We start from the raw sequence: 288,358 nt of genomic DNA on the forward strand, positions 1-288,358 counted from the left end.
AGTAGGGCTGTGCTTCCACCCCTGGGGCAGTCAATTCCAGGTGTACTGGATGCCTCTCCAGGTGAAAGCAAACTGTGGCCTGCACTCTGCTGCCAAAGGAATAGAGGAAAAGGCATGAGCAATGTCAGTTGTGGCATACCACTGGGCTGCCTTTGACTCCAGTTCATACTGCAGTTCTAGCATGTCTGGCACAGCAGCACTCAAAGGTGGTGTGACTTCATTCAGGCCACGATAGCCTACTGTTAATCTCCAGTCTCCATCAGACTTTCGCAATGGCCATCTAGGGCTGTTAAAGGGTGAGGGAGTCTTGCTGATCACTCCTTGGTCTCTAGACAACAAATCAGGTTCTGGATGGGAATCAGGGAGTCTCAGTTAGTGTGATACTGTTGTCAATGCACTGTGGCAGTAGCAATTGGCACCTGCTGTTCTTTAACCTTCAGCAGTCCCACCAGAGAACGGTCATCTGAAAGGCCAGGTAAGTGTCCTGGTTCTGGCAGGGATAGGGTTAATTTTCCCTGGTATTCCATGCCATATGAGCCATGCCCATCCTGAGCTGCCGGGGGAAGGCGACAGGAAGTCGCTGCTTGGAGGGGGCTGGGGCATCCCGGGGTCTGGTTGGTGACCAGCGGTTCTGTAATCGTGTTTGTATATTCCTCTGTCTGTGTTGTTGTTGTTGTTGTTGTTTGCTTGTTCCCTTTGCTGTTCTGTTAAACTGCCTTTGTCTCAACCCAAGAGTCTTGCCTTTTTCTTCCGATTCTTCCTGTATTGGGAAGGCCCGAGCGAGCGGCACGTGGTTCTTTGTTGCCGTCTGAAGCTAAACCACGACAGTCCTTTTTGGCGCCCAACGTGGGGCTCGAAGGGTTGAGATAATGACAGAATCCAACTAGAGCTTGTAAAAACAAATTTGTTGTATGTATTTATTGTATTAGGTAAATAGTCGCTGGTCACCATGTTGCTTGGTTTGTTCTCATGGCTGTGTTATGTGAATTCCTATATGGCTTATGTACTCCCCGCGATGATGTTTGTTACTTCTGGGAGAGGGGTGAGGATTATCATTTTGTTGTCCTGTGCAATATCGGCTTATGAGATGATAACATCACTTGTTAGACAGTTACTTTGGGGCGTTTATGTGGTGTTGCTGTCCTGTCTGTACCTTGGGCACCGTCTCTCAGAATTTATTAATAATTACACCCAGCCTGTGGGGGAAACAAGGGGGGACACTTTCCCCAGGTCTTTTGCCTCCCTTTTCTCCTTCGGGTCAGGTATGACAGCTTTTGAGAATTTTGAATATCCTCGGGATGCTCAAACCAGACTGGTCCTATTGTTATGTCTCCTGAATGTGCTCCAGGTCCTGTTTAAGGTTAAACAGCTATTTAAGACTACCACCCAGAGATCTGCTCCGAGGCTGGATAGTCAGGGGTGGCACGGCATGTGGGAGAACATGGGCAGGTACCTAGAGAACTTCTCGCCTCCAATGGTCTGGGACTTCACCCCTGATAAAGTGGTAGAATATTTGAAGGGAAAATGCTGTGGCTATTCTAGAGAGGCACAACTCACCATGCTGTGCTGGGCCCTGGCCAGTATCTATCAGGCACTGCTCAGTGTTACACAGCACCCTCAGGGGAAAGAGATGGAAACCAGACCGACAGACACTGCAGCTACTCCAACCCCTGTGGCAGCCACTGCCGCTGAACCGGGAAACCAACCCGTGCCAGTATCAGTTGCCCCCATACAGAAGAAGAAATACACAAAGAAATCTGTTCGCTTAGTAAGGGATGATGATGAACCAGGGCCATCACGAGAACAGGAGGAAGAGGCAGAACCAGAGATAATTACCCGATCCCTATCCTTGAGTGAGCTGCAGGATATGCGAAAAGATTTCAGCCGACTTTCAGGCGAGCGCATTGTCACCTGGCTGCTCCGATGCTGGGATAACGGGGCCAGTAGCCTGGAATTAGAGGGTAGGGAGGCCAGGCAGCTGGGATCCCTGTCTAGGGAAGGCAGCATTGACAAGGCAATTGGGAAGAAGACCCAAGCCCTCAGCCTCTGGAGGCGACTCCTGTCAGGCGTGAGGGAGAGGTACCCCTTCAGTGAGGATGTTGTATGTCAGCCAAGCAACTGGACTACCATGGAAAGAGGCATCCAGTACCTGAGAGAATTAGCCGTGTGGGAGATGATTTATTATGACTTGGACAATGCAGACTTACCCACAGACCCTGATGAGGTCCAATGCACAAGGCCCACGTGGCGGAAGTTTGTACGGAGCGCACCATCGTCATATGCCAACTCACTGGCAGTAATGGAATGGAAAGGTGAAGAGGGACCAACGGTGGCTGGCCGGCTCTGGCGATATGAAGAAAGTCTCTCTTCCCCCCTTGTCTCAGCTGTGGAGAAACTGTCCCGGAAGGTCCAGCAACTTGAAGAGAATATGTCCTACTCCCCACCTGTACGGGCCAGCATCTCAGCTATTCGAAGCAGGCATTTCCCCACTCGAGAGAGAGAGAACAGAGGGTACACACCACGAGGCACCCTTGTGGTTCTACCTGCGTGACCACGGGGAGGACATGAGGAAGTGGGATGGACAACCTACTTCGACCCTGCGGACACGGGTACAGGAGTTGCAAGGAAGAACAACCACAAAAGGGGATCCCTCCAGGAAAAGTACCGCCCCAGTTTCCAGCGGGCAGTTGCCCAGACAGAGCAGAAGGCCTGATCTCGCTTCTGATCCTCCTGAAGGAACTTCTAAGTCATTTATGCAAGAAGTGAGTAATGGATACTATGACCAGGATTAGAGGGGCCCTGCCTCCGGCCATGTAGGGGAAAGGGACAACCGGGTTTATTGGATAGTGTGGATTCGATGGCCTGGCACATCAGACCCACAGGAGTATAAGGCTCTGGTGGACACGGGTGCACAGTGCACTCTAATACCATCAAGCTATAGAGGGGCAGAACCCATTTGTATTTCTGGGGCCACAGGAGGGGTCCCAAGATTTGACTGTACTGGAGGCAGAAGTGAGCCTAACTGGGAATGAGTGGCAAAAGCATCCCATTGTGACTGGCCCAGAGGCTCCATGCATCCTTGGTATAGATTACCTCAGGAGAGGGTATTTTAAGGACCCAAAAGGGTACTGGTGGGCCTTTGGCATAGCTGCCTTGGAGACGGAGGAAGTTAAACAGTTGTCTACCTTGCCTGGTCTCTCGGAGGACCCTTCTGTTGTGGGGCTGTTGAGGGTCGAAGAACAGCAGGTGCCGATTGCTACCACAACTGTGCATCGGCGGCAATATCGCACTAACCGAGACTCTCTGATTCCCATCCATAAGCTGATTCGTCAACTAGAGGTTCAAGGAGTGATCAGCAAGACTCGCTCACCCTTTAACAGTCCCATATGGCCGGTGCGAAAATCTAATGGAGAGTGGAGGCTAACTGTAGACTATCGTGGCCTGAATGAAGTCACGCCACCGCTGAGCGCTGCTGTGCCGGACATGCTAGAACTGCAGTATGAACTGGAGTCCAAGGCAGCCAAGTGGTATGCCATGATTGATATAGCGAATGCATTCTTCTCAAACCCTTTGGCAGCGGAGTGCAGGCCACAGTTTGCTTTCACTTGGAGGGGCGTCCAGTACACCTGGAATCGACCGCCCCAGGGGTGGAAACACAGCCCCACCATTTGCCATGGACTGGTCCAGACTGCACTGGAACAGGGTGAAGCTCCAGAACATCTGCAACACATTGATGACATCATCGTATGGGGCAACACAGCAGAAGAAGTTTTTGAGAAAGGGAATACAATAGTCCGAATCCTTCTGAAAGCTGGTTTTGCCATAAAACAAAGTAAGGTCAAGGGACCTGCGCAGGAGATCCAGTTTTTAGGAATAAAATGGCAAGATGGACGCTGTCAGATCCCAATGGATGTGATCAACAAAATAGCAGCTATGTCTCCACCAACTAGTAAAAAGGAAACACAAGCTTTCTTAGGCATTGTGGGTTTTTGGAGAATGCATATCCCAGATTACAGTCTAATTGCAAGCCCTCTATAACAAGTAACCCGGAAGAAGAAGGACTTTAAATGGGGTTCTGAGCAACGACAAGCTTTTGAACAAATCAAACAGGAAATAGTCCATGCAGTGGCCCTGGGGCCAGTCCGGGCAGGACAAGATGTTAAAAATGTGCTCTACACCGCAGCCGGGGAGAACGGCCCTACCTGGAGCCTCTGGCAGAAAGCACCAGGGGAGACTCGAGGTCGACCCTTGGCGTTTTGGAGTCGTGGATACAGAGGATCCGAAGCCCGCTACACTCCAACAGAAAAAGAGATATTGGCAGCATATGAAGGGGTTCGAGCTGCTTTGGAAGTGGTTGGTACAGAAGCACAGCTCCTCTTAGCACCTCGACTGCCGGTGCTGGGTTGGATGTTCAAAGAAAGGGTCCCCACCACACATCAGGCAACTGATGCTACATGGAGTAAGTGGATTGCACTGATCACACAGCGAACGCAAATGGGAAACCCCAGTCGCCCAGGAATTCTGGAAGTGATCATGGACTGGCCAGAAGGCAAGGATTTTGGAATGTCACCAGAGGAGGAGATGATGCGTGCAGAAGAGGCCCCACCATATAATAAACTGCCAGAAAATGAGAAGAAATATGCCCTGTTCACTGATGGGTCCTGCCGGATTGTGGGAAAGCATCGAAAGTGGAAGGCTGCTGTGTGGAGTCCTACACGACGGGTTGCAGAAGCCAGTGAAGGACAAGATGAATCGAGCCAGTTTGCAGAGGTGAAAGCCATTCAGCTGGCTTTGGACATTGCCGAGCGAGAAAAATGGCCAGTACTTTATCTCTACACTGATTCATGGATGGTGGCAAATGCTCTGTGGGGGTGGCTACAGCAGTGGAAGCAGGGCAACTGGCAGCGCAGAGGCAAACCCATCTGGGCTGATGAACTATGGCAAGATATTGCTGCCCGGATAGAGAATCTGGTTGTGAAGGTATGTCACGTAGATGCCCACGTGCCCAGGAATCGGGCCACGGAGGAACATCAGAACAACCAGCAGGTGGATCGGGCTGCTAGGATTGAAGTGGCTCAGGTGGATCTGGACTGGCAACATAAGGGTGAACTATTCATAGCTTGATGGGCCCATGACATCTCAGGCCATCAAGGAAGAGATGCGACATATAGATGGGCTCGTGACCGAGGGGTGGACTTGACCATGGACACTATTGCACAGGGCATCCATGAATGTGAGACATGCGCTGCAATCAAGCAAGCCAAGCGTTTGAAGCCTCTTTGGTATGGAGGACGATGGCTGAAATATAAATATGGGGAGGCCTGGCAGATTGATTATATCACACTGCCACAGACTCGTCAAGGCAAGCGCTATGTGCTCACAATGGTGGAAGCAACCACTGGATGGCTGGAAACATACCCTGTGCCCCATGCCACTGCCCGGAACACTATCCTGGGCCTTGAAAAGCAAGTCCTGTGGCGACATGGTACCCCAGAGAGAATTGAGTCGGACAATGGGACTCATTTCCAAAACAGCCTCATAGACACCTGGGCCAAATGACTTTAAAACATTGGGATACACATTTAGCAAAAGCTACCTGGCTAGTTAACACCAGGGGATCTACCAATCAAGCTGGCCCTGCCCAATCAGAACTTCCACGTACTGTAGAAGGGGATAAAGTCCCCGTAGTGCACATGAAGAATATGCTAGGGAAGACAGTCTGGGTTAGTCCTGCCTCAGGCAAAGGCAAACCCACCCGTGGGATTGCTTTTGCCCAAGGACCTGGGTGCACTTGGTGGGCGATGCGGAAGGATGGGGAAGTCCGATGTGCACCTCATGGGGATCTGATTTTGGGTGAGAATAGCCAATGAATCAAATTGTGTGCTGTTAATTGCTAAGTAACACTGTCACTGTGTGTCCTCATTACTATAATTGCTATCAGTTGTACTACGAGTAAGGCACAGCAGTGATGGGATCAGAACTGACCTCAGCAGCTGGCACCCAGCAACTTCCTCAAGATCTACATCTTCAGCTGATGAACTGTGTGCATGAGCCACACCAGGTGCACCAGTCACAAGCTCCGAAAAATACAGCATGCAACAGGCCAGCACCACACAGCATCTCACCTGCCCTGAGAGACTGTTCTAACAGATGGAGCCCAAAGCCATGGATTAAAAGAACTCAACGGACACTTTGGAGGGATGGCCCATAAACTAAGGGCATTATATCTGCATGAATATATATGTATATATATATGACAGGGGAAAGTGGTGGCAATTCATTGGGACCTGTAAGATCTGGGCATGGCATAGATGGTATGGAATAAGGGGTGGATAATGTCCTGGTTCCGGCGGGGATAGGGTTAATTTTCCCTGGTATTCCATGCCATGTGAGCCATGCCCACCCTGAGCTGCCAGGGGAGGGGGTCAGGAAGTCGCAGCTTGGAGGGGGCTGGGGCGTCCTGGGTTCCAGTCGGTGAGCAGTGGTGAGTGGTGGTTCCGTAATCGTGTTTGTATATGCCTCTGTCTGTGGTGGTGTTGTTGTTTTCTTGTTCCCTTTGCTGTTCTGTTAAACTGCCTTTGTCTCAACCCAAGAGTCTTGCCTTTTTTCTTCCGTTTCTTCCTGTATTGGGAAGGCCCGAGCGAGTGGCATGTGGTTCTTTGTTGCCGTCTGAGGCCAAACCACGACAGTAAGGTAGACAGCTGTGTAATGTCCTCAGTCTCTACAGCTGCTATACCAAAAGCCCACCTATACCCTTTCTTGAGGTAGTCTATTCCAAGGATTCATGAGTGCCTGGGCCAGTCACAATAGGGTGCTTCTCCCATTTATTCCCAGTTAGGCTCACAGCGGCCTCCAAAACAGTCAATTCTTGAGACCCACCTGTCACACTCTAAGTAGTAACAGATTCTGTTACTACGATATAATTGCTATCGGTTGTAGTACAGTATCACCCAAACTAATGACAGATGGTCTTTGATGAAAAACCGAGTAAGGTGCAGTGGTGATGGGATCAGAACTGACCTCAGCAGCTGGCACCCAGCAAATTCATCGAGATCGACATCTTCAACCCATGGACAGTGGGCATGAGACACGCCGCATACATCAGCCGCAAGCTTCGCAAATACAGCATGCACCAGTCCAGAACCACACACCATCTCGCCTGCCCTGAGAGACTGTTCTAACAGATGGAGCCCAAAGCCATGGATTAAATGAACTCAGCAGACATTTTAGAGGGATGGCCCATAGACAAAGGGCATCATATCTGCATGAATATATATGTAAATATATAAGTATATTATATAAGACAGGGGAAAGTGGTGGCAATTCATTGGAACCTGTAAAGTCACTTTGTATTTGGTGAGGAGGGCCATATTGATGGATAAGTTGTTCTAGTGCTTCAGTTGTGTTATGCTGATTGGCATGTTTGGTGGGTTTATCAAAAAACAGTCCTGACACTGTATCTACAGCATTGAATATGTATCGCCACTCCCTTACAGGGGTAGGGGGCCTATATAATCGACCTGACAGGTATTCAAGGCCCATTGACCATGTTTAATCTTTCTCCATGTCCTATGTAATGCCCTGAAATGTAGCTGTGTACAAGTAGTACAATTATGCACACGTTTGATTGTGAGCAATGCCCACAAGCTATATGTGCATTTATGGCTTGGGCATGTACTTCAGCAGAGGTCATATTATCTACTTCCCTGTTATTTTGTGACTCAAGTGAGTCACAAAATGATGTCTTGATGAGCCAAGACGCCTTTAAAAGTATTAAAGGATAGTTTTGTACATATTGCCAAATTTGTTGCCATATATCTGCACCCCATATAGGGTATTTTTGCACATGCCAGTCCTCTTGGGCCCAGCGTGGTAACCACATTGTGAGACTTGTATACGACCCAACTGTCAGTATATAAGTTACATGCATTTCCTTCTAGAATAGTAAGAGATGCTGCAATCAATTCAGCCCACTGACTAGATGCCTGTAGTCCTGTTTGCCATAGTATGACTCCTGGTAACAGAGCATATGCAACTGCTCTCCATTGTCTTTGTCCAGTTGCTGTGTATGTTGCACTTCCATCTGTAAATCAGGCATCTTTTTTATGCTCTACTATTAACTCATCATAAGGGGGAGCCTCCTTCACAGGAGATATAACGACATCTCCTAGGGGAAAAGTTTCCCCTAGTGTGGGCATATGACTAAATGTTCCTAGGAGAGTGGTGTGTGGAGTGGTTACATGTGGTTTTCCTAGGAGAAATCGCTCTTGTAAATAGTGTTTCCATTTCCAATGTGTGGATGCCTGAGCTACCCCTGCGTGGGCCCTAACAGAATCATCAGTAACCCATCCCTGAATAGGTATGGGTGTGTGTACGGTCACACTGTCTTGGCCTGTGATTCTTTCTGTTTCTTGTAGTGCCCAGACTATGGCTAAAATTTGTTTTTCCATTGGGGTGTAATGTATGGCAGAGCCTTGTAATGACTTGGACCAAAATCCTACAGGTTCTTTCTGATTTTTCAGCCCAGTTGTCTGCCACAATCCCCACGAAACTATATAATCTAAAATTGTTGCTTCCAATTCAAAAGGATATCCTTGTCTACGAGTGTATAGTTGTGCATGCTCAATCAAAGCATTTTTGCACGCATCAAAGGCTTCTTGTTGTTGTTTGATCCACTGCCAAACAGTCGTCTCCCTAGTTAATTTTTGCAGGGGGCACAGCAAAACCACCAGGTGTGGGATGAAAGTTCTCCAGCACCCTAAGAGTCCCAAAAAGGTCTGTAACTGTTTTACTGTGGTTGGTACAGGAAATCGCTGGACTGTTTGCTGTACGTTATTTGGTATTTCTCTAATCTGCCCATCCCAGACTGCGACGAGCGAGGGAAACAAGCAGTCGACTCAATATGAGTGATAAAGCAAGCTTCAGCTTTATTGCAGCTTCATCAGACTTTTATACTCTTACACTTAGATATGCCTATTTGTCTTATAGCTGTGCACTAAAGATTACATTATTCATACTCCTCCTACATGCGGTTTCTTGGGTCCGGGTTTGTTCCTGTTCTCTCACAGTCTACTTTCTCAAAGTTGTTTATCTGACTTAAGCAAGGTCAGCACGGCCTTCAGCATCTTCCTTATCAGCGTAACTCGGAGTTTTCCATGCAGGCAGGCATAGCTTACTTCTGACAATCCTGCATGGCGCCGTGCCCGTTCTCATATAGCCATTCCTCAACAATTCCCCCTTTTTCTTTTTGTACTGATTGTACAATCAACACGGTATTGTTAACATGTAGTAGGTTGCGTAAAATACAATGATATGCAATTTTCACTACAATAATTATCGCTATCAAAATGCCAAGCCAGCGCAATACTTCTTTAATTAAAGCGAGCAACCAAGGCGACAAGGTCCCAAAAATTGACTGAAGCCAGGCATCAAAGGGATTAGTTTCTACAGTAATTTTCTTCGTATGATCTCGCAACCACTGCAGCTGCTTTTGAATAGAGTTGCTATGGTCGGAAAGGTTAAAACAACACATACCTTCAAAATCTTCACATCCATGACCCTGAGCTAACAGCAAAAAGTCAATAGCCGCTCGATTTTGCAACATAGCATGCCGAATGCTATCAGCATCAGTAAGCAAGCTAGATATGATTTCAGTTGTGAGGTTTATCTGTTTACTTGCCCAACACCCTATCTTATTCAGCATATTTAATGCCGTTGCTGTTCCTAGCGAAGGAAGAATACTTAGCCCTATTCTTTGTCCGAGATTCGGGAATGTTATATGGTCGTCACAGGATGGAGTGAAGGTATGAACTGTTCTCTTGGCTCTGTGGTTACTGCGTGCTCTGCTCACTGTGTCTTTGGCCGTATGCAGGCCTCTGCTCGTAGATCTGCCACATCTCCCCCTTTTTTGTTTAACACCAGACCATTTATTAACAAGGTCGCCATGACTTGTGCTTCTACTCGTTGTGACGCTCTTAGCGGGTTATATACTAAACACAATTAAAAACAGATTCAAAAAGAACCCTGCTAAGGCAATAAATGCCCAGATTCCTAAATTTAGCCCAGAAAGCCAATTTCTTTGGATTTACCCACGAGAAATCCTTTTGTAATATTTCAAATACATTGTGGTTCATTAAGTCTTGAATCTTTAGTATTTGAGCTTTTAGCTGATCGTGTAAAGGACGAATATTTTTTTTTTTGCAACGACATGTCAAATTGTGATAACCAAGGGTCAAGGTCATCCTTTTTGATGGGGACATGTATGTGGCTTGGATCCATTCCAGAAAGCTGGTGACAGCACAAACGACCCTGGAAAAACAATCGTGGTAACATTTCAATCATCGTAGTTACTGGTTTTGAAAAGGTATGTGGCAAAAAATACCCACTCTAATGCAGTCAGGCTCTTTGCGAGTGCATCATCCCACTGTCCTGTCAGGGCATAAAGTTGAAATTCTTGTAGGAAGGTGTTCAATGCGTCTTGCAGCAGTAGTAGACTATATCTTATCTTGCAACATGCTGTAATGCCTTCAGAGCTGTTGGGGTTAATGAACTTATGGGGAGGGCGGGGGCAGACACAGTGCTTCAGGGCATCCCCTGTACCTTCAAAGTGTGCTCATGTCTCTCTCCCCCTCTCTGACCTGAGACAGCCTCCCTATATCCTGCACTGGATTGAGTGGAGAAGTACAGGCTAGAGTCGCTGCATGCATGGCCAGTGCACGCAGCGAGTCCCACCAGACTCTCCTGCACTGGATCGAGTAGAAAAGTACAGGCCAGAGTCGCTGCACACGTGGCCAGCGTATGCAGCGAGTCTCACCAAACTCATGATCCAGCTTTGCTAACAGCGGCTGTCTGATACGTGACTACATTGTTGTAATCCCTTCTTGCTATCTTCTTCTGTGAAGGTCAGGTTCTCATGGATACACACATAGTTTTTAGAGCAACATATGCTACAACTCGTACAAGGGTACGATGCAAAGCGGCATTTACAGCTGATCGTATAATGCTTATTAAACACGGCAAACAGCATACTCAACATAACAGACAAATTCCTTCCACACAGGCGATGAGTATAATTTGCTTCAACCAACCCCACCCCCAAGTCCATCCAGCAAAGAGATTTCACCCAGTGGTCTCCACAAGTTGCTGGTTTGGTCGGTGCAGTTCCTGCAGCTGGGCATGGATGGATTTGGAGTGGTCACTTAGATTCATACAACACAGTCCTTTAAAATCTTGACAACCATGTCTGTGAGCTGAAAGCAAAAAATCAGTAGCAGCTCTGTTTTGCAACATCGCATATCGAATACTATCTACATCTAGCAATACCTCAGAAATAGCGGTACTAGTAGCATTGTTAAACTTATCCTTGGCAGCAAGAGAGTCCTTGTTATCACGAATCCTTGGCAGCAAAAGAGTCCTTGTTAGCAAGAGCGCATGCAGACTCCCTGTTCTTGCTGGTACTGTGCTTTGATCTTCTTCCACAACAGGCCAAGATTCTCAAGCAGCTGGATAAGGTGTCTGTGAGTCCATTACAGGCTTATGTCATCCAAATGTTTTTCTTGCCAGCACCCGAGACTGAATAACAATTGGTGTGATATATGTGCTTTCCAGCACCCAGGTGCGAGTCCCTTGAGTGTATTTACAATCCTCCTCGCCGATCTTCCGTTGCTTTCCCATATTCCACCCCCTTGCTCAAGAGACCGCTTCTGCTGGGGTTCATTTTAGTCTCGCAGGGTATAACACAGAGCAATCTACTAAGGCATGCAATAACATAGACACATATAGGAAAAAACCAAAAACATCTCTCTATGGTACTGCTTTGAATCAGGTGTCCTATTTCTCTTTTTCTGATGCTTTCTCGTAATGCGTATGGCACACTTTTGTGCTAACGTGGCACATTTCCCATCTAATTGTTCCTGTTTGGTTTCTTTTTTTTTTCTTTTTCTTACTTTTTTTTTTCACTTTTTTTTTTCCTCTTTTTTTTCTCTTTTTTTTTCTTTTTTTCTCTTTTTCATTTTTTCTTTTTTTTCCATCACTTACGACTGACATAAAAGTCTGCCTTTGCAACAAGAGCTCAGTTTCTCATTTTTCCTTAAGTTTCTCATTTTCCTACAGAGCATCCTATAGACTTTGTCTCAACTCCTTTTCCCAATCAACCATGACCTTATAGAAAAACAACAAACAACAAATAACCAGCGATACGCCCTGCACGGACGAGCCGTTCCCGAGAGTGTAAACGTGTCGGCTCGTGAAAACTCCCCCAATATTTCAGGACTTCCGTCGGTTCTACAGCCCATCCTGGTCTATCTACCTGGGGCGTGCTCGCCTTACATCTAAACATTGTGTATATACAAACTTCTTCACTTGACGGAGTGTCAGCCCTAGTTGCATACGAGAACAGTACCACACCGGGCAGAACACCTGCTCAAGGGGAGTCACCTAACGACACTGCACACAACAAAAAGCAAACAGTAGCACACATGCTGATCAGCAGGTATAAGCTGGCGCCCACACACACTTACACAGCAGACATACAAAAACAGCACTTCTATCTCAGGGAGACGACTGGGGAGGGGAGGGGGCGTGGGGGTGAGGCGGGCAATGGCAGGAGCAAACAGCTCCGGCTCTGTCCTCCTCTGCTGACATTCTGCCTCCTCCATCGGCCTCAGGTGGAGCAGAGGGGCTCAGCAGGGGATCGTCCCAGACCTTCGGACCTGGCCTGTTCGATCCCCCTCCCGTGGGTTGTAATGCTGCAAAAGCCCCGGCTGCCGTGGCTCGCTCCGCCTTCATATCTTGTAAGGTCGATAACACCAACCACCATGTCGTCGCTAACGGTGATGCCTCTTTGTCTCCTTTACTTATCACTTCCCACAGTTTTTTTCCCAACAGCCTCCCATATTTCTGGTCTAAAAGCTGTCTGGGGCTCTGGTGCGAATCCGTTCTCTCTGCACCAGGTTAACAACCTTCGGAGCATACGCTCATCGTATTTCACCCCTCTCTTAGAGAGGATATGCAGGAGAAGTCTTAATATAGCCCCTTCTTCTTTTGTTACTTGTTGCCCCATCTCCTGCCCAATTTAATCAGTTTGAGTAACAGTTTTGCTGGTGTTTCAATCCCTCTCTTAGACCATAGCTGCGCCTAAAGGGCTTACTCCCCGCTTTTCTAAAAAGCGTTTTAAAATTTCGAAAGCTACCTCTCTATCCATCGCGCGTTGTGTAGACCTTCTTAATTATCCGGTCACTTGCAGCCTTTCCCTTTGGTAGCCTTCACTCGGACGGCGAACCCCTTCTTTATTATCCTGGGTCCAAGCACGGATCAGACACGTCTTGTCACTGATCTTCTGCTCCCTGGTCGCTGCTACCAGTGCTTCTCCGAGCTCGCTGTCCGGTGGAGAACAAGGAGTGGGGTCCCTGTTCGGGCGCCACTTGCGACGAGCGAGGGAAACAAGCAGTCGACTCAATATGAGTGATAAAGCAAGCTTCAGCTTTATTGCAGCTTCATCAGACTTTTATACTCTTACACTTAGATATGCCTATTTGTCTTATAGCTGTGCACTAAAGATTACATTATTCATACTCCTCCTACATGCGGTTTCTTGGGTCCAGGTTTGTTCCTGTTCTCTCACAGTCTACTTTCTCAAAGTTGTTTATCTGACTTAAGCAAGGTCAGCACGGCCTTCAGCATCTTCCTTATCAGCATAACTCGGAGTTTTCCATGCAGGCAGGCATAGCTTACTTCTGACAATCCTGCATGGCGCCGTGCCCGTTCTCATATAGCCATTCCTCAACACCAGACTATTCCCAAAAATTGTACAGTGGTAATAGGGCCCTGTATCTTCTTTGGATTAATTGCCCGGCCTCGGTCCTGTAAATGTGCTTTTAATGATTCTGCAGCTGGTGCAATTTCTTCTTGTGATTGTGCCATAATTAATAAATCATCAATATAATGGTAAACAGTGATGGTACCCGACCACAATGCCACATCAGCTGCTATCATTTGGTGGCAAATTGAGGGAGTGTGTTTGTACCCCTGAGGCAGTACTTGAAAAGTATATTGCTTTTGTGACCAGATAAAGGCAAACTGGTCTTGGCTTTCTGGGGCAATATGTATCGAGAAGAAAGCGTTAGCAAGATCTATAATCACCTTCCAGGGCTGTAAATTTTTGCTGATTTTTTCTATAAGGGTAACCATGTCTGGTACCGTAACTGCAAGTGGGGGGTGACTTTGTTCAGTTCTCTATAATCTACAGTCATTCTCCAAGTGCCATCTGGTTTTCGAACAGGCCAAATAGGATTATTAAAAGCAGTCATAGTTTCCCTGACAATTTCTTCTTGCTGAAGTGCCTGGATGGTTTGAGTGATTTCCTCCTCTCCCCCTGGAATACAATATTGTTTTACAGTTACCACCTTGTCAGGCATGGGCAGCACAACAGGATCCTACTTCAGAAATCCATGCAAGACAGTTATGGATTGAATAGCAAATTCTGCTTGGGGAGTTCCAAAGCAGAAACGGCCATTTAAAGTTTCAATTGTTCTTCCTGCCAGCACATCAATCCCCAAGATATATTCTTTAATTGGGGCAATTAACACAGTTGCGGCAAATGGCGTAGCAAATGGTGGAAGCAAGGAGGGGTTGACTGGGTGGAACACAGAGGAACTGTCCGAGTGGCCAGGAACCAGATTAGGCAAGCTAAAGCCCAGATAGAATTAAATCTGGCTAGGGGCATCAAGGATAACAAGAAAACTTCTTATAGAAGTACGTCAGGAGTAAAGGCAAGACTAGGGAAGATGTGGGCCCTGTCCGGAAGGAGACAGGAGACCTGGTCACCCAGGATATGGAGAAGGCTGAGGTGCTGAATGACTTTTTTGCCTCGGTCTTCATCGGCAAGGGCTCCAACCACACCACCCAAGTTGCAGGATGCAAAGGCAGGGTCTATGAGAATGATGAACCGCCCACTGTAGGAGAAGATCAGGTTCGAGACCACCTGAGGAACCTGAAGGTGCATAAGTCCATGGGACCTGATGAAATCCATCCACGGGTCCTGAGGGAGCTGGCAGATGAAGTCGCCAAGCTACTTTCCATTATATTTGAAAAATTGTGTCAGTCTGTTGAAGTTCCTGCTGACTGGAAAAGGGGAAACAGAACCCCCATTTTCAAAAAGGGAAAAAAGGAAGACCCGGGGAGCTACAGGATGGTCACACTCACCTCTGTGCCGGGCAAGATCATGGAGCGGATCCTCCTGGAATCTCTGCTAAGGCACATGGAAAATAAGGAGGTGACTGGTGACAGCCAACATGGCTTCACCAAGGGCAAATCGTGCCTGACAAATTTGGTGGCCTTCTATGATGTTGCCACAGCACTGGTAGATAAGGGGAGAGCAACTGACATCATCTACCTGGACTTATGCAAAGTGTTTGACACTGTCCTGCGTGACATCCTGGTCTCTAAACTGGAAAAGCATGGATGTGATGGATGGACCACTCGGTGGATAAGGAACTGGCTAGATGGCCACACTCAAAGGGTTGCGGTCAATGGCTCAATATCCACATGGAAACCGGTAATGAGTGGCATTCCTCAGGGGTCAGTACTGGGACCAGTGCTGTTTAACATCTTTGTCGGAGACATGGACAGTGGGACTGAGTGCACCCTCAGCGAGCTTGCTGATGACACCAAGCTGTGTGGCACGGTTGACATGCTGGAGCGAAGGGATGCCATCCAGAGGGACCTGGACAGGCTGGAGAGGTGGGCCTGTGCGAACCTCATGAAGTTCAACCGGGCCAAGTGCAAGGTCCTGCACCTGGGTCATGGCAATCCCAGGCACAAATACAGGTTGGGCAGAGAATGGCTTGAGAGCAGCCCTGAGGAGAAGGACTTGGGGGTGCTGGTGGACAAGAAGCTCAACATGAACAGGCAATGCGCACTTGCAGCCCAGAAAGCCAACCGCATTCCTGGGCTGCATCAAAAGAAGCATGGCCGGCAGGTCGAGGGAGGTGATTCTCCTCCTCTACTCTGCTCTCATGAGACCCCACCTGGAGTACTGCGTGCAGCTCTGGAGTCCTCAGCACAAGAAGGACATGGACCTGTTGGAATGGGTCCAGTGGAGGGCCACGAAGATGATCAGAGGGCTGGAGCACCTATGCTATGAGGACAGGCTGAGAGAGTTGGGGTTGTTCAGCCTGGAGAAGAGGAGGCTCTGAGGAGACCTTATAGCAGCCTTCCGGTACCTGAAGGGGACCTACAGGAAGGATGGGGAGGGACTCTTTATCAGGGAGTGTAATGATAGGACACGGTGTAATGGCCTCAAACTGAAAGAGGGTAGATTTAGATTGGATATCAGGAAGAAATTCTTTACTGTAAGGGTGGTGAGGCACTGGAACAGGTTGCCCAGGGAAGTTGTCAATGCCCCATCCCTGGAAGTGTTCAAGGCCAGGCTGGATGAGGCTTTGAGCAGCCTGGTCTAGTGGGAGGTGTCCCTGCCCATGGCAGGGGGGTTGGAACTAGATGATCTTTAAGGTCCCTTCCAACCCAAACCATTCTGTGATTCTGTGATTCTGTGATTGCTGATTGTTAAGGTAACCTGGGCCTGGAGAGCAGACGTTGGATTTCCCCCCAGTCCACAGACCTGTGATGTGGTTTCATAAGTATTAATATTGCTATGTAATACAGTAACCTCAGCTCCAGTATTCACCAGAGCTAAGACATGTAAACTTCCCCCAGACCGCCATTGTATAGTTAAAGGAACATAAGGGCATCGATCCCCTTTATGGTAAGAGGCTACCATGGCAGCAATTTGAGGGGACCTGCCGAACCGTCATTTCTGCTGTTTTGGCATTTGCCAGTTATTGTCATGTATTAAGGTGGCAGGCGGGGCAGAGGGTGGGCACGGGGTTCGTGGTGGGGCTGAGCGTGGTCAGTTTTTTCATGCAAATGCTAAATTTTGCAACTGGCGAAACATTTCTGACGTTGTAATCCCATCTGTTTCTGACTGTGGGATACCGGCTTGTATGAGATCAGTCCACATTTGTTTCCTTGTTACCTGTGCTGTGACTGCATTTGGTTTTGCCAACTTTCTTTTATTTACCACTCAAACAGATGGCCCTGACTTTACAGCCCCAATTTCCCTTAAGGTATTTGCTAAGGCGCCTATAGTACCCATGTCATTTGTCACTGCTGGTATAATCAAAGGTTTTAGTGAAGCAGGTGCTCTTTTAAAAAACTGCATTTTCATAACTGTGGGAAAGCAACGGAAGATCGGCGAGGAGGATTGTAAATACGCTCAAGGGACTCGCACCTGTGGTACTGGAAAACACATATATCACACTAATTGTTATTCAGTCTCCAGTGCTTGCAAGAAAAACACTTGCACTTAGATAACATAAGTCTGTGATGGACTCAGGGACACCTTATCTAGCCGCTTGAGAATCCTGGCCTGTTGTTGAAGAAGATCAAAGCACAGTGGGAAAACTATGCCTGTTTGAACCCTTTAAATACCAGCGAGAACAGGGAGTCCGCGCCCGCTCTTGCTGACAAGGACTCTCTCACTGCCAAGGACTCCTGCTAACAAGAACTCTCTCTCATGCTGCGGTGCCCGTGTTCCCTGCTTGCGTGTGTCTGCCCGGCTGTTGCTTTGGAGATTCCCCGGTCTGTGAGGTATCGAGATTAAACTTGTTCTTTGCCTTTCATCCATGGATTTGTGGTTGTTCCTGCGTCCTGCCTGCATCGGCTCACACAATAACTCTCATTACCGGTACACTATCTGGATTGGATCCCATAGCCAATGCATGAGCCATCCCAATCTGCCGCACCACATTAATACCTTCTTCCATTGTACACCAACTTTCAAGAGATGTCGCTAATTCAGAAGGTTCCGCATATGCTGTTAAAACTACTGCACACAACCACTGATATAGTGTAGGTGAAATAATGTCTTGCCCATCAGGACCTCTGACATTTTGCAATTGAATGTATCCTCATTGTATCTGATCATCATTAACTATAGGGCTTAATAAATATTTTTCACTAGCTAATAAAGGAATAGATGCAGCTGCACTATCCCAAGCTCGCAAAATCCATGCCAGTAGGCTTTCACCACTCTTTTGCTGATAAATCTCTAGAAGTTCCCTTAACTCTTTCGGAGTATAAGTACGCGTAATCTGTACTGCCCCATCTGCTTGTTGCTGCTGCCCTGTCATTTGTATGAGGGGTCGTGCTTCCACCACCTCAGTGTCTTTTATGTCCGGATCAAATTCAAACTCAGTCTCAGAGTCAGAGGAATCACTGCAAATATTTCCATCCCATTCCTCAGGGTCCCATGACCGTTTTGTGGTGAGAGCACAAACTTGGGAAATTGTAACCTTATTTTTCCCATATTTATTCCTTCGCTTATTCCCTATACGCGCTACCAACCGCTCCACATTATCCTGCAACCCATAGCACCGCTCTGCTTGAAGAGAAATTACTTCTTGCGCAATCACTTTTGCATCTTGTAAAAACCCATTTTCCTTTTCCAAGTCTTTCACTTTACTACGTAATGCAACTACTTCACAGTAAAGAGCTCTAAGTCCGGTAGCTAACAGCCATCCCAATTTCCCTGCTACTTTACATGAAGAATGCGATGCCATTTTCCACGGCAACCGACGCATAGCCATTTCAATTGTCTGGGAGGTAATCACTGCCCCGTCATCTAATTCAGGCCATGCCTGCAGCAGAGCCAATTGAGCCAGAAAAGCAGCAACAGGAGTCCAGTGTTCAGTACCGGGCCATCCCAGAATATAGGAAGTCATCTCAGTTTCCCCCCCAGCCCCCCATTTTTTCCTCATCCATGGCATGGTTGTTCCTGGAGCTGCCGACTACGCCAAATGCACGAGACGATGAAGGCAGGATCAACCACAAATCCGTGGATGAAAGGCAAAGAACAAGTTTAATCTCAATACCTCACAGACTGGGGAATCTCTGAAGCAACAGCCAGGCAGAGGCACGCAAGCAGGGGACACAGGCACCGTGGAGCAAGAGAGAGTCCTCTTGCAACAATTAGTGTGATATATGTGTTTCCCAGCACCCCAGGTGTGAGTCACTTGAGCATGTTTACAATCCTCCTCGCCAAACTTCCGTTACTTTCCCACACCCACTTCTAAGGGAAGTCTGCTGCCTCCCTGGGGCCCGGGTTAAAGACATAAAAAGAAAACTTCCCTCCCTGGTAAGCCCTTCAGATTACTACCCACTACTAATTTTTCAGACAGGCAGCTTTGAACTGATAACAAGAAACCTAAGGGTGATCAAGAGAGACTTCTGGGCCTTGGGATGACAGGTTAAGGGGTCAGGAGTGCAAGTAGTGTTCTCTGTCATTCCAGTCACAGGGAAGGATGAGGGAAGCAACAAGAAGAGCCAGCAAATCAATACCTGGCTCCAAGCCTGATGTCAGCAGCAAGACTTGGGTTTTTTTGATAACGGGATGGTTTACATGACACCAGGCCTACTGGAGACAGATGGGGTACACCTGTCTCAAAGGGGGGAAAAAAATATCTTTGCACAGGACTTGGCAGGGCTCATTGAACAGGCTTTAAACTAGATTTGAAGGGGAAGGGGATGAAACCAGAAGCAGAAATGCGATGGTTGTTGATGGGTTAGAAACTATGGCTGCGCCTGGGAATGGTCAGGTAGGAGTTAAGGCTTCTCCCAGCAAAAAGGTGGCAGGACCAGTAGCCCGGATGAAGTGCTTCTACACTAATACACACAACATGGGCAACAAACAGGAGGAGCTGGGAGCCGTTGTGCAGCAGGAAAGCTATGATGTAGTCACCATCACGGAAATGTGGTGGGATGACTCGCACGACTGGAGTGCTGCATTAGATGGCTACAAACTCTTCAGAAAGGACAGGCAAGGAAGGAGAGGAGGTGGAGTGGCTTTGTATGTTAGGGAGTGTTATGAATGTCAAGAGCTTAATGATGGTGACAATAGGGTTGAGTGTTTATGGGTAAGAATCAGGGGGAGGGCCAACAAGGCTGCTATCATGGTGGGAGCCTGTTATAGACCACCCAACCAGGATGTAGAGGCAGATGAAATATTCTACAGGCAGCTGGGAGAAATCTCAAGATCACTGTCCCTTGACCTGGTGGGAGACTTCAACCTACCAGATATCAGCTGGGAACACAACAGAGCTGAGAGGGAACAGTCTAGGAGGTTCCTGGAGTGTGTTGGGGAAAACTTCCTGACACAGCTGCTGAGGGAGCCATCTAGGGAAGGAGCCCTGCTGGACCTGCTGTTTGTAAACAGAGAAGGACTTGTGGGGGATGTGACAGTTGGAGGCCATCTTGGGCATAGTGATCATGAAATGATAGGTTTTTTTCAATTCTCAGAGAAGCAAGGAAGGGGGTCAGCAGAACTGCCACCATGGACTTCCGGAGGGCAGACTTTGGTCTTTTCAGGAGCCTGCTTGACAGAGTCCCTTGGGAGGCAGTCCTGAAGGGCAAAGGAGTCCAGGAAGGATGGATGTTTTTCAAGAAGGAAGTCTTAAAGGTGCAGGAGCAGGCTGTCCCCATGTGCCAATAAACGAGCTGTAGGGGGAAGAAGACTGGCCTGGTTGAACAGAGAGATATGGTTGCAACAAAGGGAAAAAAAGAGAGTATATGGCCTTTGGAAGAAGGGGCAGGCCATTCAGGAAGGCTACAAAGATGTTGTGAGGCTATGTAGGGAGAAAATTAGAAAGGCCAAAGCCCAACTAGAACTTAACCTGGCTTTGGATGTTAAGAACAATAAGAAAAGTTTCTATAAATATATTAGTAACAAAAGGAGGACTCGGGAGAATCTCCATCCTTTATTGGATGAAGGCGGTAACACAGTGACAAAGGATGAGGAGAAGGCTGAAGTACTTAATGCCTTCTTTGCCTCAGTCTTTAGTAGTAGAGTCGGTTGTTCCCTGAGTACCCAGACCCCTGAGCTAGTAGAGAGGGGCAGGGAGCAGAATGAAGCCCCTGTAATACCAAGGGAGATGGTGAGGGACCTGCTCCAACACCTGGACGTACACAAGTCTATGGGGCCAGATGGGATCCACCCGAGGGTACTGAAGGAGCTGGCGGAAGTGCTCACCGAGCCACTCTCCATCATTTACCAGCAGTCCTGGCTAACCGGGGAGGTCCCAGTTGACTGGAGGCTAGCAAATGTGATGCCCGTCCACAAGAAGGGCTGGAAGGAGGATCCAGGGAACTACAGGCCTGTCACTCTGACCTTGGTGCCTGGGAAGGTCATGGAACAGATCATCCTGAGTGCCATTATGTGGCACATGAAGGACAACCAGGTGATTGGGCCCAGTCAGCATGGGTTCACAAAAGGCAGGTCCTGCTTGACTAACCTGATCTCCTTCTGTGACAAAGTGACCCGTTTAGTGTTCGAGGGAAAGGCTGTGGATGTTTACCTGGACTTTAGTAAGGCCTTTGATACAGTTTCCCACAGCCTCCTCCTGGAGAAACTGGCTGCCCATGGCTTGGATGGTAATACTCTTTGCTGGGTTAAAAATTGGCTGGAGGGCGGGGCCCAGAGAGTGGTGGTTAATGGAGTTAAATATAGTTGGCGGCCAGTCACAAGGGGTGTGACTGTGTACCAGGGCTTGGTATTGGGGATGGTTCTCTCTAATATGTTTATCGATGATCTGGACGAGGATAACAGCAAGTTTGCAGATGACACCAAGTTGGGCGGGAATGTTGATCTGCTTGAGGGTAGAAAGGCCCTGCAGAGGGATCTGGACAGGCTGGATCGATGGGACGAGGCCAGCTGTATGAGGTTCAACAAGGCCAAGTGCCAGGTCCTGCCCTTGGGTCACAACAACCCCATGCAGTGCTACAAGCTTGGGGAAGAGTGGCTGGAGAGCTGCCTGGCAGAAAAGGACCTGTGGGTGTTTGTCGACTGCTGGCTGAATATGAGCCCAGGTGGCCAAGAAGGCCAACAGCATCCTGGCCTGTATCAGGAACAGTGTGGTGAACAGGACTAGGGAAGTGATCGTCCCCTTGTACTTGGTACTGGTGAGGCCCCACCTCGAGTACTGCGTTCAGTTTTGGGCCCCTCACTACAAAAGACATTGAGGTGCTGGAGCAGGTCCAGAGAAGGGCAACAAAGCTGGTGAGGGATCTGGAGAATGAGTCTTATGAGGAGTGGCTGAGGGAGCCGGCAGGTGATGTTACAGTGGGGGTCTCCTACAGGCCACCTAATCAGGAAGACAGAGCGGATGAGGCCCTCCATAGACAGATAGGAGCAGCCTCACATTCACAAGCCTTGGTCCTCATGGGGGACTTCAACCACCCCGATATCTGTTCGAGGGACAACACAGCAGGGCACAAGCAATCCAGGAAGTTCCTGGAATGCACTGATGATAACTTACTTCTCCAAGTGATAGAGAAGTGTCCTGGTTTGAGGTAAAGCAGAGCCAACTTCCCGTTCATTGAGAGAGGTTCTTGCTTACAGTTGTTGCTGTGGCAACCAGGGTCAGCTGACTTGGTTGTTTACCCCGTGGAAGGGTTACACCTGTGGACAGGTCACATGACCCAAACTGACCAATAGGGTATTTCATCCCATCTGCCATGCTCAGTATAAAAGCTGAGGGATCAAAGAGTTCTGGTTGGCTCCTTTTTAGTATGTTCTTTTTCTTTGGATCTTCTCCAGTGGGCTATTCTTCAATGGCTCTCTTTCTTCGGTTACTGACTTCTGAGGAGGATTCCATCAGCTCATCTGCCTTTTGATCCTGTTCAGTGTGTTCCAGTTCCCATTTGTTGCTGAGTCCAGTCTGGAGCTTTCCTAGTGCCTGCCAGTGACATCTCCCTGGGAGCTTGATCTGGGTTTGTATATATTTATTTATATTATATCTATTTCATTATCTTTTTTATTTTATTATTAATATTTCATTAAAGTAGTTTAGTTTTTTCTAAACTCATAACTCTATCTCTCTTCTTCCTCTCCTTAGAGTGAGAGGTGAGGGAGAGCATTTGTTGTCTTGTCATTAGCCAACCCGGCCCAAACCATGACAGATTTATTGGTGCTCAATGTGGGGCATGAGCTTCCAGTTTTCTCAGGGAATGTTGTTCCTAAGTGAAATGTTATATTGTGCCTTTAGAGAGCATTGTTTGAAGTTAATAGATACAATGCTGCTGAACTTCCTGAATATATTGTATGGTTTACTTGCTCTTTGTACTTGTATGTGGTGGTTTAAACTTGCTATTTTTGTCATTCAAATGTATAATATGGTTACTTGGATAATGGCTATACCTACATATTTTGGGCATCACATGATGGATTGTATTACTAATTACACTTGGTTTCACCTGGGAAAGGTTTATCTTGCCCTTTAATGCTTATGTCAAAGAGCTAGGGGATGGAAACCTTTTGGGCTGCTTAGAAAATGAATGTTACTTTTAAAAGATCATGATTTCATTGCTGGTCCTCCTGAATGTGTTGTGGGAGTGTTTTTGTGTTAAAAATCGCTGCAGGAGTGTTTATTGTATGACACATGCTGCTACTACTCAAATCCCATGGGCCAATTTGCAGCTGGCAAAGATACAAACCACTCCCCAAGCTACCCCCCCATGGGTACCAGCCATGCCTCTGACCCTGCCTGTACCAGGAGAAGCTGTGGCACTGGCTCCAGTGACATTGGCCATGCCAGCCACCCCCCCACCAGTGCAGGCCATGTTCCAGCCCATCCTGGCACCAGCCACTCAGCAGTGTGCAGCAAAAGTTACTCTGCTGCCTGCATCAGAATCACAGAATCTTCATGGTTGGAAAGGACCCTTAAGATCATTGAGTCCAACCAAACAACCTACAATCTCTGCCACTAGAGCATGCCCTGAAGTGCCACATCTACACAGTTCTTAAATACCTCTAGGGATGGTGACTCAACCACCTCCCTGGGCAGGCTGTTCCAGTGCCTGACCACTCTTTCAGTACAGTAATTCTTCCTAATATCTAATCTAAACCTCCCCTGCTGCAACTTCAGACCATTCCCTCTGGTCCTGTCATTATTCACCTGGGAGAAGAGGCCAACACCCACCTCTCTCCAACCTCCTTTCAGGTAGCTGTAGGGGGCAATGAGGTCTCCCCTCAGCCTCCTCTTCTCCAAGCTAAACATGCCCAGCTCCTTCGGCCTCTCCTCATATGACTTGGTCTCCAGACCCCTCACCAGCCTGGTAGCTCTCCTCTGGACACGCTCCAGCACTTCAATGTCCCTCCTGTACAGAGGGGCCCAGAACTGAACACAGTACTCGAGGTGAAGCCTCACCAGTGCCGAGTACAGAGGCACCATCACTTCCCTGCTCCTGCTGGCCACGCTATTCCTGATACAAGCCAGTCACTACTCCAGCCGCTTCAACAACGTGTACTGCTGGTACACAGGCTCCATCAGAACCGGTACAAGTTGCCCCAGTGACCAGGAAGCAGAAAAGGAAATATGCTTGTTCCCCTGCCCCTTGCGACAAAGACCGGCTTAAGTCAGTCAGCATGGGAGAGAGTTCTTCTGATGAAGATGAAGAAAAGGGTCCTGCTAAAGCAGATAAAGGAAAGGGTCCTTCTCGGGTACTGTCAATGCAGAAGGAGGGCTCAGATGTAGAGATAATCTTTAAATCCTTCTCTATGAAGGATTTGCAAAATATGAGGAAGGACTTCAGTCATCAAGAAGGGGAGACACTTATCTCCTGGTAGCTCTGATGCTGGGATAATGGAGCTGATTCCATAGACTTAGATGGTAGAGAAGCTAGGCAGTTGGGAAACCTGGCCAGAGATGGAGGGATTGATAAATTGATTGGCAGAAAATCAAACACTCTCAGTCTCTGGAGGCAACTGGTATCAGCTGTAAAGGGCAGATATCCCTTCAAGGATGATATTGAATGCTGTCCAAGCAACTGGACTAGCATGGAAAAAGGTACCAAGTACCTGAGGGAACCGGCTGTGCAAGAGGTGGTTTATGGTGACTGGCAAGTGAATGTAAACCCTGATGAAATGCCATGCAAATGATCTTTGCTGAGGAAGTTTGTTCAGAGTGCACCATTGATTTATTCCTGCACATTGTCAACAATGGTCTGGGGAGGATCCAATGCTGATGCACCAACTGTAAATGAAGTGGCTAACAGGGTATGCCAGTACGAAGGCAGTCTCTCTTGTCCCCCACTGTGGCATCTGTGGAAAAAATGACTGAAAAAATAGAGGAAATGTCCAAGACAGTAGCTGAGCAAAACAAGGAAATAGCTAAGAAAAATGATGAATTGTTTGAAAAACTGTCTGGGATGGAGGAAGAATCCCACCCTTCCCTTCAACAGGCCCACGTCTCAGTCATTAAGAAAAAAACACCCTCCTACAAAACCTGTTCAAGAGAAACATGCCCATTCCGTGATTTCCAGTGGCTTTGACTCTGTAATTATGGAGAGGATATGAGTAAATGGGATTAAAAAAACCTACCCCGGTCCTACAAGCATGAGTGCTTGAGTTGCAAGGTAAAGCAGATGGTAGAAAGAATTATTCCAGGAGGGTGGCTGCTCCAGTCCATGGTAAGCAGCTCTCCGGTCTGCATAGGAACTCATCTGCTAACTGTAGATGCTGTCCTCAACATTAGAGGTGCCCTGCCTCCAGCCAGGAGGAGGAGAGGGACAACAGAGTTTATTGGACTGTGTGGATTCGATGGCCTGGCACATTAGAGCCACAGAAGTATAGAGCCCTTGTGGACACTGGTGCACAGTGTACCCTATTGCCATCGAATCATAAAGGGACAGAATCTGTCACTATTTCTGGAGTGACAGGCGGGTCTCAAGAACTGACTGTATTGGAGACCGAAGTGAGCCTGAATGGGAATAAATGGGAGAAGCACCCCATTGTGACTGGCCCAGATAGTCTGTGCATCCTTGGCATGGACTACCTCAAGAGAGGGTATTTCAAAGACCCAAAAGGGTATCAGTGGGCTTTTGGTATGGCAGCTGTAGAGACTGAGGACACTACACAGCTGTCTACCTTACCTGGCCTTTCAGATGACCCTTCTGTGGTGGGACTGCTGAAGGTTAAGGAACAGCAGGTGCCAATTGCCACTGCCATGGTGCATTGACAACATTATTGCACTAACTGAGACTCTCTGATTCCCATCCAGAACCTGATTCATCGTCTAGAGACCCAGGAGTGATCAGCAAGACTCCCTCACCCTTTAACAGCCCTAGATGGCCAGTGAGAAAGTCTGATGGAGACTGGAGATTAACAGTAGACTATGGTGGCCTGAATGAAGTCACACCACCACTGAGTGCTGCTGTGCCAGACATGCTAGAACTTCACTATGAACTGGAGTCCAAGGCAGCCCAGTGGTATGCTACAATTGACATTGCTAATGCCTTTTTCTCTATTCCTTTAGCAGCAGAGTGCAGGCCACAGCTTGCTTTCACCTGGAGAGGCATCCAGTACACCTGGAATTGACTGCCCCAGGGGTGGAAACACAGCCCAAGCTGCTCCCAAGTGACAATTCCTGACCTCCTCTCCTGGTCAGCTCCCCCAGCTATATACTGAGCATGGCTGTCACGTGATATCAAATAACCCTTGGCTAGTTTGGGTCAGCTGACCTGGCTGTGTCCTGTCCCAGCTCCTTGTGAAAATTAACCCTATCCCCACTGGAACCAGGACACAGAGGTACTCAGTAATTGCAAGCTTTTCTGGGCCCAAATTTGAGACGCTGGCATCTAATTTACAGAAGTGTTTTGCAAATCTGCAATGAACAAAAAAAGATTGTACACCAAAGGTCAGGACCTATAATCCTCACAATAGAATTCAAAATTAATGGATGTCTTTAATATTTATATGCCTTAGCTCCTCATCTACAAAACAAAAATATCACTCTGCCTGGGATATTGCAAGAATAATTTAAAGAATTCACACTATGTGGTTTACAATATAGAAAAACATAGAATTATCTAGGTTGGAAGGGACCTTTAAGATCATGGAGTTCAATCATCAACCTAACACTGCCAAAATCACTAAGCCATGTCCCTAAGCACCATGTCTACCCATCTTTTTAAATACCTCCAGGGATGGTGATTCAACCACTTCCCTGGGCAGCCTGTTCTAATGTTTAATAACCCTTTTGGTGTAGAAATTTTTCCCAATATCCAGTCTAAACCTCCCCTGGCACAACTTGAGGCTGTTTCCTCTTGTCCTATTGCCTGTTACTTGGGAGAAGAGACAGACACCCACCTCTCTACAGCCTCCTTTCAGGTAGTTGTAGAAAGCAATAAGTCCTCCCCTCAGCCTCCTTTTCTCCAGGCTAAACAATCCTAGCTTCCTCAGCCACTCCTCATAAGACTTGTTCTCCAGACCCCTCACCAGCTTTGTTGCCCTTCTCTGGACCCACTCCAGCACCTCAATGTCTTTTTTCTGGTGAGGGGCCCAAAACTGGACACAGTACTCGAGGTGGAGCCTCACCAGTGCTGAATACAGGGGGACGATCACCTCCCTAGTCCTACTCACCACACTATTCCTGATACAGGCCAGGATGCTTCTTGTCCATCTGGGCACACTGCTGGCTCATATTCAGCTGGCAGTTGACCAACACCCCCAGGTCCTTTTCTGCCAGGCAGCTCTCCAGTGACTCTTCCCCAAGCTTGTAGCACTGCATGGGGTTGTTGTGACCTGAGTGCAGGACTTGGCACTTGGCCTTGTTGAAACTCATACAGTTGGCCTCATCCCATTGATCCAGCCTGTCCAGATCCCTCTGCAGGGCCTTTCTACCCTCAAGCAGGTCGACACTCCTGCCCAACTTGGTGTCATCTGCGAACTTACTGAGGGTGCGCTCAATCCCCTCGTCCAGGTCGTTGATGAAGATATTAGAGAACTGGCCCCAATACTGAGCCCTGGGGAACACCACTCATGACCAGCTGCCAACTGGATTTAACTCCATTCACCACCACTCTCTGGGCCTGGCCCTCTAGCCAGTTTTTAACCCAGTGAAAATATACCCACCCAAGCCCTGAGCCGCCAATTTCTCCAGGAGAATGCTATGAGAAACAGTGTCAAAGGCTTTAACTTAAGTCCAGGTAAACAACATCCACAGCCTTTCCCTCATCCACCAAGCAGGTCACCTTGTCATAGAAGGAGATCAGGTTAGTCAAGCAGGACCTGCCTTTTGTAAACCTGTGCTGACTTGCCCGATTGCCTGGTTGTCCTGTATGTGCCATGTGATGGCGCTCAAGATGACCTACTCCATGACCTTCCCAGGCACCGAGGTCAGAGTGACAGGCCTGTAGTTCCCTGGATCCTGCTTCCAGCCCTTCTTGTGGATGGGCATCACATTTGCTAGATGCCAGTCAACTGGGACCTCCCTGGTTAGCCAGGACTGCTGGTAAGTGATGGAAAGTGGCTCGGTGAGCACTTCCGCCAGCTCCTTCAGTACCCTCGGGTGGATCCCATCTGGCCCCATAGACTTGTGTATGTCTAAGTGCTGTAGCAGGTCCCTCACCTTTTTCCCTTGAATTATGGGGGGCTTCATTCTTCTCCCTTCCCCTATCTACTAGCTCAGGGGGCTGGATACTCAGGGAACTGGTCCTACTACTAAAAAAAAAAAAGCCTATAAGGAAGTTAGTAATTCTGCATTCAAAACTGGATTAGACTAATGTATAACAAATAAGACTTGGGGCCACCCGTTGAACAATGAGGACAACAATAAATATTGAATAATTGCCCACTCAGTGAACACTGTCTGAACTGTGCACTGAATAAAGCAGAAATCCTGTTATGGAAAAATAGCAATTAGTCATGTAATTTAAGACTGAATCACAGTACAAATGAAAAAGGAAACTAATTAAGCCTCTACAAGCAACTTTAATTCTGTTGTGCCTAAGAATGCTTAGTGTGCAACCTTGGTGTTTTAATTGAAGTAGGGTTTGATATATTAAAGCTGTAAACTAATTGAAGTAGGGGCTTGATATATTAGAACTGTAAATTAGAGTAGGAGCTTAATTTAGGAGACTGGGTGCCTTAAGGCTGTACAAAGAGCAGATGCAACAGTTGTACTAAATGTCAGAATTTATCTCCTATTTTTTTAAGAAAGAATGCGTTAGGACAATATAACCTTGTAGTAGAAGCTTATCCCTCAAAACAAGGGGCCCAGGATTACTGAGGGATGCAGAGACTAGTCAAAGCTAACACTTTTGATGCGCCAGCAAGAATAAAGGAGTAGAGGCCTGCAGTTCACCCAGAAGTCACAACGATGAAGAGGAGTGGAGGAAGTAAACGACCACCAGATGTCTCATGAAGACCACCGAAAGACTCTAGTGCGCATGCGGGAGTGGGCAGTAACCTGTAATAATGAGTTAATGAATAGGTAATAATTTCTTGGAAAACTAGTGAATATGCATACATAGTTGTCCTGGTTCCGGCGGGGATAGGGTTAATTTTCCCTGGTATTCCCTGCCATGTGAACCATGGCCATGCTGAGCTGCCGGGGGAGGGGGCAGGAAGTTGCCACTTGGAGCGGGCTCGGGCGTCCCGGTCTGGTCAGTGAGCGGCGGTTCCGTAATCGTGTTTGTATATTCCTCTGTCCGTGTTGTTGTTTTCTTGTTCCCTTTGCTGTTCTGTTAAACTGCCTTTGTCTCAACCCAAGAGTTTTGCCTTTTTCCTTCTGATTCTTCCTGTATTGGGAAGGCCCGAGCGAGCGGCACGTGGTCCTTTGTTGCCGTCTGAGGCTAAACTACGACAAGCAGTATGTATATAAACTGTACAACTAAATCAGTCGGTGCGCACATTAGGTGGACCAATCCCCTGTACGCCCGGCGCTGCAATAAAGAATACCTGCTTAATAGTTACCAAGGCTATTGAATCTTAACTTCGGCATTTCACGGCATCAGTTCTGGCGACCCAGATGGGACCCTCTCTGCTCGGCTGCAGGACCCGCTGAGAATGGGACTCCCTAGGGTACCCCCGGGAATTTCCCGGAGGGACTCCTCGCTTCAATCGGATCGCTGCAGGAGCGGACAAGGACTATCTACTAAGGTATTTTTTAAATTTTTGGTATATAGGTAAAACGCGTTCTGGGTTAAGGGACCGGTCAATAGGGGGTTCCCATAAGTCGATCTGTTACGCACATATTAGCATCCTAACGTGAAAGTGTAAATTGAGAGGATAGCAGAGAGATAATACTGTCAGTTTGTTCTCGTCTTGCTGTAAAGTAGTTGTGAATAGTGCCTGAAATGCATTTGAATGTGCCCTCCCTGTTTTTGCGTCAGAGTGTATATGGTGTAGTCGAAAACTGCGGGTAACTTTTGGTTGAGACTTTAGTTGTCCTAAGCGTAACGTGCGGATAGACTGGGATAGGAGAGAAAGGGCTGCTTATATATTTATGTACTTTGTGGATTAAAGAATCAAATCAGGAATCAGTAAAACGGAAGGACAACAAAGTGGTGGTATTTTAAAGAAAAGCCCCCTAGGGTGTATTTTAGCACACTGGAAAGAGATAGGGGGAGTGCCCGGTGGGAATGTAGACAGGAAGACATTAATTAAGTATTGTAATCAATGGTAGCCCCTGTACAAACTAGAGGATAATGAGAAATGGCCCTTTAACGGATCCTTGAATTATAATACTATCTTGCAGTTGATGTTGGTTTTATGGAGAGAGGAAAAGTGGGATGAAGTTATGTATGCAGATGTTTTTTACCTTGCGAAATCACCCAGAATGGCAAAAAGTTTGTGGTATTAATATACTGCTGCACGACCCTCTAGTTTTAGCCCTTGAAAAAGAACAAAGAAAGGAGAGGAGGGAACAGGAAAAAATGAAGAGATGTTGCTCAGCATGTAGTATTGGACAAAGATGCCTGAAAGTAACAGGCCCCAGAAAGAAAAAGGAGGAGGTAGATGATCTACTCGAGGATATGGGATTCCCTCCTCCACCTGAGGGTTTGTTCCCCTGACACCCAACATCACCATCTGAAGCAGATAATAGTAGTAGGGAGGGGGAAGAAGTTTTTACTCCAATTACGGCACGGACCAGGAGTAAAACCAAGACAGATCCACAAATCATAGCCCCGCTGCGGGAGGTAATGGAGGCAGGAGGACCAGCTAGAGTAAAAATTCCCTTCTCCACCACTGATACGGATGCTTGGAAAGAAATAGCTAAAGGGTATCAGGATGACTCCTCTGAAGTGGCAAAACGGTTTGAGTTGATAGTCAAAAATCAAGATCCTGATTGGTCAGATGTAGATTTAATCTTGGGAGAGATGACTGAAACAGAAAAACAATTAGTGTTAAAAACAGCTCGAACCCATGTGCAAGCTCAAATTACTGGGGGAACTTTACAGGGACATGTAGACGATCACGTTCCCCTGACTGATCCACATTGGGATCCCAATGATGCACGTGATTATAGAATGTTAAGAAAGTATCGAGAGTGGATTAAATTAGGAATAGAAAATGCCATTCCTAAAGCTGTTAATTGGTCAGCTCTATATGCAATCAAACAAGGGACAATAGAAACCTCTACAGAGTTTCTGGATAAGCTAAGAGAAGCCATGGGAAAGTATATGACTTTAGACTCCTCCTCGGATGTAGGGCGACAGCAATTAGTATCTTTATTTTTAGGACAATTGTCTACTGACATTAGAAAAAAAGCTCCAAAAATTAAAGGAATCTGAAATAAGGGACTTAAAGAAATTACTTGAAGGGGTGCGGAGAGTTTTTCACAACCGAGAAGATGCTGACACAAAGAAACTGACAAAAGTAATAGCAGCCTTAGAGCAGAAAGGGATGGTAAATAGAGGAGGATTTAGAGGAAGGGGAAGGGAAAGGCCCTTTGGAAACAGAGGAGGAGGGTTAGGAAGAAATCAATGTGCAATTTGACGAGAAATAGGGCATTGGAAAAATGAATGCCCAAACCGCAGAGAAACCCCGCAGGCTTTGATAGCTGAAGCAGAGGCCGACTGATGGGGACCCGGGGCATGTACCCTAGCGGATCCACTGGTTAAAATAAAGCTAGGGAAAGCAGAGAAAGAAGTAGAATTTCTTGTGGATACAGGTGCTTCTTTCTCTGTTTTGAATCAAGAATTGATCCCTATAAGCAAAGATTTTGTGAATGTAATAGGAGCCACTGGCCAACGGAAAAAGGCATTCTTTTTGAAACCGCTCAAATTTAAATCAGGGAAACAAATTGGAATACACCGATTTCTATATTTACCAAAATCACCCAAACCATTATTAGGTCGGGATTTATTAGAGCAATTGGAAGCAGAAATACTCTTTAAACAAGGAACTATGGAATTAAAGGTAAAAGAAGATCAGCTTATTGAAATTTTAAGCCTAGCCCTAATGCACCCTGAAAAGCTTACTGAATTGCCGCCAGAACTTGAAGAAATCATTAACCAAGTATACTCAGGGGTTTGGGCTACAGGAACTCCAGGAAGGGTGAAAAATGCCACTCCCATAGTAATAGAGCTTAAGGAGGAAGCAAGCCCAATATGCCAAAAACGATACCCCCTGAGATTAGAAGATCGTAAAGGAATAGAAGGTCCAATTAATAATTTTTTACAACATGGGCTACTGGTGGAATGTGAATCAGAATATAACGCTCCCATTCTACCAGTAAAGAAACCGGATGGGACTTATCGAGTCGTGCAAGATCTGAGGGCAGTAAATAAAATGATTAAAGATTTTGCACCCTGTAGTCGCCAATCCCTACACCTTACTTACCAAGTTGAAAAACAGTCAGGTATGGTTTACCGTACTAGACCTGAAGGATGCGTTCTTTTGTCTGCCTTTGGCCAAAGAAAGTCAAAAGTTATTTGCATTTGAGTGGGAAAGCCCCACCACTGGCAGAAAAACCCAGCTTACCTGGACAGTGTTACCCCAAGGTTTCAAGAACAGTCCGTCAATTTTTGGAAATCAATTAGCATGAGAACTTGAGGCCTGGAGGCCTCCCTCCAAAAATGGAACCCTTTTACAATATGTGGATGACTTATTAATAGCAACCGAGACAAAACCTGAATGTACCCAACGGACTGTGAGTTTGTTAAATTTTCTTGGACTAAATGGATATCGAGTCTCTCAACAGAAAGCTCAGATGGTATAACAGCAAGTGACCTACCTGGGATATGAGCTGTCTGGAGGACAACGAGAGTTGGGAACCAAACAGAAGGAAGCCATCTGCAGAACTCCCCTCCCTCAGATGGTAAAAGAACTCAGGACCTTTTTAGGAATGACAGGTTGGTGTCGATTATGGATTTACAATTATGGAATCATAGTAAAACCATCATATGAGCTCCTGAAGAATAATCCCACTCAATTGACCTGGTCCAAGGAAGCTCAAAAGGCATTTGAAACACTTAAAAAGGAACTAATGAAAGCCCCAGCCTTGGGCCTACCTGATGTCACTAAACCCTTCTGGTTGTTTTCCCATGAAAGACAAGGCATAGCTCTAGGAGTCCTAGCTCAGCGGCTAGGACCCTACAAAAGAGCAGTAGCCTGTTTCTCCAAGCAGCTTGACGAAGTGAGCAAAGGATGTATTGTATTGTATTTCTCGCGACTGCTTGCCATGATGATTTTTTCATTAATTAGCATTGACAACTCTGATCCCCCTCATCCCATTGTAGGCCATTTAACACAAATATACATATATTATAAAAACAGAAAATAAACTCAAGAGTACTATGATACTTAGTAACAATGTATTTAACATAACTTTTACATAAACCTTAATGACATCCTTTTAAACTGATCAGACTTAGAACAGGAATTACTTTGCTTCATTTTACTCATATAGAGAACATCTCAGAGTGATTTTACAATTAGCAACTGTAAAATCTAGCAATTTTTTATTAAGTTTACATCATCAAAGCATTGTGCACTTTTACTTGCATGACTAATATCAAAACGGCAGTTAACATTATGCTTGCCAGAATTTAATACAATAGACTAGAACACACCAAAATGTTTATTATTTGTCATTTACTCCAAAAATTCTTTCCAAGATTAGAACCTGCAGCTGTGCTGTCAAGAGCTCTTGTCTTGTAACTTTCTCTTTTAGATGCATAATTTTTTTCAATTAATTGGTTAACTTGTTGATCTTTTTAAAGTTCATTTTCATGAACCATGGAAGAAAACTGCAAAAACACTAAAGTTTTTATTTGGCTTTTCCTATAAACAATCACAGCAGAAAATATAAAACAAAGTAACAGTTTCTAATGCATACTTCTGATTTTCAGTGGTGCTTTACATCTCTCTCTCCCCTCAACTGACACAAATATAAAACTCCTCCTTCTCAGATCTCCTATACTCAGATGAGTATAGAGGACTATATTTAGAGAACTTGCTATGTTTATAGAAAACAACTTATTCTAGCATTTGACAATAAAAATTCCAAAATAGTAGACAAGTCAAACTATTCTTTGTACTACCTTATCTTGATAAGGAGTTTAAAACTCTAAAAAAACGCCTTAAGCGTTTTGCCAGACTTCCATATAGTTTAATCTACATGGAAATAAACAATGACATTATAAAAGTCAAATCCACTTGTAATGTTGAGTATTTCATTGACCACTTAATTTCGAAGGATATTGCAGAATTAAAAGCTGTTTGGAAGAGGTTGATGAAAAACAAATGGGCATTAAAAAAGCCCTCTTGCTCCCAAGCATGTAATTGCTCCTTCAAGAAAATAAATGAATAAAAGGAGATGGAATGAAAACATACAAATATGACGATGTCGAGAACATACTGTGCCTTCCCGTCCTGACTCATAACAAAGAAAAGAGTGCATACAATGAAATAGAACAGAGGAAAATTCAAAACCAGGAAATAAAATATTTTTCTTGCAACATCCGCTTAGCTTACAAGAGAAATAACATTTGTAGAAAGAGGTAATGTCTTTTATTGAACCATCCGATAAAAAAATCGGCAAAAGTAGGCAAATTTTTAGTTCAAAGCCTCTGACTACCAAATTGTCACTGATGCCAAGAATTCAGGCATAGTCAAATAAGAATTAGGTATTTATATAAGAAACAAAAATATCCACTTTTAGAATAATGATTGTCTTGGGTTGAGCAACATAGGACTAATTTATCTTATAATGCTTGGGAAAACTGTAATTTTTGAAGACTCTAGTGTCTGAATTTGTGAAAATATTTACTTTATAGCCAGCTAGGCTATGTGGGATTCAAGGTCTCAGTGTTTTCAAGCCTTGCCAGGTGCAGGGAGGAGGAGGAGAGAGGCCTGGGCATTTGACCCAGGCTGGCCAACAGGATTATTTCATACCATGAACGTCACATTCAATATCAATTAGAAAGTTTGCTGTGTAGTGCTCTCTCTCCCTTGATGGTGGCAGTCCGGAGAACTTCTTGCCCTGGTGCCTGACCCCTGAGCCTTTCCCTTCCTCCCGAAGCCGTAGCGCTTGCAGTGTCTGACACTTGCTGTCCACTGCTGGGAGTGCACAGCTTCCTACTGATAGAATGGGCTGAGTATAATTCTTGTATATCTTATATTAGTATTGGGATTAATACTGATTCTTTATTATTGTTGTTAATTATTTAGTCTTATGCTATTAAATCTATTTATATTTCAGTCCTCATGTTTCCTTGTTTTCCTTGATTCCCCTTTCCAGGTGGGGAGGGGTCATCAGGTGTTAGAATAATTGTCTAAACAACAATAAATTGTTATGAGTTTTCTCAAACCATAACAAATTTGGCATCCAACATGGTTATTGTAAGATATCGTGCTGGGCACAAAATTTGTTAAAATTCTTTCCCCAACGTGGTTATCTTAACAAATTTTGTGCCCAATGTGATACCTTAACAAATTTGGCACTCAATGTGATATTTTAATGAATTTGGTGCACAACGTGGTATTTTAACAAAGTTTGGCACCTGGTGTAGTATTTTAATGAACTTGGCACTTAACATGATAGTTTGCACTTAATTCAAATAGTGCTGGGAGAACCGTAGGCCTTAATTTGAGAGTTCTGAAGGGTTGGAGTTTCAAACAGATTTGATCGGATCTGTAGAACAGTCATTATGGATCTGTTGCAGTGGTTTCAAAGGGCTGTAGATGGAGTCCTCTGGTATCTCTGTAGGCTTATGTGGGCAGCTACGGGAGCGGTGCTAGAGTTTCTCATTGATTTAGGGCAGCTTATCATTTCTAAATGTGGAGTTAAAAACATTGCCTTGTTATTTTGTGTGGTGGTATTTTGCTATGTTATTGGGTCTTTTGTAATCGTTCCATTTGTTGTCACTTATGTAATGGCATCTCGAGAATCACCACGGTTGGATTCACCTCGGGATGGCAGGAGCCCTCTCTTGGGTATTGTGCATAATTACACCTTTGGTTATATTACGGGCCATTTAGCAAGGGGGGGATATCTCCTGAGGATTTGTATATTCCTGTGACGTCAATAGTAATGGTTTTTGAGAGTTTGGAATACCCTTGGAATGTTTTGATCATCATGCTTCTGTTGTTAATTTTTGCAGGTTTGATTTTTTTTCATTGGCTGGATCTGCAGTAGAGGGAAACATCCGGTAGAGATGCCGCCGGCCCCCTCGACAGACATTGCTTCTGTGCAGACCCCGTGGGCCCCTGTGGTAGACATCGCACCCGTGCAGACCTGGCAGGTCCCCATGACAAACACCGTATCTGTGCAGACTCTGCCGACCCCCAAAACTGACATTGTGCCCATGCAGACCCCGCTGGTCCCTGCGACAACTACTGTATCTGTGTAGCTCCTGCCGACCCCCGTGATAGACATCGTGCCTGTGTACACTTCACCAGCCCTCCTGACAGACCCTGATCTTATCCAGACCCTGCTGGCTCTTATGACAAGACCTGCAGCTGCAACGAGTACTAAATCTACTCTGACCTTGGTGATGGATGATGCAGCTGACCTACAGACTAGTATCAGTATACAGAGCTAGTATCAGTCAACCCTGTACATAAGAGGAAACGTGCAGTAGCATCAGACAGCGACTGTCAACCAGGAACATCAGGCAATGCAGTAACAGAGGAAACTACTCGATCATTATCCCTAAGGGAGCTGTGAGACATACGTAAGGATTACAGCCGTCAGGAAGGCGAGCAAGTGGTTACTTGGCTGCTCCAATGCTGGGATACTGGAGCCGATAAATTGGACGTAGATGGTAGAGAAGCCAAGTAGCTGGGAACATTGGCTAGAGAACTGAGTATTGACAGGGCTCTTGGAAGACCACCACAATCCCTCACCCTCTGGAGGCGATTCCTGTTAAGCGTGAGGAGCAGGTATCCCTATAGGGGCGATACCATGTATTGCCTATCCAAGTGGAAAACTATTGAGAGAGGTGTTAAGAATCTGAGGGAAATAGCTGTGTGGGAGGTGATTTTCAGTGATTTCGACAACCTGCAGACATCATTAGATCCATATGCATGGACTCATTTGGTGCATATGCTAATGTATTGGCATTATTTTGCTGGAGAGACGATGAGGCACCGACAGTGGGCGATATGGATGCTCGAATGCAGCATTATGCTCATAATCATCTTTCTGCCCCACAGGCCAGTGTCTCAGTGCTGAAGAAATCATTTGGCAAGGCCAGTGTCTCAGTTGGGGACAAATGCTTCCCTACTAAACCTGTTTGAGAGAAACAAAGCACACCATGACACATCCTGTGGTCTACCCTGCGTAATCAGGGAGAAAACATGAGGAATTGGGATGGAAAACCTACTTCAGCTTTACAGACACATGTATGTCAGTTGTGGAGTAAAACACCCCCAAGGGAGGATTCTTCCAGGAGAAGTGCTGCTCCAGTTTCCAGTAAACAGTCCCCCAGAAGGCACAGGTGGTCTTTGGAGCCTGATTTACGACATGCAACTGTCATGGATGGAAGTGGCAGGCCCTCTAGTTGAAAGTAGGGGGCCTTGCCTCCAGCCAGGAGGAGGAGAGGGATAATTGAGTTTATTGGACTGTGTGGATTCAATGGCCTGGCACATCAGAACCACAAAAGTATAGGGCCTTGGTTGGACACTGGTGCACAGCGCACCCTAATGCTGTCAAATAATAGAGGGGAAGAATCCATCACTGTTGCTGGAGTGACAGGGGGATCTCAAGAGCTGACTGTATTGGAGACCGAAGTGAGCCTAACTGGGAATAAATGGGAAAAGTTGCCCATTGTGACTGGCCCAGATGCTCCATGCATCCTTGGCATAGATTACCTCAGGAAAGGGTATTTTAAGGACCCAAGAGGTTACCGGTGGGCGTTTGGTGTAGCGGCGGTGGAGACGGAGACAGTCGTGCAACTGTACTTTGCCTGGCCTGTCAGAGGACCCTTCTGTTGTGGGTCTTTTGAGGGTCGAGGAACAAAATGTGCCTGTTGCTACTACAACTGTGCATAGGTAACAATATTGCACTAATCGTGGCCTGAATGAAGTCACATCACCTTTGAGTGCTGCTGTGCCAGACATGCTAGAACTGCAGTATGAACTGGAGTCAAAGGCAGCCCAGTGGTATGCTACAACTGACATTGCTCATGCCTTTTCCTCTATTCCTTTGGCAGCAGAGTGCAGGCCACAGCTTGCTTTCACCTGGAGAGGCATCCAGTACACCTGGAATTGACTGCCCCAGGGGTGGAAACACAGCCCTACTATTTGCCATGGACTGATCCAGACTGCACTGGAGAAGGGTGGAGCTCCAGAACATCTGCAATATATTGATGCCATCATTGTGTGGGGTAATACAGAAGAAGTTTTTGAGAAGGGGGAGAAGGTAATTCAAATCCTTCTGGAAGCTGGTTTTGCCATCAAATGAGGTAAGGTCAAGGGACCTGCGCAGGAAATTCAGTTTTTGGGCATTAAGTGGCAAGATGGGTATGGCCAGATCACAATGGATGTGATTAACAGAATAACAGCTATGTCCCCACCTACTGACAAAAAGGAAACACAAGCCTTCTTAGGTGTTGTGGGTTTCTGGAGACTGCATATTCCAGGTGATAGTCAGATTGTGAGCCCTCTCTATGAAGTAACTAGAAAGAAGAATGATTTCAAATGGGGCCCTGAGCAGCAATCAGCCTGTGAGCAAATTAAATGGGAGATTGTTCATGCAGTAGCCCTTGGGCCAGTCTGGACAGGACAAGATGTAAAAAATGTGCTGTACACTGCAGCAGGGGAGAATGGCCCTACCTGGAGTCTCTGGCAAAGAGCACCTGGAGAGACTCGAGGTTAACCCCTGGGGTTTTGGAGTTGAGCATATAGAGGATCAGAGGCTTGCTATACTACCACTGAGAAAGAGCTATTAGCAGCACATGAAGGAGTTCGAGCTGATTCGGAGGTAATTGGTACTGAAGCACAGCTCCTCCTGGCACCCTGGTTGCCAGTGTTGAACTGGATGTTTAAAGGGAAGACTCCTTCCACACATCACGCAACTGATGCGATGTGGAATAAGTGGGTAGCACTAATTACTCGGCGAGCTCAAATAGGGAACCCCAGTTGTCCAGGAGGTGATCATGGATTGGTCACAAGGCGCTGATTGTGGAGGGTCCCTGGAGGAGAGGGTGGTGCGTGCTGAGGAGGCCCCGCCATATAATCAGTTATTGGAAAATGAGAGGTGATATGTGCTGTTCACTGATGGATCTTGTCGTATTATAGGAAACCAGTGGAGGTGGAAAGCTGCTGTGTGGAGTCCTACTCAATGACTGAGGGAGTGGGTAAGTCAAGTCAGTTTGGAGAAGTGAAAGCCATCCACTTGGCTTTAGATATTGCTGAGAGAGAAAAGTGGCCAGTGCTTTATCTTTATGCCAACTCATGGATGGTGGCACATGCCTTGTGGGGTTGGTTAAAGCAATGGAAGAAGAGCAACTGGCAGTGCAGAGGTAAACCCATCTGGGCTGCTGACTTCTGGCAAGATATTGCTGACCGATTAGAAAAGCTGTCTGTGAAGGTATGTCATGTACATGCCCATATACCTAAGAGTTGGGCCACTGAGGAACGACAAAACAATCAGCAAGTGGATCAGGCAGCTAAGATTAAAGTGTCCCAAGTAGACTTGGACTGGCAACAGAGTGAATTGTTTTTAGCTTGGTGGGCATATGACACTTCAGGTCATCAAGGAAGAGATGCAACATATAGATGGGCTCATGACCGAGGGGTGGATTTGACTATGGACACCATTTCACCATGAATGTGAAACATGCTGAAATTAAGCAAGCCAAAAGATCGAAACCTTTGTGGTATGGAGAACAGTGGCTGAAATATAAGTATGGGGAGGCCTGGCAAATTGACTATATCTCCCTTCCACGAACCCACCAGGGCAAACGCTATGTGCTTACAATGGTGGAAGCAACCACCGGATGGCTGGAAACATAGGCTGTGTCTCATGCCACTGCCCGTAACACTATTTTAGGCCTTGAAAGACAAGTCTTGTGGCAACATGGTACTCCAGAGAGAACTGAGTCAGACAATGGGACTTATTTCCAAAATAATCTCATAGATGCCTGGGCTAAAGAGCATGGTATGTGGGATTCAAGGTCTCAATGTTTTCAAGCCTTGCCAGGTGCAGGGAGGAGGAGAGAGGCCTGGGCATTTGACCCAGGCTGGCCAACAGGATTATTTCATACCATGAACATCACATTCAATATACATTAGAAAGTTTGCTGTGTAGTGCTCTCTCTCCCTTGATGGCTGTGGTCCAGAGAACTTCTTGCCCTGGTGCCGGACCCCTGAGGCTTTCCCTTTCATCCAAAGCCACAGTGCTTGCAGTGTCTGACACTTACTGTCCACTGCTGGGAGTGCTCAGCTTCCTACTGATATAAGTGGCTGAGTATAATTCTTGTATATCTTATATTAGTGTCGGGATCAATACTGGTTCTTTATTATTATTGTTAATTATTTAGTCTTATCCTATTAAATCTATTTATATTTCAATCCTCATGTTTCCTTGTTTTCCTCGATTCCCCTTTCCAGGTGGGGAGGGGTCATCAGGTGATAGAATAATTGTCTGAATGACAATAAATTGTTGTGGGTTTTCTCAAACCATAACAATGAAAAAAGATTAATGTAAAAACCATAACATGTCATGTCTCATTGCTTAGAAGAAATATCTAATTGTAAGAAATTAGGGTAGGTTTTCTTTCAGTATCAGACATGCTTTTAAGATCTTTTTCTAATACAATTGTGGGTAGTGTTTGTAGGTGTAACTTTGAAAGGACAAAAAAAAAAAAGGAAAGTTTAAGAAAAAGAATCAAAGTTGCTTTTCAGATTTCTCAAGCTATACCTGGTGTATTTCAGTGCTTTGTAGATTTGTGGGGTCCTCTGTGGATCTTTGGTACAAAGTTGCACACCTCTCCTGACTGCCATTTGAGAAGACAGACAAGATCGTAAGCACAAAGGAATTCTACTGAAAGTATTAGAAAAATGTGATTGCATCAACTTCATCAGTTATGGGAAGGTGACCAATAGAGGTAGCTGCTTGGCTGATTAAAGATGGGGTGGGCAAAAGGAATGCAAAGGGGGGAAAACTGAAACCTTCACAGTTACCTCTGAGCAATGCAGTGCTATTTATGCACTGCATGGAGAGAAAGGCCTGCACCAGTCACCTGATGCTTCAAGGAACTGCTAGCCCAAGAAAAATGATGTTTGTGGTGTTATCTTTCTAGCATTCTGTAGAGCTGTTCACTTCTTGGTGTGAGGAGCAGGAAAGACCTTGACTGCTCAGCAACAACCCAAACCACTGGCATGCTACCAGCAGTGCTCCTGTCCCACACCCACCGCACCAGCTCAGCTCCATCACAGCCCAAAACCCTGACAGTCCTAATGCCATGATGTTACTAATTGAAGCATTAATCTAGCATCTCTTCTGCCTGATGCCCTGCTCAAAGCGAAGGCTGGATTTCCAATGCGTGAATTTGAGCCTGAAAGCAGTCTGAAATGCCTGTATTTCGGGTCGGGGGGAAAAAACCGAAGGAGGACCCAACACATCCTGTTTCTGTGTGCATCTTCATTTAATAACACGATAACGACCCACGGGCTGCTGCGGCGCTTTTTGCTCTCTGCCCGTTAAACGTAGGCACGGGGAGCCTCGCCCTGCTCCCAGCCTCCCCCATGGCAAGATGGCGGTGTCGGCACCGAGGCAGCCTTGCGGTGGGGCCACCTGCTCCGGGCCCCGCTGCTGCTCCTGCTCCCTCTCCGGCGGTGAGCCCACCAGCAGCAGCCGCCACGGTGGGCCGGGAGCACTGGGGGTCTGCTGGCGGTGCAGTGTGAGTGCGGCCTCTTCCAGGAGGTGTTTCCAGCGCGGAGGAGCGGCTGCTGGAGTCGGGACACCCGCCCCTCCCTGCCTACTGCGGCTTCGACCCCACCGCCGACTCGCTGCACGTTGGGCACCTGCTGCCGGTCATGGGGCTCCTCCGCTTCCAGCGGGCCGGCCACAATGGTATCGCCGTGGTGGGGGGCGCCACGGCGCGGCTGGGGGTCCCCAGCGGCCGGGAGCGGGCGCGAGAGGCGCTGTCGGCCGAGGGGGTGCGGGCGCAGGCGCGGGGCCTGCGGGCCGGGCTGGAGCGGCTCTTCGGCAACCACTGGGAGCTGTTCTGGGGGGCGGGCGGCTGGGGCAGGCGGAGCTGCTGGATAACACCTGGTGGCTGGGCCGGCAGCCGCTGCTCGACGTCTTCGGCGGGGCGGGCGGCCGGCTCCACATGGGGACGCTGCTGAGCCGGCAGAGCTGCCAGACGCGGCTGCGCAGCCCCGAGGGCATGAGCCTGGCTGAGTTACTCTACCCGGCGCTGCAGGCCTACGACTTCCTCCACGGCTGCCAAGTCCAGCTGGGGGAGCTGACCAGATGGGCAACGTCATGTCCGGCTACGAGCTCGTCACCAAGTACAGGGGGAAACCCGGGACTGGCGGGGAGGGCGGGTAGCATGGGGTCCAGCAGTGATGCTCGGGGTCAGGGTGTTTGGTGTCCTAGCTCTACACAACTTCTTGTTGGCAGCCCCTAAAGCAGCAGAAGTTGCTCCTTGGAGAATCAGTGTTACACAAAAATGGCCTCAAGTTGCACCAGGGGAGGTTTAGATTGGATATTAGGAAAAAATTTTACACCCAAAGGGTTATCACACATTGGAACTGTCTGCCCAGGGAAGTGGTGGAGTCACCATCCCTGGAAGTATTTAAAAGACGGGTAGATGTGGTGCTTAGGGACATGGTTTAGTTTTGTTAGTGTTAGGTTAATGGTTGGACTCAATGATCTGAAAGGTCCCTTCCGACCTAGACGATTCTATGATTCTATTCTTCAGGCAAAAAGGGTGCACCTAAGGACCTATTCGGTTGCGCTCCTCCCTGTCCCTATGGATGAATCCAACAGTACCCTGTGGTACCCAAACCTATAGTCCCTCCTTTTCCTCCCCACACATGCATTTCTTCTTAAAAGCTGCTCTCCACTTACACACATGAGGGATAAAATTTGTGGAAGGGAGAATGGGAGCCTTATGATACTGGGCAACAGATAAAGCACCAGGAAAAAAGTAATCAAACCAACCCTGGTAGTTTCCATGATGATTTTATTGACTTTCTCTTTATCCAAACCTTGGATTCTAGCTTTGTTATCATTGACACCTATTCTAAGTAGAACTCCATCATTACAAGAGCTGTTATCAACTTTTTTCATGCCATCCATAGTACTTCTTAAAAACAAGTACCTCCTTAAGACTTAATACCTGAAAAAAAAACACAAAAGAATTCAAATCATATTTCTTTCTAAGTTCCAGATGAACAATACAAAAATAATTTATGGAATTTGTTTGCTGTATTTATTTAATAAGTATTTTATACTTATTCAGAAAATAACATACTTATCACAAATGTGAAGATTTGCATTCCTGTAAAGTGGCTGACCTTCCACACTCACAAAATAAAGCCACCTGTAACTCTATCAGTGTTTGGAGACAGTAAGATTTTACTTTATTAATTTAACATGCTCTTTTAAAAGCTCCCTTACAGAAATAATTGAACACCACCAGCTTCAGGTAAAGACCAGTACCTTACACGTGCACATGAGATTTATGCCTGTATGTTATCCTGTCAAATGAAACAATACTGCCTAAACCACAAAATACTGCTCACTAGACATTATGATTTTTAAATTGCAGAAGACTGTTGTTAATTTAGTCCTCATTCCTGCTTGAGATAAGCCATAGAATCTTTCACAGTAATTTCTAGCTCAAATTCAAAACTTCTGTTTGAGTTAAAGCTCATCTTTTAGAAACAGATGGCTTCAATTAAAAGCCTTGAATAAAACCCTATTGTTTAATACAGGGTAAAATTCATGCATTCTTCCCCCCCCATTAATTTGTAGAGCCATGGCATCCAACTAATAGAACTTACTAAGCTTTTACTACTCAATTACTGCAATCAATAATTTCTGATATGTGAACTTCTGACATCTTCCCTTGTTGCTTATTAAAGTAAATAGCTGAACCCTTCAATGGGCTCTAATTATATGGTAAACTGTCTAGATAGTAAATTGATCTTAAACTAAACAAAGCAAATTTTACCCTCTGTAGCACGATCCTGTGGTCTTATTTTTGCCAGACTAAACCAAGCAGAATCCAAGCATAAATTACTTTATATGTATTGATTATTGGAAAAGCACACAGAAGTACTTTCTTCCTACCCCAAGCTGTTGACTCATAAACAACTTCAGCTTTGCTCTGATGCAGGAAGCATATTCACTCCTAAATTTTCCCTTTGAGCTGCTCCTTGTGACAGGAGCGCTTCCTGTTTGGAGGAGCCACACTCTCTCAGGCACGTACAGCAGCTCTATTACACACAACCACAAACTACACATATCTAAGAGAGCATTGAAATTTTTCTTTAAATGCCACTTTTCCACTCCAGGACTTAAGTGGGAATCATTAGCAACCAAACTGAAGGTCATTATGTATTTTTGCATTTAGAGCTGAATTTTTGCTATTAAAGAACCATATGAGTGACACTTTAAAATTAATGGTGTCAATGTCCTTATTTTCCTCCTGAAACATATCTGACTTCAGATGCCAAGTAAAGAAAGCCATCCTTAAAAAAAAAAATTCTGAAAAAACCCCAATTTTAATAATCTGAATTAATAGAATATGATCATTTATGATGTTTTCTTGTTGCAGTTTGAACCAGATCAGCCGATGACAACAGATGCTCTTCCCATCCTCTTGCTCCAAGGAGAGGATGAAGAGAGATAAAAAGATTTATGAGTTTAGAAGAAACTAAACTACTTTATTAATAATAAAATAAAAAAATGAAATAGATACAATATATACAAAACCATATCCAGTTCCCAGGAAGATGTCACTGACAGGCATTTGGGGAAGTCCTGGACTCAACAACAGGTGGGAACTGGATTCCAGATCCAGAGTCAGGAATACACAGATCAGGATCAGTATCAACCAAACAGACAACATCCTCCTCAGATATCATCCATTGAAGAACCAGAGCTGACCCTTTGATCCCTCAGCTTTTATACTGAGCATGATGCAGATGGAATGGAATACCCTATTGGTCAGTTTTGGGACACCTGTCCTGTCTGCTCCTCCCCACAGGTGGGACCCCTCCACAGGGCAAACAACAAAGTCAGCTGACCCCGATTACCACAGCAACAAATATAAGCAAGAGCCTCTCTACACACCACTCCCTAGCATTAACTATAAACATAAGTTCTAACGCTCTGAGAAGGAACAGTTTTCCACACAACATGCTGTCAATTTCAGAGAGTTAGAAGAGGCTTAGCTAAGAAGCCAAACCACTAAACAGAAAGTTGGCTCTGTTCCACCCCAAACTAGGACACTTTTGAAGATGAAAGATCAGGTAAGTAATGCTGTATTTATTTCCAGCTTGTTATGTTTCAGAGAATAGAACTCTCTTTTCTATTGACCCTTTAGTAACCCTTGAGCTACTATAATGGTAACTGGGAATGGGAGTGGCTTCATAGCTCTTGTGTGTATTTATCAAATAAAAGACCATGATGATAAACACTTCAATAAGTTTTCCACTTGCAGTAGGATAGTCTCTTACAGTTAGCATACACATTTACTAGAATAGCTTTGCTAGACTTCAGCGAAAGGAAAAAGCACTGCATCCCACATCATTCAGTTTTGTCTCAAGCTCATAATCACCCTCACAGCAATTAGCTCCATGATAATTCTATTATTACTGACAATCTCTGGTAAGTAACTGGCACGATTCCCAATAAATACTTTCCTCAAGGTAAATGCTCTTCTACTATTCCCCCTGGTTCTTTTATCACTCCTTCCCTTCAAGAAGCTGGAATGAACACAAGATTGCTTCCCTTTCCTATTCCAGTTTTTGCAACACTTTTAGCTGTTCTATGTTCCTGAAAAAGTGTCTTTATCCCTAGCATATACAAATCTTTCCCCTCCTCATTCAGGTGACTCTTAAAGGCTCAATTTTATGGCAAGGGCTTTAAACATTAATTTATGTCAGTCAAAAGCCTTCTCTATCACACTGTTATATATCCAGTGAGTAAAATTACCATGATGATACCAATGATGAAAAAAACAAGTCTTTAGACAGTCCCATAAATGCTGGTCCCCTAATGTGTTTTATCTTTTCAGCTTCTTGTGTGTAACAAAATACATTGCTAGTACCAGATGATAAAGTATATAAATATAAAATAATACCTTAGTTGGAATTAAGAAGAAAATATTTACTTGAGGATACTACATTAGTTCTCCACTAAAGCTTAAAGGTGTACAGAAGGGAAAAGACAAATAACAACTGATACAATTTTCAGCCACTTAAGATGAACAGAATCAGATGATTATCTTGTTTTCAGAGTAACCAGTCTGAAAAAATACATGTAAAATATTTAGCATATTTAAATGAATCACAGAAGCTACAATAAGACAACAGATATAGCATTGTCAGATAAAACCAGTGGATCATCTGCCATAGACAAAATGAAAATGGAAATTAATGGAAACAGGAGAAGCACAGTTTGAAACACTGTGCAAAACGTGAACAAAATATCAGTGTAGAAACTGGTAAGGATAAGTAATAATGGTTTTAATGGAACATTGACCTAGAGGACCTAAATGGTTTCACCATTTAGCTTGTGGTGAAACAATCTTATACAAATTTTGGCTAAACCAACTTGAAAAAAAGTGGGTAAAAGTTTAGAGTCTAATGAAACACTAACTCATAATGGTCACAGGCAGTGTGATGTATTTTTGGCATGCTGTCACCTCAAGAAGCTGCTGCAAGATTGAGCTGCTTCCTCTAAACGGGTGTTGTGGTTTTGGCCAAATTGGCCAATGATCAGTGACAGATGCTCTCCCCCCACCTCTCACACAAGGAGAGGAGGAGGAGAGATAGAGATTTACGAGTTTAGAAGGAACTAAACTACTTTAATGAAATATTAATAATAAGATAAAAGAGAAAATAATGAAATAGATACAGTATGTACAAAACCGTATTAAGCTCCCAGGATGATGTCACCAGCGGGCACTGGGGAAGTCCCAGGCTGGACTCAGCAATGGGTGGGAACTGGATTCCACAGATGGAGCCAGGAACACACGGATCGGGATCAAAGGCAGATGAACAGACAGGGTCCTCCTCAGATGTCGGCCAGTGAAGAAAAGAGACTGACCCTTTGATCCCTCAGCTTTTATACTGAGCATGGGGCAGATGGGATGGAATACCCTGTTGGTCAGTTTTGGGTCACCTGTCCTGTCCGCTCCTCCCTGCAGGTGGGACCCCTCTACACTTTTCCATTTCTGACCCTCCAATGGGGCAAATAATGAAATTAGCTGACCTTGGTTGTTATAGCAATAAGTATAAGCAAGAGCTTCTCTGCATACCATTCCCTGGCAACAACTGTAAACACTGGTCTTATCACTCAGAATGAACCATTTCAGACACAATATGCTGTTAATTTCAGAGAGTTAGAAGAGGCCTAGCTAAGAAGTAAAATTACTGAACAGAAAGTTGGTTCTGTTTTACCTCAAACCAGGACAACAGGACATGTTAAGTCTCTCTGAGTCATACTGATTAAGTAGGGTGTGAAATTAGAGAATTCTGTGAAGGCAGTCTACAATTAAATACTAATCTATTATTCCTGTGATTTGGGAATGGTGGAAGGGAGCAGAACAATCATCTGTAAGTGGAGGAGGTAACTTTCCAATTGCTACTGAAAGGACTTCTAAAGGTAAAAAGGAAGACTTTGGCAGTGGATGCCAACAGTTAAACAACAGCAAAACAAAAAAGTGAAGAGGAACCACAGAATAGCATTACTGTGTAGGAAGCTTTGTTAGTAACTTGAGATTCCACTTGTAAAAGTGAAAAAAGACTGCTAACAAAACCCCAATCAAGCTCTTCTAAGAGCAGGCACAGAAACTCAACTGAACCAATCAGGACAGAAAATATCAAGAGACTAAAACGGGGGGGGGGGGGGGGAATCAGAGCAACAATCTAATTTCAAGTGCCTCTACCGTATTCAAATTTAGCATCTTTTTGGACAGTTGACTGAACTAGCCTGAAGGAAATGGCTAGTATTTGATCCAGTGCCACTCCCCCAGCTTGTCTTGAGTAAAAAAACCTGCAATTCCAGCAACAGAAACCCTGTGTGTTGTGTGAAAACTTAAATGCCTTCATGTTATTATTTTCATGTAATAAAATAATACATGATAAAAAGAAAGATAAAAATATTTCTAAGAATATTCAGTTCATCTGCCTTTTGATTCTGATCAGTGTGTTCCAGTTCCTATTTGTCACTGAGTCCACTCTGGAACTTCCCCAATGCCTGCCAGTGATATCTCCCTGGGAGCTTTGTATGGTTATCTGTATATTTGTATATATTTTGTATATATTTCATTATTTCCTTTTTATTTTATTATTTATTTCATTAAAGTAGTTTAGTTTTTTCTAAACCCATAAATCTCTCTCTCTCTTTGTTATGGTTCAAGGAAACCCATAACAATTTACTGTCATTTAAACAATTATTCTATCACTGGATGACCCCTCCCCACCTGGGAAGGGGAATTGAGGAAAAAAACAAGGAAACCCAAGGGTTGAAACATAAACAGTTTTAATAGAGTAAGATGAAATAATTAACATTAATGCTACTAAAGAATCAGTATTGATCCTGACACCAATATAAAATATACAAGGATTATACTCAGACAATTATATCAGTAGGAAGCTGTGCACTCCCAGTAGTGGACAGAAAATGCTGGACACTGAGCGCTACGGCTTCAGCAGGAATGCAAGACCTCAGGGGTCTGGTAATGGGGCAAGAAGTTCTCAGGATCACAGCCATTGTGGAAGAGAAAAAACTCCACAGCAAACTTTCTAATTTATATTGAATGTGACGTTCACAGTATGAAATAATCCTGTTGGCCAGCTTGAGTCACGTGCCTGGGTCTCGCTCCTCCTCATCCCTGCACCTGGCTAGGCTTGAAAACACTGAAACCTTGAAAACCCCATACCGTAAAGTAAATATTTTAATGAATTCAGACACTAGAGTCTTCTAAAAATGCAGTTTTCCCTAGTATGAGCAGAGACCTTACTGAAAAGTAAAATTACTGAAAGAGAAATTAATCCTGTGTTGCTCAAACCAGGACAAAGTTATGCAACTGCTTACTTCCCCCATACCTCAAAAGCTGAACATGGGAATCAAGACATAATTACAGACATAAGTGACCATCTTTTACATCTCAATAGCCCTAAGTCAGTCTCCATAGCATGTAAAAAAAACCAAAAAACTGATGCTGCAAATAGCAACACAATTATTAAAGACTCCTTTCTATATTTAAATACACGGAAAAACTTCTTTACAGTGAGGGTGACAGAGCACTGGAACAGGCTGCCCAGGGAGGTTGTGGAGTCCCCTTCTCTGGAGATTTTCAAGACCCGCCTGGATGCAGCCCTGAGGGATGTGCTTTAGGCAATCCTGCTCTAGCAGGGGAGTTGGACTAGATGATCTCTAGAGGTCCCTTCCAACTCTGAAGATTCCGTGATTCCGTGATATGATTTTTGTTATTATTTTAGGATGGTTACAATAAAGATCAAAATTACATAGTTTCTGCAATTTCTGTGAAACTCATAAAAGCCTTCAATACCATTTCCTCAAAATCTGACACCTCATTTATTATAGTATGAGCCTAAAATAAACTTTCTATTTTTCCTCAATTAAAAGGTTTTAGACATTCCTTTAATTTAAACTATTTTATTCTTATTTTAGCAAGAACAAAACAAAATTATAACAGCTACCTTCACATACAAATGTTGAGAATGAGTGAAGGGATAACTTCATGAATCCTGTCATTATGTAGGCTGCATCAGAAGAAAAGAAATATTACCCTTAATTTCAATGACAAAGTCAAGATGTTAATAGGAGTTGTGTAAAAGCACTGAAAGCACAATAAACAACAAAGATGAAGGACTGACTTCATCCAGTTTAGACCACAAAGGATCACTTGTCAGGCTTTTGGCTAAAATGAAGTGTGGCGTAGTACAGATCACTCTATTTTCAAAATATAAATGTCTCTGAAGGTAGTACTATACTAAAAACAACAAAGATAAGAAAAAGACAGAAAAAAACCCTTGCTTTCAAATATCAGTATATATACCCGAGATCTCTGGTCTTTTATTTTTCTTATGAAAACTTTACAAGTGACCCATTATCAAATACTACTAAAGTTCAGAGCACTCCGTGCAAAGATTTCTTCCATAAAACAATTATTAAAATAATCGCATCCGTGTAGAAAGATGGTTGTGAAGAATATGAAACTCCTAGAACACTTCATAAGTGTTCATAAGATCCTAAGTCAAATATCCAGCTTTAACACATCTTCAGTAAAAGTATAATTCAGCATTTTAAGACTCTGAAAGAAGTAATTTCAGTTCCTTCAGTCACTTGTCATAAAACTTTGCTGGCCTACCACCTCACCATAATACATGCTTAAACCAACCAAAAATCTAATAAGCCAAGACAAGCAACATGAATGAAAATAACCAAGCTGGATAAGTGTGTCTCACTAGTGAGAATGCTACCAAAAAAAGGTCACTGATAACTATCCTTTGCAGTCACTTTCTTTTGTACTAAGATGGAATTAAGCTTAGTGTTGTAAGCAGCTTCCTCTACCAAAAAAAACATAAACTAACAAGCAGTTACTGTTCTAGATCTCAGACAGGACAACTTGTATTCATCTATTTGCAAAAACTTTCAGTTTATATAAATGTAAAATATAAAATATACTCCAAAGAAGCAATGTAGAAAGTTTCATATATATCTCTCTAAGTAATCCTTTTTTTTTAAGAAAAAAAAAAAAGAATTGAAGAGCAAACGCAGAACAAACAAGCCAAGCAGACTGATTCAAGAGTAACTCTCAATCCCAACCTTTCAAATGTCCCCCTTGCACTGGAAATTATTACAGCTGGAAACCATATCACAGGCCACCTCAAAACAAAGCCTCTGGGTACTACTAAGTAATAAATAAAACAGACTGTACCAGACCTTCCCAATAAGACAACTACTCATCTAAATCAAAATTTTTATTAGATGCCACTTCTTTTACTTCAACTGCTAATTAAGACTGAACCGATAGCCACGCAGCTACATTTCTTATTCCACTCACTGCACAGAAGTATCTTCTTCTAAGATATGCATGCAACTGTTTGAGTCACCATCATTAAAAGAACTAAAATTCAGCTAACGTACCTTGGTAGAGAAATTAAAGTATCCATAGACCCAGGCCATTTGAACAATGGGTTTCCCACAAATGCATTGCTTTATTTCTTGAATTTCTGAAAGAACAACAAACATGCAATTCAAGAAACTAGGAAAATTCAACCCCACTAGAATATTTTTAACATCTCTGATATTTAAAAGGTTACACTAGAAAGTCCAGTGGTGCATAATGGTGTTTGTATATTCCTCTATCCGTGTTACTGTTGTTGTTTTTTCTCGTTCCCTTTGCTGTTCTGTTAAATTGCCTTTGTCTCAACCCAAGAGTGTTGCCTTTTTCTTCTGATTCTTCCTGTATTGGGAAGCCCCGGTGCCACCCATCTGAGGCCAAACCAGGACAGTCCTTTTTAGTGCCCAATGTGGGGCTCGAAGGGTTGAGATAATGACAGAATCCAACTAGAGCTTGTATAAATGAATTTGTTGTATGCATTTATTGTATTAGGCAAATAGTCGCTGGTCACCATGTTGCTTGGTTTGTTCTCATGGCTGTGTTATGTGAATTCCTATATGGCTTATGTACTCCCCGCGATGATGTTTGTTACTTCTGGGAGAGGGATGAGGATTATCATTCTGCTGTCCTGTGCAATATCAGCTTATGAGATGATAACATCACTTGTTAGACAGTTACTTTGGGGCGTTTATGTGGTGTTGCTGTCCTGTCCGTACCTTGGGCACCATCTCTCAGAATTTAGTAATAAGTACACCCAGCCTGTGGGGGAAACAAGGGGGGACACTTTCCCCAGGTCTTTGGCCTCCCTTTTCTCCTTCGGGTCAGGTATGACAGCTTTTGAGAATTTTGAATATCCTTGGGATGCTCAAACCAGCATGTTCCTAGTGTTATGTCTCCTGAATGTGTTCCAGGTCCTGTTTAGGGTTAAACAACTATTTAAGACTACCACCCGGAGATCTGCCCCGAGGCTGGATAGTCAGGGGTGGCACGGCATGTGGGAGAACATGGGCAGGTACCTAGAGAACTTCTCACCTCCAATGGTCTGGGACTTCACCCCTGAACAATTACAGGACCCTGACAGAGTGGTAGAATATCTGAAGGGAAAAATGCTGTGGCTATTCCAGAGAGGCACAACTCACCATGCTGTGCTGGGCCCTGGCCAGTATCTACCAGGCACTGCTCAGTGTTACACAGCACCCTCAGGGGGAAGAGATGGAAACCAGACTGGCAGCCACTGCAGCTACTCCAACCCCGGTGGCAGCCACTGCCACTGAACCAGGGAACCAACCCGTGCCAGTATCAGTTGCCCCCATACAGAAGAAGAAATACACAAAGAAATCTGTTCGCTTAGTAAGGGATGATGATGAACCAGGGCCATCACGAGAGCAGGAGGAAGAGGCAGAACCAGAGATAATTACTCGATCCCTATCCTTGAGTGAGCTGCAGGATATGCGAAAAGATTTCAGCCGACTTTCAGGCGAGCACATTGTCACCTGGCTGCTCCGGTGCTGGGATAACGGGGACAGTAGCCTGGAATTAGAGGGTAGGGAAGCCAGGCAGCTGGGATCCCTGTCCAGGGAAAGGGGCATTGACAAGGCAATTGGGAAGAAGACCCAAGCCCTCAGTCTCTGGAAACGACTCCTGTCAGGCGTGAGGAAAAGGTACCCCTTCAGTGAGGATGTTGTATGTCAACCAAGCAAGTGGACTACCATGGAAAGAGGCATCCAGTACCTGAGAGAATTAGCCGTGTGGGAGATGATTTATTATGACCTGGACAATGCAGACTTACCCACAGACCCTGATGAGGTGCAATGCACAAGGCCCATGTGGCGGAAGTTTGTACGGAGCGCACCATCGTCATATGCCACCTCACTGGCAGTAATGGAATGGAAAGGTGAAGAGGGACCAACGGTGGCTGGCCGGCTCTGGCGATATGAAGAAAGTCTCTCTTCCCCCCTTGTCTCAGCTGTGGAGAAACTGTCCCGGAAGGTCCAGCAACTTGAAGAGAATATGTCCTACTCCCCACCTGTACGGGCCAGCATCTCAGCTATTAGGAGCAGGCATTTCCCCACTCAAGAGAGAGAGTACAGAGGGTACACACCACGAGGCACCCTGTGGTTCTACCTGCGTGACCACGGGGAGGACGTGAGGGAGTGGGGTGGACAACCTACTTCGATCCTGCAGACACGGGTACAGGAGTTGCAAGGAAGGACAACCACAAAAGGGGATCCCTCCAGGAAAAGTGCCGCCCCAGGTTCCAGGGGGCAGTTCCCCAGACAGAGCAGAAGGCCTGATCTTTCTTCTGATCCTCCTGAAGGAACTTCCAAGTCATTTCTGCAAGAAGTGAGTAATGGATACTATGACCAGGATTAGAGGGGCCCCGCCTCCGGCCAGGTGGAGGAAAGGGACAACCGGGTTTATTGGACGGTGTGGATTCGATGGCCTGGCACATCAGACCCACAGGAGTATAAGGCTCTAGTGGACACGGGTGCACTCTAATACCATCAAGCTATAGAGGGGCAGAACCCATTTGTATTTCTGGGGTGACAGGGGGATCCCAAGAGTTGACTGTACTGGAGGCAGAAGTGAGCCTAACTGGGAATGAGTGGCAAAAACATCCCATTGTGACTGGCCCAGAGGCTCCATGCATCCTTGGCATAGATTACCTCAGGAGAGGGCATTTTAAGGACCCAAAAGGGTACTGGTGGGCCTTTGGCATAGCTGCCTTGGAGATGGAGGAAGTTAAACAGTTGTCTACCTTGCCTGGTCTCTTGGAGGACCCTTCTGTCGTGGGGTTGTTGAGGGTCGAAGAACAACAGGTGCCGATTGCTACCACAGCGGTGCATCGACGGCAATATCGCACTAACCGAGACTCTCTGATTCCCATCCATAAGTTGATCCTTCAACTAGAGGTTCAAGGAGTGATCAGCAAGACTCACTCACCCTTTAACAGTCCCATATGGCCATTGCAAAAAATCTAATGGAGAGTGGAGGCTAACTGTAGGCTATTGTGGCCTGAATGAAGTCACGCCACCGTTGAGCGCTGCCATGCCGGACATGCTAGAACTGCAGTATGAACTGGAGTCCAAGGCAGCCCAGTGGTATGCCACAATTGATATAGCGAATGCATTCTTCTCAATCCCTTTGGCAGCAGAGTGCAGGCCACAGTTTGCTTTCACCTGGAGGGGCGTCCAATACACCTGGAATCGACTGCCCCAGGGGTGGAAACACAGCCCCACCATTTGCCATGGACTGATCCAGACTGCACTGGAACAGGGGGAAGCTCCAGAACATCTGCAATATATTGTTTCCCCATACGATGATGTCATCACAGCAGAAGTTGTTTTTGAGAAGGAGAGTAAAATAGTCCGAATCCTTCTGAACGCTGGTTTTGCTATAAAACAAAGCAAGGTCAAGGGACCTGCGCAGGAGATCCAGTTTTTAGGAATAAAATGGCAAGATGGACGCTGTCAGATCCCAATGGATGTGATCAACAAAATAGCAGCTATGTCTCCACCAACTAGCAAAAAGGAAACACAAGCCTTCTTAGGCATTGTGGGGTTTTGGAGGATGCATATCCCAGATTACAGTCTAATTGTAAGCCCTCTGTATCAAGTGACCCGGAAGAAGAAGGACTTTAAATGGGGTCCTGAGCAACGACAAGCTTTTGAACAAATCAAACAGGAAATAGTCCATGCAGTGGCCCTGGGGACAGTCCGGGCAGGACAAGATGTTAAAAATGTGCTCTACACTGCAGCTGGGGAGAACGGCCCAACCTGGAGCCTCTGGCAGAAAGCACCAGGGGAGACCCGAGGTTGACCCTTGGGGTTTTGGAGTCGGGGATACAGAGGATCCGAAGCCCGCTACACTCCAACAGAAAAAGAGATATTGGCAGCATATGAAGGGGTTCGAGCTGCTTTGGAAGTGGTTGGTACAGAAGCACAGCTCCTCTTAGCACCTCGACTGCCGGTGCTGGGTTGGATGTTCAAAGAAAGGGTCCCCACCACACATCATGCAACCGATGCTACATGGAGTAAGTGGATTGCACTGATCACACAGCGAACTCGAATGGGAAACCCCAGTCGCCCAGGAATTCTGGAAGTGATCATGGACTGGCCAGAAGGCAAGGATTTTGGAATGTCACCAGAGGAGGAGGTGATGTGTGCAGAAGAGGCCCCACCATATAATAAACTGCCAGAAAATGAGAAGAAATATGCCCTGTTCACTGATGGGTCCTGCCGGATTGTGGGAAAGCATCGAAAGTGGAAGGCTGCTGTGTGGAGTCCTACACGACAAGTTGCAGAAGCCAGTGAAGGACAAGGTGAATCGAGCCAGTTTGCAGAGGTGAAAGCCATCCAGCTGGCTTTGGACATTGCTGAGCGAGAAAAATGGCCAGTACTTTATCTCTACACTGACTCATGGATGGTGGCAAATGCTCTGTGGGGGTGGCTACAGCAGTGGAAGCAGGGCAACTGGCAGCGCAGAGGCAAACCCATCTGGGCTGCTGAACTATGGCAAGATATTGCTGCCCGGATAGAGAATCTGGTTGTGAAAGTACCTCATGTAGATGCCCATGTACCGAAGAATTGGGCCACTGAGGAACATCAGAAGAACCAGCAGGTGGATCGGGCCGCTAGGATTGAAGTGGCTCAGGTGGATCTGGACTGGCAACATAAGGGTGAACTATTCATAGCTTGATGGGCCCATGACACCTCAGGCCATCAAGGAAGAGATGCGACATATAGATGGGCTTGTGACCGAGGGGTGGACTTGACCATGGACACTATTGCACAGGGCATCCATGAATGTGAGACATGCGCTGCAATCAAGCAAGCCAAGCGGTTAAAGCCTCTTTGGTATGGAGGACGATGGCTGAAATATAAATATGGGGGGGGGTCTGGAGATTGATTACATCACACTGCCACAAGCCCATCAAGGCAAGTGCTATGTGCTCACAATGGTGGAAGCAACCAGTGGATGGCTGGAAACATACCCTGTGCCCCATGCCACTGCCCGGAACACTATCCTGGGCCTTGAAAAGCAAGTCCTGTGGCGACATGGTACCCCAGAGAGAAGTCTCCGTCAGTGAGCGGCAGTTCCGTAATCGTGTCTGTATATTCCTCTGTCTACGTTGTTGTTGTTGATTTTTCTCATTCCCTTTCCTGTTCTGTTAAACTGCCTTTGACTCAACCCAAGAGTTTTGCCTTTTTCTTCTGATTCTTCCCATACTGGGAAGGCCCAAGCGAGTGGCACGTGGTTCTTTGTTGCCGTCTGAGGCCAAACCATGACACATTACATAACATATTTTCCAACAAGTGCACCTGTCTCTTCTGAATATTCATTTGGCAAGAGAACTTTCTGGCTGACAGGATCAAATTTAATAAACTCCTTAACTCTAATTTCCTTGTAAAAGTACGTTCCCCAATAGTGGTTTAAGTATCAGCTGCTCTAAAGTCTCTCCTTCTCAGTAGGATAAGCCACCAACAAAGACATGCGCAAGCAAGCACATCAGACTGTGCTTCTGAACTATCTGCTCAATTCTTCTCAGCCTAAGAGGAGGTGATATTTACTAGATCCCTGGTTTCTGAATAGCTCTGGGAGAAGGACTTCTGTCAGTTTTAATCCTGTAGTAATTTACAGGAACAGAGCTGATAGGAGGAACTGTACAACAGTGTTACTAGCATGTAAATATACACAGTGTTAGCCACCTAGGTTCCCTACTAGCGCATTCAAAACTTCTACTGTTTCACTATATAATAAAACCTAGTTCCCTAGAATACAGACCCTCCTAAGGAAGATTTAAGTGTTTTTATAAATGTACTGAGCCAAGGTACATGATAAATTAATACTGAACAGAAAACTGGGCCAGAATTCACAGAAGTGAAAATTCCAAGTGCCCAAGCTGACACAACCGAATGGGACTATTTTTCAAGTAGCAGCTGACCCAGCATTTTACAAAAACTTAGACCCCAACCAAGTACCTAGAATTAGAATCATAGAAGCATAGAATCTTCATGGTTGGAAAGGACCTTTGAGATCATTGAGTCCAACCATACACACACACACACACACACACACACACACACACAACCAAACCAAACCAAACCCCTACAATCTCTGCCACTAGAGCATGCCCTGAAGTGCCACATCTACACAGTTCTTAAATACCTCTAGGGATGGTGACTCAACCACCTCCCTGGGCAGGCTGTTCCAGTGCCTGACCACTCTTTCAGTACAGTAATTCTTCCTAATATCTAATCTAAACCTCCCCTGCTGCAACTTCAGACCATTCCCTCTGGTCCTGTCGTTATTCACCTGGGAGAAGAGGCCAACACCCACCTCTCTCCAACCTCCTTTCAGGTAGCTGTAGGGGGCAATGAGGTCTCCCCTCAGCCTCCTCTTCTCCAGGCTAAACATGCCCAGCTCCCTCAGCCTCTCCTCATATGACTTGGTCTCCAGACCCCTCACCAGCCTGGCAGCTCTCCTCTGGACACGCTCCAGCACTTCAATGTCCCTCCTGTACAGAGGGGCCCAGAACTGAACACAGTACTCGAGGTGAGGCCTCACCAGTGCCGAGTACAGAGGCACCATCACTTCCCTGCTCCTGCTGGCCACACTATTCCTGATACAAGCCAGAATGCTGTTGGCCCTCTTGGCCACCTGGGCACACTGCTGGCTCATGTTAAGCTGGCTGTCCACCAGCACCCCCAGGTCCTTTTCTGCCAGGCAGCTTTCCAGACACTCTTCCCCAAGCCTGTAGCGTTGCTTGGGGTTGTTGTGACCAAAATGCAGGACCCGGCACTTGGCCTTATTAAACCTCATACAGTTGGCCTTGGCCCATGGATCCAGCCTGTCCAGGTCCCTCTGTAGAGCCTTCCTACCCTCAAGCAGATCAACACTCCCACCTAGCTTGGTGTCATCTGCAAACTTACTGAGGGTGCACTCAATCCCCTCATCCAGATCACCAGCTTCTCCAGGAGGATGCTGTGGGGGACGGTGTCAAAGGCCTTACCAAAGTCCAGATAGACAACGTCCACAGCCTTCCCCGCATCCAGAAGGCGGGTCACACGGTCACAGAAAGAGATCAGGTTGGTTAAGCAGGACCTCCCTTTCCTAAACCCATGCTGGCTGGCCCTGATCCCTTGGCTGCCCTGCACTTGCCATGAGAGCTCACTCAAGATGATCCTCTCCATGATCTTTCCTGGTACCGAGGTCAGGCTGACAGGCCTGTAGTTCCCCGCATCCTCCTTCCGACCCTTCTTTTAGATGGGCATCACATTAGCCACCCTCCAGTCATCTGGTACCTCCCCTGTTGACCAGGATTGTTGATCAGTGATGGAGAGAGGCTTGGTGAGCTCTCCCGCCAGCTCCCTGAGTACTCTTGGGTGAATCCCATCCGGCCCCATAGACTTATGTGCGTCTAGGTGCAGAAGCAGATCACTGACTACTTCCTCCTGGATTATGGGTGGGTTGTTCTGCTCTCCATCCTTATCTTCCAGCTCAGGAGGCTGAACCCCCTGGGGATAGCTGGTCTGACTATTGAAGACGGAGGCAAAGAAGGCATTAAGTATCTCAGCCTTCGCCTCGTCCTTGGTTGCAACTTTCCCCCCCGGCATCCAGTAAGGGATGGAGATTCTCCCTGGCTCTCTTTTTGTTGATGTATTTATAAAAACTTTTTTTGTTGTCCTTAATGTTAGTGGCCAAGTTGAGCTCCAGCTGGGATTTTGCCTTCCTAATTTTCTCTCTGTATAACCTAATGAGATCTCTGTACTCCTCCTGAGTTGCCTGTCCCTTCTTACAAAGGTGGTAAACCCTCTTTTTATTCCTAAATCCCATCAGAAGTTCCTTATTCATCCAGGCTGGCCATTTTCCCTGCCCTTTAGACTTGCAACACTTGGGCACAGCCTGTTCCTGGGCCTTTAAGATTTCCTTCTTGAAGAGTGTCCAGCCTTCCTGGACCCCTTTGCCCTTCAGGACTATCTCCCAAGGGACTCTCTCAACCAGTGTCCTGAACAGGCCAAAGTCCACCCTCCGGAAGTCCAAGGTGGAGGTTTTGCTAACCCCCCTCCTTACATCACTACCAATTGAAAACTTGACCATTTCATGATCACTAAACCCAAGATGACCTTTGACCACCACATCTCCCACTAGTCCTTCTCTGTTTGTGAGCAGTAGGTCTAGCGAGGCACCTCCCCTGGTAGGCTCGCCTACCAGTTGTGTCAGGAAGTTCTCTTCCATGCACTCGAGGAACCTCCTAGCCTGCCTGCTCTCTGCTGTGTTGTATTTCCAGCAGATAGCTGGCAGGTTGAAGTCCCCAACCAGAACAAGGGCTGGCGATTGCGAGACTTCAGCCAGCCGCTTACAGAATACTTCATCTGTCTCCTCATCCTGGTTGGGTGGTCTATAGCATACTCCCAGCACAAGATCATCTCCCTTATTTGCCTTCCCCTTCATCCTTACCCATAAACACTCGACTTTATCATCACTGGAATCTAGCTCTATCCAATCAAAACATTCCCTAATGTACACAGCCACACCCCCACCTCTCCTTCCTTGCCTGTCCCTTCTGAAGGGCTTATAGCCATTCATCGCAGCATTCCAGTCACGACAGTCATCCCACCACGTTTCCATGATGGCAACTACATCATAGCTGTTCTGCTACACAATGGCTTCCAGCTCATCCCGTTTGTTGCCCATACTACATGCATTCATGTAGATGCACTTGAGCTGGGCTACCGATTTCACCCCCATCCTTGGCCCTTTATCCCTAGGCTCATTACTAGTGGGCCTGGTTTTATCCCCTTCCCCCTTCATTTCTAGTTTAAAGCCCTGTCCATGAGCCTTGCTAACTCTTGGCCTAGTACCCTTTTCCGCTTTTGGGATAGGGTTTCCCCATTCTTAGCAAGCAGGCCCGGTGTCCTGCAGATCAAACTATGATCACAGAACCCAAAGCCCTGCTCGTAGCACCAGTTTTGGAGCCAGGTATTGATCTGTCTGATTTTCTTGTTCACCCATTCGTCAGTCCCCAAAGCTGGAAGGGCAGAGGAGAACACAATTTGTGCTCCCGAACCCTTGACAAGCCATCCCAAGGCCCTGAAATCTTTCTTCATTGCCCTCAGACTTCTACTCTCCAGCTCCTCACTGTCTGCCTGTAAGATCAAAAGAGGGTAATAATCTGAGGGCCATATTAGGCCAGGAAGCTTCCTGGTTACATCCTTAACACGGGCCCCAGGGAGGCAGCAGACCTCCCTGTGGGAAGGGTCCAGCCCGCATATGGGACCCTCAGTTCCCCTCAGAATGGAACCCCCTATGACTATTGCCCTCCTCCTGCTCTTCACAGAGGCAGTCTTAATATGTGGAGCTGGCTGCTTTGACAACTCCCTGGATGGGGCTTTATCAGCATCCTTAGTTCCCTCCTCATCTATCTCCAGAGGCCCATATCTGTTCTGTATGGGCACCTGGGGGGGGATGGGGGGTCTGGAGGGGGCTCTCCTGCTGCCCCGAGCAGGTACCTGCTTCCATTCCCCCCATCCTCTCCTAGTTCCCCTCCTTCTGCCTGGTGACAAGAGGGCAGGGGATCCTCTGCCTCTCATGGAGCCTCCTCCTGCTGCTTTTTCCCTAAGGATGGCAGGGTGTGGCTCCACCAATCAATCTCCCTTTCACACTCCCAAATGCTCCTCAGTCTTTCCACTTCCTCCTTAAGCTCAGCCACCAGGCCGAGCAGATCATTTACCTGGTTGCAGCGCACACAGGTACTGTTTTTGCTATCCTCCTGCCAGAGTGACAGACATTCCATGCAGCCCGTCTCTGTCAGGTCCGTTTGGGTTGCTTTATTCCTTCTGGCTTTGGCTATTTGGCTACAGACCGAGTGGAGACCATGTTTTCTTTGCAGTCGATCTAGCCTGCCTTCTCTCCTCTTGTTCCTCCCCTCGCAGTCACCCGTCTCGCGCCGCACTCTGCAGTGGCTGCCCGCCGCCAACGTACACCCTCCTCTGGTGCTCCCGGGTGGTTCCTCGGGTGACACCCAGGGAACGCCCACTCACTGCTTGTTTGCTCAGTGCGCAGCGACCGGGCTGCTGTTTTCCTGAAAGGCTTCTTTTATGAGGGGGGAGTGGTCCCACCCCCTCCTCGTTCAGACCTGCCGCCGGAGGTGCTGGCTCCGCCCCACTCCTCCTCAGCTGTCACCACCCCCCGGAAGTGCCGGGTACCGGCTCGGGCTGGCCGCTTTTCCTGGCTTGAAAAAGCCTCAAAAAGGAGCCCCTTTGCCGGCCTTTTTTGACGCGATTCCCTTCCCCAGTACAGACTTACCTGCACTGGAGCTGGTCTCCTCGGCGAGTGGAGAGCCTTCAAAAAGCAAAGCCCTAGAATTATGTCTTTTCTGAAATAATTGGCTTTAAGATATAAACAAATTAGACAATTTAAGCCTTTTAAAAAGTAAATAATTCACACTGTAAAGTTAACAGATAATAGAGACTGCTTCTGACAATGCCCAAAATGAAACATTAAAATATATATTTTAAGCCACTCATCAAACCATTTAAATAATTCTTTGCTTATGTGAAGAGCAAAGTAATTGAAATAAGTGGAGTACCCGTCCCCTATTAATCTTCTGCAGGCAAGATGTGGTACAATTCTGTTGTAAATCCAGCTTTCAGCTCCTCTGTAGCTCTGTCTAGAAAAACTCATGACTTTAAAACATCAAAGTTTATTCCATGGGGAAAGAACCATGGTATCTTCTCCTGTCTCTATTCAGCATTTTACAAGACCTTTTAAACTGAAAGATGTATCTCAAGTTTCTCACCAAGATTTCCTAGTACTTCTATATTACTGAAAACAAATGTTTTGCCATTTTGATCCAGAAAGAAAATAACGAAGGGACTGAACTATTATGAACAACATTAATCAGTAAAAGCTACACCAGAAGTGGTATAGTTATCTGCAACCTTGTTTTTACAGAGATGTGTTTATTGACAATATATTCATAAATACTGGTAATCTTCTGTTTATTTTTATTTAGAAGAAAACCCCTAATACAGCGATTCACAGAGACCACAATTGTTTTAGAAAAAAAGTTGCCTAGTTGCTCTGAGATATAAACAATTCAAACAATATGCTGTTGTATAAACAAAGCTCCTTCAAGAATCCTCTTAAAAAATAGTTTTAAATTTAAGAACAAACATAACCATTAGCATGAACATACTAGAAAATGTTTATACACGAGTGATGAATGTGTTTAATAACCTACAATGAACACACTAAAACTGAAGGTACAATAATAGTGAAAATGAAAGAGAGATTAAAAGGGAAAAAATAATTATGAAGTCCCTCACTTTATGATGCTTATGATTAACATCTTTAGAAGTAAAACTCAAAAAAAACATTTTTGTATTAGAATTAGTATATCAGCAATACAGAACAACAATATCTGTTCTAAGAAAGGTGATAGTTTTTCCAGTTGTAACAATTATTTGTAAACTCCTCACAATCTCCAAGATACTAGAAGGGGTACAGATTGAGTACTGGGGTTTGTGATGAAAGAACAAACACAGCAATGAAACACAAAATAAAGGTGCAGTGGAAAAAGCATAGGAGGTAGAGAGGAGTGAGTGGTCTACATCGGCATATCAGTTTGATCACCTCTGTTTCTAACAGTTTTGTTTTGCATCCCAGATTGGTCTTGGAGCAGGCGAAACAGATTCCTTTCAAACTTAACTATACTGGAAGATTGTGCTTCCAGAGCACACCTGACACATTCCAACTGCTAACAGAGGTTCCCTCCATGGGACCAGACTAGCAGTAGTCTGAAGAAACACCTCTTAAAGCATATATAAGATAAACTTAAAACTCAGCACAAAATCTTTCCTTTACAAATCTATTTCCATTACGCCACATTCTTGCTAACATAAGACATTAATGTAGATCTCATTAAGGGTAACAGACAGCAAGTTATACATGAAAAAGACAGTCAAAACATTAGAAAGAAGATCTCATTTATCTTAGGTATTCACAATCTTGATACACTCATTGGAAGAATATAAGCTGGTGCCATTATGTAAAAAATAAAACAATATTAGGAGGATGAGGCAGATGTAAAAAACAGATGAAGCATTATATGAAAAGTTGAAGAGGTAAACCTTTTAGCATCCAGTATTTATTCATTTAATGTTCTGGTTACAAAATATTAGCTAGAATTAATCATTAAACAAATATTCTCTCTAACAAGGATGAATCTGATAAACAACCTGAAAGAATATTATCCTTGGCATTTTTATTTTTTAAACACCTGTTTGAGTCAATCTATATTCTAAAGAAAAAAAAAGCTACTTCTGAAAATAAGTGGACAGTCCTAGATCAAAAGTATGAGAGTGCATGGCTATATAAGTACACATCATAGAATTGCCTAGGTTGGAAGGGACCTTTCAGATCATCTAGTGCAACCATCAACCTAACTCTGACAAAAACCATCACTAAACTATATCTCTAAGCACTATGTCTACCAGTCTTTTAAATATCTCCAGGGATGGTGCCTCAACCACATCACTGCCATTGCCAAAAGGTTTTGCTCAGACATGTCTCTCTACCTCCTGTTCTTATTCAGGATAGAGAAAGAAGTTCATTCAGAGTTTAAAGGGGAAAACATGATTGCCTTTACAGGTGATACCACTTAACTTCATCAACATACTGCAGAGAAGAACTATGAATTGTTCTTATACATATCAATATACAAAAAACTCAGCCTCTCTGCTTAACAGATGCAGTATATTGCAACAGACACTAAGAAAAAAAAATCTGTTTCTTTCCAAACAGATGGTGAATCAAAGAACATAGTTTCTCAACAACTTTTTATATGTTAGAAAATTGTCAAAACCAGCATCCACAGTAGACTTCCATAAAAATGTTTCTGTGCATTCCAGTGATTATGCAAATATTGTCTGTGACTCTCCTTTATTTCTATTTGTTTAGGACAAGGATGCTGCTTTACCACTCACTCTCAGTGCTGCATTAATTCTAAATATCTTTATACCAGAGACCTTGAGCTGGTACTAATATTATTTAACTTTTACCTGCCACATAAATGGAGAATACATATAAATAGTTATATCAGTGCTAAGAGCTCTTTAAAAAAATAATAATCCCTCAATGGAAACTTTCAAGCAGCATAACATGGAAAAATTACACAGTGATTTGTCACAAGGAGGAAATTAGAGAAAAAAATAGTTTTACAACATTGCTCTTATGATATAACCAGATGTGTGTGTTCCAAAACTGAAGTTTCCTCAACTAACACTATTCAACACACTTGTTTATTTTTTTCAAGAAATCATGAGAAAGGAAACGGACCAGTCCTTCCCAACCCACTACATCTGTTCATAAATTGTGAAGTGATATGTTCAATTGCCTTCTCTTCTTTTTTTTCCCTTTCCGCTAATATTTCTCCACCCATAAATATCGGCAAGGATACATATCTCAGACGGAGTTCTGAAGAAAAAAGTATTTATCGTTTCGCTCTCTAAACTGTGAAAATATTAGACAAATATAAGGATACTGCTACCTCACGGCTGGAGGCAGACTACTGACCTCCGCTTTCTGCTCTGCTCGTAACATGCCTCTGGGGTGAGCCAGAGAAGCAGAACGAAAGGGGGCGGTGCAGAGGCGTCCCAGCAGCCAGGAAGGAGCGGGCTGTTGAGCCCACCCGCAGCCGCGCCTAACCTGGAGGGCGAAGGTCTCAATGGCCCCTTCACCCCGGGACTCCAGGGAGCAGCGCAGGTGCCCGCCAGCACCGCGCAGACAGCAGACCCGTTACCTCACGCCTCACCCAGGAGCCGGTAGCACTTCCTAACCCTTCCTGTGGTCTCCGTAACCACCATTTTTGTTAAGAGAAAGGTTTGCCGCTCAACACCCAAGTCCTACCGGCTTGGGGTAGGGAAGGCGATACCACTTCTCTCACGCTAGAAAGTGAGTAGGGCCGGAGAAACGCTTCACCTTACTAAAAAAAGAGTCCTCCCTTATACCCCCTTCCCAAAAAGAAAAAAAGCGAGCACCACCCTAAGGAGCACTGCTGCCCTCCCCCAGCAGCAGAAGGAATGGAGTTCCCTACCTCATCAGGTTATGGAGGCGAAACCCACCACTAGCGCCACAGAAATGACGAAACCAAGATGGCGGCTATCTGCCGCCGGGAGGGAGGTAGTCACTACAGTGGACTATGTCTCCGAGAGCTAACTGTGGCTAGGCTTACTATTGCACGGAAGACTACAACTCCCGGCAGGCGCCGCGCGGCCCGACTAGCGGAGCTAGGAGGAAAGGCGAGGCGCAGAGCTGATAAATAGTGGCACAGAGCACCCGCCTTGCGTAAGATGGTGGCGGTGGCTGTGCTTTAAGTGGAGTATGCGGCAGGCGGACGCGTACTCGTCCTCCTTTCCATCTCTATGTCGTGGCCCTTGCCATAGCTAGGGGCTGTAGAGGTACGGTGAAGGTGAAACCTGAACTTGCGTGCCTCGGTACCAGCCGGTAGCTGGCAGGGGCTGGCGCTATCCGCGGGCGCGGAGCACTGCTGCTTAGGTAGAGCCCGCTGCTCCCGTCCCCTCAACAGGAGGAGGCTGAGGCTGCTGTGGGCGGGGGTCGCTCGGCTTATCCCTGCTCGGCTATGTCGGACAATCAGAGTTGGAATTCCTCTGGCTCTGAAGAGGACCCTGAGACCGAGCTCGGGCTGCCTGTTGAGCTCTGTGGGGTGCTCAGCAAGGTAAGCTGTCTTTCTTCCTCCTCACAGCCTGTGCCTGGCTCTCGCTTTCCCTCTCCGCGTTGCGCTACGGTCCCCTTCCTCCCCACCCCCCCGGACGATCAGGATGAGGCTCCCGCCTTCCCCAGCACTGGTGGAGGGGCCTCGTGGGGGCGCGGGAGGCGCCGGCACGGCCGAGACAGCCGCTATCTCGTGGTGGGGAGCCTACTCCGGCGGCGCGAGGAAGCACTTTCTCGGGAAAGAAGAGCCGCGGGTGCGGCTTCAGCCCTGGTTGGGTGGCTAGGGGAGTCATTGGTGACCGGCCCGAGAGTTCCTGCGCCCCCGTACCGAGCCCGCTGGCTGCCTGTCTGGCGTGAGTTTCTGGAGAGCAATGCCCGCGAGGGGGCGGCCGGGTTGTTATAAACACGTCGAGTCAATCAAAAGTTTAATCAATTTTTATTGAATAAGAAAGCAAAAGCAGCGCTGGGCGGCCGGGGAGTCGCAGCTCCGCCAGGCTCGCAAATTGCAAAGCACACGGGTCCTCCTTTTATCTTCGCAGGGGTGGATGTCGCGGCTGCTGAGCACATCTAGCTTTTCCGCGTACGTGTCTCTTTCTAAAGCACAAAGTTAGTTAATATTTACATGAAGATATAGGTTGAACACACTCCTTCTTGCAAAACAATTTCTTAGGCTCACGCGTGGTCGCACAAGGGCCCCTATCTCTATGGCAACATTGTTCTCTAAACCCTTAGTTTACCCCATATAAGGCCTAAGGTTATCGCGAGCTACAGTTGTTGCCGCATCAATGGTCGAGAAATTTTCTTCTCGGCGTCTTGTGGTCTGGCCAGGTCTTGCCAAACAGGATGTTCTAATTCACAAGGTAGTTCTATCATGTCACGGCCCTGCTCGGTTTCTATCTTTCAGCAAATTACCCTTAGATATCTATTACAACTCCCCCCTTTTTCTGTTCATCAGTAATTTGCTGATTAAACCTAGCTAGTGCTTCACAGGCCTTCCCTAGCTCTAACTGATCTCCGGAAACATTCTCCATTTCTAATCCTGACTGCCTTATAACCATTAACTGTACTTTTTCCATCCTGCTTTTAACAAAGCTCACAAACTTATTAAGAACGCATGGAGCTATAGTTCGGTGCCCCAGGACTCGTGACAGTTTGAATCACGCGATTATCCTCCCACCTACTTAATGTCCATTTAAATGGTTGGTGAGAGTATCTGTGTACACTTACAAAATTTAGTAAAATTAAAATTAGAATGTGGCGAGAAGGGTGGAAACCCGGCTGGTTGATAAGTTTAGTTTGAACACTCACTCCAGTTACCCAGTCCTTTTCAGTGCTATCACTCCTCCCGGGGCATTTCGTGCGATTCCCTTGGTTAACACTGAGGCAGTCCTCCCAGTGTCTTTATACAGTCCCACTCTTTGGGTTCTGTTCTCCACAGCTTTGTACTCCTCTGCCTCGCTCGTCAACTCGGTTGCTTCAAGCCACGAGGGGTATCATCTTCTCGGCAGCAGGGGTAGTCTTCAGGAGAATAAATGCAATTTTTAGTCGCTTGCTTCTGTGCATTTCAGGTGAATCACACTGAACCCCTTTAGGTGTCTTGTGACAACACACTTTAATAATGTCAATTACAAATGGAGCAGGCTCGCTAGGGTGATAGCAATAGTACTCGGGTTTAATACCCCGTGCAAATATCTCCCGCCATTCACTAGATTGCTCCTGGATTTCACCATTAAATATTTTTATGTCTAGAGCCAATTTGGTGAGCTCACGCTCTTTGTCTCCACAAGGTTGGCAAACCCCTCGAGGGGGTATCCCGTAACGGCAATGGGTCCCCCTCCGTTCTCGACACCCTTTACAAATAAAACAAATAAAAAGGATAACAATTACAGCTCAGAATGTCACACTTGATTCTTATGCCCCCTGTATCACCGTAACCGTACTCTGCCGATATGCTGTAGTCGCTCACTTGTACTACAGTTATATGTGTCCATTTATAACGTCCTGAAGGCAATCTTCAGATCTCTAGGTGGGCTTGTCACTTCTCAAGAATAGTCTTTTAATGGTCCTTTTACGCGGCTCGCATGAGTCCAGCCTCTCTCTGCTGTCTGGATGGCTGTTTCTGTGGTGAGTAAAACAACAAAAGGTCCTTCCCAACGGGGTGTCAGAGAAGCTTCTTTCTAAGTTTTGACTAATACCTGGTCCCCAGGTTGGATTCGATGGAGAGAGATACTTAACGGAGGTCTCTGTGTTGCTAGTTCTTTCCTCCGTAACTTCCAAACAAATTGGGAGACTCTGTAAAGTCCTGCGGCAGGACCGTCCATCGTAGTTGCTGTTTCCTATGCGTTACAGGGTCTTTCCATTCAAAGGCAAAGTAATCTCTACATTCTTCTGCTAAAGGACAGGCCTAGAAGGCATCTTTCAAATCAATAACACTGTACCATTTATATTCAGGGCTTAGTTGGTTTAGGATTGTATGTGGGTTTGCCACCACGGAAAAGCGAGTAACCGTCCGAGCATTTACCACTCGTAGGTCTTGTACCAGACGGAAAGACCCATCTGATTTCTTAACTGGTAATATAGGGGTGTTGTGTGGTGACATACAAGGCTCTAAGAGACCTTTGGCTGTGAGCCGGTTAATAACTGGCCGCAGGTCCTCCCGGCCTTCTTTCGAAATCGGGTATTGCTTTACCCGAATTGGTTGATCAGGTTCCTTGATTGAAATAGTGATTGGCTTAATATTTAATTTCCCTACTGATTCAGGGTTATACCAAACTTCCGGATTCATTTTTGTCTCGTCTTCTGTGGTTAGGATGCATAGTTTAACAGTTAATTTACCAACTCTTGCTTCCAAACTGATTCCCAATTCGGTCATCAAATCACTACCTAGGAGGTTATATTCCGCTTCTGGGACTAGTAAAAACGTTCCTATCCCATTTCTATTAGGGGCTTCTATCACTACTTCTTTTATTACTGGGACCTTAAACGGTTCCCCTTTCGCCCCGATGACTTGGAGTTTCTCTTTCGACTCACTATACCCTAATGGCAATCTCTGCACCGTTGATCTTTCGGCACCCAAGTCCACTAGAAACTCGAATACCTCATGCTAGGGACCTAGTTTAAGTTTTATCAAGGGCCCTGCAATTTTAGGGGTCCCCAGCAAATAAAGCCCCTGACCCCCTAGTCTTCTTTAAAAATCTCCTCGTCTTGCATCCTTTTTCGGCAGTTACGCTTTAAGTGTCCCTGCTTACGGCAGTAATAACACTCTACGGCCTGGGTGTTATGCTCTTTCCTCCTAGGGTCGGTTGGGCCCCTTCTGGGGTTTTCTCGTCTGATTTGATTTTGCCCTTCTCTGACAGTTGCCAGCAGAATTCTAGCCTGTTTCTTTTGGCTCTCTTAATAATTCATCTGGCCCCCTTTATTGCCAGTCTTCTATTCTTTCTAGCTTTCTCCTGATATCGTTCCATGACTTAGCAACAAATTGTGTTTTTAGTAATGCCTGGCCCACCTGGCTTTCGGGGTCTAGTCCAGAGTACACGTATTCCCTGGATTGTCATTTCCCAGAGGTTCACCGTGTTATTTCTATGCGCCGGGTCCTGATTGTCCCAAATGGGCCGCTGTAAGGGCCATTTTACATCTCCGGCGGGACCATGCTGATGCCTCTGATCCCAATGCTTCATGCCTGCCGTTCTGATCATTCCTCGTTCTTCGTTTGTGAACAAGATCTTTAAAATAGACTCCATCTCGTCCCAAGTATAAATGTTAGGCCCGAGGAATTGATCAAAACATTCTGCTACCCCTAATGGGTCCTCTAACAAGTGTCCCATTTCTTTCTTAAATTCCCTCACATCCCCGGAGCTGAGGGGTACAGATACAAATCCAACTCCGGGTTGTGGTCCCCCCATAGCAGTCTCCCTTAAGGGATACAATAAATTTCCCTCCCTCCTTTCTCTAGTTTGACTTCTAGTTATTCTTCGATTAGAAGGAGGAGCCTCTTCCCCAGGTTCTGTGGGGGCTGTTGGAGGGAGATCTTGCTCAGGACCTTGAGGAGGGGGGACATAGGGTGGGGGAGACGCTGGAGGTTTGTCTACATCCCACTTTTTCTTCCTATCATTTTTTTTCTTTTAATGGAAACAAATTAGCGGCCTGAGCCGTGTTCAGGATCCATAAAAAGGCGTATTCACTCTCCTCCTTATCAAATGGTCGTTTGCTATTAACATATACGTTTTAATTGTTGACATATCCAATCCTCTAAGGATCTATGAATTGGCCAATATAAATCTTTTCTTATCTGTTTTCTTCCCCATATCTCCATGCAATAATAGACCAATTTCTCCTTGGACTTCCCTTTTCGAGAAGGGGAACTATCCCAATATCTAATCATTAGGCCTAACGGGCTATCTTGGGGTATATCGGGGAGCCCACCCCCACCCCGTATCTCCTGCATGGAACCAGAAGTCCTACTTTTCTTCTGTCCCATCTTCCAAAAGTGCCTTCTTTCACTCAAAATTCACTCACTTCCCTCCGTTCGTGGCCCACGCCCTCGCGGACAATGGGAACCGCACTATTAGGAGGTCCACATTCACTTCGTCCGGTGGGCTACTAAGCCCAGTGGACGTCTCAGTCACTCGCACCCAGGTACCCAATCCCCGACCGAATGGAACCGCAATATACTTACTCACACCCGAGTCTTCGTCCGGCTCTTCGTGCACAAAAATTACGGGGTTACTGCAGTCCTTTTTTATTCTTTTTGCTTTCTTATCCAGGTTCGGAAAATCCAGGATATCTAGCCTGGGGTTTTCCCCGGGACCATCCGAAGATGGGGCGCCTTCCCAGAGTCCACTCCAAACCAGGTGTCTGGATCCGAGTCACGGCACCAAATTTGTTATAAACACGTCGAGTCAATCAAAAGTTTAATCAATTTTTATTGAATAAGAAAGCAAAAGCAGCGCTGGGCGGCCGGGGAGTCGCAGCTCCGCCAGGCTCGCAAATTGCAAAGCACACGGGTCCTCCTTTTATCTTCGCAGGGGCGGATGTCGCGGCTGCTGAGCACATCTAGCTTTTCCGCATACATGTCTCTTTCTAAAGCACAAAGTTAGTTAATATTTACATGAAGATATAGGTTGAACACACTCCTTCTTGCAAAACAATTTCTTAGGCTCACGCGTGGTCGCACAAGGGCCCCTATCTCTATGGCAACATTGTTCTCTAAACCCTTAGTTTACCCCATATAAGGCCTAAGGTTATCGCGAGCTACAGTTGTTGCCGCATCAATGGTCGAGAAATTTTCTTCTCGGCGTCTTGTGGTCTGGCCAGGTCTTGCCAAACAGGATGTTCTAATTCACAAGGTAGTTCTATCATGTCACGGCCCTGCTCGGTTTCTATCTTTCAGCAAATTACCCTTAGATATCTATTACAGGGTGCGCGCGGGGAGGATGTCTCCCCCCTGCTCCTCAGGCTCCTGGCCGAAGCTGGCGGCGGGCCCGGGTGCGGGAGGGGGCTGTGGCATCCCTCTCCCTTGCCTAGGAGCTCCTGAAGGCAGGTGCAGCCCGTAGTCACTTCCCAGGAGCAGGACCCAGCACAGGAGCGGCACAACCTTTAGTCCAAGTATCAAAACAGGGCAATAAAATACCCCTGCAGCAAGAGATATGGGAGGAGTGGAAGGAAAATGGCACTAAAGCTTGTTTTCCCCTTTTAAAAATAAACATCACTTTTTTCTCTTTTTATCACTGAAAATAAGATGACTTGCAAGTATGTGTTGGATGATACTGGGAAACTTCAGGAGTGCTTTAAAGTTGAATATTGAATTACTAAGTTTGAAACCAGATTTTTTTTAACAAAGTACATTCAGAATAATGTTGAAGTATCATTAGAATTAAAGCCCTACGTTTTGAATTTCTTTTCTTTCCTACGCAATAAGGCCAGGCACAGGCCAGTGTAGAAGGCACAAGTCATGGAATACTGTGATCATAAACAGGTCTTGGATGTTGAGAAAACAGCCATAATAGGGCCAGTACTCTGCTTTTTGTGAGGGACTCTGAACTCCTTCCAGTCTTGAAAATGTTTCAAAGCCCAGAGATGAGAGGAATGGTTAGGAGAAAAGAAGGGCCTTGGCGCTTGTCTGTAAGATCATATCATCTATTAAGTCCCAATGCTGTTTTTACTGGTGTAGCAGGTGAAGCCGTGTCTGCTTCTGACATTCTGTAGCTTAGGTATGTGCAAGCTTTTCTGGATGATGGTGCTGAGTGTAGCTGATGCTGTCTTTCCTGTGAGAACATGGGACGTAATCCAATGTCCTGGTTTGAGGTAAAACAGAACCAACTTTATGTTCAGTAATTTTACTTCTTAGCTAGACCTCTTCTAACTCTCTGAAATTAACAGCATATTGTGCTGAAAACAGTTCGTTCTCAGAGTGATAAGACCAATGTTTATAGTTCATGCCAAGGAATGGTATGCAGAGAAGCTCTTGCTTATACTTATTGCTATAACAACCAAGGTTGTTATAAACCATTATTTGCCCCATTGGAGGGTCAGAAACGGAAAAGCGTAGAGGGGTCCCACCTGCGGAGAGGACAGGACAGGTGACCCAAAACTGACCAACAGGGGTATTCCATCCCATCTGCCCCATGCTCAGTATAAAAGCTGAGGGATCAAAGGGTCAGCTTTCTTTTCTTCAATGGCTGGTGTCCAAGGAGGACTCTCTTCATCTGCCTTTGATCCCAATCTGTGGATTCCTGACTCCATCTGTGGAATCGAGTTCCCACCTGTTGCTGCGTCCAGCCTGGGGCTTCCCCAGTGCCTGACAGTGACATCATCCTGGGAGCTTGATACAGTTTTGTATATGTTATATATATATTTCATTATTTCCTTATTATTATTTTATTATTAATATTTCATTAAAGTAGTTTAGTTCCTTCTAAACTCATAAATCTCTTTCTCTCCCTCCTCTTCTTGAAGTGAGAGGTGATGGAGACCATCTGTTGTTCATCTCAGTGGCCAACCTGGCCCTAAACCACAACATCCAAATGGTCAAGTATGGTGAAAGCTGTTGCAGTGAATATGCCTGAGGGTTAAGTTTACCTTTTGCTAGTTGATGCTTCAGCAACACTTGAGACAAACTAATTAAAATTAAATGGTAGCATACCAAACTTTCTACTAAAACTTTGGACTCTGCCTTTTGCATCTGGGAGGAGTTGGGAATATGAGACAGGAAAAGGAGGAAGGCAGGAAATAATATACCTCCATGACAGCTTGTGCTACCAGTTCATGTACTGAGCACAGCTGAGGCTTTCTTTAAGAAATACTAAACTTAGCAATTCGATGTATTAAGATATCATAAAGGACTCTATCTTTGGAGAGTAAATCTAGGTCTTACTTATGCTTAAAAATTGTTAAAAATTTCTCACCTATAAAACTTGTTTTCCATAGACCTCCTTTTGTTACTAATAGAGTTAACATGCTGTTATGGGACATGTATTAACTAATATGTGTAGTATAATGTTGAAACGAGCCTGTTAGTTCTCTTTCTTCCCCCATTTATATTTTATAAAAATGGTGCATAATGGTTGGAATTAAATGCTAAAAAGAGACATTTTAAACTTATCTCTTGGAGCTTTTTGTCAAAGAACAATTGTCGTGATCAGAGAAGTGCTTGCATGATAAAACTTTCAGTGCTTTTGTTTCCACTTTTATCTAATTTATAATTTTTGCACTGTGATTGAAGACCAAGAGCCAGTGTGTAGCCAGAATTATAGAACAGTTCTGATCAGTGTCATGTGATTCTACAAAGTGCAGTTCAGTATTGTCGAGAGGATGTTGCAAATAATAAGATTAATAATCAGAACTTTTAGTCACTTCTAACTGGATCTTTGCAGGATGAATCCAGGACTTGTTCATTCCATGTGTGGATGTGGAGTCCCTAGGAAAATCTGAATAACAAAAGGGTGATTGGATATCTGCTGATAAGCAAGTATCATCTTAATGAGAAAGTGGTTAGACATTTAAACCTAAAGCAATATCTGTGGGTAATAGTAAATTGATAAGAACTGATTGGTCTAGGCCCTATAGTAGTTATATTCTGTACTGGTGGGATAACGGCATATTTCTATTTAGGTGAAGAGATCTAGATCATAGAATTGCCTAGGTTGGAAGGGACCTTTCAGATCATCTAGTCCAACCATCAACCTAACTCTGACAAAAGCCATCACTAAAACATATTTCTAAGCACTATGTTTACCCATCTTTTTAAATACCTCCAGGGATGGTGACTCAACCACTTCCCTGGGCAACCTGTTCCAATGCTTAATAACCCTTTTGGTGTAAAAATTTTTCCTAATATCCAGTCTAAACCTCCCCTGGCACAACTTGAGGCCATTTCCTCTTGTCCTAATGCCTGTTACTTGGGAGAAGAGACAGACACCCACCTCTCTACAGCCTCCTTTCAGGTAGTTGTAGAGAGCAATAAGGCCTCCCCTCAGCCTCCTTTTCTCCAGGCTGAACAACATCAGTTCCCTCAGCCGCTCCTCATAAGACTTGTTCTCCAGACCCCTCACCAGCTTTGTTGCCTTTCTCTGGACCCACTCCAGCACCTCAATGTCTTTTTTCTGGTGAGGAGCCCAAAACTGGACGCAGTACTCGAGGTGGAGCCTCATCAGTGCTGAATACAGGGGGACAATCACCTCCCTAGTCCTACTCACCACACTATTCCTGATACAGGCCAGGATGCTTCTTGTCCACCTGGGCACACTGCTGGCTCATATTCAGCTGGCAGTTGACCAACACCCCCAGGTCCAGTGACTCTTCCCCAAGCTTGTAGCACTGCATGGGGTTGTTGTGACCTGAGTGCAGGACTTGGCACTTGGCCTTGCTGAACCTCGTACAGTTGGCCTCGTCCCATTGATCCGGCCTGTCCAGATCCCTCTGCAGGGCCTTTCTACCCTCAAGCAGATCAACACTCCCACCTACCTTGGTGTCGTCTGCAAACTTACTGAGGGTGCACTCAATCCCCTCGTCCAGGTCATTGATAAAGATATTAAAGAGAACTGGCCCCGATACTTAACTCTGGGGGATGCCACTCATGACCAGCCGCCAACTGGATTTAACTCCATTCACCACCACTCTCTGGGCCTGGCCCTCCAGCCATTTTTTAACCCAGCAAAGAGTCCAAGCCATGGGCAGCCAGTTTCTCCAGGAGAATGCTGTGGGAAACTGTATCAAAGGCCTTACTAAAGTCCAGGTAAACAACATCCACAGCCTTTCCCTCATCCACTAAGTGGGTCACTTTGTCACAGGAGGAGATCGGGTTTGTCAAGCAGGACCTGCCTTTCATGAACCCATGCTGACTGGGCCCGATCACCTGGTTGTCCTTCATGTGCCACATAATGGCACTCAGGATGATCTGTTCCATGACCTTCCCAGGCACCGAGGTCAGAGTGACAGGCCTGTAGTTCCCTGGATCCTCCTTCCAGCCCTTCTTGTGGATGGGCATCATATTTGCTAGCCTCCAGTCAACTGGGACCTTCTTGGTTAGCCAGGACTGCTGGTAAATGGTGGAAAGTAGCTTGGTGCAATACTAGATACTTCAGTAAAATCATTTTTGTAGAAATTAACTTTATATAAAATAAATTATTTCACCTTTGCTTAAACTTGGTTTTTGGTCTAACTCCATATTTTAAATCAAATGACTAAACTCACCTTAGTGATTAATGTTTTATCCCCCCCCCCAGTTTGTCATCAGTATATTACCTTTATTTTAACTGGCCTTGGCAATGCGTTTGCAGTTAAGACATCTGTTATCTTATTGTTCATTTGAAACAACTAATTTTTAGTACCTTCAGGAGTTTGTAAAATGATTTTAGGGAGCTCTGGGCAGAAGAGGAATAAAAGTTCTCAACTGGGAAGAACTTTTATAGAAGTTGCTTTTTTTTTTTTTTTTCCTTCTCCTGATGCTTGAAAGCCTGAGAAATATCAGTCAAACTGTTTTTATTGTTATTTTTCTATTAGCTGATCTTTGAATATTTTTTATTATAGTGGACCAACTACATTCATGGGTGGCAGGATCGATGGGTAGTTCTGAAAAGCAACACACTCAGTTATTACAAGTCTGAAGATGAAACGGAGTATGGCTGCAGAGGCTCTATCTGTCTGAGCAAGGCTGTGATTACAGTAAGTGCTATTTCAGTATTACCATCTTTTCGTGTTTTGGGGTGTTACATATTTGTAGGCTAATGTCTGGTGAAAGCAAATATGGTTATGATAAATAAATTCTGTTACGTCATTTAATATTAAAGTTAGTGATATTGGTGCAACGCTGTGGAGTAGGGCAAGGAGTTACTAATAAGAAAACAAGCTGTTCTCATTTGAGACTGCAGTGAGCAGCTTTTCATCTCTGTTATCTTAGAGGTTTCTGTGGGTAGGGATACAGTTTGCTTCTGGAGGAGGCAGAGTTTTCCCGGGGGTCAGCCTAAGACCTTGGACCAACTTCCCAAAGGAGGCAGCATCCATGATAGTCCTTATGCTTTGCACTAGAAAGAGAGGGTAGTATTTCTTTGACTGTACTTTCTGAACATGACTCAGTAGAACATTTTCTTTTGGAAATGTTGTACAATGTGTTTCCTCCTCTAAAGTGTGGTGCTGTTTTTGCCTAATGCTAAAATATCCAGTATTATTATGCTGGTAAGAATAAAGAGCCTACATATAAGTGAAATCTCGTAAAGATGAATTTGCCTTAGAAAATAAAGAAAAAAATACCTTTTTTTAGCTTTCAGTACTATGATATGTATTAATCATGAATAATGCTTGCCAAAAAGCATGCTGTAGCTTTTCTGTGTTACTGTTAAATAGTCAGTCCAGTTATTTGACTTAAGGGGGGAGGAAAGCTGGACTTCTGTGTAGCACGTAACTTTCTAGAGCAGTAGTGTTAAATCTTACTATTTATGTTCTTATTCCACCAAATGTTTTGCTTTCAAACTGAATTGAGGATGACCAATAAGAAGTTTCCTTTTCTTACTAATATTCAGCTTACAAATAGATTTATTTTTTTAAACGCATTTTGGCTTGAAAAAAAAGACTGGATTGATTACATCAACTGCATGTATTTTGGAAAAAAAATTGTGAAGAAAAAGCAGATTTTTACCTTTAGATGTCTGTGTCACGTCCCACTCCCAGTAAAGAGGGAGGGTAAGTGACTTCAGATTCGTAAATTCTCAACGGTGCGGACTAAGGTGAGATAAATCTCAAGGTCCATATAGAAACATTTATTAGCTTCCCAAAATGGTTAGTATAGGTCTTAACAAGGTGAGGCATGCATTGTGTTACTTAACAACAGGTATAGGACAACTTATGGAAGCGGTACTTAAGGTCGTACTTAAGGTTGTTACTTCACAACTCTAACTGTTACTTAACAATTCTAAGAGAAAAGAGAAAGTGAGGGACAGAGAAAGGAAAAGATGGAGAAAAAGACAGAGAGAAAGAGATCACTGGTCCTGGTTCCAGCGTCTTTTTCAGGGAATCTTCCCAGGCATAATCATCTTCTTTCTTGGGAAGAATCTTCCCAGGCACTATCTTCTTCTATTGTTTCTTCTTTGTTCCCCTTTTATGTTTACTGAATTAGCATGGTCCACCCCCCTTGCCGAGGACAGCCTTGTCTCAGGTTTCTCCCTTCTCCCAGGTGACGTGTAGCATGATTTGGGTGGAGAGACGAGTGCCAGTCATACATGTTTAGCATGATCTCTATAATCTTCATTAGCATATGCAGGGGTGTGCACTTTCATATGCATTTCACGGATAATGAAGCAAAGGTGACTCATCGGACACAATGGCCTTGAGAACCAAGAACTAGCAAGCTCACCACATGAGTGGCAGAACTATCCTGTCTTCACAAGACAGCTCTCCCACACCTTCAGGTGCCAGAAGTGTTAGCCTTATCAGTTCTTTGAAGGCCAGGCCTGCATTATTTATTTCCTTGCGAGTGTTTGAGGCATTCCATTGAAGGCTTGGAGGGCCTTCTGCCCCTCGGCAGGGAATTTACAGTCTGTCTCTGACAGGTATTGCAGTCATCTGAAAGTTAAACCAGATTACCTCATTTCTTTTAAAGCTCTTCTTAAAACTGCTTAAACTTTTAAAACTTGCTCAAGATTTGACTTATTCAGGAACGTATCTAGAAGCGCTCATTTAAGTGTACTTCTGGCAGTCTGTAGAGGTACTAGCCTCTGATCAGGACTTCCAAAAAGGTGCCTCATTCACTAGTAAGAGGCTTAACATGCCAACCAGGCAGAGACAGGAAGGTGGTGGCAAGGAGGTAGGCCAAGGGATGTCTGGAATTGTGCTGTAGAGCACATCTCGGCAGCTTGAATTCCAGTCGTGGTGGCAAAGAAATTATAGCGATGCTGATATTGCTTCTGGAATGTTTTGGTATATTGCACTTTGTGAAGGGAAGTTGTTGAGCTGCTTATCTTCTGGTTAGGAAGTGTGTAACACTGAAACTTCTTGCAGATAGCTTTTTTCCTCTCTTCTATCTGGCACTTGTTACATCTAGTAACTTGGAGTTGAATTGTTGCTTTTTTTTTTTCTCAAATCTTGATCTTCTTGAGTACATTGAGAAAGAATAAAAAATGTGCATAGTTCTAAAAATCTGATATTTTAGTTGTTCCATTTTCATTCAGGATCATGCATTGTGAGTGGTATTTGACAGTTTAATTGCTTGATTGTAGTTTGAAATGGCATCTCTGAAACCTGGTAAACTACTGTTAATTATTTCTAGCTGCAGTTAGTGATTGCTGTGTAAGTATTAGAGGTTCAGGAATATTATTAGATCGTTTCATGTGTCTCTAGAATATAGAAATTTACTTCTGAAATTGCCATGTAGTTATTTTATCTCTTATTTTTCAGGAGTTATTCTTTTAGGTCAGAGTTTTAGAATGAATGCTTCTGATTTGATAGTTTGGTAGCAAATTGAATAGCTTTTTTTAAAAAAAACCTATGTTTTCAATAGAAGAAAATGAATTATGCTCAAAGATAATTGTTTAAAATATTCTTCCTGAGGTACATAGTTAATTTTTAATTTCATGTCCTTCTAATGTCTTACTAACTATAAGCTTACTAGCATATATTTAAAGGTGTAGGAGAACACCAATAGTTGATAAAATAAATGTTGAGATGATAATGGAAAGCTACTTTTGCTTTTAATGGAACTTATTCGTTGCTGTATGTCTTGTGATTACTTTGGTAGAGAAGGGAAATTGGGTTTCTTACCAACTTAAAGTTCAGTAGCACTGCTCTTATGTAGTTGGGATCTTCATCTTGAATATTTTTCAACAGTTTTTCACTATACTGTAAGTTTAGTTTTCCTTGATTTTGCTAATCCAGAGTCAGGCATAGTAACTACCTATTTCCTAACCTGGTGTATTGCAGAAAGTTTTCCTTAAGTACAAAGCAGGACATAAGTGGTATGAGATGGTGTTGATGGCTGTAATGTTTCCTTGTAGGAAAGTGGGGATTGGATTCTCATTAAGCTTTCTTTTATGTGCTCAGATTAGGTATGCATGTTTGTCTTCGATGGGGGATGTAACGATTTTCTGTGTGTAATTAATGCTACTAGTAGTATAGAATGTCCATGTTTCATTGATGTGTAGGCATGAATTTGGAAAGCTGCTCTCACTGAGTAGTCTTACTGTACTTCAAGCAATGAAGATAAGCCTAATGATATGTCATAGTATGAATTAAGAGACATGACTGCTGCATTTCGAAAGCCATAGTCTTTTCTGATCTTGTTTTATCATTCCTATCATATTGGGCAGAGATTGATAGATAATTCTACAGGGATATTTTTTTATAAAATAGCACTTGTCTCTCCCCTCTTCAATTAATGAGAGGAAGGAAGGCTTGTTAAATTAGCTCATTAAAGTAGCTTCTTTAGGTATTTTAAGTGTAGAATTGTAATGTAATATCTCACAAAACAGGTAGGTTCCTGTGACAGTAGTCTTTAATTGAATGTAAAACATGGGATCTGGTTGGGCTACTTGCTATATTAACCACTGGGACTGAGAAAAGCTGATTTCTCTGGAATAGAGGGTTAAAGGATGAATATTTATTGTATACTCACTGGACTACATCAAGTAATGAACTGTCAAGAACTAGCCATGTGAATTAAGTTATGAAGGAGGACAATGAAAGTCAATACGTGATACTGAGTTGCTTTTAGCCAGATAATGAAAAACACCTCAAAGGTATTTAACCAGTTTATAACAGTGGAGGCTTGAACTCAAGTTAGAAGTTCTGCTATGTGGTCAAGGGATAAGAAGAAATTATGGGTATTATAAAAAGTTGATATATGCACAGATTTAAGCTTTGTTCCATTACTCTAGCTTGGACATCCTAAATTACTGCTGCAGTTGATTGTCGGAGGCAGATAGCGTTTATTAAAGATATCCTTCATTACCTAAAACTCTAGTTTAATTCCTAAAGTCAAGCTTTCAATGGGGTCTTCTATGTACGTGGCTAGGAGTGGATGTTGATGGCAGTCCTGTAGTGGTAGATCTGTGGGATTCAGCTTTGGAGTTAAAAGGTCTAGGGTCTGTCATTAAAAGAACACACAGAAACACTTTGTAGCATTCGAAGCCCAACTTCCAGGGAAACTTGCCTTTCAGCTTGTACTATCTTTGCCTTGATTACTGTCTATTCTGATAGTGCCATTGCTGCTTTTGTACAGAGGGACTTGTATTATCTCATGCAGTGACAGTGTGATATATCAAGAAGTAAAATGGTATGCATAGAATAACTCTTATCTGCTGTGGGCTGCCCCCTACCCCTCCAGCTCCAGGCAGTCTCACAGAAAGGCCAGCACAAATTTAATCCTGGTGGTAATTTAGATTAATAGACTCTTTGCTGGGTTAAAAACCGGCTGGAAGGCTGTGCCCAGAGAGTTGTGATTAACGGGGTGAAATCCTCTTGGTGGCCGGTCACCAGTGGTGTCCCTCAGGGCTCAGTTCTGGGGCCAGTTTTGTTTAATATCTTTATTGATGATCTGGATGAGGGGATTGAGTGCACCCTCAGTAAGTTTGCAGATGACACCAAGGTAGGTGGGAGTGTTGATCTGCTTGAGGGTAGGAAGGCCCTACAGAGGGACCTGGACAGGCTGGATCGATGGGCCAAGGCCAACTGTATGAGGTTTAATAAGGCCAAGTGCTGGGTCCTGCATTTTGGTCACAACAACCCCAAGCAATGCTACAGGCTTGGGGAAGAGTGGCTGGAAAGCTGCCCGGCAGAAAAGGACCTGTGGGTGTTTGTCGACTGCTGGCTGAATATGAGCCAGCAGCGTGCCCAGGTGGCCAAGAGGGCCAACAGCATTCTGGCTTGTATCAGGAATAGCGTGGCCAGCAGGAGCAGGGAAGTGATGGTGCCTCTGTACTCGGCACTGGTGAGGCCTCACCTCGAGTACTGTGTTCAGTTCTGGGCCCCTCTGTACAGGAGGGACATTGAGGTGCTGGAGCGTGTCCAGAGGAGAGCTGCCAGGCTGGTGAGGGGTCTGGAGACCAAGTCATATGAGGAGAGGCTGAGGGAGCTGGGCATGTTTAGCCTGGAGAAGAGGAGGCTGAGGGGAGACCTCATTGCCCCCTACAGCTACCTGAAAGGAGGTTGGAGAGAGGTGGGTGTTGGCCTCTTCTCCCAGGTGAATAATGACAGGACCAGAGGGAATGGTCTGAAGTTGCAGCAGGGGAGGTTTAGATTAGATATTAGGAAGAATTACTTTACTGAAAGAGTGGTCAGGCACTGGAACGGCCTGCCCAGGGAGGTGGTTGAGTCACCATCCCTAGAGGTATTTAAGAACTGTGTAGATGTGGCACTTCAGGGCATGCTCTAGTGGCAGAGATTGTAGGTTGTTTGGTTGGACTCTATGATCTCAAAGGTCCTTTCCAACCATGAAGATTCTATGATTTTTTCAAACCTGTTTACAAATTATTGACAATGAAGTGTTTATCTCATGAGTTCTAGGTTTTTTCCAGAAAGGACTTGGCTGGTCAGGACAGCTCTTCTGCATGGATCTTGAAAAACGCTTAGAGAAATGTCATGCTTGATAACTTTTAAGAATGCTTTAACTCAGCCATGTGTACACCTTGTATTATTTTGTCACTACAGGTGACTTACCTATACAGGAAGAGTTCAAAAAGCTTATGTTCCAACTTAAATTTGAGCTTTTATTCAGATAGGATTCATACCTGCCGTATTGTTTTAATCCAGTGGTTGGTCTTCATTTTACTTTCTGTATTACTGATGTAGAAAAACTTTTTGATTTGTAATTTGGTAGCTTAAACAAGATGCAATAACTATGATACAATGATTTTTCTTTGGTTTTGGTTGTACCGAGATGATGCATGCTCATGTAAAAATCTTAATGGAAATATGCTATCATTTATTAGTCTTTTTTTTTTTTTAGAACATTTTGCTGTTATTGTGTTGTAAAGAGATGTTTATACAGTTCTGTGTAAATGCCTGGACTAGGACTGAGTAATGAATGCAGTTTGCATAATGTAGATATTTTTAGTAAACTAGTTTGTTTCCAGAAACAGTAATTGGAAAGAACTGTTGCTTAATGAAAGTAGTAATGATGTTTTATATTAATATACAAGTTGCAAGCCATTCCCTTTCAGAATGGACTTCCGAAAGGGTGGTTTTCTTGAGTTCATACAGGGTGGGTTTCTTCTGTTCTACACACAGTAGTTCTTCACAGATGACTTCTTTAGTATTGTTTCTGTTTCTCGGAGTTCATCTTTTTGCCGCCTCCTCTAGACATAAACTTCAGTTGCTGCTTTTTCTGTGTTCCTCATGAATTCTAATAAATGTGGTTTGGATCAAATCACCTGGCAGGCTTCAGCCACTTCTTAGTCTGTTTGGCACATCTTTCCACTCAGTTGAAGTCTACCATTCCCCAGTTAAGAGGACCAGTTGAACAGTTTGCTCCCCTATGTCTCCAGACACTTAACCCAGATTGCATTGTGACTAGTATCTAATATATTCTTAAAACTTTAGTTGCAGGAGAAAAGTTGTTTCACAACTAAATATGTGTGCATATATAGTATCTGTATATATGTACACAAATAGAATTTTTATATATATCTCAAGGAATTAGAAATAGTTGTGATGAGAGAGTTTAGACTGACATCAGGTCAATTTTAAACTTTCATTCTAAAGCTTTTAGGCTGACATTTGTTAGCAACATACCTTATGCTTATAATTAGCTCTTACATGTTGTTAATTATCACTATACGTTATTTTTTACAACTAACTCCCTTTTTTTACAACTAACCATTATCATTATGTATTCAAGGCAGTCAGTCTTTAACACTTATATCCTAAATTAGCTGCAAGTATGCAGTACCATGGAGCCAATGCCATATAGCTAGCTTGATATTTTTGTTCTTGATGGTCCTAGTTGCTGAGGTCAAGGTCACCTGGCTGGAGAGCTTCTTAATGGGGAGGATGGGACACAGACAACAGGATAGGGACAGAATTGAAGTAGGCATCTTCTGCTAACCCTTCTGCAATTTGGGATCTTTTATAACCATCTCTTGTAAATGATTGAGTTTCTAGGTGATTTTTAATCCTTAGCTCCTGATCTTGGACTACATGCTGTGTGATGCGGGGGGGGAGGGAGGAAGTGTTACTTTCCCAGGCTGCAGCAGGTGCATTGCCCTGTTGCTCAGCTGTTTTGTGTGTTTTGTTTTTTTTTGTTGGGTTTTTTGTTTGGTTTTGGGGGTTTTTTGTTTGGTTGGGGTTTTTTTGCCCTGCCCCCTTGTGTAGCTGCTGCTGCTTAGAGCAAAAGCAGTCTTCCCAGCTCTGGAGGCTGCACTTTTTCACTGACCAGTAATTGACTATTAATGAGTTGTTTATGGTTCTGGGGCCTCTGCTTTTAGCCTGTGTCCATGTTTTCAGGGCCTTTGTTATCTCATGCTTAAATTGTATGTCATAACAAGAGATACCTGGTACCAAGCTCTAGTTCCCCGAGCCAATTTTCATAACAAGTTCATAATGAGCCTTACAGATCAGGACTGGGGCCTTGCATAGTTAGCATAAGGCTTGTGGCATGTTGTTAGTAATGGTAGTATTGCATTTATAGAAATGCTTATACAGTTGTACTATATTAAATTGCTTATGTTTGGATTCAAAGCAAGCTAATCTTAGTCTTAGTGTGCTGCTTTTGTGGGTATGTCAGGTCTCTGCTCTAGCTGCAGCTCCCCTGCTTTCATAGGATGGAAACTACATTCCCATCACTGTAAGTGTGAGTCCAGGGTGCTGTACTCTCTCTGACAGCTCAACAGTACTGCTGTAAAGCATGGCTTTGCTCTTCGGGTAAGAGTATCCTGTCTGGGTGTTGCCTAATGGTTTTCTTGTGAAATCCACATTGGACTGTTGGTGTATGCACAGCTTCTGGATCTTTCATGGCATACTGTAGTACACAGTATGAGATATAACAAAAAGACAGCTAAACAATACACAAATAGTGATTTTAGGGGTGCAGCAGTGTATGTGATTCCTGTTCCTGTATTTGACTGTCCTATTAAAACTAAAAAAAGTGATATGTGGGGTTTCTGCATTCTCTAAAGTTGACATGAAGTTGCCTTGCTTCTTGCCTGATTAATAACTCAAACTCATTAGGAATCCCATCATATACAGGAAGAAGTTAAACTCAGCGATTTCATATCAATTCTAAGCTGATGTTTTTCCAGGTGGTATAATTCTGATTTATTTTTTTTTTCCATGGCTAATGTATGATGTTGGCGGATATTACAAATATTTTGCTCCTAATGGATAGCTGAGAAGCATCATTTGCATTTTTCCTGCAGGGGACTCAGTTCTCTGGTTTAATTCCCACCAAGGTGACAACATGCAGGCTTCCATTTCCAGTATCCATGTGCATGAGCTGACACAGAACCACGGATGAAAGGCAAAGAACAAATTTAATCTCGATACCTCATGGATTGGGGAATCTCTGAAGCAACACCCAGGCAGAGGCACACAAGCAGAGGACGCAGGCACCATGGAGCAAGAGAGTCCTTGTTAGTGAGAGAGTGAGAGTTCAAACTTGTTGGTTTTGCCCGTATTTCAATGGTTCAAGCAGGTGTAGTTTTTCCCTGTGCTTTGATCTTCTTCAACAGCAGGGCAGGAATCTCAGGCATGTTTGATAAGGTGCCCCTGAGTCCATCACAGGCCTACGTTATCTAAGTGTGGGTGTTCTACTTGTCGAGCACATAAGACTAAGCAACGATTAGTGTGATATGTGTGTTTTCCAGCACCCCATGTGTGAGTCACTTGAGCATGTTTACAGTCTTCCTCAACGATGTTCCGTTACTTGCCCACACTATATCTTATATCCTGGAGTTATTAACTGATAGTTAGCACTAAACACAAGTTATTACTTTAATAAAGTTTAGGGTTCTTCAGACTGTGTTCAAACAGGACAGGCCCATTGGTTAATATCCTCATTTCTCACAGCGTATATCTAAATCTGTTAACACCTCTTCACTAATCCATGGAGTATCCACAGTCAATGGTAGATCACTTCAGGCAGTGGCTGTGTGCACATGCTGTTTTACAACAGTCTTGCCCTTATTTCTTCTAATAACACAGTGCCATTTCATGTCTTTGATCAAAGTTTAGCTGATATTTCAAGTGCATGTTTGTTATATTCTAGATTTTGCTATTGCAAGTCATTGGTTTTTCAGTGGACAGTTGGGAATAGCATGTGTCAGAGGTGTGTTCGCATATAAACCAATACAGCATGACTTGATACTACATAGTAATTCCACATTATTAACAGGAAATAACTGGATAAAATGTTCATTAACAAATTTGGTACTGTAGGACTATAGGATAATTGATTCCACACAAAAATTACTAAAAATTATTTTGATATGATCACTTCTGCATCTGAACATCTTTGACAGGTGTGCAGATTCACCGAATTTATTCTTGAGAACCTTGGGTTTCAAGTTTAAAATGTGGTTTAACTGCAGAAGTAACACATGTAATATATGCTTGTTCCAGACTTCAAAAGGAGATTCTCAGATGAGAGGGCTTCTTTGCAATGGATTAAACCAAGTGCCGTGGTTTAGCCTCAGACGGCAACAAAGAACCACGTGTCGCTCGCTCGTGCCTTCCAAACACAGGAAGAATCGTAAGAAAAGGCAAGACTCTTGGGTTGAGACAAAGGCAGTTTAATAGAACAGCAAAGGGAACAGGCAAACAACAACAACACGGATAGGGGAATATACAAACGCGATTACGGAACCGCCGCTCCCCCGCCGCTCGCCGCTTGCCGGCCAGACCCGGGCCGCCCCAGCCCGCTTTTAAGCAGCAACTTCCTGCCCCCTCCCCCGGCAGCTCAGGGTGGGCATGGCTCACATGGCATGGAATACCAGGAAAAGTTAACCCTATCCCCACCGGAACCAGGACATTATCCACCCCTTATTCCATACCATCTATGCCATGCCCAGCAGGTTCCAATGAATTGCCACCACTTTCCCCTGTTATATATATATATACACACACATATAATACCCTTAGTTTATGGGTCATCCCTCCAAAGTGTCCGTTGAGTTCTTTTAATCCACGGCTTTGGGCTCCATCTGTTAGAACGGTCTCTCAGGGCAGGTGAGATGCTGGGTGGTGCTGGTCTGTTGCATGCTGTATTTTTCGGAGCTTGTGACTGGTGCACCTGGTGTGGCTCATGCACGCAGTCTGTAGGCTGAAGATGTAGATCTTGAGGAAACTGCTGGGCGCCGGCTGCTGAGATCAGTTCTTATCCCATCATCCCTGTGCCTTACTTGTAGTACAACTGATAGCAATGAGGACATACAGTGACAGTGTTACTTAGCAATTAACAGCACACAATCTGATTCATTGGCTATTCTCGCCCAAAATCAGATCTCCATGAGGTACACATCGGACTTCCCCATCCTTCCGCATCACCCACCAAGTGCACCCAGGTCCTTGGGCAAAAGCAATCCCACGGATGGGTTTGCCTTTGCCTGAGGCAGGACTAACCCAGACTGTCTTCCCTAGCATATTCTTCATGTGCACTACGGGGACTTTATCCCCTTCTACAGTACGTGGAAGTTTTGATTGGGCAGGGCCAGCCCGATTGTTAGATCCCCTGGTGTTAACTAGCCAGGTAGCTTTTGCTAAATGCGTATCCCAGTGTTTGAAAGTCCCACCACCCATTGCTCTCAGTGTAGTTTTTAACAGTCCATTGTATCGTTCTATCTTCCCAGAGGCTGGGGCGTGATAGGGGATGTGATACACCCACTCGATACCATGCTCTTTGGCCCAGGTGTCTATGAGGCTGTTTCGGAAATGAGTCCCATTGTCCGACTCAATTCTCTCTGGGGTACCATGTCGCCACAGGACTTGCTTTTCAAGGCCCAGGATAGTGTTCCGGGCAGTGGCATGGGGCACAGGGTATGTTTCCAGCCATCCAGTGGTTGCTTCCACCATTGTGAGCACATAGCGCTTGCCTTGACGAGTCTGTGGCAGCGTGATATAATCAATCTGCCAGGCCTCCCCATATTTATATTTCAGCCATCGCCCTCCATACCAAAGAGGCTTCAAACGCTTGGCTTGTTTGATCGCAGCGCATGTCTCACATTCATGGATGACCTGTGCAATAGTGTCCATGGTCAAGTCCACCCCTCGGTCACGAGCCCATCTATATGTCGCATCTCTCCCTTGATGGCCTGAGGAGTCATGGGCCCACCGAGCTATGAATAGTTCACCCTTATGTTGCCAGTCCAGATCCACCTGAGCCACTTCAATCCTAGCGGCCCGATCCACCTGCTGGTTCTTCTGATGTTCCTCCGTGGCCCGATTCTTTGGTACGTGGGCATCTACATGGCGTACTTTCACAACCAGATTCTCTATCCGGGCAGCAATATCTTGCCATAGGTCAGCAGCCCAGATGGGTTTGCCTCTGCGCTGCCAGTTGCCCTGCTTCCACTGCTGTAACCATCCCCACAGAGCATTTGCCACCATCCATGAGTCAGTGTAGAGATAAAGTACTGGCCATTTTTCTCGCTCAGCAATGTCCAAAGCCAGCTGAATAGCCTTCACCTCTGCAAACTGGCTCGATTCACCCTGTCCCTCACTGGCTTCTGCAACCCGTCGTGTAGGACTCCACACAGCAGCCTTCCACTTTCGATGCTTTCCCACAATACGGCAGGACCCATCAGTGAACAGGGCATATTTCTTCTCATTTTCTGGCAGTTTATTATATGGTGGGGCCTCTTCTGCACGCGTCACCTCCTCCTCTGGTGACATTCCAAAATCCTTGCCTTCTGGCCAGTCCATGATCACTTCCAGAATTCCCGGGCGACTGGGGTTTCCCATTCGAGTTCGCTGCGTGATCAGTGCAATCCACTTACTCCATGTAGCATCGGTTGCATGATGTGTGGTGGGGACCCTTTCTTTGAACATCCAACCCAGCACCGGCAGTCGAGGTGCTAAGAGGAGCTGTGCTTCTGTACCAACCACTTCCGAAGCAGCTCGAACCCCTTCATATGCTGCCAATATCTCTTTTTCTGTTGGAGTGTAGCGGGCTTCGGATCCTCTGTATCCCCGACTCCAAAACCCTAGGGGTCGACCTCGAGTCTCCCCTGGTGCTTTCTGCCAGAGGCTCCAGGTAGGGCCGTTCTCCCCGGCTGCAGTGTAGAGCACATTTTTAACATCTTGTCCTGCCCGGACTGGCCCCAGGGCCACTGCATGGACTATTTCCTGTTTGATTTGTTCAAAAGCTTGTCGTTGCTCAGGACCCCATTTAAAATCATTCTTCTTCCGGGTTACTTGATACAGAGGGCTTACAATTTGACTGTAATCTGGGATATGCATTCTCCAAAAACCCACAATACCTAAGAAAGCCTGTGTTTCCTTTTTACTAGTTGGTGGAGACATAGCTGCTATTTTGTTGATCACATCCATTGGAATCTGACGGCGTCCATCTTGCCATTTTATTCCTAAAAACTGGATCTCCTGCGCAGGTCCCTTGACCTTACTTCGCTTTATAGCAAAACCAGCGTTCAGAAGGATTTGGACTATTTTACTCCCTTTCTCAAAAACTTCTTCTGCTGTGTTTCCCCATACAATGATGTCATCAATGTACTGCAGATGTTCTGGAGCTTCACCCTGTTCCAGTGCAGTCTGGATCAGTCCATGGCAAATGGTGGGGCTGTGTTTCCACCCCTGGGGCAGTCGATTCCAGGTGTATTGGATGCCCCTCCAAGTGAAAGCAAACTGTGGCCTGCACTCTGCTGCCAAAGGGATTGAGAAGAATGCATTCGCTATATCAATCGTGGCATACCACTTGGCTGCCTTGGACTCCAGTTCGTACTGGAGTTCTAGCATGTCCGGCACAGCAGCACTCAGCGGTGGCATGACTTCATTCAGACCACGATAGTCTACAGTTAGCCTCCACTCTCCATTAGATTTTCGCACCGGCCATATGGGACTGTTAAAGGGTGAGCGAGTCTTGCTGATCACTCCTTGAACCTCTAGTTGACGAATCAGCTCATGGATGGGAATCAGAGAGTCTCGGTTAGTGCGATACTGCCGCCGATGCACCGTTGTGGTAGCAATCGGCACCTGTTGTTCTTTGACCCTCAACAACCCCACAACAGAAGAATCCTCCGAGAGACCAGGCAAGGCAGACAACTGTTTAACTTCCTCTGTCTCCAAAGCAGCTATGCCAAAGGCCCAGCGGTACCCTTTTGGGTCCTTAAAATACCCTCTCCTGAGGTAATCTATGCCAAGGATGCATGGAGCCTCTGGGCCAGTCACAATGGGATGCTTTTGCCACTCATTCCCAGTTAGGCTCACTTCCGCCTCCAGTACAGTCAACTCTTGGGATCCCCCTGTCACCCCAGAAATACAAATGGGTTCTGCCCCTCTATAGCTTGATGGTATTAAAGTACACTGCGCACCCATGTCCACTAGAGCCTTATACTCCTGTGGGTCTGATGTGCCAGGCCATCGAATCCACACCGTCCAATAAACCCGGTTATCCCTTTCCTCCACCTGGCCGGAGGCAGGGCCCCCCTAATACTGGTCATAGTATCCATTACTCACTTCTTGCATAAATGACTTGGAAGTTCCTTCAAGAGGATCAGAAGCAAGATCAAGCCTTCTGCTTTGTCTGGGGAACGGCCCACTGGAAACTGGGGCGGCACTTTTCCTGGAGGGATCCCCTTTTGTGGTTGTCCTTCCTTGCAACTCCTGTACCCGTGTCCGCAGGATCGAAGTAGGTTGTCCGTCCCACTTCCTCATGTCCTCTCCGTGGTCCCGCAGGTAGAACCACAGGGTGCCTCGTGGTGTGTACCCTCTGTACTCTCTCTCTCGAGTGGGGAAATGCCTGCTTCTAATAGCTGAGATGCTGGCCCGTGCAGGTGGGGAGTAGGACATATTCTCTTCAAGTTGCTGGACCTTCCGCGACAGTTTCTCCACAGCTGAGACAAGGGGGGAAGAGAGACTTTCTTCATATCGCCGGAGCCGGCCAGCTACCTCATCCACCGTTGGTCCCTCTTCACCTTTCCATTCCATTACTGCCAGGGAGTTGGCATATGACGATGGTGCGCTCCGTACAAACTTCCGCCACATGGGCCTTGTGCATTGCACCTCATCAGGGTCTGTGGGTAAGTCTGCATTGTCCAAGTCATAATAAATCATCTCCCGCACGGCTAATTCTCTCAGGTACTGGATACCTCTTTCCATGGTAGTCCACTTGCTTGGCTGACATACAACATCCTCGCTGAAGGGGTACCTCTCCCTCACGCCTAACAGGAGTCGTTTCCAGAGGCTGAGGGCTTGGGTCTTTTTCCCGATCGCCTTGTCAATGCCGCCTTCCCTAGACAGGGATCCCAGCTGCCTGGCCTCCCTACCCTCTAATTCCAGGCTACTGGCCCCATTATCCCAGCACCGGAGCAGCCAGGTGACAATGTGCTCGCCTGAAAGTCGGCTAAAATCTTTTCGCATATCCCGCAGCTCACTCAAGGATAGGGATCGAGTAATTATCTCTGGTTCTGCCTCTTCCTCCTGCTCTCGTGATGGCCCTGGTTCATCATCATCTCTTACTAAGCGAACTGATTTCTTTGTGTACTTCTTCTTCTGTATGGGGGCAACTGATACTGGCATGGGTTGGTTCCCTGGTTCAGTGGCAGTGGCTACCACGGGGGTTGCAGTAGCCGCAGTGTCTGTCGCAAGGATTGCAGTAGCCGCAGTGTCCGTCGCAAGGATTGCAGCAGCCGCAGGGGCCGCCGCAGGGGCTGCAGCAGGGGCTGCAGCAGCCGCAGGGGCCGCCGCAGGGGCTGCCGCAGGGGCTGCAGCAGCCGCAGGGGCCGCCGCAGGTCTGGTTTCCATCTCTTCCCCTTGAGGGTGCTGCATAATTCTGAGCAGTGCCTGGTAGATACTGGCCAGGGCCCAGCACAGCGCGGTGAGTTGTGCCTCTCTAGAATAGCCACAGCATTTTCCCTTCAAATATTCTACCACTTTATCAGGGTCCTGTAATTGTTCAGGGGTGAAGTCCCAGACCATTGGAGGTGAGTAGTTCTCTAGGTACCTGCCCATGCTCTCCCACATGCCATGCCACCCCTGACTATCCAGCCTCGGAGCAGATCTCCGGGTGGTAGTCTTAAATAGTCGCTTAACCCTAAACAAGACCTGGAACGTATTCAGGAGACATAGCACTACGAACACGCTAGTTTGAGTATCCCAAGGATATTCAAAATTCTCAAAAGCTGTCATACCTGACCCGAAGGAGAAAAGGGAGGCAAAAGGGCTGGGGAAATTATTAACAAATTCTGAGAGACGGTGTCCAATGTACGGACAGGACAGCAAAACCACATAAACACCCCAAAATAGCCGTCTGAACAGTGATGTTATCATATCATAAACAGATATCGCACAGGACAGCAGAATGATAATCCTCATCCCTGTTCCAGACATGGTAAACAGCATCGCAGGGAGTACATAAGCCATATAGGAATTTATGTAACACAGCCATGAGAACAAACCAAGCAACATGATGACCAGTGACTACTTACCTAATAAAATAAATGCATACAAAAAAAAAAAACCAAAACCGTTTTTTCCACGTTCTAGTTGGATTCTGTCGTTATCTCAACCCTTCGAGCCCCACGTTGGGCGCCAAAAAGGACTGTCGTGGTTTAGCCTCAGACGGCAACAAAGAACCACGTGTCGCTCGCTCGTGCCTTCCAAACACAGGAAGAATCGTAAGAAAAGGCAAGACTCTTGGGTTGAGACAAAGGCAGTTTAACAGAACAGCAAAGGGAACAGGCAAACAACAACAACAACACGGATAGGGGAATATACAAACGCGATTACGGAACCGCCGCTCGCTCGCCGGCCGGACCCGGGCCGCCCCAGCCCGCTTTTAAGCAGCAACTTCCTGCCCCCTCCCCCGGCAGCTCAGGGTGGGCGTGGCTCACATGGCATGGAATACCAGGAAAAGTTAACCCTATCCCCACCGGAACCAGGACACCAAGCTAATTTTAAAGTTGCATAGTGTGCAATTCTGCTTAGTGTGCTTCTGCTTTCATGGGTGCAGTGGGCCTCTACTTCAGCCAAGGTTTGAAAAGACAAGATAATTATTGTTTAAAAGAAAAAACAATATTCATTACACTTGGAAAGGCAAATATCCTAACACAAGATCTGAAGTGAAATATTTGGGTAATAGCAAAGAATGTAAAAACACTTAATAAGCTTTTATATTTTTAAAGCCTATTTTCTTGATAAGATTTTTCTATACATGTAAATGTGCCATTATGAGAGTTTTTCTTTTTAATGTAGTAATGAACGAATCATAGAATGATTAGATGTCCCATGTTTTGCCACCTAAAAGGATCATCACTGTTTTGGTAGACATAAAGTGGTCTCGTTTACTTGTTTGCAATGTTTTCCTATATTCTGTAAAAAATACAGCCAGCCGATGTAACTAAAAAGTAGATTCTTATTGCTTAAGAATAACAGCAAGGAAAGACAAAACATCCTAGTCTAATGTTTCTACTAGGTTTTGTCTGGATTTTGGAATTCAGAAAGGGAAACCAGAATTTTGTATTGTGAATTTTGGCTGACCCTAATTCCCCAGGTTTGTGGATCTACTTGGATTTTGTTTCAGGAAAAATAAAAAAAGTATTGCAAATTCAGTGAATTAGAACTTGCCACACCTCTTGGGTTTTCAGTACATTTTGAATAAAATGTATGATAAACAATGAAATACAATGCTTTTTCTAAGTTGTTCTACCCTGACAGTTAGGTCTAGGACAGTTAATGATATTAAAAAAACAAAACAAAAAAACAAAACAAACAAAAAAAACAACTAGCCAAACAAACCAAAAAACCCCCTTGCAAAATTAATGACTTTATTTAGTAACTTTAATGTTTATACTTCCAAAGCCAAGTGTCTTCAAAAATAACTTGTAGAGAAAAAAGGATCTTTATGCACTTTTATAATTGCATTGGGTATATGTGGCAAGGGTGGGGGCTGCAGGGCAGCCTCTGTGAGGAGAGACTGGGGCTGCCGTGCACTGGACACAGCCAGTTTCAGCTGGCTCTAGTGGACCCACTGCAGGGTACAGCTGAGCCCCCCAGTCACTGTGGTGGTGCCTCGGGGTAAACAGTTAAGAAAGGGCATAAACGCTGTGCAGCAGTGTGAGAGAAAGAGGAGTGAGGGGGGAAAAAAGTGTGAGAAAGCCCTGCGGTGAGAGCAGGAGGTGGTGTTCCATGTGCCGAGCAAAGATCCCCTGGAGGAGACTGCTGCACAGCAGGCATTTCCCTGCAGCCCGTGGAGAGGACCACGCAGGACTGGATATACACACTGCACCCTGGGGAGGAACCCACACCACAGCAGCTAGATTTGCACTGCAGAAGGCTGTATCCTGTGGAGAGCCGATGCTAGAGTAGGTTTATTCTGAAGGGCTGTAGCCATGGAGAGGAACCATCCTGGAGCAGGGGAAAATTGTGAGGAAGGAGTGGCAGAGTTGAAATATTATGAACTGACTGCAACCCCCCCTTCCCCTGCTCCTTTGTTTTTAGTTTTGTCTTTGTTTCTCATCACCCAACTCTTATTTTTAATTGGCAATAGATTAAATGAATTAGTCTGGTTTGCCCATTATGGCAATTGGTAAGCGGTTTCCCTGTCTCTATCTTGACCCACAGTTTTTCATCTTATTTTCTTCCCCTGTATAGTTGAGGAGGGGAAGCGAGAGAGCAGCTGGGTGGGGGTCTGTCAGCCAGCTAGGGTATACCCACCGCAATAATCTAGAGTCATCATAGATATAGCTTGTGATTAATGTACTTGTTTAAAAGAATAAGAAGGGACAAGGAGAGGACAAGTTCCTAAGCAGAGGCAGGATTTTGCTGCGTGTACTTCAACTTTGGGGAAGGAAGAAATCTCAAAAGGAAAATACAGTGATGATGCTTGCTCAGAGGAAATAATGTCAAGGGAGGATACAACAAGGAGTAGACCATTTGGATGAGCAGTGTTCAGGCTGTATGCTGAAAATGAGCAGTGACTCCAGAAAGAAATACACTAACTTGACTTAATACTTCTCCTTAGTATTTAATAGGGCATGAGAGACCATGTTTTTAGATCTCTCTTGTCTGGTAAAATTCTTACCAAGCATAGTATTAATTGGCAAAACACAGATAGCTTTTTTTCCCTTAAGAGAATTTTGTAAAACCTAAGTAAACCAAAATGCATTGCTTTACAAAATGCCTTTTCTAAAGCAAAGATTTTTCACAATTTTGAAATAGTTTTATTAGAGGAAATAAACTAGGTAGTACTTAATATTTGCTTTCATTGTAAAATTACTCTTTTACGAATATAGTTCTCTTATGAGACCTTATGGCTATGATAACTCAGTCCACAGAAAAGTAATCTGGTGTTCTAGCAGGATGAATGTGAAAATTAGTGTTAAAAGTTTCATGGAATATGGCTTATATCTAAGGTTTCCATCCCCTAGCTCTGATAGTGTCAATTTGGCATAAGCATTAAAGGGTGAAGTAAACTTTCCCCAGGTAAAATCAAAAGTGTAATTAGTAATAGAATCCATTACATGATACCCAAGATATGCAGGTAGAACCGTTATCCAAGCAATCATATTATAGATCTGAATCCCAAACCACAGCAGAATAGCACATTTAAACCACCACATACAAACAGAAAGAGCAAATAAACCATGCAACACATACATCAGGTTAAGCAGCGTTGCATCAATTAACTTTAAACAAAGGTCTCTAAAGGCATGATATAACATTTCACTTAAGAAGGACATGGGGTGAGCTGTCTGTTTTAATCTCTGAGCAAGCTGGAATTCAAACTATTCAGGCAATCTATCCAAGCCCTGGTCAAGCCCCACGTTGGGTGCCAATAAATCTGTCATGGTTTGGGCCGGATTGGCCACTGAAACAAATGATAGATGCTCTCCCCCACCTCTCGCTCCAAGGAGAGGAGGGAGAGAGAGAAAGAGACTTATGAGTTTAGAAGAAACTAAATTACTTTAATGAAAATATTAATAATAAAAAGAAAATAATGAAATATATACAAACCCACTATCAAGCTCCTAGGATGATGATCATGTCACTGGCAGGCACTGGGGAAGTCCCAGACTGGACTCAGTGACGGATGGGAACTGGATTCTGGAACTGGAGTCAGGGATGCACAGATCAGGATCAAAGGCAGATGAACAGACAGGGTCCTCCTTGGACACTGGCCATTGAAGAAAGAGGCTGACCCTTTGATCCCTCAGCTTTTATACTGAGCGTGGGGCAGATGGGATGGAATACTCTGTTGGTCAGTTTTGGGTCACCTGTCCTGTCCGCTCCTCCCCGCAGGTGGGACCCCTCTATGCTCTTCCACTTCCAACCCTCCAATGGGGTAAATAACAAAGTTAGCTGACCTTGGTTGTTATAGCAATAAGTATAAGCAAGAGCCTTTCTGCATACTATTCCTTGGCATAAACTATAAATAATCAAGTCTTATCACTCTGGGAGCAGACTACTGTCTTAAAAATATACCCTTAATTTCAGAGAGTTCAGTTAGTTAGAAGAGGCTTAGCTAAAAAGTAAAATTACTGAAGAGAACATTGGTTCCGTTTTACCTTAAACCAGGACTCTGAAATTTAGAAATTCAATAATATAGTGAGATATCAATAATTATATTCAGCAGCTGAACAGTTTTGCACATTTAGCTGTCGGCAAAATCAATGTGCAGCTATACTAAATTTTCCTTAATCTTATATTAAAAAATTACTTCCTGGCATCACAAAAAAACCACACCAAAACCAATAAAAACGGGTATATCAAAGCTTTGTACTGCTGAATTAGGTGAGCACAATGTTTGTCCTCACTCAGTTTGTATATGTTATTACAGTGTATTGTAAGCTGCAGTTATCTCCATAGCAGTATATGGTATTGTTTTGTTAATAACTGAACTGGTGGAGCTAGGATAAATAACAGTCTCTGTCACATTTATGCTAATGCTGTTCCTGTCTGAGAGAGAACTAAAGAATGATGATTCTTGTTTTCTGTAGGCCCGTATTGTTTGTCTTGTCCTAGTGCCCTGCTTAGTATTTTCTTGATACAAAAAAAACTTCAAATTTTTAAAATAACTTCACTGTAGAGAAGTTTTACTTCTGCAATGGGAATAGCAGCACAAGTACACTTAATAGTTGCAATGTACAGACTTGAGTCAGATCTGCTATGAACTGCCCTACCTTTCCTCTGCAGAGAAAAGAAGAAATGCCATTTAGAGTAGTGAGACTGGTTTAGCAAGCAGAAGTTTCTTCAAGTATTCCCCCCCCCCCCATGGAGCACTCTTGAAGGTTGAAGCATATAAAACCACTTAAACCTCCCTGTGTGATTTGCCTTAAGCACTCGAACTAGTATTTTTTTTTCAAGCGGATACTGCTCTAAAGCTTGTTTCATTAATACCTTAGGCTTGAGAGCTGTATAGCAGGAAGGATTTTGTGGCAATGCAGTTAGCTATGACTCATGAGACCTGAGCTGGCTACGGACTTCCTCAGTAACTGTAGCCAAGTAAATGTTTGTGTAAATTGCTTGTTTAGAATTTAAGAGCTAGTATTGGTTTTATACAGAAAAATCTGGGATGCTTGAATACTTGCAATTGCCTTTATTTCAGCAGGATTCTCTGTAGGTGCCTTGGAAGAAAGCTTTGGGAGGCATACAGAAAGGATGTTTGGTGATGCCGGAGGCCTGTTTCTTGCAGCGTATTCTTGTATGGAATTATGATTTAGCTGCTGTTCTTTGAAATGCTGGCTCTAGAAGAAGCCCTTGGTGTACATACAGGCTGCCTCTGCCACAGACTTAATCTTCCAAACTCACCTTTGAAAACTTTATAAAGGTTTTCAGGTGCTCCCATTCACAGTGTCCTGTCAATCTGGGTTTTGTTCACCAGTGCCCTCTCAATTTGTGTATGCTGCTTGAGGCTGCTGAGGGATAGGGGTGTTAGGAAAAAGCAGCTGAAATTCTCCAACTTGCTTTAGGCCCTGAGGGTAGATAGTGACTCCTACTTGCTTTCCGCTTCCCTGTGTGACTGAAACATTCTTCTCTTTCTTGCCTTGTCTTGCTTGTGAAAGGGCAGTAGGACGTATCCTGGCCTTGACACGGGTCCTTAGCTTGTTACACTTGAAAATTGCTGTTTTTCCTGCAATGTCTTGTCTGGTGGCTGGCTAAGAACTATACCATTTTATAATTCCTTCTGAGCGTATGGAGGAAAGCGAACACTAGGCTAGAAACAGTGAACTTCAGATAAAGAGAGATCTAAATGAAATTAGGTGAGATCTACAGGAAGAAAATAAAGGGAAAAGAAATGGAAAAACTTGAAACGTGTAAGGAGAGGCTCAAACTAGTCTGAGGAGGATGTTAGAAGAATAAAAGACAGACCTGAGAAGTGGTGAATAATGCTTTGTGGTCTCTGCTAGATGCAGCTATAGAAAACAATAAAAGCATTTATAGCAAGAGGGAAACCAAGGAAGTTTGTCCAGAGCTCGGTGGAGAGGAGAATGTAACAGATACAATACCAAAAAATTACGTATTTGTCTGTCAAGTTATCAATGAAAATGATGATATGAACTCATTCTTGGTTGAGAAAAGGGTTAATCGGCAACAACTTGACTTGTTCTGGGTTAAGAAAAGAACAGGTCATGTGATTCAGACGTTTTATTTGCTCTTGGTAAAATGCATATTAGAGAACTTGACTTTCATGTTCAGTGAATTCAGGGTTCTTCTGGTGAAGCCTGTCTTTAAAAGACACAGAGGAAAAGGAGGGAAATAATGGGTCTGACTTCAGTTGCCAGAAAAATATGGAAAATAGGCAATTAGTAAGTACTATAAAATGGTAAACAGGTAACATGCATGTATCAAGAGCAAATCATGTATCTCCTACCTTCCTTTTCAAGCAGTGTTTAGCATTGCTAGTGGAGTTTTCTTATCTTTAACCAACTTGTCTAACAGGACCACCTGTTCAGCTGGCTTTTTTGTAATATGAAATTCATAGAATCATAGGTTCGGGTTGGAAGGGACCTTAAAGATCATCTAGTTCCAACACCCCAGCCATGGGCAGGGACACCTCCCACTGGACCAGGTTACTCAAAGCCCCATCCAGCCTGGCCTTGAACACTTCCAGGGATGGGGCATCCACAACTTCCCTGGGCAACCTGTTCCAGTGCCTCACCACCCTCATAGTGAAAAATTTCTTCCTGATATCTAATCTAAATCTACCCTCTTGCAGTTTAAAAACGTTACCCCTTGTCTTATCACTACATGCCCTTGTAAAAAGTCCCTCCCCAGCTTTCTTGTAGGCCCTTTTTAGGTACTGGAAGGCCGCTATGAGGTCTCCCCAGAGCCTTTTCTTCTCCAGGCTGAACAACCCAACTCTCTCAGCCTGTCTTCATAGCAGAGGTGCTCCAGCCCTCTGATCATCTTCGTGACCCTCCACTGGACCCATTCCAACAGGTCCATGTCCTTCTTGTGCTGAGGACTCCAGAGCTGGACGCAGTACTCCAGGTGGGGTCTCACCAGAGCAGAGTAGAGGGGCAGAATCACCTCCCTTGACCTGCTGGCCATGCTTCTTTTGATGCAGCCCAGGATGCGGTTGGCTTTCTGGGCTGCAAACACACATTGCTGGCTCATGTTAAGCTTCTCATCCACCAGCACCCCCAAGTCCTTCTCCTCAGGGCTGCTCTCAAGCCATTCTCCACCCAACCTGTATTTGTGCCTGGGATTGCCATGATCCAGGTGCAGGACCTTGCACTTGGCCTGGTTGAACTTCATGAGGTTGGCATGGGCCCACCTCTCCAGCCTGTCCACGTCCCTCTGGATGGCATCCCTTCCCTCCAGCATGTTGACCACTCCACACAGCCTGGTGTCATTGGCAAACTTGCTGAGGGTGCACTCAATCCCGCTGTTCATGTTGCTGACAAAGATGTTAAGCAGCACCAGTCCCAGTACTGACCCCTGAGGAATGCCACTTGTCGCTGGTTTCCACTCGGGCATTGAGCCATTGACTGCAACCCTTTGAGTGCAACCGTCCAGCCAGTTCCTTATCCACTGAGTGATCCATCGGTCAAATCCATGCTTTTCCAAATTAGAGACCAGGATGTCGTGTGGGACAGTGTCAAATGCTTTGCACAAGTCCCAGTGATTGGACTTTTTGCAGAGTGAGCTGAGGATAACCCTAGACCTGATTTTTATGTGACCTAGCCTCTTAACTGTAGGTAATGAAGAAGTATGCATGCAGTGAATGGCACAGAAAGGCATTTAAAAGTTTTAGCTACACCTCAAGGAAAACATTTCCCTTCCTTGTCATAGCAACAGAGCATAGTTTTTCAAATATATTAAAAGTTGCTGTACAAAGAAAGGGAATACATAAACCTGCCTTTGAAAAGGGCAGAGAAGCAATGGTCTCAAATCACAATAAAAGATGTTTAGGTTAGAGATGGAGGGGAAAAAAACCTGACAGCAAGGATGGTTGTGCACTGGAATAAGTTGTAGTATGGAAGGGTGGAATCAGTAGTATTGCAGGCTTCTAAGATTAGTTTTGACAAGTCTTTCTAACTGTGTAGCATGTAATTTTTTTTAACTTATCCCAATGGGCCTTGGAGAGAGAGATCGAGCAGAGGAATACTGTCATGGCAGGAAAAACTTTGATAGCCAATTCTTGTACACTTGATTTTTGGGAGAATCTTCCATTGTTGTAGGTGCATATCCCCCACCACATGGCTAAAGGAGGTCCTGGCAGAGGGATGGCTGGGAACAGGCTTATAAGCCTTGACATATTGATGTGGCAGGCTTGCTACCCTAAAGCAGGTAAACACCTTTCTCATATATAATAATAATAATGTAGCAGAAGCAGTTTGAAAAAGAGGGGCCTGGACTTTTGTTAAACTCAGCTCATTTTTTATTTGCTAGTTAGCTTCTGTTGTACTTTTCTTCCTTCTTAGTATATTTAAACAAGAAAGATTGCGTATTATGTGTAAGTAGCTTCTGATTTCCAGATCCTTAGAAAATAATTCTCAGCGACACTGAACTGTTGTGCATGACACACTGAATGAGACTTGCTTTTAGCTTTTCTTTTGTGGAGTGTTTCACAAGTGATCTGCAGTGCTTTAGTTGTCTGCAAGATGAAGGTTGTAAAGGATATTAACATGTGTAGTCTTGTCTTTGGTATCAGGAATCAATATTTATGGTCTTTTAGATTGCATAATTTGCCTTAACCTTTGACCCTGTTATCTTCCTGTGGTTACTTGTGTGTGTAACTTTTCTTTGTATTCAAATTCAAAATGTATTCAAAAATGTATTCAGCTGTATTCAGCAAAAATGTATTCGGTGTTATGTGTTGTTAACAATAGTTTTCAGTGAAGAGGAAAAAGAAAAAGTTGTGCTCTGGGTTGGATGTTTGCTAGGGAGTAACTTTGAACTGACACTGTCAGGGCACAGGGCAGATTAGATCATTGTTTTATTCCCTTGTACTTTCCTTACCAGCTTCACTGTAATGCTAGTAAAAGCTTTTTAGTATTTGAGGCATATGAACCAAAAGTTAGATGCATTCAAGTGGTGATATGGGAAGGGATTGCATGTTGCTCCCAATTATCTGACAGTCCTGTCTTAGTGAAGATAGTTGAGGCAGAGGGTGCTCACAGCTTCCTTTAGTTGCCTGCCTGCCTTGTCATTTTGCTATAGTCTGCTTTTATGGTTCTATTCTGGTGCTTTTTGCTATGATGTAGGTATTCCTTCCATCTAAAATCAATATTGATAGCAATAGCTTTAATATCTCTTTCCTGCTTTGAAATTTTTTTAAAAAGGTGTATTTTCCTGGCTGTGTCCACTAGTTATTTTGCTAAAGGATTCCTTTGGAAGTATGAAGGTTTGGTCAATGTTTGTGTGGAACTTTTTTGTGACAATCTTGTTTAATGAGGATGTACTAAACAGAATTTTCTGTTTCAGAAGACTGGCATTTTTCGTTATGGAAGTGTACGTTAGTTCATTATTTAAGATAGCTACATAAAACGGAGTTTAGAATCTAGGATGAATTCAAGTCAATATCAATCAGTATTTCTAATTACAGTATTTTAGAGTGTGGGATGTTGTTGATCATGTTGATAATTTTAGCTATTCTTACACTCTTTTCTTTCACAGCCCCATGAATTTGACGAATGCAGATTTGATATTAGTGTAAACGATAGTGTTTGGTACCTCCGAGCTCAGGACCCAGACCACAGACAACAATGGGTAGATGCAATAGAACAACACAAGGTATGGGTTTTTTCTGATTTCCTTTCTCACTCCCTCATTAGATCTGGTGGTGCTTGTGGGGAGTTGTAAGCTTCACTGTATAGTCATTAAAGTACTCAAGGTATTTATGACAGATAAAAACTTAATCACTTAGCTGCTTTTACTGTATCTGATTACTGGCTTTTGTCTCCTTGTCTTTTAAGGCCCAACTGTCCATCAGCATTTTGATTCAGCTTTCCCTATCTATGCCTTATCTCTTCCAATGAACTCTGTTACTTTCATTTTACCTAAAGGGCTTGAAGGTCAGGTATTTTTAAAGTATGTAGAACACAAAACATCTGGTATATTTTCAGATACAAGATAGGCACTGCTCCAAGGTGTTGAGTTTAACTTCAATACCTAGCACAATGCAACTTCTGCATCTGGTTTATACAGGTAGGATCACAGAATATCTCAAGTTGGAAGGTACTTATAAGGATCATAGAGTCCAACTCCCTGCTCCTTGCAGGACTACCTAATGCTAAACCATATGACTAAAGAGTGTCGTCCAGATGCTCCTTGAACTCTTGACAGGCTTGGTGCCATGACCACTTCCCTGGGGAGCATGTTCCAGTGACTGACCACCCTCTCGGTGAAGAACCTTTTCCTAATGTCCCATCTGAACTTCCCCTGATGCAGTTTCATTCCATTTCCTTGTGTCCTGTCACTGGTCACCAGAGAGAGGAGCTCAGCACCCCCCTCCGCTGCCCCCCTTGAGGAAGTTGTAGACTGCGATGAGGTCACCCCTCAGCCTTCTCTTCTTCAAACTGAACAAGCCAAGTAACCTCATCTGCTCCTCATAAGTCTTGCCCTCAAGACCTTTCACCATCTTGGTCGCCCTCCTCTGGACACACTCTAATAGTTTGATGTCCTTCTTATATTGAGGCACCCAAAACTGCACACAGTACTCGAGGTGGGGACACCTCCCTTGACTGGCTAGCCATGCTGTATTTGATGCACCCTAGGATGTGGTTGGCCCTTTTGGCTGCTAGGGCACGCTTACTCATATTCAACTTGCCATCAACCCAAACCCCCAGATCTCTTTCTGCGGGACTGCTCTCCAGACTCTCGTCCCCCAGTTCCTATGTATAACCAGGATTACCCCATCCCAGGTGTAGAATCTGGCTCTTATTAAATTTCATATGGTTGGTGATTGCCCAGCTCTCTAGTCTATCCAAAATCCCTCTGTAAGGCCTCTCTACCCTCAAGGGAGTCCACAGCTCCTCCTAGTTTAGTATCATTGGCAAACTTACTTAATGTACATTCCGCTCCTGCATCCAGATCACTTATAAAAACATTAATGAGCACTGTCCCTAAAACTGAGCCCTGGGGAACCCCACTGGTGACTGGCTGCCAGCCTGATGTAACCCCATTTACCTATAACTCTTTGAACCCCACCTGTTAGCCTTTGTTCACCCATCGTATTATGGACTTGTCTAGCTGTATGCTGGACATTTTGTCCAGAAGGATACTGTGAGAGACAGTATCAAAAGCTTTGCTAAGATCCAAAAAAACCCCACATCTACTGGCTTCCCTTGGTCAACTAGATGGGTGACCTTGTCATAAAAGGAAATTTAGTTAAGCAGGACTTTTCCCTTGTGAACCCATGCTGGCTATGACCAATGACTGCATTGTCTCTCAAGTGTTTTTCAATAACTCCCAGAATAACCTTCTCCATAATTTTACCAGGCACTGAAGTGAGACTGACAGGCCTGTAATTACCAGGGTCTTACCCTTCTTGAAAATTGGGACAACACTTGCCAACTTCCAGTCAACTGGGACCTCTCCAGACTCCCAGCACATCCATCTGGAGCAACAAGTCTCAAACAAATTAAGGGTCAGCTGGGAGTTTATCATCCCCCCAGTCATGGTCTTCCAACACGGGCCTCCAGGGGTCCCAGGGCCCATCATCAGTGTTAAAGACAGAGGCGAAGAAGGCATTAAATGTCTCTGCTTTGTCTACGTCCCTATTTGTGAGGTGACTGACCTCATCAAGTAACGGACCAATGTTATCTCTGATTCTCCTTTTGCTATTAACATATTTTTAAAAGCCCTTTTTTTTCCCTCTTTCACAGTGCTGGCCAGCTTGAACTCTAATCGAGCTTTGGCCATGCAAATTTTCTCCCATATTTTTACCTTGAGCTTCTTGAAGTATTGCTTATATAAGTATTATATGTAATTAGGAATTTTCACCTTTTATTGGACAATCCTTACAATAAGCAGTAAGTGCTCTTAAATTTAAAGTGCTGTCTTTTGATAATGGTCCTCTAAAAAAAAAAATCATCTCAATTAGAATATTAGTCCATTTATAGCTTGGAATTTTGCATTAACTTTGATACAGCAGTAACATTAAACCATACAAAATTAAGTTTCAAAACCAGGATTTTTTTCTGTATTCTAATGAAAAAAAAGCAAAGTTAATCATGGAGTGTTTTTGAGACAAAAATACTGCAATTTGTTACTCTTGTAGTACCTCAGAAACGTCTCAAGAGGATACACCGAACAAGTTGCAGGATTACACATCTATAGGGCTGACATTTCAAAAACTGTTTTACACACATGGGAATCTTCAGGCACGGGGTGATGGGGATATGGAACTTGATAACCCTGGGCTGAATTTCAGACTAGGTTTGGTGAATGATTTAGCTAGTGAACTGCAGAACTTAACTGGAAGTCTGGCTAAGCACAAATGCAGGCTGGGTCATTGCGTGCTACCATGAAGGAATCTGAATACCAGAAGCCTTGGAAAAGTGCTGTATGTGCATAAATAGGTGTTGATGTAATTAAACATAAACCAGAAATGTCTAAATCCAGTTTTCAGTCTGATTATCACTAATGTTTCTTAGAGAAAGTGTCTCCAAATGTCTTGTTTCAATAAGATATTTTCCAAATTGGGAGGTTAGTGCTGTTTTCCTATAATTTATATACATCTTTGTAGGAAAAAATGTACTGCTTCTTGATAACATTGATAGGATCTGAAAAATATATTTTCTTGGAGGCTGGAAGTTCATCCCATTTTTCATTGTATTTGTATGAAGAACACTTCAATGATCCTTAGTTTTAAGTAAGTTTTCACATAATTTTTCTTCAGCTGTTATGGAAGCTTTATATCTAAACACTTGATTGAGAGTAGAAGTTGGACTTCTATGAGGCAAAATACCCTGTTTCACTGAAGTTCAAATTTTTATCTGCTTACTCTGAAATTTTATGAAGGAACTTTACTGGTCAGATTACCATAACTCAAGCAAAAGTTCCTTGGCAAGCTATTTTGTCAGATAAAAATTGATTTTGTTTCAGAACTAGGTGCTTGAACTGATACATAATAATTTGAATAAAATTCAAATATACTCCTGTATTAAGCAGTAATTTTGATCAACCTGAGTCTATTGCTATATAAAGTACTGGGTTTATTTTGTTTTTTTAAGATCTTTGCTTACCGAGTGGGTAGATAGTTCTGGTAGGCTGCTTAAGCTGTTTCCTAATAAAAGTATGTTTGAGATTTACTGTAGCATGTCACAAGGTGGTTTATCTTTAGAGTATGAAAGGCAGACTAAAACTTTAACTGTTTCATTGTGCTCTGAACAGAGAAAACACTGGTTTAAAATGAACTTTATATTAAATTTGAGTATGAGCAGACTTAGAAAAACTTACTGCTTAGCAACACCAATGAATAGCTGGTAGCTGAGAAATGTAAAACATCTAATGTTCAAGCATAAAAACTGTTAGAATTTGCTGCTCTCTGTTGTTATCATTGCATTAGCCTTTTTTTGTATTGAGGTTCCTGAATGCTGACTAGATTAAATGTGTCTTAATTACAGTTTCTAAAATGCTTATTAATCTCCCTGAACTAAAGGTGGGTGTGGTGAGTTGACCTTGACAGGATGCCAGGTGCCTACCAAGCTGCTCTATCACTCCCCCTCCTCAACTGGACAGGGGAGAGGAAAATATGATGAAAGGCTCGTGGGTTGAGATAAGGACAGGGAGATCACTCATCAGTTACCATCTCGGGCAAAACAGACTCGACTCAGGGAAAATAATTTATTGCCAGTCAAAAGTCAGAGTAGGATAATGAGAAATAAAAACTAATCTTAAAACACCATTCCCCACACCCCTCCCTTCTTCCCAGGCTCAACTTCACTCCTGTTTTTCTCTACCTCCTTTTCCCCCTGAATGGCGCAGGGGGACGGGGAATGGGGGTTGCGATCAGTTCATCACATGTTATCTCTGCCGCTCCTTCCTCCTCACTCTCTTCCTCTGCTCCAGTGTGGAGTCCAACCACAGTCCTCTATGAACTGCTCCAGCATGAATCCTTTCCACAGAGTGCAGTCCTTCAGGAACAGACTGCTCCAGCATGGGTCCCCCATGGGGTCACAAATCCTGCCAGCAAACCTGCTCCGGTGTGGGATCCTCTCCATGGGGCCACAGGTCCTGCCAGGAGCCTGCTTCAGCATGGGCTTTCCATGGGATCACAGCTTCCTTTGGGTGCATCCGCCTGCTCTGGTGTGGGGTCCTCCATGGGCTGCAGGTGGATATCTGCTCCACCTTTTAACTTTCATGGGCTGCAGTGGAATAACCTGCCTCACCGTGGTCTTCACCATGGGCTGCAGGGGAATCTGCTCTGATGTCTGGAGCACCTTTTCCCCTTCCTTCTTCACTGACCTTGGTGTCTGCAGAGTTTTTTCCCTCACATATTCTCACTCATCTCTCCTGGCTGCTGTTGCGCAGGTTTTCCCCCCTTCTTAAATATGTTATCACAGAGGCACTGTCACTGATTGGCTCAGCCTTGGCCAGTGGCAGGTCTGTCTTGGAGCTGGCTGGCACTGGCTCTATCAGACACGGGGATGGGGGAAGCTTCTGGTATCTTCTCACAGAAGCCACACCTGTAGCCCCCCTGCTACCAAAACCTTGCCACACAAACCCAATACAGAGGGAAAAGTCTAAGACGGTGATAAGACCATCGGTGAGGCAAATGAGGAAATAGTTTGTGTGTAACCAGGAGTCCTTTCTTCTACTCAAATGTTTCATTAAATATACTGAGCAGATATTTATCTGTAAAATATCTGGTTGTAAGGGTGTATTTGATTAGGAAGGCTTCTCTGTTCTCCTACCCTAACAGATAGTCTGGTCTAGGATGGCTGATGACCTTTATCTTGGATCTAATGGTAGTGCGTATATCTGAGGAACTCAAGACCAGACTTGGTTTCCTTATTTCTCAGGTGTAAAAATATTGATGGTCCATGAGCACCAAGGTATCGATGCTTTTGACAAGTTGCTCTCTTAAATAATAAATTCAGGGACTGCCTCCTGGTCTCTACTGTGGTTTGAAAATGGAGTATGGAATTTCTAACCTAAGATTAGGGAAACCAACTTAAATGTTGTTAGTTCTGTGCAGTGAGAAACTGTGAGGAAAATGTCTGGGTTTACATGTAGAGGACATGGACTCCTGCAGCATGTAACTTCTAACAAATAAAATGAATGTGTTCTATGTAGTATGAATAAACAAGTACAATTTACATTTTCATTGAAGTGGAAAGTGTTTCTTTACATGTATTGAACTTACCCAAAGTTTTCATTCTTTACCGTCCACTCTGGTAGAGCTGATACATTAACTTACAAACTTGCATTACTATCCAAAGGTATAGATGAGGGGGTGAATTGCTGTTCATTGTGAGAGCTATCTGGATAAATAAACTTATTTTGAGCAAATTAACTTAAATGTTTTGGGTTTTTTTTTAACTCTTGAAATCCAGATAATGATTTTTTTGTAACGTTGCTCTAACGCCACAGTTGAAAACTTGCTGAGAATGTTTAGAAATGAATGTTTCATGAGAAACTCTGCATCAACTTATGTTTGTCCTATTTTGTTCCATCTTAGTTTAAATTTTTCCACACAGATTCTGCATGTGTTTGTTATTGACTTTGTGACTGTCCTGGTTTGATGTAAAACAGAACCAATGTTCTGTTCAGTAATTTTACTTTGCAGCTAAGCCTCTTCTAACTAACTGAACTCTCTGAAATTAACAGCATATTGTGCAGAAACTGTTCACTCTGAGAGTGATAAGACCAATGTTTATAGTTCATGCCAAGGAATGGTACGCAGAGAGGCTTTTGCTTATACTTATTGCTATAACAACCAAGGTCAGCTAATTTCATTATTTGCCCTGCTGGAGAGTCAGAAACAGAAAAGCATAGAGGGGTCCCACCTGCAGGGAGGAGAGGACAGGACAGGTGACCCAAAACTGACCAACAGGGGTATTCCATCCCATCTGCCTCATGCTCAGTATAAAAGCTGAGGGATCAAAGGGTCAGCCCTCTTTCTACAATGGCCAGTGTCAGAGAAGGTCTCTGTTAGTCTGCCTTTGATCACGATCTGTGTGTTCCTGACTTCAGATCTGGAATCGAGTTCCCACCTGTTGCTGAGTCTAGTCTGGGACTTCCACAGTGCCTGTGGGTGACGTCATCCTGGGAGCTTGATACAGTTTTGTATATATTGTATCTATTTCATTATTTTCTTTTTATTTTATTATTAATATTTCATTTAGTTTAGTTATTTCTAAACTCATAATCTCTTTCTCTCTCTCCCTCCTCTCCTTGGAGAGAGGAGTGGGGGAGAGTGTCTGTTGTCCGTTTCAGTGGCCAGTCCGGCCCAAACCACAACAGTGACTCTTCAGCAAAATAAATTGACAGTGGTTTAAGTCTTGGATTTTCAAAATCTTGTGTTTATCAAACTGAAATACTGTTTTAAGTCCTGTTAAACTTTTTACAATTCCTGTCTTTGGTGTGTAAAACTGGAAAAGGTCATTCTCCAGAGGGATTATCTATATATCAAATAATATTGGCATGTGAGGAGTGGATAGGTTCCATTTTTCATTTTGAAGTGATGATACACAAGGTGTTTATATGTAGAGCCAGAGGCATGAATTTCAAAGTCTTACTGTGAAAAGCATTCTTGTGTGGCTACTTTGAAAGTTCAATGACTACATTGTTTTTACTGTTGATTAGACAGTGGGAGAGGAGTCAGCTACTTAGAATAAGGGTTATACAGAAAAATCGGGAAGAGTAAAACTTATAAAATAGTGTCTCTTTTCTAGCAACTTTTTTTCCCCAAATAGCTTGGGGGGAAGTGGGCGTGGTAGCCTCATCAGGTCAAAGATAGTTTAGCTTGTAAGCAATTCTAATTTTGTGAGATTCTTAATATAGTGTAACTTGGGGTTTTTAGAAAATTATCAATTGTCAAAACAAACTCGGTAGGACACTTTATGTCGTGGGTTTGGCCAGATTGGCCAAGCACAATGACAGATGGCCCTTCCCCCCCCTCTCTCCTCAGGGAGGAGAGGAAGAGATAAGGAGATTTATGAGTTTAGAAAAAGAACTAAACTACTTTAATGAAAATAATAATAAATAAGAAAATAGTAAACAATAATAGAATAATAAAAATTAAAGAAAAAAAGAGTATACAATATATACAAAACCGTATCCAGCTCCCAGGATGACGATCGCATCACCAGCAGGCACAGGGAAAGTCCCAGACTGGAGTCAGCGATGGACAGGAGCTGAATTCCTGAACTAGAGTCAGGAATGCTCAGATCGGGATCAAAGGCAGACGGACAGACAGGGTCCTCCTCAGACGTTGGACATTGAAGAAAAAACGAGCCAGAGCTGCCTTGCCCCTTTGATCCCTCAGCTTTTATACTGAGCGTGATGCAGATGGGATGGAATACCCTGTTGGTCAGTTTTGGGTCACCTGTCCCATCTGCTCCTCTCTGCAGGTGGGACCCCTCTACGCTCCTCCGCTTCCAACCCTCTAACAGGGCAAAACAGCGAAGTGATCTGACCTTGGCTGTTATAGCAATAAGTCTAAGCAAGAGCCTCTGTGCATACCATTCCTTGGTATAATCAGGTCTTGTCACTCTGAGAGTGAACAGTGTCTGAACAATATGCTGTTAATTTCAGACTTTGGTCAGTTAGAAGAGGCCCAGCTAAAAAGTAAAATTACAAGTCAGAAAATTGGTTCTGTTTTACCTCAAACCAGGACACTTTACATCCCATTTTTTTGTATTGCTTTAAGTATGGATCTAGTTAAGATGGTGAAGAACCAAAAAGTTGGATTTGGCAGGCTACTAATGTCAAATTTAGGCATAAGTATTAAAACAGTTGATTTACTTTCTTTGTTAAACACTGATACATTTCCAAACAAGTAAACTAGAATTGGGACATTAGTTTTGAAAAGATTCTTTTCTGAATGTGGATCCTAGCCCATAGATTCATTTAGAATACTGTAGAGCAAACTTTAAACAGCCCAATTTCAACTGCAATTAATAAGGGTGCTTTAGAATATTTTTGTGAAAAAAAATTATCAACTTGAAATTTTCATTGCTTGTTAACCATGTAAAATGTGTGTGAGGTTCCCCCTAACTTAAAAAAAATAAATTGACTGTTACCTTATGCACAAAATATTAAGAGAGTCATTAATTTCACTTCTAAGGTCATCTGCATGTTGTGTTTTCTCTTGTCAAAGTACTGTTCTGAAGGAGGTATTGAATGTGCTGTTAGGCACTGAAAAAAATATTACTGCTAACAGTAACTGCGGAGTGATTAACTTCACCTGTAAGAGAGAAGTAGTGAAATGTTTATTAACATAAAACAGTGATTTAACAAAGTTAGTAGTGAATGCGACAGTGTTTTATGAGATTCGATGCCAGGGTACACTTGATTATTTACTGCATAGAGGCCAGGGTCAGACAAGCTGTCAGGGAGACCCTCCCGTTGAGTCACGAGGTTCAGAAAGGACCCCCTTGCTTTCTAAACTCCTTCTCGGAGAGGAGTCTAGGTGTGGCTGGATCCAATCCTAGTCCCAGGCTTGGTCACCGGTTTATGTCTAAAGGATTATATATGCACAATCAATCCTTTATATCACTCAGCTAAGATTTCAGAGTTTAGCATGCTCTCAGTCACTTACCGAGGATCTGTTGCGGCAAGGAATCTCTCAACCTCGAGGAGAAGAACCTTAAGCGAGCGTCCCCACTCAAGGGGAGATCCTGTTGTGCAGCCCGCTGCCGTGCAGGAGAGCTCAAAGGGGCTCTTGGGCTGCCCACTATTTATGGAGTAAGATAATTGACCTATAGTCATATTCGCATGGGAGCAAGATACCTAGGTCCCCACTCCAGACGGTGTTTTGGTTATGTTGCCAGCCTTCCCCCAAAGTCTAGGTGCAACTCATAACAACTCCCACTGATGGTTATGGCTTGAGCAGGAGCTGGGGGAGGGGAAAAAGGGGAGAGCACACCACCACAGATGTTGAAGCAGAAAAGGTAGTAGGTATGTATCTGAAAAGAGGACAAGGGGTAGATGTGGGCTTTTGCTAGTCAAACATGAGAGCAACACCATACAAAAGCATAACTCCCAGTGGCTAAAAAGAGAGCACCATAGTGTTATGCACTAGAGAAGCATCTTAAATATATGTTTAAAAAAACACAACACAAACAAACAAACTCCAAAACCCCCCAAACACCACAGAGTACTCTTAAAGGAGCCCCCTCAAACCATTTTAATTCTTCCAATTCTAAAAGGTTGAGCTAATGTCAGATTGCTTAAATCAATTGGTAATACAAATCAGCTTCAGGGTAAACAGTATGAAGGACATGAGGTAAAATGCTACCTGTGGAGTAGTATGATGTAGTAGTGTGACAAGAAGTTATCTTCCACTACTTTCCTGCTGACTGGAAGTTAGCCAATGTTATTTCAATTTACAAGGAGGGTGTGAGGGAAGACCCAGAAAACTACAGATCTGTTAGTCTAACCTCAGTTCCTGGAAAAATTATGGAGAAGATCATACTGGGTGCTGTTGAAAGGCATTTAAAGGATAATTCAATCATCAGGCACAGTCAACATGGGTTCACAAAGGGAAAGTCCTGTTTAACTAATTTGATGCCCTTCTATGATAAGGTCACCTGCCTAGTTGATGAATGGAAGGTAGTGGATGTGTTTTCTGATTTTTCTCCCCCATCCCACCAGGGGGGAGTGAGCGAGCGGCTGTCTGGTGCTTGGTTGCTGGCTGGGGTTAAACCACGACATGAGCAGGTGTGCTGGGTGAAGAACTGGCTGAACAGCAGGGCTCAAAGGGTTGTAGTGAATGGGGTTACATCTGGCTGGTGACCGGTCACCAGCGGTGTTCCTCATGGCTCAATTCTAGGGCCAGTTCTGTTCAATATATTTATCTGGATGCGGGAGTTGAATGCTCCATTAGCAAGTTTGCTGAGGATACTAAACTGGGAAGTGCTATTGACTCTCAATGAGTGAGAGGCCTTGCAGAGGGATCTAGATAGATTGGAGCATTGTGCAATTGTCAATAGCATGAAATTTAACAAGAACAAATGCCGAATTCTGCACCTGGGATGGAGTAACACCAGGCACAAGTATAAATTGGGAGAGGAGTAGCTGAAGAGCAGCCCTGCAGAAAGGGATCTGGGGGTGCTGGTTAGCAGCAGGCTCAATATGAGTCAGCAGTGGGCCCTGGCAGCCTAGAGTGAAAACCGCATTCTGGGGTGCATTAAACACAGTATAGCATAGGTCCCTTCCAACTGAACTATTCTATTCTATACTACTTCCTCTCCTGGAATTCAGGTATTTCAGTAATGTGTGATTATTTTTTATATTTTTTTTAATGATTTGCTTCCTCAGCAGTGGTTGCTGAGGTCTGAAGAGGGGAAAAAATGTGGTCCCCTAATCTGTTTTTTTTTTGTTGTTTTTGGCATTTCATCCTAACACCAGTTCCTCTGTTCCTACTCCCCCCCCCCCATAACAGTTCACAAATAAGACTGGTCTGAGCAGAAGCAACAGTGCAGACAGAGGAAAGCAAAGGAGTTATGGGAGTATGTAAATATTGTTTAACCTTGTTTTTATTTCTCAAGTTCTTAGTGAGGATTGTAGGAGAGTGATGATGAGGCCTCCTTTTTCTCTGACATTGGTGGCCTAAGTGTTGGAACAAGTTTCTTGAGTAGTTTTGGTGTTAGCAACTGTTTCCTATCAGATTGATTTGGGTTGCCATGTTCTGTTGTCTGATGCTCTGCAGCACATCAACGAAGTCCACTTTTTTTTTAATGCTGACAGTTTGGATTGTATTGAATACCTTATTAGTTTCTGTGATGACTTTAACAGCTAGTACTAATATAGCTTATATTCATACAGGATGCAAGATACTGGAGTGAACTGTCTTGTATGCAAGTACAATATGTTGGTATTTTAAAGAGGCTTTAAAATAACTGTACTTGTAAAAGACCTTGTGAAAGAGAAGATAAATGTTGGTATAGAAGGAAAAGCCAGCTAAATTATGTAGATCATGGTGTCTTTCAGTGTTGTTAGAATGCAGTTTGCTTTGCATGTTAAAATATCCAGGTTTACAGACTAATTCTTGGTGTGGTTACTTGTGTTTTTCAGCTTATGTAATAGGTGTTTTGCTGTTTGAGCGTTTGTGATGATAAAAGGGGAAAAGTCTGAATTACAAATAAAAGAATAACAATCTGGTGATAAGAGTAAAATATTCCTAAAGTACTTGTATATTAGCGATCTGTATGTAATCTCTTGCTGGTCACTTGAAGCATATGTAGTTTGTTAAATCTAGCTAAGCTTGGTGGGTGTTTTCATAAACAGTAAAAACATGAGGGTTAATATACTGCTCCAGAAGCTAGTGCCTCACTCTCACAGTTGTGTTGTGAGGCACTGACTTGCAGCAGCAGTGCAACTTGCCTGACAGGAGACTGGAGAACAGCATTCAGATATCTTTGTTAAGCTGTAAAAAGTTTGGTTACCTGTTTAACAGACTTGTAGGCAAGTCACTGATGAGTGGTAGGGATATATGCTTAAAGGTGTTGCAAAAACAACGTGTACTAGTTTGAAACTAGAAAACTGAATTGTTGCTCAAGCTTATGCAGGAACTTAGATCTGCTCTTGTTGCTGTTCTGTCACTGTTGCGTATTGACTTAAGTTCTTGTGCAGTAATAAGCTTATTTATTGGATTTTTGGCTTGAATATCAGACTAAAGTAGGAAATACACAGGAGAAGGATGTAGCTGTCTCAAATCTAAGCACCTTGTCTAGTTTCTAAAGTTCATTGGTCCTTTGTGAATACTGGCTTTTCCTTTTTGCTCTGACTAGTATGAAGGGCCCTCCTGAAGGGTTGTAAAGCTCATCCTAGTTCTTCACATAATATCCTGTGAGCTCAAGTCATCCTTATTAGATGCCATGTTTTATTATAAGTTAGACTGGTAAGTGTTGTAACAGTGAGGGGTTGTGGAATCATTTTAGCCTGTTTCTGCTGTTATTTCTTCTTCTGTCCTCATCTAATCTGAGTTTTCCTTTATAGAGTACTCTTATTCACGGTCAGTCTGGAGAGATTATTCCCTTCATCTTTGCACCACTTAAGATTTCTTGACTTTTCTGTTAGACTGAACAGCTCCTCATTCCTTAAATGTTGTTCATGTGGATGTATTTTACAACTCTGATACCTTGTATGGCTCTCCTCCAAACTCAGTCTTCATCTTTCTTTGAGGTACAGCACCAAAGTTGAACTCTGTATTCCTACAGAGGATCTTACAGATGTTGAATAGAATGCAGGATTATTTTGTGGATCTTGTAGACTACTGTTATGCTTTGAGGAACCCACAACAATTTATTGTTGTTTAGACAATTATTCTATCACCCGATGACCCCTCCCCACCCGGGAAGGGGAATGAGGGAAAAAACAAGGAAACACAAGGGTTGAAATATAAACAGATTTAATAGAATAAGACTGAATAATTAACATTAATAATACTAAAGAACCAGTACTGATCCTGACACCAATATAAAATATACAAGGATCATACTCAGCCAATTCTATCAGTAGGAAGCTGTGCACTCTCAGCAGTGGACAACAAATGTCGGACACTGCGAGCGCTGTGGCTTTGGGAGGAAGGGAAGGCCTCAGGGGTCCAGCACCGGGACAAGAAGTTCTCTGGACCGCCGCCATCAAGGGAGAGAGAAACTACGCAGCAAACTTTCTAATTGATATTGAATGTGATGTTCATGGTATGAAACAATCCTGTTGGCCAGCCTGGGTCAAGTGCCCAGGCTTCACTCCTCCTCCCTGCACCTGGCAAGGCTTGTAAACACCGAGACCTTGAATCCCACATAGCCTAGCTGGCTATAAAGTAAATATTTTCACAAATTCAGACACTAGAGTCTTCTAAAAGTGCAGTTTTCCCCAGCATTAGATGAGAAATTAGTCCTCTGTCATTCAAACCAGGACAACTACCCTATGTTGCAACACCATGATGGTTTTTTTTATTCAGCTTGAGAACCACGAAATCTGATTCACAGAATCACAGAATGATAAGGATTGGAAGGGACCTCTGGAGATCATCTAGTCCAACCCCAATGTCTAGAACTATCTGCAAATTGTTACCTGTCCTGTACTTGTGCAGTATAATATTTCCTATAACCGAGTAAACCTTGAACTTAATTTTTCTCCAGTGTACAGAAGTGTTAAGTTTTTTCTGCTCTTCCATTATCTTCAGTCTTTCCAGCTCTGCTGTCTTGGATTTTGGTTTCTTTCCAGAAATAATTCTTTGTGCTGCTTGGGTTGGGTTCAGTTCCTTTAGATTGTGCTTGTTGATCTAGTACTTTCTAAAGAATGGTCAGAATGGAGACTGGCTGGCTGAGGAAAGGCCTAGATCATTTAGCGGTAACTTGGTTGATAGCTGAGTTTGCTTGTTATTCTGTTGGGAGCTGCTTATCTGAGTCTGAAGTGGTATACATACGTGGATTTAAGATAATCTTAAATCTTTGTATCCATGAAAGCTGTGATCATTGTCTGCCATATGTTCCTAATTAAAAAGTTTTCTTCTCCATCTAGTCAGAGCATTAACAGGTAGTCTTCATAATATCAGTAGAGGTCTTGAACTCTCCTTTCAAACCCCAAACAGTAGTGAACTTAAGATACTTTGCTCCTGTCTTTCCCTTGAATTAGCTAAATATATGAATTGACTGAAGATTCAAATGTATTTAGAGGGTTCAAGTAACTTTTTGGTCACTGTATAGCAAGATTGGTGACCCAGGGTGTTCTGGAATGCCTAAAAATTACAGGCCAAAATGCAAATAAGCAGAGCATTGCCTTGTGCGTGCAATACCATGGGAGCAGAGGGGGAACACAAAACAAAACAAAACACACTTTGAAAAGTGCTAACTAAATATCAGATAGCATGAAAGGCTTGTGACACTACTGCTGTTAAGAGTGTATCAATCAATATTTTTGTAATGCTGTTTAATGAAAGGCGATGTACATGGCTGAAGTAAACTTGGTGACAAGTCTAATGCTGAGTCTTGAGGAGACCAGAACTAAGCTACCAGACTCAACATGCAGCTGGCCATGCAGTAAATAACCAGTCTCATTTCTATAAATAAGTGGGATTCTAGTTGTAAACTCAACGGTGTTATTAATTCACTTTGTGAAAACAATTGTGGTAGATAGTTTTGATAGTGTATACTTTCATTTCATAGAAATAAAGGGAATGTCAGTGCTTGTAACGTGCTTGTAACTGGCAGAATGATACATGGTAGCTCTAGGAGTCAAGCTCTCTGCAGCAGAGTGGCAGCATGTTTTTGCACGGTCTCCCTGAAAACAATATCGTTCATCGAGACACCTGTGTCAAGCTTGACTTTAATGGTAAGTGCCTCTTCAAATCAGGGTAAGCACTGTTCTTTGGATCAAGAACAGAAAGTACAGAGCTGCAGTAGTGAGTGGTTAAACAGTTAAAAGTTGGCACTTGCTGAATCAGAAGTATTACTCATCAGCTCAAACAGTACTGTGCGTTAGCAGTTTAATAGAAAAATCTTGGATACTCTGCCTTATCTACCAAATGCAGTCCCTTTTTTTTTCTATAAAGGCTTTGTAAAGGGTGGATTTTCTTCAGTGAGCTTTCATTAGAGTGAAACTCATTGAGTTGATATTAACAGACCCTAGCCATAGGGAGTAGGTGCTGCATGGGTGGGGTTCACCAGTAGCAATAATATATATTCAGTAACATTCAACAGAGGTAATGTTCAAAGTCCTTTGTGGCTTTTTGGTTCTTTTATCACACACCCCCATGCCCCTCCCAAAAAAGAGAATAGCTGCAGGAGCTAACATGACTCTAAAAACCTGAGGGAGACTGAAAAGGGGAATTCTTTTAAAAACAGAACAATAAGACTTGGGACGTCTGCTTGTTTAATTCAGTGTCCACTTGCCTTTATTGGAAGCTTTGAAGGTAATTCTCCTAATATAATTTCTGTTGTAGAAGAATAAGAAGATTTTTTTTTTCTTTCTGAAAACAAATAAAGCTTGAAAATATGCATTTGCTGTCTCTTTATTGTCATCTAGGTGAATGGACTTCAGAGGAATCAAAATTCTGGTGTCTTGAACATATCTGTTTTAAATGGGAGGGGAGGAAGAAAGGTTTAATATTTAACTCCTAATATTTAAATGTCAGATATATTGATTGGTGTGAACATGGGCATTAGAATATGTTGGGGTTTGGGGGGAGGGGAATGGAGAGAGGGGTGTCCATATTTCTTCCCCCTGGTAATCATAGAATCATAGAATGGTTTAGATTGGAAGGGACCTTAAAAGATCATCTAGTTCCAACCCCCCTGCCACGGGCAGGGACACCTCCCACTAGACCTGGTTGCTCAAAGCCCCGTCCAACCTGGCCTTGAACACTTCCAGGGATGGGGCATCCACAGCTTCCCTGGGCAACCTGTTCCAGTGCCTCACCACCCTCACAGTGAAGAATTTCTTCCTAATATCTAATCTAAATCTCCCCTCTTTCAGTTTGAAGCCATTGCCCCTCATCCTATCACTACATGCCCTTGTAAAAAGTCCCTCTCCAGCTTTCTTGTAGGCACTTGTGGGGATTTAAGCTGTCCGAACAGCAAGAGACCTGTTGAGAAAAGCTAAAGCTCAGTTAGAATTAAATCTAGCCAAGGAGATCAAGGGAAACAGCAAAAATTTCTATAGGTACATTAATGGTAAGAGGAAGACTAGGGAGGGTGTGGACCCCCTCAGAAAGGAAATGGGGGAGCTGGTGACAAGTGATATGGAGAAGGCCAAGGTTCTCAACGACTTCTTTTCCTCAGTCTTCACTGGCAAGGGCTCCAGCCACACTCCCAGAGTCACAGAAGACAATGGCAGGGGTTGGAAAGAACTGCCCATTGTAAGTGAAGATCAGGTTCGTGACCATCTGATGAACCTGAAAGTGAACAAGTCCATGGGACCCGATGGGATACACCCACGGGTACTGAGGGAACTGGCAGATGAGGTTGCTGAACCACTCTCTATTATATTCCAAAAGTCATGGCAGTCTGGTGAGGTCCCCACTGACTGGAAAAGGGGAAACATAATCCCCATTTTCAAAAAGGGAAAGAAGGAGGAACCAGGGAACTATAGGCCAGTCAGTCTCACCTCCGTGCCTGGTAAGATTATGGAGCAGATCCTCCTGGAGGTGCTGCTGAGGCAGAAGAATAACGAAGAGGTGATTTGGTACAATCAGCACGGCTTCACCAAGGGCAAATCATGCCTGACAAACCTGGTGGCCTTCTATGAGAAGGTCACAACATCAATAGACAAGGGGAGAGCAACTGACGTCATTTACCTGGACCTGAGCAAAGCCTTTGACACTGTCCCGCATGACATCCTGGTCTCCAAGCTGATAAAATATGGGTTTGATGGATGGACAATTCAGTGGATAAAGAACTGGCTTGACGGCTGCACCCAAAGAGTGGCTGTCAATGGGTCCATGCCCAAGTGGAGGCCAGTGACAAGTGGAGTCCCTCAAGGATCAGTACTGGGACCGGTCTTGTTTAACATCTTTGTCAGCGACATGGACAGTGGCATAGAGTGCACCCTCAGCAAGTTTGCTGATGACACCAAGCTGTGTGGGGCATCTGACACGCTGGAGGGAAGAGATGCCATCCAGAGGGACCTTGACAGGCTGGAGAGGTGGGCCCATGCCAACCTCATGAAGTTCAACAAGGCCAAGTGCAAGGTCCTCCATCTGGGACGGGGCAATCCCAAGCACCGATATAGGCTGGGCAGCGACTGACTTGAGAGCAGCCCTGAAGAAAAGGACTTGGGGGCGCTGGTGGATGAGAGGCTCAACATGAGCCGTCAGTGTGCACTAGCAGCCCAGAAAGCCAATCGTATCCTGGGCTGCATCGGGAGAAGCGTGGCCAGCAGGTCCAGAGAGGTGATTCTCCCCCTCTACTCTGCTCTGGTGAGACCCCACCTGGAGTACTGTGTCCAGTTCTGGAGCCCCTACTACAAGAAAGATATGGATATGCTGGAACGTGTCCAGAGAAGGGCCACAAGGATGATCAGAGGGCTGGAGCACCTCTCCTATGAGGACAGGCTGAGAGAGTTGGGATTGTTCAGTCTGGGGAAAAGAAGGCTCTGAGGAGACCTTATAGTGGCCTACCAGTATCTTAAGGGGGCCTACAGGAAAGCTGGTGAGGGACTTTTTAGGATGTCGGATAATGGTAGGACTAGAAGGAATGAATTAAAACTAGAGATGGGATGATTCAGATTGGACGTTAGGAAGAAGTTCTTCACCATGAGGGTGGTGAGACGCTGGAACAGGTTGCCCAGAGAGGTGGTGGAAGCCCCATCCCTGGAAGTTTTTAAGGCCAGGCTGGATGGGGCTCTGAGCAACCTGATCTAGTGGGAGATGTCCCTGCCCATGGCAGGGGGGTTGGAACTAGATGATCTTTAAGGTCCCTTCCAACCCAAACCATTCTATGATTCTATGATTTGTGTATTACCTTAAAATTGCTGGTTTGAGTAAGCAAGTATAGCTGGGGCTGCTCAGCTGATATGTACTACTTGCCCTGATGTACGTTACGATGCTGATAATGAAACTTGTAGATGTTGTAGAGAAGCTGTGTTTTCAGGGGAAGATTAGATGGATTGCTCAAGTTATTAGTCCTTTAATGGAAATAACAAAAGTTTCTTTAAAATTGAATCAAATATGCTCTTTCAAGGAGGAAAACTAAGGTTAGGTATGTCTTACACGTTCCATTATTTTAGCACTAATATCATCAGGAACTCTTAATACATATGACATTGCTTGTCATTTAACATTACTAAATTTGCTAAGTGCACTTATTGCTGGACATTGTATATTTCCTGAGACTTTAGGAGAAAGCCAGTGAATCATAGATAGTGCACTTGATCGGCAGTTTCAGTTGACTACATAAGTGTATGCTGCAGCAAACCTTAATGCTGTCACTTTCAAACTGTTGAAACTTCCCTTTCAGGAAAGAAAAAAATAGTTCTTTGTCTCTCTTGGCACCCCTTTGCCACTCCTGAGCCCGTGTTCCAACCGCAGCAGTAAGTTGCAGCTTTATTAATAAGTAGTTACAGCTGAGACTTTTTAAAACCAGACTAAAGCTTTCAGTCAATTTGAGCCCAACACACTTGATTAATTATAAACAATGCAGATTGTTTCACTTTGACCAACCCAGTCTTTCTTTGCATGTGTGTTCCAGTTATGTTTCATAGCAATCGCTTCATCTTTGAAAGTAGATATTATAATTCTCCTTATGGAGTGGAGGCCTGGATATCTAATTGGATATGCTTTTGAGCAGGAGGGTGGTACTAGAGATCCCTTGCAACCTAAGTCATTCTGATTCTATGATAAAACCACATTACTTATAGCAGTTAAATTCTTCTTTGCTCATGTCATAATATTTTCTACTTCACAGCAAAAGGACTCCTCATTCCTGTCTTGAAATGAACCTTTTTTAACAAACGCTGCCTCAAATTTGCTAGTTTTCAGACTTTGTAAATAAAAGATCTGGTTTAACTATCTCCTTGAGGTTTTGCTTTATTCTTGCACTGTTTGAAGGTGCAGCTTCTACTTATTTCCATTCTTGTTTATACCTGCCCCCAAATATGCTAAACAGGGTGTGGCAGGTAATAAAATAACAGTTTCATGTGTTGTTTAGTGATATTAGTAGGTTTGAGGAAATCTGTTAGGTAAACCTACTATTTTGAAATGTAAAAAGAAAGTGCAAAGATAAGCAACAACAGCTAATTAGATTACACTTCCCATAATCTAATCAAACAACACATAGGACTTAATGTTTGTACAGGTGTATCTAATTGATCTTCAGACACTTACTGGGCTAGCTTGTGTTTAATTCTTGAAAAGAGGCCATCATGGCTGCTAGACTAATTTCTTTAATAGATCAAGTGTGTTAAGCCAGCAATACCAGTCATAGATAGCCTCTTTTTGGAGTATCCACGTGAGTAGACAGGTGATGCACATGGAGTAAACCCGTGCTCCATTATGTGTTTGGGCTTGGTCACATCAAAAGGAAGTTTGCAATATGTGACCTGAGACTGCAATTAGAAGCAAAACTTGTGTTTCACCTGTCTGGAAAGGTTTTCTGGCAGCCTCATTGATTTATAGTGTCTCACTATAAAATGCTTCAAGAAAGGTCTTATCTTTTTAGATCCCTATGATACACAGGCAATCTGCAAAGTTTTCCTTTACTATCCTAGACTGTGGGGCAGGTTTGAGTTTTGAGTGCTTTTGGATGAAAATACCATAGCTTCACTTTTTCTGCCATTTTTATGGCTGTTCCTTTATCATGCCTGAACTGGACTATATGCAGGTCTGTCCGAATGTGAAGATCTGGCGGCAGCATATGCATTTTGTCACTGTTGTGCAGAACAGACAGGGAACACCTTGCTTGTCTACCATCAATTTGGAGTCTCCCTCCCCTTGCTTTAGCAATGGAGGGAAGTCAGCTTTTAATGTGATGCAATTCAAAGCAGATAACAGCATGAATATGGCCATTCTCCTTAAGTCTTATGCCACACCCCCCCATACACACACTCCGGAACGGCATCAGTGTTTTGAGCAGTTCTGAGCTCTTAACAAAAAAGTTGGTTTTTCATGATGAATTCTGCAGGGATATACCACTGTAAGGGAACTAGCAATGGGATTGGACTTTAGCAGTATCTAGAGAATGTATGGGTCTACAAAATACTTTATTCTGAGGACATACACATAGTACGTTTCTGCAGTTGCTTGGACTTTTAATAGTACAGTGTGCAATTAAGGTGCAAGTTCTTGCAGAAAGTGTTCCTATGGTTTGTACAAAACACAGTGGTGCTGTAATGAAACAAGACAGTTTAGTTACTAGAAGACCGAGTTAGAATAGGCTACTGAACTGTTTGTTTTATCAGTAGTTGTCACGTCCCACTCTCAGGAAAGAGGGGGGGTAAGTGACTCAGATTCAGTAATCCCCAGTGGCGCGGACTAAGGTGAGATAAATCTCAAGGTCCATATAGAAACGTTTATTAGTTTCCCAAAATGGTTAGTATAGGTCTTAACAAGTCCACGATAATTGGTTAGACATATAACAAATTATGGCAAGTGGTGAGGTATGCATTGTGTTACTTAACAACAGGTATATGACTTATGGCAGACGGTACTTAAGGTTGCTGCTTAACAACTCTAATCGTTACTTAACAACTCTAAGAGAAAAGAGAAACTGAGGGATAGAGAAAGGAAAAGAGAGAGAGAAAGAGATCACTGGTCTTGGTTCCAGCATCTTTTTCAGGGAATCTTCCCAGGCATAATTTTCTTCCTTGGGAAAAATCTTCCCAGGCACCATCTTCTTTGTTCCCTCCCTCTAGGGGCACTTATTTTCCCCTTTTATGTTTGCTGAATTAGCATGGTCCACCCCCCTTGTCAAGGACAGCCTCGTCTCAGGTTTCTCCCTTCTCCCAGGTGACGTGTAGCATGATTTGGGTGGAGAGACGGGTGCCATAGTCATACATGTTTAGCATGATCTCTATAATCTTCATTAGCATATGCAGGGGTGTGCGCTTTCATATGCATTTCGCAGATAATGAGGCAAAGGTCACTCATCGGACACAATGGCCTTGAGAACAGAGGACTCGCAAGCTGACCTGGTCTGAGGTAAAACAGAACCAACTTTCTGTTCAGTAATTTTACTTCTTAGCTAGGCCTCTTCTAACTCTCTGAAATTAACAGCATATTGTGCAGAAAACAGTTTGTTCTCAGAGTGATAAGACCTATATTTATAGTTCATGCCAAGGAATGGTACACAGAGAGGCTCTTGCTTATACTTATTGCTATAACAACCAAGGTCAGCTAATTTCATTATTTGCCCCATTGGAGGGTCAGAAAGGGAAAAGCATAGAGGGGTCCCACCTGCAGGGAGGAGCGGACAGGACAGGTGACCCAAAACTGACCAACAGGGGTATTCCATCCCATCTGCCCCATGCTCAGTATAAAAGCTGAGGGATCAAAGGGTCAGTTTCTTTTCTTCAATGGCCGATGTCTGAGGAGGACCCTATCTGTTCACCTGCCTTAGATCCTGATCCGTGTGTTCCTGACTCCAGCTCTGGAATCCAGTTCCCACCCATCGCTGAGTCCAGTCTGGGACTTCCCCAGTGCCTGCCGGTGATGTCATCCTGGCAGCTTGATATAGTTTTGTATATACTGTTGCGTGAAAAGGGGCAAAGCGGTTTTAGCAGAAGATGAACCCCCTTGCGTTCTAACACTCCTCACCGAGGTGGGAGGCTAGGTGCGGCTAGGTTTAAATTCTGAGTGATGCCCAATTCAGCACTATCAGTCCAATCGCGTTTAATATGTATTAAACTATTACGATTTGGATACACTAATAGTGGACTGCACCTTCAGTCTAGTCGTGCTCATGAACTAGCACGGCCACTCTCGAGTCTTTGGTCGCGTTCAGTGAGAAACCAAAACGACTAGCTACTTAAAAAAGTGCAGTTTATTTAAACAACAGATATACAGGTTCTTAGGATTGCCGGTGATAAATACACTGTCTGCAAAGCACGTGCAAATGAAAGTATTGTTACATATACAAAACGCGCGACAAAGTTATAAACGATACAGCCTGGCTTTAAATGTAGAAAAGAGAGTCTCTAGAGAAATTTCTAAGTTTCCCGAGGAAGCACTCGGTATAATCTAAGTCTTACCCAAAGGCGTCCCTATGAGGGGGAAGAGAGGCTCAGCCCGTCGACTGATCCCAGAAGTCAGTGATGTAATTCTTTATGATGGTGTCTTCCCTGGGTATCCCCCCTCTCTTGGGCTATTTTTATACTATTTGTTATCTTCAAGGTGGAGTTTGAGTGACTTTAGTCATACATACTTTTACCATGATCGGTGTAAATTTCTCTCGCTTCACAATTAAAGGTATAGTTTACGAGAAATTCAGGGCGCAGACTCAAGGAGGAGTGGTCGCACCTTGGAGGTGGGTAGCCTTCGGGATGGAGGTGTGTTTTGGTATTATAATGACATTATAATGAGCAAAGTTCGCACAAAGGACAGCATTTCATCAAAATTTGACAAAATGTTGGCTCTGAGCATCGAGCGGGCAGCTAATTGGCAGCTTATCTGTTTCATGGTATCATCCCATTCCCGTATCCGCTATACATCATAAGGTAAAGCCACGGAATAATTGCATCCCGTCCCGTACCTCATGTAGCTTATCAGGGAACCACAGGTGTTGTGTCCTTCATGCCAGCTGCGGCTATTTTCTACCTCAGAAGCCTCTTGATTTTATACTTTTCCTTAATGTGTGAACAATGCTGTACTTTTGTATTCTTTAGCCAATTTAGTATTTATTCCACATAATCCACCCCGTGACTACAGTCACTCAAGCTCCACGATACTCAATACTGATAGGAAAGATCACATGTGTTCTTGTGGTGAGGGATATCAAGTGCAAATACATCTCGTGGAGTGATCAAATGAGTTAAACTTTTCATCATAATCCAAAGTCTAACATACAAAACAATTGTCAAAGCGAAGCACAAAACAATGAGTATTAGTAAAACAACAACAGGATGGAGCATCTTGTTATAAAGTCCTGTAACTGTCGGTGACCATCCAAAAAGAGTATCTCCCCATCCATGTCCTCCGTCTCTCTTGACTCTTTCCAGCACTTGGTGTATTTCTTCAACATCATGATGGACGGTAATCAAAGTTCTCTGTCCATTTTCTTGGGCCTCTTTCAACAGTCGCTTCAATTCATCGTGTTGTAGCAACTTCTTCACCAGTGAGAGATTCATTCCGATGGGGGTAGGCAACAAATCTCGAATCAATGTATAATTAGATTGTAGCAATTGAAAAGATGTAACAGGAGCTGAATAATTGAAGTCACATCCGATAATGTTAGTAAAGTTACAAACACAAAGATTTGAGTGATTACTTATATCAACTACTATGTCATCTATGAATACAAGACTACAGGGAGACCTCATGCAAACGCACCCTTTCCCAATATATACAAGCACAGTCTCTGGGGTTTCATCGGGACGTATCTCAAAGTGACAAACATTCTGGTTGGTGTCAAGACAAATGTCTTGTGCTTTGAGGGTATTACTCTCACAAATGAATCCTTGTTGGTCTCGTGAAACACATGCGTCAACATCAACAGTTTGCCACTTATTCGCATTTTGTTGTGCCCACACTCTGTGCTCTATTGGATAGAGTATAGCTCCTTGGTGATTCAACCCCAGCACAATGATTGGGTATATGGTGTATACCAAAGCATTGCGTATTGTTAAGACAAAAGCTGTGGCCTTGCTCTCAATGGGATCATAGGTGAAATTAACCAGATACCACCAGGACTGAAATTTTTTCTCAAATTCAATTGCGTTATCCCATATTACTTTTCGAATTTCGGTGGGCAAGGTGCCTTCTTCACCTTCCCTTATGATTGCGGCTGTCATAGATTGCATCCACAGTTGGGCTTGGATACAACTAAGAGCCAAGGAAACATTGTTTTGGGTTGTACCAAGTGCATCTGTGATCAGCTGATGGTCTTTTTCACCCGTTTCTTCCCACTGAGGCAATATATTCGATAAAAGCCATTGGTGGTTTCCCAATGCTAATAGAGAGGACTGTAGGGGACGTCTTAATTTGTCCAGATCAGTAGTGGTTGTGACTAGTTTGTTGGCAAGTATCTCAGCATCTATACTATTCAAGACTCCCAGGCCTGTTCCTAAGATACCAGTCACATCCCTCTTCAGTCGTTGTGAAGTGGCAAGAGTTCGTCTGCGTAACCATGCTGACCATCCTGCATAAGATGTACTCAGGAATGGTAAACAAGTGGGTTTGATCGCAGAGATTTTAATCTGCATTGACAATTCTACTCGTTTGAGGGAATATGTGGGATTAAACAGTATCTGTTGTTGACCTGTGTGTTTAATAACATAAGGGCCAATGTTGAAAATGTAAGGAGTTAGACTAATGGAGGGCTTAGAAGGTACGCCTTTGAGAGTTTGTGGGGGTGTAGGTTCTGGATTTATTTCGGCAAGTTCAGGTGTATTTGAGTCAATCATAAATTCAAATAACAATTCTGTGCCCTCGTAGCCCCAAATACAATACACTATTGTAGGTTTGATAAAAGTGAAATTGTGCCAGCAATCTGAATTTGGCTCCATAATTTTGTAACAGTCAGTGTTGTATTTGTCTGGTTTGGTAGAGTCTACATAGATGGTTTTAATTACAGTTGGCCTGTGGTGAGTAGACCCATTGATAAATCGGCAACCAACGTGTATTCTCTTTCCAAGGGTGGCCTCGATTTTAGCCATTTGAAGTGAATCATTCCATCTCCATTTATCTCTGGAATATACTTCACTTCCTTGTATAACCAGAGTGGAGAGATTTAAACCCCTTTTGTTTCCTGGTGTTCCGGTGCTTGCAGTGTACCGTGACAATGCATTATCCCAAAGCTCAGGTGCTACGTCTATCTTGAATTCAAATAGCAGCGCTATTTCATCCTGTTGCCAACGACAAGTTACAAGAGTGGGTTCCACAAGAGTAAAATTATACCAGCAATCCCACTTGTCGGTGACACAGTGCTTTGTTGTCATTGAGCGTGGGTTCTGAGGGCGAAATATCTCTATTCTCATGGCCTTCTCATGGTTTGAGCCGTTGATCATTCTACACCCTACTCGGGCTTCCACCCCTGCCTTACCTTTCAGGACTGGGTACCAACTATTCCAGGTCCACTCATGTAACACCTCATTTTCCTGTAGAACTACAGTGGCCAAACTCAATTCTCCCTTTCTAGGACCTGCCATCGCATTGTGTTTAACAAAGGCTTGAGACCATGGCCACTCTGGGTCTCTCTGACTACAAACAACAGGGAATAAAAAGGTAAAACTGAATAGCATCAATTCCATCTGCCAATTCGTCATTTTAGAATTTGGGCCTCCAGGTAGCCATACATAATAAAAACAGTATTATTGCCAGGATCAATGTCAGGATTCCCTGGAGACACTCAAAGGTAGCGTAGGCCAATCCGTCTGTACAGCTCATCCAAGGTTCCTGTAAGACACAAAGGAAAAGAAAATCTGCTCGGTCTTATTCGACCGACGGGGTTAAAAAGAAGGCGAGATCCACCGGGTGCTGATCCGGTGTATCTTCCCTGAACAGTCTTTGGCTTCCCATGCATAGGGATTTTTGGGAGTAGCTAGCACCATTGGTACCGTCCCAATTTGAGGCATTTTCACTAGCACAGGTTGCCCAGGGTGAAATCTTCCGGGGTATTTTCCCGGTTCATTGGGAGCCTTTGGAGAGATAATATTGGCAGATACGCAGAAAGCTTTCATTTTAGGACAGCCATCTCCACTCCATCTGTTATTTAATTGATAGATGGCATCGTCCAATCGCAAATGCCAACCAGGTTCATGAGTTTTTGCAAAACGCTTAACCAATCCATTGGTGCGTTCAACAATGCCACTAGCCTGGGGATAATAGGGAGTATGAAATACCCGTCGAATCCCTTCTTCTTTGGCCCAATCTTGTACCACCGAAGCGGTAAAGTGTGAACCGTTATCACTTTGGATTTCCTCGGGAAGGGGAAGTGTGCTGAACCACCCTTTTGGGCCTTTCACTGTGTTGTCCCCGGTAGCTGATTTGAAGCTGGTGGCCATAGTGAGGCTGGAGATAATCTCCACTCCTACCAGGACATATCTTTTCCCACCTGATAATCTCAAGGGCCCAATATAGTCAATCTGCCATGAATGCCACAACGTTTTCTTGTCCCGAATGTGTAAGGGAGGTGCCTTACTCGGATGATCTTTACTGAGTCGTAGGCGACATTGTGAACGGGCAGTTACTACTTGTTCGCACAGCTTAACAAATACAGGCCACCCCCAGGCTAGACCTTCCTGATACAGGTCAGCACGGCCTGTGTGGCCACGCTTAACATGTAACCATTCGAGTAAGCGTTCCCATTCCCGACCATCATCTACAACGTCAATTTGCTGCAGCCGCGTGAGGCTATCTACCTGTTGGTTGAATTGAGCAGTGATCGAGTTCGAACGATCATGGCCTTTTACCCAACCAATGTGCAATGTTCTCTGTCCTCCTATTTCTAACAGTTGCTTCCAACTGTCCGTCTCCCAAATCGGGACTCTATTCACCTGCCAATCGTTGGCTGCCCAGTGACCTATCCATTCAGTGGCTCCTTTAAAAACAGCATATGAGTCAGTGTAAATGGAGGTGGCCCCATGTTGTGCAGCTAGTAGGACAGCTCTGAGTTCCCCTACTTGTGCACTACCCTCCCCTGTTTCAATCGCTCTTTCTCCCGTTGCTACTTCCAGTGCTACGGCCTTATATTTCCACTTATTGTTTTCACGGTGAGATGACGCATCAGTAAACCACACTCCTGTAATATCACTGCCTTCCTTCAAAGGAGGAGCTTCTTGGATCAGAGATGGTCTATTTGGTGGGGATTGGAACAATAGGGCACCATCTATATCCTTTTGCAGCTTGGATACTTTAACACTGCCTTCAGAGACTGGCATGATTTCATTAATGCCTTCTAAATAAGCATACCACTTTCGAACTGTGGGTTTCTGGGCAATGCCAGCTGGTGGCGTTGTCCCTTTACGGACCACATCTAGGAGGCGAAAAGGTCCCCGAATGATCACACTCTGTTCTCTTCTTATCTGCTCTGTTCGTTGCAACGCTCGCACTAGGGACAGTAAACCCTTCTCCAGGTCTGAATATCTGCTCTCAGTATCATTGAAGGAGTGAGAGCTAAATTCTAATGGTCTCTCTGGTCCTGCTGGTCCTTTCTGCCATAAATTACAATGGGAACCATGTTCACTGAACCCCCATTCTACGTGGACAGGGTCAGTTGGATGTATAGGACCAAGCTGTTGGAATAACCTTAGCTCCTTTATTAGTAATTCCAGAGCATTAGTATGTTGTTCAGTCCACTCCCAGGATCTACCCTTTTTGAGCAAACTATAAAGGGGGCGAGCAATGATGGAAAAGCCAGGGATGTGTTTACGCCAATAACTTAAAGTTCCCAGAACTTGCTGTAACTCCTTCACGCTGGAAGGATTCTGTCCATGCTCTATTTTTTCCAGGGTATCCTGAGGGACAGAAGCAGCTCCCTTAATCCACCAGACCCCCAGGAATTTAACTTCCTGTGCAGGTCCCTGACACTTTGAGTCTGGAATTTCCAATCCTAAATCAAGTAATGTTTTTCGGATGTTTTCCATCATGTCTTTTACACTTTCTTGGTTCTCTCCCCCTATTAGGATGTCATCAATATATTGGTATACCGTACATCCCTGTGAAACAGGAATCTCTGATAGCACTTTAGCTAAAGCATTGTGAGCAATAGTGGGGGAATGTTTGTATCCTTGTGGAAGTCGGTTAAAGGTATATTGGACTCCTTTCCACGTGAATGCAAACCGCGCTTTGTCCTGCTCAAGGAGGGGGATCATAAAAAACATGTCTTTAACATCTAAGGCAGCCATCCAAGGATGGGCAGCTCCTTGTATCATTGTCACAATTTCCGTGATATTTGGAACTGCGGCAGTGAGGGGTGCAGTGTTGGCATTTAACTTTCGGTAATCTACTGTGAAACGCCATTGCCCGTTTGGTTTCTTTACCGGCCACACTGGTGAATTATAAGGTGAGTGAGTCCTCTTGATGATGTCTCTTTTTTCTAAATCTGATACCACCCCGTCTGCTCCTGCAAGCGCAGCTGCAGGCAGTGGATACTGCCGGACATTAGTGATTTTAGAGGGAGGTAAAGGCATGGAAGTTTCCAAGAGACTCAATTTCACTGTGTCTATTACTTTTTCGCATCCTGCAAAACTCCACACAGTTCCATCTGGGAATTTCCACATTCGCCCACGCAGCACGTCAAATCCTAGGAGGTTAGTACGCGAGGCACCCACTAACACTTCCGCCCTGGTCATCCGCTGCTCTCCCGGCAACCAGAGGTTAATTTTTGCAACGGGGCATGTTTTTACCACACCATCAATTCCTGCGAAGTTGACTCTGCGTCTGGTGGGATTTATACCTAGAAGTTGTGCCGTTTCATTAGTGATTGCAGACATTTGGGCTCCGGTATCAATAATAAAGTTTACTGACATCCTCCGGGGTCCGACAGGAATGGCGATAATAGGTTCAGAATCTTTATGAGAGAGCCATTGAATTGCTAGTACCCGCCGGACAGGGTGGCTCACTGCCCTCCCCGGGGATAGGAGTTTTTTGACTGGGACTCTGACAAATCAATCAAATTACGCTCCGGTGCAGAAGGCACAATTTTCTCACAGCTTGGGGATTCTCTGGTTAGATTTTTCTCCCCAGCCGAATTATTCTTTCTAGTTAGAGATTGGACCAGTGTACGGAGATCTCCCGTAGGGACACCGTGCAAGAATTGTCGGGGCACCCCTAATTGTAGGGCTTTACGCCACAACTCATTCCAGTCCTTATCAGGCTTAAACCTTTCCACCGGTTTGGGGTTTTGAGTGTGAGTTCGGACTTGGCGAACCTTTCGGGGGTGTTCGGAGGATTTCTCGCTAGTTAGGCTGGCCCAGCCCATTCGGCGCCCATATTGGTCTATTTCCTGTACATATTCATTCCAGGTGGGCATGTAGTGACGCCGGCCCCGCCCATGAGCATCCCGAGCATCCCGTATACGATCTTGAGTACGAACAACAAATGGTTTCAGGCAATCGGGAAGACCACGGATGAGAGGGGCTAATCGATCGGGGTCGATAGCAGCTGACATTGGGGATTTCCGAAATTCCTCTCTGTCATACATGGCTTGCAGACAAGCTGCTTTCCGTATCGCCGCAAACAGTTCAGAGTAGCCTGTAGCTCTAATCTCTAATGGCTCTCCCCTCTCTCGCGGATCCATACCACCTGCCCAAAAGGCTGCTCGAGCGGTTAGGGAATAATTATGATCCCCGTCCATTGTAGTTAAAAACACTCCTGGTCCCCAAGAGTCTCCTGCTTCTTCCTCACTCAACATAATTCTATCTCCTCCTTCAGAAGAAACTCGCCACACATACTCAACAGCTGATTCTTCTGGCCGCCTCGAATATTTTTCCCTTATTTTTGCTAACTCTGTTGGCGTCCATGGAATAGTACGCACAGTGTTGCGGACTTCCTCATCATCCTCATCAACTGTGGTTTCAGTTTTAATCAGAGGTCGTAAAGGAAAGACTCAAGATTTCACAGTAAAAGTCCTTCCCTCCTCATCTTCTTCCTCATCTTCACTATTAGACCAAAAATCTCCGGTCTGGGTTCCAGAATTTGGATAACACATTAATTTACGAATCTGTTGGACCTGGGTCGAGGGCTGCATTTTATCTAAGAGCCCAGTCACCCTTTCCAATAACATTTTAAGTTGGTGATTTTCACTCCCAAGTTGAGCATTCCGGTTTCCTAAACATTCATTCTCACTCACAAGCTTATCAACTTGAGTTCTTAATTTTTCTCCTGTCTCCTTTTGCAAGGCTAATGATGACTTCAACACCTCATTCTCCGATTTCAGGGTTGCATATTCTACAGCTGAAATCAGATTAGGAGCAGGGGTTTCCCTAGCTTCTTGTTGTGCACAAGATAAACAGGCGCCTAACACAGCACAAATCACACCCTTGCCTTTCCCCGCTCTGAGCTTCTGTGAAACCCGACACTCTTCAATACGTTCCACCACTTTCTCTTCATCCTTCCAAAATTTATGGGCCCACTCCTTCCCAGCCTGGGAAGGGGCACAATCATATTTTTGCAGCAGTTTATCCATGGCAATCCTGCCGACTACGCCAAAATTCTGTTGCGTGAAAAGGGGCAAAGCGGTTTTAGCAGAAGATGAACCCCCTTGCGTTCTAACACTCCTCACCGAGGTGGGAGGCTAGGTGCGGCTAGGTTTAAATTCTGAGTGATGCCCAATTCAGCACTATCAGTCCAATCGCGTTTAATATGTATTAAACTATTACGATTTGGATACACTAATAGTGGACTGCACCTTCAGTCTAGTCGTGCTCATGAACTAGCACGGCCACTCTCGAGTCTTTGGTCGCGTTCAGTGAGAAACCAAAACGACTAGCTACTTAAAAAAGTGCAGTTTATTTAAACAACAGATATATAGGTTCTTAGGATTGCCGGTGATAAATACACTGTCTGCAAAGCACGTGCAAATGAAAGTATTGTTACATATACAAAACGTGCGACAAAGTTATAAACGATACAGCCTGGCTTTAAATGTAGAAAAGAGAGTCTCTAGAGAAATTTCTAAGTTTCCCGAGGAAGCACTCGGTATAATCTAAGTCTGACCCAAAGGCGTCCCTGTGCGGGGGAAGAGAGGCTCAGCCCGTCGACTGATCCCAGAAGTCAGTGATGTAATTCTTTGCGATGGTGTCTTCCCTGGGTATCCCCCCTCTCTTGGGCTATTTTTATACTATTTGTTATCTTCAAGGTGGAGTTTGAGTGACTTTAGTCATACATACTTTTATCATGATCGGTGTAAATTTTTCTCGCTTCACAATTAAAGGTATAGTTTATGAGAAATTCAGGGCGCAGACTCAAGAAGGAGTGGTCGCACCTTGGAGGCGGGTAGCCTTCGGGATGGAGGTGTGTTTTGGTATTATAATGACATTATAATGAGCAAAGTTCGCACAAAGGACAGCATTTCATCAAAATTTGACAAAATGTTGGCTCTGAGCATCTAGCGGGCAGCTAATTGGCAGCTTATCTGTTTCATGGTATCATCCCATTCCTGTATCCACTATACATCATAAGGTAAAGCCACGGAATAATTGCATCCCGTCCCGTACCTCATGTAGCTTATCAGGGAACCACAGGTGTTGTGTCCTTCATGCCAGCTGCGGCTATTTTCTACCTCAGAAGCCTCTTGATTTTATACTTTTCCTTAATGTGTGAACAATGCTGTACTTTTGTATTTTTTAGCCAATTTAGTATTTATTCCACATATACTATTTCTCTTTTATTATTTCCTTTTTATTTTATTATTAATATTTCATTGAAGTAGTTTAGTTTCTTCTAAACTCGTAAATCTCTTTATCTCTCCTCCTCCTCTCCTTGTGCAAGACGTGGGAGGAGAGCATCTGTCGCCAGCCATTGGCCAATTCAGCCAAAACCACAACACAAGCTCACCACACGAGTGGAATCACAGAATCATAGAATCTTCATGGTTGGAAAGGACCTTTGAGATCATTGAGTCCAAACATACACACACACAAAAAAAAAAAAAACCAAACCAAATCACAACAACCTACAATCTCTGCCCTTCAGAGCATGCCCTGAAGTGCCACATCTACACAGTTCTTAAATACCTCTAGGGATGGTGACTCAACCACCTCCCTGGGCAGGCCGTTCCAGTGCCTGACCACTCTTTCAGTAAAGTAATTCTTCCTAATATCTAATCTAAACCTCCCCTGCTGCAACTTCAGACCATTCCCTCTGGTCCTGTCATTATTCACCTGGGAGAAGAGGCCAACACCCACCTCTCTCCAACCTCCTTTCAGGTAGTTGTAGAGGGCAATGAGGTCTCCCCTCAGCCTCCTCTTCTCCAGGCTAAACATGCCCAGCTCCCTCAGCCTCTCCTCATATGACTTGGTCTCCAGACCCCTCACCAGCCTGGTAGCTCTCCTCTGGACACGCTCCAGCACTTCAATGTCCCTCCTGTACAGAGGGGCCCAGAACTGAACACAGTACTCGAGGTGAGGCCTCACCAGTGCCGAGTACAGAGGCACCATCACTTCCCTGCTCCTGCTGGCCACGCTATTCCTGATACAAGCCAGAATGCTGTTGGCCTTCTTGGCCACCTGGGCACGCTGCTGGCTCATGTTAAGCTGGCCGTCCACCAGCACCCCCAGGTCCTTTTCTGCCGGGCAGCTCTCCAGCCACTCTGCCCCAAGCCTGTAGCGTTGCTTGGGGTTGTTGTGACCCAAGTGCAGGACCCGGCACTTGGCCTTATTAAACCTCATACAGTTGGCCTTGGCCCATCGATCCAGCCTGTCCAGGTCCCTCTGTAGAGCCTTCCTACCCTCAAGCAGATCAACACTCCCACCTAGCTTGGTGTCGTCTGCAGACTTACTGAGGGTGCACTCAACCCCCTCATCCAGATCATTGATAAAGATATTAAACAAAACTGGCCCCAAAGCTGAGCCCTGAGGGACACCGCTGGTGACCGGCCGCCAAGAGGATTTCACCCCATTAATCCCAACTCTCTGGGCACAGCCATCCAGCCAGTTTTTAACCCAGCGAAGAGGACACTTGTCTATGCCATGATTCGCCAGCTTCTCCAGGAGAATGCTGTGGGGGACGGTGTCAAAGGCCTTACCAAAGTCCAGATAGACAACGTCCACAGCCTTCCCTGCATCCAGAAGGCGGGTCACATGGTCATAGAAAGAGATCAGGTTGGTTAAGCAGGACCTCCCTTGATAATACTTATTGCAAGAAGTATCTTGTCTTCACAAAACAGTTCTTCCACACTTTTCCAGCACCTGTAAACCTTATCAGTTCTTTGAATGTCAGGCCTGCATTATTTATTTCCTTGCGAGTGTTTGAGGCATTCTGTTAAAGACTTGGAGGGCCTTCTCCCCCTCGTCGGGGAATTTACAGGCCCGTCTCTTACAGCAGTACGCTATTCACTATTCTCTAGCTCATGCTTATTGCATGGTATTGCTTCACTGGCATCCTTTGTCTTATTCAAACTTTTTACCTCTCTGGAAAGCAATAAGAGCAAAAAAGGTGATCCACAGCTTAATGTGCAACCTAATGATGACCAACAGTATTTACAGTCCTGTATAAAATGGGTGAAAATGCTTATCATCAAAGTCTAGAACATATTAGAACCTAAATGCTTTGGTTTGATTGCTTCTGGTGTGCAAAAAAGCAGTCTTGTGAGCTGTTTTTTTTCTACCAGTTCCTAGGCTTTCCTTTAAGAGCAGGATAGGTCAGATTATTGTAGAGACCTGTGCTGTGCTTGAAGTTGTTTTTGCTGTTGTCTTGCACAGGCTTACACCAAATAAAAGCAGTCTTTCTTTTCACATGAATGAGTAATGATAGTGTGGGGGGTGTTTTTGTATTGTCAGATTAAGTCGAATTTAACATTTTTACTAATAAGTTTACTGATACTGTGTATAATGTCAGATAACAAAGATTAGATTTCTGAAAGTTGCATTGCATAAAACAGTCCTACAAGCACCTAAGTAAGCCTGCCTAAACTTGAGTGTTATGAATGGAGTAAATAACTTATTTCAAATTAAATGTCTTGTTTCTTCTGATGCTTCTCAAAGTGCATATGCATACAGGGAAAACTAGTTTGGTGAGAACCTACTTAATGCATACTCTGTACATGAAGAAATCCTGTGCCTGTTCATCTGGCTGGTATATAAAACTTCTTTTCACAATGAGCTCTATGTTTTACAGCTGCAGACTAATGGCAGAGCAGTTGAATATGAAGAAAAGTCTGCTACTTGGACATGGTACTTGCGACAGAGGTGTCCAGTCTTCTGTGTTGCATATTAAGCGTTCTTTTTTAAAGCTAAATTATGTTGAGCCTAACTACTTAATGTTAGATGAAATTTTAAGAAATCTGTGCCTAAACATTTGTTGAAGTGCTAATGACTTTGGATGATCTTAACTGGAAATTAGCATGTTGTTAGTTGGTTCGCTGTTTTGAACTGAGAGGTGTGACTTCAGAATAATTTCATTAATCTCTATTAAAACTTGTAATTTGCTGTCATTCTTTCAGCAATAGATGTTATTGTTACTTTGTGCATACTGTGCAGAAAACTTTATCCTCACTTAGCAATGTGTCTCAAATGTAATTATAAAGGCTATGTAATTATAAAGGTTAAAGGTAAAACCGTTCTATTTTTAATTGTCTGCCAAGAAAAGGAGGTTTATATGCCCAGGGACTGAAGTAGAAACAGGATAAGGGTTACTGTTGGGCTTTGACCAATAGTAACCTTTAGACATGTTTGTTTCCTTTTTGCTATTTCCCTCTAGTGGTCACACAAGTTATTGACTTGGGGAGGTTAAATACACGAACTAGTATCTTTTCAAATATTTGTACGTAAATAAACTAACACAGAAGTAATATGGGGTGTATGGAAACGTAATTTTTCCAGTCCTGACCTGTTAGAACACAGTGTGTCATGATATCTCGTGATGGGAGGGCATACTCTCATGCTTCAGATTGGTGGTTCAACAAGTTTTTGGAGATGATCTGAATTTTTATCCTTTTGGATATCCAAACGTGCCCTTTTCTTGAAACTCAATTGCACAGAGCTCTTAGCATAATGTTAATTTGCTTCTAAAGTGCTTTGAGCCTTTTGAGGTGAGAGCTGCACTATATGCATATCTTTTTCCTTTCTGTATCTGGAACTAAGTGTTAAGATAATTTATCACTTCAGCATTTTGTTTTTATCATGTTAGACTTGTTTTTGACCCACAGACTAATATGAGAATTATAGAATCAGGTAGGGCTAGTCTTTGTAAACCAATTAATGTTTTCATTTAACTTTATTTAAATGTTGGTACATCTATTGTGTATCAGGTGTTTGACCAGACTGGGCTTTGTTTCTAAACAAACATAATTTTGACACAAATAGGACTGCTTTTATGAAACTTCAACCCTGACCAACTTCAGGAATCTGGAGTTATATCAGGAACGTGACAAAAAGATGCATGTCCTGGTGAGTCCCTTATTTCGTATAACCTTTTTTGTTCAACTCTGTAATTGGTGCAGTGAGCCTTCCTTGATATTTGGGGAGTTTTGAGGGAAGTGGGTGTTGAGACCTGATAAAAACAAGGGCTACAGCAAGAAGGAAGTAGGAAGAATAGGGAATAAGTTTTGAAAGCCAAGAAAAATGTGTTAGATTTGATGATGTGCGAGATGTAAAACAAGCACTGTTGAAAGCAAAACTTCTTTCTCTCCCCCCCGCCCTTGTTTTTCCCCAAATTACTGTTGTAAAATTGCAGTTTAAACTGAATGATGTGTTCTGGTAATTTTCCTTTGGGTATAAGATCAATTTTTCTTAAATCCTGTCAGATATAATATGGACTTTTCAATCTTTGACAATTCTGACTTTATGCTCCAGTGCTTGCTATCTATTGCATACTCAGAGATACTATTCTGATGGCTAGGTGAACATCTGAGGATTGAGTGGAGAGAAAAAAAATCTGTTCCTGTATGTGGCAGTGACAAGATAATGGTTAACTGCAGTAGGTGAACTTTAGCACATTGGTAACTGAGGCCAGAACATCAGTGCTTTTTCTGATAGTGTCTAACAGCAGAATGGAGATTTCTGGTTCATGTGTAGCTCTTGCAGATCTTACTTGTCCCCCTCCTGTGACAGTCCAGATTCACAGGAGGGACAAATGTAGCCCTCTCCCAGTCTTGCTATAGCCTAGTGGCCCAGTGGTACAAGCTGCTTTAGATTTATTATTAAGTCAGTATATAGAGGGAAGCAGCTGTTGTCAGATTGGATTTTGGCACCTTTGCTCAGGAAAGAGTTTTATTCTATAAATCATGCTTTTCCACAGTGGTTCCCAAGCCTGAGAAGCAGGACTTTCTCTGTGGGTTCTTGAGTGTCCTCCTGCTCAGTGTCCTGGCTGTTCTTCATTCTCCTTATGGAGTTGTCATGGTTTGGGCCGGACTGGACAATGAGAACGACGGATGCTTTCCTTCACCTCTCCCTCCAAGGAGAGGAGAGAGAGAGAGAGCGAAAGAGATTTATGAGTTTAGAAGGAACTAAACTACTTTAATTAAATATTAATAAAATAATAAAAAGGAAATAAGGAAATATATACAATATATACAAAACTGTATTAAGCTCCCAGGATGATGATCACATCACCGGCAGGCACTGGAGAAGTCCCAGCGATGGGTGGGAACTGGATTCCAGAGCTGGAGTCAGGGATGCATGGATCGGGATCAGAGGCAGACGAACAGACAGGGTCCTCCTTGGATGCTGACCACTGAAGAAAGAGGGATGACCCTTTTGACCCTTTGATCCCTCAGCTTTTATACTGAGCATGGGGCAGATGGGATGGAATACTCTGTTGGTCAGTTTTGGGTCACCTGTCCTGTCCACTCCTCCCCGCAGGTGGGACCCCTCTACGCTTTTCCATTTCTGACCCTCCAACGGGGCCAAATAACAAAGTGAGCTGACCTTGGTTGTTATAGCAACAAGTCTAAGCAAGAGCCTCTCTGCGTACCATTCCTTGGTATAATCAGGTCTTATCACTCTGAGAACGAGCGGTTTCTGCACAATATGCTGTTAATTTCAGAGAGTTAGAAGAGGCCTAGCTAAGAAGTAAAATTACTGAAAGGAAAATTGATTCTGTTTTACTTCAAATCAGGACAGGAGTGTTTGACCCTTTTTATTCAGCTTGTGTGGAATCTTAGCATTTAAAGATGCTGAATAATATTTGGTGAATAGTTTTCCTGTGCACATTAACAGTTAAGAGAATTCATGGAAAAAACAGTATGCATCCATGTGTAATTAAACATGGATGTGAACTATGTGGATAAAGATTATCAAAAGCCTTTGGTTGCCTCTTTGTCAACCTGCGTTCTCTTCTCTCTGCAATATTTTGTCCTATTGGTACCTGCTTCTTGGCCCTTTCCCTTTCTTCACAATCCTTGTTATCAATACAGGCTGGGGGATGATGTGATACAGAGCAGCCCTGCGGAAAAGGACTTGGGGGTACTGGTGGATGAAAAGCTGGACATGAGCCAACAATGTGCGCTCGCAGCCCAGAAGGCCAATCGCATACTGGGCTGCATCAAAAGAACCGTGGCCAGCAGATCGAGAGAGGTGATTCTGCCCCTCTACTCTGCTCTCGTGAGACCCCACCTGGAGTACTGTGTCCAGCTCTGGGGCCTCCAACATAAGAAGGACATGGACCTGTTGGAGCAGGTCCAGAGGAGGGCCACAAAGATGATCAGAGGGCTGGAGCACCTCTCCTATGAAGACAGGCTGAGAGAGTTGGGGTTGTTCAGCCTGGAGAAGAGAAGGCTCCAGGGAGACCTTATAGCGGCCTTCCAGTACCTGAAGGGGGCCTACAGGAAAGCTGGGGAGGGGCTGTTTGAAAGGGCATGTAGCGATAGGACGAGGGGCAGTGGTTTTAAACTAGAGCAGGGTAGGTTTAGATGAGACATTAGGAAAAAGTTTTTTACAATGAGGGTGGTGAAACACTGGAACCCTTTCTTGGCTCATCCTAGCAGTACCCCTTCTTTCTTCAAGTATATGTTGAAACTTTTGCAGCAAGTCTAAAAATTGTCCTTGGAACATAGGTGTTCAATAGAGCTTTTCTGCTTAATCTCCACCAAGTCTTTCATAGTACCTTCCAGCTCTTTCATTTTGTTTCTACTTTCTTCTACATTATTGTTTTTTATAAGATATTGTGGTTTGATCTCATAGATGTTTTATTAGGATTTTTCACAAATACTGCAGAGAACATGATTAGAGCCACTGTATCCTAATGTCGCTTTCATCACCTCCTAGGGTGAGCTGTATGTCTTGGAGGAGCTGCCTGCTGCTTGTGTTATGTAAAATAATAAATAATTTATAATGCTAACTGAAAATATCTGCTTTGGTGGACAAACATACATGGAAGTGCTTGACAGGCACTAAATTGAGATATAATCAAAAAATTCCTTTAAGGTGTGGAAGAATAATTTGCTTTATTTGATTTTTTTTTTTATTATTTTTTTTTTTACGTGGGGGAGGTTTTCTGTGAATCTTTGCTCTACTCCAGAGTATTATTTACCCACTTTAGGAAATTCTTAACCAGTGGATCAGTGTGAGCCATAATGGAGGTCTGCAATATGATTCTGCGAATACTTAACCGTTTTACTGAAAGCAGTTTTTCTGATGTGCTGCCTTGTTGCTGATACCAGCACCTGCTCCAGTAAAGAATCACATGAAGCTTTGGATCATGTGGCGCTCTACTCTTGTCTATCACAATGAAAAAGCATTTTGAAAGGATTAATGGATTTCATGCACTGCCTTAGAAAGCTGAAGGTGTTGCAATGTACTAATGAATGCCAGTTTTGAGTGTAGTTTTGAAGCTATGATGTATGCATGAAATTTCAAAGAACTGCATCTATATACTGAGCATGGTAATTTAGCATTAATGAATTGATACAACCTCTGCAAGTTATTTTGTTTTCAAGCAGAGACTTTTAGCTTCTATTATGTGGACTCTACCTGCTTTTCCAATTTTTATCTTGGGAAATGAAAAATTGCGTAAACAGAAGAAGCTTGTGTCAACATTCCTCTTCTCAATGTAATTGAGTATTTCTGCAGTGAATAATTAATGATAATTTGCTTTGCATGACAAATATGGCAGTGGCCTGCTCTCTGTGGTAGTAGAATGGTGGGGCTTTGCACGATGCATGCTTTCGTTGTTTGTGTTAAGCTGCTTGCATGTGCCTGCTGAGAGCTGGATGACTTGTCTCTGCATCAGTTATAAAGCAGTACTTGTTTTCTGGTTCTTCTGACAAATAAGTATTCTTGATGTATTTTTCATTTTTTTCCCTTTGGCTACTAAACCATAATTGTCTGAGACAGTTTTGTGAATATGATCTGTAAATGCACATGCTTCAGATTCATGTTGTGTGCTGTTTGGTCTGCTGTTTAATCTGCTGTATTTTCTCCTTGGTTGCAAATAGCTAAAACTGCTTAAGTGCTTTTTATGTAGCACCTTTTTATTGGTAGGATTTGCAAGCTGATAGCTGCCTTGTATACAATTCATAAGCATGGATAAACTGTTTAGTGGAACTATTAATCGCAAACATAAATGACAGTCAAATAAACATACTGCTGAAAAGGTACCTTTTGCATATATATGTCTTGCTCACTTAAAGGAGAAAATTGGAAAACATTTGCTGTTCTTAGTTAAAACGATCTGACCTCAATGCAATGGATATTTTGGCTACATTTTAAAATTGATCTGTTCATTAAGTCATATCCCATTGAAATGAAATTTTACCTTCTTTCTAGTGTGTACAACTTAAAATAGAATGAGTTCCCACTGTCAAACTGACTATAGTAAAAGCACATTCAAAGTCATCTTAATATTTGTAGCGTATGATTAAGTAAACATTGAAGTTACCAGGAAAACAGTGCAGTTTGGTTTAGATTTGCGTTTAGAGGAAATCTAAACAGAAATGTTTTATGATGCTTTGAGGTGTTGTATGACTCTTATAAAATGCTCTCTTGAGGTTTATGCTTATTAAACACTTCTGAAATTAAATTATAGTATTGTATGCCTAAAACTCTTAATTGTTCTTTTAAAAATCTTTTTATTTCCCTTCCCTGCTTTGTTTTCACTTGTCAAGCCTTTGGAGGACTTAGTCCATATAAAGACCCAAAAGCCCTTACTTGAGTGTCTGCAAAAAACCTAATTAAAGCTTCATTATTTTATTTGTTATATTTAAAATTAAAATCCAGTGAATTAAGGTATAATCTTTGTGCTGTAACACAAGTGCATTGCAGTTCAAAACGTGGTCCAGTATACCGAATATGTTACCAAAGCCGGGTATACTGCTTAACACTTGAACTGATATTCTAGAAAACCCCCTGTATCCAATGTGAATGTTTTTAATAAAAAGCCTATTCCAATAAATATTTTAAAGCTATGCTTTAAAACAAATAGTAGGACTAATTCTTAAAAAATTGAGTTTTTAGTACTTCTGATGCTACACTTATGTAGCTATTTTTCTAGGATTTTTGCTCTGTATAAAATAGCTTTAAATGCATGATTTATAGCAGAAATTTCTAAACGTGTCTTGCCTTCTATCATTTCACTCTAAGCTATCATTAAAAAACCCTTCTATTTCTGCTATTTCAGATAAGTTACAATATTTCTATCTTCTTGCTACATTAAGCAATGAACTTAAGATGTACCTTATTAAATCTTTTGAACTTACAAGTGCCCCCTTTTTTTAAAAAAAAAAAATTTAAGTTGATGATCACTTAGCCATCTTCCACCAAGACTTAGAGTACCTTTTTCTAACTTCACTTGCATTTTTTGGTCATATTCATTTTTCTACTTTGCTTCTACTTTTGATACTCATCCCGTTTCTTCTGTTTCCTCAATGCTTTGTTGTTTTCTACCTCGTTCTTTAAATGGGCCAGATAGAAACTGACTCTTGGCTCCTTCTTACTTGTTTTTGCTGGGTAATCTCATTCAGTCATGTTCATTCAGGAATTACGTTAACAACTCTGGAACTCACATTTTTCTTTTCATTCATACCTTCGTTTCTCTGCCACTGCTCCTTTGTAACCCAAACATACATACTTTGTCCTGCATACCTGGAGTCTTGTCCAAATTCTCCTGTTTCAACCAACTTCAACTTTTTGTCCTTTCTCCTTGCTTTTAATACTCTTTAAGTTCATTTGCATCTTAATTTATCAGCACTTTCCTGCCTTCCCAAAGCCTATGTCATTTTCAATTTTCCACAAAAGTACAACAGCTAAAATTCATCGTTGCTTCTTGCTTGTTCCATATTATTTGTTCTGTCTCCCCTTCTCCCTGCCCCATCTGAACTTCTCTGACACTACATAATTTCTTATTCCTGTCAAACATCCTTCACAATATTCTTTGTCTACTCAATCAAATTAATCTATTAACGGTATTTCAGATATTACTCTGAACCATCTGTTTCTTTTGTCACAAAAATTTCGCAACTGGCCCATGCCGACAGAGAGGAGAGGCTAGGACGCAAAGTATAGAATTACAAGAGTAATTCTTTATTCATGCTCATGAGGTGTCCCATTCAAATTGGGACACAGCAAATGTGATTTTACACATGGTTCTTGTACCTTTCAAGTGTTCAGGTACAATGTGATTTGACCAATCACTACTTAACACACACGTACTACTATTTTGCAAAGCAACTATTATTCTATGGCATCATCATCTGTCTGCTTTTTTTTCTTGATCTAGATGTTCCTGGTCTTGCTACAGTTACTTGTCTATGATGCCAGATAATGGGAGGGTTTCACAGAGGTGTTAGAGGGGCTAGGATGCTGGTGTTATCTCATTAGTCCAGGGGTATCCTTTATTCTTCAACGTGAGGGCTGTCCTTCTCCTTGCAATGAGCTGGGGTCCTTTAGTCATGCTTACTTAACCATGACTATACAGTATACGATGTAAACTATATATCCTAAGAAAGTTCATACAGTTTCATACTATAAAGACTAATTGGTACAATAGTTAGGGAATGAGATTTTCCAACACTGTCTTATGTTCTCTTTCAGGGTTATTCTTCTTTGCCATGCATGGACCATTTTACATTAACCTTTAGGGAAATATTTTTCTTCCAGTTCCTCAGTATCTGCTTCTGTTTCACTTGTGAGGACATTTGTCAGACTTAATATTTTTAGATCTTTTTCATGCTATTTTAATCAAGAGATGTTTTTCATTTTTTGCATTATTTAATTAGTTACTATTATTGTCTTCTCATTCTTGCTTTCAGTATCTTTCTTTGTTTTATGTAGACTTTTATTCTTTGTCAAAAATAATTTCAGTCTAGTATAAAGAATATTGCTAAAGAAATCTGGAACAAGCAAAAAAATTATAGCAGTAATTATCTGATTTTTCTATGATCTCTACTTATTTTGTTGCTTTTAAAACTAAGATGGCACTATTTGAATGATTGGAAGGATTAACTGAGGCTGTTGATTGTCTTCAAACTGAACCATGTTATTCCCTTGATTAATTGTAGAGTACTGTAGGTTTTTTGAATGCTATGTGAAAATTGCTTAGTAGGGATTACATATACCAAAATAATGGAAACATTACCCCTTTTTTGAACCCTTAAATATATGTTGTCTTGCTCCTTTGGGGGCACATAATAAGTTGCAAATATTTTTTCCCACATCATTATGATAACAAAAAATATATTCATAGTAACTTTACAGATGCTACATCAACATCTTAAACTTGCAGACACAATCTGAATTATTAAGCCCCTGCTGCTTCCTGACAAGAAACAAATGGGCTGGTTTTAGAGGAGATGACATTAAACTTGCTTTCGTGATTTCTTTTTTATTAAAAGCCTCAGCACTCTAGTTCTGTGTGTGGTTTGGTTTTTAGACTGAATCTGGCTATGGATCAGAGTCAAGTTTACGACGCCATGGCTCCATGGTGTCTCTTGTTTCCGGAGCAAGTGGATACTCTGCAACATCTACCTCTTCATTCAAGGTTAGTGAATAACATTTTCTTAGTATTGCTGTGTAAATAACACGCACAACTGGAAAGGAAATAAGCTATGTGAAGACTTATTCATGCAATTATAGGGAAAAAAACCCCAAATCTTTGGTTTATTATAAGTGTTAATAAATTCTGCATGTGATGATGAACAGATCGTACAGGAAGCTTTTTCATGCCTCTGTGCAGTTGTCCCTCTTAAACTATGGTGTCATTTTCGAATGTCAAGAAAATCAAATCTGTGGGAGGATTTATTAACCTTTATATATATATATATATATGTATACTTCTGAGACTATCAGGGCTTCTAAATGAAAGGAAATGCTGATTCTGTGACTTAAATTTGATTAATACTGATTGACAAATGATGGCTTTCCTTGTTTCATGTGTATAAATATTTAACGTTTGAACTTGGGTGGGCTGTACTTCTGGAAGAGCAGAAGAGGAGCAGCACAAGAAAGGGGGGAGTAAAGATTAGAACAAAGATCTTAAACTAGAACTGACTATTTTCAGGCAAATAGGCATAAACCTGATAGCATGCAAGACTGTGTTTTTAATAAGCTTTTATTGAATGCTCTAAAGTAGCAGATGCAGTCAAGAGGAAAAATTGAGACCAGTGGACAAAAGGAGTAAGAAACACTTGTATACGGTTTCTTATGTTGTTCTAATATTAACAGTATTTCATAGCCACTGATATCTGAAATGTCTTTAGTGTACTTGAAGAATTTGTTCTTCGTAATTGCAGAAATTCTTTTTTTTTTGGCATTGAACTATCACTGAGTATGTAGAAGCATTTGAGCCTTTTTTCTCTTGTATTTTCAGAAGGGCCATAGCTTACGTGAGAAGCTTGCAGAAATGGAAACCTTTAGAGACATCTTGTGCAGACAAGTTGATACTTTACAGAAATACTTTGATGCCTGTGCAGATGCAGTTTCCAAAGATGAACTCCAGAGGGATAAAGGTAAAATTTTAATTGAAAACTCTTATCTCCATAGAATTTAACTTTCTACAGAGTAATAGCCCTTGAAATAGTTACTATAGCACTTGATACCACATAAATAAAACATGTCTCTTAATTTTACTCTTTAGTAATGGGATCAATTGTAGATATTTCTGCATAAATTGTTAACTATTTTCACTTCAGAAGTTCAAGTCCCATAAAAATCTGCTTAAACATTAACCTGTAGCTATCAACTGTATAAAAGAAATTCTTTTAAGCATTTGATGTTATAGAACAATAATTGTTTACTCCCATAAGATGAATTCAAGTTAGTTTACTGCTGTGTCTCTTATCTTTATTTTGAAAAACAATAGGATATTAGTTTTGATAGGAATAATACATTCTTTAAAAAAGGCAAAGGTTCTGCCATAATGAATGCTCCTGAGATGTATTGGCTGCAGCTAGAGCACTGAGTGCACACTTGAGGTCCTAGTAAACTTGGGTGTGGATGTCTACATATCTCTGAATTGTTCTTCCCAGAGCACAGCTTGTTGTCATATTCATGCACTCTCCTGAGGCATTTATATTCATCCCCGTGTTTGTTCTGGCAGCCTGAAACTTTTGGTAGTGAGAAAACAGTAGGTAAGTACCATTGTGCTTCTTTGAGAACTTTCTAGTGTAGGTAGTTGCTCAATTGTGACTCCCTGCTTATCCAGTTGTAACACCAAGATAATATTCTTCTTACCATCGAATCAAGTGCTAAATTTCAACACTGAGCAAATGTTAGTCTCCTGATAGTTTCTGACAGTAATGTTGACAGTGGTCTCGGGTCAAAAAGAAAAAAAGGAGGGGTTTCATGACTTTTTATAGTAAAAAAACTTACATGCTGCTTAGCCATGAAGATACTCTTAATTCTTTCTTGCACACTAAACAATTGGGAAAGCTTTCTCACTCCCATAACACGCACTCTCTCTCTCTCACATTTAGTGGTAGAAGATGATGAAGATGATTTCCCTACAATGCATTCTGATGGGGATATTTTACATAACAGTAACAGCAGTAAGGAAAAATGTAAGCGTTTCAACTTTTTCACTGATACAAGATGGGTATTTATGCTCTTTTCTAAGCAGAAAATGACAAGAATAGTTATTTGAATGTATGTGACAGGAAGTTCTTATTTGTGTTAAGATAATAATGAAAAGCAGCTAAGGAATGATAATCTGAGTTAGTTATTCTTAATTCACACAAATATTAATGCAAGTCTGTCAAACTGGAATTTCCTCTGTGCCTGGGAAGATCATGGAACAGGTCCTCCTAGAAGCTATGCTAAGGCACAGGGAGGTGATTCGAGACAGCCAGCATGGCTTCACCAAGGGCAAGTCCTGGCAGCCGGTCACCAGTGGTGTCCCTCAGGGCTCAGTTTTGGGGCCAGTTTTGTTTAATATCTTTATCAATGATCTGGATGAGGGGATTGAGTGCACCCTCAGTAAGTTTGCAGATGACACCAAGCTAGGTGGGAGTGTTGATCTGCTTGAGGGTAGGAAGGCTCTACAGAGGGACCTGGACAGGCTGGATCGATGGGCCAAGGCCAACTGTATGAGGTTTAATAAGGCCAAGTGCCGGGTCCTGCATTTTGGTCACAACAACCCCAAGCAACGCTACAGGCTTGGGGCAGAGTGGCTGGAAAGCTGCCTGGGAGAAAAGGACCTGGGGGTGCTGGTGGACGGCCAGCTTAACATGAGCCAGCAGCGTGCCCAGGTGGCCAAGAGGGCCAACAGCGTTCTGGCTTGTATCAGGAATAGCGTGGCCAGCAGGAGTAGGGAAGTGATCGTGCCTCTGTACTCGGCACTGGTGAGGCCTCACCTCGAGTACTGTGTTCAGTTCTGGGCCCCCCCGAGGAGAGGCTGAGGGAGCTGGGCATGTTTAGCCTGGAGAAGAGGAGGCTGAGGGGAGACCTCATTGCCCTCTACAACTACCTGAAAGGAGGTTGGAGAGAGGTGGGTGTTGGCCTCTTCTCCCAGGTGAATAATGACAGGACCAGAGGGAATGGTCTGAAGTTGCAGCAGGGGAGGTTTAGATTAGATATTAGGAAGAATTACTCTAGTGGCAGAGACTGTAGGTTGTTTGTTTGTTTGGGGGGGGGGGTTTTGGTTTGTTTTTTTTTTTTGGTGTGTGTATGGTTGGACTCGATGATCTCAAAGGTCCTTTCCAACCATGAAGATTCTATGATTCCTGCCTGACCAACCTGGTGGCTTTCTACAATGGTGTGACTCCATCAGTGGACAAGGGGAGAGCTACGGATGTCATCTATCAGGACTTCTGCAAGGCCTTTGACACGGTCCCCCACAACATCCTTCTCTCTAAGTTGGAGAGATACGGATTTGATGGGTGGACTGTTCGGTGGATAAGGAACTGGCTGGATGGTTGCATCCAGAGGGTAGTGGTCAATGGCTCGATGTCCAGACGGAGAGGGGTGACAAGTGGTGTCCCTCAGGGATCTATACTGGGACCGGTGCTGTTCAACATCTTCATCAATGATTTAGACAGTGGGATCAAGTGCACCCTCAACAAATTTGCCGATGACACCAAGCTGAGTGGTGCGGATGACAGACCAGAGGGACGGGATGTCATCCAGAGGGACCTGGACGAGCTAGACAGGTGGGCCCGAGCAAACCTCATGAAGTTCAACAAGGCCAAGTGCAAGGTCCTACGCTTGGGTCAGGACAATCCTCATTATCAATACAGGCTGGGGGATGATGTGATAGAGAGCAGCCCTGCGGAAAAGGACTTGAGGGTGCTGGTGGATGAAAAGCTGGACATGAGCCAACAATGTGCGCTCGCAGCCCAGAAGGCCAATCGCATACTGGGCTGCATCAAAAGAACCGTGGCCAGCAGATCCAGAGAGGTGATTCTCCCCCTCTACTCAGCTCTCGTGAGACCCCACCTGGAGTACTGTGTCCAGCTCTGGAACCCTCAGCACAAGAAGGACATGGACCTGTTGGAGCAGGTCCAGAGGAGGGACACAAAGATGATCAGAGGGCTGGAGCACCTCTCCTATGAGGACAGGCTGAGAGAGTTGGGGTTGTTCAGCCTGGAGAAGAGAAGGCTCCGGGGAGACCTTATAGCGGCCTTCCAGTACCTGAAGGGGGCCTACAGGAAAGCTGGGGAGGGGCTGTTTGCAAGGGCATGTAGCGATAGGACGAGGGGCAGTGGTTTTAAACTAGAGCAGGGTAGGTTTAGATGAGACATTAGGAAGAAGTTTTTTACAATGAGGGTGGTGAGGCACTGGAACAGGTTGCCCAGAGAGGTGGTGGAGGCCCCATCCCTGGAGACATTCAAGGCCAGGCTTGAGGAGGCCCTGAGCAATCTGATCTAGTTAAAGATGTCCCTGCTTCCTGCAGGGGGGTTGGACTAGATGATCTTTAAAGGTCCCTTCCAACCCAACACATTCTATGATTCTATTCTGTGTCCAAAGCTATTTCCACTACAAAATTCTGTTGAAACAGCTGCATCATTCGGATATTGGAAACTGAGATTTGTAACAGGCAATTGTAGTTTTTCTTGGAAGTGTTATCTGCTTTAGCAGTGTGGCAGAGCACAATGCTTTTCCAGTTAGGTGTGCCCCATTATTGTTTTTCTAAGTTCTATGGCTATGTAATGGTTTAGTCAACATTGTTACTAATTCTCACTCATCATAATTTTAGCACTTCTTTTAACTGTATTTACCAATGTTATGATGAACAGAATTCTGATTTTTATTCTTATCTTAAATGATCTGGTTATCGTCGTTGACAGTTCAGTATTTGTTAGACTTTGGTTCACACAACTTTGAAACGGTACAGTTTCAAATCTGATGGAATCTCCAAAAGATGTACTTACTTACCAAACACATTTTTAAAAATATAGGCACTTTCTTCAAGAACCTGGAAAATGTATGGGCAAAATAAGCCTTTTCTGTCTTGTGTTTTTCTTTTTAACTTGCTCTAGTTCCCCGTGTGTTGCATGTTTCCTTGCTGTATTTAAGTGCTGTATATTAAGTGCTCTTTCTAGATTATTGACAAAACTGTTACGAGGAAAGGAAATGGAAGGAGCTTTCAGTATACTTCCAGAGATTTAATCATATGAATAGATTTTTTTCAATGATATAAAGTGCTTGCTCTGATGAGGATTAATTGTAGTGCTGATTTCAGAGGTTAAGTATTGTACAACTGAAGTTTTGAATAAATCTTTCTTGCCTCTTATCAGCAAAGACAAGCAAGCTTGCAACACTCACCTGTAAGCAAGTCCACAGTTCTACTAACCCTATTTTATATATAAAAGTCTTCATTTTTGAGGACTGTTAAGTCAGAACAAACTTCAGAAAACTGAAAAAACCTTCTTTAAAAAATGTGAAGTGAGAATTTAATTTCACTGCATGATTCGTTTTGAAAAAGATGTCTTTGTCAAACCTAGCATTTATAGAATGATGTAGGAGTTTCAGCTTAATTTACCTTTAAAACATTTCTTCATATCTATGTTCTTCTGGTGTATCCACTATATATACACATTAGTTATGCAGAATGTCAATGATTGATTGCCCAGCCCATCCCGAGCAGTGATCACAGATTCCTGCCCTCCGTCCAACCCCCATTTTTATACTGAGCATGACATCTATGGTATGGAATATCCCCTGGTCAGCTCGTTCTTTCTGTGCTCCCTCTCACCTTCTATGGGAAGCTGAAAAAGTCCTTGATTAATATAAATGTTACCTAGCAACAACTAAAACAATATGTGTTATCAACATTCCTCAACATTCTCATGCCAAATCCAAAACACAGCAGCTACTAGAAAGAAAATTAACTCTATCCTATCTGAAACCAGGACAGATGTTCAGGCTCTCCAAATAGAAAAAAAATATCCTGAAAAATACTTCTAATGTGCTGAAGTTCAGCTGTTGCTGAGACAGGGCTTGAGGCTGTCTTCTGACATGTTCTAGGAAGACAAATGTCTCCTTTTATTAGGAGTGAATCAAAATACTCCCATCTACAGTAAGGAATATCTTGAGTGATCTTCTCTTTAAAGAAATAGGCCTTGCGCCTTTCTGAAACTAGTTTGGTTTTGTCCAGAATTATAATGGCTGAAAGGAACTATGGACACTGACTTTGAAATTACAAGCTCTGTATGTATCACTGCTACTTTGAGACTAGTCATTAAAGAATGACTTAGAATATATGATGACTGAAACTCTATGGAAGTATTAATGAGTTGTAGCTGAGGCCTAAAGATATCCAGGAACAAAAGCCGGTTTTTTTCCAGGAAATGAGGCTAGGTTGCTGCATCTCCCTTACAATCTACCATAGATTTCTGAAATTATTTTATATTGTTGCAGCCAGCGGTAATTTCTTCAGTGTGTCTAGCATGTTGCATACTTAGGAGAAAAATCACATCTATAAGCAGCATAGCTGTGCTGGTAAGCCTGCACATGAACATGGTCTACACAAGCAGGACATATTATTAGTATAAACTGCTTTTTTTTCCATTAGTGAAGTGTGTTATTGGTGAAGCTCTTGTCTAATTTTCATTATTCAGTGAATCCACTGCATCACCTCCTTGCCATATTATACCAATTTCAGTCTTAGCCTCTTCTGTGTTCCCTCTGCAGCTGTTAGGGGGAGGGAGAGCTCATTATTGCTTCTGAAACAGATCGATCTTTCTTTCGCTCCTATCATCTTTACCTTTTAGGGAGTATTCTTGATTAACATGAAACAAAAATAAACTGTGTTCTATAATAGTATGTATGTTTATTGAGGTATTTGAAGTAGTGTGTGGTGTGTAAATGTATGTTTGAAAAAGTTTGATTCCTTCTGAAAGGAGGGTTTATAACACCTCCGGAGACTTAAACCATTGCTTAAGACCATGTGATGCTTGCTTTCTCTTCCTTAAGTGTAGATATTGTGCTCTACCATTAGAGAACAGCAATTGCATTTCTCTTCCCTCCAAGAACTGAGCTGCTTGAAAGCTCTGCTTTACCCTTGCAGACAGATATTGGATAAACTTACACAAATATTTATTTGTACTCTTTAAACCATAACAGTGGCACACTGACACACTGAGAAAAGAAAGCAATATCCAACTGGGTGATAAGTCATTAACTTGCCCCATGGCATAGCAGGAGTTACTATAACTTGCTGAGCTCAGTCAGCTTCAACATGGGTGTTACTTCTGCTTTCTAATATTTACTGACATTAATGTGTAGTGTTTGATTTGTTATTCTGTCAACCTACATATGAATTTGACATAGAATAGGTACTTTTTTGTCACACATTTTAAGTGACTTGTTTAAATAGCCTTAGCAACAGATGGCCTAGTTGACAGCATGAAGTAGTTGTTGGAACTGCAAAACCCCACAGTACTTGGATAATTCAACACATTTGATACTTTTATATTATACCCTTTTTTATGTTGAAGTTTTTAAATCTATAGTTACCTGCTTAAAGCAACCTTGAAATTTTACCTTTTGGGTTTGATTGAATTTTGAAATTGTTCCTTTCTTAGTGCTGTATCAGATATGTTTTAAGGCTGTTCTCTGTTAATTAGGCCCCACTTCAAGCTGTCAAACTGCTATTGTTACAAAGTATTCCCACTCCCTCCACCTACATGATTTGCAGAGTGCAGAGTAATACAGCATTACAAGCAGACTTGAAATACAGTATAGAAAGATGAAGCTGAAGGGATGCGTTCCTCCTTACCCTGTGGATAGCTGAAAATTATTAGCGCTTTTGATTTTTATTTTTAAATTAACTTTCTATCCAGTCTAATTTCTTCAAACAGTTGTAATATAAAGCATACATGTAAAATGCTTGTTTGAGTTAAAGGCAGCTATCGGTAAATGATGTTTGTTTTTAGTGTTTCCACATGTGACACCCAAAGGAATTAATGGCATAGACTTTAAAGGAGAAGCTATAACTTTCAAGGCAACTACTGCTGGAATCCTTGCTACACTCTCTCATTGTATTGAACTCATGGTAAAACGTGAAGAAAGCTGGCAAAAAAGACTAGATAAGGTAAGATCATTTCCTTTTTACTTTTATTGAAAAAGTTGTTTCTTTAGCTTGAAATTGAAATTTCAAATTAGCTGTTTTTAACTTTTTTTATTCCAGGTATTGCTTTTAGGTTTATGTACAGCATTTATTAATTTTAGGTACTTTCATTATTTATTACTCCTATAAAATGTTAAAACCTCATCCTGACTGTTGGTGATCCAGTAACAGTATTCATCATATTCTTTCTTTTCCCAGCCCTTGTTCAGATAGTATTCCTATATTTTTATATCTATAAAGAACCTGATAGTATTCTACAGTAATAAGTGTATTGCTTGCAGCCCTCTAAAAGAGACCTAATTATCCATGCTTGCAAAATGATGTGCAAATCTCTGAAATGTTTTAATTGTGATAAGAGATGGTGACAGTACTGAGAAGAACCAGTTCTAACCTTAAAGGTCTAAGATATGATTATTTTACTTACCTTTATGAGATTGAAGAGATTAACAAGTCATGTTTTATACCAATTGGCTAATTTTTTTAGGGGTATGTGTGGTATTATAATATCTGTTATTCTTATGGCAGTGATAGTTCATGGTAAGCCTACTCAACCACTGTAGCAACTCAAAAGGAGCAGTGTCTTCTCTCTTCAGATGAGATGTGCTAGAAGCATGGCTAGGTTGTACTTCAGGCTTTGATTTCTAGAATCCTGCCATCACTGGCTGGTGTCCTGTACAGTCCTTTATCCGTTGTCTTGTTTTTAATTTAACATGTTTCCATATGGTGTATATTACACTTAAAAAATCTTACTCCATATGTGTTAGTGGTACACAATTCAAAGAATGAAGTCATTCAGACAAAATACATCCACGTTTGAATCCTGTCTCCTGGCTCTTTTTTGTCTGTATGTCAAAGGCCTGGTCCTATCTAACTGTATTGTGACTTCTGTCAGCACTTAATTTATTATTGCTTCATCTGGGTAGTTGGAGAAATTATAGCGGACCTAAGACTTGAAGCTTGTTAATAGGATCCATAGGACCTCAAGAGGTCTCTAGTCCAACCTCCTGCTTAAAGGAAGTATAGTTTGAGATCAGATTGGGTTGCTCAGGGCTTTATCAAGTCTAGTTTCAAGTCTCCAAGGCTGGAGACCACACAGCTGTTCTGGGCTGCCTGTTCTGCTGCTCAACTGCTGTTATAGTAAACAAGTCTTTCATTATATCCAGTTGGAGTAGCTCTTATTCCAGTATCTGCCTATTGTTTTACATCTTCCTACTATAGACTGCTGTGAAGAGCCTGGCTCAGTTTCTTGATGACCTCCTCGGAGGTATTGGAAGGCTACTGTTAAGTCCCCCCACAAAAGCCTTCTCTTCTCTGGGCTGAGCAAGCACAGTTCACTCTTGCTGATCAGACTTTGCTTAGAACACAGATGAAGTGAATTTTTCTTGTCAGTAGATTAGTATATGTTATTACAGAATAATATGTTAATATAGAATTTGAATTGGTTTAGATTAGTTATTTGTCACGTTTTTCTTCTTCTGTGGACTAACTTTAAAGCACTTGTTTTTAGCTGGAAGCAATTAACAAATTCAAACCTAAATTTCACTTTGAGACTTGTGTGACTGATACCTCATACAGCAACATAACACCTCATACAGCATGAGTAAATAGATTTTAAAGGGGGTCACAAGCTTATTTGGACTTGGTTTCCCAGAAATTAAAATGGCAAAAGCTTCTAAAAACTTGGAGATTTTAAGTTTCTCTGCTTTAGTAGACCTGCAACTTTGTCACGCTTGTCCGTGAAATTTTCTGGGGTTTACAGCACACTCATGGTGAAGTACTGCAATTCTAATATAAAATAACCTTTTTTTTATTTGGATTCCTCTAATTGCTAGCCTTTTAGAAGAGGAGATTTTGATTGAATTAAATAATATAGAATCGTGGTGGGTTAACCTTGACTAACAGCTAAATGCCCACCCAGCTGTTCACTTACCACTCCATCCAGCAGGACTGGGGGGAAAAATAGGATGAGAAAGCTCATGGGCCAAGAGAAAGATGGAGATTGCTTACCAGTTCTTGTCATGGCAGAACAGTCTCAACTTGGGGAAAATCAATTTGTCGCTGATTAAAATAGGTACAGTTAGTGGGAAACAAAAAGACAAACACTAAAACAGCTTTCTTTCCCCATTTCCCAGTCTCAACTTCACTCTTTCACTGCAGGCCTGCTAGCCCCAAGCAGTGCAGAGTGGGGGTGGGGGGTAGGGAATGGGGGTTTGAGGTTGGTCCAAAACACTTAGTCTTTGCCACTCCTTCCCCCTCACACTTTTTCCCTGCTCCACTGCAGGTCCTTTCCAGGGCTGCAGTCTTCTGGGAAAAATCTGCTCCAGTGGGGGTCCTCCATGGAACGTAGTTCCTTCAAGAAATGTCCCTCTGCTCCAGCATGGGGTCCCTCCATGGGCTGCAGCGTGGATATGTTTGCTGCCCTGGAGCTGCTTCTCCTCTGGGCTAGGCATTCCCTCTGTTTCTCACTTTTTGTTCACCTTCCTCTCTCCCTGGGGTGTTTATTGCTCTTAAATACATTTTCACAGAGGTGCCATGCATGTGGCAGATGGATTCAGCTCTGTCCTGTGGTGGGTCTGTTTTAGAGTTGGCTGGAACCAGCTGTGTCTGACACGGGGCAGCCCCTGGCCTCTTCCCACAGAGGGCACTCCTGCAGCCCCCCACAACCAACACCTTGACACCTACACTCTGCACAAGAATTTAAAGACAGCAGTTGACTGTACTCAGACCTTTGCTAAAGCTATTTATTCCACTTCAGTCGTAGCACTTCTTTTGTTTTGTTTTTTTACCTTCTTGTTTTAGTGGCTAAACATGGCTCTCAAAGTCTCTTCTATAACTATGGGCCTGAGCAAAAAAAACATTGCTCTGTCATCTGATAAATAGATGTAGGAGGAGAATGATGTTGATCTCTGTACTCTTGGTTTTCTTGGATAGATGCTTACGTTGCTCTGAAAAAGAAGTAAATATTGGGAGATGATAAAGTTCAGAATATCTCCTCTGAGAGATTAGAGGGGGAAAATATATGAAATTGGGCAGCCGTTTGTGTTTGTTCTAGCTGGGAGGGTTTTAAAGCTCTTGTAAGTCTGTCCAGTGCCTGTAAAAGACCATCTAGAAGAAATGAAAGGTGCGGCGTCAAGTTTGTCCTTTGTATATCAGCAAATTCACTCCTCAGGCTTTGTTCTGTGCAGGTTTGTCACAGGAAGAACAGGATCTCTGTCAGTGGCTAAAAGCAATTAGTGTTTTACAAATAGTGTAAATACCGTTGTAATCCAACTTACTCTCCTTCCCTCTCCAGCCTCCTCACTCCACTAACTTCAGAACCACGTTTTACTTGACAGCAAAACACAAATGTGATTAGTGAGAGTCCTGCTACTTCACAAAACTATACAGTCTCCATCTTGTAGAGGGCCAGTTTAGCCTAAAGATGCAAGAGAGGTTTATGTCTTCCGAACTTGAATAAAATATATTTCAAAATTATATCTGTCCTTAAATATTTTTAATATTAAAAAGGTCAAGTTCATCAGAACTTGTTGAAGCTCGGTACAATTTGACTTGAGATGAGTACAGTGTTGTGAAGCGAGTATCTTTCTCTAGAAACCCTGCTTTTTAAATAAATCAAAGACTTTTAAGTTACATTCTGAAAGTTGGAAACTTTATTTTTAAACCTTTGAAAGCAAGAAATCATTAAAAACGCATCTTTTAATTTTAAAGACTTAAAATAGTGTGCATAGTGATTGTAATTTTAGAATTCTATATTTAGTTTTCTTTCTGTTACCAAAGCAGTCAGATGGCCAGAATAAAATTAATACAGAAGCACGTAATGGTAATTGTAGTTACGGCTTTGCTTTTGACCTTTTATTCTTATCTGTTAAGATCTTGAGCTTGACTTTTTATTTTTCCAGTGCAGTATATTTTTCAGTATGAGCCTCTCAAATGTATTTTTAAAATAGACTTTTTTAAAGAAAATGGATAAACAGGGAAATGATTTACTCTCTAGTATTTTTTCCATTGTTTTATTTGCAAAAAAATCCTTGTGATGATGCTTTTCTTGTCTTGACTACAGCAACATTTTTCTATTCTTGTTTCCTTTAGTCTTAATAATTGGCATTAATGTGCAAACTTATCTTCTGAATGTTAAATTTTACTTTAAGATTAACATGTTTGGGTAGTTTATTCTGTTCACCTTTCACAATTGTAACTTAAATGTCTCATTAAATTTTACAGAGTTTTAATACACCAGTAATTTTTCTGCTGTGCAATCAAACAACTTCCTAATTTCTGCCTTATTTAATGTTTTTGCCAAGAGAAGCTGGTAGATTTAAAGAGTTGTCTTTTGACAGGTGTGAATTATCACTAATTTGCAGATTGAAGTACACAAAGCGTGGGTACTTGGGGGGGAATTGGTTTTTGGGGAGTTTTTTTGTGTTTTGTTTTTCATTCCAAGTGTTCTGGTGAAACTTCTATGCTTTCTCACAATGACTTACACTCAAGTCATGCTTTCTGCATCTCCAGGACTTTCCAGTTACTTTCAAAATAGGTAAACTTGCAATGTTTTGTGAAACGTAAGTGTTAGCAGTTATTGCCTGTTTGTGATAGTTTCAGGAAGGGAAAAGCCTACATTCACAGATAAAGGCAATACTGTCTTGATTTAAGTGTTGCTTTTTTCCTAAGAATTTTCCTGTGGAAAACTATACTTCTTTGTTTTGTATCAAAGCTGTTTCTTTATTTTTCAAACTTTTCTTTAGAAACTGGAAAGTATGTGTTCCAGAATGAACATTACCACCAAATTCCCAGTTGGTAAACTCAGCCTTTCAGTGTTGTTAAGGGTTTTCCACTGAATCATTAAAGTTCAAATTGGGTTGCTGAATAATTATACTCATATCTGCAATAAGTAGCATGTGGTGTCCAGTTGTCAAAAGGGAACAGAAAAACATCTTATGTACTAAAGCTGAATTCTGCAAGAATTTCAGAAGTGTTTATAGCTTTTTCTCTGGGAATATCTGTCAGTATGTAGAATTTGCAGAGGAAATACTAGGCTTAATCTGATTCCAGTATTACTGCTTCTTTATTAAAAATATACAGAATCACAGAATGACAGGGGTTAGAAGGGACATCTGGAGATCATCTAGTCCAACCCCCTGCCAGAGCAGGGTCACCTAGAGCAGGTTGCACAAGAATGCGTCCAGGTGGGTTTTGAATGTCTCCAGAGACAGAGACTCCACCACCTCTCTGGGCAGCCTGTTCCAGTGCTCTGCCACCCTCAAAGTAAAGAAGTGCCTCCTCATGTTTAGGCGGAACCTCCTATGCTCAAGTTTGTGCCGGTTACCTCTTGTCCTGTCCACTGAAAAGAGCCTGGCCCCATCCTCCTGACACCCACCCTTTAAGTATTTATAAGCATTGATAAGATTCTCCCCTCAGCCGTCTTTTTTCCAGACTGAAAAGACCCAAATCCCTCAGCCTTTCTTCATAAGAGAGGTGTTCCAGTCCCCTAACCATCTTGGTAGCCCTTTGCTGCACCCTCTCCAGCAGTTCCCTGTCCCTCTTGAACCGGGGAGCCCAGAACTGGACACAGTACTCCAGATGCAGCCTCACCAGGGCAGAGTAGAGGGGGAGGATGACCTCCCTCCGCCTGCTGGCCATGCTCTTCTTGATGCAGCCCAGGATGCCATTGGCCGCCTTGGCCACAAGGGCACATTGCTGGCTCATGGTCATCCTGGTGTCCACCAGGGCTCCCAGGTCTCTTTCCACAGAGCTGCTCTCCAGCAGGTCAGCCCCCAACCTGTACTGGTGCAGGGGGTTATTCCTCCCCAGGTGCAGCACCCTGCAGTTGCCCTTGTTGAATTTCATTAGTTTCTCTCTGCCCAACTCTCCAGCCTGTCTAGATTCTCTCTGTATGGTGGCACAGCCTTCTGGTGTGTCAGCCACCCCTCCCAGCTTTGTGTCATCAGTGATCTTGCTGAGGGTGCACTCTATCCCTTCATCCAGGTCATTGATGAATATATTGAAGAGGACTGGACCCAGTACTGACCCCTGGGGAACACCACTCGTCACTGACCTCCAACTAGACTCTGTGCCCCTAATCACGACCCTCTGAGCTCTGTCTTTCAACCAGTTTTCAATCCACCCCCACTGTCCATTCATCAAGCCCACTCTTCCTAAGCTTCCCTATGAGGATGCTGTGGGAGACTGTGTCAAATGCCTTGCTGAAGTCAAGGTAGACAACATCTACCGCCCTCCCCTCATCTATCCATCCAGTCATGCCATCATAGAAGGCTAGCAGATTAGTCAGACATGATTTCCCCTTGGTGAATCTGTGTTGACTACTTCTGATAGCTTTCTTTTCCTCCACATGCCTGGAGATGAGGCCCAGAATGAGCTGTTCCAGGGATGGAGGTGAGGCTGACTGGCTCGTAGTTCCCCGGGTCCTCCTTCTTGCCCTTTTAGAAGGCTGGAGTGACATTGACTTTCCTCCAGTCCTCAGGCACCTCGCCTATTCTCCAGGACCTTTCAAAGATGATGGAGATTGGCTCAGCAATGACTTCCGCCAGCTCCCTCAGCACTCTCGGGTGCATCCCATCAGGACCCATGGACTTGTGGTTATCCAGTTGACTTAATTGATCTCTCACTTGATCCTCCTCAACCAAGGGGAAGTCTTCCATTGTCCAGACTTTCCCTGTTACTTTCTCCAAAGTCTGGGATTCCTGAGGGCTGGGCTGAGCAGTAAAGACCGAAGCAAAGAAGGCATTCAGTAACTCCGCCTTCTCCGCATCCTCCATCACCATGGCTCCTGTCTCATTCAGCAGTGGGTCCACATTTTCTCTGGTCTTCCTTTTGCTTCCAATATACTTGTAGAAGCCCTTTCTGTTGACCTTGACATCCCTCGCCAGGTTTAATTCCAAGGAGGCCTTGGCTTTCCGTGTTTCATCCCTGCTTACTCTGACAGCATTCTTGTAATCCTCCCAAGGGGTCAGTCCCTTCTTCCACTTACTGTAAATGTCCTTCTTCCACTTGAGCTTTTTCAGAAGCTCCCTGCTCAGCCATGCAGGTCTCCTGTGTCCCTTGCCTGATTTCTTGCTCTTAGGGATGCACCGATCCTGAGCTTGGAGGAAGTGGCCTTTGAATACCAACCAGCTCTCTTGAGCCCCCTTGCCTTCCAGAGCCCTAGCCCACGGGATCTCTCCAAGCAGTTTCTTGAAGAGGTCAAAGTTAGCCCTCCTGAAGTCCAAGGTTGCAATCCTACTTGTTGTTTTGTGAATACTGCCCATGATTCTGAACTCTATCATTTCATGATCACTACAGCCTAGGGTGCCCCCAACCTTCATGTCCTCCACCAGTCCCTCTTTGTCAGTACTAGGTCCAGTAGTACACCTCTCCTTGTTGCCTCCTGCACCACTTGTGTCAGAAAGTTGTCATCAATGCACTGGAGGAGCCTCCTGGACTGTGCGTGCCTGGCTGTGGGGTCTGCCCAGCAGATATCGGGGTGATTGAAGTCCCCCATGAGAACCAAGGCCTGTGACTGTGAGGCTACCTTCAGCTGTCTGTAGAAAGCCTCATCAGCTTCCCCATCCTGATCAGGTGGCCTGTAATAAACACCCACAACAGTGTCCCTCATATATCCTTACCCATAAGCTCTCAACTCTCTCTTCATCCGCCCCCAGGGAGAGCTCAATGCATTCTAGATGCTCTCTCACATAAAGAGCAACTCCACCACCTCACCTCGCTGGCCTGTCTTTTCTGACAAGGACATAGCCATCCATGACAGCATTCCAGCCATGTGAGCTGTCCCACCACGTCTTAGTAATTGCAATGAGATCGTGGCCCTGCAACCGCACACAGATCTCCAGCTCTTCCTGTTTATTCCCCATGCTGCGTGCATTGGTGTATAAGCATTTCAGAGAGGGAGTTGTGCACGTACTTTTCAGCCTTGAGGGGTGGTAGGCCTTCTGGCTCTCAAAAATACTAGCACACTGCCCCACAAGTGCTGAGCTACTATACCCAGGCACCTCACTGGCAAGCCCAGTAGCATCCCCACCCCCCTTCAAATCTAGTTTAAAGCGCTCTCAATGAGCCCTGATAACTCTTGTCCTAGAACCCTTTTCCCCCTGCAAGATAAGCTATTCCTGCCTGTTACCAGCAGGCCTGGTGTCTTGTAAATCAGGCCATGGTCAAAGAACCCAAAGTCCTGCTGGTAGCACTAGGCTTGGAGCCTTTGACCAGCCATCCCAAGATCCTGAAATCTCTCTTCATTGCCCTCGGACTTCTTCTCACTACTTCATCACTGCCTACCTGAAAGATCAAAAGGGGGTAATAATCTGAGGGCCGTACCAGGGAAGGAAGCATCCTCTTCACGTCCTTGACCCGGGCCCCAGGGAGGCAGCAGACCTCCCTATGTAGCGGGTCCGGTCTGCATATTGGGCCTTCTGCTCCCTTCAGTAGGGAGTCACCTATGACAATGACCCGTCTTTTGTTTTTTACCATAGAGGTTTTGATGTGGGGGGTGGTCCAACTAGACCTTGCTGACACCTCTAAGGTGGAAGAACTATCATGCTTATCGTTGTCCAGTTTCCCTTGCAGAGCACTGTACCTGTTATGCAATGGCATCTGGGAAGGTGGGGTAGTCGCTGGGCAGTCGCGACTGCAGTGCCTGTTGCGCCAGGCAGGAACTTCTTGCCTTAACATTATTAGTGGCTCTAGTACAGTCACACACCTATTATGGGAGAATGATGTTGAGTTGTTAGTCTTTGCATGGAGTTCACAAAATGATTCATGTGGATCCTACGCCAGCTAATTATAGATACAAGCTTATATGCTTTGATTCACTAGTATCTCACCCTATTCAACAAGTTAGCTTTCTACCAGTCTTACTTTTCACCCTTTGTTATCACTGCCCAAGCATCTGTGTCAAGGAGTTTATATAAAACTGTCAGATACCAAGTCTGACCCTCAACAAACTGTGAATAGCTATGCTTAAACTAGATACCAGATTTTGCTTGGTGATCTAGTTTCTTTCACATGACTTAAAGAAGGTATGCTCAAGGTAGCTAGCTCCCCAAGCTTTGTATTATATATGCCCGTATATGGGCATGCATTCATATAAAATCAGAAAATCAGCAGATTTGCAGTTGTTACTTGGGAGAAACCCCTATACCAGTCATTCCATTTATTGGCATGCTGACTGTTATCAGCTGATTCATTTTTGCTGCATTAAATGATCATGTAATTTTACAGGAGATAGAGAAAAGGAGAAGAATAGAAGAAGCATACAAAAATGCTGTGACAGAACTGAAGAAAAAGTCCCACTTTGGAGGGCCAGACTACGAGGTACAAATTCTGCTTTTGAAATCTTTAAAAATGCTAATGCTTTTAAAGATTGGTTTGTTTCACAAAGGAGTGTGTGTGTGTAAATCAAGGTCTTTAGCTGTGCAGATGTGTTCATGCCACTTTTCTTTTTCTGAAACTGAATGAAGAATCTAAATCCTTAATTTTTTGAGAATAAAAGTCTGTCTTCACCTCAGGTTTCCTTATTCTGCTTTCGTCTAAGTATTTTGCTTACAGATATTTCTGCTGACTTCTTTATTATTTTTCTTGTACATTTGATACTGCTCATATGCAAGTTTTGTACTCTTACTTTTTAATGAATCAGCAGTATAGATATGTAATGCAAATATGAAAAACTCTGACTGCAGAGGCAGTCCTAGAATCTGAAGTTTACCTTGAATTGATTTTTAACTTGTCACCGCCACTTGAAACGTGTTGATAAATTCAATGATTTTAGGTTCTGCTTCATCTGTTAAATTGCATGTTTTAGCAGCTTCCTCCTCAGTTTGGTTATTTAGTCAAATTCTAAGGCTTTTAAACTGCCTTCTGAAGAATAATGTAAGCTAATGCACCTATAATGCAGTTTGCATAATTTTTAAGAACTTGACCCTTTCATTTACATTAATCAAGCAGGTTTCTGCTTGCGAATCATGGCATGAGAAATAGTACTAATATGTTGGGAAATTTAAAAGATACTTGAGCTTAGATTCTCCATTGCGACTGAGGCACTGTAAAAGAAAAAGGTGGATAAGAAGTTGGATTTTGTCTGCCTGGTTATGAACCCAGCTGCTTCTCACAGATATCCCTGTTGTAAAGTAGGTTTTTGAATTTTGCTGAACCAGTTTGTTTTACAATACAATAAAAGCAGTAATCCTAGTTTTCTTAAATTACTATTTTACTTTACTTAGTGGACACAAGTTTTTAATAGTTGACTCAACTCTACCTGCTGTTTATTGTTAAACTCTTATTTCCAAGAATTTTCAATAGTGATCCCCAGGATTTTGTCTTGTCTTGTTGTGCTTTGAGCACATATCTGAAATCTACCCTAAGGCACTGGAATACTTGGAAGGAGTATATACATAATTATGTTAATATGTTTACTTTACTGACACACTGTAAACATTTTTAAGAGAACAGATATGTTAATTAAAACCTAAATCTGATGTCAAAGCATATTGACACTGTTACTCAGTCTTCAGTTTCTTCAGTTTTTTTGCTTGTTTATAGAACTACCCCTAAATTGCAGTTAAAGGAAATAACTTCCTTTAACAAGTAGGGTTTTCAGATGAATTGTAATCTAAGAATATTGGTGAAAATATTTGAGGTCTATAGAAGAAATTTCCTTCTGTCAGTTATATGCATAACATATAAATATCTGTTTCTAATATTAAACTTAAGCGGAGCTCTTGTGCCTCCAAAATTTTGAACTAGTTTTGTTTCTTATGCTCTAGGAGGGTCCTAATAGTCTGATTAACGAAGAAGAATTCTTTGATGCTGTTGAAGCTGCTCTTGATAGACAGGATAAAATGGAAGAACAGGTATTGATACTTGAAAAATATGTTAATGATGGGCACTTCGTGGAAGACTTTTGTGACTTACTCAGTCCTGGGGTGCATCTCCTGAAACTAGATATTTTATACTGACACTTATAAGTGGAATTCACTACTTAATATTTGTACAGTTAAATATCATTGCTTAACACTAATTTTGAGAAAGTGACTTCACAGTTTGCATAGAAAAGGATAGTATAAGTGTTAAGCTAATTGAACATCTCTGGTTTCTAATTCCTAAATAAGCATATTAGTCCTGTATAAAACTTATCTTTATATGTAACTGATGCCTTGTGTAAATGAGAATATCAAATACTGCAGCTATTTTTCAAAACCTAATTATTGCTCTGAAGTTTCTTTTGGCTGTAGCGGTATGTGAAATAGGCAAGACATAGTTCTGTTGGTGTTTGTTTTTATTTAAAAATTGTGTAGGCTCTGGCTGTTTCTCTAACTCATTTCTTGAATACACTTCAGTGACAAGGATCAAAAAGGGATAAAATGCATGCAATGAAATATATAGAATATGAGAATATAGTAATGTATAAAATGAGAGGGAATAACAAAGTGGTGCCTCCTTTAACGTCTTTATTGATGACCTTGATAAGGACATAGAGTGTATCATCAGCAAGTTTGCAGATGACACCAAGCTAAGCGGGAGTGTTGATCTACATGAGGATAGGGAGGCTCTACAGAGAGACTTGGATAGATTGGATCGATGGGCCAACGCTAATGGAATGAGCTTCAACAAGGCCAAGTGCCGGGTCCTGCACTTGGGCCGCAACAACCCCATGCAGCGCTACAGGCTTGGGGCAGTGTGGCTGGAGAGCTGCCTGGCAGAAAAGGACCTGGGGGTTCAATTGACAAGCCCCCAAGAGGGCCAATGGCATCCTGGCTTGTATTAGAAACAGTGTGACCAGCAGGAGGAGGGAGGTGATTGTCCCCCTGTACTCAGCACTGGTGAGGCCACACCTTGAGTATTGTGTCCAGTTCTGGGCACCTCAATACGAGAGAGATATCGAGGTGCTGGAGCGAGTGCAGAGGAGGGCAACGAAGGTGGTGAAGGGCCTGCAGAATAAATCTTATGAGGAGCGATTGAAGGAGCTGGGACTGTTTAGTTTGAGGAAGAGGAGGCTGAGGGGAGACCTCATCACTCTCTACAACTACTTGAAAGGACATTGTAGAGAGGTTGGTGCTGGTCTCTTCTCACAGGTAATTAGCGATAGAACAAGAGGGAATGGCTTCAAGCTGCAGCAGGGTAGGTTTAGGCTGGACATCAGGAAAAAATTCTTCACAGAAAGAGTGGTTAGACGCTGGAATAGGCTGCCCAGGGAGGTGGTGGAGTCACCATCCCTGAATGTGTTTAAGACTTGTTTAGATGTGGTGTTAGGGGATATGGTGTAAGGGAGAACTTTGTAGAGTGGAGATGATGGTTGGACTCGATGATCCCAAGGGTCTTTTCCAACCTGAATGATTCTATGATTCTATTCTATGATTCCTTTGTCTTAAAAGGTTTTAGGCTTACGAATATGGTGAATACAATGACTTGGTTAAGAATTATAAGACTTTCTAGTGGACGTACAGTACCCAACAGAGTTTATCTATGTTGGGGTCTCTTAGCGGAAAGTAAAAGTTTTGAGTGACTGTTGTACTACTACATGGATGCAACATCCTTAATGCTGCCAATCTATTTTGCTTAACCTGGAAATACACCTTGAAGTGTAGATGAATGGGTAATTCAGTCTTCAGGCCCATTCACTTCCTGACAACTCCAGCAGGATGACAACTTCATGTCTGTCATTCAGCATTAGTTGTTGTAGCCACTATATAGATTGAGGATGCCTCACTCTGTTTCATAGAGTAGCAGCTGACTACCAATAATTGAACTTATTTTGTTACAGTCCCAAAGTGAAAAGGTCAGATTACACTGGCCAACATCCTTACCTTCTGGAGATGCATATTCTGCTGTGGGGACTCATAGATTTGTCCAAAAGGTAAGATATTTCTCATGATCTCCTCTGAATAATGGGCTGAGTTATATTTCTATATTATATTTTATATGGATAGGTAAGATTGATTATTTTTTTTATTATTTTATTATTTTTTAGGTGTTTCTAGTATAACTTTCAATGGTTTATTCATTTTCAATTGAAGTAGCTGGAACTGGAGAAGGACTGTTTTCTGTCTTGGCTCAAAAAAATACTGATTTCAGTATCTATTTCGGCTATTCTTTGCTTGTATCAAGCTTGTCAGTTAGAGATTATATTAAAGGAAAAAAATCACAACTCGCTAACCTCAGTGTTTTTAAGATACCTTAATCAAAATTAATTTAATTGATTTAAAAAAAAAATTAAAAATTCCGGTCTCTTGCATTAGGATCAGTTGACTTTTTTTAGTGTTACTGGAAACACTATGCTCTTCTTAGGGCTACACTGGGAGCATAATACATAATAGGTGCATGAAATTAGCATTCACTGCTGTGCTTGCTGCTTATGGTGCTTTTGTTTTCCTTTTCTTCATTATCTTGTGCTTGCAAGTTGGTACCGAATGCTCTGTTCTGCCTTTGTTCTGATTCCTTGGTTTTTTCTTTATCTCTGGTAGCCCTATAGTCGCTCTTCCTCCATGTCTTCCATTGATCTAGTCAGTGCCTCTGATGTTCACAGATTCAGCGCCCAGGTACTGTATTAACGTGTAGAGTGGGGGTTGCATATCTTTGCTGTATTTCATCATCTTCTCTAGAACATGGGGGTTTTGTTACATAAATCACTGCTTGCTTTAAACTAGTATGTTGAGACAAAAAAAAGAGTTCTCTGTTGCTATACTAAGTAGTTATCTTCTTACATTCTGCTTGCATGTATATCACTTGTGCAGAGGCCCAAATCTTGTGAAACTGTTGGATTGATTTCAGCATCTTTAATAAAAATGCCTACAACTTGAAAATTTTTCATTTCTGATTATAATAAAAGTAATAAAATAACACTTGTTTTGTGTGGGCTGGAGATGGTCTTTGCTTCAAATTAGTTTTTCTTGCTTTTAAATCAAAGGTTTAATTTTGTCTTTAAAATTTGTTTGTCACTTATAATAACATTAGGATTCTAAATGTTAAGGTTCTCTATTACAATTTTTTACCTCTACAACTAGTTTTATTACTGAAAGGTCATAAAGTATGTTGTTAACAAACAAGACTGTGGGTATGAGAATTTTTACTGAAGAGTTCCAATATATTCAATTATCCTTCAAAAAAATGTCTGACATCCTGAATATGTGAATGTAGTCTGTCATGGTTAAGCCCCACCCCCACCACGGGGGGAGAATCAGAAGAAAAAGGCAAAACTTGTGGGTTGAGACAAAGGCAGTTTAACAGAACAGCAAAGGGAACGAGAAAACAACAATAACACAGATAGAGGAATGTACAAACACAATTATGGTACCACTGCTCACCGACCAGACCTGGGATGCCCCAGCCTGCTCCAGTGACTTCCTGCCCCCCCCCCCAGCGGCTACAGACTGGGCATAGCTCCAGTGGCTACAGACTGGGCATGGCTCACATGGGATGGAATACCCTTGTCCCCTGCCAGAGCCTGGGGAGAATTAACCCTATCCCCACCAGAAACAGGACATTATCCACTCCTTATTCCATACCATCTTTGCCATGCCCAGATCTTACAGGTTCCAATTAATTGCCACCACTTTCCCCTGTCTTTGATATATATGTACATATGTATTCATACAGATATAATGCCCTTTGTCTATGGGCCCTCCCTCTAAAATGTCCGTTGAGTTCCTCTAATCCATGACTTAGGGCTCCATCTGTTAGAACAGTCTCTCAGGGCAGGCGAGATGGTGTGTGGTTCTGGACTGGTGCATGCTGTATTTTCGAAGCTTGCAGCTGATGTATGCGGTGTGTCTCATGCCCACTGTCCATGGGTTGAAGATGTCGATCTCGATGAATTTGCTGGGTGCCAGCTGCTGAGGTCAGTTCTGATCCCATCACCGCTGCACCTTACTCGGTTTTTCATCAAAGTCCATCTGTCATTAGTTTGGGTGATTCTTACTGTAGTACAACTGAGCAATTATAGTAATGAGGACATACAGTGGCAGGGTTACTTAGCAATTAACATCATACCATTTGATTCATTGGCTATTCTTGCCCAAAATCAGATCCCCATGAGGTACACATCGGACTTCCCCATCCTTCTGCATCGCCCACCAAGTGCACCCAGGTCCTTGGGCAAAAGCAATCCCACGGATGGGTTTGCCTTTGCCTGAGGCAGGACTAACCCAGACTGTCTTCCCTGACATATTCTTCATGTGCACTACGGGGACTTTATCCCCTTCTGCAGTACGTGGAAGTTTTGATTGGGCAGGGACAGCTTGATTGGTAGATCCCCTGGTGTTAACTAGCCAGGTAGCTTTTGCTAGATGTGCATCCCAATGTTTGAAGGTCCCACCATCCATTGCTCTCAGTGTAGTTTTTAAAAGTCCACAGGACTTGCTTTTCAAGGCCCAGGATAGTGTTCCGGGCAGTGGCATGGGGCACAGGGTATGTTTCCAGCCATCCAGTGGTTGCTTCCACCATTGTGAGCACATGGCGCTTGCCTTGACGGGTCTGTGGCAGTGTGATGTAATCAATCTGCCAGGCCTCCCCATATTTATATTTCAGCCATCGCCCTCCATACCAAAGAGGCTTCAAACGCTTGGCTTGCTTGATTGCAGCACGTGTCTCGCATTCATGGATGACCTGTGCAATAGTGTCCATGGTCAAGTCCACCCCTCGGTCACGAGCCCATCTATATGTCGCATCTCTTCCTTGATGGCCTGAGGTGTCATGGGCCCATTGGGCTATGAACAATTCACCCCTATGTTGCCAGTCCAGATCCACCTGAGCCACTTCAATCCTAGCGGCCTGATCCACCTGCTGGTTGTTCTGATGTTCCTCTGTGGCCCAACCCCTGGGTACATGGGCATCTACGTGACATACCTTCACAACCTGATTCTCTGTCTGGGCAGCAATATCTTGCCATAGTTCATCAGCCCAGATGGGTTTGCCTCTGCGCTGCCAGTTGCCCTGCTTCCACTGCTGTAGCCACCCCCACAGAGCATTTGCCACCATCCATGAGTCAGTATAAAGTACTGTGAACTTTTCTCATTCGGCAATGTCCAAAGCCAGCTGAATGGCTTTCACCTCTGCAAACTGGCTCGATTCACCTTGTCCTTCACTGGCTTCTGCAACTTGTCGTGTAGGACTCCACACAGCAGCCTTCCACTTTCGATGCTTTCCCACAATCCGGCAGGACCCATCAGCGAAAAGGGCATATTTCTTCTCATTTTCTGGCAGTTTATTATATGGTGGGGCCTCTTCTGCACGCATCACCTCCTCCTCTGGTGACATTCCAAAATCCTTGCCTTCTGGCCAGTCCATGATTTCTTTCTCAGTTGGAGTATAGTTGGCTTCAGATCCTCTGTATCCCCGACTCCAAAACCCTAGGGGTCGACCTCGGGTCTCCCCTGGTGCTTTCTGCCAGAGGTTCCAGGTAGGGCCATTTTCCCCGGCTGCGGTGTAGAGCACGTTTTTAACATCTTGTCCTGCCCGGACTGGCCCCAGGGCCACTGCATGGACTATTTCCTGTTTGATTTGTTCAAAAGCTTGTCGTTGCTCAGGACCCCATTTAAAGTCCTTCTTCTTCCGGGTCACTTGATACAGAGGGCTTGCAATTAGACTGTAATCTGGGATATGCATCCTCCAAAACCCCACAATGCCTAAGAAAGCTTGTGTTTCCTTTTTGCTAGTTGGTGGAGACATAGCTGCTATTTTGTTGATCACATCCATTGGGATCTGACAGCGTCCATCTTGCCATTTTATTCCTAAAAACTGGATATCCTGCGCAGGTCCCTTGACCTTGCTTTGTTTTATGGCAAAACCAGCTTTCAGAAGGATTCGGACTATTGTATTCCCTTTCTCAAAAACTTCTTCTGCTGTGTTGCCCCATACGATGATGTCATCAATGTGTTGCAGATGTTCTGGAGCTTCCCCCTGTTCCAGTGCAGTCTGGATCAGTCCATGGCAAATGGTGGGGCTGTGTTTCCACCCCTGGGGCGGTCGATTCCAGGTGTATTGGACGCCCCTCCAAGTGAAAGCAAACTGTGGCCTGCACTCTGCTGCCAAAGGGATTGAGAAGAATGCATTCGCTATATCAATCATGGCATACCACTGGGCTGCCTTGGACTCCAGTTCATACTGCAGTTCTAGCATGTCCGGCACGGCAGCGCTCAGAGGTGGCGTGACTTCATTCAGGCCACGATAGTCTACAGTTAGCCTCCACTCTCCATTAGATTTTCGCACCGGCCATATGGGACTGTTAAAGGGTGAGCGAGTCTTGCTGATCACTCCTTGAACCTCTAGTTGACGAATCAGCTTATGAATGGGAATCAGAGAGTCTCGGTTAGTGCGATATTGCCGCTGATGCACCGTTGTGGTAGCAATCGACACCTGCTGTTCTTCGACCCTCAACAACCCCACAATAGAAGGGTCCTCCGAGAGACCAGGCAAGGTAGACAACTGTTTAACTTCCTCCATCTCCAAGGCAGCTATGCCAAAAGCCCACCAGTACCCTTTTGGGTCCTTAAAATACCCTCTCCTGAGGTAATCTATGCCAAGGATGCATGGAGCCTCTGGGCCAGTCACAATGGGATGCTTTTGCCACTCATTCCCAGTTAGGCTCACTTCCGCCTCCAGTACAGTCAACTCTTGGGACCCCTCCTGTGGCCCCAGAAATACAAATGGGTTCTGCCCCTCTATAGCTTGATGGTATTAGAGTGCACTCTGCACCCATGTCCACTAGAGCCTTATACTCTCCGAATAACCGTGCGCTCCGTACAAACTTCTGCCACATGGGCCTTGGGCATTGCACCTCATCGGGGTCCGTGGGTAACTGTATATTGTCCGGGTCATAATAAATCATCTCCCGCATGGCTAATTCTCTCAGGTACTGGATGCCTCTTTCCATGGTAGTCCACTTGCTTGGTTGACATACAACATCCTCACTGAAGGGGTACCTCTCCCTCACGCCTGACAGGAGTCGCCTCCAGAGGCTGAGGGCTTGGGTCTTCTTCCCAATTGCCTTGTCAATGCTGCCTTCCCTAGACAGGGATCCCAGCTGCCTGGCCTCCCTACCCTCTAATTCCAGGCTACTGGCCCCGTTATCCCAGCACCGGAGCAGCCAGGTGACAATGCGCTCGCCCGGAAGTCATCTGAAATTTTTTCACATATCCTGCAGCTTGCTCAGGGACAGGGATCGGGTGATTATCTCTGGTTCTGCCTCTTCCTCCTGTTCTCGTGATGGCCCTGGTTCATCGTCATCCCTTACTAAGAAGTGAAAAGATTTCTTCGTGTATTTCTTCTTCTGTATAGGGGCAACTGATATCAGCACAGGTTGGTTCCCTGGTTCAGCTGCAGTGGCTGCCACAGGGGTTGGAGTAGCCACAGTGTCTGTCGCAGGGGTTGGGGTAGCTGCAGTGCCCATTGATCTGGTTTCCATCTCTTTCCCCTGAGGGTGCTGCATAATATCGAGCAGTGTTTAGTAGATACTGTGCAGGGCCCAGCATAGCACAGTGAGTTGTGCGTCTCTGTAATCATAGAATCATATAATCTGTTGGGTTGGAAGGGACCTTTAAAGATCATCTAGTCCAACCCCCCTGCAGTAAGCAGGGACATCTTTAACTAGATCAGGTTGCTCAGAGCCTCATCAAGCCCGGCCTTGAATGTCTCCAGGGATGGGGCCTCCACCACCTCTCTGGGCAACCTGTTCCAGTGTCTCACCACCCTCATTGTAAAGAACTTCTTCCTAATGTCTAATCTAAACCTGCCCTGCTCTAGTTTAAAGCCATTGCCCCTCGTCCTATCACTACATGCCCTTGCAAACAGCCCCTCCCCAGCTTTCCTGTAGGCCCCCTTCAGGTACTGGAAGGCTGCTATAAGGTCTCCCTGGAGCCTTCTCTTCTCCAGGCTGAACAACCCCAACTCTCTCAGCCTGTCACAAACTTGCTGAGGGTGCACTTGATCTCACTGTCTAAATCATTGATGAAGATGTTGAACAGCACCGGTCCCAGTACGGATCCCTGAGGGACACCACTTGTCACCCCTCTCCGTCTGGACATTGAGCCATTGACCACCACCCTCTGGATGCAACCATCCAGCCAGTTCCTTGTCCACCGAACAGTCCACCCATCAAATCCGTATCTCTCCAACTTAGAGAGAAGGATGTTGTGGGGGAACCATGTCAAAGGCCTTGCAGAAGTCCAGATAGATGATATCCGTAGCTCTCCCCTTGTCCACTGATGGAGTCACTCCATTGTAGAAAGCCACCAGGTTGGTCAGGAGGACTTGCCCTTGGTGAAGCCATGCTGGCTGTCTCGAATCACCTCCCTCCCTGTCCTCCATGTGCCTTAGCATAGCTTCTAAGAGGATCTGTTCCATGATCTTCCCAGGGTCCTCCTTTCTCCCCTTTTTAAAAATGGGTGCGATGGTTCCCTTTTTCCAGTCACCAGGGACTTCACCTGACTGCCATGACTTTTCAAATATCATGGAGAGTGGCTTGGCAACTACATCAGCCAATTCCCTCAGGACTCTGGGGTGCATCTCATCAGGTCCCATGGACTTCTGTATATTCAGGTTCCTCAGGTGGTCACGAACCTTGTCTTCACTTACAGTGGGAATTATCACAGCATTTTCGTTTCAAATATTCTATGACTTTATCGGGGTCCTGTAATTGTTCAGGGGTGAAGTCCCAGACCATTGGAGGTGAGTAGTTCTCTAGGTACCTGCCCATGTTCTCCCACATGCCATGCCACCCCTGACTATCCAGCCTTGGAGCAGATCTCTGGGTGGTAGTCTTAAATAGCTGTTTAACCCTAAACAGGACCTGGAACACATTCAGAAGACATAGCAATAGGACCAGGCTGGTTTGAGCATCCCAAGGATATTCAAAATTCTCAAAAGCTGTCATACCTGGCCCGAAGGAGAAAAGGGAGGTAAAAGAGCTGGGGAAAGTGTCCCCCCTTGTTTCCCCCATAGACTGGGTGTGATTATTAATAAATTCTGAGAGATGGTGCCCAAGGTACGGACAGTACAACACCCCGACATAACTGTCTAACAAATGATGTTATCATATCATAAGCCGATATTGCACAGGACAGCAAAATGATAATCCTCATCCCTCTCCCAGAGGTGATGAACAGCATTGTGGGAAGTATATAAACCATATAGGAATTTACATAACACAGCCACGATAATAAACCAAGCAACATGGTGACCAGTGACTATTTAACTAATATAATAAATGCACACAAATTCATTTTAACAACCTCTAGTTGGATTTGTCGTTATCTCAACCCTGCAAGCCCCACGTTGACTGCCAAAAAGGACTGTCGTGGTTTAACCTCAGATGGCAACAAAGACCCACGTGGCCACTCTTTCACACACACACCCCCCACGGGGGGAGAATTGGAAGAAAAAGGCAAAACTCATGGGTTGAGAGAAAGCCAGTTTAACAGAACTACAAAGGGAACAAGAAAACAACAATAACACAGATAGAGGAGGGGGGAAATCAAGAAATAGAAAGCAAGTTTGATTCCAAAGATAGAATCAGTTGTTTATCAGGCTATGGGTACATGGCCATTTGATGTAAGGGAAACTCATAGTCACTAAAATATGCAGACCTTCTCATTTTCATCTCTTATGCCTGTGATAACATTTGTGGATCCATATGGTAAACCTGAGTATCAGAGCACTAGTGTGGCTGAAAACCTAAACATTTAAAAACAAATCTGAGTTTACCAGGTCCTTATCACAATAATGCAAATTGATGTTAAAGATCAGAGTCAAATAGACTGGATTACGGGGTCAAGGTGTTGCTCTTTTCAGCAGCTGCAGGGATTATACTATGTAGAAGCTACTACCTAGCGTCTTAGGATGTGGTTTCAAGTTAACTGCCTCACTGCAGAAAGGATGATCTTGATAATTTACAAGAAACCTACTCCCCTCTGCCCCCTCCTTCTCCCATATTTTCCCTAGAACAAACTTGCCAGATTAGTAAGTTGGTCCACCTGCTCTGGAGCTTCATTGCTAGCGAACAAGCAGGTGAAAGACAGCTGAGAGCATGAAGAGAAAAGCAGCACACCTTTTGGTGACAACCTGCTGTGGACCTTATTAATAGGAAATTGGCCTCTGTCCTCAGGCTGAGGATTTGGCTTTTGGAAAGGCAAGCTAATATCTTGATTCTGAGTAAATGGGACTTGTTTCTAGACTTCATTCATACCAAGGGAATTTTGGTATTAGTAAAAGGTCAAGTAGAAACTTGCAGCTTTGTTTTTAAGATTGAGAAGTGTAATCTGATGGGAGCTGGTTCTTCAGTGTGCCAGTTGAGTGGGAGGTTGTGGGCTTAAAATGCTGCAGATGTTTTGCAGATCACTTTCTCCTTTTTTTAAAGGACTCTCAGATTTTAAAATAGATTGAGCTGTTCTGAGGGCCTTCTAAGTGAAGAACTGCCCGCTTAATGTTCAGGCCAAGGCTGCATAGCTTGCAAGTATTTTTGCAGACTATTCCTGTGGTCTGCCAGGAACCCAGTGGTAACAGTGTGGCCTCCCCAGTGGGAAAGAAGCTGTGATTCTTGACTCTATGCCTAATGTGGTACCTGAAATAGGTTCAGGCTGACAGACAGTGACCACAGCAGGTAGATCGCAGTTTGGACAGGTAGTATGCACAAGGCAGTTGTAGGTACTGCAATTACTTGGTCAAGTAGAAGTAATTGCTTGTTAGCAAACAGCAGCGTTCACTCTCCTCTGAAAGCTGCAATGATACCTCTCCTTCCCCAAACCCCTAAGGGGAGATCTGTCTGAAAGATCTTTCAGATCTGTCTGAAAGATCTTGTGTTAGCAAGAATTAAACTTTATCAGGAGAGAACCACACTAAAAATGCCTTTCAAGTTTTCAGAGGAAGTCAGGGGGCTAAATGCTGAACAATTCCGAAGTCCTTAAACTGTTTAGATTGCACTCCTGTGGATGCCTCATTCTCTTCTTTCTTTGCTGTTCTTTGCTATACGAAGGAAATGCAGCCACTCCAGCCTGTAAGTCAGCTTCTTACAGCACTCAGCTGAAGTGCCTCTATGCAAACGCAGGGAGCATGAGAAACAAGCAACAGTTAGAGATGTGCACATGCCTCCAGGGCTATGATCTCATTGGCATCACAGAGATGTGGTGGGATGACTCCTATGACTGGAGTGTTGGAATGGAAGGATACAGGCTCTTCAGGAAGGACAGGCTGGGGAGATGAGGAAGGGGTGTTGCCCTCTATGTCAATGAACAGCTGGAACGCATGGAGCTCCACCTGGGGATGGATGAAGAGCCAACGGAAAGCTTATGGGTCAAAGATTAAAGGGAGGGCAGGGACAGGTGACATTAAAGTGGGGGTCTGCTACAGGCCACCTGACCAGGATGAGGCCCTCCATAGACAGATAGGAGCAGCATCGTGTTCACAGACCCTGGTCCTCATGGGGGACTTCAGCCACCCCGATATCTGTTGGAGGGACAACACAGTGAGGCACAAGAAATCCAGGAAGTTCTTGGAATGTGTTGACGACAATTTTCTTCAAATGGTAGAGGAGCCAATGAGGAGAGGAGCCATGTTGGACCTTGTCCTTACCAACAAGGAGGAGCTAGTGGGGAATGTCAAGCTCAAGGGTAGCCTCGGCTGCAGTGACCATGAAATGGTAGAATTCAAGATCCTTAGGGCAATGAGGAGGGTGTGCAGCAAGCTCACTACCCTGGACTTCAGGAGAGCAGACTTTGGCCTCTTGAGGGACCTGCTTGGCAGGGTAACATGGGATAAAACACTGGAGGGAGGGGAGAGGGGCCCAAGGAAGCTGGCTAGTATTCAAAGGACCATCTCCTCCAAGCTCAGGAGCGATGCATACCAACAAAGAAGTCAGGCAAAAAAAACAGGAGGCCTGCATGGATGAACGAGGAGCTCCTGGACAAGCTCAAAAGTGAAAAGGAGGCCTACAGAGGGTGGAAGCAAGGACAGGTAGCCTGGGAGGACTACAGAGAAACTGTCTGAGTGACCAGGAACCAGATTAGGCAAGCTAAAGCCCAGATAGAATTAAATCTGGCCAGGGGCATCAAGAGCAAAAAGAAAAACTTCTGTAAGTACGTCAGGGGTAAAGGCAAGACTAGGGAAGATGTGGGCCTTTTCCAGAAGGAAACAGGAGATCTGGTCACCCAGGATATGGAGAAGGCTGAGGTGCTGAATGACTCTTTCACCTCAGTCTTCACCAGCAAGGGCTCCAACCACACTGCCCAAGTTGCAGAAGGCAAAAACAGGGTCTATGAGAATGAAGAACTACCCACTGTAGAAGATTAGGTTCGAGACCATCTAAGGAACCTGAAGGTGCATAAGTCCATGGGACCTGATGAAATCCATCCACAGGTCCTGAGGGAGCTGGCAGATGAAGTTGCTAAGATGCTTTCCATTATATTTGAAAAGTCGTGGCAGTCTGGTGAAGTTCCCGCTGACTGGAAAAGGGGAAACATAACTCCCATTTTCACAAAGGGAAAAAAGGAAGACCCGGGGAACTACAGACCGGTCAGTCTCACCTCTGTGCCTGGCAAGATCATGGAGCAGATCCTCCTGGAATCTCTGCTAAGGCACATGGAAAATGAGGAGGTGATTGGTGACAGCCAACATGGCTTCACCAAGGGCAAGTCATGCCTGACAAATTTGGTGGCCTTCTACGATGTTGCCACAGCATTGGTAGATAAGGGGAGAGCAACCGATGTCATTTACCTGGACTTATGCAAAGCATTTGACACTGTCCTGCATAACATCCTTGTCTCTAAATTGGAAAGGCATGGATTTGATGGATGGACCACTCAGTGGATAAGGAATTGGGGTACATCTCATCAGGTCCCATAGACTTGTATATGTTTGGTTCCTCGGGTGGTCACAAACCTTGTCTTCACTTACAGTGGGAGGGACTTTGTCCCACAGGTCCCCGTCTTGCAGTCCTTCAACTCAGGAGGTGTGAGGAGAGAGGCTGGCAGTGAAGACCGAGGCAAAAAAGTTGTTGAGAACCTCAGCCTTCTCCTCATCTGCTGTTACCAGTTTGCCATTCTTGGTCATCAGGGAGGGCACGCTTTCTTTGACCTTCCTTTTCTGGTTGACATACCTGTAGAAGCTGCTCTTGTTATTCTTTGCATCCCTTGCCAAGTTCAGCTCCAGCCGCACCTTGGCCTTCCTGACCTCATCCCTACATAACTGGACAGCATCCCTATACCCTTCCCAGGATACCTGATCCTGCTTGAACTGCCTGTGCAGTTCCTTCTTGCCTTTTAGTTTGACCAGCAGGTGCCAGCTCAGCCATGCTGGTCTATTCCCTTTCTTGCTTGATTTCTTACACCTGGGGATCGAGAGCTCTTGTGCTCTATGGAAAGCATCCTTGAAGATCTGCCAGCTCTGTTCTGCCCCCTTGTCCCTGAGGACTGTTTCCCAGGGGGTCCTATTGACTAACTCCTTTTGAAGAACTGGAGGTTTGCCTTCCTAAAATTCAGGGTCCTGACTACGCTCCTTGTCTGGCACGTATCCCTCAGGATCATGAACTCCACCAGTGCGTGGTCACTGCAGCCCAGGCTGCCTCCAATCTTGACATCCCCGATGAGCTCACTCGCATTGGTGACTATGAGGTCCAGTATGGCATCCCCTCGGGTAGGGCTGTCTATTTCCTGTCTTAGGAAGTTATCATCGAGGCACTCCAGGAACCTCCTGGATCGTCTACAGCTCGCTGTATTACTTTTCCAGCAGATGTCAGGGTGGTTGAAATCCCCCAGCAGGACGAGAGCCTTCGAGCATGATGCCTCCTGTAGCTGGAGGAAGAAGGCTTCATCAGTAGGTTCCCCTTGATCAGGCGGCCTGTAGTAGACACCAACCACAAGGTTCCCCTTGTTGCCTTGGTCTCTAATTCCTAGCCATAAGCTTTCGACTTCCTCTTGGCTATTCTTTAGGGACATCTCTTCACTCTCTATCCATTCCTTAACGTAGAGGGCAACACCTCCGCCCCTCCTTCCTCGCCTGTCCCTTCTGAACAGCCTGTAGCCATTGATAGCCACACTCCAGTCATAGGATTCGTCCCACCAGGTTTCAGTAATGGCCACTATGTCGTAGCTTTCCAGCAGCACAGGAGCTTCCAGCTCCTCCTGTTTGTTGCCCATGCTGTGTGCATTCGTGTAGAGGCACTTCAGCCAGGCTGTTGGCTGTGTCACCTTCTTAGAGGAGCACCCCTTGGGGTGTTTCACGGGTGTTTCCCTGTTGACTCGGACTACCTCAGGAGCCCCTGGCTCGTCTCCATAAGACTTTGTCTGGGATGCAGCGTCTGCAGCATGCCTTGGGGCAACAGGTCAAAGGCCCTTACTAGCACCCTCTCCCTCTATCCCTGATGTGATGTCCCACAGCTTGTCACAGACAAGCCTGATATTATCATCCCCCTCCCCCTTCACATCTAGTTTAAAGCCCTGTTGATCAGCCCCGCAATCTCTTGGGCAAAGACCCTCTTCCCCCTTTGAGAAAGGTGTTTCCCATTAGATGCCAATAAGCCTGGTGCCATGTAGGCCATCCCATTATCAAAAAACCCAGAATTGTGGCGGCGACACCAGCCATGGAGCCATGTATTAATGGACTGGATCCATCTGTTCCTTCCAATGTCACTGCCTGCAACTGGAAGGAGTGAGGAGAAAATAACCTGTGCCCCAGACTCCTTTACCAACCTTCCCAAGGCCCTGAAGTCCCCTTTGATTGCTCTTGGTCTACGAGTTGCAGCTTCCTCTCCACCTACATGGAAAATCAGTAATGGGTAATAGTCTGACGACTGTATCAAACTAGGGAGTTTCCTGGTGACGTCCTTAACCTGGGCCCCAGGAAGACAGCAGACTTCCTTTGAGGAGGGTCTACCCGGCACATTGGACCTTCTGTTCCCCTCAGGATGGAGTCACCAATGAATACAACCCTCCTTTTCTTCCTTGTGGATGTGGTGATGATATGGGCGGTACACCTTTCTGACTGTGGAGACATCTCTGGTGTAGATTGCCCATCATCCACATCCTAATTTGACTGGCCTTCCTCATCCAGTACCATCCAGTCATCTGTTGTTCAGAGGTACTGGGGGGGGCAGGGTGGGCAAGGAGAGAGTTCGCCTGCTGCCCCGACCACAAACTTCCCTCCATTCACTCTTTTCATTTAGACTTCTGCCTGACAGGAGCAGGGTACAGGGGCCCCTTGATCCTGACTACTTTCTGCCAGGTGCTCCTGTTTCTGTATCAAGGAGAGCAGAGCCTGGCTCCACCAGTCTATTTCTTCTTCAGCCTCCCTGATGCTCCTTAACCTTTCAACTTCCTCTCTCAGCTCTGCCACCAGGCTGAGCAGATCAAATGACCTGTTCACAATGTACACAGTTGTTCTCATAGCTGTCTCCCATTGCCAGTGAAAGGCTCTGGCACTCCCTGCAGCCTGTGACCTGGATGGCTGTGTGTTTCTGTGGGAGCTCCGTCTGGGGTCCCACATCCTTTCTGCACAGGATTTGAAGTATTGCACATCCTTTCAGCTCCTGCACAGGATTTGAAGTATTGACTTGTGGCTTCCAGTACTGTACAGTCCCCTGCCCAAGAAGATGGAAGGAATGATTTAAAAATGTGAGTTTTTTTCTTTTAAAGGTGGAAGAGATGGTACAAAACCATATGACGTATTCCTTGCAAGATGTAGGAGGAGATGCTAATTGGCAGCTAGTGGTAGAAGAAGGAGAAATGAAGGTAAGCATTTGGGTTTTTGCTTAATTGATATAAGTTTACATGCTGTGAAGACAGATATTTTTATTCTCTTTGAATACTATCACTCAGCAAGTTATGCTGTTCAAACTTCTCTCTGAGAGTAGTATTGTTTAATTTGGGACTGGAATCTACAAGAGCTGCAGCTTCTAATATATTTATTAATGTAAAATCTTATGCAAATTTTGCAATAGCTTTGTCTTTGCAGATTCCTTTCTCATTTTCTCCTACTTAAAACTTGGTATCAAAATGGTGTGTAAATTCAATGTATGAAAATGTTATATGGTAGCAAGTTATTGTCAGCTACTCCACTGTGCTTGTATGCATTCTTGTGCATAGTGATAAATAAGGTAGCTTAATCATTTTTTGAGTAGTGACTCTCAAAATACTGGTATTTTAATGTGAATGCCATGTACGAACATCTGCATTGGTAGTTACTAGAGAACACTGACATGGTAAATTATTCATGTGTTAGTCTTCCAGGTAAGTTTTTATCAAAGCTGATGAAACTAAACAATTAAAACATGAACAATTTTGACAATTTCTGTTCTGCATTTCTTTCTTTGTATTTGGCCATAGGTGTACAGAAGAGAGGTGGAAGAGAATGGAATAGTTTTAGATCCTTTGAAAGCAACGCATGCTGTTAAAGGAGTAACAGGGCATGAAGTTTGCCACTACTTCTGGAATGTTGATGTTCGTAATGACTGGGAAAGTAAGGAATCAGTTCTTAATCTTTGCATGTTTATCAGCAAGTATATTGTTTATAACATTGACCTAATATTTGTGCTGGTTTACTGATGGATATTTTCCCCCCCCCCTCCTTTTTAGCAACAATTGAAAATTTCCATGTTGTGGAAAATTTAGCTGATAATGCAATCATCATTTACCAGATGCATAAGGTAATAACACTTCACCTGTATACACACCTTAGTGAGTCAGTCTGAGGCATATGTGTTGTAATCTATTTTTAAATACTTTTGAAATACTTTAACGTCTTAACAACTTAAAATACTATTCAAAACAACAGTTCAGAACAAGTTCTCTATTAAATTGCAACTTTGTCAATTTTTCAAACTTGGATTGATAGCATAATTGGTCATGTATGTGTCTGATAGAGCTTGTGATAACAAATGAGGACTGTTTTTAATCTAAGTATATCACTGCCAGCAAGGCAAGGGTCATCTAAAGCAAACCAAAGCAATAAATTGACACTGACTATGAGGAAGAAACACATACCATTATTATTATATGTTTTGTTGTAATAACGCAAGCTATTGTTGACCACAATTAGTTGACATATGCATTTGCATTATGAGGTGGTATAATTGCTGGTACAACATTTGTTCTTTAACTTCATTATGGTTTTTCACCCCAACCAGTTCTGATGTAGCTTTACAAAAATGTTCATTTGACTTATAACCCAATAACTGTAACCTAGCAGGTTCAAAAAAATTGGGAATGAAGTGTACAAATTCATCTTTAATCTTGCATGAGACCAATTATTAGTATACTCAAATATTAAAACTATTTTTTTATTTATTTTTTTTTTTTTTACAATTTTACTAGTAATGTGGTTGCCTTAAAACTGCTGTAACAGCACACAGTGATTTTTGAACAAGGAAGTTGTATGAACTGTATAGTGTTGTGGTAAAAGTTAGACTTTTTTTCCCTATTGAGTGTCAAGAAAAAATGGCTTCTGTATAGTTTTACTTTATTTTATCAGACACTTTGCTTCTGCAGCTTTCTCTTAGATAATACCAGTTTACCATATCTGTCTCACTAAAGTAGTAGCTTCTTGAAATAACATTTGTTATAAATATTTCTTGTTCTCTCTCTCTCTCTGTCTCCATATTTATGGAGACATAAATAACTGTAGATGCATCTATTTATACTTAACCATTAGTTCAGTTTGTAGCTTACAAGTATTAACTAAAATGTATACCTGAGGTTGAGAGAACCTCTTCCTTGTTGTGTACTGAAAAAGTCATTGCAGTTTGGCTCCCTGCCTTTCAAAGGCCTTAAAGTTTTGCCTTAATTTTTTTAAAATGAAGTGTAGCCATATAACCTGATACACATCTGTACAACACCTATGTTCTGTTTTGAAAATTGCCTGAAATTACTAATTTGAAGAAACCTTTTTACTTAAATAACATGACTGACTTGTTTTGCCAAAACAAACTTGTTTGGTTTTTTTTTCCTTTATCTAAGGATAGTAAGTACTTAATTTGCAAAACTGGAAAAGATTATATTCAGATGTTTCTCTGCAGAGGGTGTGGCCAGCTTCTCAAAGGGATGTACTGTATTTGTCTGCCATCAGGAAGATACCAGCATTCAGTGAAAATGATCCTGAAACATGGATTGTGTGCAATTTCTCTGTGGAACATGACAGTGCTCCTGTAAGTGTTATTTTCATTCTATCAAGTTCTGCTTTTAAGATACTAGTTTTCTATTACGTGATGATGGTCTTGCAATACTAGTGTTAAAGGGGAGGGGGTGTATGCAAAAATACAGTTTCTTTAAACCAGATGATACAATAATCTGATGAAGGTGTTCTGAGCCAAAAGCTTTCTTGCCTTATCTCAACAGTTGGCAGATCTAAGGTGTTGAAGAAAAATGGAAGCGAAATTTCTGGAGATGTGAAAACATTTTAAAGAATTGAAGTTACTTTGTATGGAATCAAATCAATAACTCTTCAGTATTGTCAGACATGGGAATAGGCTTGTATAACTGTAGATATGGAATCTGTCAAATCTCCAGCTTATGCAGTTCTGCCTTGGTTCTGTCAGATAGTAGCAATGATTACTTTCTTTGGAGTGTTTCTGTGCTGATTGCTATTCCATTGCCTGCTTACAAGGGAAAAGTTATTAACTGATATTTGTAAATGATGATGCATTATTCTTTAGATGTTTCCTTACTTGTCACAATAAATAATTCACTGTATTAAGCAAACAGAAACCAGAAACCCCAGATTCAGGCATTTCAGTTTAACCCTTTCCCTATTCACCATGTACCTTTCATTTCATTCACATTCATGTTACATCCATGTAGTGCTAGAACGCAAACTCCCCGAAACACAACTTTTGGAGTGTCTTAAACTTTATACTAAATTAAAATGTCATCAGTCAAGTATGCTGAAATAAATTTAGCTTGAAGCTTACAAATGTTTCTTTTTTTTTTTTTTTTTTTTTTTTTGGCAGATGAACAATCGCTGTGTCCGTGCCAAAATAAATATTGCTATGATTTGTCAGACATTAGTAAGCCCACCAGAGGGGAACAAGGAAATAAGCAGGGACAATATCCTATGCAAGATTACATATGTAGCTAATGGTAAGTCTTAATGGTAAGTCTAAAATTTTTCAGTATGACATTCATAATATATGCTAATTCTGGGGAGCTGAATACTGACAAAAAAAAAGGTTGATGCAGTTTTCTGTTAAATTTATATATAGGGTCACACTCATGGTCTTCATGGTCAAAAAGACTCGAATTAATGTGCTACATCAATCAGTGAATGGGATCTTTCATTGTGTGTCATTCTGAGAGGAATAAATGAAAGCAATGTGTAGCTCAGTCCTAAGTACAGAACCTTGGGATGGAGGGAGGTGGGCAGAAGAAATGTCTGCAGCTGGGATGACTTGGCATAAGCTTTTAGTTTCAGTAATAGTCTGGGGTTTTATTCATGTATTGCTGTCAATGTTTTCCCCAATTCATCTTGTTAGGCTGAAAAGCTGCTGATAGTAAAGATATGGTTCTTACCCTCAGTATTAAGAAAGGGCAAATAAATTTTGTATGAGGATGTTTGCAAGCTGTATAATCTAGTCTACATATTTTTAAATTTTTTTAACTGATAGAATCTTTGGTATTGACTGCAAAGTTAGCAAAGCCAAACTGTATTGTTACTGTACCCAGTATTTAGCAGTGTATTATAGTGTTGGAACCACATACCTATTAGCTCCTCTCCTGCAGCTATAATATCTCACTTGATTATTACTTTTTACCACCTATTACACAGCTTACTAAAGAATCAAAGTCTGAAAAATGGGTTTAGTAAATCTTTGCCATATAGGAGTGATGAAACTTGTATTAAATCCTGTACAAATAATACTATATGATGATAAATTCTGGGGTAAGCTGCTTTGTTTCCTGTTTAGAAGTTTCACAATTATTTAAAAATATATTTTCATTGACAAATTCTGAACTGTGATTATATGGGAAGTAGCAGCTTTTTCAGCAAAGTACTTGACTTGGGAATTTAAGCATGTTTTAGAATCAGTTCAAATTTTGTTTAAAGTGCTTTAAAAATAATTTGTAATTGCTATATAGCAATTGTGCAGGCAAATGCAGCGGTTGTTGAAAAGTTAAGACTGACTTCTATTTTCTTTGAAATAAGAAGTAACTTGAGTCTCTTTTTATGTTATTTCTTGGAAGTACTTAAAGAATATCATCTTTCATTTGGGCATTCCCCAAAGACAACACATCATGTTTAATGTTTTCTAAATAGTGATATCATAGAACTGGACTGAATTAGAGTATTAAGAGTAGAAAGTGCTGCAATACAAGCTGTAAGGGCATAAATTCTGCTGATTAGTCTTTCCTGTTACTTCAGAAAGAGTTGCAGGAATGCGAACTTAAATTTTCTTTTCTAGCTTTTAGCAGATTTGCTGTATTTCAATGTCTGGCTTCCTGTCTACTTCTAGTGAACCCAGGAGGATGGGCACCAGCATCAGTGTTACGGGCAGTGGCAAAACGAGAATATCCAAAATTCTTAAAGCGCTTTACATCATACGTGCAAGAGAAAACATCAGGAAAGCCTATTTTATTCTAGTGTTAGCAGGTATACGTTCATTTTTTTTTATTCTTGATTCACTATTGTAAATATTTAAGGCCAAATGGAAGTATGCAATCTAGAAATGTTTTATAATTAGCATGAATTCAGTACTTAGTTTTAATATATTTATGCAACGTACTTTTTTAAAACAGTTGTGTAATTCATGTGTATTATTAGCATGAAAAATAAGAGCTGCAAAAGTTGCCAAGCATTAGTTTTTCTAGGCTTTTATTAGTTTGTCTTGCAAGTTTTTGAATGCATGTTTAATTTATGTAGAAGTATAAAAGGATGAAGGTTTTTTTCTCAACTGTCACAGGCACTTGTTCTGAAAATAATACATATTGAAGTTTCTCTAGAGCCTCATGAGATTTTGACATTTTAAATTCTAGTTACAATTGCATATCTGATAGAATATTATGAAGGTCAAAGTATTCTTTTATATTCATAGAATAGTTTAGATTTAGGATTTTTATTAATGGAACTCTTCTGACAACCCAGTGTCAGTTACTGAAGTATTTAAAAGACTATGACTTAAAATTTTAGTCTTTCTGATGAGACTAAGAAAGAAAAGGGATTTACAGATGCTTTCTGAAGTCAATGTATGTATTTTAACAGTATAGGTCATTGGACTAATCTAAAATTATTTTAATGTTTAAATGATGATCATAGAAATCATAGAATCATAGGGTTGGAAGGGACCTCTGGAGATCATCTAGTCCAACTCCCCTGCCAGAGCAGGGTCACCTAGAGCAGGTTGCACAGGAACGCGTCCAGACGGGTTTTGAATGTCTCCAGAGAAGGAGACTCCACCACCTCTCTGGGCAGCCTGTTCCAGTGCTCTGCCACCCTCAAAGTAAAGAAGTTCCTCCTCATGTTTAGGTGGAACTTCCTATGCTCAATTTTGTGCCCATTACCTCTTGTCCTGTCCACTGAAAAGATCCTGGCCCCATCCTCCTGACACCCACCCTTTAAGTATTTATAAGCATTGATAAGATTCCCCCCTCAGCCGTCTTTTTTCCAGACTGAAAAGACCCAAGTCCCTCAGCCTTTCCTCATAAGAGAGGTGTTCCAGTCCCCTCATCATCTTGGTAGCCCTTTGCTGCACCCTCTCCAGCAGTTCCCTGTCCCTCTTGAACTGGGGAGCCCAGAACTGGACACAGTACTCCAGGTGCGGCCTCACCAGGGCAGAGTAGAGGGGGAGGATGACCTCCCTCCACCTGCTGGCCACACTCTTCTTGATGCAGCCCAGCTGCTCTCCAGCAGGTCAGCCCCCAACCTGTCCTGGTGCAGGGGGTTATTCCTCCCCAGGTGCAGCACCCTACACTTGCCCTTGTTGAATTTCAGAAGGTTCCTCTCTGTCCAACTCTCCAGCCTGTCCAGGTCTCTCCGTATGGTGGCACAGCCTTCTGGTGTGTCAGCCACCCCTCCCAGCTTTGTGTCATCAGCAAACTTGCTGAGGGTGCACTCTATCCCCTCATCCAGGTCATTGATGAATATATTGAAGAGGACTGGACCCAGTACTGACCCCTGGGGAACACCACTCGTCACTGACCTCCACCTAGACTCTGTGCCCCTAATCACGACCCTCTGAGCTCTGTCTTTCAACCAGTTTTCAATCCACCCCCACTGTCCATTCATCTAAGCCACTCTTCCTAAGCTTCCCTATGAGGATGCTGTGGGAGACTGTGTCAAATGCCTTGCTGAAGTCAAGGTAGACCACATCTACCGCCCTCCCCTCATCTATCGATCCAGTCATGCCATCATAGAAGGCTAGCAGATTAGTCAGGCATGATTTCCCCTTGGTGAATCTGTGTTGACTACTTCTGATAGCTTTCTTTTCCTCCACATGCCTTGAGATGATGCCCAGAACGAGCTGTTCCATCATCTTTCCAGGCATGGAGGTGGGGCTGACCAGCCTGTAGTTCCCCGGGTCCTCCTCCTTGTCCTTTTTGAAGACTGGAGTGACATTGGCTTTCCTCCAGTCCTCAGGCACCTCGCCTGTTCTCCAGGACCTTTCAAAGATGATGGAGATTGGCCCAGCAATGACTTCTGCCAGCTCCCTCAGCACTCTCGGGTGCATCCCATTGGGACCCATGGACTTGTGGTTATCCAGTTGACTTAATTGATCTCTCACTTGATCCTCCTCAACCAAGGGGAAGCCTTCCTCTTTCCCCGTTACTTTCTCCAAAGTCTGGGACTCCTGAGGGCTGGCCCGAGCAGTAAAGACCGAAGCAAAGAAGGCATTCGGTAACTCCACCTTCTCCATCACCATGGCTCCTGTCTCATTCAACAGTGGGCCCACAACTTCTCTGGTCTTCCTTTTGCTTCCAATATACTTGTAGAAGCCCTTCCTGTTGACCTTGACATCCCTTGCCAGGTTTAATTCCAAGGAGGCCTTAGCTTTCCGTGTTTCATCCCTGCACACTCTGGCAGCATTCTTGTAATCCTCCCAAGGGGTCAGTCCCTTCTTCCACTTATTGTAGACTTCCTTCTTCCACTTGAGCTTTTTCAGAAGCTCCCTGCTCAACCATGCAGGTCTCCTGTGTCCCTTGCCCGATTTCTTGCTCTTAGGGATGCACCAGTCCTGAGCTTGGAGAAAGTGGCCTTTGAATACCAACCAGCTCTCTTGAGCCCCTTTGCCTTCCAGAGCCCTAGCCCACGGGATCTCTCCAAGCAGTTTCTTGAAGAGGTCAAAGCTAGCCCTCCTGAAATCTGAGGTTGTAATTTTAGTTCTTGTTGTTTTGTGCATAGTACCCATGATCCTGAACTCTATCATTTCATGATCACTACAACCTAGGGTGCCCCCAACCTTCATGTCCTCCACCAGTCCCTCTGTGTTTGTCAGTACCAGGTCCAGGAGTGCTCCTCTCCTTGTTGCCTCCTGCACCACTTGTGTCAGAAAGTTGTCATCAATGCACTGGAGGAGCCTCCTGGACTGTGCGTGCCTGGCTGTGGGGTCTGCCCAGCAGATATCGGGGTGATTGAAGTCCCCCATGAGAACCAAGGCCTGTGACTGTGAGGCTACCTTCAGCTGTCTGTAGAAAGCCTCATCAGCTTCCCCATCCTGATCAGGTGGCCTGTAATAAACACCCACAACAGTGTCCCTCATATTTGCCTGCCCCTTAATCCTTACCCATAAGCTCTCAACCCTCTCTTCATCCGCCCCTAGTGAGGGCTCGATGCATTCCAGATGCTCTCTCACGTAGAGTGCAACTCCACCACCATGCCTCGCTGGCCTGTCTTTCCTGAAAAGGACATAGCCATCCATGACAGCATTCCAGCCATGTGAGCTGTCCCACCACGTCTCAGTAATTGCAATGAGATCGTGGCCCTGCAACCGCACACAGATCTCCAGCTCTTCCTGTTTATTCCCCATGCTGTGTGCATTGGTGTATAAGCATTTCAGAGGAGAACACGACTTGTGCTCCCGAGCCCTTGACCAGACGTCCCAGGGTCTTGAAATCTCTCTTCATTGCTCTTGGACTTCTTTTTGCTACCTAGTCGCTGCCTACCTGAAAGATCAAAAGGGGGTAATGGTCTGAGGGCCGTACCAGGGAAGGAAGCATCCTCTTCACGTCCTTGACCCGGGCCCCAGGGAGGCAGCAGACCTCCCTATGTACCGGGTCTGGCCTGCATATTGGGCCTTCTGCTCCCTTCAGTAGGGAGTCACCAATGACAATGATGTGACAATGGAAAAGAATTTCTCAATCACTTTTGGGGATGTCTGAATCTATCAGACATAAGCCTTTGTGCTAAGTAAGGCTTTGCTTAATTTTTGTTAGTGTAGACTCTTGCTGTATACTTCATTACGTATAACTGTAGTGTCAAACTACCGAATTCCAGCTACAAAGTAGCATTTGGTAGCTTGACTATTAGAGCACGATCTGAAAATGAGTTTTTATCACTTCTATGTGTGACAGGCTATCTCTATTTTTAGGTTCTATTTATTATGTCAGACTCCAAAATCTTAGTAATTTAATCCTTCTGTAACAGGTAGCCCCGTAATGAATCACAGAATCACAGAATCTTCAGAGTTGGAAGGGACCTCTAGAGATCATCTAGTCCAACTCCCCTGCTAAAGCAGGATTGCCTAGAGCACATCACTCAGGACTGCATCCAGGCAGGTCTTGAAAATCTCCAGAGAAGGGGACTCCACAACCTCCCTGGGCAGCCTGTTCCAGTGCTCTGTCACCCTCACCGTAAAGAAGTTTTTCCATGTATTTGAACGGAACTTCCTATGTTCCAACTTGTGCCCATTGCCCCTTGTCCTGTCGCTGGGAACCATTGAAAAGAGTCTGGCACCATCCTCCTTCAACCCACCCTTTAGATACTTGTATGCCACAATAAGGTCTCCCCTCAACCTTCTCTTCTCCAGGCTAAAGAGTCCCAGCTCTTTCAGCCTTTCCTCATAAGGGAGATGCTCCAATCCCTCAGTCATCTTAGTTGCCCTTCGCTGGACTTGCTCCAGCAGTTCCCTGTCCCTCTTGAACTGGGGAGCCCAAAACTGGATGCAGTATTCCAGTTGTGGCCTCACCAGTGCAGAGTAGAGGGGGAGAATGACCTCCTTCGACCTACTGGCCACAGTCTTCCCTATGCAGCCCAGGATTCCATTGGCCTTTTTTGGCAACAAGGGCACATTGTTGGCTCATGGATAATTTACTGTCTACCAGGACCCCCCAGATCCTTCTCCTCAGAACTACTTCCCAGCAGGTCCACCCCTAACCTATACTGGTGCTTAGCATTCTTCCTCCCCAGGTGCAGGACCTTGCACTTGCTTTTGTTGAACCTCATTAGGTTCTTCTCTGCCCAGCTCTCCAGCCTGTCCAGGTCACGCTGGATGGCAGCACGGCCCTCCGGAGTGTCAGTCACCCCTCCCAGTTTGGTATCATCAGCGAACTTGCTGAGGATACACTCTGTCCCATCGTCCAGGTCATTAATGAATATACTGAACAAAATTGGACCGAGTATTGACCCCTGGGGGACACCACTGGTTACAGGCCTCCAACTAGACTCTATGCCACTGATCACAACCCTCTGAGTTCTGTCACACAGCCAGCTCTCGATCCACCTCACTGTCACCTCATCTAGCCCATACTTCCTCAGCTTCCTAAGGAGGATGTTATGGGAGACAGTGTCAAAAGCCTTGCTAAAGTCAAGGTAGATGACATCTACGGCTCTCCCCTCATCCAGCCAACCCGTTATAACATCATAGAAATCTATCAGATTGGTCAAGCATGATTTACCCTTGGTAAATCCATGTTGACCACTTCCAATGACTTCCTGTTCCTCAACGTGTTTGGAGACGACATCCAGAATGAGTCGCTCCATTACCTTCCCAGGGACAGAGGTGAGACTAACCGGCCTGTAGTTCCCTGGCTCCTCCTTCTTGCCTTTTTTAAAGATTGGAGTGATGTCAGCCTTCCTCCAGTCCTCAGGCACCTCTCCTGTTCCCCATGACCTTTCAAAGACGATGGAGAGTGGTCTAGCAATAACATCTGCTAGTGCTCTCAGCACTCGCGGGTGCATCCCGTCAGGGCCCATGGATTTATGAATGTCCAGATTGGCCAAGTGGTCTCTGACCCAGTCCTCCTCAACTGAAGGAAAATCTTCCTCTCTCCAGACCCTTCCCCCTTGCCTCCAGGGTATGGGATGTGTGAGGGACGGCTTTATCAGTGAAGACCGAAGAAAAGAAGGCATTCAGTAGCTCTGCCTTCTCTGTGTCTTCCACCACTAGGGCACCCGTCTCTCTCATCAGTGGGCCTACATTTTCCCTAGTTTTCCTTTTTCTGTTGATATACTGAAAGAATCTCTTCTTATTGTCTTTAACTGCAGTGGCCAAGCTGAGTTCTGATTGAGCTTTGGCCCTTCTAATCTTCCCCCTGCATAGCTTTGTTATATCTTGATAATCCTCATAAGTTGCCAATCCCTTTTTCCAGAGAATGTAAGCTTTCCTTTTTTTCCTGAGGTCCAGCCAAAGCTCTCTATTTAGCCAGGCTGGTCTTCTTCCCCGTCGGTTCGTTTTTCGAGACATGGGGATGGCCTTCTCCTGTGCATCTAAGAGCACCTGCTTGAAGTATGACCAGACTTCCTGGGCACCTTTGCTCTTCAACACTGCCTCCCAAGGGACACTCTCGACCATGCTCCTAAACAGGCTAAAGTCTGCCCTTTGGAAATCCAAGGTGGCAGTTCTGCTGGCTCCCCGCCTTGCCTCTCCAAGAATTGAAAATTCTACCATTTCGTGGTCACTGTGCCCAAGACGACCTCCAACCTTTACATCCCCCACAAGACCTTCTCTGTTAACAAACAGTAGGTCCAGTAGGGCACTTCCCCTAGTAGGTTCCTTCACCAGCTGTGTTAGTGTTGTGTGAAACGGGGCCAAGTGGTTTTGGCAGAAAATAAACCCCCTTGTATTCTAACACTCCTCACCGAGGTGGGAGGCCAGGTGCGGCTAGGTTTAAATTCTGAGTGATGCCCAATTCAGCACTATCAGTCCAATCGCGTTTAATATGTATTAAACTGTTACGATTTGGATACACTAATAGTGGACTGCACCTTCAGTCTAGTCGTGCTCCTGAACTAGCACGGCCACTCTCGAGTCTTTGGTCGTGTTCAGTGAGAAACCAAAACGACTAGCTACTTAAACAGTGCAGTTTATTTAAACAACAGATATACAGGTTCTTTAGGATTGCCGGTGATAAATACACTGTCTGCAAAGCACGTGCAAATAAAGATATTGTTAAGTATACAAACGCGCGACAAAATTATAAACGATACAGCCTGGCTATAAATGTAGGATAGAGATTCTCTAGAGAAATTTCTAAGTCCCGAGAAAGCACTCGGTATAATCGAAGTCTTACCCAAAGGCATCCCTATGGCAGGGGGAAGAAAGGCTCAGCCCATCGACTGATCCCGGAAATCAGCGGTGGAATTCTTCATGATGGTGTCTTCCCTGACATCCCCTCTCTCTTGGGCTATTTTTATACTATTTTTTTTATCTTCAAAGTGGAGTTTGAGTGACTTTAGTCATAAATACTTTTATTATGATTAATGTATTCAAGGAGGAGTGTTCACACCTCGGGGGCGGATAGCCTCCAGGATGGAGGTGTGTTTTGGTACATTGTGGTGAGCAAAGTTCGCACAAAAGGACAGCATTTCATCAACATTTGAGGAAATGTTGGCTCGGGTAGCGTGTAGGCCGCTTATCAGTTCCGTAGTACCATCTCATCCCCATATCTGCTATGCGTCACAAGGGAAGGCCACGGAACAAGCGTGTTCCGTTCCATCCCTCGTGTAGTTTCGCAAACAACCTTGTACAGGGAATCACAGATGTTGCATTCTCCGTGTGCCAGCTGTGGCTGTATTCTACCTCAGAAGCCTCTTGATTTTATGACTTTCCTTAATGTGTGAACAATGCTGTACTTTTGTATTCTTGGCCAATTTAGTAATTATTCCACAGTTAGGAAGTTGTCTTCCACACACTCCAGGAACCTCCGGGACTGTTCCCTCTCTGCTGTGTTATATTTCCAGCAGACATCTGTGAAGTTGAAATCCCCCACAAGAACAAGGGCAAATGATCGTGAGACCTCTGCCAGCTGCTTATAGAATACTTCATCAGATTCTGCATCCTGGTTGGGGGGTCTATAACAAACTCCCATCACGATGTCTGTCTTGTTGGCCTTCCCCTTAATTCTTATCCATACACACTCAACACTGTCATTCACACTGTTAAGTTCCAGACATTCAAAACTGTCCCTAACATAGAGGGCCACCCCACCACCTCTCCTTCCTTGCCTATCCCTTCTGAAAAGTTGGTAGCCATCGATTACAGCACTCCACTTGTGCGTGTCTTCCCACCACGTTTCTGTGATGGCAACTATATCATAGTTTCCTTGCTGTACAATGGCCTCCAGCTCCTCCTGTTTATTCCCCATGCTGCGTGCATTAGTCTAGATGCACTTCAGCTGGGCTAACTGTTCTGCTACTTCCTTGGGGGGACAAGCCCTAATGCTAACACTTATACCCATGAGCACTGCTATGCTGCTCCCAGGCACCACTTTTGTAGTCCTGGTTTCATCCCCATCCCCCTTCAAACCTAGTTTAGAGCCCTACGAATGAGCCCTGCTAATTCTTGTCCCAGGATCTTTCTTCCCCTTCGGGTTAGGCTTCCCCCACCTGTTGCCAGCGTGCCTGGTTTCCTGTAGATCAGCCCATGTTCAAAAAAGCCAAAGTCCTGCCGGACGCACCAGTCGCGGAGCCAGGAGTTAATTTGCTGGCTCCTCCTATTTATCCCCTCGTCTACCCCTGCAAATGGTGGGATAGAGGAGAACACTATTTGTGCTCCCGATCCCTTAACCAGCCGCCCCAGGGCCCTAAAGTCATTCTTCATTGCCCTCAGACTTCTGGTACCTACCTCGTCACCACCTACCTGAAATATCAGTAGTGGGTAGTAATCTGATGTCTGAACCAGGGAAGGGAGTTTTCTCCGTATGTCCTTAATTCTGGCCCCAGGGAGACAGCTGACTTCCCTGTGGGATGGGTCCAGTCTACAAATAGGGCCCTCTGTTCCCCTCACAATGATTCACATTTTTAATTGTATATTGTTAGAGAACTAGTGTAGGTGAACCATATAAAACATGGCTGTCATGAGCCAACAGTTCAAATGTGATAATAGTAGCGCTGATACTGTTTAAGGAGTTTAACAAGTTATTAGCGTTCAAAATTTTCAGTACTGTATTTTGTCTTTGCTTACCTGCAGTGATCAGAACAAGACTGGGTGAACATTCCACATTGGAGAAGTGACCATGCATAGAGCACTCCATGCTGGAACGAAGGATCTACAGTCTTTTTATGGCTGAAGTTCTAGGCTTTGTGTACTGAAGTAAAGAAGTGTTGTGACACCATGAGGCTGAATATTTAACACTAGCTCTCTCCTAAATTTTCTTGTGGAATCAGTGTGTAATTATAAATAGATGTATTCATAACATGATATGGCTATTTTATTTGCTTGCTTTAGAAGAGGAAGAACGTGTACAACTGAATCACCAACATGGGTTACTGCTTTAATTTTAAACAACTTGCAGAATTTCACTATCAACATTCCTAAGATACTCAAGCAGTTTTTGTGCATGTCTAAAAAGCACAAAAGACAAATGCACATATAGCATACTGTATGTGCTTTATATGCACAAAAACCTATGTGGTATTTTGGTGGGGAGGGAAGGCAGTTCAGTAAAGCCTAGGTGACTTATTGTCAGGTTTTGTTTTGCTTTGTATAATCATAGTTCATTGCAGCTTGTTTCTATAATGAATCATCTTGTTACATAAAATGTCAGTTAATAATTGAGGGCTGTCAATATCTTTATGACTTTGCATTTTCTATTGTCTTACTCTTATGAAGATCTTTGGCTCTGAAGGAGTAAGAATGTGAAAAGCTTTATTTTTTTTTCCCAGATATCTTTTTATTTCTATTGTATTTTTTAGTTATGTAATATGGGCTACAGAACTTTTGTTATTAAACATGATCCAGAAATTTCTAGGAAGATTCTGTATGAGAGGGCAATAGAGTGCCTGAAAGCTAGAAGTCCATGGTATGTGTGGACTGCTTTCTTGCATGATATCTGGGGCTTTCCCAAAGCTGTGAGAAGGTACACTTATAATATTTGTTGAAGTAATTTGGACTACATAGGACAACATTCCCAGCCTAGAATGAGGATGAGTACGTTATTTTCAGATCCTGCATGTGTTTTCCTCATCTTAACAAAGCCATGCTATGAGGTTCGTGTAGAAAATGAGTTGTGCTGATACTTCCCTCTTGATCAAAAACCCATCAGAGCTATAAGGATGTGTAGTTCTTTTTGGAAAGTTCTCTCTAGTTGCTGTGAGAATTTAAATGTCAGATATTTGCCTGCCTTTGATTCTGGAACTGACTTTGAGGTCTTTTATCCGTGTCCTGTAGTTCGAAATTCTTCAGAGACTGCTGGGTGTTTTACAGACTGGTGTATCTCAAGAAAAAAGTTTCAGATATTTTATTTTTTTTTCAAAAGAAATCGGAAATTCTTATTTGATATAGTATGGTAGGTGTCTGAAAATAAATAAAACATAGTAACTTAATGAAGATTTGGTAAATGATTAAATGTGATCTGCACAGTGTTGAAAAAAACCTACTTTATCTGTTCATCTTCTCTATAGAAATGAAATCATACATAACACATGTTTACACATGCACGCAGATTTAATGCTCCATAACTCTTCCCTTTTTATTTGCCTTTTTCTAATGGTGTGCATGGAATATGCCTTATTACAGATTTATTGTTTTAATTTGAATATGTAGAAAAGTGCCTATATGTTTATGCTAGTAAAGCAAATAAGATGAAAATTTGTACGTTTAATATATCACTAGTGAACATTTTATATAGTCATATTAAAATTTTAAAAATCTTATCTCAATCGTTTTACAGTCAACCAACCACTGGTTCATTCCACCATAGCCACTGATGGGAATGTTAAATAAATAAATAAATAAAAATATAAAGAGTTTAACTCCTTGTTTGCCATTTTTTGTAATTGTTGAACACAGGCAAGTAACTGTTTATTAATTTAATTGGATGGCTTTATTTTACAAAGGTATGGAAAGTTTACAAAGCAGTATATAAATCATATCATTAGTTGCATTTGCACTAAATGTGATGTACTTTTGCAATTTATTCTGTAAATTCTGTAAATAAAATTAAACTACAGATACTATTTGTAGAGAATATTTTTACTTTTGGATAAAGGCACTGGTACTTCCACTACAGCTAGTCCTGCCCAATCAAGGCTTCTTAAAGAATACGGAAGGAGTTTCAAGATTGAGAAATAGGTATTAATTGACCTCTTTAAAAACAAATGAAAGAAGTCAGCTCTCTATCAGCCTCTCAGATTGTCCATGTGCAAGTAGCCATGAGGTCTTTTCTTCCAGAAGGGATCTTCCTTTTATGGTTTTATAAAATTTCACCCATCTCTTGAGCCCACCCCTCTTTACAGTCCCTGCCACATATCTGTGCACTCTGAGTTCTCTTCTTCCTGTTAATGGATCTGTAGTATTTATACAGCTGTGGTCTTTGCAGAAGCAGTCCATGACTCTATAATGGCTGTTTTTATAAGCTGGACCAATTTGAAGGGCTGAGAACACAGCTATCTTCTCCATCAGATATCGTTCTCTAAATATTTGTATCTGTCTGGAGAATTTGGATGTTGCTGAACTAGATCTTGAAGGAAATGACTTGGTAGAACTTGTATTGGGAATGAGGATGAGAGGTGGTCATTGTTATCCTGTCTGAGAACCTGAACGTCTTATTTTGACAAATTTATCTGTGAAAAATGTGATACGCTTTGGAAAAAAAAAGAATTACCTTTTACTTAATTGGGCTGAGCTGGCTTATCTGAAGTTGTGCAGATTCTCTTTAATCAGATTGTCCACTTGTATTTTTGCCAAGTTATACAGATAACGCCGTATTTGAATTAACGCCGTATTTGAATTGCCACTGTTCATCTACAGACTCAAAACATGAATCATATTTTTGAGTACCTTGAGTGTATACAGTGTAACTGTTTGTTCTATAATAGCTTTATGATCCTAATGATAAGTTATAAAAAATTAAAAGAAGTTGACTCTTCCATGTTACAATCACAAATTTTAAACCAGTATTAAAAAGTGAAAAGTATTAAAAAATTATGAAGAAAAATCCTGGTTTGTAGTTATTTTTAACTTTCAGTGCTTTGGAGAAACTTATTTAATACAATTTACCATTTAACCAACTTATAGAATACTATAATATAGGGAAACCATTTAACAGGAAAGCAGTTTGTTTGTATTACTGAGGTTTATGGAGATGAAAACTTGAATGCCACGTTAGTTTATATATCAAAAAGCTCATTTTGCACTAGCATGTTAAAAGATGTTCCTGTACAGTATAGGCTTAATATAGAGCACTGCCAAAGTTGTATTTAAGCTTTTGTCTATATACAGAATTAACATCATGATGGAAATTTCCATGGGATGAATGAGATCCAGGACTGGAGTGCCAGAGGATAAGCTCGTTTATTCTAAAGTATGAAGACTTTCTAAAAACTGAAATGAGCTCATCCAAGGCCTCCTTGGAATTAAACCTGGCAAGGAATGTCAAGGTCAACAGGAAGGGCTTCTACAAGTATATTGGAAGCAAAAGGAAAACTATAGAAAATGTGGGCCTACTGTTGAATGAGACAGGAGCCATGGTGATGGAGGATGCGGAGAAGGTGGAGTTACTGAATGCCTTCTTTGCTTTGGTCTTTACTGCTCGGCCCAGCCCTCAGGAGTCCAGACTTTGGAGAAAGTAACAGGGAAAGTCTGGACAAAGGAAGACTTCCCCTTGGTTGAGGAGGATCAAGTGAGAGATCAATTAAGTCAATTAGATATCCACAAGTCCATGGGTCCCAATGGGATGCACCCGAGAGTGCTGAGGGAGCTGGCGGAAGTCATTGCTGGGCCGCTCTCCATCATCTTTGAAAGGTCCTGGAGAACAGGCGAGGTGCCTGAGGACTGGAGGAAAGCCAATGTCACTCCAGCCTTCAAAAAGGGCAAGAAGGAGGACCCGGGGAACTACAGGCTGGTCAGCCCCACCTCCATGCCTGGAAAGACGATGGAACATCTCGTTCTGGGCCTCATCTCAAGGCATGTGGAGGAAAAGAAAGCTATCAGAAGTAGTCAACACAGATTCACCAAGGGGAAAACATGACTGACTAATCTGCTAGCCTTCTATGATGGCATGACTGGATGGATAGATGAGGGGAGGGCAGTGGATGTTGTCTACCTTGACTTCAGCAAGGCATTTGACACGGTCTCCCACAGCATCCTCATAGGGAAGCTTAGGAAGAGTGGGCTAGATGAATGGACAGTGGGGTGGATTGAAAACTGGTTGAAAGACAGAGCTCAGAGGGTCGTGATTAGGGGCACAGAGTCTAGTTGGAGGTCAGTGTCCCCCAGGGGTCAGTACTGGGTCCAGTCCTCTTCAATATATTCATCAATGACCTGGATGAAGGGATAGAGTGCACCCTCAGCAAGATCACTGATGACACAAAGCTGGGAGGGGTGGCTGACACACCGGAAGGCTGTGCCGCCATACAGAGAGACCTGGACAGGCTGGAGAGTTGGACAGAGCGGAACCTTATGAAATTCAACAAGGGCAAGTGTAGGGTGCTGCACCTGGGGAGGAATAACCCCCTGCACCAGTACAGGTTGGGGGCTGACCTGCTGGAGAGCAGCTCTGTGGAAAGAGACCTGGGAGCCCTGGTGGACACCAGGATGACCATGAGCCAGCAATGTGCCCTTGTGGCCAAGGCGGCCAATGGCATCCTGGGCTGCATCAAGAAGAGCATGGCCAGCAGGCGGAGGGAGGTCATCCTCCCCCTCTACTCTGCCCTGGTGAGGCTGCATCTGGAGTACTGTGTCCAGTTCTGGGCTCCCCGGTTCAAGAAGGACAGGGAACTGCTGGAGAGGGTGCAGCAAAGGGCTACCAAGATGATGAGGGGACTGGAACACCTCTCTTATGAGGAAAGGCTGAGGGACTTGGGTCTTTTCAGTCTGGAAAAAAGACGGCTGAGGGGGGAATCTTATCAATGCTTATAAATACTTAAAGGGTGGGTGTCAGGAGGATGGGGCCAGGCTCTTTTCAGTGGACAGGACAAGAGGTAACCGGCACCAACTTGAGCATAGAAAGTTCCACCTAAACATGAGGAGGAACTTCTTTACTTTGAGGGTGGCAGAGCACTGGAACAGGCTGCCCAGAGAGGTGGTGGAGTCTCCGTCTCTGGAGACATTCGAAACCCGCCTGGACGCGTTCCTGTGCAACCTGCTCTGGGTGAACCTGCTTTGGCAGGGGGGTTGGACTAGATGATCTCCAGAGGTCCCTTCCAACCCTTACCATTCTGTGATTCTGTAAAGCAGGCTTTGTTAATAGCAGGAATAGCTGGTGCCTAATGGATCAATAACAATTCTACCTTTATTTGTTATGCAGGGATTTCTACTTTTTATATAGTAATCAATAAAGTTATAGAAAGCTTACAAGCATGCAAGTCAGGAGGAACAGTTTGAAATGATAGAAGGCACTACTTGCACAAAAAGAAAACTTATCTTGAGCACAGCTGCATCAGGCCTCAGGTAATATAATGCAACAAATGTGGAGTCCTTAGGCAAGCCCTGCCCTTCAAGAATGCAGATATTTTAGCTGGCAAAAATAAATTCTCCCACAATAATAAAAAAAAAAATGCAGTCACATTCTTGGTCCCATAAGTTATGTTTGCGTTTTAAGTATGTATTTACATACTTTCCAGTAAGGAGAGCTTGAAAAAAAGGAAAAAAAGTCAGCAGAGCTGCTACCCTGCCTTTCAAGAGAGCAAACTTTAAGCCTATTGTGGTTTAACCCCAGCTGGCAACTAAGCACCACACAGCTACTTGCTCACTCTGCCTCCAGTGGGATAGGGGAGAGAATCAGAAAAGTAAAAGTGAGAAAACTTGTGGGTTGACATAAAGACAGTTTAATAGGTAAGGCAAAAGACATGCACGCAAGCAAAGCAAAACAAGGAATTCATTCACTGCTTCCCAATGTCAGGCAGGTGTTCAGCCATCTCCAGGAAAGCAGAGTTGCATCATGCACAACGGTTACTTGGGAAGACAAAACACCATAACTCCGAACATCCATCCCCCCCCTTCCTTCTTCTTCTCCCAGCTTTATATGCTAAGCATGATGTCATATGGTATGGAATATCCCTTTGGTTAGTTGGGGTCAGCTGTCACAGCTGTGTCCCCTCCCAAACCTCTTGCGTACCCCCAGCCTACTCACTGGTGGGGTGGTATGAGAAGCTGTCCTGGTTCGGGCCTCGATTCTGTGTAAGCACTGCTCAGCAGTAACTAAAACATCCCTGTATTATCAGCACTGTTTTCAGCACAAATTCAAAACATAGCCCCATACTAGCTACTATGAAGAAAATTAACTCTATCCCTGCCAAAATGATTCAGGGAGCTACTTAGCAGAATACCCTGGGAATCTGCTTTTTAGGGCTTAGGAGTCCACGAGTGCTTATCTGCAGCCTCCCCTCTGGTTTCTTACACAACGAAAGGTAAAATTCTGTGTAAAACTTTTGTCAGAAATATCCCAGTTTATTCCTTGTGTAGGATAACAAGTTGTTAGCAGGGGTGAAATGGGAATCCTACACCAGTTTGGAAAGGCAGAAATCCAGCTTGTTGGGTTGCTCATCTGAATGGTGCAGGTTTTACACCCTTGTTTCTAGATGGAAAAGCCTCTGTTTTGAAAGAGGCAGAAATGTCCAGTATGTACCATTTAAATTTGGTATTGCAGTTTCCAAACCTGGAGTTATTTTGATTTTTTTCCTTAGCTATTTTTGTAGCAAGCCTTCATGCTGCTCGGAAAGTAAACAGTATGTCTCTCTCGCCTTTATCAGTATCCCCACACAGTGGTGGTGTCCCCTGCCTCCCCCAAATAAATTATTTTTTTTTTTATATTAGCATAAGCCAAATACCTGCAAATGAGAAATGGCATAAGTGTACTCTCCCAGTGTAGTAATAATTTGTTTAAAAGCCTTGATATATCAGAGCTAGCTTGGAGTACAGCCATGCAGTTGAACTGGGATGACTTAAGGGGCACAGTACAATCCAGCAGGGACCTGACTGTTGCTGAAGCTAGAACCACACCCCAGGTAGCTGCCATAGAACGTACACATTGTATGTGCTTTCCCAATTGTAGAGAAGAGCCTCATGTTGAAATAAAGGAAGAAAATAGTTTTTCTCTTGTATACAGATCAGCTTTAGTTAACGTGATCATAATGCCGTTAGAATGAAAGAAAATATATTAAGAAAGCTAGAAAAAGTAAATATGAGTCAAAAATGCACTTTAACAAGGGGTAGTTTCTAAGGCTTCACTTATTTCTGTAGTAATACAGCTCACCTCTGCTGCTTAGCTGAGGTGCATGGTAGCATTACTACAGGTGCTTGAAAAAAGACAGAAGAGGGTGTCTACCTTTCTGTTTTGAAATGCAAATTCTTTGAAATTCCCCAGTTGCAGCTACCTCAAGTAGTTCTGCCCCGTAGTCTGAGGTGCTACGCAGTAGTTTAAGGCAGAAAACAAATGTTACCCTAAGCTGGGCAAATTCCCTGTAGGACTGGACAAAATAGGTGAGCAAAAGTGGCTTCCTCCCCCCCACTCCCCCCAACAGATCATCCTCAAATCCCCTCACCAGGCACGTAAAAGGCAGCAACAACACAGTCCTGAAGCTACTGAGCTGCTTGGCGCCTTGGGCTTGGAGGCTGTAGCGAGTGCATCTTCATAACTTAAAGGTATCTTAAAAAGAACCTTTTTCTACACTTGTTGAAGATAAGATGCAGCAGACACAAAATACATTTGATTAGACAGATGTAGGAGATGGAAAGAAACAGAGATAGAAATGGAGGGTAAACACATTCTTACCAGCCACCTAAGTAAGTTCTGTTCCACTTCATTTAAAACCCTTCTTAAACATCTGCCTGTGTCAGGGAAACTGGATGCACGTGTGGGGCCAGGCCTTTAACTCAGCTCTGTATCATAACATTTCAAGTGCACAGAGCAGAGCCCTCCCTGCAGAGCTTCTGTAGGGAAATGTCTGGTGAAATGTGCGATCTGGCCACGTTTATATATTGAAATAACATGAACAGTAGGGAGGGTCACTTAGATATAAACTGGATGTAAAATTTTTTTCTTCCTTATTATTAAAACATGGATATTTTTTTTCTACTCATCTCACAAGCTTTGGGTCCAAATCCCTATTTTGTCACCTTTATTAATCAAAATTGCTTTCAGACTAAGTGTACAGCACTCTCCAGTCACTGGTGGTGAATTAATAGCAAAGCGCCTTCCACCCCACAAATCTCCATGTGAGCTTGTTGAAATGAATCACTCCAGTTATATAATAGGCAATTTATATAAGTAGTTCATTGTATAAATATACTTTTTTAAAAGTTGTGACAGAATTTCAATGCTAGGATTACTCATTAAGTGATTTTCTGTCTCACTAGGTAACTCAAAGACATTGGGTTGTTCTTAGCTATTTCACCACAAGCAATGATGTGTCAGTAGCTGAGAGGCTGTCTTAAATGAAGGGACTACATAAGCCTACAGCACAAAGACAAAGAAAGGCGGGAGCAAATACCAGGTAACTGATGACTTCTTATGAGCCTCAATATAATACAAATCATGATTTATTCTTCTCTACCTTGCAAAGTAGGAAAATTTTTCAAGTGAGACAATTGAATGAGCTGGCCAGCCTCGCTCCTGGTGGCTTCAAGACTTGGCCCTGTTCCTAAACTTGTATTGCCAAAGCAAAAACTAAAGTTAGATGTAGTTTTCTTCACTGTGTGACTGTGTCCTCTGGATTTTACATAACCATTTGTGTGCTGTGTTAAATATCAAAAGAAGCTGCTGTGAGAATTTTTCTTCAATGACTGTCCAACTCTTTGGACATGCAGGAGTACATCTGAAATGCTTGCACACTGATGCAAGCAGTATGAGAAACAAGCAGGATTAACTGGAAGCACTGATCATTTCTCAGACTTTATGGAATGACTCCCACAACTGGAATGCTAGGATGTAGGGCTACAGGCTGCCCAGGAGGGATAGGCAGGGCAGGCGAGGTGAAGGATTTTCACCATATGTAAGGGAGACATTTGATTGCACAGCCCTTACAGTTAGCTATGATGTGGTTGAGAGCCTCTGGGTGAAGATTAGGGGGACAGAAAATAAACATGTCATAGGGGGTGTCTGCTACTGATCACCCAGCCAGGATGTAAGCCCTGATGAGTTATTCCATAGGCAATTAGGAGAAATCTATGGATGGGTAGCCCTTGTTCTTTATGGGAAATTTCAACTTCCTAGACATCAACTGGGAATATAATACTGCTGTGATGAGCATGTGTTATGGTTTAAGAAAAACCATCACAGTTTATTGTCACTTAAGCAATTATTCTATCACCCAATGACCCCTCCCCACCTGGAAAGGGAAACTAGGGAACACAAGAAAACACAAGGGTTGAAATATAAACAGATTTAATAAGATAAGACTAAATAATTAACATTAATACTAAAGAACCAGTATTGATCCCGACACTAATATAAGATATACAAGAATTATACTCAGCCCATTCTATCAGTAGGAAGCTGTGCACTCCCAGCAGTGGACAGCAAGTGTCAGACACTGTGAGCGCAACAGCTTCGGGAGGAAGGGAAGGCCTCAGGGTCTGGCACCAGGGCAAGGAGTTTCTCTGGACCACCACCATCAAGGCAGAGAGAAACTACGCAGCAAGCTTTCTAATTTCTATCAACTATGGTGTTCATGGTATGAAATAATCCTGTTGGCCAGCCTGGGTCAAATGCCCAGGCCTCTCTCCTCCTCATCCCTGCACCCGGCAAGGCTTGAAAACACTGAGACCTTGAATCCCACATAGCCTAGCTGGCTATAAAGTAAATATTTTCACAAATTCAGACACCAGAGTCTTCTAAAAGTGTGGTTATCCCAAACATTAGAAGAGAAATTAGTCTTCTGTTGCTCAACCCAGGACAACAAGTCTTGGAAGTTCTTGAAGTTTGTAGGAGATGATAACTTCTTGACACAAGTACTCGGGGAGCCAACTAGGAAAGATGCCCTCCTAGACTTGTGTCTCAGTTTGGTCCAGGTTGGCCAGTGACAAGACAACAGATACTCTCACGCACCTCACACCCCAAGGAGGTGAAAAAGGAAGATAAAGAGATTTGTGAGTTTAGAAAAAAATAAACTACTTCAATGAAATATCAATAATAAAATAATTTTAAAAATGATAACAAAACAGATACAATATATACAGAACCAGATCAAGCTCCCAGGGAAACGTCACTGGCAGGCACTGGGAAAGTTACAGGCTGGACTCAATAACAAATGGGAACTAGAACACACTGACCAGGATCAAAAGGCAGATAAGCTGACAGGGTCCTCCTCAGACACCACTCATTGAAGAAAGAGAGCTATCAAAGAAGCAGTCTATTGGAGAGGAGCCAAACAAAAAGAAAGACCAACACAGAAAAGCTAAAAACAAAGAACTAACCTAATCCTTTTGCTCCCTCAGCTTTTATACAGAGCATGGCAGATGGGATGGAATACCCTATTGGTCAGGTTTGGATCACCTGACCTGTCCACTCCTCCCCACAGGTGCAACACCTCCATGGAGTAAACAATCAAGTCAGTTGACCCTGGTTGCCACAGCAACAAGTATAAGCAAGGGCCTCTCTTACTGAACAGAATGTTGGTTCTGTTTTACCCCAAACCAGGACAACTTGTTACTCGTGAATAGAGGACTCATGGAAGTAGGTGGCTGTCTTGGTCACAGTGATCAGGAAATGACTGAGTTAAAAATTTTCAGTGTAATGAGAAAAAAGGACAGCAGAGTTGCTACCCTGGACTTGAGGAGAGCAAACTTTAAGCTATTCAGGGAGCTACTTAGCAGAGTACTATGGGAATCTGCTTTTGAGGGCTTAGGAGTCCACGAGTGCTGGTCAGCTTTTAAGAACCACCTTTTAAAAAGTGCAGAAGCAGGCAATTCCACTGTGTCGCAAGTCAAGCAAGCAGGGCAGAAGACCAGCTTGGCTGAACAAGGAACACCTTCTGTAGCTCAAGAGGAAACGATCTCTGGAAGCGAGGTCAGGCTTTGCAGGAAGATTACAGAGCCATGGCTCACATATGGAGGGAGAAGACACAAAAGAAGGCATTACAGCATGTTGAAAGATAAGATATAGTCTACTACTGCTGCAAGACGCACTGAACACCTTCCTACAAGAATTTCAACTTTATGCCCTGACAGGACAGTGGGATGATGCACTCGCAAAGAGCCTGACTGCATTAGAGTGGGTATTTTTGCCACATACCTTTTCAAAACCAGTAACTACGATGATTGAAATGTTACCGCAATTGTTTTTCCAGGGTTGTTTGTGCTGTCAGCAGCTTTCTGGAATGCATCCAAGCCACATACATGTCCCCATCAAAAAGGATGACCTTGACCCTTGGTTATCACAATTTGACATGTCGTTGCAAAAAAAAAAATATTCGTCCTTTACATGATCAGCTAAAAGCTCAAATACTAAAGATTCAAGACTTAATGAACCGCAATGTATTTGAAATATTACAAAAGGATTTCTCGTGGGTAAATCCAAAGAAATTGGCTTTCTGGGCTAAATTTAGGAATCTGGGCATTTATTGCCTTAGCAGGGTTCCTTTTGATTCTGTTTTTAATTGTGTTTAGGATATAACCCGCTAAGAGCGTCACAACGAGTAGAAGCACAAGTCATGGCGACCTTGTTAATAAATGGTCTGGTGTTAAACAAAAAAGGGGGAGATGTGGCAGATCTACGAGCAGAGGCCTGCATACGGCCAAAGACCCAGTGAGCAGAGCACGCAGTAACCACAGAGCCAAGAGAACAGTTCATACCTTCACTCCATCCTGTGACGACCATATAACATTCCCGAATCTCGGACAAAGAACAGGGCTGAGTATTCTTCCTTCGCTAGGAACAGCAACGGCATTAAATACGTTGAATAAGATAGGGTGTTGGGCAAGTAAACAGATAAACCTCACAACTGAAATCATATCTAGCTTGCTTACTGATGCTGATAGCATTCGGCATGCTATGTTGCAAAATCGAGCGGCTATTGACTTTTTGCTGTTAGCTCAGGGTCATGGATGTGAAGATTTTGAAGGTATGTGTTGTATGAACCTTTCCGACCACTCATCATCCATTCATAAGCAGTTACGGGAGCTGAAGGATAACATGTCCAAATTAAAAGCGGTCAAAAACGGTTTCGATGATTGGTTAAGCTCATGGGGTATAACGGGATGGTTATCAGACTTACTAAAGCAAGGGCTCATGCTATTGTTGGTTATATTATTATTGATTATGGTAGCCTCGTGTGTTCTCCGCAAAGTGACTGACATGATAGAAAATGCCATGCATAAGGTCTGGCTGGCTCAAGAAGAAAAAGGGGGTATTGTAGGAACGTATCTGAGAGAAAATGGCCATGTGAGCCAGCCTCCCTACTATGAGAGATTAGATTAAGGGCAAAACAGGTGGTAGAAGATGGAATTAGTACATGGGAAAAACGGGAACTGAGAAGGTAGAAAACATGTTGTGCTAATGACTAAGCAATTTACTATGTGAATTCTTGTAACCAATCTGATCTGTGAATGAACTGCATGGACAGCGCGTGAACAGAGACTCTTATTGCCTGTCTCTGTCTACTCTGTGAAAACTGGAATAAAGGGAGAACGATCATACTCATATTGAGACTCCATCGTTACTCCGGGTCCGTCTCCCACTCCAACAATACAGTGTATACGAAACCGTATTAAGCTCCCAGGATGATGTCACCCGCAGGCACTGGGGAAGTCCCAGGCTGGACTCAGCGACGGGTGGGAACTGGATTCCACAGATGGAGTCAGGAACACACGGATCGGGATCAAAGGCAGATGAACAGACAGGGTCCTCCTTGGACGTCGACCATTGAAGGAAGAACGCTGACCCTTTGATCCCTCAGCTTTTATACTGAGCATGGGGCAGATGGGATGGAATACCCCTGTTGGTCAGTTTTGGGTCACCTGTCCTGTCCTCTCCTCCCCGCAGGTGGGACCCCTCTACGCTTTTCCGTTTCTGACCCTCCAACGGGGCAAATAATGAAATTAGCTGACCTTGGTTGTTATAGCAATAAGTATAAGCAAGAGCCTCTCTGCGTACCATTCCTTGGCACAAACTGTAAACGTTGGTCTTATCACTCTGAGAACGAACTGTTTTCTGCACAACATGCTGTTAATTTCAGAGAGTTAGAAGAGGTCTAGCTAAGAAGTAAAATTACTGAACAGAAAGTTGGTTCTGTTTTACCTAACGAGGACACTGGCTGAGGCTAAACCACGACAGGGTGATATAGGAGGATAAGGCTATTACTGTAGTTTTGATTCTTTGCGTCCTATTTCTAGACGGGGTTCTGCAGTTTGTTGTGCATAAACCTGGGTTTTGAACTATAAACTTTATACATGATAAAAAGATTTTTCAAAATTTAGATGTTGGCAAAATCCTTTGAAACATATTCATGTTCTTAGTGGGTTACATCTATTAAACTTTTTATTTTGTGCTCACACTAACTCTCGTGTCTCTATTATTACTTTTTAAAATTTTCTATAGGGCTTCAGTGGAATCTTTGAAAAAAGAGCACTGAGGGAACAATTAGTTAACCTTGCTTCTAGGCAAAAGAGCCTGTTGACTGTTGCCCAAAACCAGAAGGAATTAGTCCAGAAAATACAAAATTACAGAAAAACAAAGCAAGCGTTCAGTGCAACACGTTCAGAGAAGCAGATCTCAAACTTAGTTATTTTCTATGGAAATTATAAAGGACGAAGTTTAACTGCTGATGAAATCATGTGTCCTGATATAGTTACATTTAGTATGGGGCTTGGTGCCAGCATACCTAATGGAAACAGAGTAGAAGCACATCTATCTTTAGAAAATGGGTTTTCACCTCAGGAATGCAGCCAACATCCATGTATCTGTTTGGTTGAGACAGGAGCAAATAAAGAAGCAATTAGAGGCAAAGAGGTTTCTAACCATGCTTTGGCATCCGAAAACAGGGTAAGAGAATACCCCTTCGATAACATGTCAAAGCTGACAAATGCTGTAGAAGTGGCGACATTGCCTTTAGAACCTACTGTTTCCACTGCTAAAACAAAGTGCTCACAGCAAAAAGACATTGATTATGTAGCAATCACAGAACAAGGAAACAAGTCTTTAAATCCCACCTCAGTGACCAAAGCATTAAATATTTCGGAAGCCTGCAGCACTGTTGTCAATCACAACGTCTGTCAGCCAGGCAGTGACTGCCAGCAGGCTCTTATAGATGAGGATCTACACAGATATGTAAATAAGAAAGAAGCAAGTAATTTTGTCAACATCTACAGAGAACTTTCCTAATACTCTACAGCAAATGATCTTTCGGAATAGTGAGAACTCATTTAATGCCAACTCTTACAGTGCTTACAAATCTTGTCTCAAATACAGATTATCCAGTAAACCTCAGTGAGCAATCTTCCCAGAGCTATAGTAATCAGGAATGTGAGCAACAAGTGAGGTATAAAAAGAAAAATAGGGAAAAGCTTCAGTTGATAGATCTACTTGAATTTGGAAGGATTAAGCTAGGAGAAAATGTTTTAGAATTCAAACTGCAGGTAATTATTGAGATATAATCATATTAGCAAATAAAAAAACACAAAACACTAAAATGGGGAAACAGCCGTTCTCATTGTTCAGTCTGCATCTTCAGTACTTAGTATTGAAAACTTTTATTCATTGGTTACAGATAATCTTTTATGAGTTTTAAAGGAAAGTGCTATGGATGATGTCTTCTCTCAGCCCATACTTTTAACACCCAGAATATTGCATATGTAAAATTTGTGATTGACCCTGCACTATCAGTGTGTTAACATTTCCTGTTGCTACAACCAGAGTGGAATTGTTGGTTGGTCTACAGTGTGCAATACCTGATTTTTATATTGGAAGGAGGGGGGATGTTAAAGTTTTTATGACTTCATGTGATTCTTGGAAGCAACTATCAAGTCCCTCAAAGAAATGTGACATCAAGGATTTCATAGCGCCATGGTAGACATGAATATATGAAAAATTGTTTGCTCACATGCTAACTGGTTCTATAGTTTACAGTCAAGTATGAACCACATTTAAAAAAAAAAAATAAATCATCAACCTCTTTTCAATACAAAAACACACCCCTGTGCCTCCAAATACAGAGCAGATTTGCAAGTCAGCTGCTAGGGGACTGGCTTGGTGTTGAGCAAATGATGTAATTATTGACTGAATTCCCAGCTGTGAGCTAGTTAATTTCCAGGGCAACATATTGATTAAAATGTGAAAGGTTCTTTTCAGCCAACTCACCAGGTGTAGTTAATGTAGAAAAGACTCCCTTTTTTGTGCCTATAATCTGCTCAGGAATGCTTTTCTGCTGAGAGCAGCCATTTCATGTGGTCTTGTGTCTTGTAACATAAGACAGTGTAAGTCACGAGCTCTGTGCTGGGTCATGTCACAGATGTGTACATATGCTTCTTTTCTTTAAAGGATATGTAATATTCCTCCAAACCCCAAGATGACTAAATGGAAGGATGAAGACTTCAGTATGCTTACTGTTATCTCTCAAGACTGTTATCTGTGATACCAGCTTGATGCATGTGGATCTTAAGGAATTATAACCCTGTGTTGAAATGTTCATGTTTGGGGTGTACAGAAGTCAGTGATTTCTACTAGAATGAAAATGGCACTCATTTATGTCTTGGAAGACACTGCTGTAGAGATTGAAATTGAGAGGCCAATATTGGTTGCGCTGCATAGAGGAGGTGATCAATAAAGTTTCCTTCTTTAATGTTATATCTAATTGCTAACAATATACAGCTAGTATAGATTCTTTACTTAATGTTAGCTTTGGGCAGGCAAAAAGATGTTTTTGAACGCTGTAAACCCAAGCTATAAAACTGAACTGGATTTAGTGTTCATCAAAACTGTTTGGGTTAAACATCTTAGTTTAGATTCTTATAGACACAAAGCCGAGCCAGCAGATATGGTAGGAGACAGTTTAATATTTGCTGGTAGATCATTCTCTTATTCTGATTGTTTATCCTCATGCATGTTAAGCAAACTTACTAATTTCTAACATAGTTTATCAACAACTAATTTTTGCATTATTTAGCTGTGTTAGCCTAACCGAGACGATGCAGCCCAGGATGCGGTTGGCTTTCTGGGCTGCAAGCACACATTGCCGGCTCATGTTGAGCTTCTCGTCCACCAGCACCCCCAAGTCCTTCTCCTCAGGGCTGCCCTCAAGCCATTCTCCACCCAACCTGTATTTGTGCCTGGGATTGCCCCGACCCAGGTGCAGGACCTCGCACTTGGCCTGGTTGAACTTCATGAGGTTCGCACAGGCCCACCTCTCAAGCCTGTCCAGGTCCCTCTGGATGGCATCCCTTCCCTCCAGCATGTTGACCGTGCCACACAGCTTGGTGTCATCAGCAAACCTGCTGAGGGTGCACTCAGTCCCACTGTCCGTGTCTCCGACAAAGATGTTAAACAGCACTGGTCCCAGTACTGACCCCTGAGGAATGCCACTCGTCACTGGATTCCACTTTGACATCGAGTCATTGACCCGCAACCCTTTGAGTCCCTTTGGAAGGGACCTTTAAGATCACTGAGTCCAACCATTAACCTGACACTGACAAAACCACCACTAAACCATGTCCCTAAGCACCACGTCTACCTGTCTCATAGAACAGTTTGGGTTGGAAGGGACCTCTAAAGGTCATCTAGTCCAGCCTCCCCTGCAACGAGCAGGGACATCTTCAACTAGATCAGGTTGCTCAGAGCCCCATCCAACCTGACCTTGAATGGCACATCTACCACCTCTCTGGGCAACCTGTTCCAGCGTTTCACCACCCTCATTGTAAAAAATTTCTTCCTTATACCTAGTCTGAATCTACCCTCTTTTAGTTTAAAACCATTACCCCTTGTCCTACTGCAACAGGCCCTGCTATGAAGTTTGTCGATGTCTTTCCTGCAGGCCCCCTTTAAGTACCGGAAGGCTGCTATAAGGTCTCCCTTGGAGCCTTCTCTTCTCCAGGCTGAACAACCCCAACTCTCTCAGCCTGTCCTCACAGGAGAGGTTTTCTATCCCTCTGATCATTTTTGTGGGCCTCCTCTGGACCCGATAGATCTTTGGAACAAGTCAGAGGATGTTCAACAGAACAGATCCTCAGGTGGGACACAACAGATGAGTTAACCTCAAAGAAAGATCCTTTTAAGGTCTCCCTCCACAAGCCTTACTCTAATATTAGTAAGTCTGTTCACCCCATAGAGAGAAGCTGCTGCGGTCTCTCCTTGAGGAAAAAAGACATGTATTTCTGACAGATCCTTTACTGTTCTGTTACTTTTTGTTTCCCCACAAGGAAAAAGAACCTCTTTCCACACTAAAGAAATGAGTAAGCGCACTTAGCAAATTAAACACAGGTATAAACTAACACATAAGTTTTTAGCAATTTACTGAGAGACAACACGAGAGACTTCAGCCAACATCACAACAAACCTGATTCCTGTTACCAAACCACATGTTAAATTGGTGTAACTGTTGCTACTCAAGAAAAGCTGATGTGGCTGCAACAGCTGGGCACACCCACTAGCGAACCAGATTGCAGGCAGGTGTGCGCCCTGACTTCAAACGTCCGCAGCCTGTTAATGGCTGCCTCGTTTTGTTCGCAAGACGTAAAATTCCTGCGTAATTAACTTGTAAGACGCACAGCACCCTCTTAGCGGAGCTCCTCGGCAGCATCTGCTGGTACCGGCACTCCTCCTCCGGCCACCTTGCCGCCACCAGCACCGCCCGGTCCTGCGGAGCCACGCAGCCGTCCACCACCCCTCCTGCCTCCTCTCCCAACTCTACCGCCGCGGTTAAGTCACCAAGTTTGTGCCTGTGGCGGAGCCACCGAGAGGTGGGAGCAGCTGCGGCCCCAGCGCGCCGCTCTGCGCAAAAAGTTGAGGCTGTGCCCAGCGCGCCTCGCCCCGCGGCCTAGCCGCGGGGGGAGCCGAGCCCGGGCTCCTCCGGGACGTGTCCGCTCGCAGCGCACTCACCGCGGCGGAACGGAGCGCGGCCGTCCCGGGCCAGCAGGACGCGCGCCTCTGCTCGGAGGCGTGTGTGTGTGTGCGCGCGCACGGACGTGTGCGACATTGTACCCTGTGACGCGAAGGAAACAGGAGCGGCCGCAACCTGGCGGGCAGGAGGAGGAAGCAGCAGCAGCGGCGGCGAGGTCTCCGGAAGCGGAGCAGGCGCGGCCGCCCCTTCCCAGGAAGGTTCGGGAGGAGCTAGAAGTCCGTCACCTTCCCGCTGCTTCCCCTCGCGCAAACCCGGCGCGGCGCGGACCTGCCTCGCTGCTGCCTCAGAGGACGCAGGGCGAGGCGGAAGCGCAGGGCTACGCTGCGGCTTGGCAAACGGCCGAGACAGTCCCCGGGATAGAACCCGCTCGGGGAGGCGACAAAACGGGGCTCGGCTGGCCTCCAGTGCCGCCGGCCCCGCTGCGGGTGTGGGCGAGGAGCATTCGCCTCCGCGCTCGGACGCCCACGGCTCGGGCTCCTCGCCCTCCCCTTCGGGGCGGCGGCCTCTGCTCGGCTACCCTGTGAAAAAGACGTGCAAAGGGCCGATCTCCAGCGGCACCGGGGCGAGCGGGGGTGGGGGTGGGTGTGCGCGCGCGCGGGGCTGCTGTTTTAAACAAATAAGCTGCGGTCTGTCTTTAAACCACTGCTAATAGTGCGCTGAAATATTGCAGTTCCCCAATGACTTCCTGACAAAGGCCGATGTTTCAAGATCAGGCTGAGTTGCTAGGCTCTGCTCTCCGAGGCCTGGTGCACGGACTGGGTGGGAAACTTGGAAGATGCTGCTGGAGCTGCTTATTCTTTTCTTGATATGGCCAGGAACTTAATCATTGAAATTCCAGATAGTTTATATGATTTCTTACCCCACTGGTTACTTGACTGTTGGTGACCAGAAAAAGAGCCTGAGACTTCATATAAGTTGTTGTTCGTTCTTCCAATCATTTAAACAGGGTGTTTTTCCCCAATTAACATTAAGGTTTAAAAACCAGAAAAAAAGTCTTTGCCTCTGTGTCACAATCGCGAAATACTCGCCAACTCCAACTGCTCCAAGAATTTATTCAAATCCCTAGGGCAACGTTATTCTGGTATTGCTTTTGCCTCCCCCCCACTTAGTTGATTTTCCACCATCAGAAACACAAGGAGTATTTACGCCTTATGGTACTTTTAATACCTTTCCAAAGCTGGCATTCGTTCCCACGTTTCTCTTACCTTACTTATTCTTGCTGGTTATAGTTCAGCTTTGCCTAGCAAGAAGGTGCAACGTTCTATGCTGATCTGCCTAGACTGAATTTAGCTCTATCTGCATCTTTGGGGTTTTTTTCTCTCTTCCCCGTGTCTCCCTTGCTTATACCATTTCATAACCTATGACCCGTGTTATTCAGGAGATCAGCTTATCACACTGGTCCCTTCTGGCCTTAAAAATCTATGAATCTGTGTTGTATTGCCTGCCTCCCAGTTTAATATTTGCTGGTGGATCATTCTCTTATTCTGATTGTTTATCCTCATGCATGTTAAGCAAACTTACTAATTTCTGACGTAGTTTGTGGCAATTAGGCACGAACTCCGTTTTGGTGCACAAACGAAATCACTTTATTTTAGGCAACAGCCTCCTTAAATACCTTCTGCTACAGAGCTAGTAATTTCCCACTGCTACATCCTTATCATGTGATTACACAGCATATACCACACATACCATACACAAAACAAAGTGTCTTTGTGTAAACAAAGACAAGCTATTCATCTTTAGCAACCCGGCCGGCAGGCCATCAGCACTCCCTCCTTTTCTTCCTCTTATCGTGGCCCAGGTGCTGTGCAGCTAGGGCTTGGTTTGCCGCCAGTGAGAGCGATGAGATCTCCAGGGCTCGTTCCGGGTGCCGCGTCCGCAGGTTCTTCGGCATCCACAATTCCCCCTTCTTTATTTACTACCAAAACAGTGGCTAAGGTTTTGTCTATACGACGCCGCGCACACTGTAGCATACAGGGAATACAAAGCATAATGCACAAGAATATGCTCATACAAAAAAGCAAGAATTTTAGAGCTGATTGCAACCATCCAGTTAAGCCCCAACTGTTAAAAAGGTTATCCAGCCATCCCCAACTTCCCCCCATTCGTAATTTTCTGCACATTTTGCTCTAACTGTTGTATACTTTTATGGATTCATTCAGGGTGGTCTGATAAATTCATACAGCACATGCCGTCAAAATCTTCATATCCATGGCCGTGCGCTAATAACAGGAAATCGATGGCTGCCCTATTTTGCAAAGTTGCATGGCGTACTGAATCTACGTCTAATAAGAGGCCAGAAAGAGCTAATGAAGTAGCATTACTTTGTTTCACAAGCCAACAACCTAGCTTTTTTAAGAGCATTAGCGCTTTCACAGAAGCCACACCGGGAGCAAAGAAAGAAGAAATGGCAACCACGGACAGTTGCCAAAAGTGTACCTGGTTGTCACATTTTGACTCGAAAGCATGAGTTACCGATCTTTTATTTCTATGGTAGTCGTTCGCATGAGTGTGATTTAATATCATTGTGATATTAGGTGTCAGCGTGGTTAATTTTTCTATAGTACAAGGCCCTCCCATAATCCGAGAGGGAATCCCTGACCATGCACGATCTCCACAAATAAAAAACACGCCCTGGGACAGTTTCCGGGGCACCGGATCCACAGGGGCAACGTGAGCGGATGTCCAATTGCACCATTTTGATTGATTCCGATATGTATAATCAAGAGGGGTGACCTTTTGGAGATATGTTGCGTTTCGAGGGTATTTGGTAAAGTTAAAATACTTACAAGCATCCATCTGAATTGAGCCTAGCATATCAATCTCCTGTGGCTCTAAAGGCAGGGGAAAGAATAATTTATTTGCCCAATATAATCTACTAAGGCAATTTGTAGGTTAAGACTTTGTGATAACCAAGGGTCAAGGTCGTCCTTTTTGACGGGGACATGTATGTGGGTTGGATCCATTCCAGAAAGCTGCTGACAGCACAAACGACCCTGGGAAAACAAGCGTGGTAACATTTCAATCATCGTAGTTACTGTTTTTGAAAAGGTATGTGGCAAAAATACCCACTCTAATGCAGTCAGGCTCTTTGCGAGTGCATCATCCCACTGTCCTGTCAGGGCGTAATGTTGAAATTCTTGTAGGAAGGTGTTCAATGCGTCTTGCAGCAGTAGTAGACTATATCTTATCTGCTCATGTCTCTCTCCCCCTCTCTGACCCGAGACAGCCCCCTTATATCCTGCACCGGATTGAGTGGAAAAGTACAGGCTAGAGTCGCTGCACGTGTGGCCAGCGCATGCAGCGAGTCCCACCAGACTCTCCTGCACTGGATTGAGTAGAAAAGTACAGGCCAGAGTCGCTGCGTGCGTGGCCAGCATATGCAGCGAGCCTCACCAAACTCATGATCCAGCTTTGCTAACAGCGGCTGTCCGATACCTGACTACATTGTTGTACTCCCTTCTTGTTATCTTCTTCTGTGAAGGTCAGGTTCTCATGGGTATGCACATAGTTTTTGCAGCAACAGTACTGAGTCCCTTTTTCCCAACATGTATACTGGGTTTGGTTCAACTAGTAATTTTCCGTCGTGTCTCACTTGGACCATCCTCTATTATCCCTTACACATGCCACCCCGTGGTCCGTAGTTTGGACACGACGATATTCTACAACTCGTACAAGGGTATGATGCAAAGCGGCATCTACAACTGATCGTATAATGCTTATTAGACACGGCAAACAGCATACTCAACATAACAGACAAATTCCTTCCACACAGGCGATGAGTATAATTTGCTTCAACCAACCCCACCCCCAAGTCCATCCAGCAAAGGGGTTTCACCCAGTGGTCTCCACAAGTTGCTGGTTCGGTCGGTGCAGTTCCTGCAGCTGGGCATGGATGGATGTGGAGTGGTCACTTAGATTCATACAATACAGTCCTTTAAAATCCTGACAACCATGTCTGTGAGCTGAAAGCAAAAAATCAGTAGCAGCTCTGTTTTGCAGCATCGCATATCGAATGCCATCTACATCTAGCAATACCTCAGAAATAGCTGTACTAGTAGCATTGTTAAACTTATCCTTGGCAGCAAGAGAGTCCTTGTTATCAAGAGCGCATGCGGACTCCCTGTTCTTGCTGGTATAGTTTTCTCACTGTGCTTTGATCTTCCACAACTGTGTCCATGCCTGCTTGTCGGGACTCCGTAGACCGAACCGGGATAGCAGACTCATTCAATCCTTTTGGCTTTGTTGTTGCCTGTAAGGGCGCACACGCTGGGCTGGAACCCACCGAGGTCCCGTTCCTGTGGAGACACAAGCATAACCTCTCCCCCAAGTTATCAACTGGTATGGACCTTCCATAATTCCTGATTCTAAATTACGTACTAGCACTTGAGCTTTACCCTCGATATTGTGTTTGTCCACTCGCAAAGATGAATGATGTTGGCTAATGGTTGACTCCACACTGTCAGATAAATTCAAAAAATTGAGTACATACAATGCTTTAGCCAAGCGTTCCTGTGGTGAGACTCAACTCCCCCTTTTTTGGTGCAACAACATGCGTTTTAATGAACTATGCAATCGTTCTACAATGGCTTGGCCGGTAGGGGAGTGCGGAATGCCCGTAAGGTGTTTGACCCCCCAATCTTGAAAGAATTTTTGAAGGCGGAGGGAGATGTAAGCCGGGCCGTTATCCGTCTTAACCGTATGGGGGACACCTAGAGCTGCAAAAGCTAGAGTAAAATGTTTGATAACATCGCGAGCTTTTTCATCAGTATGGCAAGTGGCATGTATGGCTCCGGAGAAGGTATCTATAGAAACATGGATGTATTTAAGGCATCCAAATTTGGAAAAGTGAGTTACATCAGTTTGCCACAGCTCAAGAGCAGCAAGGCCTTGTGGGTTAACGCCAAAGGGTGATGAACTTGTGTATAACCGCTGGCAATCTGGACAGGCAGCAACGACATATCTTGCCTGCGAGGGCGTCAAGGAAAAGGTTTTTTGCAACGCTTTTGCATTTTGATGGAAAAATGCATGAGAGATTCGGGCTTGCTCTATTACCTGGGGCACTACTTGAGCTGTGAGAGTTAATGCATCAGCTCGTCGACTGCCTTCAACTAGGGGCCCTGGAAGGGCGGTGTGAGCTCTGATGTGCATGATAAAATAAGGATGCTGTCTATTGTTCAGCAAATGCAAAAGTGTTGACAGTAGAGTAAAAAGTAAGGGGTCGGAGACTTCCCTTAAACAAGCATTTTCTATGTGGGGTACAAGTCCCGCAACATAGTCAGAATCAGTTATTATATTGACAGGAGCGTCCCATTTCTGGAACACTTGTACAACAGCGGCGAGCTCTACGATTTGTGGGGACCCGCTAGTTCGGCATACATCAGAATCCCACAATTTAGTCTGCGGGTCTTGCCATACTATGACTGAGCGGCCGGTTCATCCAGAACCATCAGTAAAGACAGTCAAAGCTTGTAAAGGTACATGACTCACTTTCGGGGCTACATACAAAATAAAAACTTTTTGTAAGAGGCTATGGCTAGGGCTATGAATATCTACTTGTCCCGGATAGTCAATAGTCGCTGTTTGAAACATCACTGAGGTTTGTAGAAGCCATTGCAGCACTTGCGTGGATATTGGTAAGATAATACGGGAAAACTCCTGCCCAGCTAATAGCATAAGCCATTGTCTTCCTTTTGTGATCAACATAGCAAAACATTCTGGGCGAGTTACTACTGTCTTATACAGCTGGTGAGAAAGGAAGATCCATTCAATAATGATCAAAGGGTCAGAACGAGTCTCATCCCACTGATATGTTAATGCATATGGTTGCACAGCGGGATTTAATATCACCATTTGGAAAGGTAGGCTCGGACACACGCGATCCGCTTGACGTGAGGCTATTGCTTTAGAAACCTTTGCCAAGGCCGACTGCGCTTCTGGGGTTAGACTCCTAGGTGACAAAAGATCTGAGTTCCCTTTTAACAAAGAAAATAATGGACTTAACTCGTGATTTGATATCCCCAATAGTGGACGAACCCAATTAATGGCCCCTAAGAGCTTCTGTAAATCATTAAGGGTTTTAATATCTGCTTGAATTTTCACTTGTTGCGGGATAATTTTTTGTTCTGTGGTCCTCCATCCCAAGTACTGCCACGGCTCCTTCTGTTGTATTTTTTCAGGCGCAATTTGTAACCCGGCAAGTTTTACTTGATGATATGTAAACTGCAGAGCTGCTCGCATAGTCTGTTGTGACTCTGCTGCCACAAGGATATCGTCCATATAATGGTATATTATAACATCAGTAAACCTTTGCCGAACGGGAGATAGGGCCTTTGCTACAAACCATTGGCACATTGTGGGGCTATTTTTCATCCCCTGTGGGAGAACTGTCCAATGATAGCGTTTACAAGGTTCACTTACGTTGATAGATGGCACAGAAAATGCAAATTTTGGGGCATCCTCAGGATGCAAAGGGATTGTGAAAAAACAATCTTTCAAATCAATGATGGTGAGGCACCAATTTCGGGGGACCATAGTGGGTGAAGGCATACCGGGTTGTAGAGTACCCATATCTTCCATTGCGGCATTAATTTTTCTTAGGTCATGTAAAAGTCGCCATTTGCCACTTTTTTTCTGGATTACAAACACAGGCGAATTCCATGGACTGGTCGTTGGGACTATATGGCCTTCTTGGAGCTGTTCTTCAACTAGCTGATTAAGGTGGCGCAACTTTTCACGTGACAAGGGCCACTGTTCCACCCAAACAGGGTTATTAGATTTCCAGGTTGACTTTAAGGTGGCTTGCGCCACAGTGGCCCCTAAGACAAATTTGACCCAATCTGTATTCCCCATTGGCTCATACAGTCTCGGCCCCATAAAGTAATTGGCGTAGTTAACACAAAAGGACGGACCGAGGCAACGCGATTTTCGGGCCCCTGGATCTGAATTATGTGTTTGCTCTGTAAAGGCAAAGCATTCCCGCCAATGCCCATTAATGCCTTCCCCATTTGTACTAACGGCCAGTTCACAGGCCATCTGTCTTTAGAGATGACTGTGACATCCGCTCCGGTGTCCAGAATACCGCTCATGCAAACAGGATCTTTTCCTTGCATCGTTAATGTACACTGCATCAATGGTCGGCCAGCACTGACGGATTGCGTCCATAGTATCTGTGGGTTCCCGGTTGAGCCAAAGCCTCGGTTCCCCCTTTGTGTTTGAACAACTTTCGGGGGACAGGCATCAAAATACACCAATTGGGCTACCCTGGAACCACAAGGTGTTGTGCAGGGGGGTGCTGGGGTCCAAGCCATTATCTTTATTTCCCCAGTATAATCGGAATCAATGACTCCTGGGAGGACAAAAAGTCCTTGCAGGGTATAACACAGAGTAATTTACCAAGGCATGCAATAACATGTACGCATATAGGAAAAAACCAAAACCATATCTCTATGGTACTGCTTTGAATCTGGTGTCCTATTTCTCTTTTTCTGCCGCTTTCTCGTAGCGCGTATTGCATACTTTTGTGCTAACGTGGCACATTTCCCATCTAATTGTTCCTGTTTGGGTGTTTTGTTTTTTTTTTTCTTTTTTCTTTTTTCTTTTTTTCTTTTTTTGTTTTCTTTTTTCTTTGTTTTCTTTTTTCTTTGTTTTCTTTTTTCTTTTTTTTTCTTCCCACCCCCCATCACTTACGACTGACATAAAAGTCTGCCTTTGCAACAAGAGTTGCACCCTTAAGTTTCTCATTTTCCTACAGAGCATCCTATAGATTTTGGCTCAACTCCTTATCCCGATCAACCATGATCTTATAGGCAAACAACAAGCAACCAGCGATACGCCCTGCATGGGCGAGCCGTTCCCGAGAGCGTAAGCGTGTCGGCTGGTGAAAACTCCCCCAATATTTCAGGACTTCCATCGGTTCTACAGCCCATCCTGGTGTATCTACCTGGGGCGTGCTCGCCTTATGTCTAAACATTGTGTATATACAAACTTCTTCACTTGACGGAGTGTCAGCCCTAGTCGCGTACGAGAACAGTACCACACCGGGCAGAACACCTGCTCCAGTGGAGTCACCTAACGACACTGCACACAACAAAAAGCAAACAGTAGCACACATGCTGATCAGCAGGTATAAGCTGGCGCCCACACACACTTACACAGCAGACATACAAAACCAGCACTTCTATCTCAGGGAGACGGCTGGGGAGAGGAGGGGGTGAGGCGGGCGGTGGCGGGAGCGAAGCGGCTCCGTCTCCGTCCTTCTCCGCTGACATTCTGACAACACACCGCAATACCCCGATTCCGGCTGCGCACGTATAAGCGGTTGATAAGGAGGAACAGATGCAGTACCTGGCGCAAATGGAGAAGGGTTAAGAACGGAGGAGCGCGATAACGACTTTTGTCGCTGTTGCTGTAAAATCTCCTCCGCAGTTGGAGCAGATGCAGGCATAGCTTTAATTGGGGTTAAAGGTGGATATAAATCAGGTTCAGTCTCTGGATTTATTGGACCAGGATCAAAGGGGTCCCCAGGATCATCCTCAGGGCTATTACAGAATAGGGTAGAGTGAACTTGAGTGCCTCCTTTCCCTTCGGCTTGTTCTGATCTTGGCAAGACCGGGGGGCAATCGTCTGCTTTAAAATTAGGAGGTGCGGCGGTTGCCCCAGACGGAACAGCATCATTATTGCTCGCAGCTTGTCTGATGTCCTCCTGTTTCCGTATCATCTCTAGAATTTGCCGCCAAGGGGTTAATAATTCAGCGGCAACCTTGTCCGCCTTCGTGGCTCTGTCCCAAAGTTTAACCCCTCCTGCATCCCACGTTTTTATACTAAAAATAGTGATTGCATCGACACCATCGCAATTAACGGAGACCCATTTCAGTATCTTTTTTAAGGTCTGGAGGCTCATATCTACATGATGTTTCCACAAGAGTCCTTCCATTAGCCCTAGCACCGATTTTTCTTCCGAAGATATGTTACTCCCCATTGTTCCCCACAGGTCACCTCTCTTGACGAGATGATTGAAGCCGGCTCCTGCTTCCTTTCAGCAGCACTTCAGTTCTGTGGGGCTTGCCACTGGCCAGACCTCGTTAGCCTGGATAATCGCTCCGTCTCACACGGGGCACCATTTGTGGCAATTAGGCATGGACTCCATTTCGGTGCACAAACGAAATCACTTTATTTTAGGCAACAGCCTCCTTAAATACCTTCTGCTACAGAGCTAGTAATTTCCCACTGCTACATCCTTATCATGTGATTACACAGCACATACCACACATACCACATACCATACATGGTGTAAACAAAGACAAGCTATTCATCTTTAGCAACCCGGCAGGCAGGCCATCAGCACTCTCTCCTTTTCTTCCTCTTATCAGCACTCTCTGCTTTTCTTCCTCTTATCGTGGCCCAGGTGCTGTGCAGCTAGGGCTTGTTTACTTATCCCACGGTTTGCTGCCAGTGAGAGCGATGAGATCTCCAGGGCTCGTTCCGGGTGCCGCGTCCGCAGGTTCTTCGGCATCCACAATAGTTTATCAACAACTAATTGTTGCATTATTTAGCTGCGTTAGCCTAACTGAGACGAATATAACAAAAACATAATTTACTGAATGGTAAACAACTATAAGCCATGCTTCTGGAGGTGCATATATGTTTGCAGAACTGGGCTGTATTAGTGTTACCAAAGAGGGAGTAACAATAAATTCTTTTATACTAAATTTTGCATAAGAAAAGGCTCCCAGGTTCCTTCTAAAACATTTAAGTGATTATGCTTAATAATTGTTGCAACTACTGAATTGGGAATCCTGATTTTAATGTCCCTTCTGAGAGTAACAGAGGGTCCAATATGCCAGACAGACCCTTCTCTTAGGGAAGTCTGCTGCCTCCCTGGGGCCCAGGTTAAGGACATCACTAGGAAACTTCCTAGTCTGGTATGGTCCTTGGACTACTACCCATTACCCATGTGGCTGGCAATGAAGACACAATGTGTAGTTCAAGGGCAATTAAAGGAGACTTCAGGGCCTTGGGTCAGTTGGTAAGGGAGCGCAGGTTACTTTTTTTACTCTCCTTTCAGTTGCAGGCAGTGATATTGGAAGAAACAGATGAGCCCAGTCTATTAATATGTGGCTCTGCGGCTGGTGTCATTGCCACAATTTTGGGGTTTCTGATAATGGGATGGCCTACATGGCACCAGGCCTGCTGGCGTCAGATGGGATTCACCTTTCTCAAAGGGGGAAGAGGGTCTTTGCTCACAAGCTAGCAGGAGTCACTGACAAAGCTTTAAACTAGGCTTGAGGTGGGAGGGGGAAAATATCAGGCTTGCCTGCGACAAGCTGTGGGATGACATGCCAAGGTTAGAGGGAGAGGGTGCTAGCGAGGGCCTGCAGCCTGTTGCTCTGAGATGTGCTGGCTACACTGGAGCACACTTGAAGTCTTACAGAGAGGAGCCAGGGGCTCCTGAGGTAATAGGAGCCAACAGGGATACACCAATGAAATACCTCAAAGGAATTAAGGGGTGTTCCTCTAAGAAGGTGACATGGCTGACAGCCCAGATGAAGTGCCTCTACACCAATGCACGCAGCATGGGCAACAAACAGGAGGAGCTGGAAGCCACCGTGCTGCTAGAAAGCTACGACCTAGTTGCCATTACTGAAACTTGGTGGGACGAATCCCATGACTGGAGCGTGGCTATCGATGCCTACAGGCTGTTCGGAAGGGACAGGTGAGGAAGGAGGGATGGAGGCATTGCCCCCTACGTCAAGAAACGGATAGAGTGTGAAGAGCTGTCTCTGAAGAATAGCCATGAGCAGATTGAAAGCCTATGGGTAAGAATAAGGCACTGAGGCAACAAAGGGAACCTTGTGGTTGGTGTCTACTACAGGCTGCCTGATCAAGGGGAGCCTATTGATGCTATTGATGAAGCCTTCTTACTCCAGCTACAGGAGGCATCATGCTCGCAGGCTCTTCTCCTGCTGGGGGACTTCAACCACCCCGACATCTGCTGGAAAAGTAGCACAGTGAGCTGCAGGCAATCCAGGAGACTCCTGGAATGCATTGAAGATAACTTCTTAGGCCAGGTAATTGACAGCCCTACCAGAGGGGATGTGATACTGGACCTGATGGCCACCAATGCAAGTGAGCTAATCGGTGATGTCAAGATTGGAGGCAGCCTGGGCTGCAGTTATCGTGCACTGGTGGAGTTCACAGTCCTGAGGGATATGGGCCAAGTGAAGATTAAAGTCAAGACCCTGAATTCTAGAAAAGCAAACTTCCAGCTCTTCAAGGATTTAGTCAATAGGACCCCTTGGGGAAACTGCCCTCGGGGACAAGGGAGCAGAACAGAGCTGGCAGATCTTTAAGGATGCTTTCCATAGAGTGCGAGAGCTCTTGATCCCCAGGTGTAAGAAATCAGGAAAGGAGGGCAAGAGACTGGCATGGATGAGTTAAGACCTGCTGGTCAAAATAAAGGGCAAGAAGGAAATGCACAGGCAGTGGAAGCAGGGACAGGTATCCTGGGAAGAGTGTAGGGATGCTGCCTGGTTGCGTAGGGATGGGGTCAGGAAGGCCAAGGTGTGGCTGGAGCTGAACTTGGCAAGGGATGCAAAGAATAATAAGGGCGGCTTCTACAGCTATGTCAGCCAAAAAAGGAAGGTCAAAGAAAGCATACCCCCTTCCCCCTGCTGAACAAGTCTGCCAAACTGGTAAAAATGGACAAGGAGAAGACTGAGGTACTCAACAGCTTGTTTGCTTCGGTCTTCCCTGGCAACCTCTCTTCCCACACATCTCGAGTGTATGGACTGCAAGATGGGGACTGGGAGAGCAAAGTCCCTCCCACTGTAAGAGAAGATCAGATTTGAGACCACCTGAAGAACTTGAACACATACAAGTCTATGGGACCTGATGAGATGCACCCCGGAGTCCTGAGGGAATTGGCTGATGTAGTTGCCAAGCCACTCTCCATGATATTTGAAAAGTCATGGCAGTCAGGTGAAGTCCCTGGTGACTGGAAAAAGGGAAACATTGCACCCATTTTTAAAAAGGGTAGAAAGGGGGACCCTGGGAACTACTGACCTGTCAGCCTCACCTCTGTGCCTGCAAAGACCATGGAACAGATCCTCCTAGAAGCTACGCTAAGGTACATGGAGGACAGGGAGGTGATTCGAGACAGCCAGCATGGCTTCACCGGGGGCAAGTCCTGCCTGACCAACCTGGTGGCTTTCTACAATGGAGTGACTCCATCAGTGGACAAGGGGAGAGCTACAGATGATGTCTCTCTGGACTTCTGCAAGGCCTTTGACACAGCCCCCCCCCAACATCCTTCTCTCTAAATTGGAGAGAGATGGATTTGATGGGTGGACTGTTTGGTGGATGAGGAATTGGCTGGATAGTCGCATCCAGAGGGTAGTAGTCAATGGCTCAATGTCCAGATCGAGATCAGTGACAAGTACTGTCCCTCAGGGGTCTGTATCGGGACCAGTACTGTTTAATATCTTCATCGATGACATAGACAGTGGGATCGAGTGCACCCTCAGCAAATTAGAGCACGACACCAAGCTGAGTGGTGCGGTTGACCCGCCTGAGGGACAGGATGCCATCCAGAGGGACCTGGACAGGCTCAAGAAGTGGTCCCGTGTAAACCTCATGAAATTCAACAAGGCCAAGTGCAAATTCCTGCACCTGGGTCGGGGCAACCCCCAGTATCAATACAGGCTGGGGGATGAAGGGATTGAGAGCAGCCCTGGAAGGCCAACCATATTCTGGGCTGCATCAAAAGAAGCATGGCCAGCAGGTCATGGGAGGTGATTCTGCCCTTCTACTCAGCTCTCGTGAGACCCCACCTGGAGTACTGTGTCCAGCTCTGGAGCCCTCAGCACAGGAAAGACACGGACCTGTTGGAGTGGGTCCAGAGGAGGGCCGTGAAGATGATCAGAGGAATGGAAAACCTCTTCTATGAGGACAGGCTGAGAGAGTTGGGGTTGTTCAGCCTGGAGAAGAGAAGGCTCCGTGGAGACCTTATAGCAGCCTTCTGGTACTTAAAGGGGGCCTGCAGGAAAGACATCGACAAACTTTTTAGCAGGGCCTGTTGCAGTAGGACAAGGGGTAATGGTTTTAAACTAAAAGAGGGTAGATTCAGACTAGGTATAAGGAAGAAATTTTTTACAATGAGGGTGGCGAAACACTGGAACAGGTTGCCCAGAGAGGTGGTAGATGTGCCATTCAAGGTCAGGTTGGACGGGGCTCTGAGTTGAAGATGTCCCTGCTCGTTGCAGGGGAGGCTGGACTAGATGACCTTTAGAGGTCCCTTCCAACCCAAACTATTCTTTGATTCACATAAGTGAAGTTTTTATGCAAATATGTTTAATCTTTGAATAATTGCTGAAATTACACTGTGACATGCATTTTTTCCACATGTGTAAGACAGATTGGGTTTGAGTAACAATTTCTTCATGCACAGACTTGCCTCCTGTGAGTGCCTGAGTTCACTGTTGCAAATTAATTTATTTACAACTCTGTTATCTCTAAGAGGAACTAAGATGCATATGCAGTTCTTATAAACACACATAGGGAGATTTGTCCTCTGACAGTGGTGTCTGTGTGGCTAAAACATCTTATTCTGGCTGTATAAATCCTCTGATCTTGTGATCTTATGATAGTGGTATTGAATTCTTTAATTTTTTTTCTCCAACTTTTCAGTTATACAGTCCCTCACAATTTTTTCATGTTTTAAGGATGTTAATTCAGATTTGTTTATTTATAAGTTGAAAATAATTTCTTAATTTTTCTTTGTTAGGTTTTTAGTCATAAAGCTATGCTCTTAAAGAACAGCAAGATCAGAACCAGTAAGAGACAAATACTTCAGAATCTAGTTCAGTGGGTTAAAGACTTACTAGGAAGTGATATTTCTGTGACGTGGAAATATGTGTGGAATACGGTAGGCCTTATTTTACTCCCCAAAAGAGGAATAATAAATGGGAATAACAAATTTCACAAACATGGATCTCCTTACAGTTCTTAAAGCAAAAGAGGGTACAAGCCTAAATTTTAAAAATTCTTCTTACTCTTAACAAATAAGCAGCAAAGAGCGAGCTACATAGCTGTACGGTGATGAACTAGTCACAAATGTTGAAAGACTGTGGAATGCCCACTCTGTAAGCTATCAGTGCTTTGAAAGAGCAGTCTTAAAGATGATTAAAAGACTGACAGAAAAAGCTGAAAAGTAGTTTAGAGAATAAAAAGGAGCAAGTTACTGAAATGTCAGGGTGTAAGGGGAAAATATTGCAAAAATACTGGCAGAGTTTAGATGGCTTTGCAGATATGTTATGTTTTTTTCATTCAGATTTCAAATTAGCAGAATTTCTACTTGATCTTGATACAGATTAGACTGTTAAGTGCATAAAGTCCATTTTATAAGAAAAGTGAAATATTTACACCTATCAGAATAAACACTAATTAAGATGACCAGTTATCCATTTACATTTTTTTGTACAGGTTACTACAGTGATCAAAATTTCTTGTTGAAGAAGTGCCTGTTTTTAATGACCTGGAATTACCATCACAAGAAAGAGAGCCTTTGGGTATGTACCACGTAAAATCTAATATTCACCATGACTGAAAGCAGCAGAAAGTGATTTCTAAAGAGCTGAAATTCCAAAATTCTTCTATTGCTTTCTGATTTTTTTCTGGGCTGCATGCTTGTCACAGATCCTGGGCTTGAAAAATAAATAGTGCCAGAAATTACATATGATTTCTAAAGAAGTACGTGGGGGTTTTTTCCCAAAAAGTGGTTGCATGAAGAGAATAATTACTAATTACTTGGTTGCTATGTAAAAAATATGTAAAATTTTACATAAAAATATTTAATAGATAAAGTTAATTAATAATTTTTTTATTCTGTTGGAAACTCAGATACAGTAGCACAACTTTTAATTGCATGTATATCTTAAAATCACATTAAATAATCTGTTTTGGTGGAAATCCCGGTATGCCCAAGCAACAGTAATAACTAGGGGGATATTTTATTCTCTAAAAATAAACAGTCATATGAAACAGAGTGCATTGATATGACAAAAAGACATTGAACAATTTTTTTCAGGACTGTCCAGCAGACTTAAGAACTCCAGCCTAATTTTGATAAAGAATATGTTCCCAGGGAAACCCAAGTCCCTTTGACAGCCAGTTGCACTTGGGAGTCCAAAAAACTTCTGGGCTTTTGTGATTTGTTCTGGTAATTTGATGAGACACTGCACCTCACATGAACTGGGGTACCAGGCTTGGTCCATTCTTACCATACTGAAAGTAAATTAAAATTTATTAATTTAAAATAACTAATTTGATATTCAAGCTACCATGTTCTACTGGTATTTGCTTCAGGCTAAGAGCATCCAGATGATGAGTTTACATTGCCCTGCTTCAGTAACTTAAGCTTATATCAGGTGTAAGCGACTTAAAAATGGATTTAGTCTCCTAACTTTTTTATAGGCTTTTGAATATTTCACTAGTTCTTGTAAATTATTCCTCTTGTGAACAATTTATGAAAAATATTGTAACTTCTAAAACAGAGAAATAAATTTCTTCAAAGAATACTCTTACTGGACAAACAGAAATCAGACTGATGATCAGTAAGTGTTTTATTTCCCTGATTTTCACGTATAGCCCAACATAATCTAGGAAAGAGTATGTAAAGAAGTTTTGTTCTTGTGTGTAATTTAAGATCACAGTAATGCTTAATCATTAGCCCTAGGTGAGAAATTGAGGGAGGGAAAGCCAAAGTGTTCTTGGTTTCAGTTCCATTTCAGATATAAATGTCCAGATATATACTAGGGAATTAAACAGTGCCTTAAAACATTCCAGAAGATGATTAACCTGCACCGTTGTATTGTGAGAACAGTCGCAGGCATTGGACAGCTCCCAAATGGTTTCCAGACACAGTTTGGGAGTTAGCTTGTTCCAAGGGCTGTTCCCAAGGTGCATTTAGCCTGCAGCCAGCCTGCTCAAAAGCACAGGAAAGTTTGCTAGCGTGGATGTGAGCTATTCTGTGCCACTTGCCTGGAGACATTCCCAGGCACTTTTTTATTTTCTAATATACTTACAGCCTGTGCGTATCATATGGAAGTTTATCCTGTTTTCTTTAAAGGATCAGTCTTCTCTTTTTCTTTCTGTATTAATGAATTTAATTTTTTTCTATGCATCCCAGAGCATCGTTAAAAAAGAAGACTGGGGCCTGATAATTTGTGTGTTTTAGGAGGAGAATACTATCATTTTAAATAACCCTCCTCCACACTCATTCCAACTTCCTGTACCTTAGCTCAGCATTCATTGAGCTATTGTATGAAGAGGATGGGGAAGTAGGAAGAAAATGATACAGGCAGTGGCTGTATCTAGCCATCTTTTAACAGAAAGAAGTATCTACCGCTGAATTTTGTATACAGCCCAATTTAGGAAGAATGTCCTTAGAACCTCTACCAAATCAAGGTCCTTAGACAAGACAGGTGAAGGAGTTACTATTCTGTAGCTGCTGTCAGCATAAGAAAGGTCCCAGCTTTTCAGCTCTGTTGAGATTAAGGTGTTTCCAGGTTTGTATAGCAGCAGAATTTTAGGCACCTGAGGGATGTTAATGCAAAAAACTTGAAGAGCCCATTAAGTAAAGCAGTCACAGACCAAGGCAGGTATTTAACAGAAGCTTAAAGATTGCAATTTTTGAATTAGTTATCTAAATCCTAACTAAATTTCACTTTATGTCCCTTCTTTGAGTCTGAGCCTTTAGACTCTTCTAGAATCACGCTAGTAGAAAGCAGGAATTACTGTATTCAAGTCTGAGCGAGAACTAAGCATTAAGAAAATAATGCTTCTAGACTGTATGTATGTAGGAAAGCAGAAGAAACAGTGATTATATAAGCAGAAGAAACAGTGATTTTATGGCTTGGAATTTATTCCTCTGTGCTTTCTGATACATGTAATGATGACATAATGTTAACCAAAACTGGCCAAGAATAAACAAGGATTCAGAAGCAGATGTCAGCTGAAGAGCAGATGTCCATTGCAGAGCAGATGTTGGTGTCAGATATTTCACACTGAAATTCCAGTGAAGTGGCTTAAAATAAAAACATCCAGTTGTTACAGTAAGCATGATATGTACATTCATTTTGCAGGTTGCTGTTTCAGGAAGACAGTCTTTGGAAAACAGCATGACTGTTCTTGTGCTCTGACTGCCTTTATTAACCATTAGCCACTGTCCTGGTTCCGGCGGGGATAGGGTTAATTTTCCCTGGTATTCCATTAATTTTCCCTGGTATTCCATGCCATATGAGCCATGCCCACCCTGAGCTGCTGCGGGAGGGGGCAGGAAGTCACCACTTGGAGCCGGCTGGTGAGTGGTGGGGAGCAGCGGTTCCGTAATCGTGTTTGTATGTTCCTCTATCCGTGATATTGTTGTTTTCTTGTTCCCTTTGCTGTTCTGTTAAACTGCCTTTCTCTCAACCCAAGAGTTTTGCCTTTTTTCTTCTGATTCTTCCCGTATTGGGAAGGCCCGAGCGAGCGGCACGTGGTTCTTTGTTGCCGTCTGAGGCTAAACCACGACAGTCCTTTTTGACGCCCAACGTGGGGCTCGAAGGGTTGAGATAACGACAGAATCCAACTAGAGCTTGGAAAAACAAATTTGTTGTATGCATTTATTGTATTAGGCAAATAGTCGCTGGTCACCATGTTGCTTGGTTTGTTCTCATGGCTGTGTTATGTGAATTCCTATATGGCTTATGTACTCCCCGCGATGATGTTTGTTACTTCTGGGAGAGGGATGAGGATTATCATTCTGCTGTCCTGTGCAATATCGGCTTATGAGATGATAACATCACTTGTTAGACAGTTACTTTGGGGCGTTTATGTGGTATAGCTGTCCTGTCCGTACCTTGGGCACCATCTCTCAGAATTTATTAACAATCACACCCAGCCTGTGGGGGAAACAGAGGGGGGACACTTTCCCCAGGTCTTTGGCCTCCCTTTTCTCCTTCGGGCCAGGTATGACAGCTTTTGAGAATTTTGAATATCCTTGGGATGCTCAAACCAGCCTGGTCCTATTGTTATGTCTGCTGAATGTGTTCCAGGTCCTGTTTAGGGTTAAACAGCTATTTAAGACTACCACCCGGAGATCTGCCCTGAGGCTGGATAGTCAGGGGTGGCACGGCATGTGGGAGAACATGGGCAGGTACCTAGAGAACTACTCACCTCCAATGGTCTGGGACTTCACCCCTGAACAATTACAGGACCCTGATAGAGTAGTAGAATACCTGAAGGGAAAATGCTGTGGCTATTCTAGAGAGGCACAACTCACCGCGCTGTGCTGGGCCCTGGCCGGTATCTATCAGGCACTGCTCAGTGTTACACAGCACCCTCAGGGGGAAGAGATGGAAACCGGACCAGCAGACACTGCGGCTACTGCAGCCCCTGTGACAGACACTGCGGCTACTCCAACCCCTGTGACAGACACTGCAGCTACTCCAACCCCTGTGGCAGCCACTGCCGCTGAACCAGGGAACCAACCCATGCCAGTATCAGTTGCCCCCATACAGAAGAAGCACACAAAGAAATCAGTTCGCTCAGTAAGAGATGATGATGAACCAGGGTCATCACGAGAGCAGGAGGAAGAGGCAGAACCAGAGATAATTACCCGATCCCTATCCCTGAGTGAGCTGCAGGATATGCGAAAAGATTTTAGCCGACTTTCAGGCGAGCGCATTGTCACCTGGCTGCTCCGGTGATGGGATAACGGGGACAGTAGCCTGGAATTAGAGGGTAGGGAGGCCAGGCAGCTGGGATCCCTGTCTAGGGAAGGCAGCATTGACAAGGCAATTGGGAAGAAGACCCAAGCCCTCAGCCTCTGGAAACGACTCCTGTCAGGCGTGAGGGAGAGGTACCCCTTCAGTGAGGATGTTGTATGTCAGCCAAGCAAGTGGACTACCATGGAAAGAGGCATCCAGTACCTGAGAGAATTAGCCGTGCGGGTGATGATTTATTATGACTTGGACAATGCAGACTTACCCACAGACCCTGATGAGGTGCAATGCACAAGGCCCATGTGGCGGAAGTTTGTACGGAGCGCACCATCGTCATATGCCAACTCACTGGCAGTAATGGAATGGAAAGGCGAAGAGGGACCAACGGTGGATGAGGTGGCTGGCCAGCTCCGGCGATATGAAGAAAGTCTCTCCTCCCCCTTGTCTCAGCTGTGGAGAAACTGTCCCGGAAGGTCCATCAACTTGAAGAGAATATGTCCTACTCCCCACCTGTACGGGCCAGCGTCTCAGCTATTAGGAGCAGGCATTTCCCCACTCGAGAGAGAGAGTACAGAGGGTACACACCACGAGGCACCCTGTGGTTCTACCTGCGTGACCACGGGGAGGACGTGAGGGAGTGGGGTGGACAACCTACTTCGACCCTGCGGACACGGGTACAGGAGTTGCAAGGAAGGACAACCACAAAAGGGGATCCCTCCAGGAAAAGTGCCGCCCCAGTTTCCAGGGGGCAGTTGCCCAGACAGAGCAGAAGGCCTGATCTTGCTTCTGATCCTCCTGAAGGAACTTCCATGTCATTTCTGCAAGAAGCGAGTAACGGATACTATGACCGGTATTAGAGGGGCCCTGCCTCCGGCCAGGTGGAGGAAAGGGACAACCGGGTTTATTGGACGGTGTGGATTCGATGGCCTGGCACATCAGACCCACAGGAGTATAAGGCTCTAGTGGACACGGGTGCACAGGGCACCCTAATGCCATCAAGCTACGGAGGGGCAGAACCCATTTGTATTTCTGGGGTGACAGGGTGTTGCGGGCAGAGTGAATAACTTCACTTGTAAGGGAGTAGTGAAATGTTTATTGACATAAAACAGCGATTTAACAAAGTTAGTAGTGAATGCGACAGTGTTTTACGAGATTCGATGACAGGGTACACTCGATTATTTACTGCATAGAGGCCAGGGTCAGACAAACTCTCAGGGAGACCCTCCCGTTGAGTCACAAGGTTCAGAAAGGACCCCCTTGCTTTCTAAACTCCTTCTCAGAGAGGAGTCTAGGCGTGGCTGGATCCAATCCTAGTCCCAGACTTGGTCACCGGTTTATGTCTAAAGGATTATATATGCGCAATCAATCCTTGAGGAGAGCTCAATGGGCTCTTGGGCTGTCCGCTATTTATGGAGTAAGATAATTGACCTATAGTCATATTCTCATGGGAACAAGATACCTAGGTCCCCACTCCAGACAGCGTTTTGGTTCTGTTGCCAGCTATCTCCCACAGTTCAAGTGCAACTCATAACAACTCCCGCCGATGGCCGTGGCTTGAGCAGGAGCTGGGGGGGGGAAAAAGGGAAAAGAGGAGAGCACACCGCCACACAGGGGGATCCCAAGAGTTGACTGTACTGGAGGCGGAAGTGAGCCTAACTGGGAATGAGTGGCAAAAACATCCCATTGTGACTGGCCCAGAGGCTCCATGCATCCTTGGCATAGATTACCTCAGGAGAGGGCATTTTAAGGACCCAAAAGGGTACCGTTGGGCCTTTGGCATAGCTGCCTTGGAGATGGAGGAAGTTAAACAGTTGTCTACCTTGCCTGGTCTCTCGGAGGACCCTTCTGTTGTGGGGCTGTTGAGGGTCGAAGAACAGCAGGTGCCGATTGCTATCACAACGGTGCATCGGCGGTAATATCGCACTAACCGAGACTCTCTGATTCCCATCCATGAGCTGATTCGTCAACTAGAGGTTCAAGGAGTGATCAGCAAGACTCGCTCACCCTTTAACAGTCCCATATGGCCGGTGTGAAAATCTAATGGAGAGTGGAGGCTAACTGTAGACTATCGTGGCCTGAATGAAGTCACGCCACCGTTGAGCGCTGCCGTGCCGGACATGCTAGAACTGCAGTATGAACTGGAGTCCAAGGCAGCCCAGTGGTATGCCACGATTGATATAGCGAATGCATTCTTCTCAATCCCTTTGGCAGCAGAGCGAAGGCCACAGTTTGCTTTCACTTGGAGGGGCATCCAATACACCTGGAATCGACTGCCCCAGGGGTGGAAACACAGCCCCACCATTTGCCATGGACTGGTCCAGACTGCATGGTTGGTGAGCGGCAGGGAGCGGCGGTTCTGTAATCTTGTTTGTATATTCCTCTATCCGTGTTATTGGTGTTGTTTTCTTGTTCCCTTTGCTGTTCTGTTAAACTGCCTTTGTCTCAACCCAAGTGTCTTGCCTTTTTCTTCTCATTCTTCCCGTATTGGGAAGGCCCGAGCGAGTGGCACGTGGTTCTTTGTTGCCGTCTGAGGCTAAACCACGACAGCCACCTGTAAAGATTAGAACAACTAGTAGGCTACTTTTCAAGTTAAATTTGCATGGCATCTAATTTAATTTTTCCAAGAAAGTCACATAAAAAAAAAAAGATAGTACCCCAATCATCTTACAGCAGCTACAGCTGGGCTGGTAAAGGAGCAGAGGAAAGTCTGCCCTTACGTGTGTTAAATGATGTCAGGCTAAGTGAAAACTTAAGCATTTACCTTTAAGAAAGATAAAAAGCATAACTGCTTTGTGCATTAAACCATTAAACCACCAGCATTAAACAATACTGTTTGTTCATAGAACAAAGTTGTCTTGATCTTTTTACACTCTAAAGAAAGAATTTTATCATGAGAGACCACAGCAACTACAACCAGCACCATCAGAGTCCCGGTACTGTCTCCATTGCTCGGCCTGTTGGAAGCTTTGACCTGAGCAATACGTAGCCAAAAACGCCATCCTTGCCACAAACAGAAATTGTGGAAACATTGCTATGTGCTGAAAGAGAGGCAGCTGACAGGCTCCCTGTTAACAGAGAATTAAAGAGTAAGTTTTTTTTAAACTGGCTAAAAAACCCTAATGGTGGTGGCAGGGGCTATAAAATGGATACACAAGGAAAAAGAAAGTAGGTGGCATGGAATTGATTTGTGTGGGGGAGGGAAAGAGTGCTGGGGAAAACTGATGACTCTGCTGATGGGTTGAATTGATCTAAATGACCCAATAATGAAGTTTTTCAGAGATCAGTATGTTCTACTCTCCTGTGTCCAAGTTAGAAACTTTTTGTTATCTTGATGTAATCAACAAAATAACTCCATGTCATTTGAAGTATTCAGTTAAATGTCTCCACAAAATAACAGCATAGACAAAAGTCTTGTGGATTTACATGAAGAAATATGACAGCATTGTTGAATAATCTCATGTAGTCTAATTTAAAGGGAAGAGTGGAAATATTCCTGAAGATGCTCTGATCTTTGTAGAGTTCACTGATCTTTTAACTTTGTATTTTTGATATTACATTTTTATGTTGATTGCACATTAAGCTCTATCCGTAATATTCATACAATTTGAACAGTGCTTACTGCACTTTGACCTAGCATTTTTGCCTCTATCACCTTTGATTTCACCATGAAAGGATGACCTTGATTGACTACAGTGCAAAGTCAGAGTGGTCAACTCAAATCCCCACCATGCCCAATGTCAGGTAACACTTTGCACTGAAATGGGTAACAGAGCTGAGTCAGGTCTGCTGTGGGAGACAGTAAGAAGCCAATTGGAGGTGAAGTGTCTAAATCCATATTGGCCATAGTAAACTGAAAGTGTATCCACACTATAAAGCAATTCTTCATGCTTCTGCAAGTTTATACGTAGGCTCTGCAGCTACAGTGCAAAGGGTTAAGTAAACTCTAGAGTTGGGAATCTTCTGCAGGAAGTGCTTTGTTATCCTGCTTCTTTTGGGTTGGTTTTTGTTTGGTTTTTTTTAATAGAAGCAAATAGACTGAGCATCTTAAATGCCAGGACAAAATATTTGGAGGGAAGTGGTCTTTAAAGTTACAAAAAATAGATTGTGTAGTAGATTGTATTCACGTTTTGTTGTAGTTTGGGCCAGACTGGCCAATGACGAGATGACAGATGCTCTCCACCACCTCTCGCTCCAAGGAGAGGAGATAAAGAGATTTATGAGTTTAGAAGGAACTAAACTACTTTAATGAAATATTAATAATAAAATAAAAAGGAAATAATGAAATAGATACAATATATACAAAACTGTATCAAGCTCTCAGGATGACGTCACCAGCAGGCACTGGGGAAGTCCCAGACTGGACTCAGCAATGGACGGGAACTAGATTCCAGCGCTGGAGTCAGATTGGGATCAAAGGCAGATGGACAGAGTCCTCCTCAGACGACAGCCATTGAAGAAAAAAGAGGGCTGACCCTTTGATCCCTCAGCTTTTATACTGAGCATGGGGCAGATGGGATGGAATACCCCTGTTGGTCAGTTTTGGGTCACCTGTCCTGTCCGCTCCTCCCTGCAGGTGGGACCCCTCTACACTTTTCCATTTCTGACCCTCCAATGGGGCAAATAACGAAATTAGCTGACCTTGGTTGTTATAGCAATAAGTATAAGCAAGAGCCTCTCTGCGTACCATTCCTTGGCATGAACTATAAACATAGGTCATCACTCTGAGAATGAACAGTTTTGGCACAATATGCTGTTAATTTCAGAGAGTTAGAAGAGGCCTAGCTAAAAAGTAAAACTACTGAACAGAAAGTTGATTCTGTTCTACCTCAAACCAGGACAACTGTTTTCTTTATGGCTTGCAGATGAAACATTTAAAAGTATTTTCCGGTACTTTAAGTTCCAGACGTTTGCTTTAGGTAGTTATATACTTTACAAAGAAGCAAATAGATTTAATAGTCAGCAGAATTTACAAAGCCGTCTTTTCCAGTAACTTTGCATACCATGATTGAAGTATAGGCTTCCTCCATCTACACTCTCTTCCTTTCCAAAATCCTGTACCTGCTCTTATTTGACCATAAGCAAGGTAAAAGGTAGAATGTCGCATGACTAACTTGGAATTGAGCTAAGTGGCTATCAAGAACCAAACAAAATTCACTTTTTAAGAGGCCAAAAAAGAAAGAAAAATAGTAGCTCTCAAGGACTACATGTCATGGAAGCCAATTCTAAGAATTTAATGTCTGTATTATCTGTCAATCAGGTTTTTCTGAAACCAGCATATCACTTCAAAAATAACTAGGTGACAGTCAGTGTGATCACACTGAACCATAGACTAATGTAGGTAGGTTAGGTGGGACCTCTGGAGGTCTCTAGTCCAACCTCCTGTTCAAAGTAGGACTAACTTCCAAGTTAGATAAGGTTGCTTGGGGCAACCAGTCCAGTCAAATTCTGAATAACTTCAAGGATGGACATTCCACAACATGTCTGTACAACCTGTTCCTGTGCTTAACCATACTCATGGTGATTTTTTTTTCCCTCTGTGTATCTAGTTGGAATCTTGCTTGTTAAAACTTGTGACCATTGCCTCTTTATATTGTGTACAGAAACCTCATTTCCTTAGGAAACCTGGCTAAAATTAAGTAAACTGGCTTCTAGTCAAGAACTTTAAACACTGGCTTTCTGGCCTTTTTAGGCCTTTAGAGAGCATCTGTCGTTCATTTTAGTGGCCAGCCCAGCCCAAACCATGACACTTTGTGAAACAAGTTCTAAAAGAACTTATCAAAGGTGATAACTGACCCATCTTAATCAGCTTCACTATAATGTTTTCATCTGCTTTGGTGCTCCTGTTGAGACTGAGAGAAGACTAAGACACAGAACTGTTGTAGATAATCTACCTAGAACACATCTATCTTTTCCTATCTTAGTTATGAAAGCAATAAATGAAAGCCAATGTGATAAACAGTAAGCGTCAAGAGGTAGTGGCTTCAGCTTCTGCGTTGTTTGAAACAGGGAGAAGATAGACTTTTTTGACACCACAATCTGGTAGTGTCAAATGAAAGTATTTAGGAAACTACCTGATGATCTTACTTTGGTGAGCATTCAGATGATATCACACTTCTTTTTTTTTCAGGAGTGATTTTTAACAAAGTTGGGACAAAGCTTCAAAACAAAATTAAATCTTTAAATCACCACACAATAATAGCCTAGGAGAAGCTCTGAAGCTGCACATAAAACCCACCAAATGAGTCACAGCTCCTGTAGATTTTGCCAGTGCATGAAATACATGAGCTATTGGTTTTTCTATTAAATAGCTGTTCTAACCTGAGCTGAAACTTGATTTATACTTTGTCTTCTGCTTCTTCCAATCTCCATCTGTGTTTTATAAACTGCAAGAATTTTAAAGTGTTCTTTTTTTAATTACCCAAGGTTGGCCCTGGAACTGCTTCTTATACACTGTCTTGGCACATTAAATTGAGGTTTTCTAAAATGGTTAGAAATAATTTTAGAGAACTTTGTATTTTCCTTACAAAGGAGTATACAAGTGAATCATTGTATAATCAAGTGTACAATAATAACTCAAAATAATAAGTTTAAAAAGAAATAAATGTATGGTGGGAACCTGCACCATGCTAGTCATACCAAGATAGTCTCCTGTGAATCCTTTTAAAGCCATCTTAGTGCTTTTTAATAAAGGATACTAGAAAAATGCATTGATGTTGTTGAGCTCAGTAATTTGATATTTAAATAGAGTGAATCCAGAAACTGAAAGGTAATCTGGACAGCTGTATAAAAATATTTGTGTGCAAAAAATTGAGCTAGCCATTATGTTTTATTTTAAAAGTATTTATTTTATTATATTTTATTTCTTTATAAATTCAGTCTTGAATACAGATTCTTTTATGGGAGGCTGTATATATTTCCAGATTGGTATTTGCATGTATGTCAATCATACCTCTCAACTTTTGGGAAAAAAATCAGGTTACAGCTATAGTAGAGAAGGTAAGAGCCACTGAGATTTAAATTGTTCTCTCATTTCCCTGATAGGTTATTGTGACATTGATGGATTTTTGTAATAGATTGGAGGTTTTGAGTTCCCCACATTGCTAAATAAAAAAATTATAACTTAATACACCAGTCCAAGAACCCTGAAGAATAATATTTCAGAATGTATCAATCATATAAAATATTTGTTACTGGCTAACAGACATATCCCCAATGTATCTGTGAGAAGAGAAAAAAACAGTTACTGTATCAGATTATGATGTAGGAAAATGTTTAAATGGTGTAAGAAAAATCTAAGATTTGTTTTTGCAGGGGAACAACTTGGCCAGTCTGCAATGATGTAGCTAGAGAATGATTAACAACACAAAGGCTGATCAAGAGACATGCAAGAATGCTCATCCCTTAGACGAAGAAGAAACCAGTCTATGCTGGATCAGTAGTTTAACGGGAGGAGGAATGTTTAACTGAGACCAGCTACCGTGGGCAATAATACCAAAACAGGGAAGAAAGAAACAGGTGAAGTAAGGGGTTTAGGAGGGGTGATGGGGAGAAGTAAACAGAGGTGGAGCAAACGGAAGTAGTTTTAGGCAAATCGGATAGGCTGTAAACCCTGGAGTACCTAGCCAATGAGGAAACACGGGAGGGAAATTTTGGCCGGGGACAGGAAATAAAAAGAAGTTATTTCAGGAACTCAGGTGTGCCTACCTGCTAGGTCACCCCTTCTTGCAAGAATGGCTAAATAAAATGTGCTTCGTATCGATCACTGCCTGAGACGTCGTTATTGGATAAAAAGCGTTTCTCACAATGGGGAATAATATATTGTATTTATATCACTTATCTAGACAATGCTTGCAAGAAAACTATAAAGTGTTACTAATATTGTACATTTTCCATACATTTAGAAACAGAATGCTTTACTATGAACTGTATCTCTCAAAAAAGTATAACATCTTCAGGTCCATGTTGTGGGAACAATACTTACTGCCACATGAAACATAAAAATAATTAAAGAGATTTCAGCATAAACCTTGAAACTGATGCCTTAGAATAAAAGGCATGAATTCTTGATCTTTAATCATAGAATGGTTTATGTTAGAAGGAACCTTAAAGATCATCTAGTTCCAACCCCCCTGACATGGGCAGGGACACCTCCCACTAGAGCAGGTTACTCAAAGCCCCATCCAACCTGGCCTTGAACACTTCCAGGGATGGGGCATCCACAGCTTCCCTGGGCAACCTGTTCCAGTGCCTCACCACCCTCACAGTAAAGAATTTCTTCCTCATATCCAATCTAAATCTCCCCTCTTTCAGTTTAAAAACATTACCCCTTGGCCTATCGCTACACTCCCTCATAAAGAGTCTCTCCCCATCTCTCCTGTAGGTACCCTTCAGGTACTGGAAGGCTGCTATAATGTCTCCCCAGAGCCTTCTCTTCTCCAGGCTGAACAACGCAAACTCTCTCAGCCTGTCCTCATAGGAGAGGTGCTCCAGCCCTCTGATCATCTTCACGGCCCTCCACTGGACCTGTTCCAACAGGTCCATGTCCTTGTGCTGAGGACTCCAGGGCTGCACGCAGTACTCCAGGTGGGGTCTCACTAGAGCAGAGTAGAAGGGCAGAATCACCTCCCTCGACCTGCTGGTCATGCTTCTTTTGATGCAGCCCAGGATGTGGTTCACTTTCTGGGCTGCAAGTACGCATTGCCTGTTCATGTTGAGTTTCTCGTCCACCAGCATGCCCAAGTCCTTCTCCTCAGGGCTGCCCTCAAGCCATTCTCAGCCCAACCTGTATTTGTGCCTGGGATTGCCATGACCCAGGTGCAGGACCTTGCACTTGGCCTGGTTGAACTTCATGAGGTTCGCACAGGCCCACCTCTCCAGCCTGTCTGAGTCCCTCTGGATGGCATCCCTTCCCTCCAGCGTGTTGATCGCTCCACACAGCTTGGTGTCATCGGCAAACTTGCTGAGGGTGCACTCAGTCCCACTGTCCATTTCGCTGACAAAGATGTACTGGCCCCTGAGGAACACCACTCGTCACTGGTTTCCATGTGGACATTGAGCCATTGACCGCAATCCTTTGAGTGTGGCCATCTAGACAGTTCCTTATCCACCGAGTCCTCCATCCATCAAATCCATGCCTTTCCAATTTAGAGACAAGGATGTCATGCCGGACAGTGTCAAATGTTTTGCATAAGTCCAGGTAGATGACATCTGTTGCTCTCCCCTTATCTACCAATGCTGTGGCAACATCATAGAAGGCCACCAAATTTGTCAGGCATGACTTGCCTTTGGTGAAGCCATGTTGGCTGTCACCAGTCACCTCCTTATTTTCCATGTGCCTTAGCAGAGATTCCAGGAGGATCTGCTCCATGATCTTGCCAGGCACAGAGGTGAGGCTGACCGTCCTGTAGTTCCCTGGGTCTTCTTTTTTTTCCTTTTTGAAAATGGGAGTTATGTTTCCCCTTTTCCAGTCAGCGGTAACTCCACCAGACTGCCACGACTTTTCAAATATAATGGAAAGTGACTTAGCAACTTCATCCGCCAGCTCCCTCAGGACCCGTGTGAGGAGAAATAACTGGACTCCAGATGATCCAATGTGAATCAACAGAAGCCATTTATTAAGCACAGATCATCATCTTTTATACCCTGCATTGTAGCCATACACGCGACTCGCTTATTTCTGATTAGCTAGTTACACTGTCCACGCGCTGTCCATGCAGTTCGTTCACACATCAGGTTGGTTACAAGAATTCGCACAGTAAATTGCTTAGTCATTAGCACAACATGTTTTCTGCCTTCTCATTTCCCGTTTTTCCCATGTATTAATTCCGTCTTCTACCACCTGTTTTGCCCTTAATCTAATCTCTCATAGTAGGGAGGCTGGCTCACATGGCCATTTTCTCTCAGATACGTTCCTACAATACCCCCTTTTTCTTCTTGAGCCAGCCAGACCTTATGCATGGCATTTTCTATCATGTCAGTCACTTTGCGGAGAACACACGAGGGTACCATAATCAATAATAATATAACCAACAATAGCATGAGCCCTTGCTTTAGTAAGTCTGATAACCATCCCGTTATACCCCATGAGCTTAACCAATCATTTAAACCATTTTTGACCACTTTTAATTTGGACATGTTATCCTTCAGCTCCCGTAACTGCTTATGAATGGATGATGAGTGGTCGGAAAGGTTCATACAACACATACCTTCAAAATCTTCACATCCATGACCCTGAGCTAACAGCAAAAAGTCAATAGCCGCTCGATTTTGCAACATAGCATGCCGAATGCTATCAGCATCAGTAAGCAAGCTAGATATGATTTCAGTTGTAAGGTTTATCTGTTTACTTGCCCAACACCCTATCTTATTCAATGTATTTAATGCCGTTGCTGTTCCTAGCAAAGGAAGAATACTCAGCCCTGTTCTTTGTCCGAGATTCGGGAATGTTATATGGTCATCACAGGATGGAGTGAAGGTATGAACTGTTCTCTTGGCTCTGTGGTTACTGTGTGCTCTGCTCACTGGGTCTTTGGCCGTACGCAGGCCTCTGCTCGTAGATCTGCCACATCTCCCCCTTTTTTGTTTAACACCAGACCATTTATTAACAAGGTCGCCATGACTTGTGCTTCTACTCGTTGTGACGCTCTTAGCGGGTTATATCCTAAACACAATTAAAAACAGAATCAAAAGGAACCCTGCTAAGGCAATAAATACCCAGATTCCTAAATTTAGCCCAGAAAGCCAATTTCTTTGGATTTACCCATGAGAAATCCTTTTGTAATATTTCAAATACATTGCGGTTCATTAAGTCTTGAATCTTTAGTATTTGAGCTTTTAGCTGATCATGTAAAGGACGAATATTTTGTTGCAACGACATGTCAAAAGCACCTTGGAGATGGTGTTTAACCATTTCCCAGCCATGTAGCAACGTATTCCAGGGGAGAGATGTAACACAAAGTCTTCGAGAGTTGTACTCCCAATCGCAATACAGAGAAAGACGTGTTTTTAATGCATTTTGCCGATTCCCTATCCATATTACTGCTGTTTTATACCTTACTCGCGTTAATTTACACAATAAGATTGATTACATTCTTGTATACTTGCATTTTGAGACGAAGCAAACATACGGATGAGAAGTACAAATCATTACAGAATTCTCTTGCTCACAACTTCTATTTGTTGCAGTGTTATCTGTGGTTAGCATGCACCCCGACTTAAGGTGCTTATAATACACCTTCGGTTGTTCAGGCCATTCAACAGTTCTTACAAAATGTCGCTCTACTGCTGTGGATGACAAAGAAGACATGTTTAGAAAATTTAAAACATGAGTTGCTTTATACACTCACTCTTGAGGTGTCATACCTACGGGATTCCCCCTTTTTTGTTTAGCAAGCATGGTTTTTAAAGTATGATGCATACGCTCCACAATTGCTTGCCCAGTTGGGGAATGAGGAATACTGGTGACATGTTTAATAGCCCATATCTTTTAAAAAAAAAAGGCCTGTACTTTAGCGGACACATAAGCTGGTCCATTATCGGTTTTTATAGTTTTCGGTACTCCCATGACTGCAATGCATTGCAACCAATGTCGAATAACATCACGAGCCTTCTCTCCTGTATGAGCAGTAGCTACAACAAAGTGAGAAAACAAATCAACAACTGAAACATGTCCAAATTCCATAATGCGCGTAACATCGGATTGCCAAAGTTCATCAGGTGTAAGCCCTCGTGGGTTAACCCCTGCAAATGATGGCAGAGGAGCCAGCTGCTGACAATCGGCACAAGTTCACACAATATCATGTGCTTGTTGTTGTGTTAAAGAAAATTGCTTCCTCAATGCCTTCACATTTTGATGAAAAAAATCATGCGACATTTTAGCTTGCTGCATAATGTTCAGAGTTGTTACCAACAGAGTGTGATAATCTGCAACTGTGTTTCCCTCACCAAATTCATGATCCAGCTTTGCTGACAGCGGCTGTCTGATACTTGACTACATTGTTGTAATCCCTTCTTGTTATCTTCTTCTGTGAAGGTCAGGTTCTCATGGATACACACATAGTTTTTAGAGCAACATATTCTACAACTCGTACAAGGGTACGATGCAAAGCGGCATCTACAGCTGATCGTATAATGCTTATTAAACACGGCAAACAGCATACTCAACATAACAGACAAATTCCTTCCACACAGGCGATGAGTATAATTTGCTTCAACCAACCCCACCCCCAAGTCCATCCAGCAAAGAGATTTCACCCAGTGGTCTCCACAAGTTGCTGGTTCGGTCGGTGCAGTTCCTGCAACTGGGCATGGATGGATGTGGAGTGGTCACTTAGATTCACACAATACAGTCCTTTAAAATCTTGACAACCATGTCTGTGAGCTGAAAGCAAAAAATCAGTAGCAGCTCTGTTTTGCAACATCGCAAATCGAATACTATCTACATCTAGCAATACCTCAGAAATAGCTGTACTAGTAGCATTGTTAAACTTATCCTTGGCAGCAAGAGAGTCCTTGTTATCACGAATCCTTGGCAGCAAAAGAGTCCTTGTTAGCAAGAGCGCATGCGGACTCCCTGTTCTTGCTGGTACTGTGCTTTGATCTTCTTCCACAACAGGCCAAGATTCTCAAGCAGCTGGATAAGGTGTCTGTGAGTCCATTACAGGCTTACGTCATCCAAATGTTTTTCTTGCCAGCACCCGAGACTGAATAACAATTGGTGTGATATATGTGCTTTCCAGCACCCAGGTGCGAGTCCCTTGAGTGTATTTACAATCCTCCTCGCCGATCTTCTGTTGCTTTCCCATATTCCACCCCCTTGCTCAAGAGACCGCTTCTGCTGGGGTTCATTTTAGTCTCGCAGGGTATAACACAGAGCAATCTACTAAGGCATGCAATAACATAGACACATATAGGAAAAACCCAAAAACATATCTCTATGGTACTGCTTTGAATCAGGTGTCCTATTTCTCTTTTTCTGATGCTTTCTCGTAATGCTTATGGCATACTTTTGTGCTAACGTGGCACATTTCCCATCTAATTGTTCCTGTTCTTTTTTTTCTTTTTTTCTTTTTTCTTTTTTCTTCTTTTTTTCCTTTTTTCTTTTTTCTTTTTCTTTTTTCTTTTTTTTTTCTTTTTTTTTTCCATCCCTTACGACTGACATAAAAGTCTGCCTTTGCAACAAGAGCTCAGTTTCTCATTTTTCCTTAAGTTTCTCATTTTCCTACAGAGCATCCTATAGATTTTGGCTCAACTCCTTATCCCGATCAACCATGATCTTATAGGCAAACAACAAGCAACCAGCGATACGCCCTGCACGGGCGAGCCGTTCCCGAGAGTGTAAACGTGTCGGCTGGTGAAAACTCCCCCAATATTTCAGGACTTCCATCAGTTCTACAGCCCATCCTGGTGTATCTACCTGGGGTGCGCTCGCCTTACGTCTAAACACTGTGTATATACAAACTTCTTCACTTGACGGAGTGTCAGCCCTAGTTGCGTACGAGAACAGTACCACACTGGGCAGAACACCTGCTCAAGGGGAGTCACCTAACGACACTGCACACAACAAAAAGCAAACAGTAGCACACATGCTGATCAGCAGGTATAAGCTGGCGCCCACACACACTTACACAGCAGACATACAAAAACAGCACTTCTATCTCAGGGAGACGACTGGGGAGGGGAGGGGGCGAGGCGGGCAATGGCTCCAGCTCTGTCCTTCTCTGCTGACATTCTGCCTCCTCCATCGGCCTCAGGTGGAGCAGAGGGGATCAGCAGGGGATCGTCCCAGACCTTCGGACCTGGCCTGTTCGATCCCCCTCCCGTGGGTTGTAATGCTGCAAAAGCCCCGGCTGCCGTGGCTCGCTCCGCCTTCATGTCTTGTAAGGTCGATAACACCAACCACCATGTCGTCACTAATGGTGATGCCTCTTTGTCTCCTTTACTTATCACTTCCCACAGTTTTTTTCCCAACAGCCTCCCATATTTCTGGTCTAAAAGCTGTCTGGGGCTCTGGTGCGAATCAGTGCTCTCTGCACCAGGTTAACAACCTTCGGAGCATACGCTCATCGTATTTCACCCCTCTCTTAGAGAGGATATGCAGGAGAAGTCTTAATACAGCCCCTTCTTCTTTTGTTACTTGTTGCCCCATCTCCTGTCCCGGCTGCTCACCTCTCTCTGGGTGTCCGTGGCCACGTCGTCTGTTCCCTCTATTCCGGATTGCCGCCCAATCCGCCCGGTCTCAGTCCAGCTGAGCCGTCCTCCAGCCGGTGGATCTCCTTCTGGGTCTTCCGCCCCTCACGTTCCGTTGCTCAAGCCAAGCGCCGATCGGGATCACGTCGGGGTCACCATCTGAGGAGAAATAACTGGACTCCAGATGATCCAATGTGAATCAACAGAAGCCATTTATTAAGCACAGATCATCATCTTTTATACCCTGCATTGTAGCCATACACGCGACTCGCTTATTTCTGATTAGCTAGTTACGCTGTGCATGCAGTTTGTTCACACATCAGATTGGTTACAAGAATTCGTGTCATAAATTGCTTAGTCATTAGCACAACATGTTTTCTGCCTTCTCAGTCCCATTTTTCCCATGTATTAATTCCATCTTCTACCACCTGTTTTGCTCTTAATCTAATCTCTCATAGTAGGGAGGCTGGCTCACATGGCCATTTTCTCTCAGATACATTCCTACACCCATGGATGGATTTCATCAGGTCCCATGGACTTGTGTACTTTCAGGTTCCTTAGATGGTCTTGAACCTGATCTTCACCTACAGTGGGCGGTTCTTCATTCTCATAGACCCTGCCTTTGCCTTCTGCGACTTGGGCGGTGTGGTTAGAACCCTTGCCGGTGAAGACTGATCATGCCTGCAAGTCCTTTTTCCATGCAGATATAGAATGTAACAAGGCCACTGTGTGAGCCAATGCAGGCAGGACAGAGGAACAACCACAAAACCACAGATGAAAGGCAAAGAACAAGTTTAATCTCGATACCTCACAGACCGGGGAATCTCCGAAGCAACACCCGGGCAGAGGCACGCAAGCAGGGACCGCGGGCACCGCTGGGTGAGAGAGAGTCCTTGTTAGCAAGAGTCCTTGGCAGCGAGAGAGTCCTTGTTAGCAAGAGCGGGCGCGGATTCCCTGTTCTCACTGATATTTAAAGGGTTCAAATAGGCATAGTTTTCCCACTGTGCTTTGATCTTCTTCAACAACAGGCCAGGATTCTCAAGCGGCTAGATAAGGTGTCCCTGAGTCCATCACAGACTTGTATTATCTAAGTGCAAGTGTTTTACTTCCAAGCACCCAAGACTGAATGTCCTGGTTCCAGCAGGGACAGGGTTAATTCTCCCCGGGCTCCAGCAGGGACACAGGTATTCCATCCCATGTGAGCCATGCCCACTCTGAGCTGCCAGGGGAGGGGGCAGGAAGTCCCCGCTTGGATTGGGCTGGGGCTACTGGGGTCCGGTTGGTGAGCGGTGAGCGGTGAGCGGCAGTTCTGTAATCGTGTCTGTATATTCCTCTGTCCGTGTTATTGTTGATGTTTTCTTGTTCCCTTTGCTGTTCTGTTAAATTGCCTTTGTGTCAACCCAAGAGTTTTGCCTTTTTCTTCCGATTCTTCCTGTATTGGGAAGGCCCGAAAGAGTGGCATGTGGTTCTTTGTTGCCGTCTGAGGCCAAACCATGACACTGAATAACAATTAGTGTGATATATGTGTTTCTCAGCACCCCAGGTGCGAGTCATTTGAGCGTATTTACAATCCTCCTCGCCGATCTTCCGTTGCTTTCCCACAGCCACTGTTATGAAATACTTTCAAAGAAGAATGATTCTAGATACCTAATATTTTTTCTGCTTTATGACATTGCTTTTGTCAATCTCACTGGAGGACAAAAAGAAAGAATGAAGTTCTGAGGAATATTATTCTTTATTGAATACAGGAAGAAACTTTACTTTCTCAAATTAGCATTTTATCTGGAAGCAACAGAATAGAATAACGATTTGTGAAAGTATGAATTAAATTCCAAGTTATTGCTATACAAATTCTAGTTATAGGCAAAAGATGAACTGAACCAACAGATCATCCATGGATAGTCATGTCAGATATGTGAAGGAAAGAACTGTAGGCTGAGTGGCCAACAGAAGGTGCTCTAAGTCCTCCTGGCACAATTTTAGCTGTTCTAGAAAGTATCTGGTCATTATAGTCCATTAGGTAGCTTCCAAACTGAAATGATTTATTTATTTCATAATATGTTCTAAATAACCTTCAATTTTTTTTCACAGGGTAGTAACTACTACTGTAAAAAATATAGCATGTGTAATTTAGGATCACTTTATAAATTAGTTTTTGAGGAAAAAGTACTTTCAGAATCGGGATGGGAGTGGACACAGAGGTTCACAAAGCAATCAGCCAAAATCCCTGCTTACCTTCAGGTGTCTGATTGGTATGGCATGTCTGATTGATTGTTAGAAAAAGATCACTTCTTACTGATTGGTTTGTAAAAGCAAAGACCTTGGACTCCAGCATTCACAGGAGGAAAAAGAATGAAGATCTATGTCATGGTTTGGGCTGGAGTAGCCACTGAGATGAATGATAGATCATGTGAAGTGAATCAAGAACTGTGGAGAGACCTGGAAAAAAGCAAAGGCATTTTGAGGAAAAGAAAAAAAGTTACCAGGGAAGCATCATATTTTGTCAGAAAAAGATCTAGTCTTATAGTGATGGTCTGTCCACAGACATATCTCTTTCCATGAAAACAGGTTTTGATCAGCTGAAAAAAAAGTTATTTTCAAAATTACCACTAGCATGGGCAAAATTCATGTGTTTCAATTCAGTAGCAGTCTTTTAAGAGTCAGAGGATCCAAAAATGTTGTTTATGCAAGGCACTGGCTGTCATTTCCAAGACCTTACTTGGTCTGAAGGGTCAATGCCTATTGGTACTCCTGGATTGTGACTGGTCTTCGCCGCTTCTAAGTTCTTGAGAGGAGCGTGGATAAGGCCCAAGAAACTTGAAAGCTCTTAAGACAGTTTTTTGTTCTAAATACTCCTTGTGACATTCTAGATCAAATGCTGTCACCTTTAAGTGTGTTGTTCTTAGATCTTCTCTTTGCTTATGCATCTGTAGCCCATGTCTAGACTAGCTGCACTGAACTAGATCCATTTGAGTCAGAAGAATAACATTTTCTGTGACTTTGCCACAGATACTGCAAATCAGTTTGGTTTTCCCTCAGATATGATCATTATCTTTACCTGTATTACAGAAGTATTGAAACTGGATTTACTAATGCCTGTAAATTGACTCAAATATGTCGCTTAAACTGCAAGAGCATTTAAATTCCTTTTACAAAGAATTTACACCAGTAAAATAGTTATAAAATGCTTAACTGTATCTCTGGATAGTTCCAGCACTTTCTTATTTGGAAAAAAAATTAGGAGGATACTGGTGGGATAGCCATTTTTAAAAACTGATCTTTCAGGGGCTATTTTAATGATCAGAAAATGGTAACTCTGCACAGAAGTGGCAATCTTAGGTGACTAACCTTTTTGCATCTGGAGATTCTGGTCTGAAATTTATATATTTGTGCCAGTAATGTGAATTCTCCTTAAATACCATTTTCAGGTTCTTAGCTGCCACAGAGATGAAGTCTTGTAAAGCTGTAACAAAATGGAAACACAAGTTGAAACACATTTAGAATGGTTTCAAAACTATAAGGCTAAAATAGATGCCAACAAAGACAGAGAAGCTATTGGCAAGCAGGATGGAAAAAGTACCAAGAGGACATGTGTTTTCCACAGATTTATAGAAGAAAAAAACTCATTCTGATATTGATACCGATTGATACTTTATCTTGTAGTTCACGAAGTGGCAGAAAACTGAGAGCAACTAACAGGACAGCAAAGGTAGTAAAGCAGAGAAAGACCCTGCCTGTGTGTGTCTTACCTGTACCCAACTTTCTTCTGTACCCAACACACTCATCTGAGTTTTGGATAGCAGTATGAGAGCTGTTCTCCACTATTAACAGCCTGTAAGCTGTCAGTCTTTTGTAAGGGGATGAGAGTTAATAGAGGGCAAAAGGGAAAAAGGAAATTTCAAAGTGGGTATTAAAAGATTAAAAATAATAGTAAGCAGAGAGAGAGAAAAGGGAAAAAGAATTGAGGAAGAAAAATTAAATGGGAAGGATGTTAGTCATCTGTGTCAGAATATGGAGTAAGAAAGAGGAATTAAATGTTCAAACACTGATCCAACCCTACTGGGTGGGAAAAAAAAAAAGACTGTATATGGATAGAGAAACTTTGATATCAAACACTGATGTCAGAACTGAGGAGGACAGCTTTGGGATGTATAAATTACTGTGCTTCTCCTAACTGTTGACTGTTATCTAAAATTACTGAAAATTAGAGATTAGAGAGAGTAAAGATTTTAATTATTCACTCAGGTGAAGTTGTATGTATGGTAGAATGCTGATATTTAATTTACAAAATCTTAATCCAACAGGTAAAACATGAATTTGACCCAAAGGAATCAGTAAAGAAAACAGTGAACTGCTGAAAAAAAGCTATTTCAATAGATTTATTTGGTCATATCTTTATTACACTTTCAAATTTGAATTGAGAATTTTAGTAAATAAGTTAGAATATTGCTGTGAGAATGCTGAGGAGCATTTCCAAAGTAAAAAAGGAATGTCTTTTCTCCAAATATGATCTCTCAAAACAGGATGTTAAATTAATTTCAGACTTTGCCAAAAAATTTTCCTGTACTTACGTACAAAATGTGGACATTTCAGGATGAAAAAGTTTTTTCCAACAAATCAAACCAGGATGGACTCATGCCTGTTATGTCACTGTAGACTCAGTATTAATGTTAACCTTTCAGCGCAGTTTCTGACAGTTTATTTTATCAAAAAGTTCCCAGACTTATTTTTAAGATCAGTTTTTCCTCAAGGTGTTGTCCTCAAACCTCTTTTGTGTCTTCCCATCCAAGCATTCCTTTTCATACTCTTTGAAACATCACTTCTAGGTGAGTGTAAGTGATGACTTCTGGTGTGACTGACTGCTGTTTCATAAGCGATAATGACTGTGTGAGGAGTGTTGTGATATAGCTTCTCAGGTGGGACTTGTATTCAGCCTGCCCATCTTTGCTTGTCATAGTTCAAGATACTTAAATATACCCTAGACATCACATCATGCTTTTTGTTCCATTATGTACGCGTTATGGCATGAGCATACTGAAGATGCACTGAGGATGTAAGATACTGAATGCATCCTGTTCTCACTGAAGTCAGAAGTTTTGCTGTGGATGTCATGGGTGTGGAATAACATATATCCTCACGCGCAAGACTGTGTATTTGCGGTTCTGAACACAGACCTCTCACTTCTACTAGCAATTTGCCACTTTGCTGCTTTGGGTGGTAAGCTCCTGGAAATTGGGAAGTGGCAGGGAAATCCTCACTGAGCATGAGACAGAGTTAAAAGGTCTAATACCTACAAGATAAACCAATTGTTGGGGGTTTTTTACCATTGGAACCTACCAATGTTGTAAGTTCAGTGAATATATTTTGCATTTTGGAATCGGTGTAGGTGACACAATTGGAAAACCTTGGAAACAGAGAAAGAAAGACAAACTCTTGGGACAGCACATTGTAGCCCAGAAATAAGTGCAAGCTAAATGACCAAGTGGTGTCACTTCAAACATGTTTTCTCTGCATTTTAACAAGGATTTATCTTGGTGTCCTGGGTTGAGTGACACAGGACTGATTTATCTTCTAGTGCTGGGGAAAACTCCACTTTTGGAAGACTCTAGTGTCTGAATTTGTGAAAATATTTACTTTATAGCCAGCTAGGCTATGTGGGATTCAAGGTCTCAGTGTTTTCAAGCCTTGCCAGGTACAGGGATGAGGAGGAGAGAGGCCTGGGCATTTGACCCAGGCTGGCCAACAGGATTATTTCATACCATGAACATCACATTCAATATGAATTAGAAAGTTTGCTGTGTAGTTTCTCTCTCCCTTGATGGTGGCAGTCCAGAGAAACTCCTTGCCCTGGTGCCAGACCCTGAGGCCTTCCCTTCCTCCCGAAGCCGTTGTGCTCACAGTGTCCGACATTTCCTGTCCACTGCTGGGAGTGCACAGCTTCCTACTGATAGAATGGGCTGAGTATAATTCTTGTATATCTTATATTAGTGTCGGGATCAATACTGGTTCTTTAGTATTATTGTTAATTATTTAGTCTTTTCCTATTAAATCTAATTATATTTCAACCCTTTTTTTTGCTTTCCCCGATTCCCCTTTCCAGGTGGGGAGGGGTCATCGTGTGATAGAATAAATGTCTAAATGACAATAAATTGTTATGAGTTTTCTCAAATCATAACACTTGGCTGATCTAATCATGCTGAAATAGCTATCCTGTTTTGCTTCTTAAAACACTTGAATTGTATCTGAACACTGTTTTTTGGGTTTGGGTGTGGGGTTTTTTTTAAAGACAGGCCATCCCTACTTTCATGACAAGCCTCCCTTGTCATGAAAGAAAATAACCAGCAGCTTTGCTTTAAGTGGCGTGGATATATACAAACATTTGAGAAGGGGGCGGGTGCTGGGAGAGGTTAAAAGAGTAATCTTAATCATTGGAAGTGCTTAGGGAAATTCATGTTCCAGCCAAATCGGTCTGATTGATAGGCAGAAAATGTGCTAGCATATGGCAGGAAATACAGTCAGCCTGTTTGTAGAACATGAATTTTTCAATCTAACATCATCTTCGATATTCACCCCTGTCCTGGTTTGAGGTAAAACAGAACCAATTTTCTGTTCAGTAATTTTACTTTTCAGTTAAGCCTCTTCTAATTAACTAACTCTGAAATTAATGGCATATTCTTCAGACAGTGTCTGCTTCTAGCAGATAAGGTCTGATATTTATAGTGAACACCAAGGAATGGTACGCAGAGAGGCTCCTGCTTATACTTATTGCTATAACAACCAAGGTCAGCTAACTTTGTTATTTGCCCTGTTGAAGGGTCGGAAGTGGAAAAGCATAGAGGGGTCCCACCTGTGGGGAGGAGTGGACAGGACAGGTGACCCAAAACTGACCAACAGGGTATTCCATCCCATCTGCATCATGCTCAGTATAAAAGCTGAGGGATAATAGGTGTCAGCCTCTTTTATTCAATGGCCAGCGTCCGAGGAAGACTCTGTCTGTTTGTCTGCCTTTGATCCTGATCCATGCATTCCAGAATACAGATCTGGAATCCAGTTCTCATCCATCGCTGAGTCCAGTCTGGGACTTTCCCAGTGTCTGCTGGTGATGTGATCATCATCCTGGGAGTTCAATACAATTTTGTATATATTGTATATATTTAATTATTTTCTTATTAATATTATTATATTTTTATTATTATTTTATTAATAATATTTCATTAAAGTAGTTTAGTTTCTTTTCAATTCATAAGTCTCTCTCTCTCTCATTCTTCTCTCACTTGGGAGAGAAGTTAGAGAGCATCTGTCATTCTTTTTAGTGGCCAGTTCAGCCCAAACCAGGACAACCCCAGTCTCCGGAGGATTTCTATTTGGTTTAATTTTACAACATGTGAACCTGCCTCAATAGCTTATTTATAACATATTTGACTGTCATGAGAGTTATCCGCATTCAAATGGCATTCTTGCTCTTTCATTCTCTGGATTATAAAAAGAGATGAAATAATAATATCTACTACTCCTAAAAATGACATGGAGTTATTTTGTTGATTACATCAAGATAACAAAAAGTTTCTAACTTGGACACAGGAGAGTAGAACATACTGATCTCTGAAAAACTTCATTATTGGGTCATTTAGATCAATTCAACCCATCAGCAGAGTCATCAGTTTTCCCCAGCACTCTTTCCCTCCCCCACACAAATCAATTCCATGCCACCTACTTTCTTTTTCCTTGTGTATCCATTTTATAGCCCCTGCCACCACCATTAGGGTTTTTTAGCCAGTTTAAAAAAAACTTACTCTTTAATTCTCTGTTAACAGGGAGCCTGTCAGCTGCCTCTCTTTCAGCACATAGCAATGTTTCCACAATTTCTGTTTGTGGCAAGGATGGCGTTTTTGGCTACGTATTGCTCAGGTCAAAGCTTCCAACAGGCCGAGCAATGGAGACAGTACCGGGACTCTGATGGTGCTGGTTGTAGTTGCTGTGGTCTCTCATGATAAAATTCTTTCTTTAGAGTGTAAAAAGATCAAGACAACTTTGTTCTATGAACAAACAGTATTGTTTAATGCTGGTGGTTTAATGGTTTAATGCACAAAGCAGTTATGCTTTTTATCTTTCTTAAAGGTAAATGCTTAAGTTTTCACTTAGCCTGACATCATTTAACACACGTAAGGGCAGACTTTCCTCTGCTCCTTTACCAGCCCAGCTGTAGCTGCTGTAAGATGATTGGGGTACTATCTTTTTTTTTTTATGTGACTTTCTTGGAAAAATTAAATTAGATGCCATGCAAATTTAACTTGAAAAGTAGCCTACTAGTTGTTCTAATCTTTACAGGTGGCTGTCGTGGTTTAGCCTCAGACGGCAACAAAGAACCACGTGCCACTCGCTCGGGCCTTCCCAATACGGGAAGAATGAGAAGAAAAAGGCAAGACACTTGGGTTGAGACAAAGGCAGTTTAACAGAACAGCAAAGGGAACAAGAAAACAACACCAATAACACGGATAGAGGAATATACAAACAAGATTACAGAACCGCCGCTCCCTGCCGCTCACCAACCATGCAGTCTGGACCAGTCCATGGCAAATGGTGGGGCTGTGTTTCCACCCCTGGGGCAGTCGATTCCAGGTGTATTGGATGCCCCTCCAAGTGAAAGCAAACTGTGGCCTTCGCTCTGCTGCCAAAGGGATTGAGAAGAATGCATTCGCTATATCAATCGTGGCATACCACTGGGCTGCCTTGGACTCCAGTTCATACTGCAGTTCTAGCATGTCCGGCACGGCAGCGCTCAGAGGTGGCGTGACTTCATTCAGGCCACGATAGTCTACAGTTAGCCTCCACTCTCCATTAGATTTTCGCACCGTCCATATGGGACTGTTAAAGGGTGAGCGAGTCTTGCTGATCACTCCTTGAACCTCTAGGTGACGAATCAGCTTATGGATGGGAATCAGAGAGTCTCGGTTAGTGCGATATTACCGCCGATGCACCGTTGTGATAGCAATCGGCACCTGCTGTTCTTCGACCCTCAACAGCCCCACAACAGAAGGGTCCTCCGAGAGACCAGGCAAGGTAGACAACTGTTTAACTTCCTCCATCTCCAAGGCAGCTATGCCAAAGGCCCAACGGTACCCTTTTGGGTCCTTAAAATGCCCTCTCCTGAGGTAATCTATGCCAAGGATGCATGGAGCCTCTGGGCCAGTCACAATGGGATGTTTTTGCCACTCATTCCCAGTTAGGCTCACTTCCGCCTCCAGTACAGTCAACTCTTGGGATCCCCCTGTGTGGCGGTGTGCTCTCCTCTTTTCCCTTTTTCCCCCCCCCAGCTCCTGCTCAAGCCACGGCCATCGGCGGGAGTTGTTATGAGTTGCACTTGAACTGTGGGAGATAGCTGGCAACAGAACCAAAACGCTGTCTGGAGTGGGGACCTAGGTATCTTGTTCCCATGAGAATATGACTATAGGTCAATTATCTTACTCCATAAATAGCGGACAGCCCAAGAGCCCATTGAGCTCTCCTCAAGGATTGATTGCGCATATATAATCCTTTAGACATAAACCGGTGACCAAGTCTGGGACTAGGATTGGATCCAGCCACGCCTAGACTCCTCTCTGAGAAGGAGTTTAGAAAGCAAGGGGGTCCTTTCTGAACCTTGTGACTCAACGGGAGGGTCTCCCTGAGAGTTTGTCTGACCCTGGCCTCTATGCAGTAAATAATCGAGTGTACCCTGTCATCGAATCTCGTAAAACACTGTCGCATTCACTACTAACTTTGTTAAATCGCTGTTTTATGTCAATAAACATTTCACTACTCCCTTACAAGTGAAGTTATTCACTCTGCCCGCAACACCCTGTCACCCCAGAAATACAAATGGGTTCTGCCCCTCCGTAGCTTGATGGCATTAGGGTGCCCTGTGCACCCGTGTCCACTAGAGCCTTATACTCCTGTGGGTCTGATGTGCCAGGCCATCGAATCCACACCGTCCAATAAACCCGGTTGTCCCTTTCCTCCACCTGGCCGGAGGCAGGGCCCCTCTAATACCGGTCATAGTATCCGTTACTCGCTTCTTGCAGAAATGACATGGAAGTTCCTTCAGGAGGATCAGAAGCAAGATCAGGCCTTCTGCTCTGTCTGGGCAACTGCCCCCTGGAAACTGGGGCGGCACTTTTCCTGGAGGGATCCCCTTTTGTGGTTGTCCTTCCTTGCAACTCCTGTACCCGTGTCCGCAGGGTCGAAGTAGGTTGTCCACCCCACTCCCTCACGTCCTCCCCGTGGTCACGCAGGTAGAACCACAGGGTGCCTCGTGGTGTGTACCCTCTGTACTCTCTCTCTCGAGTGGGGAAATGCCTGCTCCTAATAGCTGAGACGCTGGCCCGTACAGGTGGGGAGTAGGACATATTCTCTTCAAGTTGATGGACCTTCCGGGACAGTTTCTCCACAGCTGAGACAAGGGGGAGGAGAGACTTTCTTCATATCGCCGGAGCTGGCCAGCCACCTCATCCACCGTTGGTCCCTCTTCGCCTTTCCATTCCATTACTGCCAGTGAGTTGGCATATGACGATGGTGCGCTCCGTACAAACTTCCGCCACATGGGCCTTGTGCATTGCACCTCATCAGGGTCTGTGGGTAAGTCTGCATTGTCCAAGTCATAATAAATCATCACCCGCACGGCTAATTCTCTCAGGTACTGGATGCCTCTTTCCATGGTAGTCCACTTGCTTGGCTGACATACAACATCCTCACTGAAGGGGTACCTCTCCCTCACGCCTGACAGGAGTCGTTTCCAGAGGCTGAGGGCTTGGGTCTTCTTCCCAATTGCCTTGTCAATGCTGCCTTCCCTAGACAGGGATCCCAGCTGCCTGGCCTCCCTACCCTCTAATTCCAGGCTACTGTCCCCGTTATCCCATCACCGGAGCAGCCAGGTGACAATGCGCTCGCCTGAAAGTCGGCTAAAATCTTTTCGCATATCCTGCAGCTCACTCAGGGATAGGGATCGGGTAATTATCTCTGGTTCTGCCTCTTCCTCCTGCTCTCGTGATGACCCTGGTTCATCATCATCTCTTACTGAGCGAACTGATTTCTTTGTGTGCTTCTTCTGTATGGGGGCAACTGATACTGGCATGGGTTGGTTCCCTGGTTCAGCGGCAGTGGCTGCCACAGGGGTTGGAGTAGCTGCAGTGTCTGTCACAGGGGTTGGAGTAGCCGCAGTGTCTGTCACAGGGGCTGCAGTAGCCGCAGTGTCTGCTGGTCCGGTTTCCATCTCTTCCCCCTGAGGGTGCTGTGTAACACTGAGCAGTGCCTGATAGATACCGGCCAGGGCCCAGCACAGCGCGGTGAGTTGTGCCTCTCTAGAATAGCCACAGCATTTTCCCTTCAGGTATTCTACTACTCTATCAGGGTCCTGTAATTGTTCAGGGGTGAAGTCCCAGACCATTGGAGGTGAGAAGTTCTCTAGGTACCTGCCCATGTTCTCCCACATGCCGTGCCACCCCTGACTATCCAGCCTCAGGGCAGATCTCCGGGTGGTAGTCTTAAATAGCTGTTTAACCCTAAACAAGACCTGGAACACATTCAGCAGACATAACAATAGGACCAGGCTGGTTTGAGCATCCCAAGGATATTCAAAATTCTCAAAAGCTGTCATACCTGGCCCGAAGGAGAAAAGGGAGGCCAAAGACCTGGGGAAAGTGTCCCCCCTCTGTTTCCCCCACAGGCTGGGTGTGATTGTTAATAAATTCTGAGAGATGGTGCCCAAGGTACGGACAGGACAGCTATACCACATAAACGCCCCAAAGTAACTGTCTAACAAGTGATGTTATCATCTCATAAGCCGATATTGCACAGGACAGCAGAATGATAATCCTCATCCCTCTCCCAGAAGTAACAAACATCATCGCGGGGAGTACATAAGCCATATAGGAATTCACATAACACAGCCATGAGAACAAACCAAGCAACATGGTGACCAGCGACTATTTGCCTAATACAATAAATGCATACAACAAATTTGTTTTTCCAAGCTCTAGTTGGATTCTGTCGTTATCTCAACCCTTCGAGCCCCACGTTGGGCGTCAAAAAGGACTGTCGTGGTTTAGCCTCAGACGGCAACAAAGAACCACGTGCCGCTCGCTCGGGCCTTCCCAATACGGGAAGAATCAGAAGAAAAAAGGCAAAACTCTTGGGTTGAGAGAAAGGCAGTTTAACAGAACAGCAAAGGGAACAAGAAAACAACAATATCACGGATAGAGGAACATACAAACACGATTACGGAACCGCTGCTCCCCACCACTCACCAGCCGGCTCCAAGTGGTGACTTCCTGCCCCCTCCCGCAGCAGCTCAGGGTGGGCATGGCTCATATGGCATGGAATACCAGGGAAAATTAATGGAATACCAGGGAAAATTAACCCTATCCCCGCCGGAACCAGGACAGTGGCTAATGGTTAATAAAGGCAGTCAGAGCACAAGAACAGTCATGCTGTTTTCCAAAGACTGTCTTCCTGAAACAGCAACCTGCAAAATGAATGTACATATCATGCTTACTGTAACAACTGGATGTTTTTATTTTAAGCCACTTCACTGGAATTTCAGTGTGAAATATCTGACACCAACATCTGCTCTGCAATGGACATCTGCTCTTCAGCTGACATCTGCTTCTGAATCCTTGTTTATTCTTGGCCAGTTTTGGTTAACATTATGTCATCATTACATGTATCAGAAAGCACAGAGGAATAAATTCCAAGCCATAAAATCACTGTTTCTTCTGCTTATATAATCACTGTTTCTTCTGCTTTCCTACATACATACAGTCTAGAAGCATTATTTTCTTAATGCTTAGTTCTCGCTCAGACTTGAATACAGTAATTCCTGCTTTCTACTAGCGTGATTCTAGAAGAGTCTAAAGGCTCAGACTCAAAGAAGGGACATAAAGTGAAATTTAGTTAGGATTTAGATAACTAATTCAAAAATTGCAATCTTTAAGCTTCTGTTAAATACCTGCCTTGGTCTGTGACTGCTTTACTTAATGGGCTCTTCAAGTTTTTTGCATTAACATCCCTCAGGTGCCTAAAATTCTGCTGCTATACAAACCTGGAAACACCTTAATCTCAACAGAGCTGAAAAGCTGGGACCTTTCTTATGCTGACAGCAGCTACAGAATAGTAACTCCTTCACCTGTCTTGTCTAAGGACCTTGATTTGGTAGAGGTTCTAAGGACATTCTTCCTAAATTGGGCTGTATACAAAATTCAGCGGTAGATACTTCTTTCTGTTAAAAGATGGCTAGATACAGCCACTGCCTGTATCATTTTCTTCCTACTTCCCCATCCTCTTCATACAATAGCTCAATGAATGCTGAGCTAAGGTACAGGAAGTTGGAATGAGTGTGGAGGAGGGTTATTTAAAATGATAGTATTCTCCTCCTAAAACACACAAATTATCAGGCCCCAGTCTTCTTTTTTAACGATGCTCTGGGATGCATAGAAAAAAATTAAATTCATTAATACAGAAAGAAAAAGAGAAGACTGATCCTTTAAAGAAAACAGGATAAACTTCCATATGATACGCACAGGCTGTAAGTATATTAGAAAATAAAAAAGTGCCTGGGAATGTCTCCAGGCAAGTGGCACAGAATAGCTCACATCCACGCTAGCAAACTTTCCTGTGCTTTTGAGCAGGCTGGCTGCAGGCTAAATGCACCTTGGGAACAGCCCTTGGAACAAGCTAACTCCCAAACTGTGTCTGGAAACCATTTGGGAGCTGTCCAATGCCTGCGACTGTTCTCACAATACAACGGTGCAGGTTAATCATCTTCTGGAATGTTTTAAGGCACTGTTTAATTCCCTAGTATATATCTGGACATTTATATCTGAAATGGAACTGAAACCAAGAACACTTTGGCTTTCCCTCCCTCAATTTCTCACCTAGGGCTAATGATTAAGCATTACTGTGATCTTAAATTACACACAAGAACAAAACTTCTTTACATACTCTTTCCTAGATTATGTTGGGCTATACGTGAAAATCAGGGAAATAAAACACTTACTGATCATCAGTCTGATTTCTGTTTGTCCAGTAAGAGTATTCTTTGAAGAAATTTATTTCTCTGTTTTAGAAGTTACAATATTTTTCATAAATTGTTCACAAGAGGAATAATTTACAAGAACTAGTGAAATATTCAAAAGCCTATAAAAAAGTTAGGAGACTAAATCCATTTTTAAGTCGCTTACACCTGATATAAGCTTAAGTTACTGAAGCAGGGCAATGTAAACTCATCATCTGGATGCTCTTAGCCTGAAGCAAATACCAGTAGAACATGGTAGCTTGAATATCAAATTAGTTATTTTAAATTAATAAATTTTAATTTACTTTCAGTATGGTAAGAATGGACCAAGCCTGGTACCCCAGTTCATGTGAGGTGCAGTGTCTCATCAAATTACCAGAACAAATCACAAAAGCCCAGAAGTTTTTTGGACTCCCAAGTGCAACTGGCTGTCAAAGGGACTTGGGTTTCCCTGGGAACATATTCTTTATCAAAATTAGGCTGGAGTTCTTAAGTCTGCTGGACAGTCCTGAAAAAAATTGTTCAATGTCTTTTTGTCATATCAATGCACTCTGTTTCATATGACTGTTTATTTTTAGAGAATAAAATATCCCCCTAGTTATTACTGTTGCTTGGGCATACCGGGATTTCCACCAAAACAGATTATTTAATGTGATTTTAAGATATACATGCAATTAAAAGTTGTGCTACTGTATCTGAGTTTCCAACAGAATAAAAAAATTATTAATTAACTTTATCTATTAAATATTTTTATGTAAAATTTTACATATTTTTTACATAGCAACCAAGTAATTAGTAATTATTCTCTTCATGCAACCACTTTTTGGGAAAAAACCCCCACGTACTTCTTTAGAAATCATATGTAATTTCTGGCACTATTTATTTTTCAAGCCCAGGATCTGTGACAAGCATGCAGCCCAGAAAAAAATCAGAAAGCAATAGAAGAATTTTGGAATTTCAGCTCTTTAGAAATCACTTTCTGCTGCTTTCAGTCATGGTGAATATTAGATTTTACGTGGTACATACCCAAAGGCTCTCTTTCTTGTGATGGTAATTCCAGGTCATTAAAAACAGGCACTTCTTCAACAAGAAATTTTGATCACTGTAGTAACCTGTACAAAAAAATGTAAATGGATAACTGGTCATCTTAATTAGTGTTTATTCTGATAGGTGTAAATATTTCACTTTTCTTATAAAATGGACTTTATGCACTTAACAGTCTAATCTGTATCAAGATCAAGTAGAAATTCTGCTAATTTGAAATCTGAATGAAAAAAACATAACATATCTGCAAAGCCATCTAAACTCTGCCAGTATTTTTGCAATATTTTCCCCTTACACCCTGACATTTCAGTAACTTGCTCCTTTTTATTCTCTAAACTACTTTTCAGCTTTTTCTGTCAGTCTTTTAATCATCTTTAAGACTGCTCTTTCAAAGCACTGATAGCTTACAGAGTGGGCATTCCACAGTCTTTCAACATTTGTGACTAGTTCATCACCGTACAGCTATGTAGCTCGCTCTTTGCTGCTTATTTGTTAAGAGTAAGAAGAATTTTTAAAATTTAGGCTTGTACCCTCTTTTGCTTTAAGAACTGTAAGGAGATCCATGTTTGTGAAATTTGTTATTCCCATTTATTATTCCTCTTTTGGGGAGTAAAATAAGGCCTACCGTATTCCACACATATTTCCACGTCACAGAAATATCACTTCCTAGTAAGTCTTTAACCCACTGAACTAGATTCTGAAGTATTTGTCTCTTACTGGTTCTGATCTTGCTGTTCTTTAAGAGCATAGCTTTATGACTAAAAACCTAACAAAGAAAAATTAAGAAATTATTTTCAACTTATAAATAAACAAATCTGAATTAACATCCTTAAAACATGAAAAAATTGTGAGGGACTGTATAACTGAAAAGTTGGAGAAAAAAAATTAAAGAATTCAATACCACTATCATAAGATCACAAGATCAGAGGATTTATACAGCCAGAATAAGATGTTTTAGCCACACAGACACCACTGTCAGAGGACAAATCTCCCTATGTGTGTTTATAAGAACTGCATATGCATCTTAGTTCCTCTTAGAGATAACAGAGTTGTAAATAAATTAATTTGCAACAGTGAACTCAGGCACTCACAGGAGGCAAGTCTGTGCATGAAGAAATTGTTACTCAAACCCAATCTGTCTTACACATGTGGAAAAAATGCATGTCACAGTGTAATTTCAGCAATTATTCAAAGATTAAACATATTTGCATAAAAACTTCACTTATGTGAATCAAAGAATAGTTTGGGTTGGAAGGGACCTCTAAAGGTCATCTAGTCCAGCCTCCCCTGCAACGAGCAGGGACATCTTCAACTCAGAGCCCCGTCCAACCTGACCTTGAATGGCACATCTACCACCTCTCTGGGCAACCTGTTCCAGTGTTTCGCCACCCTCATTGTAAAAAATTTCTTCCTTATACCTAGTCTGAATCTACCCTCTTTTAGTTTAAAACCATTACCCCTTGTCCTACTGCAACAGGCCCTGCTAAAAAGTTTGTCGATGTCTTTCCTGCAGGCCCCCTTTAAGTACCAGAAGGCTGCTATAAGGTCTCCACGGAGCCTTCTCTTCTCCAGGCTGAACAACCCCAACTCTCTCAGCCTGTCCTCATAGAAGAGGTTTTCCATTCCTCTGATCATCTTCACGGCCCTCCTCTGGACCCACTCCAACAGGTCCGTGTCTTTCCTGTGCTGAGGGCTCCAGAGCTGGACACAGTACTCCAGGTGGGGTCTCACGAGAGCTGAGTAGAAGGGCAGAATCACCTCCCATGACCTGCTGGCCATGCTTCTTTTGATGCAGCCCAGAATATGGTTGGCCTTCCAGGGCTGCTCTCAATCCCTTCATCCCCCAGCCTGTATTGATACTGGGGGTTGCCCCGACCCAGGTGCAGGAATTTGCACTTGGCCTTGTTGAATTTCATGAGGTTTACACGGGACCACTTCTTGAGCCTGTCCAGGTCCCTCTGGATGGCATCCTGTCCCTCAGGCGGGTCAACCGCACCACTCAGCTTGGTGTCGTGCTCTAATTTGCTGAGGGTGCACTCGATCCCACTGTCTATGTCATCGATGAAGATATTAAACAGTACTGGTCCCGATACAGACCCCTGAGGGACAGTACTTGTCACTGATCTCGATCTGGACATTGAGCCATTGACTACTACCCTCTGGATGCGACTATCCAGCCAATTCCTCATCCACCAAACAGTCCACCCATCAAATCCATCTCTCTCCAATTTAGAGAGAAGGATGTTGGGGGGGGGCTGTGTCAAAGGCCTTGCAGAAGTCCAGAGAGACATCATCTGTAGCTCTCCCCTTGTCCACTGATGGAGTCACTCCATTGTAGAAAGCCACCAGGTTGGTCAGGCAGGACTTGCCCCCGGTGAAGCCATGCTGGCTGTCTCGAATCACCTCCCTGTCCTCCATGTACCTTAGCGTAGCTTCTAGGAGGATCTGTTCCATGGTCTTTGCAGGCACAGAGGTGAGGCTGACAGGTCAGTAGTTCCCAGGGTCCCCCTTTCTACCCTTTTTAAAAATGGGTGCAATGTTTCCCTTTTTCCAGTCACCAGGGACTTCACCTGACTGCCATGACTTTTCAAATATCATGGAGAGTGGCTTGGCAACTACATCAGCCAATTCCCTCAGGACTCCGGGGTGCATCTCATCAGGTCCCATAGACTTGTATGTGTTCAAGTTCTTCAGGTGGTCTCAAATCTGATCTTCTCTTACAGTGGGAGGGACTTTGCTCTCCCAGTCCCCATCTTGCAGTCCATACACTCGAGATGTGTGGGAAGAGAGGTTGCCAGGGAAGACCGAAGCAAACAAGCTGTTGAGTACCTCAGTCTTCTCCTTGTCCATTTTTACCAGTTTGGCAGACTTGTTCAGCAGGGGGAAGGGGGTATGCTTTCTTTGACCTTCCTTTTTTGGCTGACATAGCTGTAGAAGCCGCCCTTATTATTCTTTGCATCCCTTGCCAAGTTCAGCTCCAGCCACACCTTGGCCTTCCTGACCCCATCCCTACGCAACCAGGCAGCATCCCTACACTCTTCCCAGGATACCTGTCCCTGCTTCCACTGCCTGTGCATTTCCTTCTTGCCCTTTATTTTGACCAGCAGGTCTTAACTCATCCATGCCAGTCTCTTGCCCTCCTTTCCTGATTTCTTACACCTGGGGATCAAGAGCTCTCGCACTCTATGGAAAGCATCCTTAAAGATCTGCCAGCTCTGTTCTGCTCCCTTGTCCCCGAGGGCAGTTTCCCCAAGGGGTCCTATTGACTAAATCCTTGAAGAGCTGGAAGTTTGCTTTTCTAGAATTCAGGGTCTTGACTTTAATCTTCACTTGGCCCATATCCCTCAGGACTGTGAACTCCACCAGTGCACGATAACTGCAGCCCAGGCTGCCTCCAATCTTGACATCACCGATTAGCTCACTTGCATTGGTGGCCATCAGGTCCAGTATCACATCCCCTCTGGTAGGGCTGTCAATTACCTGGCCTAAGAAGTTATCTTCAATGCATTCCAGGAGTCTCCTGGATTGCCTGCAGCTCACTGTGCTACTTTTCCAGCAGATGTCGGGGTGGTTGAAGTCCCCCAGCAGGAGAAGAGCCTGCGAGCATGATGCCTCCTGTAGCTGGAGTAAGAAGGCTTCATCAATAGCATCAATAGGCTCCCCTTGATCAGGCAGCCTGTAGTAGACACCAACCACAAGGTTCCCTTTGTTGCCTCAGTGCCTTATTCTTACCCATAGGCTTTCAATCTGCTCATGGCTATTCTTCAGAGACAGCTCTTCACACTCTATCCGTTTCTTGACGTAGGGGGCAATGCCTCCATCCCTCCTTCCTCACCTGTCCCTTCCGAACAGCCTGTAGGCATCGATAGCCACGCTCCAGTCATGGGATTCGTCCCACCAAGTTTCAGTAATGGCAACTAGGTCGTAGCTTTCTAGCAGCACGGTGGCTTCCAGCTCCTCCTGTTTGTTGCCCATGCTGCGTGCATTGGTGTAGAGGCACTTCATCTGGGCTGTCAGCCATGTCACCTTCTTAGAGGAACACCCCTTAATTCCTTTGAGGTATTTCATTGGTGTATCCCTGTTGGCTCCTATTACCTCAGGAGCCCCTGGCTCCTCTCTGTAAGACTTCAAGTGTGCTCCAGTGTAGCCAGCACATCTCAGAGCAACAGGCTGCAGGCCCTCGCTAGCACCCTCTCCCTCTAACCTTGGCATGTCATCCCACAGCTTGTCGCAGGCAAGCCTGATATTTTCCCCCTCCCACCTCAAGCCTAGTTTAAAGCTTTGTCAGTGACTCCTGCTAGCTTGTGAGCAAAGACCCTCTTCCCCCTTTGAGAAAGGTGAATCCCATCTGACGCCAGCAGGCCTGGTGCCATGTAGGCCATCCCATTATCAGAAACCCCAAAATTGTGGCAATGACACCAGCCGCAGAGCCACATATTAATAGACTGGGCTCATCTGTTTCTTCCAATATCACTGCCTGCAACTGAAAGGAGAGTAAAAAAAGTAACCTGCGCTCCCTTACCAACTGACCCAAGGCCCTGAAGTCTCCTTTAATTGCCCTTGAACTACACATTGTGTCTTCATTGCCAGCCACATGGGTAATGGGTAGTAGTCCAAGGACCATACCAGACTAGGAAGTTTCCTAGTGATGTCCTTAACCTGGGCCCCAGGGAGGCAGCAGACTTCCCTAAGAGAAGGGTCTGTCTGGCATATTGGACCCTCTGTTACTCTCAGAAGGGACATTAAAATCAGGATTCCCAATTCAGTAGTTGCAACAATTATTAAGCATAATCACTTAAATGTTTTAGAAGGAACCTGGGAGCCTTTTCTTATGCAAAATTTAGTATAAAAGAATTTATTGTTACTCCCTCTTTGGTAACACTAATACAGCCCAGTTCTGCAAACATATATGCACCTCCAGAAGCATGGCTTATAGTTGTTTACCATTCAGTAAATTATGTTTTTGTTATATTCGTCTCAGTTAGGCTAACGCAGCTAAATAATGCAACAATTAGTTGTTGATAAACTATTGTGGATGCCGAAGAACCTGCGGACGCGGCACCCGGAACGAGCCCTGGAGATCTCATCGCTCTCACTGGCAGCAAACCGTGGGATAAGTAAACAAGCCCTAGCTGCACAGCACCTGGGCCACGATAAGAGGAAGAAAAGCAGAGAGTGCTGATAAGAGGAAGAAAAGGAGAGAGTGCTGATGGCCTGCCTGCCGGGTTGCTAAAGATGAATAGCTTGTCTTTGTTTACACCATGTATGGTATGTGGTATGTGTGGTATGTGCTGTGTAATCACATGATAAGGATGTAGCAGTGGGAAATTACTAGCTCTGTAGCAGAAGGTATTTAAGGAGGCTGTTGCCTAAAATAAAGTGATTTCGTTTGTGCACCGAAATGGAGTCCATGCCTAATTGCCACAAATGGTGCCCCGTGTGAGACGGAGCGATTATCCAGGCTAACGAGGTCTGGCCAGTGGCAAGCCCCACAGAACTGAAGTGCTGCTGAAAGGAAGCAGGAGCCGGCTTCAATCATCTCGTCAAGAGAGGTGACCTGTGGGGAACAATGGGGAGTAACATATCTTCGGAAGAAAAATCGGTGCTAGGGCTAATGGAAGGACTCTTGTGGAAACATCATGTAGATATGAGCCTCCAGACCTTAAAAAAGATACTGAAATGGGTCTCCGTTAATTGCGATGGTGTCGATGCAATCACTATTTTTAGTATAAAAACGTGGGATGCAGGAGGGGTTAAACTTTGGGACAGAGCCACGAAGGCGGACAAGGTTGCCGCTGAATTATTAACCCCTTGGCGGCAAATTCTAGAGATGATACGGAAACAGGAGGACATCAGACAAGCTGCGAGCAATAATGATGCTGTTCCGTCTGGGGCAACCGCCGCACCTCCTAATTTTAAAGCAGACGATTGCCCCCCGGTCTTGCCAAGATCAGAACAAGCCGAAGGGAAAGGAGGCACTCAAGTTCACTCTACCCTATTCTGTAATAGCCCTGAGGATGATCCTGGGGACCCCTTTGATCCTGGTCCAATAAATCCAGAGACTGAACCTGATTTATATCCACCTTTAACCCCAATTAAAGCTATGCCTGCATCTGCTCCAACTGCGGAGGAGATTTTACAGCAACAGCGACAAAAGTCGTTATCGCGCTCCTCCGTTCTTAACCCTTCTCCATTTGCGCCAGGTACTGCATCTGTTCCTCCTTATCAACCGCTTATACGTGCGCAGCCGGAATCGGGGTATTGCGGTGTGTTGTCAGAATGTCAGCGGAGAAGGACGGAGACGGAGCCGCTTCGCTCCCGCCACCGCCCGCCTCACCCCCTCCTCTCCCCAGCCGTCTCCCTGAGATAGAAGTGCTGGTTTTGTATGTCTGCTGTGTAAGTGTGTGTGGGCGCCAGCTTATACCTGCTGATCAGCATGTGTGCTACTGTTTGCTTTTTGTTGTGTGCAGTGTCGTTAGGTGACTCCACTGGAGCAGGTGTTCTGCCCGGTGTGGTACTGTTCTCGTACGCGACTAGGGCTGACACTCCGTCAAGTGAAGAAGTTTGTATATACACAATGTTTAGACATAAGGCGAGCACGCCCCAGGTAGATACACCAGGATGGGCTGTAGAACCGATGGAAGTCCTGAAATATTGGGGGAGTTTTCACCAGCCGACACGCTTACGCTCTCGGGAACGGCTCGCCCATGCAGGGCGTATCGCTGGTTGCTTGTTGTTTGCCTATAAGATCATGGTTGATCGGGATAAGGAGTTGAGCCAAAATCTATAGGATGCTCTGTAGGAAAATGAGAAACTTAAGGGTGCAACTCTTGTTGCAAAGGCAGACTTTTATGTCAGTCGTAAGTGATGGGGGGTGGGAAGAAAAAAAAAGAAAAAAGAAAACAAAGAAAAAAGAAAACAAAGAAAAAAGAAAACAAAAAAAGAAAAAAAGAAAAAAGAAAAAAGAAAAAAAAAAACAAAACACCCAAACAGGAACAATTAGATGGGAAATGTGCCACGTTAGCACAAAAGTATGCAATACGCGCTACGAGAAAGCGGCAGAAAAAGAGAAATAGGACACCAGATTCAAAGCAGTACCATAGAGATATGGTTTTGGTTTTTTCCTATATGCGTACATGTTATTGCATGCCTTGGTAAATTACTCTGTGTTATACCCTGCAAGGACTTTTTGTCCTCCCAGGAGTCATTGATTCCGATTATACTGGGGAAATAAAGATAATGGCTTGGACCCCAGCACCCCCCTGCACAACACCTTGTGGTTCCAGGGTAGCCCAATTGGTGTATTTTGATGCCTGTCCCCCGAAAGTTGTTCAAACACAAAGGGGGAACCGAGGCTTTGGCTCAACCGGGAACCCACAGATACTATGGACGCAATCCGTCAGTGCTGGCCGACCATTGATGCAGTGTACATTAACGATGCAAGGAAAAGATCCTGTTTGCATGAGCGGTATTCTGGACACCGGAGCGGATGTCACAGTCATCTCTAAAGACAGATGGCCTGTGAACTGGCCGTTAGTACAAATGGGGAAGGCATTAATGGGCATTGGCGGGAATGCTTTGCCTTTACAGAGCAAACACATAATTCAGATCCAGGGGCCCGAAAATCGCGTTGCCTCGGTCCGTCCTTTTGTGTTAACTACGCCAATTACTTTATGGGGCCGAGACTGTATGAGCCAATGGGGAATACAGATTGGGTCAAATTTGTCTTAGGGGCCACTGTGGCGCAAGCCACCTTAAAGTCAACCTGGAAATCTAATAACCCTGTTTGGGTGGAACAGTGGCCCTTGTCACGTGAAAAGTTGCGCCACCTTAATCAGCTAGTTGAAGAACAGCTCCAAGAAGGCCATATAGTCCCAACGACCAGTCCATGGAATTCGCCTGTGTTTGTAATCCAGAAAAAAAGTGGCAAATGGCGACTTTTACATGACCTAAGAAAAATTAATGCCGCAATGGAAGATATGGGTACTCTACAACCCGGTATGCCTTCACCCACTATGGTCCCCCGAAATTGGTGCCTCACCATCATTGATTTGAAAGATTGTTTTTTCACAATCCCTTTGCATCCTGAGGATGCCCCAAAATTTGCATTTTCTGTGCCATCTATCAACGTAAGTGAACCTTGTAAACGCTATCATTGGACAGTTCTCCCACAGGGGATGAAAAATAGCCCCACAATGTGCCAATGGTTTGTAGCAAAGGCCCTATCTCCCGTTCGGCAAAGGTTTACTGATGTTATAATATACCATTATATGGACGATATCCTTGTGGCAGCAGAGTCACAACAGACTATGCGAGCAGCTCTGCAGTTTACATATCATCAAGTAAAACTTGCCGGGTTACAAATTGCGCCTGAAAAAATACAACAGAAGGAGCCGTGGCAGTACTTGGGATGGAGGACCACAGAACAAAAAATTATCCCGCAACAAGTGAAAATTCAAGCAGATATTAAAACCCTTAATGATTTACAGAAGCTCTTAGGGGCCATTAATTGGGTTCGTCCACTATTGGGGATATCAAATCACGAGTTAAGTCCATTATTTTCTTTGTTAAAAGGGAACTCAGATCTTTTGTCACCTAGGAGTCTAACCCCAGAAGCGCAGTCGGCCTTGGCAAAGGTTTCTAAAGCAATAGCCTCACGTCAAGCGGATCGCGTGTGTCCGAGCCTACCTTTCCAAATGGTGATATTAAATCCCGCTGTGCAACCATATGCATTAACATATCAGTGGGATGAGACTCGTTCTGACCCTTTGATCATTATTGAATGGATCTTCCTTTCTCACCAGCTGTATAAGACAGTAGTAACTCGCCCAGAATGTTTTGCTATGTTGATCACAAAAGGAAGACAATGGCTTATGCTATTAGCTGGGCAGGAGTTTTCCCGTATTATCTTACCAATATCCACGCAAGTGCTGCAATGGCTTCTACAAACCTCAGTGATGTTTCAAACAGCGACTATTGACTATCCGGGACAAGTAGATATTCATAGCCCTAGCCATAGCCTCTTACAAAAAGTTTTTATTTTGTATGTAGCCCCGAAAGTGAGTCATGTACCTTTACAAGCTTTGACTGTCTTTACTGATGGTTCTGGATGAACCGGCCGCTCAGTCATAGTATGGCAAGACCCGCAGACTAAATTGTGGGATTCTGATGTATGCCGAACTAGCGGGTCCCCACAAATCGTAGAGCTCGCCGCTGTTGTACAAGTGTTCCAGAAATGGGACGCTCCTGTCAATATAATAACTGATTCTGACTATGTTGCGGGACTTGTACCCCACATAGAAAATGCTTGTTTAAGGGAAGTCTCCGACCCCTTACTTTTTACTCTACTGTCAACACTTTTGCATTTGCTGAACAATAGACAGCATCCTTATTTTATCATGCACATCAGAGCTCACACCGCCCTTCCAGGGCCCCTAGTTGAAGGCAGTCGACGAGCTGATGCATTAACTCTCACAGCTCAAGTAGTGCCCCAGGTAATAGAGCAAGCCCGAATCTCTCATGCATTTTTCCATCAAAATGCAAAAGCGTTGCAAAAAACCTTTTCCTTGACGCCCTCGCAGGCAAGATATGTCGTTGCTGCCTGTCCAGATTGCCAGCGGTTATACACAAGTTCATCACCCTTTGGCGTTAACCCACAAGGCCTTGCTGCTCTTGAGCTGTGGCAAACTGATGTAACTCACTTTTCCAAATTTGGATGCCTTAAATACATCCATGTTTCTATAGATACCTTCTCCGGAGCCATACATGCCACTTGCCATACTGATGAAAAAGCTCGCGATGTTATCAAACATTTTACTCTAGCTTTTGCAGCTCTAGGTGTCCCCCATACGGTTAAGACGGATAACGGCCCGGCTTACATCTCCCTCCGCCTTCAAAAATTCTTTCAAGATTGGGGGGTCAAACACCTTACGGGCATTCCGCACTCCCCTACCGGCCAAGCCATTGTAGAACGATTGCATAGTTCATTAAAACGCATGTTGTTGCACCAAAAAAGGGGGAGTTGAGTCTCACCACAGGAACGCTTGGCTAAAGCATTGTATGTACTCAATTTTTTGAATTTATCTGACAGTGTGGAGTCAACCATTAGCCAACATCATTCATCTTTGCGAGTGGACAAACACAATATCGAGGGTAAAGCTCAAGTGCTAGTACGTAATTTAGAATCAGGAATTATGGAAGGTCCATACCAGTTGATAACTTGGGGGAGAGGTTATGCTTGTGTCTCCACAGGAACGGGACCTCGGTGGGTTCCAGCCCAGCGTGTGCGCCCTTACAGGCAACAACAAAGCCAAAAGGATTGAATGAGTCTGCTATCCCGGTTCGGTCTACGGAGTCCCGACAAGCAGGCATGGACACAGTTGTGGAAGATCAAAGCACAGTGAGAAAACTATACCAGCAAGAACAGGGAGTCCGCATGCGCTCTTGATAACAAGGACTCTCTTGCTGCCAAGGATAAGTTTAACAATGCTACTAGTACAGCTATTTCTGAGGTATTGCTAGATGTAGATGGCATTCGATATGCGATGCTGCAAAACAGAGCTGCTACTGATTTTTTGCTTTCAGCTCACAGACATGGTTGTCAGGATTTTAAAGGACTGTATTGTATGAATCTAAGTGACCACTCCACATCCATCCATGCCCAGCTGCAGGAACTGCACCGACCGAACCAGCAACTTGTGGAGACCACTGGGTGAAACCCCTTTGCTGGATGGACTTGGGGGTGGGGTTGGTTGAAGCAAATTATACTCATCGCCTGTGTGGAAGGAATTTGTCTGTTATGTTGAGTATGCTGTTTGCCGTGTCTAATAAGCATTATACGATCAGTTGTAGATGCCGCTTTGCATCATACCCTTGTACGAGTTGTAGAATATCGTCGTGTCCAAACTACGGACCACGGGGTGGCATGTGTAAGGGATAATAGAGGATGGTCCAAGTGAGACACGACGGAAAATTACTAGTTGAACCAAACCCAGTATACATGTTGGGAAAAAGGGACTCAGTACTGTTGCTGCAAAAACTATGTGCATACCCATGAGAACCTGACCTTCACAGAAGAAGATAACAAGAAGGGAGTACAACAATGTAGTCAGGTATCGGACAGCCGCTGTTAGCAAAGCTGGATCATGAGTTTGGTGAGGCTCGCTGCATATGCTGGCCACGCACGCAGCGACTCTGGCCTGTACTTTTCTACTCAATCCAGTGCAGGAGAGTCTGGTGGGACTCGCTGCATGCGCTGGCCACACGTGCAGCGACTCTAGCCTGTACTTTTCCACTCAATCCGGTGCAGGATATAAGGGGGCTGTCTCGGGTCAGAGAGGGGGAGAGAGACATGAGCAGATAAGATATAGTCTACTACTGCTGCAAGACGCATTGAACACCTTCCTACAAGAATTTCAACATTACGCCCTGACAGGACAGTGGGATGATGCACTCGCAAAGAGCCTGACTGCATTAGAGTGGGTATTTTTGCCACATACCTTTTCAAAAACAGTAACTACGATGATTGAAATGTTACCACGCTTGTTTTCCCAGGGTCGTTTGTGCTGTCAGCAGCTTTCTGGAATGGATCCAACCCACATACATGTCCCCGTCAAAAAGGACGACCTTGACCCTTGGTTATCACAAAGTCTTAACCTACAAATTGCCTTAGTAGATTATATTGGGCAAATAAATTATTCTTTCCCCTGCCTTTAGAGCCACAGGAGATTGATATGCTAGGCTCAATTCAGATGGATGCTTGTAAGTATTTTAACTTTACCAAATACCCTCGAAACGCAACATATCTCCAAAAGGTCACCCCTCTTGATTATACATATCGGAATCAATCAAAATGGTGCAATTGGACATCCGCTCACGTTGCCCCTGTGGATCCGGTGCCCCGGAAACTGTCCCAGGGCGTGTTTTTTATTTGTGGAGATCGTGCATGGTCAGGGATTCCCTCTCGGATTATGGGAGGGCCTTGTACTATAGAAAAATTAACCACGCTGACACCTAATATCACAATGATATTAAATCACACTCATGCGAACGACTACCATAGAAATAAAAGATCGGTAACTCATGCTTTCGAGTCAAAATGTGACAACCAGGTACACTTTTGGCAACTGTCCGTGGTTGCCATTTCTTCTTTCTTTGCTCCCGGTGTGGCTTCTGTGAAAGCGCTAATGCTCTTAAAAAAGCTAGGTTGTTGGCTTGTGAAACAAAGTAATGCTACTTCATTAGCTCTTTCTGGCCTCTTATTAGACGTAGATTCAGTACGCCATGCAACTTTGCAAAATAGGGCAGCCATCGATTTCCTGTTATTAGCGCACGGCCATGGATATGAAGATTTTGACGGCATGTGCTGTATGAATTTATCAGACCACCCTGAATGAATCCATAAAAGTATACAACAGTTAGAGCAAAATGTGCAGAAAATTACGAATGGGGGGAAGTTGGGGATGGCTGGATAACCTTTTTAACAGTTGGGGCTTAACTGGATGGTTGCAATCAGCTCTAAAATTCTTGCTTTTTTGTATGAGCATATTCTTGTGCATTATGCTTTGTATTCCCTGTATGCTACAGTGTGCGCGGCGTCGTATAGACAAAACCTTAGCCACTGTTTTGGTAGTAAATAAAGAAGGGGGAATTGTGGATGCCGAAGAACCTGCGGACGCGGCACCCGGAACGAGCCCTGGAGATCTCATCGCTCTCACTGGCGGCAAACCAAGCCCTAGCTGCACAGCACCTGGGCCACGATAAGAGGAAGAAAAGGAGGGAGTGCTGATGGCCTGCCGGCCGGGTTGCTAAAGATGAATAGCTTGTCTTTGTTTACACAAAGACACTTTGTTTTGTGTATGGTATGTGTGGTATATGCTGTGTAATCACATGATAAGGATGTAGCAGTGGGAAATTACTAGCTCTGTAGCAGAAGGTATTTAAGGAGGCTGTTGCCTAAAATAAAGTGATTTCGTTTGTGCACCAAAACGGAGTTCGTGCCTAATTGCCACAAACTACGTCAGAAATTAGTAAGTTTGCTTAACATGCATGAGGATAAACAATCAGAATAAGAGAATGATCCACCAGCAAATATTAAACTGGGAGGCAGGCAATACAACACAGATTCATAGATTTTTAAGGCCAGAAGGGACCAGTGTGATAAGCTGATCTCCTGAATAACACGGGTCATAGGTTATGAAATGGTATAAGCAAGGGAGACACGGGGAAGAGAGAAAAAAACCCCAAAGATGCAGATAGAGCTAAATTCAGTCTAGGCAGATCAGCATAGAACGTTGCACCTTCTTGCTAGGCAAAGCTGAACTATAACCAGCAAGAATAAGTAAGGTAAGAGAAACGTGGGAACGAATGCCAGCTTTGGAAAGGTATTAAAAGTACCATAAGGCGTAAATACTCCTTGTGTTTCTGATGGTGGAAAATCAACTAAGTGGGGGGGAGGCAAAAGCAATACCAGAATAACGTTGCCCTAGGGATTTGAATAAATTCTTGGAGCAGTTGGAGTTGGCGAGTATTTCGCGATTGTGACACAGAGGCAAAGACTTTTTTTCTGGTTTTTAAACCTTAATGTTAATTGGGGAAAAACACCCTGTTTAAATGATTGGAAGAACGAACAACAACTTATATGAAGTCTCAGGCTCTTTTTCTGGTCACCAACAGTCAAGTAACCAGTGGGGTAAGAAATCATATAAACTATCTGGAATTTCAATGATTAAGTTCCTGGCCATATCAAGAAAAGAATAAGCAGCTCCAGCAGCATCTTCCAAGTTTCCCACCCAGTCCGTGCACCAGGCCTCGGAGAGCAGAGCCTAGCAACTCAGCCTGATCTTGAAACATCGGCCTTTGTCAGGAAGTCATTGGGGAACTGCAATATTTCAGCGCACTATTAGCAGTGGTTTAAAGACAGACCGCAGCTTATTTGTTTAAAACAGCAGCCCCGCGCGCGCGCACACCCACCCCCACCCCCGCTCGCCCCGGTGCCGCTGGAGATCGGCCCTTTGCACGTCTTTTTCACAGGGTAGCCGAGCAGAGGCCGCCGCCCCGAAGGGGAGGGCGAGGAGCCCGAGCCGTGGGCGTCCGAGCGCGGAGGCGAATGCTCCTCGCCCACACCCGCAGCGGGGCCGGCGGCACTGGAGGCCAGCCGAGCCCCGTTTTGTCGCCTCCCCGAGCGGGTTCTATCCCGGGGACTGTCTCGGCCGTTTGCCAAGCCGCAGCGTAGCCCTGCGCTTCCGCCTCGCCCTGCGTCCTCTGAGGCAGCAGCGAGGCAGGTCCGCGCCGCGCCGGGTTTGCGCGAGGGGAAGCAGCGGGAAGGTGACGGACTTCTAGCTCCTCCCGAACCTTCCTGGGAAGGGGCGGCCGCGCCTGCTCCGCTTCCGGAGACCTCGCCGCCGCTGCTGCTGCTTCCTCCTCCTGCCCGCCAGGTTGCGGCCGCTCCTGTTTCCTTCGCGTCACAGGGTACAATGTCGCACACGTCCGTGCGCGCGCACACACACACACGCCTCCGAGCAGAGGCGCGCGTCCTGCTGGCCCGGGACGGCCGCGCTCCGTTCCGCCGCGGTGAGTGCGCTGCGAGCGGACACGTCCCGGAGGAGCCCGGGCTCGGCTCCCCCCGCGGCTAGGCCGCGGGGCGAGGCGCGCTGGGCACAGCCTCAACTTTTTGCGCAGAGCGGCGCGCTGGGGCCGCAGCTGCTCCCACCTCTCGGTGGCTCCGCCACAGGCACAAACTTGGTGACTTAACCGCGGCGGTAGAGTTGGGAGAGGAGGCAGGAGGGGTGGTGGACGGCTGCGTGGCTCCGCAGGACCGGGCGGTGCTGGTGGCGGCAAGGTGGCCGGAGGAGGAGTGCCGGTACCAGCAGATGCTGCCGAGGAGCTCCGCTAAGAGGGTGCTGTGCGTCTTACAAGTTAATTACGCAGGAATTTTACGTCTTGCGAACAAAACGAGGCAGCCATTAACAGGCTGCGGACGTTTGAAGTCAGGGCGCACACCTGCCTGCAATCTGGTTCGCTAGTGGGTGTGCCCAGCTGTTGCAGCCACATCAGCTTTTCTTGAGTAGCAACAGTTACACCAATTTAACATGTGGTTTGGTAACAGGAATCAGGTTTGTTGTGATGTTGGCTGAAGTCTCTCGTGTTGTCTCTCAGTAAATTGCTAAAAACTTATGTGTTAGTTTATACCTGTGTTTAATTTGCTAAGTGCGCTTACTCATTTCTTTAGTGTGGAAAGAGGTTCTTTTTCCTTGTGGGGAAACAAAAAGTAACAGAACAGTAAAGGATCTGTCAGAAATACATGTCTTTTTTCCTCAAGGAGAGACCGCAGCAGCTTCTCTCTATGGGGTGAACAGACTTACTAATATTAGAGTAAGGCTTGTGGAGGGAGACCTTAAAAGGATCTTTCTTTGAGGTTAACTCATCTGTTGTGTCCCACCTGAGGATCTGTTCTGTTGAACATCCTCTGACTTGTTCCAAAGATCTATCGGGTCCAGAGGAGGCCCACAAAAATGATCAGAGGGATAGAAAACCTCTCCTGTGAGGACAGGCTGAGAGAGTTGGGGTTGTTCAGCCTGGAGAAGAGAAGGCTCCAAGGGAGACCTTATAGCAGCCTTCCGGTACTTAAAGGGGGCCTGCAGGAAAGACATCGACAAACTTCATAGCAGGGCCTGTTGCAGTAGGACAAGGGGTAATGGTTTTAAACTAAAAGAGGGTAGATTCAGACTAGGTATAAGGAAGAAATTTTTTACAATGAGGGTGGTGAAACGCTGGAACAGGTTGCCCAGAGAGGTGGTAGATGTGCCATTCAAGGTCAGGTTGGATGGGGCTCTGAGCAACCTGATCTAGTTGAAGATGTCCCTGCTCGTTGCAGGGGAGGCTGGACTAGATGACCTTTAGAGGTCCCTTCCAACCCAAACTGTTCTATGAGACAGGTAGACGTGGTGCTTAGGGACATGGTTTAGTGGTGGTTTTGTCAGTGTCAGGTTAATGGTTGGACTCAGTGATCTTAAAGGTCCCTTCCAAAGGGACTCAAAGGGTTGCGGGTCAATGACTCGATGTCAAAGTGGAATCCAGTGACGAGTGGCATTCCTCAGGGGTCAGTACTGGGACCAGTGCTGTTTAACATCTTTGTCGGAGACACGGACAGTGGGACTGAGTGCACCCTCAGCAGGTTTGCTGATGACACCAAGCTGTGTGGCACGGTCAACATGCTGGAGGGAAGGGATGCCATCCAGAGGGACCTGGACAGGCTTGAGAGGTGGGCCTGTGCGAACCTCATGAAGTTCAACCAGGCCAAGTGCGAGGTCCTGCACCTGGGTCGGGGCAATCCCAGGCACAAATACAGGTTGGGTGGAGAATGGCTTGAGGGCAGCCCTGAGGAGAAGGACTTGGGGGTGCTGGTGGACGAGAAGCTCAACATGAGCCGGCAATGTGTGCTTGCAGCCCAGAAAGCCAACCGCATCCTGGGCTGCATCGTCTCGGTTAGGCTAACACAGCTAAATAATGCAAAAATTAGTTGTTGATAAACTATGTTAGAAATTAGTAAGTTTGCTTAACATGCATGAGGATAAACAATCAGAATAAGAGAATGATCTACCAGCAAATATTAAACTGTCTCCTACCATATCTGCTGGCTCGGCTTTGTGTCTATAAGAATCTAAACTAAGATGTTTAACCCAAACAGTTTTGATGAACACTAAATCCAGTTCAGTTTTATAGCTTGGGTTTACAGCGTTCAAAAACATCTTTTTGCCTGCCCAAAGCTAACATTAAGTAAAGAATCTATACTAGCTGTATATTGTTAGCAATTAGATATAACATTAAAGAAGGAAACTTTATTGATCACCTCCTCTATGCAGCGCAACCAATATTGGCCTCTCAATTTCAATCTCTACAGCAGTGTCTTCCAAGACATAAATGAGTGCCATTTTCATTCTAGTAGAAATCACTGACTTCTGTACACCCCAAACATGAACATTTCAACACAGGGTTATAATTCCTTAAGATCCACATGCATCAAGCTGGTATCACAGATAACAGTCTTGAGAGATAACAGTAAGCATACTGAAGTCTTCATCCTTCCATTTAGTCATCTTGGGGTTTGGAGGAATATTACATATCCTTTAAAGAAAAGAAGCATATGTACACATCTGTGACATGACCCAGCACAGAGCTCGTGACTTACACTGTCTTATGTTACAAGACACAAGACCACATGAAATGGCTGCTCTCAGCAGAAAAGCATTCCTGAGCAGATTATAGGCACAAAAAAGGGAGTCTTTTCTACATTAACTACACCTGGTGAGTTGGCTGAAAAGAACCTTTCACATTTTAATCAATATGTTGCCCTGGAAATTAACTAGCTCACAGCTGGGAATTCAGTCAATAATTACATCATTTGCTCAACACCAAGCCAGTCCCCTAGCAGCTGACTTGCAAATCTGCTCTGTATTTGGAGGCACAGGGGTGTGTTTTTGTATTGAAAAGAGGTTGATGATTTATTTTTTTTTTTTAAATGTGGTTCATACTTGACTGTAAACTATAGAACCAGTTAGCATGTGAGCAAACAATTTTTCATATATTCATGTCTACCATGGCGCTATGAAATCCTTGATGTCACATTTCTTTGAGGGACTTGATAGTTGCTTCCAAGAATCACATGAAGTCATAAAAACTTTAACATCCCCCCTCCTTCCAATATAAAAATCAGGTATTGCACACTGTAGACCAACCAACAATTCCACTCTGGTTGTAGCAACAGGAAATGTTAACACACTGATAGTGCAGGGTCAATCACAAATTTTACATATGCAATATTCTGGGTGTTAAAAGTATGGGCTGAGAGAAGACATCATCCATAGCACTTTCCTTTAAAACTCATAAAAGATTATCTGTAACCAATGAATAAAAGTTTTCAATACTAAGTACTGAAGATGCAGACTGAACAATGAGAACGGCTGTTTCCCCATTTTAGTGTTTTGTGTTTTTTTATTTGCTAATATGATTATATCTCAATAATTACCTGCAGTTTGAATTCTAAAACATTTTCTCCTAGCTTAATCCTTCCAAATTCAAGTAGATCTATCAACTGAAGCTTTTCCCTATTTTTCTTTTTATACCTCACTTGTTGCTCACATTCCTGATTACTATAGCTCTGGGAAGATTGCTCACTGAGGTTTACTGGATAATCTGTATTTGAGACAAGATTTGTAAGCACTGTAAGAGTTGGCATTAAATGAGTTCTCACTATTCCGAAAGATCATTTGCTGTAGAGTATTAGGAAAGTTCTCTGTAGATGTTGACAAAATTACTTGCTTCTTTCTTATTTACATATCTGTGTAGATCCTCATCTATAAGAGCCTGCTGGCAGTCACTGCCTGGCTGACAGACGTTGTGATTGACAACAGTGCTGCAGGCTTCCGAAATATTTAATGCTTTGGTCACTGAGGTGGGATTTAAAGACTTGTTTCCTTGTTCTGTGATTGCTACATAATCAATGTCTTTTTGCTGTGAGCACTTTGTTTTAGCAGTGGAAACAGTAGGTTCTAAAGGCAATGTCGCCACTTCTACAGCATTTGTCAGCTTTGACATGTTATCGAAGGGGTATTCTCTTACCCTGTTTTCGGATGCCAAAGCATGGTTAGAAACCTCTTTGCCTCTAATTGCTTCTTTATTTGCTCCTGTCTCAACCAAACAGATACATGGATGTTGGCTGCATTCCTGAGGTGAAAACCCATTTTCTAAAGATAGATGTGCTTCTACTCTGTTTCCATTAGGTATGCTGGCACCAAGCCCCATACTAAATGTAACTATATCAGGACACATGATTTCATCAGCAGTTAAACTTCGTCCTTTATAATTTCCATAGAAAATAACTAAGTTTGAGATCTGCTTCTCTGAACGTGTTGCACTGAACGCTTGCTTTGTTTTTCTGTAATTTTGTATTTTCTGGACTAATTCCTTCTGGTTTTGGGCAACAGTCAACAGGCTCTTTTGCCTAGAAGCAAGGTTAACTAATTGTTCCCTCAGTGCTCTTTTTTCAAAGATTCCACTGAAGCCCTATAGAAAATTTTAAAAAGTAATAATAGAGACACGAGAGTTAGTGTGAGCACAAAATAAAAAGTTTAATAGATGTAACCCACTAAGAACATGAATATGTTTCAAAGGATTTTGCCAACATCTAAATTTTGAAAAATCTTTTTATCATGTATAAAGTTTATAGTTCAAAACCCAGGTTTATGCACAACAAACTGCAGAACCCCGTCTAGAAATAGGACGCAAAGAATCAAAACTACAGTAATAGCCTTATCCTCCTATATCACCCTGTCGTGGTTTAGCCTCAGCCAGTGTCCTCGTTAGGTAAAACAGAACCAACTTTCTGTTCAGTAATTTTACTTCTTAGCTAGACCTCTTCTAACTCTCTGAAATTAACAGCATGTTGTGCAGAAAACAGTTCGTTCTCAGAGTGATAAGACCAACGTTTACAGTTTGTGCCAAGGAATGGTACGCAGAGAGGCTCTTGCTTATACTTATTGCTATAACAACCAAGGTCAGCTAATTTCATTATTTGCCCCGTTGGAGGGTCAGAAACGGAAAAGCGTAGAGGGGTCCCACCTGCGGGGAGGAGAGGACAGGACAGGTGACCCAAAACTGACCAACAGGGGTATTCCATCCCATCTGCCCCATGCTCAGTATAAAAGCTGAGGGATCAAAGGGTCAGCGTTCTTCCTTCAATGGTCGACGTCCAAGGAGGACCCTGTCTGTTCATCTGCCTTTGATCCCGATCCGTGTGTTCCTGACTCCATCTGTGGAATCCAGTTCCCACCCGTCGCTGAGTCCAGCCTGGGACTTCCCCAGTGCCTGCGGGTGACATCATCCTGGGAGCTTAATACGGTTTCGTATACACTGTATTGTTGGAGTGGGAGACGGACCCGGAGTAACGATGGAGTCTCAATATGAGTATGATCGTTCTCCCTTTATTCCAGTTTTCACAGAGTAGACAGAGACAGGCAATAAGAGTCTCTGTTCACGCGCTGTCCATGCAGTTCATTCACAGATCAGATTGGTTACAAGAATTCACATAGTAAATTGCTTAGTCATTAGCACAACATGTTTTCTACCTTCTCAGTTCCCGTTTTTCCCATGTACTAATTCCATCTTCTACCACCTGTTTTGCCCTTAATCTAATCTCTCATAGTAGGGAGGCTGGCTCACATGGCCATTTTCTCTCAGATACGTTCCTACAATACCCCCTTTTTCTTCTTGAGCCAGCCAGACCTTATGCATGGCATTTTCTATCATGTCAGTCACTTTGCGGAGAACACACGAGGCTACCATAATCAATAATAATATAACCAACAATAGCATGAGCCCTTGCTTTAGTAAGTCTGATAACCATCCCGTTATACCCCATGAGCTTAACCAATCATCGAAACCGTTTTTGACCGCTTTTAATTTGGACATGTTATCCTTCAGCTCCCGTAACTGCTTATGAATGGATGATGAGTGGTCGGAAAGGTTCATACAACACATACCTTCAAAATCTTCACATCCATGACCCTGAGCTAACAGCAAAAAGTCAATAGCCGCTCGATTTTGCAACATAGCATGCCGAATGCTATCAGCATCAGTAAGCAAGCTAGATATGATTTCAGTTGTGAGGTTTATCTGTTTACTTGCCCAACACCCTATCTTATTCAACGTATTTAATGCCGTTGCTGTTCCTAGCGAAGGAAGAATACTCAGCCCTGTTCTTTGTCCGAGATTCGGGAATGTTATATGGTCGTCACAGGATGGAGTGAAGGTATGAACTGTTCTCTTGGCTCTGTGGTTACTGCGTGCTCTGCTCACTGGGTCTTTGGCCGTATGCAGGCCTCTGCTCGTAGATCTGCCACATCTCCCCCTTTTTTGTTTAACACCAGACCATTTATTAACAAGGTCGCCATGACTTGTGCTTCTACTCGTTGTGACGCTCTTAGCGGGTTATATCCTAAACACAATTAAAAACAGAATCAAAAGGAACCCTGCTAAGGCAATAAATGCCCAGATTCCTAAATTTAGCCCAGAAAGCCAATTTCTTTGGATTTACCCACGAGAAATCCTTTTGTAATATTTCAAATACATTGCGGTTCATTAAGTCTTGAATCTTTAGTATTTGAGCTTTTAGCTGATCATGTAAAGGACGAATATTTTTTTTTTTGCAACGACATGTCAAATTGTGATAACCAAGGGTCAAGGTCATCCTTTTTGATGGGGACATGTATGTGGCTTGGATGCATTCCAGAAAGCTGCTGACAGCACAAACAACCCTGGAAAAACAATTGCGGTAACATTTCAATCATCGTAGTTACTGGTTTTGAAAAGGTATGTGGCAAAAATACCCACTCTAATGCAGTCAGGCTCTTTGCGAGTGCATCATCCCACTGTCCTGTCAGGGCATAAAGTTGAAATTCTTGTAGGAAGGTGTTCAGTGCGTCTTGCAGCAGTAGTAGACTATATCTTATCTTTCAACATGCTGTAATGCCTTCTGAGCTGTTGGGGTTAATGAACATAGAACTTATGGGGGGGGGGGGCGGGGGCAGACCCAGTGCTTCAGGGCATCCCCTGTACCTTCAAAGTGTGCTCATGTCTCTCTCCCCTTCTCTGACCCGAGACAGCCTCCTTATATCCTGCACTGGATTGACTGGAGAAGTACAGGCTAGAGTCACTGCATGCATGGCCAGCGCACGCAGCGAGTCCCACCAGACTCTCCTGCACTGGATCGAGTAGAAAAGTACAGGGTAGAGTCGCTGCACGCGTGGCCAGCGTATGCAGCGAGTCTCACCAAACTCATGATCCAGCTTTGCTAACAGCGGCTGTCTGATACGTGACTACATTGTTGTAATCCCTTCTTGTTATCTTCTTCTGTGAAGGTCAGGTTCTCATGGATACACACATATTTTTTAGAGCAACATATTCTACAACTCGTACAAGGGTACGATGCAAAGCGGCATTTACAGCTGATCGTATAATGCTTATTAAACACGGCAAACAGCATACTCAACATAACAGACAAATTCCTTCCACACAGGCGATGAGTATAATTTGCTTCAACCAACCCCACCCCCAAGTCCATCCAGCAAAGAGATTTCACCCAGTGGTCTCCACAAGTTGCTGGTTTGGTCGGTGCAGTTCCTGCAGCTGGGCATGGATGGATTTGGAGTGGTCACTTAGATTCATACAACACAGTCCTTTAAAATCTTGACAACCATGTCTGTGAGCTGAAAGCAAAAAATCAGTAGCAGCTCTGTTTTGCAACATCGCATATCGAATACTATCTACATCTAGCAATACCTCAGAAATAGCTGTACTAGTAGCATTGTTAAACTTATCCTTGGCAGCAAGAGAGTCCTTGTTATCACGAATCCTTGGCAGCAAAAGAGTCCTTGTTAGCAAGAGCGCATGCGGACTCCCTGTTCTTGCTGGTACTGTGCTTTGATCTTCTTCCACAACAGGCCAAGATTCTCAAGCAGCTGGATAAGGTGTCTGTGAGTCCATTACAGGCTTATGTCATCCAAATGTTTTTCTTGCCAGCACCCGAGACTGAATAACAATTGGTGTGATATATGTGTTTTCCAGCACCCAGGTGCGAGTCCCTTGAGTGTATTTACAATCCTCCTCGCCGATCTTCCGTTGCTTTCCCATATTCCACCCCCTTGCTCAAGAGACCGCTTCTGCTGGGGTTCATTTTAGTCTCGCAGGGTATAACACAGAGCAATCTACTAAGGCATGCAATAACATAGACACATATAGGAAAAAACCAAAAACATATCTCTGTGGTACTGCTTTGAATCAGGTGTCGTATTTCTCTTTTTCTGATGCTTTCTCGTAGCGCGTATGGCATACTTTTGTGCTAACGTGGCACATTTACCATCTAACCCATCTAATTGTTCCTGTTTGGTTTCTTTTCTTTTTTTTTTTTTCTTTTTTTTCTCTCTTTTTTTCTCTTTTTTGTTTTTTCTTTTTTTTCTTTTTTTTTTCTTTTTTTTTCTTTTTCTTTTTTTTTCTTTTCTTTTTTTTTTTTTCCATCACTTACGACTGACATAAAAGTCTGCCTTTGCAACAAGAGCTCAGTTTCTCATTTTTCCTTAAGTTTCTCATTTTCCTACAGAGCATCCTATAGATTTTGGCTCAACTCCTTTTCCCAATCAACCATGACCTTATAGAAAAACAACAAACAACCAGCGATACGCCCTGCATGGACGAGCCATTCCCGAGACCGTAAACGTGTTGGCTGGTGAAAACTCCCCCAATATTTCAGGACTTCCATCGGTTCTACAGCCCATCCTGGTGTATCTACCTGGGGTTTGCTCGCCTTACGTCTAAACATTGTGTATATACAAACTTCTTCACTTGACGGAGTGTCAGCCCTAGTTGCATACGAGAACAGTACCACACCGGGCAGAACACCTGCTCAAGGGGAGTCACCTAACGACACTGCACACAACAAAAAGCAAACAGTAGCACACATGCTGATCAGCAGGTATAAGCTGGCGCCCACACACACTTACACAGCAGACATACAAAAACAGCACTTCTATCTCAGGGAGACGACTGGGGAGGGGAGGGGGCGAGGCGGGCAATGGCAGGAGCAAACAGCTCCGGCTCTGTCCTCCTCTGCTGACATTCTGCCTCCTCCATCGGCCTCAGGTGGAGCAGAGGGGCTCAGCAGGGGATCGTCCCAGACCTTCGGACCTGGCCTGTTCGATCCCCCTCCCGTGGGTTGTAATGCTGCAAAAGCCCCGGCCGCCATGGCTCGCTCCGCCTTCATGTCTTGTAAGGTCGATAACACCAACCACCATGTCGTCACTAACGGTGATGCCTCTTTGTCTCCTTTACTTATCACTTCCCACAGTTTTTTCCCAACAGCCTCCAATATTTCTGGTTTAAAAGCTGTCTGGGGCTCTGGTGCGAATCCGTTCTCTCTGCACCAGGTTAACAACCTTCGGAGCATACGCTCATCGTATTTCACCCCTCTCTTAGAGAGGATATGCAGGAGAAGTCTTAATATAGCCCCTTCTTCTTTTGTTACTTGTTGCCTGTCCTGGTTCCGGTGGGGATAGGGTTAACTTTTCCTGGTATTCCATGCCATGTGAGCCACGCCCACCCTGAGCTGCCGGGGGAGGGGGCAGGAAGTTGCTGCTTAAAAGCGGGCTGGGGCGGCCCGGGTCCGGCCGGCGAGCGGCGAGCGGCGGGGGGAGCGGCGGTTCCGTAATCGCGTTTGTATATTCCCCTATCCGTGTTGTTGTTGTTGTTGTTGTTGTTGTTGTTGTTGTTTGCCTGTTCCCTTTGCTGTTCTATTAAACTGCCTTTGTCTCAACCCAAGAGTCTTGCCTTTTCTTACGATTCTTCCTGTGTTTGGAAGGCACGAGCGAGCGACACGTGGTTCTTTGTTGCCGTCTGAGGCTAAACCACGGCAGTCTTTTTGGCGCCCAACGTGGGGCTCGAAGGGTTGAGATAACGACAGAATCCAACTAGAACGTGGAAAAAACGGTTTTGGTTTTTTTTTTGTATGCATTTATTTTATTAGGTAAGTAGTCACTGGTCATCATGTTGCTTGGTTTGTTCTCATGGCTGTGTTACATAAATTCCTATATGGCTTATGTACTCCCTGCGATGCTGTTTACCATGTCTGGAACAGGGATGAGGATTATCATTCTGCTGTCCTGTGCGATATCTGTTTATGATATGATAACATCACTGTTCAGACGGCTATTTTGGGGTGTTTATGCGGTTTTGCTGTCCTGTCCGTACATTGGACACCGTCTCTCAGAATTTGTTAATAATTTCCCCAGCCCTTTTGCCTCCCTTTTCTCCTTCGGGTCAGGTATGACAGCTTTTGAGAATTTTGAATATCCTTGGGATACTCAAACTAGCGTGTTCGTAGTGCTATGTCTCCTGAATACGTTCCAGGTCTTGTTTTGGGTTAAGCGACTATTTAAGACTACCACCCGGAGATCTGCTCTGAGGCTGGATAGTCAGGGGTGGCATGGCATGTGGGAGAGCATGGGCAGGTACCTAGAGAACTACTCACCTCCAATGGTCTGGGACTTCACCCCTGAACAATTACAGGACCCTGATAAAGTGGTAGAATATTTGAAGGGAAAATGCTGTGGCTATTCTAGAGAGGCACAACTCACCGCGCTGTGCTGGGCCCTGGCCAGTATCTACCAGGCACTGCTCAGAATTATGCAGCACCCTCAAGGGGAAGAGATGGAAACCAGACCTGCGGCGGCCCCTGCGGCTGCTGCAGCCCCTGCTGCAGCCCCTGCGGCGGCCCCTGCGGCTGCGGCGGCCCTTGCTGCAGCCCCTGCGGCGGCCCCTGCGGCTGCTGCAGCCCCTGCGGCGGCCCCTGCGGCTACTGCAATCCTTGCGACAGACACTGCGGCTACTGCAATCCTTGTGACAGACACTGCGGCTACTGCAACCCCCGTGGTAGCCACTGCCACTGAACCAGGGAACCAACCCATGCCAGTATCAGTTGCCCCCATACAGAAGAAGAAGTACACAAAGAAATCAGTTCGCTTAGTAAGAGATGATGATGAACCAGGGCCATCACGAGAGCAGGAGGAAGAGGCAGAACCAGAGATAATTACTCGATCCCTATCCTTGAGTGAGCTGCGGGATATGCGAAAAGATTTTAGCCGACTTTCAGGCGAGCACATTGTCACCTGGCTGCTCCGGTGCTGGGATAATGGGGCCAGTAGCCTGGAATTAGAGGGTAGGGAGGCCAGGCAGCTGGGATCCCTGTCTAGGGAAGGCGGCATTGACAAGGCGATCGGGAAAAAGACCCAAGCCCTCAGCCTCTGGAAACGACTCCTGTTAGGCGTGAGGGAGAGGTACCCCTTCAGCGAGGATGTTGTATGTCAGCCAAGCAAGTGGACTACCATGGAAAGAGGTATCCAGTACCTGAGAGAATTAGCCGTGCGGGAGATGATTTATTATGACTTGGACAATGCAGACTTACCCACAGACCCTGATGAGGTGCGATGCACAAGGCCCATGTGGCGGAAGTTTGTACGGAGCGCACCATCGTCATATGCCAACTCCCTGGCAGTAATGGAATGGAAAGGTGAAGAGGGACCAACGGTGGATGAGGTAGCTGGCCGGCTCCGGCGATATGAAGAAAGTCTCTCTTCCCCCCTTGTCTCAGCTGTGGAGAAACTGTCGCGGAAGGTCCAGCAACTTGAAGAGAATATGTCCTACTCCCCACCTGCACGGGCCAGCATCTCAGCTATTAGAAGCAGGCATTTCCCCACTCAAGAGAGAGAGTACAGAGGGTACACACCACGAGGCACCCTGTGGTTCTACCTGCGGGACCACGGAGAGGACATGAGGAAGTGGGACGGACAACCTACTTCGATCCTGCGGACACGGGTACAGGAGTTGCAAGGAAGGACAACCACAAAAGGGGATCCCTCCAGGAAAAGTGCCGCCCCAGTTTCCAGTGGGCCGTTCCCCAGACAAAGCAGAAGGCTTGATCTTGCTTCTGATCCTCTTGAAGGAACTTCCAAGTCATTTATGCAAGAAGTGAGTAATGGATACTATGACCAGTATTAGGGGGGCCCTGCCTCCGGCCAGGTGGAGGAAAGGGATAACCGGGTTTATTGGACGGTGTGGATTCGATGGCCTGGCACATCAGACCCACAGGAGTATAAGGCTCTAGTGGACACGGGTGCGCAGTGTACTTTAATACCATCAAGCTATAGAGGGGCAGAACCCATTTGTATTTCTGGGGTGACAGGGGGATCCCAAGAGTTGACTGTACTGGAGGCAGAAGTGAGCCTAACTGGGAATGAGTGGCAAAAGCATCCCATTGTGACTGGCCCAGAGGCTCCATGCATCCTTGGTATAGATTACCTCAGGAGAGGGTATTTTAAGGACCCAAAAGGGTACCGCTGGGCCTTTGGCATAGCTGCTTTGGAGACAGAGGAAGTTAAACAGTTGTCTGCCTTGCCTGGTCTCTCAGAGGATTCTTCTGTTGTGGGGTTGTTGAGGGTCAAAGAACAACAGGTGCCGATTGCTACCACAACGGTGCATCGGCGGCAGTATCGCACTAACCGAGACTCTCTGATTCCCATCCATGAGCTGATTCGTCAACTAGAGGTTCAAGGAGTGATCAGCAAGACTCGCTCACCCTTTAACAGTCCCATATGGCCGGTGCGAAAATCTAATGGAGAGTGGAGGCTAACTGTAGACTATCGTGGTCTGAATGAAGTCACGCCACCGCTGAGTGCTGCTGTGCCGGACATGCTAGAACTCCAGTACGAACTGGAGTCCAAGGCAGCCAAGTGGTATGCCACGATTGATATAGCGAATGCATTTTTCTCAATCCCTTTGGCAGCAGAGTGCAGGCCACAGTTTGCTTTCACTTGGAGGGGCATCCAATACACCTGGAATCGACTGCCCCAGGGGTGGAAACACAGCCCCACCATTTGCCATGGACTGATCCAGACTGCACTGGAACAGGGTGAAGCTCCAGAACATCTGCAGTACATTGATGACATCATTGTATGGGGAAACACAGCAGAAGAAGTTTTTGAGAAAGGGAGTAAAATAGTCCAAATCCTTCTGAACGCTGGTTTTGCTATAAAGCGAAGTAAGGTCAAGGGACCTGCGCAGGAGATCCAGTTTTTAGGAATAAAATGGCAAGATGGACGCCGTCAGATTCCAATGGATGTGATCAACAAAATAGCAGCTATGTCTCCACCAACTAGTAAAAAGGAAACACAGGCTTTCTTAGGTATTGTGGGTTTTTGGAGAATGCATATCCCAGATTACAGTCAAATTGTAAGCCCTCTGTATCAAGTAACCCGGAAGAAGAATGATTTTAAATGGGGTCCTGAGCAACGACAAGCTTTTGAACAAATCAAACAGGAAACAGTCCATGCAGTGGCCCTGGGGCCAGTCCGGGCAGGACAAGATGTTAAAAATGTGCTCTACACCGCAGCCGGGGAGAACGGCCCTACCTGGAGCCTCTGGCAGAAAGCACCAGGGGAGACTCGAGGTCGACCCCTAGGGTTTTGGAGTCGTGGATACAGAGGATCCGAAGCCCGCTACACTCCAACAGAAAAAGAGATATTGGCAGCATATGAAGGGGTTCGAGCTGCTTCGGAAGTGGTTGGTACAGAAGCACAGCTCCTCTTAGCACCTCGACTGCCGGTGCTGGGTTGGATGTTCAAAGAAAGGGTCCCCACCACACATCATGCAACCGATGCTACATGGAGTAAGTGGATTGCACTGATCACGCAGCGAACTCGAATGGGAAACCCCAGTCGCCCGGGAATTCTGGAAGTGATCATGGACTGGCCAGAAGGCAAGGATTTCGGAATGTCACCAGAGGAGGAGGTGACGCGTGCAGAAGAGGCCCCACCATATAATAAACTGCCAGAAAATGAGAAGAAATATGCCCTGTTCACTGATGGGTCCTGCCGTATTGTGGGAAAGCATCGAAAGTGGAAGGCTGCTGTGTGGAGTCCTACACGACGGGTTGCAGAAGCCAGTGAGGGACAGGGTGAATCGAGCCAGTTTGCAGAGGTGAAGGCTATTCAGCTGGCTTTGGACATTGCTGAGCGAGAAAAATGGCCAGTACTTTATCTCTACACTGACTCATGGATGGTGGCAAATGCTCTGTGGGGATGGTTACAGCAGTGGAAGCAGGGCAACTGGCAGCGCAGAGGCAAACCCATCTGGGCTGCTGACCTATGGCAAGATATTGCTGCCCGGATAGAGAATCTGGTTGTGAAAGTACGCCATGTAGATGCCCACGTACCAAAGAATCGGGCCACGGAGGAACATCAGAACAACCAGCAGGTGGATCGGGCCGCTAGGATTGAAGTGGCTCAGGTGGATCTGGACTGGCAACATAAGGGTGAACTATTCATAGCTCGGTGGGCCCATGACTCCTCAGGCCATCAAGGGAGAGATGCGACATATAGATGGGCTCGTGACCGAGGGGTGGACTTGACCATGGACACTATTGCACAGGTCATCCATGAATGTGAGACATGCGCTGCGATCAAACAAGCCAAGCGTTTGAAGCCTCTTTGGTATGGAGGGCGATGGCTGAAATACAAATATGGGGAGGCCTGGCAGATTGATTATATCACGCTGCCACAAACCCGTCAAGGCAAGCGC

At 44.1% G+C, this 288,358-nt stretch overlaps 2 protein-coding genes and 1 long non-coding RNA gene across 22 annotated transcripts; 1 reads left to right on the forward strand and 2 right to left on the reverse strand.

The window, feature by feature from the left end:
• Positions 1-41,983: 41,983 nt before the first annotated feature.
• LOC128901917 (translation initiation factor IF-2-like) lies at positions 41,984-65,797 on the reverse strand. The gene is made up of 2 exons (XM_054184062.1): positions 65,717-65,797; positions 41,984-42,911 (listed from the first exon to the last, which is right to left on the reverse strand). Exon 2 carries the CDS (start codon positions 42,770-42,772, stop codon positions 41,984-41,986), a length of 789 nt encoding a protein of 262 aa, XP_054040037.1. The 5' UTR covers positions 42,773-42,911; positions 65,717-65,797.
• Positions 65,798-65,942: 145 nt separating this feature from the next.
• LOC128901982 (ceramide transfer protein-like) lies at positions 65,943-196,043 on the forward strand. Of its 20 annotated transcripts, none has more exons than XM_054184220.1 (21): positions 76,455-76,515; positions 100,626-100,734; positions 102,064-102,180; positions 135,992-136,062; positions 137,179-137,262; positions 144,680-144,787; positions 145,616-145,754; positions 146,274-146,375; positions 146,721-146,804; positions 152,619-152,776; positions 162,038-162,130; positions 163,579-163,665; positions 165,576-165,668; positions 166,276-166,350; positions 179,428-179,523; positions 180,118-180,250; positions 180,367-180,437; positions 181,806-181,934; positions 182,736-182,865; positions 184,236-184,372; positions 193,122-196,043. In XM_054184220.1, the coding sequence occupies exons 4-20, from the start codon at positions 136,045-136,047 to the stop codon at positions 184,361-184,363; spliced, it is 1,728 nt and encodes a 575-aa protein (XP_054040195.1). In that variant the 5' UTR covers positions 76,455-76,515; positions 100,626-100,734; positions 102,064-102,180; positions 135,992-136,044; the 3' UTR covers positions 184,364-184,372; positions 193,122-196,043. The 20 variants fall into 20 exon arrangements, 19 of the variants coding, with proteins under 19 accessions (XP_054040183.1, XP_054040184.1, XP_054040188.1 ...); XM_054184225.1 differs by having other exon boundaries at positions 135,992-136,047; positions 137,124-137,262; XM_054184223.1 differs by having other exon boundaries at positions 135,992-136,047.
• On the reverse strand, positions 66,775-71,762 carry LOC128901984 (uncharacterized). The gene is made up of 2 exons (XR_008463560.1): positions 67,663-71,762; positions 66,775-66,948 (listed from the first exon to the last, which is right to left on the reverse strand). It is a non-coding gene; the product is annotated as an uncharacterized LOC128901984 (long non-coding RNA).
• Positions 196,044-288,358: the final 92,315 nt, after the last annotated feature.

The sequence above is a fragment of the Rissa tridactyla genome, chromosome W (genome assembly GCF_028500815.1).
Source record: "Rissa tridactyla isolate bRisTri1 chromosome W, bRisTri1.patW.cur.20221130, whole genome shotgun sequence".
Lineage (NCBI taxonomy): Eukaryota > Metazoa > Chordata > Aves > Charadriiformes > Laridae > Rissa > Rissa tridactyla.

Excerpts from the sequence above, each read along its gene's own strand:
- LOC128901917 (XM_054184062.1), bottom strand. The coding sequence starts at position 42,772 with ATGACGTTGCCCATCTGGTCAGCTCCCCCAGCTGGACTTGGCAGCCGT.
- LOC128901982 (XM_054184208.1), top strand. The coding sequence starts at position 66,263 with ATGTCGGACAATCAGAGTTGGAATTCCTCTGGCTCTGAAGAGGACCCT. Across the intron at positions 144,788-145,615 it reads CATCTACCTCTTCATTCAAG|AAGGGCCATAGCTTACGTGA; the intron begins GTTAGTGAATAA and ends TTGTATTTTCAG. Across the intron at positions 152,777-162,037 it reads GGCAAAAAAGACTAGATAAG|GAGATAGAGAAAAGGAGAAG; the intron begins GTAAGATCATTT and ends GTAATTTTACAG.